This window comes from Phyllostomus discolor, chromosome 4 (assembly GCF_004126475.2).
Source record: "Phyllostomus discolor isolate MPI-MPIP mPhyDis1 chromosome 4, mPhyDis1.pri.v3, whole genome shotgun sequence".
In the NCBI taxonomy this organism is placed as follows: Eukaryota; Metazoa; Chordata; class Mammalia; order Chiroptera; family Phyllostomidae; genus Phyllostomus; species Phyllostomus discolor.
The window spans coordinates 37,797,237-38,085,594 of NC_040906.2; the positions used below are offsets into that span (position 1 = coordinate 37,797,237).

General features: G+C 35.3%; 2 protein-coding genes across 6 annotated transcripts; one reads left to right on the forward strand and one right to left on the reverse strand.

The window, feature by feature from the left end:
* Positions 1–83,244: 83,244 nt before the first annotated feature.
* Positions 83,245–224,794, forward strand: COL5A2 (collagen type V alpha 2 chain). The gene is made up of 54 exons (XM_028508718.2): positions 83,245–83,542; positions 152,122–152,346; positions 155,081–155,094; positions 159,746–159,778; positions 160,954–160,986; positions 162,426–162,479; positions 167,494–167,604; positions 168,950–169,027; positions 170,570–170,614; positions 171,622–171,675; positions 172,085–172,138; positions 173,185–173,238; positions 176,051–176,104; positions 177,764–177,817; positions 178,695–178,739; positions 179,220–179,273; positions 182,065–182,109; positions 183,716–183,769; positions 186,062–186,160; positions 186,456–186,500; positions 186,614–186,712; positions 188,375–188,428; positions 188,657–188,764; positions 189,574–189,627; positions 190,217–190,315; positions 191,718–191,771; positions 192,491–192,589; positions 192,706–192,759; positions 192,856–192,909; positions 193,858–193,911; positions 194,649–194,702; positions 196,268–196,312; positions 196,643–196,741; positions 197,750–197,857; positions 198,117–198,170; positions 200,381–200,434; positions 200,685–200,738; positions 201,312–201,365; positions 201,743–201,850; positions 201,966–202,019; positions 202,568–202,621; positions 203,309–203,470; positions 204,115–204,222; positions 205,343–205,450; positions 208,899–208,952; positions 211,275–211,382; positions 211,894–211,947; positions 214,480–214,587; positions 214,979–215,032; positions 216,015–216,122; positions 217,970–218,261; positions 219,758–219,945; positions 221,964–222,203; positions 222,899–224,794. The coding sequence occupies exons 1-54, from the start codon at positions 83,446–83,448 to the stop codon at positions 223,043–223,045; spliced, it is 4,500 nt and encodes a 1,499-aa protein (XP_028364519.1). The 5' UTR covers positions 83,245–83,445; the 3' UTR covers positions 223,046–224,794.
* Positions 224,795–240,239: 15,445 nt separating this feature from the next.
* COL3A1 (collagen type III alpha 1 chain) lies at positions 240,240–280,553 on the reverse strand. Of its 5 annotated transcripts, none has more exons than XM_036023188.1 (51): positions 280,342–280,553; positions 270,341–270,543; positions 270,033–270,083; positions 269,492–269,605; positions 268,112–268,192; positions 266,107–266,160; positions 265,580–265,633; positions 264,758–264,811; positions 263,937–263,990; positions 263,716–263,769; positions 263,051–263,104; positions 262,572–262,616; positions 262,382–262,435; positions 261,890–261,934; positions 261,297–261,350; positions 260,598–260,696; positions 260,014–260,058; positions 259,764–259,862; positions 259,513–259,566; positions 259,283–259,390; positions 259,008–259,061; positions 258,085–258,183; positions 257,731–257,784; positions 257,475–257,573; positions 257,086–257,139; positions 256,934–256,987; positions 256,554–256,605; positions 255,989–256,044; positions 255,616–255,660; positions 254,942–255,040; positions 254,740–254,847; positions 254,425–254,478; positions 252,623–252,676; positions 252,474–252,527; positions 251,738–251,791; positions 250,744–250,851; positions 250,244–250,297; positions 249,916–249,969; positions 249,558–249,719; positions 249,332–249,439; positions 248,779–248,886; positions 248,059–248,112; positions 247,860–247,967; positions 247,334–247,387; positions 246,637–246,744; positions 246,288–246,341; positions 246,084–246,191; positions 244,737–245,025; positions 243,508–243,695; positions 242,743–242,985; positions 240,240–241,366 (listed from the first exon to the last, which is right to left on the reverse strand). In XM_036023188.1, the coding sequence occupies exons 1-51, from the start codon at positions 280,424–280,426 to the stop codon at positions 241,220–241,222; spliced, it is 4,398 nt and encodes a 1,465-aa protein (XP_035879081.1). In that variant the 5' UTR covers positions 280,427–280,553; the 3' UTR covers positions 240,240–241,219. The 5 variants fall into 5 exon arrangements, with proteins under 5 accessions (XP_035879081.1, XP_035879080.1, XP_035879082.1 ...); XM_036023187.1 differs by lacking the exon at positions 280,342–280,553 and adding an exon at positions 279,989–280,076 and having other exon boundaries at positions 270,341–270,531; XM_036023189.1 differs by lacking the exons at positions 250,244–250,297; positions 250,744–250,851; positions 251,738–251,791; ... (2 more) ...; positions 254,425–254,478; positions 280,342–280,553 and adding an exon at positions 279,989–280,076 and having other exon boundaries at positions 249,916–249,936; positions 254,824–254,847; positions 270,341–270,531.
* Between the last annotated feature and the right edge of the window lie 7,805 nt (positions 280,554–288,358).

The window sequence follows — 288,358 nt, forward strand, 5'->3', positions numbered from 1 at the left end:
AATACAAGCTGATAAATCAGAATAAAAACAGGTCAAAGACCATTAAATTGTAGTTTATTTTGTCATAAACAAGTGCAAAATTGATCTGTGAGGATAATTTCACAACTCAAGGAACTTAGATCTCCTGTGAAAAACACTGAAGATGAACTTAAATCAAAGCTTGCAAACTACATTAGCAAATGAACCAGTAAACAGGCATATAATATATAACATATAATATATAAGGAGACATAGTTCAAGAGAGAATTTGTGGTAAATTTAAGGAAGTAATCTAGATATAACAGAGAAACAAGGAAATGAAGAATAATAAGAAAACTGTTAACAGATATAAAGGATAGAATATGGCGATTAAATGTATATATAATAAGAATCTCAGTAGTGAAGATAAAAATTGAAAAATAATAATAAAAGAATTTATTAGCTGAGAACTTACCAGGTATAAAGAAGATAAAGCTATCAAGTCAAAATAACATAGAAAAAATCAAATTCCCACCTAGAAATATCAGAGTGAAATTGTAGAACAGGAAAAGGAAAAGAAAGTTTCAAAGCAACCAGAGAGAAGGACTAATTATGTACAAAGTGTGGAAGAAAAAACTATCATTCACATGTGAGGGAAAAAATTAAAGACATTTTCAGACAAACCAGGATTTGAGAGTATACCATTCATAATTTCCCGGGGAAAGACTTATTAGACTATTAAATCTAGAAGAAAGGGAAGGGAATGTCAGAAACAAGTAAGTTAGTGAATATATGGTTTAACCTAAATAAAGAATAGACTGTAATTTTCTAATGAGTTTGTATGAGTATATTCTGCCTTAAAAATGAATTGCATTTAAGGATATTGAATATGTTCAGACTGATTGCACTGACAAGTGTGATGTATTTCAAGAATCACAGGTTATTAGGAATATAATAACATCTCTAACCACTGAAAAGTGCTATCATTTTTTCCTTCAAACATTAGATTAGAGTTGATTAAGGGGAATATGACACAGCCATTTCTGTCTCATTGTATAAGAATACATATATTTTTATAGGGCCCATTGACACGAGGTTATATAAATACAGATTTCAAAATTGAAGGAGAGAAAAATTGGCATCCATCTTATTTTATATTCCCTAGTAGCAGACTCAGAGACAAAGTTTTGAGTGTAAGCGGTGATTTGAATGCTGGTTACAGGAAACATTGGAAGGGGAGTCAGAGACAGGAAGGAGAGAAGAAAGGCAGGAAGACAGGCAATAGGGTGCATTCTCATACAAATTAATACTTGTTCCATGTTGTTGGGTAATTTGGGGGGATAGAGAATACCTGATTTATCCCAACTGAGGGAAGAATTGACTGGGGTGCTTGTGCATCAACTCCCATCAATTCAGTCACTGGTTGAGAACTGCCCCCAAAGGGCATTAACTCCTAGGCCTTTCTGGCCTGACTCCTGTGCAGTGCCAGCAGGCTCTGACCAGGTGAAGTCCTCAGGCTTTGGAAGCTGTTCATCAGCATGCAGCAGATGCCAATGTCAAAGTGTAAGTGTTGAGACGGACAATATCTTCTACTTTCAATTTAGCTCTTAAACAATTTTTACCCAAAATGAATGTGAATCATGGACCAATTTTCCTAAGTAAATTTTTTCTCACCCTAAAAGTAAGTTACGAACAAATGTAGATAATTTTAAATTGTGTTCTTCCAAACAATATGTGTGGCTCTTAGCTACCTATCGGGTATATAGCTAGTTATATCAAATTAGGTGACCAAGTTACCATGAGTCAGACCACTTAGTGAAGTTTCTTGGGTGGGGTAGACTACTGTTTTTCTTTTTAGTGAAATGCAAAAATTCTATTTCATAGGCTGTGAAACTATTGATTAAACTGATTTCCTTCTGGGATGTTGATTACTATCATGTAATCAAAAGGATGCATGGATTCTCTGGAAGTGAGCTCTCCATTTTTACAATAGGGAAAACCCAGAAATGTCTAGATAGATTTTCACAGAAGATATATTGAAGGTATAAATTAATATATTTTAGTATAATCTAATAGTTGGAACAAAGCATTATAAAATATAGCAAGCTCTTTTTTAAATTAAGAACGTAATTGTCCATAGTAAGAAACAGAACAAATTTTTCCAGTGGTATGAAAGAAGAAAAAGTTTTACCAAGATATAAAAAGTCAAGCCATGATGAAGAGAAATGACTTTGCCTATTAGAGTGAGCCATAATTTCCAAGTAAGTTTCTTTGAGAGAGTGGCTTATGACCACATTATATGGTATGTCTGAAATTTTTCTGGAATGAGAATAACACCTACTCTAAAAGAATTTATCCACCATTAAGTTTAAATGAAAATTTAGTTAAATGTAATAATAAAGTTATAAGGAAAGAGATGCCAGAAATGAAATAATCAATTTCAAGTGTAAGGGACTAAAACTGAGAAAATGAAAGTGAGTCAAAATTTTATTGATTTCATCATTTGTAAGAATTAATGAATTGTTGAAATAGCATGTGTGAAAAATGAGAAAAAATGGTTTTTTATTTCCTTCCAGAATGTAGTTAGGATTATAGAGCTAATTCTCTGGCCCAGAAAATAGCAACAAAACTTAAACCTTTCAATCTTCTGTCTTGAGTAAATATAAAGATAACTACTAGAACACTTGCATTTTTTTAAACCTTTCAGGTAGAAGACTATGTATACTCAAGGTGCATAAAATCAAAATGTTTTCTGAGATTTATGAAATCAATCCATGGAATTTAGATAAAAGTCTCTATGATTTTCATTAGAATGAGAGTGTCTTAAATGTCTTAGGTGTTCTGAAAATTTAATTGGCTATTTCTTTAACCTATTGTATTATAATTTATCAACATAAAAGTAGAACAGCATATACAATTTTGAAATACTATTTCTTTACCAAAATATGCATATCTTCAAGGACCAGGCTCAGTGTTTTAGAATCTTCAATCTACAACAAAACCATTATCTATGGCACAGGTGCCAAACATAAGGCCCGAGGGCCGAATCTGGCCCCCTACCTTGTTTTATCCGGCCTGGCACCTTGTTTCTATCTTGCAGCAGCGCCGAGCTCTTGCTTAACTGTTAAGGAGCAGTTACATTTATATAGTCCTAAAATTATATTCGGCCCTTTGAAGGCAACTGTGAGGCTGATGTGGCCCCCACTGAAAATGAGTTTGACACCCCTGATCTATGCATTTGTATATTTCTGATGGCCTTCCTAATTCAACCAAAGGTTCTTTCTTACACACGAAGTTATTTTTGTTGGCTTTGAGGTTTAATAACAGTCATGTATTTTTCATGCCTACCATACCTCCTTCTCAAAGGGATTGGAGGCTCCCTATATGTAGTAATGTTCATGTGCATATGCATGGTTTCAGTTACTCTGCATACGAAGCAATCTCAAATTTATTTACCCAGTCCAAATCTCTCCTTTGGGCACTAAACTCAACACTAGCTCCAAAATATCCAGAGTATTGGAAAAATTTTGGAGATTAAATGGTACAGTTCAAGTTGCCCAAATCTAAAAGCTACGCATCTGTATTATTATATCAATATTGCATGTTATTTTAAAATAAAAATTTGATGCATATCATCTATTACTCTAATGCATAAAGGGCAAAAAGAATTAGTTTGTAGCTATCTTATTCCACAATTATAGGATCTATTTCTTTAGTACTAAAAATGTGACTAAAAAGTAGTATTAAAACTAGAAAAATAATATGGATTACAGATAGAACCAATTTGTGAAGCTTATTTTTGTCATGCATTTTTTTCCTGGGATTAATAATGACCATTTTTACTGTATTTTGCAAATGTATGTCATTGTAAATAAACATGACATATGAAAATAATGATGTATACATACTGTGTATTTATGTTTGTTTTCTTTATAAAATCTAGGAGACTTTGTTAAGAGTTTGTGTTTATTTTTCTCCAGTTTTCCTCAATGAGATTATACATACATGCACATTTTGTATTCTGTTTGTTCTCTTAATTCTTAGAATTTTCTCATAATTCAAGGTATACTTCATATGTATATTTAACTTTTACATATTGTTGCATAATATAAAAATAACCTTAATTTATTTGATAGTTAACTTATTATGGAATATTTTTTATTATTTTTATTATTTTATTTGGTAATGGTACACTGAATAGGTTTTGTGTCTGAATAGCTGTTTTTTAACTATATCTTTAGGATAGGTTCTTAAAAGTGAAATTGTGTCCAAAGATTATTTTATTTTTAAGATTATTGACAGGGATCGCTATTTTTCTGTAGGAAACCTAATCAATATGTAATCCTATTGTGTATGTATGACAGTGCCTCCTTTTGTATGTCAATTATTATGACTGAATGTTTGTGTCTCCCCAGTTCATTTGTTGGAAACTAATCCCCAATGTGATAATTGTTGGTGAGTACTTTGGGAGTCAATTAGGTCATAAGGATAGAATGCTCATGAATGAAATTCATGCCCTTATAAGAAGCTAGTTTACTCCATTTCCACTGTGGTGAGGATACAAGAACTTGGCAGTCAGCACCTGGAAGAGGGCTCTCACCAGATCCTGGCTGTGCTGCCACCCAGAGCTCAGACTTCCAGCCTCCAGAACTGAGAGGAATCATTTTCTGTTGTTTATCAGCCTCCCAGTCTATGGCACTTATTTATAGCAGTCCAAACTGACTAAGACATTAACATTATTATATAAGTTTAAATTTTGGCTCTTTTTATGGCTGAAAAATCATACTTCATTGCTTTTATATTTATTTCTTTGCCTACTAGTGAAATTAACTTTCCCATGTTGTTAATTATTCATATTTCTTCTTTTATAAGTTTATATTAATCAATTTATTTATACATTTAATTATTTTAATTAACTGATCTCAAAATTATTTTTATTTATTCTTATATTTAAGACAAATACTTTTCTTGGATGTTGTCTGCTTTTTGATTTTTTTAAATAAAATTTGATCTAGTTTAAAGGACATTTTTTATTTGGTTCTTATAAGTAGTCACATCTTGGCAATCTTTTTATTTTTTTCTATTGTTTTTATAGTAATGAAGTCCTTCCTCATTCAGGGAAATTATTCATATAATTCTATTTGTTTCACCACCAGGCAGTCATATTATTGAATGTCTGGTATTGCATGTAGACCTTTTTAATAACTACAAAATCATTCTTAAGAAAACATATCATCCTTTACCTTCAGGTACTTAAAAACCCAAATAGGGTAGACAGATAATCTAACACCTCTGTATTGTCCAGAAGAAAGAGACAAGAACTGGACTTGTTTAGTTAGATATGCGTGGTCATAAATTTGTTATAACACGCTGCAGTAAAGATCTAGGAAATGAGAGGGAAGCAACTCAAGCTTCTTTTTTTGGCTGTGGCTCTGGTGTTCACAAACTGTTGTACCTTTGTTCATTCCATAAACAGCAGGGGGCATACTTTCTTTTCTGATCTTTTTTTTCTAGTGGGGCTGTTTACTTCTGCTGAACTCTCCACTGCTGTAGCTCTTTGCCTCTTGCACAGGTGTAGTAAATAATTTTGGAAATCCTTGAATGGTTTGGGTTCATAAAAGGTGAAATACAATCATAATTTCATATCACTGAATTGTTTGAGAAATTATTAGGTAAATATTACATTTAAAATTCAGATAGATGAAACCGAAGTTAGTGGATTAGCATTTTAATTTAGAAAGTATAAGTAAACTAGATGTCTAACGTAAAGTGACCACTTTACATTAGAGGTGCTTGGAATTTTACTTTTTTTTTTGCAGATTAGTAGAGTGTGGCACTTTGAGATATATTAAGAAGATGAATCTTTGTGATTTTCTTTTGCAACTGTCTTTGCATGTATATGGCTCTACATCTTGTAATTTAACGTGGTTTGTTAGAAAGTACGCATTGCATAACCCTTATGATACCACTCATTTTGGTATCTAATCATATGTTTCTTTGTTCCATGTGTGCAAGTTTTGTCTTACTATTAGGGCTCTTGAAGGTAGGGATAGGGCATCTTTTAGAGGACTGGGACTGGAGCAGTAGCCCATCAAATATTTGTCAAGCTGAACGGAGAAGGGGCATGAGGATTTTCTGTATATACATCATTACATCTCCCCTGCACTCCCCTCATCCATCCTGAAGTCGCTGATCCTGTGCTCAGTGAGCTGGTGCCACACCTATGCCAAATCTCAGTGGTTAATAACAAAATTGCAAAGGCAGATAACATCATTTATTCAGCCACTCTTCTGCTCCTTATGGAAAAAATCTTCAAAACTTTAATGACAATAACAGCTATCATTTACTATGTGCTAAGTACTTTGCAGATGTTATTTACTGAAATTCACAGTAACTATGCATTAGATATTCTTATTTTCTTATTTTTATAGAGGACACTGAAACTTTAAGCTAATAAGTGACAGACTCAGGATTACACTGTATTACTAAAATTCCCATGGCAATGGACACTTTTCAAATTTAAGCAGATTGTCTCATAAGTATAAACTATTTTTTCTGGGAAAAAAGTAATAGATATTATTATGGTATTAACTATAAATTAATATCCACAAGATACATATTTCTTCTTAGGTTCATTCTTTATTTTGATCCTGTTTGAAAAATAGTGGAGGGCAATTTCTTCGTACAAAGGAAATGGTGCCTCTAAAATTAGTTCCTAACTTAGAATTATTTTCTCCTTTGTTAGAAATAGACATTCTAAGATTTTTAAAATCTTAGACAAAATTAAGTCTATGTTGTATTTATTAACCCAGAAATAATTAAAGTGATTTTAGAGGTTACATTTGTTAATTTAGAACAATTTAAAAAATTTTGTTTCACTTTTGAGGTAGTGCCATAAATTCTCTTAAAATCACATAAGACTGCAAATCTGGCCTGCGTTGTGGAGTGTCTTCAAGTTGTGTCAGTAGCTCACCTCTGAAGAGAGTCCTTTTCTGGATGTAGTCATGTGTGACCACCTCCTGTTTTTCCCTCCAAGGGCCTCCCATGGAAATTCTTGAAAAATAAAGCAACATTTCAACCCACACTTTAATGAGTGCACTGGAATCCCCGTCCCTTTAGATAACTCAGTAGTGACTCATAGAATTGTCTAGCCCTCGCTTTCCTAACATTTTCCATTCACTGTAAGTTATTTCTTCATCTCCTTTTGCTACTCAAAAGTGCTTTCATGTCTGCCAGCTGAAAAACTGGAAATAAATGAGACCTATAGTTTCAAATTTGAATGTGCTATTTGAGCTTTTTAATGCAGCCCTACTGATCTGGTGTTTGGCAGAGGTACTGTCTGAAAATGGACAGTTAGGATGCAACTAAAAGCTGCTTGACTATAATTTACTAAATGCAGTGCCAGCCAAACTGTGCAATCTGACCTGCCTGTGCCATTTAGTGCTCTCTGCTGTCTTCAGTCATTTGTTTTACCACGTGTGAACTTCTGTGGAGTCACCCGTAGGCCACCCAAAGAATCAAGAAACAGAATTTCAAAGTATGGCTAGTTAAATAAATGGCTGCCCAGTATAATAAGTAGTTTCGGAAACATATGCTAAAAAGGATATTATGATACTGATATAAAATGTGTTCATTTGGAACACTTGAGGAGATAGGCAGCATCCTAATTAAATGATTTATTCAGCCAGAAATGTTTATGCTTTAGCTAGCCACTTGTTTGTTTTATAGAAAAATTTACTGGTTGTAGTTCATCAAAAGTATGCAAAAATATTATAGTGCTGAGAGGAAGTAATACCTAAAGGACATACTGTTTTATCAAAAGAATTTGCCCAGTGTGATGAAAGGAGACTTAACTTGGGGTGGTGAACACACAGTACAATATACAGTTGATGTATTGATATAGAATTGCACACTTAAACCAATAACATTTTATAAACCAATGTCTTCCCAATAAATTCAATGAAATATATTTTTCTGTTTACTTTAAGGGCCACTTTTACCAGTAACTCTGAAATTAAGTCTTTGACACTGTGCCTGTCAGAAGCAGTGTTGCTGGTGGCAAGATGTGAGGTAGATGACCCAAGGTCATTTTAGTCCCTTGTTGGTAGTCATGTGTAGTATATTACCTTTTAGAAATCAGATGTTTTATTTCAACTTCAGTTTTTATTTCTAGAAAGTGAAGGTAATATGCCTTGCCTTTCTTACCTTGTAGGATTTTTGGGAACACCAAGTGAAGTGATACAGATGAGAAATTGCACTTAATTTTTTTTATTTACTGTTTTTTTTTTTGAGGGGGGAGAGAGAGAGGCAGAGAGAAACATCAATTTGTTGTCTTACTTATTTATGCATTCATTGGTTGATGCTTGTGTGTGCCATGACCAGGGATCAAACCTACGACCTTGTCATATTGGGACCATGCTCTAGTCAACTGAGCTACATGGTCAGCCCTGAGAAAATGCACTTTGAATGTAGGTAGGTTATTAATCAGACATCAAGGGCCCTTTTCAAATTGTCTTAATTTTCTTTATAGGTGCAGGACCTGGAATTACAAGCAAGGTAGGTGTTGATGGGTCCAGGACACTAATAAGTGAAAGAGTTGTGATTTTTAAGCCTGGGAAAGTTTTCAGCAGCACCAGTTTTTGTCATGGTGGCCTATCGCCGAAGACAGATGCTCAATGCAAGGACAGAAGGCAGCAGAGAGGTTCAGTCTGCTTTGCTGTGTTTTTATTTTTTTCCCTTCTCAAAGGATGTTGCTTCAAAAGAACCCTTTCCTATTCTCTCTCATACACACACATGTGCGTGCTCACACAGTAGAATACTGGAGGCCTGCTCAGAGTTATCCATATGGATATCCTAGAGGAAAGGGCTTCATAAAATAAACAAAAACAAAAACGATCAAGAACAACTCTATCTCCAAACCCAGAAACACCCTAACAAAGTTCTTAATATCCAAGCATGGCTTATATTCTAGTCAGCTCTTAGGTTTGCAAGAAATGCTATATTTGGCTGCCATATTAAACAAACAAAAAAAGTGGTCATTGACTAGGAACATTCAAATCACAAAAAATAGAATTAAAATACTTTTATGTTCCACTTAAATGATCACTAATTATACTTTGAAGAAAAACTATGTACATCAAATGAGGTTTGAGAAAATCCTTGGGACAGAGAAAAATGTGTAATAGTATAGTAAATCTGATTTAGTAAGCATTTCTCTTCCTTCTTTTCAGTGTTTAAAGAATTCTGCAATTTTTACATAATATAGGTAGTATTTCACTATCTCTTATACTTGAACTAGGCATTCTTAGCATTTTTAGCTATTCTGTTAATGGAACCATGTCTGTATAACAGTCTGTTTTAACACAGCATATTAATTTGAGTTACAGACTACAAGAATCTCACTATTAATGTTGTTAACTGAAGTGTGTTAGGCAGGACAGGCTAGGTTATGTTCATCAAATCCAGTAGCTTACTGTTTGTGGGTTGAAGTTAGAACTTTGCTCATTGATGTCACTCAGGGACTGAGAGTTGAAAGCCATCTGCTTGAACATGAATGGTCCTCTTGCCAGAGGGAAGAATTTCTACCAGATCTCCTGTCGGCATGGAAATGATGTGCATCAATTGTGTTCACAATCTCTTGGCCCGAGTGTCATATACTGTACTTAAATGAAAGAACACCAGAAGGTATAGTTTACCATGTGTCTGAAATGGAAGAGAGTAGAGCGAAAAATACAACTTTTAAAGAAATTAAAAATCTGGCTAATATATTTTGAGAGGTAACCATGTATTAAGTCTGTGCATTCTTTCATGGAAATCACACAGCAAACCTATGAGATGAGTTGTATTCTTATGTCAATTTTAAAATTGGGAAAAATGATGAGACACTTTGAGTGACTTATGCAAGGGAAGTAAAGCAGCGAGTACTTGAGTTACATCTACCTAACTCCAGAGGTAGCAACTGCTGTCATGCTTCACTCTTAAATGTCCACAGCTGTCAATGTTCAAATTTAATGTGATGGACATCAAGGTGGATATCAATATATTTCCTGTGTTACCCATGACAGATTTTCCTTCTTTCATTTATAAAAAGAGGAACCTGATGAAGAAAGGCCAACTCATTGACTGAAGATGTACATATCCTGAGGGGACTGGAAGGGTACCTTCTATTTTAAGAATTCTGGTTCTAACTAGTTAGGTTAAGCAGCATTATTATTTGTAATATATAATTTCAGTATGTGTTTTCAGATTAATGGTGAATGTGGTTCATATTAGAAACTGACTTTGGATTCATGTGGTAGATTTTGAACACAGACAGAATTTAGGCCTTTCTTTTTAAAACAAGCTTTTAACTGTAGAATAATTCTTATTCACAGAAAAGTTTTGAAGCTAGTAGAGCTTCCTTATGCCCCACACCTAACTTCCCATATTGTTAACATCTTACATTAGTATTGAACATTTGTTGCAACTAATGAGACAATATTGATGCAGTATTATTAAGTAAAGTCCATACTTTATTCTGATTTCCTTAGTGTTTACTTAATGTCCTTTTGCTGTCCCAGGATCTCATTTAAGACACCGCAGTATTTGCCTAAATGTAAAAATGCATATACAGTGCTAGAAAATACAGAAATGATTGAAACAACATTGTTTGGAGATATTTATTTTGGGACTATAATGAATTAGAAAAATTCTCTGAAACCAAGCTGTATTCCAGGTCTCTTGCTTTATTCTTTTATGGTTTATTATTAAAGACTTGTATGATATAACTTTTTATTGTACTTCTTGATATTGTGCAAAAAATATAAGAAATTTTTAGAATTAATTGCAAAATGGAGAATGGACTTGAGAATTCCCTGAACAGATGAAACTGTTTACACCATGCATGTAAAACTAAATCCAGCTTATTTCTTAAATATAAGCAAAACTTAATTTAGGTTATTTCTTGTGAATGCCTCTAGTCAAAAGAAACTTAAGTCAAGTTTCTAAAAATGATATAAGATAATCATTTTTAACCAATCCCCTGCCATCTGGAAACCACCACCGTAATAAGTAATCATCGTAAAGGTTAAACAACTTCCCCCTTTTTACTTTATAAGCCACCCTGTAAGGTCAGGCCCCAGCACTTTATATCAGTTTTAAGTTTGAAAGCTCCCAGTTCACGAACTGTTCTTAAATGCACAATAAAATCTTACTAACTACTAATTTTATAGATTTGGTGGTTTTAACCTTGCTGTTTCTGGATTTTTGAAAGAATAAATAAGACAAAAATGGATTTAAAAATAATTATATGAAGAATAGAGAGTTTGCAGTTTAATTTTAAGTATAGGAAGGAGAAGCCCCTGTACTTTCAAGAATGAACTTGGTAGTATATCAAAATAAATGCTGCAAAAATGTTTAAATGAAGTTCATTAAATTATTGTAGGGAAGAATACATATATCATGAAAACACAAGGAAAAAGAAGTCTGTGGGGGGAGGTGATAGGTTTAAATTAAAATAAATAATTTTGGATCTAAGATGGCGTCGGAGTAGGAAGGAGCAGATTCGCCTTTCCTCTGCTCAGGGGAGAAAATCCTGACCGATCTGTGGAGTGGAAAGGCAAGCAACCAACATATTTCAGCATTTTTGAAAACAGAGGACCAAGGATTGTGGCAGAACCGAAAGAACAAAGAACAGATCCTAAGGGGAGTGCTGCAACAAGGTAGGGTCCCAGGACAAGCGTGTGGGCCGGGGGCTGCAGCCCCAGGCCTGGGCCATTGCTGGGTTTACCATAGGGTTCTTGGGAGAGAGCCAGGTCAACTGCTCCCTCCCCAGCCGAGCAAGGTCTGAGCGGCTCTTGGAGGAACCCAGGTGCTGGCAAACACACAGGAGCTGTGAGCGCCTTTGGAGCCAGTGGACACCGAAGGGGCTGAGTAGTGCAGCAGACCCGGACTCCCACGGGCACCGGTCTGGCTGGAGCTTTGGCGGTGGGAGAAGCCAGGACACGGTGGGAGAAGCCAAGCCACTGTGGGGAGCGGTGGGCTTGAACGGGAGGAATTTCTCAAGAGGAAGGAGTGAATAGACACAGACACTGTTTGGGGAATTCTCCTAAAGTGATCAGTAGCTCCAGCCTGTCTGCATCCCAGCTGTGGGCGCCGGCACGCCAGCCCACCGGCCCACCACCAGCGGACGGGCGCACCAGAGCACGGGTGCGCCTGCAGGGAGAGCATCCCTGCACCCCAGCCCACAGCAGTAACCCTGGGGAAAGACCTGATTCCCACACCCAGGGCCCAAAGCTGAGGAGCCAGTGTGAACTCCACTGGCCAAGGAAGAAAAGCCAAACAAATCATCCTTCAGCCTGTCTCAACCAGCAAGAGCAGAAAAACCGGTTTGGCCACTTTGAAATCAAGAAACTTTTTAATTTGATTCTATTTTTTTAACAATTTTTAATTTTTTAAGTTTTATTGTTTTTATTCTCTTTTGATTTCTTTTTCCTCTCTTACCTGATTTCTTGTTTTATTCCTTCCTCCTTCCTGTCCTCTAATTTTATCTCTTCTTCCTTCCTTCATCTGCCTTCTCTATTTTTTACTTTTTAAAAATTTTCCTAAATACCTACAAGTGATACAAAATCCTGGATCTGTGAAAAGACCAAAGTTGAACCCAAAGAAGGGGCATCACAACAGCTGGGACAGTGAGATAAATGTCACTCTGCTATTACAGAGAACCTGCAAGTTATTGCATATTTGTATCATTATTATTTTTCCAGTGTTCCTACATCTTTTTTTAACAGTATTTTTATATCCCTCTTCTTTTTGTATAGCCTGCTTTGCTAGGCTGGATATATTGTATGACCTGACAGCTTTCCCCTGATATCTCTTTCTATACTGTATTACTAATCTACTGTCCTTTAACTCACCTGTGTCCCAACAGCACACTACTCGATGTTCTGTACTCCCTATTCTTGTTACCTAGATCTCATAGACTCTGTCATATGAATGTTGCCATAATATTATTGTAAATAACCGCTGTTCCATGCAATTGTAATTACTTCACAACACTCCCCCCCCCAGATCTTAGCCCATTTCAAAGTTTCCTGAACTCTATTACTGTAGTGGTTAACTCTATTCTCTCACATACTACACCTATTTACTATCCTTTACTCTCACCTTACCCCAGAATCTGACCTCCCTGATTTATAGATCCAACTCACAATCCTTCCTCCCCTAACAAGAGTCTTATCTTCTTTCCATCCTTTCTAAAAATCAGCTAGCTGGGTGGAAGACCACAGTTAACACTATACATAGTGAAAGGATCTCCTATATCTTCCCTACTTGCTACTACTGTAAATAGCATAGAATTCTCTGTTGCTGTCTTAAACCATTTTGCCTTCCCCATCCAACTGATGACAAAAAAGAATAGGTGGAGGAGGTGAACACCAGGATACCCACTGGAAGAGGAAACCCAACAACAAAGGAACCACTAACAGATAACAGCAGAAGAAGGTGAAGGAGGGAGTAGTAACCACACAAACCTCAATCCAGGACTTATCTGGAAATACAACTAAACAGTAGAGACAGTACCCAATACAAGCAACTGAACAAGATTTCTTTAAACCTTGTACACACAGAAGAACCAGCTTCAACACAACCTGCCCTCACCAGCCCAACAAAATACAGAAGGTGGTGGACAGAGTAACCCACATTTAACCAGCTGGTGGGAAGAAACCACCAAAGAAAGACTCAACAACAATCAAAACCCAAAGGCAAACACAAAGCCAATTTAAACGACAGCCCAAGACCAGTGAGCTTGGGAGATCAAGGAAACAGCACCACTGAAACTCACTGCTATTCTACTAAAGAAGTTCACAATATAAACCCAGGGAGCCAGAACAGATCAATATAAGAAGCTGAGGTGAACAAGAAGAGTCTCACAAACAATGGGAAGACAAAGAAATAATCCCCAAATGAAAGGAAAGGAGGAAGCCTCAAAAAGAATGCTAAATGAAACAGAGGCAATTCAACTATCAGATATTGAATTCAAAGCAGTGATTGTCAGGAAGCTCAATGAGCTCACAATGAGCTACGAAAAACTGCAGGGAAGCCACAATGAACTCAATGAAAATTACATCAGCATAAAAAAGGAAATAGAAACTCTCAACAAGGGCCAAGAGGAAATGAAGAATACAATTTCTGAACTGAAGAACACAGTAGAAGGAATGAAAAGAAGGATCGATGAAGCAGAAGATCGGATCAGCGAGCTAAAGGACAAAGTAGAAGAAAACACCCAGAAAGAGCAAGAAAAGGAAAAGAGGCTCAGAAAAAATGAAGAGGGATTGAGAGAAATGCAAGACAATATGAAACATAATAATATCCGTATAATAGGGATACCAGAAGGAGAAGAAGAAGAACAAGGGATAGAAAACCTAGTTGAACAAGTGATGATGGAAAACTTCCCTAATTTGATGAGACAAAAAGTCACACAAATCCAGGAAACACAGAGAGTCCCAATCAAGAGGAACCCAAAGAGGCCCACCTCAAGACACATCATAATTAAAATGGCAAAATTTCAAGACAAAGAGAGAATCTTAAAGGCAGCAAGGGAGAAGAAGGAAGTAACATACAAGGGGGCCCCAATAAGGCTAACAGCTGACTTCTCAATGGAAACACTGCAAGCCAGAAGAGAATGACAAGAAATAATCCAAGTAATGAGAACCAGAGGCCTGCAACCACGACTACTTTACCCAGCAAGGCTCTCAATTAAGATAGAAGGCCAAATAAGAAGCTTCTCAGACAAAAGAAGTCTAAAAGAATACACCTCCACTAAACCAGCTCTGCAAGAGATGCTAAAGGGACTGCTTTAAGGAAAGAAAGGAAAAGAGAGAGTGAGAGAGGATCACACGTACATAAAAGGCAATGAATAAGTACCTATCAATAATAACCTTAAACGTAAATGGATTAAACACTCCAATCAAAAGGCATAGAATAGCTGATTGGATAAGAAAACATGACCCACACATATGCTGTCTACAAGAGACCCACCTCAGGATAAAAGATCTGCACAGGTTGAAAGTGAAGGGCTGGAAACAAATTTTCCAAGCAAATGGACAGGAAAAAAAAGCCGGGGTAGCAATACTCATATCTGACAAAATAGACTTCCAAAGAAGGATGATAAAGAGAGACCCAGAAGGTCATTTCATAATACTCAAGGGAAGAATTCACCAAGAAGACATAAATATTGTAAATATATATGCACCCAACATAGGAGCACCCAAATACATAAAGAAAATCTTAGAGGACTTCAAGAAAGATATGGACAGCGACACAATTATTCTGGGGGATTTTAACACCCCACTATCAAAAATGGACAGATCTTCCAAACAAAATATCAACAAAGATATTGTGGCATTGAACAATACCCTAGACGAAATGGGCTTTACTGATATTTACAGAACCCTCCATCCCAAAGAAGCTAAATACACATTTTTTTCAAATGTACATGGAACATTTTCAAAGATTGACCACATGATAGGACACAAAACAAGCCTCAACAATTTCAAAAAAATTGAAATCATACCAAGCAATTTCTCGGATCACAAGGGACTGAAACTAGAAACCAACCCCAAGGAAAAAAACCCAAAACACTCAAATTCATGGAGACTAAACAGCATGCTATTAAACAATGAATGGGTCAAGAATGATATTAGGGAAGAAATCAAACAGTTTTTGGAAACAAATGAAAACGAATTCACAGCAACCCAAAACTTATGGGACACAGCCAAGGCAGTTCTGAGAGGGAAGTTCATAGCGATACAGGCCCACCTAAAAAAGTTAGAAACATTTCAAACAAACAACCTAACCCTACGTCTACAAGAACTTGAGGAACAACAACAAAGACAGCCCAGAGCAAGCAGAAGGAAGGAAATAACCAAGATCAGAGCAGAATTAAATGACATAGAGACTAAAAGCACAATTCTAAAGATCAATGAATCCAAGAGTTGGTTCTTTGAAAAGATAAACAAAATCAACAAGCCTTTAAGCAGACTCATCAAGAAAAAAAAGAGAGAAAACCCAAATAAACACAATCAGAAATGAAAGAAGAGAGATTACAACAGATACCACAGAAATACAAAGGATTGTAACAAATTACTACAAAGAGCTGTATGCCAAGAAATTTGAAAACCTAGATGAAATGGACAAATTTCTAGAAAAATATAACCTTCCAAAACTCAATAAAATGGAAGCAGAAAGCCTGAACAAACCAATAACAGCAAAAGAAATTGAAGCAGTAATCCAAAAACTCCCAACACACAAAAGCCCTGGACCAGATGGTTTCACAGGAAAATTCTACAAAGCATTTAAGGAAGAACTAACACCTATCCTTCACAGACTATTTCAAAAAATACAAAAAGATGGAAGACTACCAAACTCTTTTTATGAGGCCAACATCATCTTAATTCCAAAACCAGATAAAGACACAACAAAGAAAGAAAACTACAGGCCAATATCGCTGATGAACATTGACGCTAAAATCTCAACAAGATACTGGCAAACCGCATCCAACAGTACATTAAGAAGATCATACACCATGACCAAGTAGGATTCATTCCAGGTATGCAAGGATGGTACAATATTCGCAAATCAGTAAATGTAATACATCACATAAACAAAAGCAAAGACAAAAACCACATGATCATATCAATAGATGCAGAAAAAGCATTTGATAAGGTACAGCACCCATTTATGATAAAAACACTCAGTAAAGTGGGAATAGAGGGTGCATTCCTCAACATAATAAAGGCCATATATGAGAAATCTACAGCCAACATTATACTCAATGGGCAAAAATTAAAATCTTTTCCACTAAGAACAGGAACAAGACAAGGCTGTCCACTTTCACCACTTCTATTCAATATAGTACTGGAAGTTCTAGCCACAGCAATCAGACAAGAAAAAGAAATAAAAGGAATCCAAATCGGAAGGGAGGAAACAAAACTCACTGTTCGCAGATGACATGATAGTGTACATAGAAAATCCTATAGACTCCACCAAAAAACTGCTTGACCTAATAAATGAATTTGGCAAAACAGCGGGATACAAAGTCAATATCCAGAAATCAAAGGCATTTCTGTACACCAACAATGAAACAGCAGAAGCAGAAATCAAGAAAAAAATCCCATTTGAAATAGCAAGAAGAAAAATAAAATACCTAGGAATAAACCTAACCAAAGAGGTAAAAGACCTGTATTCAGAAAACTACATAACACTGAGGAGAGAAATCAAGGAAGACACAAACAAATGGAAACATATACCATGTTCATGGATTGGAAGAATTAATATCATCAAAATGTCCATACTACCAAAGGCAATTTACACATTCAATGCAATACCTATTAAAGTACCAATGGCATATTTCACAGACATAGAACAAACACTTCAACAATTTATATGGAACCATAAACGACCCCGAATAGCTGCTGCAATTTTGAGAAAGAAGAGTCAAGTAGGAGGGATCACAATACCTGACACTAAACTATACTACAAGGCCACTGTAATCAAAACTGCCTGGTACTGGCATAAAAACAGGCACATGGACCAATGGAACAGAACAGAGAGCCCAGAAATAAACCCAAGCCTCTACGGTCAATTAATATTTGACAAAGGAAGCAGCAACATAAAATGGAATAAAAATAGCCTCTTCAACAAATGGTGTTGGGAGAACTGGACAGCTACGTGCAAAAAAATGAAACTCGAGCACCAACTTACACCTTATACAAAAATAGATTCAAGGTGGATAAAAGACTTAAATATAAAGCGTGACACCATTAAAGTCCTAGAAGAGAACGTAGGTAGGAAAATCTCAGATATTTCACGCAGAAACTTTTTTACTGACTTGTCTCCTAGAGCAAGGGACATAAAGGAAAGAATAAACAAATGGGACCTCATCAAAATTAAAAGCTTTTGCACAGCTAAGGAAAACAGTATCAAAATAAAAAGAGAACCAACTGTATGGGAAAACATATTTGCCAATGATACCTCAGACAAGGGTTTAATCTCCAAAATATATAAAGAACTTACACGACTCCACTCTAAGAAGACAAGTAACCCAACTAAAAAATGGGCAAAGGACTTGAACAGACACTTCTCCAAGGAGAACATACAGAAAATCCAAAGACACATGAAACGATGCTCAATATCGCTAGCCATCAGAGAGATGCAGATTAAAACCACAATGAGATACCACTTCACACCAGTCAGAATGGCCATCATAAACAAAGCAACAAACAACAAGTGTTGGAGAGGCTGTGGAGAAAGGGGGTCCCTAGTGCACTGTTGGTGGGACTGCAGACTGGTACAACCACTATGGAAAGCAGTTTGGAACTTCCTCAGAAAACTAAAAATGGATCTGCCTTTTGACCTGGCAATTCCACTGCTGGGACTCTATCCTAAGAATACTAAAACACCAATTCAAAAGAACCTATGCATCCCAATGTTCATAGCAGCACAATTTACAATAGCTAGGTGCTGGAAGCAACCTAGATGCCCATCAGTAAATGAATGGATCAAAAAACTATGGTACATTTACACAATGGAATTCTATGCAGCAGAAAGAAAGAAGGAGCTCCTACCCTTTGCAACAGCATGGATGGAGCTGGAAAGCATTATGCTAAGCGAAATAAGCCAGGCAGTGAAAGACAAATACTACATGATATCACCTTTAACAGGAATCTAAACAACAAAACAAAACAAAACAAAAACTAGCAAAATATAACCAAAGACACTGAAATAGGGGATAGTCTGACAGTGACCAGAGGGGAGAGAAGAGGGAATTTCAGGGGGGAATGGGTAGGGTTTACAGGAACAAATTTGGAGGACACATGGACAAAAACTAGGGGTGGGGGGTAATGGGAGGGAAGGGGGGGTTGGGTGGGTGGGCTGGAATGGGAGTAGGGGGGAGAAAACTGTACTTGAACAATGATTAAAATAAAAAAAATTTTTAAAAATAAATAAATAATTTTAACTTTCCATTTGAATGAATTCTTTTGTATTACAAAAATTCAAACTTGAAAACTTGAACGTTTCCTCTTGTCCAACTGATTTACTCTGAAATATTTTATATATATATATATATATATATATATATATAGTGTCTTCACACTTATATTTACAATGGTAAAAGTTCTATTTAGTATTTTTTGTAGACTCTTTTTAATAAAACACTAGATGCAGAAATAAGTTCTTAACATTCAAATTGTTTGTACTTAAAAATTTAAAATTTTTTAAAAATTTGGGTTTGATGTCTACTCGAAAAGTGTCTATGGCTGGCTGACTTTCTTACAACAATGCTATCTTTACTGTGCTCGTATGTTTGCCACGTGTACTAGAGATTTGGCAGCAGCCAATATTTGTGAATATATGGAGACTTTTGTAAATATCACCCAATTCAAAAACGATTCTGTTTTCCTATTCATTATGGCATGTCTTTGTTTTCTAAAGAATTTGTCATTTAAATCTCTGGATACTTGTCTCTGCTATAAACAAAGGATATATGTTATTTTACTCTTACATTATTAGCCTAATAATTGTCTTTCATTTTATCTTGAAAGTTTATTCCTCTTCTCTCCAATCCTTGTCCTTTTTTCCCTTGTTAAATTCTTGCCATACTAGAGTATGTCTGTTTCCTTTATTTCTTTCCTTTTTATCTCCCATTCTTTACCTTCTCTTTTTTTGGACTAAGATTTTTTTTTTACTGTGGTAAACTTACACAACGGAGTATTATGCAGTAGAAAGAAGGACGGAAATTCTACCCTTCCCAACAGCATAGATGGAATAGAGAGTATTATGCTAAGTGAAATAAGTCAGTTGGTGAAAGACAAATAACATATGATCTCACCTATAAGTGGAACCTAATCAACACAACAAAAAAGTGAGGAAAATAGAACCAGAGACATGGAAATAAAGAACAAACTGACAGGAACCAGAGGGGAGGTAGGAGGGAGAAAATGGAAAAGAAAGGGAATGGTCATCAAGGAACATGTATAAAGGACCCATGGAAAAAGACAATGGGGGATTGAATGTGGGAAGTGGGGTGGGTAGGGCAGGGGGAGAGTAAAAGGGGGGAAATGGCACAACTGTAGTTGAACAACAATTTAAAACATTCTAAAATAAAAAAATAAAATAGAGTTTGAAGACAAAGGTAATCCATTGAACTTAAGGATATCTTGCCTCCTTAATGTTGTATGTATCTGGATATGACATTCTAGAGAAAGGACAAATTAAACAGAAATGTATTTAAAATAAGTATAGTAATATTTGCAGAGAGCTATGGAAGTATAACAGAAACATGAGGGAGAAACAAACTCATGAAAAAACAATCAGTTGGACACAGTTCTTAACATGGTGAACTAAATCCAACTAAATAGAAGAGGTACAGCTTAAGAACTAATTACTGATTTGAAATATTGGGTTAATGAACTCTCCTAGAAGGCATTAGAATAGGATAAAGTGATATAAAAATTGAGAAAATAATTAAGATATATAGAGAACAAAAGAAGTATCAGTACCTAACAGCAGTACCAGAAAAAGAAAAAAAGTCTTTTCAAAGATAAAAATATTTCAAAAAGTACATAGAATTTTCAAGAACTGCAGAAAAATGGAGAGTTCAGGTTGAAAAAGCTCAGAGTATACCAAACAGAATATAAGAAAAATTCAGTATCATACCCTTTTTAATGAATCTTAAGAGTGAAGACAAAGAAAAAATTCTAAAAGCTATTTGAAAGTAGGACTCATGTCTTCTCATGTTTTGTGTTCTGTTCCCTTCCAGAAGTATGCTTTGCAGATGGTTGGTGCACTCACACAATAAATTTTCTTGACTGACTGGATGTTCTCCTTATTAACCAAGAGAGATGTTAAGGCCATCCACTCTCTTCCACCAAAATTTCCTAAATAAAAACCAAGATGGAAAACTCTACTGTCTCTGAGAAATGACTTCATTAACTAATTCTCCAGAAATTAAAACAATTGATTCTCCATGGGAAGTGAAGTATTTTTTTTCTAAGTAAGTTTATTTATTCCTATCTCAAAGTCTGGCCAAGAATAGAATATGTAGTTTAGCATACAAGGAAAAAGAATATAATAAAGATGATATCAAGTTGTGATTTAAAAGGAATGTGTCATGAAATATTTCTGAAAATTGTTTCATATTTTCTCAGTAGAATATTAACTGAAGTACAATTATTTGTACACATACAGTTATGTGTAAATTTATGTTCCTGGTAACATTCAGAGTCAGGTGTGTTTTCTGTTTAGGCCATATTTCTGGAACTAACTTTAAGAAAGTGATTTGCACAGCAATTTTTGATTAAAAAAAACTTCTGTATTAAGTTATAAATGAAAGAATTGGTTGATAAAAATTTAAGGTAAATTCTGTCTAACAATTAACTTAGGTATAAATCAAAATGAGTTTTCTTCCTAGGAATTTACATCTATCAAGGGATGGCTGTCTGGAGTCCTGGTCCTGATTCACCTCTGCTCACCCTTACTGTTCGGGGTCATCAGTCTGGTGAAAAATTTTAAACCAAGGCTTCCCAGTTGGCTGCTGGGTTTCTCAGATGACCCCAACTTCGCTTCAGGAAAGCAATTTACTTTGATTCATGTATAATTTTAGACCCAGGTTCTGTTTGCTATTTTGTCTTGTTAAAACTTGATGCCCTGGGCCCTGTAGTGCTTAATTTTCCTTGTGTGGTCATAGCTCATTTTCAGTATTGAATATTTATCTTGTTTGAACCACTGAGATTGAGAATTGAGTTTCTTATTCCTCCGGGGGATTCTGCTTTAGTCCATTCACTACATACTCAATTACCTATCCCTTCCTATAGGTCATTTTCATATTGACCAATCTGGATACACAGATCAGAGTTGCTGGGGCCACTATGATTAGTGCAGCCCCATCTTTAGTACTGATCATACTCTGTCTATTGTGGCTTTATGGCCAGTGCTGATACACTGCAGTGCATCTCTACAGTTTCATGTTTTCTTTTTCTTATCTGAACATCTCTCAGGTGTTTGCTGCTAGCATTCCATGGCTGGAGGCTATTTTTTTGTGGAAGCTCCCTATTTTTAGTTGTAAAAGCAATGTTTCTGGGGCTGTTCTTTGACCATCCTCTGGGACCCACCCACTTTGTAACCTAAATGATTCCAATTTTTCCTAAAATGCAAAGTTTTTGACTACCAAACCCAGTGGGGACTAAATAGGTAGAGTCACTGACAAATGGCTCATCTTTTAGAATATTTTAAATGAGTCTGTGATGGAAAAGATACTGGATCTATGAGCATCTGTATGTAATGAAAATATAGTGTAATCTACTTTGGTTTTATTCAAAGATATATTGTTTTCATAGAATTTGTATATACCTAGTGGCTATTAAGGCTCTTCTTGTTTCTGAAACCTAATGTCTTCCCAAACTATGGCCTAAAAAAGACCTCCATTTCGTGATCCCTAAGTCTTGGAGAATTGGCTAGGTAGTTCTTTGTAATGTCTATGATGTTTTGCTATTAAGGACAAGGATTTATTATGATTGACCTAAACTCTCAGGTAATAATTAACCCAGCTCTTGTGTTTTCAACTTATTTGGCTAAATAAGCCATACTTGTTCTTGCTTACTGGATTTACCTTAATTATGGGATGTGCTTCAGTGAGTCTTGGGGTCACGTTAAGACCATTTTGATCGACTCATTCACATGTGCAGATAGTCCCTAGATAATTGAAAGATTTATGGCTATACATCTTTTGGTTGATTGGTTAAATAACATTAACATTATTAATAATTAATACCTGGCTGATGTAGCTTAGTGGATTGGGCATGGGCTGCAAACCAAAGGGTCGCTGGTTCAATTCAGGGCACATGCCTGGGACCCCAGTAGGGGACGTGCGAGAGGCAACCACACATTGATGTTTTTCTCCCTCTCTTTCTCCTTCTCTTCCTCTCTCTCTAAAAATAAATAATTAGAATCTTAAAAAATTAATTAGTACCATTATGACAATATAGGTCAGTCATTAAATTATGTGGCTTATATTTGTTATGTAATTTGATTTCTACATATAGTTTTTGTTGTCATCATCTTACAAATGAAAAAAACAGTTGAGTAAAATAATGTTCTTAAAGTTTCATAGTTGATAAAGGGTAGGCAGAATAGGAATTCAAATACAGTTGTATTTTATTCCAAAATCAAATTAAGCTATACTGATAAACCTTCATGAATTATATCTTTTCTACATCAGAGAAATAAGAAAGTTAAAATGCTAATAAGTCAAGAATTCAATTTTTAGATAAAATTGATGGCAATTGAACAGGAATTTCAAAGTTAATAGATAAAATAGAAATGAGATGAGAATTTTAAAATATGGAAAAATAGCAGAAACTATGAAATAAACCAATATATTATTTCATAGGAGAAAATAAACCTTGTGTTAATATATTAAATCTAAGTTATAATGTTGTTTTCCAGAAAAAAATATTGAAATATGGTAACTTTTGTTTAAATATCTTCTTGGAAAAGTTTTCTAAAATGCTATAGCCTAAGTGAGTCAAATTTGTATAATATGAATCATAAATGAACAATTCCTAAGGAGAATTTGAATGTGGCAATAAGGCAATAATTGTATGCGATGCGGTAAGCATGCACTTTAAAACACTAGGACAGATTTAGCAGTCTCTTGGAAATCTGATGTCATTGGTGAAACCAGAAAAAATTCTTCAGGTTTTTCTATGTCCTTAACCTCAAAGGGGACCATTTACTGTAAGTAAGCAATAGGGGATAAGGCATTTCACCAGACATGTAATCTGGTAAATATATGACATTAAATATCATGCGGTGGTCATTACACATAGTGAGTAAAAGTTATAATACTCAACCAACTCCAACTCTGCCCTCAGAATATAACCTAATTTGGAGAAAAGAAATATAAAAGTTGGTTTTGGCTGAGATGAAAATTTGAAATCATAAGAAGTCTCTGTGTGTGTATGAGAGATCACCACAATTTCCTATTGGCATTATGTGTAACTGACAGTAAGGAATATGTGTCGATATTTTTCTTCTGGGGAAGAAACATAATTATTAGTTTGAAATTTCTGTTATTTGGCCATTTTTGACATAAAAGTGGCTATTTCATAAGGTTCAATGTAATACAAATACTAAATCAATTGGTCAATAGCTGGCTTATTAAAAATAACCAAAAAGAATATTGTTATTTAGAAATAAAGAAATTTTCTTATATTTATACATATTTGCAGTTAATAGATTAGTTGGTATTTAGAGGAAAAGGCTCAAAATATAAAGCAAACCAAATTAATGGTAATCTGTAAGATTTGATTCCAAGAGATTAAAATTTGAGAGGTAAACATTGTCTTTTATTTGACAAATAATATATTTGGAGGGGTATTCCATGTTTTAACCATTATATATACATTAATTTACTATATAATGGTATTTTTTAAAAGATGTTAAAATGAAACATTTAAAAATATGCTGCAGATGGTTGGAAGGCAATATTTTTTCTTCAATGAGAATAATTAAATGCTAATAAAAATACTTTGCTAATAGAACTATCCTATGATCCAACAACTCCACTTCTGGGAATATATCCAAAAGAAATCAAAGCACTAACTTGAAAAGACAGCTGTATCCCCATTTTCACGACAGCATTATTTACCATAGCCAAGACATGGACACACCCTGGGTGTGCACTGATACATGAATGGATAAAGGAAGCTGTGGCATATGTGTGTGTGTGTATAATATGTATGGCATATATATGTGTATATACACACAAATACATATAATGGAAATTATTCAGCCATGAAAAACAAGGAAATCCTATTATTTGTAACAACATGGATGGACCTTGAAGGCATTATGCTAAGTGAAACAGAGAAAGACAAATACCATATTATTTCACTTATATATTGAATCTAAAATACCCCCCACTGAACTCATAGTAAAAGAAATCAGATCTGTTTTTACCAGAGGCAGATTGTAAGGTGAGGGGGGATTGGGAAGGTGGTCAAAAGGTAGAAACTTGCAGTCATAATGATTCAATAGTAGGGATGCACTATATGACATTTTGGTGATAGCACTGCTGTATGATATATAGGGAAGTTGTTAAGAGAGTAGATCATAAGAGTTCTCTCATGAGAATTGTTTTCTTTTTATTGCATCTATATGAGATGATGGATGTGAACACCTATTATGTTAATTATTACACCTATTATGGTAATTATTAAATCCAATGATCATGTTCAACACCTTAAATACTTTGCTGATATTTAAAATTATGAGGTTTAAGGACCAAATGTCACACAATTTAATTAATAAGTTCTAAGCAAGGCTTATAATAGGAAGATAAACAATTTGAAAGATTATTTTCACATTAATGATCTCAGAGCCTTCGTAAAATTTACTGTTGTGTGGCCGATGCTTTAAAAAAATAGAATTAAAGAATTAAAATGGTAGAAATGCTTTCCCCAGTCAAGGGGTATTCTTCTAGAAATAATTAATTCACTTAGCAGAGCAAAAACTGCAGTGTCATAAATAGAGCAGAGACATGGATTAGGTAAAGATAAAAATAATTATGTACAAGCTGAAAAAATAATAGTGCCTATCCAACCACTGCCCACAGGTCTTACTTTGAAGATGCACTTGGTTTGATTTTTATTACTGCAACGGTTGACCATGGACACCAAAAATATTTAAAACTCCAAATTGTAAAGCATAAAACAAATATTTTTTAAGATTAAAATAGGTACCATAATTCAGTATTTGTTACTTTTAGTTTTGGGCATGACATAATTCCCTTTAATGCAGTTTCCCTTAGGAGTGAATGAGGGAAGGCAACATTCATTAAGCAAAAGCTCTTTGCCTTTGTTGTAGGAAGAATCAGGTGCCTATAATTCTCTAGTGCCTTCAGTAACTGGTTGAGCACTTAGGGCAAAGACTATGTTTTTAGAACACAACCTGTGGCTGGACCAAATAGTTCATGTAACAAAAAGTGGGACAAGGAAGGTTATAAGGATGATGCAAGAGGAAGGAGACCTGCAAGACTGAACTCAAGGTTACCGGAAGAAAGATCTTGTGGCTGAAATCTGGGGAAAGGCTGCATCGAACAATTGAGTGAAATGTATGTGCAACCCCAAAGACCTTGTAAATCTTTAATAAAAATACCCAAATCAACATATCCTTGCCATAATGGATATTATATTGATGCTTGTGAAGGATTCTAATTTTGTATCAGTGTCCTGACAGAGTTAGCTTGAGTATGAGAGGGTCACACTCATCTGCCATACCTTAATTATCTTATTAAAATTTCCTAACAATCTAGCAGGTACATATTATTCCCAATTGAATTTGAGGAAACTAAGGCCCAGAGAAATGAAGTAATGACGTATGGAAGGACATAGACTGACAAGTGATTGTAAGTCATATAATTTTGAATCAGATCTCACATTTATAAATGGTATAAACATTTATACATTTTATACTTTGTGCCATCATAATGCATCCTATCATAGCAATTTGATTTTGTCTGAAACTTCATGTACAGAAAGCACAACATTTGATATTGTAGGAGGTCAGAAAATAACCAGTGTTTTGACTACCTAATTTGAAATCTATCTTTCCTTAGAATACAGTAAAGAAAAGTTATTTGTACCTTCTGGTTTGTGGATAGTAGAGGAGAACCACCCAGTCATTTACACTGGCATTCCTGGCAAAGAGAAGGTTATAATCATTTCACAAAATTGGTGGTCGAGATTCACAAGGAGTAAAGGTTTCCTTCGTTCCTGAAATATCTGAGCTGCTTGTCCATGTCCACGAACTGGTGGAGGATTACACTCCGCTTTCTCCAGATGCCCATGAACTTTGTCGTCTGTGTTTGGGGTCCACAGCTGAAATCTAAAAAGCTTGGAGTGGAATCACGGAAGAACCACTACATGACTAGCTGGAAATTGAAATTTTTGAGGAAAGTGTGGGGTTATTCAACCTGGAGAAGAGACATGAGGTGTTATTTATTAGCTCTATTCGAGTATGGAATTAATTTTTTCCATACAAGGGAAAGTAATAATCTGTTTTCTAACCACATTATAGAAAGAATTATTGGAAGGGCTTAAGATTTAGGTTAGCCAAGAAGAATTTCCTGATCATGAAAATGGTGAAGTATTAGAGTTGGCAACCGACCAGATGTTTGGAATCCCTCATTTCATTCCATGAAGACAACCGAGGCTAGACTTTGGTTTCAGAGAATTACAGAATTCTAGGGACATGACTGATCATCTTATTTAATATCCGTCTTTTACAAAGGCTCTGAGAGGTTAAGCAACTGCTGAGTAGCTGCTAACCCTCAAATCTGATTCTTGTAAAGTTGTCTTCTTAACCAAAAGCTGTACAATTTTGTCTTCTCTAATGCGTGGCTCTATGTAAAAGAGATATTGTTTTAATGGAGAAATAAATTTATACAAAATAGCCACTAATGGTGCATTTTTTCCTCTAAATTTTGTCAAAAGGAGATGATTCATCTTTTGGTCAACTGGTGAAATACTCCTTGTGTATCTTGAAAGTTTATTCCCAGGAAAAAGCATAGTTTTCTACATGTTCACTAATAGTTGAGAAATTTCTTTTATTTTAAACTATTCATTACCAGCCAATTTATGCTTGTGAAACATGGATCTATTTAAACTTCAGATACACTAATTCTCACTGCTTCTTACTTCTTGGAGGTAGGATGTTTGTCTGAAAAATTGTTCCTAAGTGAGGAGTATGCTGAATAGAATTTGCTCAGATGACTAATGTAAAAATAGCACAAGGTCTGGAAACAATTTAAACTTGTGCCACATATTCAGTAAACCAGAGAAATGGTGCTGGAACTACTGACAATTTTAGGCAACAAAATGAAATTTTATTCAGTTTTACTCTGCATTTGGTATCCTGGATCTTCAATTCCCCAGCATTCTTATTTTGCTAGTTTAAAGTCATAGGTACCTGACATGGGAATTAATTCCCTTTTATTTCAAATTTCATTGCTCCTATTCCTCATTTCTTAGGCAACCATTTCGATGTATGTTTTTGCAAATGTATATTTTCATGCATAGATTTTAAACAAATATATATATATATATTATTTCTTCCAAGCATTATCTTATTCAGATTCACCCACATAGAAATATTGAAATATATGCATCTGATTTGTTTTTAGGAATGGTTGCCTAATACTTCCCAATGTGTATATACCATATTTTACCTGTACACATTTCTAGTAATGGCCATGAAGTTTGCCCCCAACTTCTCAGAAGTACATATTACAATATAATAAACATTTTTGGAGATGTTATTATATAACTATCCAAGAATTTTGGGTATGTGTATAGGTATATGTATGTGTGTGTGTGTGTGTGTGTGTGAGTAGAATGGCTGGATATACTTTATTTGACTAGTGACAAAAAGCTCTTTTACAGCAATATTTTAAAGTATTCTGTTTATAACAGTTTTATTGAGTTATAAATCATATACCACAAGTTTGCCCTATTAAAATATACAATTTAGTGTTTTATAGTATATTCACAGAGTGCAAGCAGCATCATTATTTAATTTTAGGACATTTTCATCACTCCCATAACAAACTCTGTACCCCGTCACTCCAATGTGTTTCTTTATACCATTGTGATTGTTTCAACAGAAGCTCAGTTTTCTACTATGTATATTTCTGCACTGTTTCTTAAATTTTTCAGCTTGTACAACAATTTGATTAAGAAGAGAATTCTCTGTAGACAGTACTTTTTCTCAGAACTTTGAAGCTATTACTTGGTAAGAAATATTCTTTGTAGGTCATCTACTTTTTTTTTACTTTAAGTCATAGTTTAATGCTTTTCTTTATGGTGGAAGTCTAAATAACAGTTTTTACATTGTAATAAGAGAAATGTTACTCTAGCTTAGACCTCTTCCACAGACTGCATTGTTCAAATTGAAGAGATCACACAAAGTATTCTTTAAGAAAATAATTCAGTCTGAAGTCGGTTCACAATGCATTGGAGCAGAGAGCTGCAGAGGTACTTTCTGTCTGGAGCTGCAGGGCTTGCCTGTTGCCCAGTTGAATATAACTTTGTACTTGAAGAGGGAACAAGTTGGTCGAATGGAAATTGGTCAGCCATGGAGGTAAAAGATTTGAAAAGACAGGCTTTGGTGTATATACACGGAGCACCACTGGGGGGAACTGGCGCTGTGCCCACACATAGCCCAGGGCCTCCAGAGGCAGACATATTCTTATTGTGGTGACAGACGATTCAGATGATCTGAATCTGTGGTCCCTAATCATCGAAATGCATGGCATTTAGTATCTAAGTAAATATTTGTGGAATGAACTCTCCTACTTCTCAATCCATGGTTACTTAACAGTCTTCTGATTAATTGGCTCTATATCACCAAAGATAAATTTAAGAAAGAAATTATGCTGAAGAGAAAATTTCTGTTTAATAGACAAAAGATTATTGGATCTTTTGATCATTTAATCAGGTAGAATGCTTCTAAGTGTGATTGGCAGAACACTGAGCTTGAAACCCTACAGGCAACATGAAAATGTATTATTTCAAATAAGTATAGATGAGGCTTCAGTGCTGGTTGATTCAGAAGCACAACTGTGTCAGCATGGACCTAAATTCTTTCTCTTTCCTCTGACAGTATCTTCATCCTTCATCCCCTCAGAGTCATAAAGTGTCTACACTTTAAAAAAAAATTGTTGTCACTATTACAGATGTCCTCCATTTCCCCTCACCTTTGCCCCCCTCCACCTAGGCCCCCAGCCCTGGTCTTTACCACATCATTGTTTGTGTCCATGGGCTATGCATGTATGCATACAGATTCTTTGGCTAATCTCTTCCAGTTCTCCTTACCCACCTCCCCTCTCAGATCTGTCAGTCTGTTACATGAAGTGGCTGTTGTCTCATTTTTTACATCCATAGAAAAGAGGAGTCCTTTCCTGCATTTATGCAATGAAAATACTTCCTCCCTATCTGACTGGGCCACTTTAGGTCAAGTGCCTGCCTCTGGACCAATAACGTCTTGTACTAATTAGTTTAAGCCTGGAGGGGAGGAGAGGTCTGGGAATGAACATAATTTGCTTAAAATAACCAATGCCTGTCCTTCAGTTTAGGGGTCATGTTTCCCTAGGTTACTTTGGCTTCTGATGGGGAATGGCTGTTAGGCAGACAACATCTACTACAACAGTATTTACTACAGTCTCCAAAAAATGTAAACGACAGTTCAGCATCAGCTTCTTCAGTTAATGATCTTTCTAAAGTGGATTATGGACTTAACTGTTCTTTGTTGCCCTCCCCAATCCCCCAGTGCAGAGGGAGCCAGGGACAGCAGCACAGTCATGCAAAAAGAATGGGCTACAGTGCTGGGCACACCTAGATTAGAATCCCTGGTCTTCCTGCTAAGTGACCTTTGTCCACACAGCAGGCCCACTGTGGGTCTGATCCCAGTGAAGTCAGTAAAGTCATGGGACCCGTGGTGGGCCCTGCGCAGTAACTGGAGAGTCTGTGCTGCTGCTTTACAGGCAAAGCTCTTTCTGAGACTGATCAGTGTCTTCCTGGTGAAGTGGAACTAGTGTGGGATGGAGTTTGGTGTATCCCCTCCCCTAGGCCAATTAGGTTTTCATAAAACTCCAACGATTTAGGCTCTGCTTGAATAGTTTCTTCTGAGGGCAGACTTTGTTGTGAAGAACTCAGTACCCTAGTGTATTTCAAAATGGTTTATTTTACTCCTCCCCAACCAGAAGCATGAAGGGATTTTTCTTCTCCATTCACTGTGAGAATGTTGTAGAGCTTCAGGAGGCAAAACTCACAAAATGGTTCAGGTTTCCCAGATGACTGGGGCCCCTTTGAGTTTTTATTGCTTGGACTCACCCACACTGTGTCTCCAGGAGTTTGCCAGTTATAATTCAAGGGTTTCTACCCTGGTACTAGTTCCTATACAGGTTTCTGCTCAGGTGGATTGTGATTCTCTGTATTTGTTCATTGGTCTCTCCAATTTGAGGGACTGTGGTTTGCCCCTCGACACCACCTCTCTGACAGATTCAAGAAGAGTTGTTGATTTTTCAGTTTGTTTAGCTCTTTGCTTGCTATGATGGAGTAGCTTGGGCAAAAACTAGAAATTCTTGTGAGATTCTGTTGGACTGATGTTAAATATTTATATCACTTGAAGAAAATAGACATGGTAATATTACTGAGTTTTATTTTCAATGATCACAGTAAATCTTTCAATTATTTAGGTTTTCTTTAATGGATTTTGATAAAATTTTATAATATATTTCTTGGCACTTTTTCAATATATTTTGGTATGTTTCTCTGTTGTATTTCTTTTTGCTATTATAAATTCTTATATTTTTAAGGCACTCATAGCTCATAGCTATATGTAGAAATGCAATTGATTTGTGAATGTATAATTTAAAATTTATCTTTCTGTTATTGACTTCTAACTTATTTTCCTTGTCAAAGATCATAGTTTGCATGATTTCAATTCTTTGAATTTGAAAATATTTGTAACAGCACATATAAGTTTTGTTACAATATTCCCAGAGGAGCTACTCCACATTTCTCTATAAAGCCAAGATTGATTCTAGGGTGAATAGGTGTTTCCACCTAGCCCTGTGGTTTTTAATGTTGGTGGTGGGGGTGTGGTGCTGCTCACTAGTAAAATTTAGTGTATTTGTAAGAAACCCGTGAATGCCATATTTCCTGAAATGCAGTGTATAATTGTTCCACATCCTACAGGACTTGGAAGTCTTGAGTTACTCATGTAAATTTTAAAAAATTGTAATTATTTGACCTTAGAAACAACTTCACTATATATATGTAAACACAAAGTAATTTCCATATAGTTTTAATATATAATGTTTTAATATATAATGAATTTCTTTGGAATGCAACTGCTGAGTACAGTCAGTATGGGTATAATTATTTAGTTTTCCCTTTATATCTAGATGCTGAATGTAAAAAAATACTGCAATAATTAGATGGCTATTGTCCTACTTGTATGCATACAGGAGATTGTGAGTAGGTGCAAGAATCTTAGCATTTTTTTCATCTAGTGTGGTTATGGCTGAACCCATAAATTGAAATAAATATCTTATTTTAAATCTCTTTTTGTTTGCATTGTAATTATGACATATTGCTTTGTTAAAATTACATATGTTTATAAGTTATATATTCTGAGAACTTCATTCCATGATAGTACAAAAAATAAATATCTTATTTTAAATCTCTTTTTGTTTGCATTGTAATTATGACATATTGCTTTGTTAAAATTACATATGTTTATAAGTTATATATTCTGAGAACTTCATTCCATGATAGTACAAAAATGTCTTTTGTTATAAAAGAAAGCTGAGTCAGTGTTTAGAAGCACTGGTCTAAATAGAGAATCAGTTGGTGAACTATAAATAATAATTCTCTTCATAAAAAGTTGTAAAGTTTCACCTAATTCCATAAATACAGCAGTCAAATATTGGCAACAATTTTATCCTGTTATATAAAAGGATTAAAAAAGTTATCTTTGTCCTGAGAAGATGAGAGTAAGATTTTGGGGTGTGTGTGCATGTATGTGTGTGTGCATGTGTGTGAATGTGTGTACATGTGTGAGTCAGTTTACAATGGAAAGATTAAGGGAGTTAAAAGCTTTCAGTGAAAAAAAACTAAGGAAGGTAGAGTTTGGACAGGTGTTATCTTTTTTCTTTTGTGGTTTATATTTGGTAGTGCTTATATTTTTCTTTCATCTGGAAGGCTGGCTGGGAACAGTGCTAAAAATGGAATAATTTCAAATTATTTTTATGTAATCTTATGTAGAGTTAGCATTTGGACACTTTAGATTAGAGTTCATATTTTGAAACTATTCTTTGAATTTGTATTTCATTAGAAACTGAAGTTAAACTATTTAACAAATTCTTAGATGGTAAAATAACTATAGAAAATAATTATATCTTTATGAAGAATACGAAGAATACTAAGAGAACTGTAATGCAGATTCTCTTAGTTTTTATGGCTTGGGATTATGTTTGAAAATTCTTTAACTGTTTTCATACCTCCTTGTATTTGGAATTGCTTACCTCTTTCACTAACTCTACTTTCAGATTGTCTGTTTAGTCTGTTGCTATGGCAGTCACTACCTTGCTTCCTAATATTTAGCTAGAAAGTTAAACTTCCTCTGTAGGTGATAGACATGGCAGTTTTGCCTCAGCAATTGGCCAAAATAAAGGATGGTATGAATGGATGGGAGAATTGTGATACTCTACCCCAAATTCTGTGTGAGTGTGAGCTACGTTTATTACAAGTTGAAAGAACAGGAAATCTAAGCTTGGTCATGAAGCCAAATTTATAAAGTAGTTATTGACTTTTAGAATTGAGGCCAAGAACCAGCTAGCAGACATCTGATTCATATGCATTGTATGATGGAGGAGATAGACTTTTATGATTCACATTTTCTCTTGATCAACTGCCAGCTCTCTTTTCTGACTGACTGACCGAAAGTTAAATATCCTTTGGAGGGTTTTCTGGTGTTTTTAGTCAATCTGTAAATCTCATTACTTTTCTAATAGTCTTTCCAGAACTTTTATTGTGTTTACTTTTCCATTATTTTTTGCATAGTTTTCCAGAGTGTACTTTACTTTAGATGTTATTTTCAACATGTGTATATAGATCTGAGTCCTTTTGCTTAAAAAATGTAATTTCAAATACAGATATATAAAGGGACACCACCTTCTATTGTTTTGACTATTAATTCTTATTAATAAATATTAATTTGAATTAATAGGGAAACAAGATGATGAATGGATTCTGTGTGATTATGCTGATTATGAATTATATTTTGTATATTTTAATTCTCATTTTTTGTATAGAAAAGTTTGGGTGAAGTGTAAGATTAGAAGAATTCAATAGATCTCAAAAATGATTATAAAAGTTATTATAATTAAATAAGTGTCAATTATAGGCCTGCCGGTTTTTCAAGAAATCTTAATGTGTCCATACATATCTGACCTGCTCTTGTTTATGGTAACTATATTCAAATTACTGAAAACATACAAGTGTCCACTCTATTTTTAAATATTTCATGGAAAGAAAATAAGCATGTCTATCATGCCTGGCTGGCATAGCTCAGTGGATTGAGTGCGGGCTGCGAACCAAAATGTCACAGGTTCGACTCCCAGTCAGGGCACATGCCTGGATTGCAGGCCCTGGCCCTCAGCAACCACACATTGATGTTTCTCTCTCTCTTTCTCCCTCTATTCCCTCTCTGGAAATAAATAAATAAAATCTTTTATTAAAAAATAAAATAAGTATATCTATCAATAACTAGGTCTCATGCTTTACAAAGTTCATCGGGTGGAAGATTTTCTTTTTATATAACTTGAATTCCTATTACTGTAATGTAGTTTCCTATTTACAGGTTCTAAATGTAGAACATCTGGACACCACCTTTCCTTCTTTTACTTTTGCCAAAGCCATTAGCAGAAACCTCTTCTCTGATCTTCACTATTCAAGTCTGACCCTTAAAGGCAGCAGATTCTTTGCCTTAGCCTCATTGGATATTTTTTTAACAGTTGCTCCAAAGGGCTGGACCCACTAGTATTCTTATCACAAGCCAGTCCTGCTCTACTTCCTAGACCAAACAGAATACTCAGAAGGTAGAAATAAACATCCTCAGCTTTTCAATGAGGCTTACTATTAATTATCTTCCCAGTTCTAGAAATTGCGGCCCCTTCACTGGTCATTGGGCTATCCAAATACTCTTAGCTGTCAACTATACTTGGCATTTGCTGGCTACTACTATCCCAGATCACCCTACAAGGTCACATCTCTCTTTGCTAAAGGTTTTAGATTGCATTCTGTGGGTAAATTTCTTGGAAGTTGTGAATCCTCTGGAATTGCTCATAAGACATTGTGTTTTTCCTGACTCTAACTTTAACAGTTTCTCAAAGAGGAATATAATACAGCAAAGTTTAAAAACAACATGTTTTAGAGATATTTGCTGAAGGATTTAAGAGTGCAATATTATCATATCAAAAGCCAATATTTGAGTAAATAAAAGAAATCAACATTTTCCTTACTTCCATATGTCCTTGTGCCCAGCAGTGGGCATTTCCTTTGGTACCTGAAAACCTGTGTTACCCTTTTCTGTCTCCTTCCTTTGTGGATTATTAGTAGTAACTGGGACCTCAGCCCAGTTACCAAGGCCCTGTGGCCATTGAATATTCTGCCCAGATGACAACTGCCAGTTTGCCAGCTTCCTAAACTTACTTGGCTTCTCTTCTCCAATAGGGACCCTAATATCTCAGCAATCTCGACCTTGCTTCCCAAGCCTTCTAAACTCTATGTGGTCAGTTCTTATAACCAAATCTCTCCCAGTATCTGTGTCTATTACAGATAAATCTTATGTTGGGGTCTAACTTATTATGTCACCATATTGGCTTGTGAAACCATTAACCAAGTACAAGATATCAAATATGAAAATCTGGGTCTCTCAGTGTATTCTTCTCACATCAAGCTTGTTACTATAATCAGGGAAGAAAGACATGGAATGAGAATAATTAAGTTAATGGGTAATCATATTCTCTAAACTTAAAAAAAGTGGATAAAGTCTAAAACTTGGTCTAAATTTGGGACAAAAAAATTGGAATTGAGACTGCCTTGGAAAAGTGGTGACATATGGTTACCACAGTGAAGTAGAACAATCATGTTGTTACTGTGTGAGGTTAAAAATAGTCTTGGAAAATTAAATTTGAATGAATATTACTATAAGACTCTATAAATGGAAAATCTCAGAATGGCGTACAACATTCAGTTACATATGTTTTTCACATTTGAGAAGGAAATTAATACACATTTCTTGCTTGCATGATTATCTCCTAGTGCATTTTTCTTTGAATAGCAACTGTTTTATCACCAAAAAGCATTTCTGGGCTAAAATGGACCAAGGGTTCCTTACAGATGACTTTCGTCTGTAATGTTTGGGCATTGTGTACAGGCAGCAGATTCTTTGATTGCCTAAGCTTTATTGGATATCTTATTTTTCAGCTATTGCTCCAAGAGCTTTCATTTCTCTCCTCTGATCTGCTCTGTTTGGGATGGTGAGTGCCAGTGGTTGGATAAGGCTGGAATGATCAGAATGTAGATTAGGATACTGGACAAGGAAGGAATCTTGCAGAGCAACTAGTTAAACTTTTCAGCTGAGAAAGTTGGTCAAGGTTTCGCAGGTGATACTCCCTGACTCATTTGGCTGTTACAATTGAAGTCACCACCTGTTCTCCTGGCTCCTGGGCTCATGCTTTACCTGTGCTGCCATCTTGTTCCCTGGTCGCTTGGCTATTTCCTGGGATGCTACAGCTGCTCGTCCTTTTCTTGAAGGTGAAAGGAGTGAAGTCCCAGTATGAAAGAAAAAGAATCTTTCTAACTTTATATGTCTCCCCTTTTTAAAAGATCTTATTATTTACTTTTAGAGAGGGAGAAAGAGAGAGAGAAACACCAAAGTGTGGTTGCCTGTCACGTGTCCCCCAATGGGGACCTGGCCAGCAACCCAGGTATCCCTTGGTTCCCAGTCCACGCTCAATCCACTGAGCTACACCAGTCAGGGCAATGTCTCCCTTCTCATAGAGAAACTCAGACAAGTATCACCTTCCTTAGAATCTTCATTTTGAGGACACAATTTATATAAGAAACACCATATTGCTCTTTTAACAGTCTCAGCTATAATTATTATGTTAAGCAAAGGTAAGACACTTTCAGTTTTTACTGAATTAGTTATTATCTCCTGTCCCCAATAAGATAATCAGGTGCCAATAGCTAAGATGTCTGTTCAGGAAAGAATAGTAATTTAAAACTATAGAGAAAAAGTAATAATGTAAAAGAATTATTTTGGATACAAAATTAGGCATCACAGAAAAATGATCACCCCACTATTTTAGTTTTTATGGACCATTGGAAGAAAATATGAGGCAGATGATTACTCTGTTAAACTTGTGGTATTATCTATTGATTTGTCTGAAACTGTACTTTTGCAATGACAAAAACTAAATTCACAATGAAATAACAGAAGTTAATCCCACAGAATGTTACTTATACAATAAACTTAAACATGCTTACTTCACAATAAAAAGGATTTGGTGTATTTTAATAAGAAATAATATGATATAGCTAAAAAGGCTTTTCATTGGATAAAATGAAATCTACACATCTCCATTTGGGGTTATATTATATATGGAAGATTTGCTTCTAAAGTATATTCTGTGATAGCTGTTTATGGATGGAAATTGCTTAGGGGGCAGGAGCAGCCATTATGTTATTTTTATTTCTATTGTCAAGATCTGGTTCATTTATCTACATATTGTGTTTAACTGATGATGATGACATTTATTACTGTATTTGTAGTAATAAATATGAAATCTAAGTATGACATAGATATTTTTGCACTGTAAATTCCAATCCAGAAAGTTAAATCTATTTAACAGCTATGTACTAGAGTTAAATTTAATTATATTGGAGCTCAGATCATATTGTCTATATACTATGAGATAAATATCATCTGATTATATAACATTAAAATCAAATAATTGAGGGAATTCATCTACTTTGATGTTTGCATCATTTTTATATTTCAGAACTATGTGGATTAAAGCTTAGAAACATCCTACAATAATAAAAATTAAAATTTTCAGTATGCCATGACTAGAAAATGACTCATAAAAGATGTCTCTTAAAAACTGAGGAACCCTGTTTAAGATTCTAAACATTGCATTGGCAGGCATGATGGGGACAAATTGACTCCCATATGTTGCTGTACATAAATTAGTACTTTTCCTATGAAAGACAATCTACTAAAATTATGAATGTATGTAGCCTTTGATTCTGGGTATTTCTCCCAAAGATTAGCTCATAATGTATGAAATAAGGAACAAACACATCACTAACTGCAGTATTGTTTGTAAGTAACAAAAGTTTGAAAGTAACAAATTCCAACAATTATAGACTGGTTAAATAACTATGGTGCATTCAAAAAAGCGTTATTATGCTGGTACTAAAAATATTGAGGAAGTCTTGATTTGGAAAGATATCCAAATTTCCCTAATTATAAACTCTTGTATTAGCCATCCTTACCCTCCCAGTTGCAGTCAACTGTGGACAACTTGGAGACTAGAGGAGGTGAGTGAAACATAAATTCTCTGAGGGAAGGTACTCTCCCAAGAGGAAAGGACCAGGTTCCAGAAACCCAGTTTCTCTGAAATTCTCCATTCTGGAAAGTCATTTTTCCACATTAGTAGGAGAAAAGAAACCAAGGTTAAGACCGCTAGTAACCCTCATTCTACCAGGAAGAAAACAGCACAGGAAACAAGTGTCTCTCAAGACATACCCATCTTTTATTTTCAATCTTTTGTACTGTCAATCTAACATGTTGCCAAAGAGCAGTGCTCTCAAATAGGGACTCATTCATGTCATCTCTTTCCACAAGGATCTTTAGAAGCTTCTTGTTGCCTACAAAAATGAACTAAAAATCCTTAAATTTGTCTTCTAGACTCTAGGCAGAAAGGCATGGAATAATTCTTAATCCTCACTGAATCCTCAGTACCAAGTGCTCCATTTGGGATATAACAGGCAATAGGTATATCTGAATGTATAGTACATAAATAACAAATAACTGCTGATGGTCAGAATCATTCTCTAATTGTATTTAAGGTCATACCTGCTACTTCAATGCTCCACATACTCTGGCCATTCCACACTGTCAGTCCCTTTGTCCTGCCTGTATGTTAAGGCATGATGTTCCAAAGAGAAGACTTCTACCTCTTTCCTGTCACAATCCTACTCATTCTTGAAGTGTTCGAGTACCACTCCTTTATGAAACATTACCTAATCTCCCTCATCAAGATGAATAGTTCCTTCTACTGTACTCTTATAACATGCTTGTAGTTCACTTTATTTCTACATTACTCCACTCTATGTTATATTTTCATGTTTATTTTGCCTGTTAGATGATAAGCTCCTTGAGAAAGCTTATTTTATTGTATATAGTGCCTAGCATTAGAAGCAACCTATAATATGAATTAATGTCCAAATTTAAGAAAAATAAGGTATTTATTTATATGGTAGTGACTCTTTTGATGTTAAAAGGATTATATCATGAGCAATATAATTTGATTGTTTTTGAGAAAATATTGGCATCTTTCGAACATTTTATCCAAATAATAGAGGGTCTCAGGACAGAGTATCAGCATCAAAGAGATTTCGGAAGTTGGGCTTGGGGAAAAGTAAAAGTACAGATGGCATTAAAATTACCTTATAAATTTTATTGCACATTGGAAAGAATGTTGAAGGACTACACAAATTTGACTGTTTTAATAATTAATTGGGTAGCTTATATTTTTTGTTTTCATGGAATTTATATTTGAATTAGATTTTTAATGTGTTTGGACTTTAACTGTTCACCTTTAAATTAATCACATTCTCTTAATCAACATTTGGAATTTGTTTGGATTCTTCAGCTCATATCAATCCAAGATTTGGACCAGAGGCACGTGTTTCTATTACAGGAAAGAACCTGGCTAGCCTGTTTTCTGATTGGTGGATGGGGCAGTGGTACATTGATTTTGTACTCTATGACTTTAGGGCTACCCCCTGGGAAGGAATGTATGAAGGAGTGTGCAGACACTTTCTTCTGTATTTGATGAATACACATAAAAACTGTTTGTAGGTAGTAGAATAGACTCTATAAGATATGGAATGATTATGGTATCTTTGGAATGAAAGAGGTGTGCTCTGATGCATTCAAGTGACAGGAGTTTTGTTGCAAGGTTGAGCAAGAATCAGTGAGGTGGTTTACTTCCCACATTTGCCCACATTTACATTTTTTCCTGGCATCTCTCAGCAGCATTTTCTTCTAACACAGTGGAACACTGTCTTTTGGCTTCTTGGGACAAGCAGAGGCAGCCTGATTCTGGTGTAATGTCAGGGAGAGTGTTCTGTGCCACAGGTCTGGAGAGGCAGCAGCCAGTGCAGGAGTGCTGCGAAGGTCCACCAGGCAGGAGCACACCACTGACGAACAGGAGAAGTGGCTGTGGAGATACTGTCTGCCCTGAGCATGCTTAGGCAGGCTTTCTTCTTTCTTACCCCCAGACTTGGAAATCTGGATAGCACATGTGTTTGGCTGGCTGCCCTCCCAAGGCATTTTAAAACCCTGCTCCAGATCTTTTAGTGAAACAGTGGTGCTCGTTGAGATCATTGGCAAAGCAGCCTTGAGTTTCTAAACTAAGTATAAGCCAACCGATATTTACACCCTTCATAACAGCTGTTTGTGAAACATTCAGATGCCTGCCTACACAATGAAATGTAATGTGACCCAAGCAGAATAAACAACTATCATCTGTTAAATTATAGCATAGCATGTGCTTAAAAGTTAAAATTATCTTAATTGAGAAGACTTGAGTTTTACTTTTTGGCAAGATTTTGTAAGAATAACAAAATACCAAAGAACAATCAACAGTGTAAACTCAAGATTACTTAATTAGCATCTTTCAGATTATATTCCAAGCAATGGCATCCAGGCTGATGAGACATTAAAGGTAAGTATTGACTATAAGGGTAGTCGGTTTATGGCATTAAGGAATTTATAACCTAGTTGGTGGATTTCCTGGGAATTATTTGTCATTGAGTGAGTGAACAAATCATCAAGTAATTATGCATCGAATTTATTCATCCAGGACACCATTCTGATCACATATAAAGCCCCAGAAGAGTTTCAGTGGAGAAATGACTCATGGAGCAATGAGCAGAGATTAGTTACATATATCAAGCCCTCAAATGCAAGACTATATGTGTAAGGGTCAAGAATGATACAAAATTCTATGAAAATTTAGAGGCAGGAGAAATCATGTTTGATGAGGTTTTCAGAGAACTTTGACTGAATTTAACTCAAACCTAATTACCCTAAGTGCTGGCAATTCAAAAATGACTAAACCATGGTCCCTGGGGTTAAGTTATTTTGGCAGATGGAAATCAGAGTGAAAGAGATGGCATGAAAAATGACCTGATAGAGGTAAAATGAAATATATGTATAGTATCAGGACCATTTAACTAATTTAAGGACACACAAACCTGGGAGGGAGACCTAAGCTCCAAATTGTGCACCTGACTCTCTGTATTCAAGGGATGCAGTTTATAGCCATCACTTATAGACACTTAATAATACATGGTGCAGAGAAGAGAACTTGTTATGAATTATTGACCTTGATTCCCACAGAATCCCTGGCTGTAGTTATTTCTATCTTACAGATGAGAAAAATGATTCTAAGGAGGGTCATAAATTTGAACTAGATCATACATCCAGTAAGTGGGAAAGTAGGGCTGCTACAAAGGGAGTCTGACTCCAAAGCTACATAACCATGAAAACATTCTGCCAACTAGTCTCTGACCTTATTCATAATAACTCTGAAATGTTTCTTAGAAATGAGACTCTTCACTGCATTGGCTCCACTGCATTATTTAGCTATCACCATCTCTCATCTAAATATTCTACTACTTTCTTAGTTGCCTTTCATGTGACTAGACATATCCTCTTCAAATTTACCACTGCCTCCAGAATTACCTTTGGGTCATATTACCCCTTTGTTAAAACAGATAGTGCCCGGTTTGCCTTTAAGAATCAACTCATACTTCTTAGTGTGGCATATAATGTTCTTTGTAATCTGACTGTAGTTCAGTTTTCTGGACAGCTCCATCATCGGCAACTCCATTTTTTCCTCAAGCCTCTCAAATGTTGTAGATGTACCCAAATAGGCTTTGATTCCAAAACTCTACAGGAACTCCAGAGGAAAAGTTGAAATAGTAAGGAATAGACTGAAAAAAAATAGATTGGAATTTAAATAAATAAATAAATAGATAGATAGATAGATAGATAGACATTGAATGACAGGCTGAGGGGTTTTTGGCTGAAAGAACTCAGGGTGGTTCTTTAAAAACATTTTGTTGGAGTGGGTAAAATCAGACAGTAGAGAGATTCTCTCTACTTAGTTGCCTGATGAATCCCAGGTGTCAAGAACATTGCCTGGACTATAGTAGGTGCTCTATAAATGTTTGTTGAATGAATGAATTCCAGAGCACCTTTTGGGATCAGTGTTTATACAATCTCATTCCCTATTTCTCTGTTTTATTCTCTCTCTCTCTCTCTCACACACACACACACACACATGCACTCTCTCCTTTTCATACATTGTGACCTCTTCTGACCTCTTTCATCATTATTAATATAGGATAATTTCTATATGATTATTATTCCTATTACTTATTACTATACTCATTATAATTCATAGTCAACCAATATTTCCTAATTATTTATTGTTTTCCAAGGAAAATTGGAAATTTCTTTCACACTTGATTACATGTGCTTCTCACAGAAACCCAGTGGGAGAGGTATTGCTCACATTTTATGAATGGTTGATGCCCAGAATTCATACAATTAAGCAGAGTAGATTTCTGGCTCCAAGTCTCAATCTCTTTACATTAAAGCAATTAAACAATTAATATTGTGATTTTTTAGTCTCTAAATAATGATGATTGATTTAATCACATTTCTTTATTTAAAACACACCTTTCAAGAGGCTGTGTGAAGATGGGATGATAGCCCTAGAGGGGAGCAGGGTTGGAGGAAGATTCATTTTCCTGAAGGGAGTAGAGATGTAAGTATATTATAACCTTGGATGAAGGAAGAAATATGTGCAGTAGTGTGAGGACAGTTATGCATCGAGATCATTTAATGAGTATGGTAGGGATGGAATTAACACTAAAGTGGAACATTTAATTGGTGTTGAAAGGAAGAGGAATCCTTATTTTTTCAGTGAAGGGGAGGGGAGAAAATAGTGTGTTAACATGAAATTTCAAGCAGGGGAGGGAAGGTGGTTGAACAAAATATAAATGAATTTAGCCAGCCTATTAAAGTTTCTAGCTAAAGTGACTCCAAATTGGTTGAACAAAAAAGTGAAAGCATTTGGCTAAAATACTGGTATTAGTCTCTAGAATTGCAAAAGAGCTGGTTAAACTTCATGACTTGTTTAAGAGCATGGGTTGTTAAGTCAAACTGTCTGGGTTTTAATCATGGCTCTTCCATTTATCACCTACGTGATTTTGATGAGTTACTTCACTACTCTGTGCTTTAGACCTTTCCTGTAGATGGGATAATATAGTACTAACCTCATAGGTTGCTGTATGAATTACATGTGTTAATATATACAAAGCTGTGGGAACTGTACTCTGTAAACAGTAAATGGGAGCTGCTGCTGCCATGTGTTCTGGTTGCCCAACATCTTAGATATCTTCGATGTCATTCATTTTTTTCATAGAGTGTACATTTTCCTTGGAGGTTGTGCCTTAGCTGCAGACCAGAAGTGAAACATGGTCTTCTTCCCTCCACTTTTACAATTATATCCATGTACATGGAATGATACACAGATAATTATGCTGGCCTTAATCCATCTGATTGTCTGTGATTGCATGGTTTCTTTGTTATGTGAATTTTTTAATGTTTAATTAAATAATTAAGCAAGATTATTTGATTAAGGGTGATTGTGGAAAAAAGGACTACTTTAAAACCAATTTTAATTTGGAATTTTGGAGTAAAATGACAAAGACAATTCATATTAAAGTATGCTAAAATCACCTAATGAGTTCTGGATTATTTTTGAATAAAGAAACTTTGGATCCTGAATTACCATAGGAAACTATAACCAATCTATTCCCTTCATAAATTAGTCAGTTGCTGGAGTTTGGCCATAACATACACAGTAAACCTGAAACTTCAAGGCCAACTGGAGAAAGAATTTAAGCTTTGCATTAATAACAAGTTCATTGCTGAAACTGCTACCCTCTCTTAATATGACAAATAGGCATTTTTGCTAATTTGGTATGTGATTGCAGTTAGTGATAATGGTATCAAAGATCAACAGCAATCTTAGAGAATTTTAGCAAAGGGAAAAATAATCTGAGATATTTGCCTATCCTATACATTACTAAATTCATTCCCTGAAAATTTATTTTAATAAGATCTTTTTTTGGTATGCCAAAGAAAACTACAGAATTGGATCCCTATGACAAATGCTTAAAAAATTCATTGCAAAATCTTTAGTTAAGCCAACTAATGTTTTTCCCCCAAATCCTTTGAAATGGTATAACAACCTTCTTTTCAGTGAGATCATCTTTTAATCTATCCACGAAAATAGTCTTAAAGTTACTTTAAAGCTATTTTAATGATGTAGAAACATAGGTTGGCCAAGAATAAAATTAACATACTATGCAAAATGATCAGATATGCCCAGAAATTTGAATTATTACTCAACCACAAGAATCTTTCAGAAATTATTGTGGAAAAATATTGGGTCATGAAGTAGTATATTTTCTTGAGCAAGAGTTAGTTTAAAAGCTATAGTAAAAATTGTAGGAAGGAAGAGTAAAATTATTAGGATTAATTTTAAAAATCAAATACTATAACAAGCAGAAAGAACTTGAAATTTTTCAATGTATTACATGTATATGTAGCTATATGGAGTTTTACAGAGACTCAAAAGCATGGTAAAATATTCACTAAAAGTCATTTTCTATATTAATAAATATCTGTATAACACACATCAATAATTTTCCTTTGCCTCATTTTAAATTATTTTTCTTTCAGGAAAAGTACATGCAAAATAAACTTCCATTTACACAGAGTTATTCTTCCATTAATGTCAGTCCTTACTGCCAAATATTTTTGAAATAGTTTAAAATATACTTCACCATCCAACATCTGTTTTTCCTCCAATATTGTAAAACATGGCAATAGTTGTAGATAAGGGAAACTTCTCTGAAATGCCAGACTCTGTTGGACAAACATAAATTATGACATTTACAGTCGTATCTTGAGAACGAAAATGAAAAATTTGGGACATTGATAAAAGCACGTGCTTGAGATAGGAACTTTTTCATTTTTGTGAAAAACCTCCATTTTGGAGGTTGATTACATAGATTCCCCTTTTCTAATATTTTGGAGCTAATAGACAAGGCAAAATGTTATGAATATGATTTTGTAATGATGTATATTTCTTTTTTTTTAACTTTTTGATTCTTGTTCAAGTAGAGTTGTCTCCATTTCCCCCTCACCAGTACCCCCAACCCTGGCCATCCCCACTTCCCACCCTTGATGTGTATTTCTGAGCTTATTTTTGTCTAAGATTTTCCTCCAGATTTATTGAATGATTGACTGATCCATTAATCCCCTATTGTATGTTAATAATATTGTGATATATTATATATTGAGTGCACTTGAGAGCTCCCAGAAAGCTTCCTTTGAGAACCTGGTAATAAAGTAAGATGTCCTCTGAGAGGTAGATGATGAAAACAACACATACAGTTCAGAAAAGAGATCAACAGAGCTATCTTAAAGACCCTGGATGGCCCCTAGGCAAACAGGACTGGAGCAAACCCAGATAAGCCTGTCTCAGGAACACTAATTGGCTGGAGAAGCTCAGAAAGAAGAAAGGAGAGTTAAGCCATGAAACATAAACACTTTATGACCCTGCTCTGCACAGGCCAGAGATCACCTTAAGTTAGGTAAAATTTTAAACATTACTATCCTGGTGGTATAGCTATTTGTAATATCATCTCAAGGTACTTCTTTTTATGATCTAAAGGCTGGAGTTTGTCTTACAGATATGATTAACTTGGCTTGCTTAGATATTTGTAAACATATTGAATTAGTTTCGTAACACTGCTATAACAATATATGATAAATTTAGTGGCTTCAAGCAGCACACATTTATTATTTTACATTTGTGGAGGTCATAAGTCTGAAATGAGTCTTTTGAAAAAAAAAGGAAGGAGAGACGTGAGTAGCCTGCATACCTTATCTCGTGGCCCCTCTGCCATCTTTAAAACCGTTAATGTTATATCATCAAATCTCTGTGACTCTGACTCTTGCCTCTATCATCACATCTCCCTCCTGGCCTCCTTTCTTCCCTTCCGGACCTTGGTGACTAAACTGGGCCCAACTGGATAATCTAGAATAATCTCACCATCTGAAGTTCTTTAACTGAATCACATCCGCAAAGTCATTTTTGCCAGGTAAGTTTACATATTCACAGGTTCCCATAATTAAGATAAGATATGGGCATCTTTGGGAAGGCAATATTCTATTACAATTTTCAACATTTATAAATCTGAAGATAAACATTAAAATTTGAACTGACAGTGACCAGAGGGCAGGGGAGGGGGAGAACAAGGGACAGGGTAGAAAGGGGAAGGTTTAGTCAAGCAACACGTATAAAGGACCCATGGACATGGACAACAGGGAGGGGATTGACTGTGAGAGTGGGGGCCGGGGTGGGTGGGTGGGGCAGGGAAGATCGACAGGGGATGGACTGGGACAACTGTAATTGAACAACAATAAAAAATGGAAGTTCTAGAGTTTCTTAAAAAATTAGAAGATCTGTCAGCACTGGGTCGGCCAGAGGTGAGTACCTTGTAGCTCTTTTGTGAAGGACTTGTGGCCCTTCATTTTACCAAAGTCTTCATTTGGGATTTCTTTGCTAATTGATATTTTCTGCCTGATCTCTAAAGCTTTTGAGTTTTTGTTCTCTCTTTAAAAAGGATGTATAGTGCTACTTTGAGCAGGATCTAGTAAATGCTACGTTTTTCTAAGAAATTACCTTATTTTAAAAGTGATTTCTGATTATATTTTGGTTTCTCATGTATATTTTCTTAGTGTGAGATACAAATATTCTAGACCTGCTTAGAATTTATTTTTCATGAAAGTTTATTCATTTGAACTTTGAGTTCATACTTCAGGATCATGATCCATTCTTTGAAATAAAATTTATTGAGGTGACATTGGTTAATAAAATTACATAGGTTTAAGTGTACAATTCTATGATACCAATGTATAGGTAATCGGGTCTCTGAGGCTGCAAAATGGAGGCCTATCTCCTGGCCAGTGATTAACTCATCAAGACGGTGGTGCTCAGGAAGGCCCCTTTGAAGATGTGGTAATGGCCACCTCATTTGCATTTTTAAACATCAGCGTGGTTGAAACAATCATGTTTATAACAGGGCAGCTGAAGGGATTAATGATGCTGGAGAAATGCAAGTTCTTCAGCAGGAAAGGAGAAATATAACTGGCAATATTCTGGAAATTAGAATGAACTTTTATTTTATATATATGTATTTCAGCTCTGGATGGGGAATATAACAGCTCACAAATACAACATATTCCTGAATGCTACTGATAATTTTAGTTATAATGTGGATATTTTGTTTTTTGTAAAAAACCTGATTAAGGTCAGTTTTTATTTTCATTTAGTTTCCAATGAAAGCTTCTGAATGGCACTAATATATAACCTTAATTAAGGTGGGGATGTTTAAATTTATTTGATTCATAACCACACCTTGAGATAGTCAGCATCAAGGAAATCCAAAGACCATAAAATGTAAAGTTGTAATTACTTTGTCACATTTAATTATTATTTTTGACTGTTATAAACTTCCATGAACAAATGGAAAATTTGTGTCAAATAGAAATGTAGATTTAGGTTCATTATTAAAAGTACACATTATTGTGTCATGCTGAATATTTGTTTGGTCCATAGTGGTTAGATATATTGCCAAGATAACTATGTGGCCTGTGTCTGGCATGTACCACAATTTCAGACTCACAGAAGGAAAGCAGATGTTCACATAAACCATACTGTTTTTACAAACAGTTTAGGCATAGTGAGCCACTCTTAAAATTAGGATGGTGGGAAACCTTCCCAAATTCAAGTTTCCAGATGCCAGCCAATGCCCAATGTGTATGCAAGCTTCTTTAAGGATAGCAGTCAGACCTGCTATGTTTAATTATTTTTTGCACAGCTCCAAACTGGAATCGTTCAACAGTCTATTGATGGTAGAATTGAAGAATGGATAAGTATGTGGTTGTATATTCATACAATGGAATATTATACAACAATGAGAATTATCATCTAAACTCTTATGTAACAATATGGATGAAACATGCTGAGAAAAAGAAACCAGACATAAAAGGATACATGTTGTATGTTTCTATTTGCATAAAGTTCAGAGACAGGTAAAATTAAAAGCTAAAGTGTTTGAAGTCACCTGGGGAAGCTATAATTGGACTAGATAGAGGGGAGCTTTGGGATGCTGGTGCTGTGTTGTTTACTGATCTGAGTGCTAGGAAGATGCAGCCAGCGAGTATTGTTTGGCTGAAACTCTTAACAATTTGTGTGCCCTTTTCTGTATTGTTATATTTCAATAAAAAGCTTACTGATAAACACTTTTAATTTAAAAGAAGTAATGAGACTCCTGTACATAATCTGGCAGAAGAAACACTTTATTTAGAAAACAAATTAAAGAGAGTTTTCTGTCAGTGCTTCTGTATAATATTAAAACAAAATGATAAAAATAGGTACAGTTTAGTACCTATTTTTAATGCAAGATACTCAGTTAAGTTGTATTATACTACTCTGTGCTGTCTGGTATGGTAGCCACACATGCCTGCTGAGCACTTGAAGTATGCCAATTACAAACTTATATATGGTTATGTATATGGTATTGGTGTATGTTATAGCTACATGTGATTAGTGTAAAAATATACACCAAATCTTGAAGACATAGCATAAAAGGCAATACTTCATTTATATTTTTATATTATATACATATTGAAGTGACAATTTATTAGTGAATTTATTGGATAAACTATATTGTTTAAACTAATATTTTTTTACCTTTTAAATATGACTGCTAGAAAATTTAAAGCTAATATGTTGTTTACCTTATACTCCTATTATAGCACTAACATAGATGATGTGATTAATTTCTTACATCAAACCTGAGAGTTAAGTAATAGTTCCATTTATAGATGAGAACATTGAATTTAGAGTAAGAAGAAAAGGTTATATAATTTGTAAAGGTCATATAGCAAGTAATTAATGAGGTAAAATTAAAAAATATATTTTTATATGATTCTAGGTACAGTGTTTTTCACCTCTGATGTTCTACTCTCAGAAGACAGGGGAGCACTATCTATCAGATTTTTAGGGGGGAATGAGTTTGATTAAAGAATTTTATATCTAACTAAGATATTATTCCCATGTAAGTGCAATGGAAAAACTTTCTTATGTACCCAAAGATTCAGGAAGTATGTTACTAACATATCTGCCTTACCAAAATCTCCATTTAAATACTCAGTTCAGCCAATTTAGGGAAAAAATGAAGATAAAGGATCTTTGAGTGGGAGAACTCATGGTGTTAAAGGGATGGTTGTGGGGTTTTAATCTATATAAACAGAATTGAGTCCAATTATTGTCTTAAGTAGAATTTGAATAAAAATATAATTTCTTGAATGAAACATAGGTCTTAAATAAAATAATTTTAAAATGTAATGTAGTGATTTCAAAATTGGAGAGCATACAAGCAAAAACTAGAGTGTGTTTAGGGAAGTGGGACGAGGTTGAGGAAGTCTACAGTTTAATAATTTCTTCATATTTCTTAGGAGGAATTTAATAGAAATTATTTTAGTACTCAACTTGGTAAGCTGATAACAATATGCTTAAGCAATGCCATTAAAAGACAAAAATAAACACAGTGGAATTAAAAACAGAATACTTATGATATACTGAGAGTAAATATCACTGAAAAATAGACAATAAAATAAAAGAGAAAATGGCAAAGAGCAGAAATAAAATGGAATCTTTAAGATTAAATGAAATGAAATAAGCTTAATTTAAAATAATTGAGTTGAAAGATTAAGAGCTGAAATATGAAATAGACACATTTACTATTAGACTTCATTTTGTGAATACCAAAGTAAAGCTGTAGTAACAAAGCTGTATTTAATGACCCGAAGGTATGTAAATCCATATGCTCTTCTCATGCTTGCTATTTAGAGTTCTTAGGGTCTCAGATCCTGTTGTCTATTTAATATGCTTATATCCATTGACAAGGAGCAGTATGAATTAGACACCTTAATATCTCATTTTTAATTATCCTTTTTAATTTCAACTTGTGGTTACATGTCCTTTGCTTTAGAATGCAATAATTTTATTCTTAAATGGAAGCATTTAAAACACTTGTTTCTCGTATAACTCAGCTTCCAATTACCTGGAAACAAAATGATGGCAGCCAGAGTAAAGATGCAGATACCAACAGGAACACAATAATTTTTGCACACTCAGTATAACAACCTTGTGCATCCCTGATGCAGCGACCATTGTAAAGACATGTTGGCTTCTGACTGAAATTTTCTTACTTTATTTTGAGAAAATTTTGAAATAGAAAATTCAGTGTGCCAGGAATCCAGCTGCTTATTTTCTCAAATTTTATTGATATATCAGTGTTCCCAGGCCAGAGCAGCCTTGAGGCATAAACTAAGTCTTAGTAGTAGTCATATAATAGAAAGCAGATGGGATTCCGCCCACTCTTGAGGAACACCAGTCATCTACCACAATATATATTCCTTTGCTCTGTAGGTATTTTTCTTCTACTTCAGGCACAAATCCTACCATTAACTGCAAGATATCAGCCATTTTTTGATCTCCTACTTTATTTCATTGTGGTGATGTTTTCTTTCTTCTCAACAGGGAAGTTTATCATTTATGCCTACTCAAGATATTTCCGTAGATGCACGTGTGAGAAGGTGCAGTTGCTTTCTGGGGTTCAGTGTTTATGGCTATGTAAGCATACAATGTAACATATATGTGATATATGACAACCCCTATATTTATAGAATTTTAGTTTTATATTATATTTATTAACCCATTCAATTGATACACATTTGGATGGTTAGTGGTTTTTGCCTATGAATATTCTTGTACATGTCTTTTGATGAACACATACATACTCCTTATACATTCCTTACAACTTGATTAGCTTTTCCTAGGTTTCCCAGCTTATTTCTGACCTTTTGTCAGCCTAGCCTGGTCTAGTGTTCACAGAGACCCCAGTGATTAAAGAGAATAATCTGAATTTGAATAATTCAGATTTTAATAAATTGAATAATTCTGAATTTAATTTCAATAATCTGAAACAGGAAGAGACTATGGATTAGGCAACTGTGGGCCAGACTGGTTTTATGTATGAAGTACTGTTTGGACATGTAGTTTTGTTACACCAAATCTTGTGCGTGAAATAGTCTGGATGAGGAAAATCTTTAAATTTTCATGAGAAAGATGGCTTTTCCAAGATGGCTTCACTTAGTAGTTTTTTTGGTGGAATTTTTTGTGTGCTAAGTCATTTGGAGAAATTTATTTTCTAGTAAACATAAGATAGTAAGATGTCTTAATATAAAACTAATTTATATAGCTGGACTATATAAAGTCAGCTGGGCTGACTTAGAGAGAACCCAGATGTTTGTCTTTTTGATTGAAATTGAGGATTTATTCACCTGTAGCCTTGAATGGTGTCCATGAATTTTTCTGACATGAATCCTGGGAATACTTGTGCTGGGCAAATGAGAATTTCTTAGCACAGGAGATTAGAGCAACTTCATATGAAGTAGTTCTCATACCAATGCTGACTTGCTCTGGTCCTGAGATCTGTTTTTCATATGCTCAGTGATGTTCTGCATTTGGTCTGTAACAGAGCTGTACTGTTGGAATTCTGGGAGGCTTTCTACTGGGCATCAGTGATTTCCTCTCCTAAACTACAAACACAACTGCCCCTTCTGAGGAGGAAAGCAGACAGGTTTGCCTTGGCCAAAGTCCAATGGCCCAGAGTCAAGACCTTAAGTAGTTTTTTAAGTGCCCAGTTTAGGTTCTCTGAGGATCAGTCCACTTGGTAGCCTAAGAAGGAAATTACCCAATCATTTCTCTTCTGGCATTTACTAGTACACAGATGTTTCTTTTGATTCTGTCGAACAAACTTGAGCTGGTGCTTCTCCTGAATAGAAGGATACAACTGGTAGGAGATATAAAATATTTTTCATTGACCTAGAAGTATTAGAGACTATATTATGAAAAATCATACTTGAAAATATTTTATCCATTACATGTTTCTTATTTGTGCTACATAATTAGTGTTTCTAATACTATTTCTAACAAAAGCTTGAAATTCATAGGTATCTGTTCCAAGGTTTCTTAATATGTGGGTCACACCCCCAGTCCTACTAATGAAGAATCTCTGGGAAAGAGACCAAGTATTTCCATTTTTATCAGTCATCTTAGATGATTCTGATATACACTAATATTTGTGGACATCTGGCTTAAACTATAAAGCACATTCAGCTGAATGTACTCTGCTATTAGAGTCTATTTGAGAATAAGAGGAAATGTAAATGGCAATAAAATGATAGTGTTTTACCTAATCAGTTTTTAAGTAATGAATCAGAGCATTAATTTTTTGTTCAAAAATTATTTTTATTAAATTAGGCAGGCCCAATGCAATACAAATGCAATGCAAATGCTTGCTGTCACTCCCCCTAAATTTCACTAGATTTTGCAGTTTCTTCATGTTGGTCCTCATTGATCATTGATATATCCATAGGTCTGCCCACGATAGCAAATTTAGATTTTTAAACCCACTCAATTGATGCAGAACCCCTTCAGCAGTGTCTACAGTGTTGTGGATGCAGCAAACAAAATTACATGGGCTGCGGAAGTGCTGTGGAGAAAAGGGACAGCATGATCACTCTCTAAGTGAGAAAGCACCCCAACCCTTGCCTGAACAGGCTTTTATTGCTTTCTGGGATCCAGGAAGGTCCTCGTTCATTATGCTCAGGTTTGGGTTAAGCGATTACTTCTTACAGATAACACAGAAAAGAATGTTGCAAATGCCAGGGAATGATAAAAAGTGATTGATCTGGTTATATTCTGTCCTTGGAATGGCTTAGCACAGACTTGAAGGAGTTCCTTCAAAGACATACATTAAACATCTGGTCTCTTAACTCAGGGTGAGGAAGTCTTAGCAAAAGCAAGCCTCAAAGTACCCTAGATATAATGCAAGCCTCATTGCTCCAGGGAACTGCCTACTCCTGCCCAGGGCTGCACCACCCTTTGGCATTGTTTCAGGCTTAAATCGGGAAGTGGGGGGAGGAGTAAGGCAGCCAAAAGATTAGGAAAATTCTTACAGGCAGAATGAGGACTCAGGCTATGTCAAATCTGAGGGTGAGGGTCCATTATCCGCTTTTTCTATACTCCCCAAGTCCTTCCTTGAGGGTCCCTTCACATCCGTGCCTGTCTTAGCTCATCCCTCTCTTGAGGAATCTTACCTGTCATTGGCTAACCAGTCATCCACCTGGGGCCACGCAGAGTGAAGTAAAAGTGGGCAGAGGCAGTGGCCCTGCCAGGAAGATAAACTTTGTCTCCTTAGTGGCTTATGGTTCCAAGGTCTCTTTACTAAGCCTTAGCCATGGGGGGTTAGACCTGAAACCAGGAAGGATGGTTCCCAACACTCAATGATAATAAAGATGGACATTTTTGAGTCTACACAATGTGTTGGAGAAAATGCTAAGGCCTCAGAATATTACTGAGCTTATTTAATCCTTGATAACACTAAAATGGTATTACCATTTACCCTATTTGAAGAAATGGATACTAAGAAAGCTAGGTAATTTGTCCAAATTTACACAGCTACTAAGTAGCAAAGTTTAGGATTAGAATTTAGAATTGTTTAACTCTAGACATTGTGATTTTAACAATAGTATTATATTATTCTTTGTTTAGAATCCTACATATTCTCTCCAATGTGACTATTTAACCTGATTAATTCATCCTAGTGACATGTATAATCTTTACTGAGCACTATCACATTATAGTTGTTGTTGTTTGTATACTAGGTCTTAAGCTCCCAAGGAAGCAGGCATTTCAGTTTTTCATGTTTGAATTCTCATGCCCCACTTCCTACAGAAGAGAATACTGAATGAAAAAATGAATGATAGTGACATGTTGAATAAGTCTAATATCAGCCACTAGAGATTAGTGGCTTGCCCCAAAAGGGTCACATTGTCTACAGAGAATTTTTTTTAAAGAACTACTAAAAGTTGGTCTGTTTTATATTATCAGCCTCCACTGGCTATTCTAAACACTGTCAATGACGAAATAATCCTCTCCACCTGGGTAGATCACGCTCACTGTGCACTTCCTCCTCCAAGCACTTGATCTCAAATTGGGCTACTGGATTTTTCAGTGAATAATTGCTGGCAGGTATTTGGGGATTTTCTCTCAAATGTCTTCTGGTTTCCTTGACTACTCCGTTCTCAGCTCCCTTTCCCATGCAGGTTAGAATCCATTGGTTGTTTGTTTCCACACACTTGTACATTGACATCCAGTTTTGTTGTAAATGTTGTCCATGGATTTTTGATTTACTCTCTAGCTCTCTGTCCTTTTTTTACGTATTTTTTTCTGGAAGTTCCCCAAACTATGCTTTTCTTACTTCTGTCATCTTCCCAGGATCCTCCTGGTATTTTTAATCTTTGTCAATATGAAATGGGAGAATGGTACCTCATCATTTTTAGCTTTTCATTTTGTAGTAAGCCTGGTAATTATTTTCTGCATATTTATTAATTTATATACTTTATATTTTCATTTTGTGTGTGGCCTATTCATAGTTGTGCCCATATTTCTGTTGGAGTCTCTGCCTTTTACTTAATGATATGTAAGAGCTCTGAAGATGTAAATCTGTCGAAAAATTGTATTTTACTTTTTATGCTATTACAGTTGCCCTTGCTTTTTCTTCCTTTGCCCACCTCCACTCAGCCCCTCTCCCCTCCCTCAGGCAATCCCCTCATGTTGTCCCCATGGGTCACCCATACATGTTCTCTGGCTAATTCTGCCTCCTTTTTTTATCCAGCAATGCCCCCCATCCATCTGACAACTGTCATTCCATGCCATGAAACTGCTTCTGTTTCTATTTTGTTTGTTATTTTTGTTCAAGATACCAATCTTAATTCTTTGTCTATCAAGTAATGATAATAATTAATAATTTTAAGTGTGGCATTTGCCATCTAAATTTATTTTGACAGTTTTAAACTTTAAGTGAATCAATTTCTCAAATTTTTTTAAAAAATAGGGTATTGGTTATGTTTAGAGAAACCTAAAAAAATGGTTGTTGAAGAGTTTGTTTAACTGACAAACTACTTAATTAATGTAACTATAGGATAAAGAATAACGAAATTGTGAAAAGCAACATATTTTCTTAACATTAAATGATACCAAACAGTTTTATCCCCGTTTATAGATGATCTCTACATGCTGTGATCTATTAAACGATTAATGACTAAGGTTTATGCATTGCCTCATAATTTGAAGACTTCTCGCACTTATATATTTTGAGCCTCACAATAATTCATACTTAGAAAATAACTGCCTAATGTCAGCAGCAGTGGATTTCATTTGCAAGTAAATTCTGACTAATTATAAATCTCTCTTGTTAAGGGATCTGAAGGTCAGTTTCAGAAACTACAATAAAAAAAATCATGGACAAACCAGTTAGCAGACCTTTGCCAGGAAACGGATTGTTTGCAGATTACTTGGCATAGATCCCTGAAAAGAAGCAAATCTTCTGTCCCACCCCTTTACGTTGCTTTTCCTGCCTGTTCTGTTCCAAAGACGCAAATGTTTAGACACATTTGAACCATCAAATCTAGTAGTTTATACTAATCTGAACAAAATAAGTTATAAAGACCAGATGATATTCAAATATTGCCCATTTTTCTACAGCCTACAAGATCTTTATATATTTTTAAAGTATTATAAGATTAACCTTTTTTAAGGGGTTTTCTCTGATATTAAGTTAAAAGTTTAAGAAAACTATAAAACACTTTTATCTGATTTGGGGAATTATTTCTTGAATACGATTTTTAAAAATGTATCTTTGTATTAAAGTTGTAAGTTCCTGTGCTGCTGCAATACTGGTGAGTCAGAAACAAACCATATTTGGACTTTCCATTTTCCACTTCCAATGACTTCCTCTGTCTTTTTTTTTTCCAGGCTCAACAAATGTAATATATTTTAATCAAGTGAGAACAGAAGAAAATGTGACTCATTCCACTCTGCTAGGGATTGGTTTGCTGATGTCATCCCATTTTCTGCCGCCAAAGCATTCTAAGGCATATAATCAATCTAGGAGATCCTGCATTTCAGTGTAGAAACTAAAGCATTTTGTTCTAAACTTTCTTTATCTTTCGTTTCCCATTTTGTGTTTCCTTAAAAAACACAACAACTCTTGAATAGTTTCATACTTTTCCTATGTGTCATACCACATACATTTCCTTTCATTCTCTGGGTCCCCATTCTACTGCTTAATGTATATTTCTTCTGTATACACTTTGCTATTCTTTATGTAGATAAAAGAGCCACACGATTTATACTTAGCTTGAAAACTCTGCTCACTCTCTTTCCACACCTCCCTTTCAGGGCAGGCATTGCCATCTGCTTTCACGACTTTATCTGGCATCTTTAATTCTGAGGGCTCTGAAATCTTTATCTTTGTGCCAACCATTTTAAAGTATCCAAATCAAATTTACCTTTCAATTGACATTCCTCCTCAGATGCCCCACAAGCACATAGGAGGAAAGCATAGGGAGGATAAATGGTGATGGAAGGAGACTTCGGGTGGTGAACACACAGTACAGTGCACAGAAGTCTCTGGGTTTTGTTTTAACTCCTTCCTCTCTATGATCCTGTATGTTGAATGAATGTTTATATACACTTCCTTCTTTCCCAGAAATAACTCAAGAATCCAATTATTTTTAGTTGTTAAAAGGAAGGACTTTGGAACCTTAAAATTAAAGTTTAAATTCTGTCTCCACCACTATTATCCATATGAACTGGGGGTCTGTTAGTTAAAATCTGTCTGGGCCTCAATTTCTTCTCTATACAATGGAAATAAGTATTGTACCTATATCATAAGAAAGAAGTATAATACATACTCAGGGTTTTTCCCTAAGAATAGGCCTTGGCATATTGTAAGTGCTTTCTAAATGTTAGCTGTTATTGTTTTCATCAGTATCAGTACTGTTAACAGCTTTACTGACTTACTTTCTCTCTGTCTAGAAGATTAAAATGGTCTTTTAACTTCACTTCTTACTACTGGTTCTTCTAATCCACAGCAAAATGTTTATGTCAGCCAGGGTCTGTTCAGAACATCAGAAGTCACTCTAGGTGGTTCAACATAGAGAAATGAAGAGATGCTGATTAGGGGACTGATAAAACAAAAAGAGTCACCAGAGTAAGAGCTGTAGACCCTGTCACTACTCCTAGAGCTGAGGGAGCAGAGGCATGAAGTTGGGGTTTTCAGAAACTAGAAGGCTAGATGGAAGGCCCCGTGAAGGGGCTCACACTTGGAGGAAGGGGCACTGCCTGGAAGGCACTAGGGCCCCCATGGGGCCTGACAAGGCTGGTTGTGGGAGAGTCATAAGAAGTCCAAATGCCATGGCAGGGTGACTGGCACTCAGAAAGGAGAGAATTTTTTCCCTTTATCAGTCTTCTATTTTTCCCTTTACCATCCCCTATTGACAGAATCTAACACAGAACCAGCTGGCAAATGAGAGTCATTTGCAGAGACCCAGCACTAGCATACCAGAACTCAGAATAGATGGATGCACTGGAGATGAGAGCCAATAGCTTAATAACCAAAACAGTATGCTTTCTAAAATATGGATCACCTCTCCTCAATCTGGAAATATTCAATGGCTGTTAGTTGCCTATGGGATAAAGTTTAGACTCCTCACACTCTGGTCAAAACCTACTTTTTCAGCTCTTTCCCCAATCCTCCTTTTTCTTCCTTATTACTATTCCATTACACCTCATAACTTTCAGTTTCCACTCCACTATGCCCTTTGCTCTACAGCCCTTGCTTCATTCTCCTGAAATATTTAATACTTCCATTGCCTCATATTTTGTTTTCTTTTCTGACTCCCTTTATATTTTGACAAATCTTGTTAATCCTTTGAAAGTCAATCCTTCCATTAAATGGGAAGTTCCAGACAAATTGAATGACATGTTCTTTTGCACTTCCATAAATTGTTCATTCATTAGAATGAAGTGTGTATTGACCCCATATTATGCTACAGACATTGTGCAATAGATTGTACATATAGCGATGACCCAAATGTCGTCATGGAGTTGTGTGAGGAAGTAAGTTTTGGACTAGGGTTGAAGGGAGTAACTGGCAAAGGAGGGTGGATGGAAGAGAACAGTAATGAATTCAGTTTTGGACAAGTTGATTTTGACATTCCTTTGAACCACCCAAGAGGAGAATTTGAGAGGACTGTTGTACAAATGAGTGTGTAGCTCAAAAGTAAGGGCTAACTGGAAAAATACATTGACATTCTTGAGCATAGACACTCTAATCAAAGTCCTGGGGATTAAGGAGAGAGAAGAAAACAAGGCGATGGCTGTTTATTATTAACTGCAACAATTAAATGCTAAATCAAAGGGGATGGCCCTAAAAGGAGAGAAGGAATGATCAGAGACCCAGGATTAAAAGCAGAAACAGTGAGAAAAACATTTCAAAAGATGAAGTAGCAACAGTGCTGAGTGCTGCTTAGGTTTAGTAAGATAAGCTTGCAGGCCTTTGTGCTGGACTTAGTCATCTTGTCAGTGAACCAGTGATCACAGGGGATCCTTTTCAGTGGAGTGGGAGTCCCACCACACGGAGTAGAGTGAGGAATGAGGGAGTGAAAAATTTTTGACAGCTAATGTAGAGACTTCGTTCAAAAAGTGAAGTAGGGCACTTATTTCTTTATATCACAGTTATTTACTAGCTTTTCTAACCAGCTGTAGTATGCATTTCCTGTGGGCAGCTTGTCGATCTTTGTAACTTTAGTGCTTTACACTACAAACTGGTACCTACTGGATGTTTGACAAAGAAGTTGAATGACTGGTGAAGGTTATTAAAGGGGATTAATTGAAACGGTAAAATAACAAAGTCTAGCTCATTTGGGCTGCTCTTACAAAGTACTACACACAGATTGATTAGTTTATAAACAATGGAAATTTATTTCTCACAGTTGTGGAGGCTCAAAGTCTCAGTGAGCTCTACTTTCTGAGGAAGGCCCCCTTTTGGATCACAGACTTATTGCATCCTCACATGGTAGAAAGGGCTAGGGATCTCTCTGGAACCTCTTTTATAAGGCACTAATCTCATTCATGAGATTTCTGCTCTCGTGATTTAAATACCTCCCAAAACCCTGCCTACAAATACCGTTTCCCTTGTGGTTTAAGATGTCAAAACATGGATTTTGGGGAGATGCAAACATTGAGATCATAGCACTGAGCAAGCTCTTCATGGCTTAGGTGTAATGGAAGTGAAGCTGAAATGTTTGTTAATTTTTTCCTGAGTTATTTTTGGCCTAATTTTAAAGACATATTTCAATGATTCAGAAATATTTTGCATATTAAAAGTTAAAAATAGAAGTTAGAAGACCAATTAGAAAATATAGCCAATATTTGAAAATACTGCAGTGCCATTAACTTCACAACTCTAATCCACATTCCTCTTGTTTGAGTTTGAAAAGTCAAATATGTTTAATTTCAATTTAATATATACAAGAGAAAAACTAAGCTTCTGTTTGATCTACAGTTGTATTGCTAGTTTCTTTCAACATATGTTCTCTAGTCTCATAGGATCCAACATCTCATTTTTGTCTTTAATTTGTACAAAGTCCAAGGTTATGTTTACAAAATCACCTTTGCTATTTTTGAAAGTATAAATTTGAATTATGTGCAAAAATTACCTGCAATATTACAAATCAAAGGATTTGAATTTAAGCTCCCAAGTTTAATATTACTTAGATGTTCTTATTGAATAGCTGCTCACATTACAGTTGAAAACAAATTATCAGATGAGTTTGAGCTCAATTCTGCACAAAATTTTCAAGCATGTGATGTTATTAAAGCCTTTCAATGTCACCTTTCACAGCCTTGCTGCCCCCTTGCAGCTCTTCTTCCCTCCTCTGCCTCCTGCTTTTGATCAGTTTCAGACAAGTTCCACAAAACTGCTGTCAGTGTGAAAAGGTTGGATAAATACTTTTTCAGGTAAATTGTATGACAAATTAAGATTCCCTCCTGCATGGTTTTTCATGGTTGGTTCTAACCCTTCATGTTTTTAACAGAGAACCACCCCTTAGCTTAAAGGACTTCTATTCATCACAGGATATATCTGGGAAAAGAAACTTCTATTTCCTTTCAGTCACAACATGGGCAGGTTGCCTATGGCACCCTGGAGGACATGTATGCCCAACCTGAAATCACTGCATCCAACCTGGGAGCAGTGCCCTTGGGAGCCTTAGAGTGCCGTAACAGACTAGGACAGTGGAATTTGGTCTGGGACTCTGTACTTGTAGTCCTGTATTGAATTTTCTCCCCTGAAACACAGGATGTGGTTCAAGGTTAGACATTCTTGCTCTTGCCATCTGTTTTTGTGTTTATAATGACCTCCCTGACTTTGACATATTTCAAATCACTTGCCCTTCTTTCGGAATCTACCCATGGGCCTCAGCTCACTTGAACCAGCTCTTTCTCTGTCATTTCATATTCCTGTTCACTGATGTCAGGAACCCATTATCTTCACTCACATGTTTATCCCTTCCCCACTGCTATTCAGAGAAATTGATAGAGTAATTGCTTTTCTACTTTTAGTGGTTCATTTTAGGAAATAAGGATTTTGGGTATTATAATTACTTAACATCTCTACCACTTTTTCTAATAAATGTGATATTCTGTCTGATTCTAGTATGTTACACAAACTTATAATTAACCAAAAAATCTTTATTACTTTTGCTTCTCTAATAAATTATAGATTTTCTTAAACTTTAAAGGTCTGTCTTAGAGGAATTATAAGAAATTAAGCCCTGGCTGGTGTAGCTCAGTGAATTGATCGCGGGCTGCGAACCAAAGTGTCACAGGTTCGGTTCCCAGTCAGGGTACATGCCTGGGTTGCAGGCCATGACCCCCAGCAACTGCATATTGATGTTTCTCTCTCTCTCTGTCTTCTTCCCTTCCCTCTCTAAAAATAAATAAATAAAATCTAAAAAAAAGAAATTAAAATGTGAGTATAGACAACAAACAATTATTGACATCTATTATTGGCTACATGCAATTACTTTACTAATCTTCATCATTATCTCACCATTTAGTGAGCATTATCTCCACTTTACATCCAAGGGAGGAGTGTCTCATAGAGACACAGTTAGGTAACAATTATAGCATGGACACAGAACTCTAATCCAAGGCCAAATGCAAACTGTGTTGTTTTTGAGCATTACCATTCAGTTCAATTATTTTACTAGAAACTAGAGGTGGCCCATTGCTTCATTTAAAGAAGTAACCTCCTGTTGTAATTAAGGACATGGGAATTAGATTTCCTATTTTCTTTCTTTTTCCCTTTCCTTTCCTTCCCTTCCCTTCCCTTCCCTTCCCCTTTCCTTTTGCTACTCATGAGCACTGAAACTTTAACCATATCACTTAATGCCTTCAAACCTCAATTTTGTTAGCTCTTAATAAGGGATGATGATGCTAAAGATGATAATAGTTCCTTTCTTCCAGAATTGTCTGTGATAAATGAAATAATCCATGTAAAGTAGTTAGCATGGTGACTGGTATAAAGTAAGCACAAAATAATAGTTCTTTCCTTAATTCAGACATGTTAGCTTTTTAAAAAAAAATTTCTTCTCTTTGGGCTAACAAATAAGAAACAGAAAAAAAACTATATGTTTAGGGCAGGGGTATCCATGTTTCTGTTAGAAGGAATTGTATTTCTTTGCTTCTTTATAGATGCCTTGATATAAAGTTCAGTGGTAGACGTGACTCTTGATAATATCCTTAAATGAGGCAAAGATGAAATATCACTGTTAGGATTCTAGTTCCCTGTTCAAAGGTATGATGAACTATGGAGAATGGAGAATTCTGCAGAAAGATGTGTGATGGCTTTATATAGTTGAGAGTTTTATTAAGTAAGACTTTAAGATCTACTAGTAGATTCTGAGGCCTGGGATTGGTTGCAAATAAATGGCAAATATTCTACCACTTTATGCCCCACCATTCTAAGCTAATAGCATACATAATTAATCCAATACTATACTTTTCCCTGTTTAATGTATAGATTTGTCCTCAAGTTCATTCCAGTAACATGCTCAAGGCAGTTACTACAAGTCAATCAAAAGTCAGCCCACACAATGAAACCTATTAGTAGTCTTTGTAGAATGCTCCTTTTTTTATGGTATTGGGATAGGAAACCTAAAAGGAAAATGAATTAAAGAAGGAAAATATCCCAGTGTGCTGAGATTAAAGTTTAAATATGAAATGGATTTGATCATTTGAAAGTAAGTCTAAGTCAATTCAACACCAATTACTAAAACACAAAATCGGTGTAAAACTCTGCATCAGTAGGGAGGTTAGACACATATGAACACATAATTTCGAGACAAGATAGGTTGTAGTATGTTGTGATTAGTCCAGAAAGAAGACCTAAATTTTCTGAGAGTGGGACAAGTAAGGACCTAAAGGATCATTCAGTCATTATTCATTTAGCAAACATCTCTGAGTAAAGCCCAATTTGGTGCTTCATTTTTATTTTGAAATGCTAAAGAGACAGAAACTTCTAAATTGGAGAAGGTGAAATGCTTCCTTTTTAGACAGGGATAGTCAAGGACTGAGTTCTCCAATTTTATTCTCAATAATTGTTCAGCATTGCTTTTCAGAATTTCAATATGAAATATTTCGTCTTTGTTGAAATTCTCACACATTCATATCTAATTATACACCCATTTAAATTTCTTTTAGTCTCATGAGTCATTAGCTTTCTAGAGTCTGCTTGTGCTACATTTGTGGAAAATAGTAAAATATCTAAATTGAAACAAGAACTGTAGCCATGTCATAAGATGAAGATGTGGCCTTCAATTTAGAAGATGGAAGTATTATGTTACAACTGACATGGTGACAGAAATGCTTAATAAAGTCATTTATTCTACAAAAATATAAAAAAATTTCTCAGAATGGCACTCTGTTCTCCAAAGTTGCTGATACATTGCAAATTTGGATATTATTTTATGTCTGATTCAGCAGTTTTACAAACACTAAAATACTCAGCATACAGCTGTGTTCCTATTTGCACAGACTCCACATTTGCCAAAGCAAATACTGGTCTGCTCCCTGTAATTCTACCATGCCACCGGTGTTTCTCCTGTATTTATGGGATGGGTGTGTTGATTGTAAGTTAGAGTTCTGGTGTTTGGTTCTTGACTACATTGTACTTAAGTTCATTCTATGTTTTTTTGGTTAGAACTTGAAAGCAATGCCACTTTTAGATTTGGGAGGGTGCAAAGAAATAAGACAGGACAATTATATTATGGACATGATATATCCTTACTATATTTCCTTGACTCGTACATAGGTTTGAAGGACTCATCCTCTCTTTTGCCTCCAACATATACTTCAAGATACTCTATTTCAAATTCATACTTGTTATGTACCAGTGGGAGGTTACTGAACTTGAATTTTATTCACAGCATTTTAATGAATTTTCATGCCAGTAGAGAAAAATGATTAGCAGAGATGAGACTTGGAATGTATCAGTAATACTATTGTTCTTGAATCATTGAGCTGTAAGCAAAACTATTTTGAATGATAATTTCATTTAAATATTTGTATAATTGTGTAACAAGCAGTGAAATATGAATGATTAAAATTGATCTGGAGAAAATGAGCTTCATGTCTCTGATACCTCTTTCCCTTCCCTTCATCTTCATTTCTACCTTCTGGCTGAATTTTCCAACAAAGATAATGATTTTAATGATGATTTGCAGGCTCATCATGACCACAGAAAATGTATCATCTTCCTCAAAGTGAGTTATAGACTCTCAGATTATAACCTATTCCTTTCAATGTACCCTATCTGTTTATAATATTATATTATAGTACTCATCAATTTTTTGTTTTACTCAGTAACTCTTACTTTTCTACTACATGAATTCTAAAACTGGAGATATTAATTTCTGTGGCTTCTGAGCATAAAACCTCTGCCTATTCTGGCCAGTTTACTTACTGCCTCTTGAGTAAGTAAAGGTTATTTTATCCTCCACACTTTCCCTGTACTTTTCTCCTCACCTCTCCCTTCTATTCATTCCAAATCTTATGTATTTTAAATACCCAGTCTAACAGTCTATGTCTTTTAAAAAAATATTTTTGTTTATTTAGTTTTAGGATTTATTTATTTTAGAGAGAGAGAGAGAGGGAAAGAAACATCAGTGTGTGGTTGCTTCTCATGCACCCGCAACCAGGGGCCAGGCCTGCAACCCAGGCATGTGCCCTGGCTGGGAATCGAACTGGTGACCCTTTGTTTTTCAGGTCAGTACTCAATCCACTGAGCCATACCAGCCAGGCACAATCATGTATTTTAATTGTATAATTCAGTTTATTTATATTTAGTATGTCTTAATTTTAATATTGCATCTCATCTTTTTAATTTCCTTTTTATTGAATTTATTGGGGTGACACTAGTTAACAAAATTATATAGGTTTCAGATACATGATTCCACAGCACATCATCTGTACACTGTATAGTGTGTTCACTACCCCAAGTCAGGTCTCTGTTCATGACCAATTATCCTCCCTATACCCTCCTCCACCTCCTGCACCTCCCCTCTCCCCCTCATCCTGGCAATCACCACACTGCTCTTGTCCATGAGTTTTTTCTCTCTCTCCTTTTCGCTTAATTCTTCCTTCATTCAGCCCCCCAAACTACCCACCCTGGCAGCTGTCAGCCTGCTGTCTGTTTATGAGTTTGCTTCTATGTTGCTTAGTTCATTTTGTTCATTAGATTTCACATATGAGTGAATTCATATGGTACTTGTCTTTCTCTGATTGGCTTACTTCAGTTAGCATAATGATCTCCAGGGCCATCTTTGCTGTTGCAAAGGGTAGGGTTTCCTTTTTCTTTTTTCTTTTAACAGCCAAGTGGTATTCCATTGTGTACATGTCCCACAGCTTTTTTATCCACTCATTCACTGATGGACACTTGGGCTGCTTCCCAAACTTGGGTATTGTAAATAATGCTGCAATTAATGTAGAGGTGCTTATATTCTTTTGAATGAGTGTTCTGGATAAATTCCCAGAAGTGAAACTGCTGGGTCATAAGGCAGTTTCATTTTTAATTTTTTTGAGTAACTCCATATTGCTTTCCACAGTGACTGCACCACTCTGTATTCCCACAAGCAGTGCACCAGGGTTCCCTTTATTCCACATCCTTGCCAACACTTGTTGATTTATTGATGATAACCATTCTGACAGTTGTGAGGTGATATCTCATTGTGGTTTTAATTTGCATTTCTCTGATGATTAGTGACATTGAGCCTCTTTTCATGTCTATCGGCCAGTCTGTGTGTCCTCTTGGGAGAAGTGTCTATTAAGTCTTTTGCCCATTTTTAACTGGATTATTTGTATTTTGGTATTGAATTTTATAGTTTTTTAAAAATAAAGTTTGGGTATTAACCTCTTATCAGATATATAACCCCTTATTCTTTTTATTTATCTTACTTTTTTCTTTTCTCCTTCCTTCCTTTTTCAGGGAGGGTGTCAGTAGATTTTTTGTTTACATTCTATTTTCATCTTCCCCAACTGGATTTTATCTTATGCATTTAATTTCTATTCTTTTTATTATTATGTTATATTTTCACACAACTATTAAAATTCTCTAAAATCAATATCTTCAACCTCTTACTGACTAAAACAGGAGTTTAAAATGTTTTACTCTCAAAACCCTATGTGTGTATTTATATTACATATTATGTATATTGTACATAGATACAATATAACATATTTTATATATAATGTATGTGTTTATGCTATATAGTACATAGAATATGTTGTTATATTATATTCTACACATAGAATATGTGTATGTATTCTATGTATTATATAACATATAGAGTACAGTTGACCCTGAACAATGTGGGGGCCGGGGACACTGAGCCTCTCCTGCATTCAAAAATCTGCACATAACTTAAGTTGGTCCTCTACATATGCAGATTCCCAACTGTGAATGTAAAATCTAAAATCCATGTGTAAGTGGACTGGCACAGACTGTTCAAACCTGTGATGTTCAAGGGTCAACTGTACATATAATTTTAGTTTTATATTATATTTATTAACCCCACTGGAATTTTTAGAAATTGTTTTATATGACCATTGATATTTTAGATTTACTCATATGTATACCATTTTTTTTGCTTGCATCTCAGATATTTTTTCTGAGGTAACTTTTGCTTTCTGCCTAAAATATATTCCTAAAGTGACTTACATGGTCTCCTGTTTGCTATTGTTTTTGTTGAGAAATTAGCTCTTAGCTTATTTTTTCTTTCCCAGTAATTTGCCTTATTTTTTTCTTGTGCTTCTTTCATAATACTATGCCTCTGGCATGCCACAGTTCCAATACAGTGTACTTATTTGTGAGTTTTAAAAAAATTATTGTGTTTAGATTTTTTAACCTCTTTCTATTAACATGTAAATTTTGACTCTATTAATTTATTATTTGTGTGATTTGTTAATAGAAATATGACAGTCTGAAGAACTCTCTGTTTAAACTCTCCTGTGTTTTCTTGTGTATTGTCCTGTTCTTTCTCTGCCTTTTGTTTGCATTTTGTTTGCTTTTGTTTTGTCCTTTTTTAGTTTCTCTTTTTGGTTTCCATGCTGGCACTTAATGGAGCTGGGCATTTACTGATAGATATAATGAATGGAGCAAGGAAACAGGCTGGAAGCATCTGTGACTTTGATTTGGATTTGTTTTCTTGAGCTCTGTTCAAGGTCCATGTTCACTCAGTTTTTCCCATCCATGAGATTGGCATGGTTGACAGCGACATTCATAGTGAAGCTCTCCTCGCTTACATGTCCTTTCCCAGTGACTTTCTAAGCTCAGATCTTTTAAATAGTACAGATCATTTGATTAATTGCTATGTGACCTCATTTTATACACACACACGTATGTATACAAATTGGATGATGGTACAGAACAGTGTTTCTCAAACTTCTGGTGTGGTCTCAGAAACCCTTCTCATTTTTATAATTATTGAGGACTCCAAATAACATTTGGTAGATTATGCTTCTTGATATTTATCATTTTAGAAATTAAAATTGAGAAAAAAAAAAAGTTATTGATGAATTTCAAATAACAATAATATACCTGTATTGTGTTAATTTAAATAATGTATTTTTTATGAAAATAAATACATATCCTAAGAAAATTAATAATAAAATTTGTATTATTTTACATTTTTACATATTTCTTTAATGTCTGGCTGATAGAAAACAGCAGGAATATTATATTTGCATCTGATACCTATCTGTTGTTATATTTTACTGTGATTAAAATATGAAAAAATATGCTGCATACAGATACCTTTGTGGACAAGGGAAATCTTCACAGACCCTTTCTCACTCCATCCCCCTGAAAGAAGGTGTTGGAGCATCGAGGAGTGCTTAGATCTTCCTCTGAAGTGCAGGAAGAGCTAGAAGGCAGATCTGAGTTTGAGTCCTGAGTGATTTACTTACTGGTTGCCACTGGTTTTGCATGCCACTTAACCTCACTGAAATAAAGGTAATTATCTATAAAATAAACTTTGTATCCTATGGCACAGTTGAGAAAATTTAGTGCTGTGTTGAGAAAGTCCTTTGCAGTTTCAAAACAAAGACTTGGGGTACAACATATGTCTTTTTGTTTTTTTCATATTTCCTCTATTCAATTGAGTAAGATCTTTTATAGTAAGTAGTTATATATGAAGCCCTCATAATCACAAATGGTAAAAAAATAATATTTTGATTCTGCATATTTTGTAGTTCTAAACAAATGGAAAGTTTTTTTTTCCAGGAGGATATCAGATTATCTCCCTCATTATACGTTCTCACCCTTTCTCTCTAAACTACTGTTCTCTTAGCTCATCCTGTTAGATAACGCTCTAGTTGGAAGTTCTTTCTGAGTGGAGGCAGTCTGAAGAGAACCCTGACAAATCAAAGAACAGCACATTGCTCACTTGCCTTGTCCTTTTACCAACTGAAAATACACTTTTAATGGCTAAAAATAACTTCAGAATTCCACATTATTCACTCTTAAGCAAAGAATTAAGTAGAGTTCTTTTTAATCTATTTGTATTTAATAATCCTGTAAATGTGGTAATAGTAATATTTTATTAATTTTTATCATTGATAGAACTCATTCATGCATTGTTGTGAGTAACAATGCTTGGAAATGTGAAGGGACTTTCACTGTCTTATTTCGCAAACAAGGAATTGGGCTCTGCTGATGGGCTTCTAGTTCAAGTGGTTAATCAGAGGCTGTTTCCCATGGCCCTAACACTGCCAGAGATAATATTCTGCATAAGAGTTCCTTCAGAGTGATCACACTTCAAGTTCGTAATGACTCAAGTTGAGTTTTTGGTAGTTTCTTTTTTAAAAGCTAAAATTACTAACTATTCATTCTGTTGCTTCAGGACTTGGAATTTTGAACTGTATTTATCTTTCTGAATACTTTATAGGGCTCATTACACACAAAGAGTTAGATAAGAGAGAGACATACAGATGTGTGTTTTCCAGTTCTCTCTGCAATGTTGACTCAGGCTGTGAAAAACCACTTTGGAGAGAACTGAGGAAATGAGATGAGGTATGTGAAAAACAGAATTCAAATCTATGTATGGTTACTGATTCATGCACATTTTTTCTTGTGTTATGTCTTCTTTTGGAAGCAAAGATATGGGTGTGGTTTTACAAGAAAAAAAACCGTGGGGAGCATCAGGAAGGACTTTTTGCTACATGAGTAAAGATGTGCAGATATTTTTTATTGATGCCTTTCTGTGCCTCTCTAATGACAGAGCATTCTGGAGAATCCAGTTTAGTAGTTTACTAGCTTGGTGAGACCATAAAAATATTATACTACCTTGAAATAAACTAATTGTCATAGATATTATCTTGAAATACTCAGTATATCATTAAAGGATGAAAGTATTATTAAGGTTGGAATTTATATATTTTTTCAAATCTCTTCTTCAATGAATTTAAAAAAATTTTTGTTCAACTGCAGTTGTCCCCATCTTCCTCCCACCACTTTCCCCACCCCCCACCTCCCACACTCAGTCTTACGCCCCCCCCCCCCCCCCCCCCCGCGCCACGCGGGTTGGCTTTTTCCATGGGTCCTTTATACATGTTCCTTAATGCATTTATTGCAGCTGGCTTTAAAATATTTCCTGGCCCTTCTTCCCTTTTGCTTTACTGTAAGTACTTCATGCTTTTTAAAAAGTATTGTCCCAGCCTTGGCTGGCATAGCTCAGTGGATTGAGCGCGGGATGGGAACCAAAGTGTCCCAGGTTCGATTCCCAGCCAGGGTACATTCCTGGGTTGCAGGCCATAACCCCCAGCAACTGCACATTGATGTTTCTCTCTCTCTGTCCCTCCCTTCCCTCCCTAAAAATAAATAAATAAAATCTTAAAAAAAACCCTCTTGTTTAAAAAAAAGTATTGTCCCCTCCCCCCACCACTTCATAGTATTGAGTGGCCTGTGATTTAACTGTGCTGGGCTACTAACAATTTCTTTGTCACTGGAATGTTCTTCCTGTGTTTTCCCTAAGCCCCCTTCAGCCACTCTGAGAATGGAATGTGATCCATTCTTAGAGGATCTGCTTCAATTTCACCACCCCCATGAATGGTTTTTAGAATTGTGTTCTTCCTCCCCTTTTCTTCTATTGTTCTGTGTATTTGTATAACTCATTCCAGTATTATGTGGATTATAGATATTGGTGCTTGTGTCTCTGACCACCAAACCAGGCAAGCCCTTGGAGGGCCAGGATTATGTCCTACATATATTTGCATCCTCAAAGTTATCTCTCAACAAATGTCTATACTATTAAATTGCATATGACTTTTGAAACTAGAACCCCCTCTTCATTAAGCAGATAGGAAGGACACATTGAGATGAGCAAGGCACATTTGAAATGAGGGTGTAGTGGCTGATGCTCATGCCTTAGGAGCCCAGTATCTTAATTTTTCCTGTTATTTATTATTATTATTATTTCCATGTTCCAAATAATTGAAGTAATTTGGAGAGTTCTTAACATACCCTCAAATTGAGCAGAATCTAGAAAACATTTAGTAAGTTAAATATAATGTGGCTTCTGTAGCCCAGTAATGGGTCTTAGACATTAACTACAAAACATGAATCATAAAAAAATGTGTATAAATTTAATTTTAGTTAGGTTAAAAGTGAGAAAAATTGCCAAATGTCCTAAGTGCCCCTTGGCTGTTTTAGATATATATTACATTTATGGAAAAGACATTTTAGATGTTCCAGGAACAATTTTCCAGATTCCTCTTCTTCTAAAATCGTACAAGTGGATATGATGCTGAAAGGGAAGACAAAGCTCATTTACACTATTTCACTCATCCAATAATGTTATGATTGCAATTATTCCAGAGGAAACAAAGGTGTCTATAAAATAAGAAAATAAGATCCATGTAGTTCCCCCAATCACATGAGATGATATCAGCCACATACTTAAATAAAACATTAAAATAATACACTTTTAAACTAGGAAAACTGCATTAGTATTTTATTTGTAGTAGGAATAATAACCCATTTATTTCTAGTAAGTGGTCACAGGAGGATTTGATTTTCTTATCTTTGGGTGTCAAAGAGGACTCAGGTTATTGTGGGTGCAGTAACTTAAGAATATACTCAAAATTAAGTTGCTCTCTCACTAACTCTTTATGTATGCATTTCTGTGTATAAATGTCTACATGTTTTAATTAAATAGTAATTAGGGCAGTATGAGCTAAATATAATGTTCCTGATTTTTAAGCAGTATAATCAATGAGCCATTGGGTCCTTGTGGTGCTTAGAACATTCAAAGGCTTGGCTACATAATGACGAATTTTAACACTTAAGACTTCACTTACTTAAGAGCTTGTCTTAATTCATATTTATATACTTTTATCAAAGTGAACTCATGGATTATTTGAGGATATTTAATAAAAATTATAGTCCAAGTGAATCATATATTTTTCAATCAACAATGTCATGTTAGTTTCTTATAAGCTAACATAAAGCACATATAAGGAATTGTGACAGTAGGAACTATAAGCAGAAGTTTCTGCTTTTCAGAATTAATTAAGACTTGACCACGACTAGACATTTTCTATACAATATATCTACATTGGGGAAAGAGGGATAAAGACAGATCTTTTTATTACTCACAGATTGTCTAAAAACGCATTTTAAAAAATTGATATTGGCCCTGGCTGGCGTAGCTCAGTGGATTGAGCATGGGCTGCGATTCAGGCATTGCAGTTCGATTCCAAGTTAGGACACATGCCTAGGTTGCAGGCCACGGCCCCCAGCAACTGCACATTGATGTTTCTTTCTCTCTCTCCCTCTCTTTCTCCTTCCCTTCCCTCTCTAAAAATAAATAAATAAATAAATAAATAAATAAATAAATCTTTAAAAAAATTGATATTGGATGTTTCTGACATATTGGTAACTGGTATAATTTTACATTTCAAATATGAAATGTAAAACAAACTAAAACATAATTAACACATAAAATGGTAGGTTTATATAAAATGCTATTCAAAAGCCAGTTTACAAAAAGTTCTTGCATTTCCTTTCAAAGATGGAGAATTCAATAGCTCTGCAAAACATAACTGAAGTTACCGAGGGAGTTAAAGTAGTAGTTTGTCTCAATGCACAGGAAAATTTAAAATATTAAAATACTGATGGACTTGTGAAATGTGATAAAATATGTCACACTGATTTCCTTGCCCTCTAATGCCCTCTCCATACCACGGCCACATTTCCCAGGCCTCTGGCCGCCACATAATTGTCAATTGAACAATGTAGGAACTCAGTGTCTGATGGGCTGAATGACTCCTTATTTTGTTGAGAAACAACTTGAGACTCTTAGACCTTTAATTTTTTTTAAAGCAGTATATAGAGCACAGCAAGCTCATTTGGTAGAAATGGCCTTTGATGTCATTGACTTTCTGGACAATTTCCCCTTTGTAGTCTGTACCTAGCTAGCCCTGCCATCTAAAAAGTTTCCCTCAGGGAAACCTTGACTCACGGACTTTCATTTTAGCTACAGAGAATAGTCTATTCCAATACACACAGTCATCCACATTTTGGTATTTGTTAGGCTTAATAGATAAATAATGGATCAAAAGCTAAGAATGACAGAAGAAAAAACACATAAACATAATTTTTTTTTAAAAAAGAGAATGAACTGCTGATACCACAATAGCCAGGATGAATCTCAGAACCAGACAAAAGCTACATGCTTTGTGATTCCATTTATGTAACATTTTGGAAAGGCAAAAATATAAGGATAGAAATCAGATCAAGGGTACCGGTAGTGGGGATGGCAGATTGACTGCAAATGGAGAAAATCTGGGGGGGGGGGTGAGAAAATATTCTCTAGATTGTAATGGTGGTCCCATGATCATATACATTTGTTGAAACTCAAAGGAACTGTATGCCTGAAAAGGTGAGTGTCGCTTTATTTAAAGCATGCCTTAATAAGTATAATATAAAAGAAAGAAATCGATGAGGGAATGAGTGGAGCACACAGTGGCAGATAACTAAACTTCCTGTGGTTTTCTTGGGTTTTGATCTTTAAGTAAATTTTAATAGTTAAATTTTATATTGATGACACAATGCATACTTTTTAAAATAAGCACTAACACAGTTGATTATTTTTATTTAATCAGTACTTTATGCCAGATACTGTCTTAAGAGCTTTATAAATATTAACTCATTTAATGCTCATCATAGATAACACAGTGAGTTAGATAATAGTTTTGTTCTCATTTCCCAGATGACAAAAGTGAGCTGTAGAGAAGATATGCAATTTCTTTAGGGTCACCCAGCTGGTGAGTGGTGGGGCCAGGACTTGGACTTTGTTAGTCTGGCTTCAGAGTCTGTACTCATAACCACTGCAATTACACAGGCTTTATCATCATGGTCATCATCATTACTATTATTACTGCTCTTTCCAGCTTTATTGAACTATAATTGATATATAAAATTGTATGTATTTAAGGTGTACATGATTTAATATATATATACATTGTAAATTGATAACTACAATCAAGTTAATTAACACACTCATCACCTCACATAGTTACCATTATTTATTTATTTTTTTTTGTGGTGAGAACACTTAATACCTACTTTCTTAGCAAATTTCAAGTCTTTACTACATTACTATTAACTGTAGTCACCATGCTGTGTTAGATTCCCAGTCTGCAAACCCTTTTAATGTTACCTTCTTAGTTAGTAAAACTTGCATTACAGTTTAATTATCATGAGGTACAGTGGATGGAATGCTAGGACTTGGGAATCTATATTAGAGACTGTTGCTTGCATTGTTTGACTTCTGAAAAATCACTTAACCTCTCTAAATCACACTATGAAATGGGAAGGATCATCCTGCCCATATTATTTTGTTGGGTTATTGTGAGTCTCAGAGTATGTGTGTGCTCAAACAGTATGTGAACAGTAGGGTGCTGCACAAGCCAGCAGCACTTATCAGGTCATTTATGATTGTGGCTCACAGGACTGCCCATAACTTCTAAACGTGACTTCTCCTTGCTTTAGGAGATAAGACAATATTTTAAAATGTAAAATTATAATCTTTTCTAAAAATAAGACATAAAATGTAAATATCCAAGTTAAAATGAAAGTTCACACTTAAAGACATTAAAAATATTAATACAAAAAGAAAATATTTCTAATTCTGCCTAAGTAAGAAAGGTGTATTTCTGGTATAAATATTCAGTTAGAGGTAGCTTTTATTTATAGTTTGCAAGGAGACACCATATAATATCTTTGAACTTCAACTCCATTGTAATAGGAACAATTGTGTAGCTAAAGTTCCAAAGCTGATCTAGTTATTTGTTGATGTACGACTTGTTACAAGTTATTTAGCTTCTGTGAGCCTAAATTTCTTTTTTTATGTATAAAACAGACAAGATATTAATACTTATTTCATAGCATTGATTTGAATATCATGATAATTAATATATAAAAAGTGCTTATAGAGTATTTGGTACATAGTAAATACCTAATACATTCTAACTGTTATTGTTATGATTATTTTCACATTAGCATTTGTCCAGAAAGATAGTTTATTCACAATATGCTATATTTTTCTGTTCAAAAAATATGGTTATACTATTTAATGTAATATATGTGCAGAGATGTACCTACTCAGTTATCCTCTCTTCTACTCTGTTAACCAGTTTCTCTTCCTTGCTTAGAGATTTCTTTCACTAAGACTGCCATTATTCTAACCCTCTGGGGTTGACATCTTAGAATAATTTTTATTTATGATCACTGCTACTTGTCTCATGGCCATTCAATCATCAATTTTTCTAATGTTATCAAACAATATGAGTTCAACAAATAACTCTTGCACAAATATAAACAACAAAACAGTGTCCCTAATATCAGGGAGCTTTTAATCTGGTAGAAGAAACAGACATATAAATATAATATGATGTTAATATGTACCTATTAATAATAACTTTAAATGTAAATAGATTAAATGCTCCAAAACACATAGGTAGCTGAATGGACAAGAAAGCAATATATATATGATGCTATCTACAAGAGACCCACCTCAGAATGAAAGATATATATAGCCTAAAAGTAAAGGGATGGACAAAGATATTTCATTCAAATGGAAATAAAAATAAACCTCAGGTAGCAATACTTATATCTGACAAAACAGACTTTAGAACAAGGGCTATAATAAGAGACAAAGAGGAACACTACATAATGAAAAAGGGAGCAATCCAACAACAGATATAACCCTCGTACACATTTATGCACACAACACAGAAGCACCTAAATATAGAAAACAAATCTTAATGGACATAAAAGGAGAAATCAACAGTAACACAGTTACAGCAGGAGATTTTTAGCATCCCATTGACATCCATGTTTAGATCATCCAGACAAAAAAATCAAAAGGAAACAGCAGCCTTGAATGACACACTAGATTGGATGGATTTAATTGATATCTTCAGAATATTTCACCCCAAAGCAGTAGAATATACATTCTTTTCAAGTATTCATGGAACATTTTCTAGGGTAGGCTGCATGTTAGGACACAAAACAAGTCTCAATAAATTTAAAATTGAAATCATAGCAAGCATCTTCTCAGACCACATTGGTATGAAACTAGAAATCAATTACAAGAAAAAAAAAACTAAAAAGCACACAAAGATGTGGAAGCTAAATTACATGTCACTAAACAATGGATAGGTTAATAATGATATCAAAGAAGAAATCAAAAGATATCTTGAAACAAATGAAAATGAGAACACAACTCCAAATCTATGGGACACAGGGAAAGCAATCCTAAGAGGGAAATTCATAGCCTTACAGATCTAACTCAGAACATTATGCTAAGTGAAATAAGCCATTCAGAGACAGACAAATACCATATGATTTCACTCATATGTGGAATCTAATGAACAAGCTGAACTAACAAGGAAAATGGGGACAGACTTGTAGATGGAGAGCAGGATGACAGCTAATAGGAAGGTAGAGCTTAGGGGATGGAGGGATTGAACAAAAAGGAAAAAGGACTCATAGACAAGACAGCAGTGTGGTGATTGCTAGGAGATGGGGGTTAGAACGGGAATAAATGGTAATGGAGAAAAATACAATAAAGAATAAATAAATAAATATCCCCCTCTAACAAAAGAAATAAGAAAAGTCTCAAACAATCTAACTTTCCACATAAAGGAACTAGAAAAAGAACAATAAATAAAGCCTGAAGCGAGAAGGAATGAACTAATAAAGATCAGAGCAGAAATAAATGAAATAGAGTCTAAAAAGACAATACAAAAGACTGATGAAACCTAGAGCTGGTTATTTGAAAATATCAACAAGATTGACAAACCTTTAACCAGATTCATCAAGAAAAAAAGAGAGAGGACCCAAATAAATAAAATCAGAAATGAAAGAGAAGTAACAACTGATAACACAGAAATACAAAAGATTGTAAGAGAATATTATGAACAACTATATGCCAACAAATTAGACAATCCAGAAGAAATAAATTTCTAAAACATACAATCCTCCAAAACTGCATCAGGAAGAAACAGAGAATCTGTATTGACCAATTACAACTAATGAAATGAAGCAGTAATTAAAGAAAAAACAACTCTCAGCAAAAAAAATTCCTAGACTGGATGGCTTTACAGGTGAATTTTATCAAACATTCAAAGAAGAACTGACACTTCTACTTTTCAAACTGTTCCAAAAACTTCAAGTGGAGGGAAGACTCCCAAGCTCATTTTATAAGGCCAGCATTATTCTAATTCCAAAGCCAGATAGAGACACTACAAAGAAAGAAAAATTTTATTTATATGTGTGTATGTGTATAATATGTACACACACAATATATATGCGTACAACACACATGTTATATACGGGTATAATATACACACATAGTTGTACATACACATATACACACATATATGTATAACATACATATATGATGTGTGTGTATATATATAATGAAAAACCTCTAGTGCATTAAGGAAAGAAATATTTATTTTAAATCCTCATTTGAAGATATGTTTATTGATTTTAGAGAGAAATGAAGGGAAGGAGGAAGGGAAAAAGGGATTGAGAGAGTGAGAAAGAGAGAGAGAAACATTGATTGGTTGCTTCTTGTATGAACCCTGACTGGGGATTGAACCTGCAGCATTTTGGTCTATGGGATGATGCTTCAACTTACTGAGCCACCAGGCCGGGGCAGGAGTATTTCTTTTTACCTATGCCAGAGAAGCCTCTTTTAATCAAAGTATTTTATAGATCTGATCTCAGTCATTTTATTAAGAAATTCAATCCCTAAATGTTTGCTTTTTATGTTAAAATACTTTAAATTATATTTAAGTTGTTTTAATCAAATATGCATTATTAATAATTATAGTTACAACTCAGTCCAGACAAAAATAACTTTTAATATTGAGAGCAATATGGTCAGAGGAAATTGAAAAAATTTCCATTTCATAACATGTTTTTGTTGTAGACTTTTTGGATGAGCAATAAAAGACTTTTAAAGAAAAATATATTATGTTAAATTCTGTAGAAGAATTTGAATGGAAATGCAGTTTTAAGAAAAGAAAAAAGTACTATAACATCTTCAATTGTTAATGAAGAGTTTGTGCATGAATTTTATTTAGATGTTATTGGTTATAAAATCACTTTGGTATTAAAAATCCATTACATATATTTAAAAGCTCTTATATGACTTTTATTTGAAAATGTAAATATTTATAATATAGTGGAATTTATAACTTTTACAGCTATTTAAACATTTAGAGTAATTCTAAAATATTTTAGAAGTCATCTTAAAAATGTGTGAAGGTTTCATAGTTTTCCAAAATCTGACTGCCATTAATGCAATTCATTGTCTGGCTTACAAACATGAACCTGCTTTGATTACAATGCAGAATTACTGTCAATGTAGGTTTATGCTCAATCCTCTAACTGTTGTTTAAATTTGCATCTTCTACAAACTGGTGGAAAATATCAGTCATTGAAATTCATTCAACACCCCTAATATTTTCCCTTAAATCTGAATCTGAATATAGCAAAACAGAGCAAGAGAAAAAATAAACATAGTGTGATGTTGGAGTGATCTGTACAGGGCATAGCAGTCACTTCTGTGAAGGAGCAGGCTGGTTTGTCAGAGGGGCAACAACTTGTCAACTCAGTCATCCACTCAGCTGGAAGAAGTGTCCTCAATTTCTCTCTTTATCTAGCTTCTCATAATTCATATTTTTATTTTTGAAACATATCCTGAATCTCTCTGCTTCTTTCTGTTTTCACTGTACTTCCCTAGTCCAAGATACCATCATTTCTCATTCGCACTAAAGGTGCTTCCCAGTTGATATCCTTACTCCCATCACTGCCTTGCTGTAATTTATTTCTCATGAGCCATTCAGATTGTTTGAAAAATCAGTACATTAGAGCCTGTCAGTCCCCAGTTTAATTTCCTCTTCATTGGATTCTCATTGCATTTAGAAAAAGAAATCTGAACTCCACCCTATAACCTGTAAGACTTTAATGACAGGCCTGTCTCCAACCTTGTCATATCAGGGCAAGCATAATGGCTTTCTTTCTACTCTTGCACACTCAAAGCTTTTTCCTGTCTTTGGTAGAAGGAATAATGGCCCCTCAAACATGCCCATGTCCTAATCCCCCAAACCTGTGACTATGTTCCCTTTTGTATCAAAAAGGACTTTGTGTATGTGATAAAGGGTCTTGAGATGGAGAAAATTACCCTGGATTATCCAGGTAGGCCCAGTGCAGTAACATGTGCCTTTACGAGCAAAGACCTCTTCCCAGCTGTGGTCAGAGACAGAGATGTTATTCCGAAAGTAGTTTCAGAGCAATTCTATGTTGCTGCCTTTGAAGATGAAGGAAGGGGCTGTGAGAATGTGGGTGACCTACAGAAGCTCAAAAAGGCAAGGAAATGAATTCTTCCCTAGAACTCCTAAAAAAGGAATGCAGCTTTGCAGACATCTTTATTTTAGCCTAATTCAGACCCAGACTGAACCTACAGAACTGTAAGTTAATAATACTTTTATATTGTTTTAAACCTTTAAGTTTTTGGTAATTTTTATGGCAACCATAAAAAATTAATATACCATTCCAATCTACTCATCCTTGATGTTCCCTCTGCTTGGAATGCCTATTCTTGCTTCAGAGCTTCAGGGATAGATCTTTTTTAAATTTTATTTTAATAGTTGTTCAAATACCGTTTCTGTCCTTTACTTCCCATCCCAGCCCACACACCCATTCTCCCCACCTCCCTCCCATTTCCACCCCCTCTAATTTTTTGTCCATGCGTCCTTTATATTTGTTCCTATGATCTCACCTTTAACACTAATCTAAACAACAAAACAAACAAGCAAGCAAATATAGCCAAAGACACTGAAATAGAGAACAGGCTGACAGTGACCAAAGGGGAGAGGGGAGGGAATTTCAGGGGAGAATGGGAAAGAGATAGATCTTTTTAAATTCTAGGACTCAGATTCACTCTTACCTCCTTAAATGGGTCTATCCTGATGCAGCATCCCTCCTACCAACAATTCCCGGGCAACTCTAAAACAACCCCTATTTATTACCTTCATGGCATATCGCTGTCTGGAATTACCTTGTTTGCTCACTTACTGCTGCTGTTTTTCCACTCAAGGCTGTAAATTCCATAGCCTCAGGCATCTTCTCTGTGTTGTTCACAGCTGTATCCTTAGTGTCTTAAGTAGAACTTGGCAAATATTAGATAATCGACAAATATTTACTGAATGAGGGAATGAGTAAGACAAAGGAGGTGGTCAGAGCCTGAGCAAAATTCTGAGGTGTGAAAGTGCTTATGTACCTGGGACAATCTATGTGTCTATGGCTGCAGCCAAAGAGGAAAACAGGAGATGGGAATTAAGAAGTAGGAATACTCTTCTACTCCTCCTCATTATTATGAATATAATTTAAAAATATCACGTTACTATATCTTCTGAGTACTTTGGGAGTTAATTTAGTTTTTTTTTAGAAAGGGGAAGTAATTGAGTGAAGAATGCATAGCAAATCAACAGGGACTCTGTGACCAATTGGATGTAGGTTGAGGAGAAGGAAGGTGTTCCTGGTTTCTGATTTTGGGACTAAGATAATGGTTATGCAGTTGGTATAAAGAACAATGGAAGGAATGGTTCATTCTGGACTCTGAGTTTCAGGGACTTGTCCATGGGGAGATGTTCAATGCAGGTACTTAGAAATACAGGTCTATAACTCAGGAGGCCTTGACAGGAAATCATTAGCATGTAAATAGAAAAAAAGTCGAGGGATCTGTTAGTTAATTTTGCCCAAGACAATGGACAAGGAGGGACAAAAGCTGATAATACAACATTGCAAAGCACAATAACTTTCTGAGAGGAATACCCAAAGGCAGTTTGAGCAGAAAAAGTGGGCGGCGTAAGGAGGCTGTTTGAGACCAGGTAGCCATGAGAGGCAAGAGTTTCGGTAGGATGGGAGAGTAAAGTATTAAATTCTATAGAGAGGAAAGAAGAGAGATCCTTGGGTTTATCAGCAAAGAGATATGATGTCTCTTTGCATTACTGGTGATGATATCCTGATACATGTGGCTGAAGTATAACTGGGAGGTGGAGGAGTGAAAGGAAAACAAAATTTTGGCAAGATGTGAAGTTAAGGGAAACTGTTCGTTGCTGTTTTGAGGAAGAGAGGAGGAGACTGAAAGAGTTATGTCCCTGAAGGAGATGTGATATAAAGAAGGGGAGTGATATAAACAAGTCCACAGGGGTATTGGTTTCTGTGACCAGATACTGCCTAACTCAGTTCATCTTCATGTCCTATTGACTTTTTTATTATTCCAGATCACTTAAAGAAATATAATGGATGAGCATCTTTAAACCAGCTAAACGTATATTCTCGTCAGTAAAGATTTTTTGTCAAGATGTCTGGGATTGCACTTTTGTGGAGGAAAGACAGTGTAAATAGTTAAAACTATTGATAAATTGAAACATTTGGTTATGGAATTGAGTGTGGTGTTAGCAGGTTTCTGTTTGTGAAATGTACATAACAAAAATAAAATTTCAAAAACTTTAAAAGAAAAGTACAGGGAGAGGGATCAATCCGGAAGAGCACAGAGGTGCCTTTTCTTCTGAACTGGAAGTAATTGTGTTGGGTAAATCTAAGAGTCAGGAAGCAGGGGACCTCTCACGGTGGAGTTAGACATCCCTGCAATAGAGTGTTCAATCTACCACTCATTAGCTGAGCAACTTGAGAAGTGAAATTCTTGAACCACCATTCCTTATATATGTGTTGAGAAAAATAATAAATAATTTTAAGGATTGCTGTGATAATGAACTGGTAAAAATGCACCAACCAGGCACCTCTTATTATATTATGTACACTAGTGGTAGCTTCGTTGGAATTGCAGCGGTTTCTGAGCTCTGCCCTAAGGCCGAGGCCTAGAATCAGTTTTTCAATGACTAAGAAATGGTGAAGTTCTCTTAACCAGACACACCTGGTTAACACCTGCATATGGTTTACGATTTTCAAAATTGAATGTAGGGATCCCCAAAGCCAAACAGTGGAAAAGCTCATGTCACAAAGCTCACAAGGACACGAGGAGAAGGCTAATTTATCTCAGCTCTCCTGCAACGTTTGCTCTGCCCTTGTCATACCATGTGGTTTGGTAAACTGGGAAGAGGATGCTGAAACTGGATGAAAGGTGAGAGTTTTGCCTTGTGTTTTTAATCTTTCTTTTAAAAGCCCTGTTTACAGTTCAGTTAAAATAACTGTATTGATAAGCTGATAATTGTTTTAATAACAGATACTAAGATGATAGTCTAAGCAAGTGCTGAGCATTGGTTGTACACTGATTCTACTGCAAGTGATCTTATCATATCTTCAGCATCTAGAGTAGTTTCTGAGAGCTGAGAGTTGTAGATTCCCTGTAAATGACCAATTGTCTCTTCGCTCTAGTTGAGATTCCACAGAAGGCGTCTGACAATTTTGCCATCCCTTTCGTATTGGGGTGCTTGTGTCTGGCTCTTCCCCCAAAATAGTTAAATTATTTCCCTGCATTTATTTTCCAGATATTCTTTTTGAATATTAAGCAAGGTGTTTTCAAGTCCTGGTCCCTCTCAGAAATCAAGAAAAAATTTAGTAAAAGGTGATATTTGATCCTTATTCAGCCCATTCATTTAAGTGAGATCAGGCCACCTCTCGGGATAGTTATGGTGGTGACAGAACTGAAATGAGAGACATCTGAGTGGTCAGTTAAAATAAGATGCCCTGGGTTAGGGCTGCTTGCTTGGAAAGTTGACCTCCTATGGAATACTTCTCAGAGACTGTAGTTCCAAAAAAACTTCTTGGATTTCTCCAAGAATAAAGAAATAAAGAAAAGTGATAAGAATGCATTACTTACCTAATCTCACCCTATATTTTCCTCCTTCCTCTGAATTTCTACTGTACTTAATGTACCTTACAATATTTATATGCATGTTTATTTTCTTAGCATCTACATGTGTTCCTTGAAGGCAATGGCCATGACTTTAACCTTCTTCCGTGTCTCTTCTCTCTCCCATGGCTTAGCACAGTGCAGGTACCTGATCACTGCTGAGTGACTAGAAACAGTTGACTCACCTATATTATACAGAATAGCCGTTCTAACTGCAGGTAGACTCAAGGTAGCAAATGTATTAGATTATATCTGAGGTTATTAAGATCTTGGCAAGCATGAATGTGGCAGAGAAGTTCATGGCTATTGCTCTTAAATGGCATGTGCAACTGGGAGTACTGAATTCGCTGAAAAGCTGGTTTAGGATAATAATACCACCATCTACTTTTATGTAGCAATTTGGAACTTAGTTAATAATATATTACTCATTTTAGTGTCACTAAACCCTGTACACTGGTCAGGGCAAAGTCCTTTAGTCAGATGAGAAAATTGGATTGCACAGAGATAAAGGACTTTGTGCTTACAAAATTGGTGAGTGGCGGAGCTGATGTTTGAAGTGAGGCTCTTTGCATCCAAGGGCAGTGTACTTCCCAGTTCTTTACATTAGTATAGTGGACTTTTTCTATGTAACAACATCTTCTGGGGTCTGCAGATGTGTCTCCCTAAACCAGAGGATGGAGAGATAAGGGAGAGGATCTTAATTCAAAGTATGGTGCATTACAAATTTGTCTAAAGCAGTCTCTTCACCTGGGCTTTATCTGGGTACTGTTTTATTACTCCCTTTCCAGATGCTGGGAAAAGAAACAGAATCTGGCAAGGGGACACACATACTTTGTCTTTAATCAGAACAAAGGGTTAAAATTTGATCCTTGGAAAGTTTAAGGGGACAGGTCCTGAATTTTCTAAATGCCAAAAACTAGGCTGTATTTCCTCCCTAATGTCTCTCTTACTATAGGGAAAAAGTTAAGGGGTGTGTGTCTGGGGGAAGGGTTAGGGAGGGGAGAATAAAGGCTCTTTCCTTCTAACAGGCTTTCTTTAAAAAAAGGAGAAATAAACATTTGTTTCTGTGATTAAGCCCCCATTTGATGTTTTAAAAACATAAATTAATAGGAAAAGTTTAAGGCACAGAGGCGAGTGTTCTGATTGGTGTTTACCATCAATCAGAACCGTTGCTTGGCAGACCACTGGATGGTTATGAGCCTGAACAAGCTGAAAAGGGGCAGGAAAAGAAGTGGAGGCAGCATTCTTCCTATTTAAAGCTGCATCGCTTGAAAAAACTTTTCGCAGTCTGTGCTGGAGCTGGTGCTGAAAAAGGGGGTTTGCAGAGGCTGCCCTGGGGTTGGTGCTGAAAGAAGAGCCCGCAGTTGGCTTCATGGTGCTACAATAATCTTAGAATCTACTTTTCACTCCCAGGAGGACCCACATGTCTAATATTTAGACATGATGGCAAACTGGGTGGAAGCAAGACCTCTCCTCATTCTTACTGTTTTATTAGTGCAATTTGTCTCAATAAAAGCCCAGGAAGAAGACGATGATGGTGAGTTTGCGTTTGCTTTGCTTGTGCTGTTTATTGCAAGGTTTGGGAAATAAAGTGGAATGTTAGCCCTCAGGAAGAGTGTGAAGAGGAGGTTCTGGTTTGAAGTTGAGAAGGGGGCTGACAGCACCTGGAAACGGGCTTAGAGACATGGGGATGTTTGTAAGACTGTAGCTTCTACGTCTGCCGATGGGAAGAGTACATTACTGAATATTTCTGGGGAAAACCTGAGGATAAGTCCTTTTGCTTGAATATGGAGAGTGGAAAGTTTAAAAGAAAAGAAGATATGCTTAAAACGGAGCACTAAAGGCACTTTCAGTTAGTAGGAAGCTCTGTTCTGTGGGCTGGAGTTTTCAGAGCAAGGAAAAGTGGCAGCAGAGGCTGGGTAGGGTGGAGTCTTTTCTGTAAGGAACTTCAGCTGCTTCATAAAATTCTTTGTTCAGAAAAATCTCTGCAGCCACTCTGATAACCAATTTTTCTTTGTCTTTGGCTACTTGTTCTTTTCTCTTTACAGGCTTTCACTTCTTTCCCATTTTCATGTGTGATCTTAAACTCGCTTTTGCTTACGTAGAGACAGTCCTCCTTTCTTCTCCATGACAGAGGCTGATAGAAGCCAGATTTCTTAAACAGTGGTATTTTTCCCACCCTACTGACTTATTATCAGGACAGTGCTGGTTCCCTGTTGGATCGCAGAAGGCAGGAAATCAGCATGCCTTCTATAATTTATTTATTATTGAGTATTTGTATGAACATTATTCTTTAGATATGTTTTCTTTTTCTTTTTATTTAAGACAAATCTTGCCTGGTTAACAATTTTTTTCCATTGCAATTTGCATGTATTAGGGTTGGGTTTTATGGTATGGTTAAGCAAAAGTGCATTGCTGATATAGAATCAAGAAAATATTTAATTGGTTCTACTGATTATTAAATCCTTACTCTCCAGGGCTGAAATTTCAAAAACAGACATGTACTCTTTTATAACAGGGCATATCAATTTTCATAACTATTTAACATCAAGCTTGAGCTTTTAAAATTTAACACATTTATTAAACTTTTCTGTTACTGTCTTTCATATATAATTACATATATATACATGCATATACAATATATACATGTGTATGTATATATAAATACCTGCTTCTGTGTATTTTTGCTTTAATGATGTTTATAAATTAATCTAGGGAACAGAAGTTCTAAAAAAAACAGTTTAAAGAGTAAAAATAAAAGTCTGGGTGAATACCCAACAATCTGTGTGGAGTCCCATAGAGGGTGCACTTTCTAAAATCTTGGAATTTCTGTTACTTTTTATGTTTTAAAAATCAGGCAATTCATAAAAGTTAAAAACTATTGAGTTTCTTTGTAATGGTGTGAACAACGTATTATTTGGGAAGAGTAAGGAAGATAATTGAACAGTAAGTAGAAGACAGAAAGGTGATAAGAAAATACAGAATATTACAATAGAAATAGAAATTCTGATTATAAAAGGAACAGTTGACTCCTCGCCCCACTGAGCAACCAACAACCTTAAGTTAAAACTTAATATAACTTTCCTTGTTAATATATTTTCAATAAAAACTTTTATAAAGTATGGAAATACTCGAACATGGTGAATAAACTAAAGGACTGTTTAAAAAGATATATGGAATAGGTCACATGTTAAAAGATTTTCCTAAAGAGTAATTATTCTGTAGGTGTTTCTGAAAAATGAGCAGAGTTTAGTTTTCTCAATACTAATTTACATAAGTGTTGGGAATGTGATCCTTGGTAAGAAAATGTCCCCAACTCCACATCAATTCCTCTCCCATCAATATAACCAAACAGCACAGATACTGGAATTCCACATATCAGATGTTACAGAAAAAGAGTAATTGCTTGCATGCATATTGCAAAAATAAATTCCTCTGTTTTATTACTCAACCTAAGAGGACACATGTGATGTCAATGCAAAAGAAAGTAGTAATGGCCTTAATTAAAGGTCATGTAGAAATAAATGCCAGAATCCAGAGTTATAAAACTTGTACTTATCATCCATATTTTGGTTCAAGTTATTGTGCATGGGTACTTGTCAATCATTTATTTTCCCTGTTCAGGCCTGTCATAAGCTTCATAACAGTGTCAGAATTCTGAAACTCCGTGTGATTTTAGGTTTGAGGAGGAACAAACTTAGGTAGATTCTTTAAATTAAATTATCTAAGGCATACGTGCAAACAAGTATATTTTTCCTGTTTTAACTGTAACTAAGTCATAATGTGATATTGACTTTATGTACGAATATGTCCCCTTGGAAATGTAGAGGCCTGTTGTCACATGTAAGTACATATTTACAAACCTTTTTTCTTTTTAAAACTTAAGGTATATTTTTCCTTTAATTGACTGTGGTTATTTACTAAAATATAAAACATGAGCATGCTTGATAGAAATACTTATGGGTAATGAGAGTAAAAGAAGTAAATAAAGTTTTAGGGTTTTGAGGCCATAATCTTTACTATTTCTCACTAAATTTTAGGAACTGAATCAATTTTTTAAATTTGTAATAACTGAAAGGAAAAATTGGGACTTGGGTTAAGTTTAGTAGAAAGTATTAAGTAACAGAAACCAGAATTAAGATGACAAAATGAGCTTTTCATGAGTTTCTGTGTATTTGTGTTTGTGGTGGGTGGTGTTTTGAAAGGTTCCCCATTTGTGTTTCTGTAGGAAAAAAAATACTAGTATATATATAGTAACTTTTATATTCCTAAATAAAGGTCTAACACCTAATGAGCTATATATGAGTATATTCTTGTTCTCAAAAGTGGATATACTTAATCTTAGAAAATAATCTTTGTTATCAATCATTAATATCAACAACAGAGGAGCAGTGGAGAGAAGGGAAGATTTTATTTCCAGAGACAATAAACACCAATGCTTTCCAGAAGCCAGACAGGTAACAAACAAGTAGAGCAAGCACGTGTTTGTACATCAACAGCAGAGGATGGACCTGTAGAGAACTGAGGATGTGTGCCCACTTTAAGGCATTTGAAACTAACATTTTTAGAAAGCATTGCATAAGCCAAATACATATCTGAGTGCCAAGTCTGGATCATGGACAATAAATTTGCAACCCTCTTGTTGCAACCCTACACTGATATCCTTGGCTCAAGCTGACTTCTGATTACTAAGACATGAAAGACTCACAATCCTGTCTCTATCATGGTTGTGTGCATTTTATTATGTACGAGTATAACTGCTATTTATTTCATAGTTAAAATACAAATATAAAGGAGCAGATGCTTGACAATCAACCATAATTGGATGGGATCACTTTTAAAGGAAGGAGAGAATATGAATACATAGTTCATATATTCACTCATAAATGGTATTAAACTCATTACTATTGAAACAGATACTTTGGATCATATAGTACATACAAAATTTTTATAGTGGCTATTAATGTAGATTCAGCTGCATATAGCAGCATAGAGTAGTTTAAACAATGAAAAAGGTATTTTTAAAAAAATATATAAAAGAAGATCTTAGGTAGTAAAAAGCTGGTATATTGGCTCTATAAAGTCATCAGGGGTTCAGTCTCTTAAAGCTCTATACTCTCATATTCCTAGAGTAAAATCCTGATGTTATGGTCCTAGATGGCTGCTGGAGCTCCAGCCTTTACATTTACTTTCCAGGCATTTGCATAGAGAATGCAAGACAAAAGCTGCAATTCTCTCATTTTTAATGGAGATTATTAAAGCTTCATACCAATTCAACTTACTTATAATTGGCCAGAATTTAGTCATATAGTCGCACAAAGCTACAAGGACAACTAGGAAATGTAGTCTTTTAGTTGAGTGACACTGGCAATGTGCTTTACTAGAGTCATGTATGTTATAAAGGATATAGAAGGGAGAATAGCTATTAGGAGTCAGTTACAGTCCTGACCTCACTGAACATCAGTGTTAGCTCCTTTCAGTGGAATAGATAGATCTTCTAGTTTCAATGGACAGAATATAATTGAGTGACCAGATCTACCCTGGCCATTGCTCACTTTTGATTAGATTAAAAAGTCAAGAACACTGAATGGCACTTAAATATTAGGTAGCAATTCTTTGTTTCCTCATTCTATTCAGATAAATTTAGAAGTACTTAAAACTTTAATGCAAACTAAAGTGAGTGTTTGTTTTGAAGAGTAACTCAATGAGAGAGAGATGGATTGGTAGATGATAGATAAAGTGAATGCTTTATGTTTGTTGACAAATACAATGTGCATTTTGATAATTAGGTTAGTTGGTAAACAATCCACAAATAAGTATTGAGCAGGCTTCATGAAGGCCCACCTAAAGAGCTTGTTAATAATATAGAGTGTAGACTCCCTCCCTTCCAAATACACTGATTCAATAGATTTGGATGGGAATTGAAAAGCTTTCTAGGTGATACTGATTTATGTTGGTGAACCACTGTATTAAATCTCTGCCTAACATGCTTTTGATCTTGATGTGGACCAGTTGGCTTCTTGTTCCAAGGCCACACACTGTGACTTTGGTATTAAATTGCTATTCTAATTATCCCTTTCACTTATAAGGGTACCTAATTAAAGTTTGCCTGTAAACCATCGCAAATTCACCATCCTTTTTTGGAAAAATAACTCAAGGCCCAAACCCTCCTCTTTGCAGGGTGGGTGAATCATTCTATGCTTCAAGTTATTCAAGGACACCAAGTTCTTCAAACTTACTCCAGGAAAATATATAGTTTTCATTTTCACTCTTGCTTTTTCTTCCTGCTCTTCACATTGTTAGCACTATCACTACAGGCCCGACATTCACTATGTTGATTATTCTAGAAGTGCATGTAACGCAGGATGTGAGGTAAAAACAGAAAGAGAAAGCTTTGTTTTGAGGATCTGGGACTTGGAAGATTGGAGTCATGTTAATCCATGGCCACAGAATGATTTTTTTTAATCCAACAGTTTGCTCCTACTTGAAGGATAATTCATGCATCATCACTTGGCCTAATATAACATTCATAAAGTATTTAAAAATGAATCAGTCACTTTTTGACCTACTCATTTTTGCCTTTAGATCACAACCTTAGAAAGTTTTGATTTACAAATGAGAGATATAGTAATTGTGGGGGGAAAGAGTAAATTGTTTATTATTAATTAAATCTAGTGCATAAATTTGAGTAAGTTGCACAAGATTACATAAGACAATGGAATTGTTAGGAAGATATTGACAATTCAGTTTTCCTTTAATTTTCTTTCCATGTAAATTTCATGTAAGACTGTTGAGCTATTACAGTCAGTATTTAAAAGAATATCTATTCCTGGCATTCGCATGGGGAGTAGTTAATCTTACGGAAAATTTTGGCTTAAAGTTGTGACCATATTAGTGGTTTTAGTGTTTTTATTTTATTTTATTAATCTGTTTAAAAAATGAACCCTTTGAAAGAAATCAAGATGGTTCCATCTTTTTCTGAATATATTTTCTAAGGAATAATGTATTAGGGAAATTATAATAGCACAAGATTTTCTTTAATCACATGTTGTCTTCTACAGAAAAGACAGTGATGTTAATAACATTAATATTTGATATCAATATATTAGTGGAAATGTGCCCCTACAGTTTTCTGATCTAATGTTCAAATTCAAAAATGTTTATATGCTTCTTTTAAAATTTAGTTGTAGGAAGGAGAAAAGATAGTCACAGTTTTTCTTTTCTTTCTTTTCTTTTTTGGATATTTGTTTAATCAGAATTATAAATTCAGTTTTTTTTTTAAAGAGAGGGAGAGAAACATCAATGTGTGGTTGCCTCTTGAGTGCCCCCTACTGGGGACCTGGCCAGCAACTCAGGCATGTGCTCTGACTGAGAATTGAACTGTCAACTCTTTGGTTCACAGGCCAGCATTCAATCCACTGAGCAACACCAGCCAGGGTTATAAATTCATTTTAAGATTACAACAGACTATATTGGTGGAAATATTGCTTGCAACATAAGCATCATAGGCTTGTTGTAGTCTCTAAACTTTAATGAGTGAAGTGAGCCTTAGTCCAGCCATCAGCGGAAGAACACACGGGTTCTGGTTATCCCCTGGTATTTAGCAGTTTTCCAACCTGCAGAATCCTGTAACCTTATTGCGACTTTGGGTCTGCATATAAAATTAGGCCAATTATACACAATCCTGTTAATTTGATGAGACTCTTAGGAGGGTCATTTGGGAGTTTTACCTGAAGGTAATTTTAGAGCACTTAACTGAGATACAGAAAGTGGTATTACAATCTGATTTCAGTTATCACAAACCTTTGTGGTCTATTTTTCACTTCCAGCAAATCTTTGAATTTGTTTTGAAAAACCTTGTGGATTTGTTCTTCTGTATTTTGTTCATTCTCCTTAGAGAACTTACCCCATCAATCATACTTTCTTTTCCATAACTTCAATCATTTCCTTTCTGTGGACTCTTCCTCCTCAGCCCATAAACAAGCTCAGCTCTCTCTCAGGGCCTAACTCCCACCCTCTCTTTATCTTTAGCCTGCTGCTTTTTGTTTTTAAAGGAGTAGTGTAGTTTTCTCTCTGCCTTCCTGCCCTTACTCATCCTCCCGAACTCTGATTTTTGTTCCCCTCCATTCTGTCTAAATTGGTCTAATACAATAAGGACTGAAATGTGTGGTGTTCCACTAATCCCCTTTCACCTCTTATTAGGCCTTTCTTCTTGATTTGATATCACTGACCAGTCCAGCTTTCCTGAAAGAAGCTACTCTTTGAAGTTTCTCCCTCTCCCTACCTGACCTTTCTCTCAGCTTTGTGGCTCCTTATCCTCCTGAATCCCTTAGAACTTTTTCTTATAGGATTTAGGTCACTGGTCCTCTCTGTATGTTCTCTTCCTAGATCATCTAGAAATCTTACTGCCAGGGTTTTGCCTAACAGATAAATGGTGATAATTCTCAAATTTTTTTCTCCAACCCTGACCTTCCACATGAACTTCAGAATACCCAACTTCCCAATGAATGTGCCAAAACCACTTTAAGTTCAGTGTATCCAAAACTCAACTCATTATCTTCCTTCCAAGATAGGATCATCTTTCTTATGTAGTCCTTATATCAGCAAATGGCAATATCATTCTACCTGGTCGTTCAAAAATTCTCATCACAAAATTCTGCCATTTTACCTGCTAAATATTTTCAAATATACCTCCTCCCCCTCTCTACTATAAATTCCTAGGTTCTGGCCCTCATCATTATTACCATATTACTGCAATAGCATCTACACCTGTCTTTTTGCCTCCCATGTGACCATTTCCCACCTGCAGGTTTACACACCCCCTTTTGGCCACTGTGATATAGAACCAAAATCTAATCATGCCATTACCTTTCTTAGAATCTTCATCGACTCCCATAACTTGAAGAAAAAATAATGTTGAAGCTCCTAAGTATAGTATACAAGACCTTCCATGATCTGGTCCATTTCTAGAATTTTAGCCATATCAGCTGTCATTCTCTTCTTCAAAGTAAGGAATTGCTTATAGTTCCCACCTCTCACTACACACACACACACACACACACACACACACACACACACATTTCCATTTTTAACTCCTTCCTGCTTTTTCATGTCATGAATTTATTATTTTTGTATTTGGTACATAATAATTATTCTATGCATATATGCCAAATGAATATTATTCCTAAAAATCTAAATATTAACTTTTCACCATTTATTCATTCAAGTATGAGTGAACTGATTTCAAATTTAGGTTTTTCAAATTATGTTTGCATATTCTTGGGCAATTTTCTTGATTTCTCTATGTCTTAGTTTTTTCATTTATAAAATTGGAATAATAATATTTACTTCAAATAATTATATGAAGACTATCATGTTTGTAAATTACCTATGTAGTAGTATGGCTACTGATCAATAGTAGGTGCTCATCAATCTATAGTTGAGATTAATACTCCATTATTATTAAGTAATATAACAATTAAAATAAGTGTTTATTAGGTGATTATGAGAACAAAAGTGTTAGATGTCAAAAAAATAAACAACTTGGCTCTCAAAGAGATTAAAGTCTAGTGTAAAACTTAAAATGCAGATTTTATCTATTTGATTATAGTCATTTTGACAATACATCAATATTTTTATTGAATACAAAATGAGCTATATTTTTAAGCCTATTTAAAAAGTTTATTATTTGAATAGAAGAGTTTTTTTGTATTGTCTCCTTGTGTAGGTTTATTCCTGAAAACAAACAAACAAAAGACAGAAGAAATAAAAATCTTTTTCCATTGGAGACTTTCTAATAGCCATGTGATTGGAAACATCACTCCCCCTCTCCTGTTTCATATGCGTCCCCCCCACACACTTTGTTCTCTGTGATTGTTCCCAGTGTGTAAGCAAGCCAAGCATGATCCATTCCTTGCCCCAGTGCTACCTCATGCCTGTCTACCAGTTCTGTCTGTCTCAGAGTTTTCTCTGAAAATATGATAGTTGTAAATGTCTCTGATAAAAATTGGAAACTTATTTTCACACTGCATTGCTCTGGGTTGCATTTGGAATCAGAGGAATTGCTTCACTGTACAGGGTTTCACAAGGCAGCTCTCAGGATTATTTGGATACAGTAATAAGGGTGACTGTCTTTTCCCAGACTTTGCAGCAAGTCTCTTCATTTTCCAAAGGCTGCTGGTTTCTGTACTCTCTCCACTCCCAAGAGAGATTTGTGAAACTGACTCCAGAGAGCAGAAACTGATGAAGGATGTAGGCACATTATTCATACTCAGACTTTACTACTTTACTGAATTTTTCTTTTTTCTCAGTTTCTCAAAATTTCACAATTTGGTGGGTTTGACTTAGAAGTAGGTATGCACATAAAATTTTAACAGATAATTTGTAGCAATGAATTCCTTTAATTAAATCTTTATTATTCAGTATGGTTGTTCTGTGGCTGTCAGCTTTAAATATTTTCATTTTGAAAATTTCAAAATATGGATGGTTCCAATAACAAATACAATTTAGTTATGGAGATTAATATTTTATTGATCTTAAATAAGTTACATGAGTATTATTGGCTCCTGAAGTAGAAGAACCTATCAGATTCACTTATGTTAGTTTGAACGTATTTTTAAGCCTTTGCTTATTAATTTCTTCCAGAGCTTTATATTGAACAAATGATTAAGTTACAGTTTAATTTGGAACATCGTATTTCTTGTGTTACTGCTAAAATTTTAGCTAGAATTTCTGGTAGGATGAACTGGTGAATAGTGAGTTTAATGGGTTGCAATTGGAAGACAAACTACAAAAAAATATCTCTAGTTTTCTGGTCTTTGGCTACAAACACAAAACCTCTGAGGTTTTATGCAGAAGGCTTAAACTTTCTTTTGAGAGGGCAGAAGGGCACTGGCCATTCCAAGGCAAATGAGTGATTATGGTACAAGAGTTTTCTTTTACATGAGTTTGTACTGAAAAAAAAAAAAAAAGACTTGGGACCAGTGAAGAAGGAACAACCAACTGAACATTCTGTTAGGGAGCTCGTGTTCAAGCCTTAAAGTGCTGTAAGTGTTATGTCTTTCTGAGTGTTCATAAAAAAATCTAACTTCTTTCTCCAGCTTTTCTCTATTACCCCTTAATCTTCATCTCTACTGGTTAGATTAGGCATGTGTTTGCGCTTTTATTTTTCTCCCTTAAGCAGAGTAAAACTGATTTGAATTTTGCTGAAAAATAACTAAAAAATTCCTGAACCAATGGAGTTCTCATTAGCAGGGGAAGATTTCAGTATACTTAGAATTGGTTTGTTTAATTAAAAAAAAGTGGAGTAATTACTTTATATAGAGAATGAGGAAAAATTTAAACAAAATTAGTTCCATAGGAATAAATCAGTGAATACATCCAACATTTCATTGGTGATGTTTGTTTGGGTACATGAAGGATGACGTAGTAAAACTAAATTAGTATTTTCAAATTATAATTAAATTAGTATTTTTATCATATTTTGGTATATTCAGCCTATAAATATGTTTCGTAAACTTGCCAGAGGCATTCTCATCTGCGTTACCTTGTATCCCTTCCACATCTGTCCCGTGGATGCGGTGTTGCTAAAGCCCGAAGATGAGCAGGTCCGGTTCTAGGGAGGAAAATAATTAAATAATTTATTTATTTATTTTTAGGGAGAGGGGAACGGAGGGAGTTAGCGAGGGAGAAAAACATCAGTGTGCGGTTGCCTCTCACGTACCCTGTACTGGGAACCTGGCCTGAAACCCAGACTTGTGCCCTGACTGGGAATTGAACCTGCAACACTTTGGTTCTCAGGCTGGCACTCAATTCATTGAGCTACACTAGCCAGGACTAGGACAAAAAATTTAGATAAATTATTTTATTTTATTTTATCTTTTAGGGAAATATACTTTCTACCTCCTTACTTTTTCAGGGAGAGAACTTTGGGATTCTGCTGAGAATCAGGATCTTACGCTGTAGGTCCATCTGGATGCCATGCTCTCAAATTCTTCTTTAAATTACAGACTTTTCCTTCTACCCTGACCTACTATCAATACTTACCTGTTTGGTGTCCTCTTCTTTCCTATTCCATAGGGAACTAATATAAAACACATGCCCCCTGTAGTTATTATTCTATTTCACAGCTTTAATAATTTTACTCTCTTGTAATGTGAGCTCATTATATCGTGATTTGCCTGCTATGATCTTTCCTTCAATATTCCCTGGCCATTAGGTCCCACTGACATGGGCAGGTGAAACACAGCTGTTATGGGCATTCTGCCTTTGTCCACAGAAGATTGGACAATCAAAACATTAGAATCACTTCAAATCCATTCTAATAGAAACTGAAAGTTGCCCAACTGTTATCAAAATGGAAATTTTCCTACCAGTTTCCCAGTGTTCCTGAAGAGGACTTTTGAGTCTTTGAAATAGAACCCTGTGATTGTGCATCGTATGGAAGGTTCACATGCATGGAAAGACGGATTTTCTGTGGGCTCGCAAGGATTCCAATGAACAGTTGCTCACTGAAATACACTAAAATATAAGGCTCCAAGCTAACCTGGGGCTCCATGACCATACCTGTCTCATGATTTCTAAAATTTATTTAGAGAATTTCAAAGAGGTTGGGGAAATTTGTGGTATCTCTTAATTTTTGTCCTTCTATTCCTCTGATTTTTAAAAAACCTATATTCCTAAACCATAGCCATTTAAAAATAAGTAAATAAATAAATAGGTACATAAATAAACCCTACCACAATACTATATCTCTATTCTTTTGAGTTCATTGCATAATTAGGCCTATAGGCTGTGGGAACAGGACTTTGTCTCACAGTGAGATTTTTCTGATTCTGGGAAATTCTTTTCAGTCCCCAACTATTTCAGTTTTTCTACACTTGGAACCTTGAACAGTTGACAGTTTCCACATTTAGCACTTCTCCTTTTCCATTTACTTTCAACAGGCAGTTACTAGAGCACGGGCCGTTGGGGTGTCGCATTGGGATCTTGTGTCTCTGCCATCTGTAACCTTGTGGCCTTGAGCAAGTTACTGATCTTGAGATTCAGTTTTCTCATCTGCATGTTGAAGAATTAAATAAAAATTCTTGGCACTTTATAAGCACTAAAGAATGTGAATATTATTAGTGCTTTTAGGATGGATTCCCTGATTGAGCCATTGCAGATTATTTTCTCTATAACAGAGATAATTTTCCTCAGATCATTCCCACTTACTAGGCTTGACAAGAGAAAGTATGGGGACCAGTAAGTCCTAGGTACCTGGGGCAAAACAGAAGGGTGGGGGGAGAGGTAGAACTGGGAGTTTGAAATGGCAATAACAAGTTTTTATCTTTTGTTTTTCCCTTGGACCAGGTCTGTGTTGATCTCCTGATTATTCACAAAGCAAGTCAGGCAGAAGCAAAATAGCTAAAACCCTGGAAGTTATACTTTGGTATTAGGATGCATTTCACAAACTTGGCAGTACATAACTCATTATATTTTTCCCTTTTTTCCTGATATAATGATTTTGGAAATTGTATGCACATTTCTTTCAGGTAGAGTTGTTTAAGAAAAGTGAAATTGTGTTCAATATGTAAAACATTTGTTTACTTTCTTAATATTTTATTAGAGTCATGATGGACTTAATTTGAACCTCGGGCAATGCTTTTGTGAGGAATGGCATGCACCTCCACCCGGGTGGTCCCTGAAGAGCCAGGACTTGTGTGAGCTCACTCAACTTCTACTAACTCAACATGGCAACAGGGGCCAGAGAGCACTGACCTTGAGTCAGACGACTGAAATAAAGCCCTGACTCCTTATAATTTTTTTATAAATGTAATGTGTTGGAGCCTTAATTTTTTATTCATAAAAGAGGATAATAGTTTTTATTTGATGCTCTCACAGGTTCAAAATAGATAATTCATATCTGTGGAAATTCTGTGTTAGCTACAAAGGCCTATATAAAGGTAGTGTTATTATTTTAGCATGCCTTTACATAGTAAAGTTAGCTGAATAGTTAGCTGAATGCAAAACAAATGCTTTAAGTAAATGATAATCCTAAGGAATATACAACTGTTCACAAAAATGAAAGAAAGTAAAGTTGCTGGTTTTTTTTTAAACCTTGAATAAGGAAAGTAAAATACCCTGTTATATAACTATTTAGACACCTCCCAAAGCCTCCAACTAGGAAAATAAATAGGAAAAAATTAGAATAGAGGCTTTGACTTGAGGATAAACAGAACAGATGGAAAAACAAAATGTGATGTTTCTAATATAACTGAACTGTTGTCTCTCTACAAGCAAAAATGTATTGTAGCTTCCTGGCAGAAGGCTGAATCCACTATTATTATTACTTTTTCCCTATTCATCTCTCACCAGGAAGCCTGTCTCAAAATCAAAGTTAAGCTCTAAGGGCCTGTTTGTAGCATGGTATCCTTTTCCCTGGGTCAGAAGGTGACTTTGAGCTAGAAATTTAAACTGGTGACAAATATCCACAGCAATCCGAGCCAAGTGTTTAGACAAAGGTTCCATCATCCCTCAGGCCTGTCTACTTTCTGGTATATTTTAAGACTGTGTACTTGTGCAGAGAGAAACATGCAGTTAAAGAGATGAAGGCCTCAGCTAAATAGACTGTTACTTTCTTTCATGAATGAATTGTTGAAATAATTTAAAAGAAAAGCTTCTAAATTAAAACTGGACCAGGACTCAGGAAATCAGCATTCTAATTGCAGCTCTGTCACGAACTAACTTGGTGATGTTGTGGAATGACTTAAAATCTCTGTGCTTCAGTTTCCTCCTTTGTGAAACCTGTGATATATAATCCAGGACCACTTCCTGCTCTGAGTCTGCATAAACTTTCTTCACACAGGTCTGATTTGTGCTATACAACTGTGTGAAGAATCCTGTGCATGTTTTGGTAGACTGAGGCACCATGCATAATCTCTATATTTTTAAATCAAGATTTGAACTTTTGATCCACGTTTCTACAGGTTATTTACCTATGATTCATGTAAGGAACACAACTCCCAATTTATCGCTTTGTATCGATAAAATGATCTGCTTTTCAGCCAATGGCTTTATAATAAAGTTTTCAAATACTGTTGTAAAAGAAAACTGTGAAAAAAGAATTCACAATAACCTGGTGAAAAATTTTGTAGACTTTAGATTAATTTTGAACTTTTCAATTAGAGACAAAATAGATAAATGCATCATGTGTTATGTGACACTATCTCAACCATGGTTTCAGTGTTCTCTCTCTTTTTTGGTGGGATGTGTGGTCAGGATTTAGCAGTGCCATAGACTCTTGTCCTCATAGTTGATTTGTCTTTGCAGTGGAGACACTACTTACTTTTTCTGACAGCCTACTGAACCCAGTAAAGTGCTATTCTACCCAGCTTTAAAAAAAAGAAAAAAGAAAAAGAAGAAGAGAGGTTATGGGCTTTTACCTGAAGAGTAGATAGATTTTCATACTTGTTCTTGATTCCTTATTTTATACTTGTTCTTGAGTTCTTAGTTTTCTTTGCAGTCTTATTTGTTTATCTGAATATTTATAAGGTTTGATTTTTCTTGAGTACAGAACTTTTTGGAACATACTCCTTATTCATTTTTTTTATTTTTGGAAAATTAAGACTCCATTTCTGTGTTTCTCTTCCCAGTTTCACTCCTTCTCTAAACTGACTGAGCCATCTAAATGTTTATGCTTCTAAATCCTGCTAAAATTTCACTCCTAGGTATTCTGGGTAAAAACAGTGTTTTTGCCCTATGTTTTTATAAGGAATGTGTGTGTCTAATCCAGGTACATAAAACAATTAGCCTTAAAACCTAATGAGATTTTAAAGAAAGTACTCACAAATACTCCCACCCATGTTCACATTAGACACACCAGAAGAGAAAACTGCCAGGTTCTAGATTAATGCACTCTTTAGTAAGTGAGACTGAGATTTACTTGGCCATTTGAAAGCACTTGACAATAATTTACTTCTTTGGGGGATATAAATTCCATTCTACCCTCAAATCCATTTTAAAAGTGTGTTAGTAACATTAGAAATTGCTTCAGATGATTCTGAAAAATTTGATTTTTTATTAAAAAAACTAATACTTTTATCACAAGTGGCGGTAATTTCAGCTCGCTTTTCTCTGCAGGGGAGGATATCCTCATTCCACAACCTATGGGGCAGTTACTTTCACTTGTTCATTATTCATGAATTCAGGAAATACTGAATGCCTACTGTTTACCAGGCACTTTACTGGGTGATACAGAAACAATATTTAGTTTTTGTCCCCAAGGGCATAGCTGTCTAATAGGGACAAATGATATCAAGGACAGTACCACCTGGTCTGTGCCATGGTGGAGGCAGTAGGGACTTGAGGGGAGCCGTGGATGACATCTGCCGTATGCTGCCTGAGAGGTGGAGGGCTAGGACGACTTGAGGGGACGTCTCAGAGGAGGGAGCACTTGTGCACAGTCATTCCCCTGCATCCACTCCATTGTTTCCTTTGTCTGTGTGCCTTCCCCTCCTTCTCACACCCAAATCCCTCACATCCCAATTGAGTTTGATGTGCATCCTCTTTGAAACCTTTTTGATTAGAAGTGCCACTTTTATGTTAATTATCAGATTGTTGCCTAATTATATTACTCAATCTTTCCTAAGTTTTTCTGTACATAACAGCACACTTAAAAAAATGGAATCAGCTTTTATGCATAAATTGGCTGTACTTAGTGTCTTTTTGTGCAAAGCCTCATAAAAAAAGACATACTTCAAAGCATACTAACTGGCTACTAAGTAGAAACAAAAGTTAATTTTGTAACTTACCTATCCTATTTTTAGTGACTTTAGTCAGGCTATAGGGACACAAAGGGGATTAACACACTATCCTGTATTTAAGGGGCATCCATATGAGGGGAATTAACATGTGAACAAATAACTAAAACACAATATAATAAGTGTGATGAAAAATAATGGTGTAGGAGTATCCAACTCACTTGTGAGAGCAAAGGTTGGTTTCTTGGAGACAGGCCCAAAGCATAAATGATGGTTTTGTGCTAATCAGCAGAAGATAAGAGAGGAACAAGAGGATGGCATCTGGATAGGGAAAACATATGTGAAGAAATACTCAGAAGTAGTAACTAACAGTGTTTGTCAGAAAAACTGCAACTACTGTAATGTCTTGGAGCATAGAAGGGAAAGTAGGATGATCTTATTTATTATTAGAAACTTGATTTTTGGGACAATTTATTGACTGATTATTTGCAAATTCAGTCTCTAACGATAGTAGAGATATCAGGTATAGACTATTTCTTTTCCTTTTCCTAGCCATTAAAAAAGCTGAATTGTGAAGGGAAGAAGAGAAATAGGACCTTAGTTGGGATAAGAGGTAGCATTGAAGGATTTTGATTCAATTTGTTTCCAGATGACAGGACGGGATGTTTGTAGGTTGAGAGCAAGTGTCCCACGGAGAGGGACATGTTGAAGATACAGAAAGCAAGGGCAGTAAAATGGACTAGGATACAGAAGGGCACGATGTTGGGTGGAAAGGTGGAAGGGTTAGCCACAAAGGGGAGACCAGATGTACTGTCTTTGACTCTCGACACAAGGAAGCAAAGATGCAGCTGTCACTTCAGGTGGAAGTGATATGTTTAGGGTACAAGGGGTGGCAGAGGGAGGCTGTGAAAGTTCATGCCTGAATACATCAACTATTTTTATTGATTCAATTATTTTAATGCTTCAATTTTAATTAAATGCAAAATTTTAATCAATTTTATTTAATTAATTAAATTACATATACTGGGATGTCCTTTGAGATCAACTGATTTACCTATTGCTCTGCTTGTATTGATATTAGCATGATGTGAAGATTAAGTTATCCATAAGTCACTTGTTTTTATTGGAAATATTGGTTAGACATTAAATGGTTGTTCAAAATGATCTTGCATTGTGATACATAATATTTCTTTTTCCAACTGGGGAATGCACTGTTCTTTTGGATAGCCAGCTTCATACTTCCATCAGAATGTAATGCTCCCTCATTTACCCACCTTCAGCCCTACCTCCTCCAGGTGCTACCAAATCACTAAATAAAAAGAGATTAACTTTTTCAGAGGCAAGGCTAGGGGTTTTTGTGCTGGCCAGTGGTCTAGATTTAGTTGACACTTTATGGAGTTTTCTGCCTCTATCAGTAATAATACCACACTGTATCTAAGTAGGATTGTACAGGTCACTCATTTGCTGCATACATAAAACCTAAGAACCTTAATTTACAGATGAGGAAACTAACTGATGAGAGATGATGCAGTGGATGTTGGACAGAGAGGTAGAACCTCAGTTTCCTGGCTCCCAATCCACAGCTCTTTCAATTCTATCTTATAGAGAGAGAAAAGTAAGGAGGAGGATAATTTTAGTCACCAAGAAAGACACTCTGCACTATATGGAAATTGTTTTTGTTCAGTGCTACATCTTTAGAGAACTTAGTGAGATCAAACCTTTGACAGACAATAATTAAGGAAAGTGCAATTCAAACTGGTAGAAGCTTAGTTTTTTTTCTCTTTTTTTTTTTTTTTTTGCTTTGGTTTGCTTTTTAAGATATTTTTTTCAGACCTGGAATTTTGGGAATTATCATGAATAGTGACAGTGAGGAAGAAATAAGCAGACAACTTTTAACTTACCCAACTAAAAATTTTACTTGAGATGAAATAGGAAACCTTTTGAGTGGGAATCTACATAGAGATGAAACAAATGCAATCACAGGATAGGTTACAGGACAAGAACCAAGACTGCTTTGGAAAGAAAAATAATGCTGGTTTAGCATTCACTGAGACACATCTCATTATTAGGTTTTATGTCTTGGCTTTATATACTTCACTGACTATAAAATTAGTGAGACAGTCATTGGCCAAATATTATTGAGTGCCTCCTTTATCTCAGGATTCTAAGTGCCATGTTAGATGCTGGAAATATATAAAAAATGGTCTTCATATTTAAAGAGTATCAGTAGGAAAGATACAACTAGTTATAGGTATTTGTCAAGGGCATTGATGGATATATAAGTAACAGTGTAAGTGTAGATGAACTTAAGCTCACCTATAACTTAATTAAAAGCTATAAAGACCAGACATATGAACCGAACATCTCAAGTAGGAGAATTTCTAATGAAAATGTTTATTTGCTGAGAAAATATTTTAATCTTGCTGTACTGACAGTTTTTTAAATGTTTTAAATCAAAACATTTGAGTTTCCATGAAGGTTACAAATGAGTTAAAAATTTAATCATCGAGAAATGTTTTATTATATTTTTTTGAATGCTGCTCATTGATGATCAATTTGCCAATAACAAATATTTGTCTAACCTCTGTGTACCAAACTAAGTGGTATGGTGCACTCAATCTATATATTTATTAATAAATTTATATATGAAATCCTTGGATCCTGACCTTGGGAAGTTTCCAGTTTAGCTGCAAAGCAGACACTTGAAATAATTAAGCTAAGAAATAGGATATACAAGCAATGAACAAAAACCACCGAACTTTCGAAAATAAGCCTGGAGTAAGTTCAGGAGAGGGGGAAATCTGCTGGTGGTCAGAAAATGAGTGAAGGGTTCAGGAAGGAAGCAGACAGGAGAATAGTGTGTAGACACCTCGGCAGGGTCCTCGGAAGAGATCAGCTGCATCTCTGTAATTGCAGCTAAGGGAAGGGTGACAGAGGAGAGGTACTGAACCTGGCTGGCAGTGTGGAGTTTTCTGATCTTTGAGAGGGTGGGTGTCCAAACAGTTAAGAATCAAAGCAAAATTACCAGACGTTAGGCCTCTTGTACATGCTGACAGTCATGCACTGCTCGCTTGATGACTGAGATGTATTCTAAGAAATGTTTTGTTACATGTAAATAGTCATGTATGTATAACTAATATCAGGTAAAAATTGTTTATTACTTCAGGGATTTTGCTGATGGGACAAATGTTGTTTCTCCAAACCAGCACGTATCAGGGGGAGCAGGGCATTTTGAACAAACTCTTGGCAAAAATGTTTTTTCAAAACACCTAGTTCTACTGAAGATTAAGTTCACATTTTATTTTTGTAATTCCAAGCACATTACTTTACAGACTTCCTACTATGTGAACATTGTAGAGTTCTACTCACCCAAACCTAGATGACTGTGTCCTGATTACTACACACCTAGGCTATATGGTATAGCCTATTGCTTCTGAGCTACAAACCTGTCCAGCATGTTACTGTACAAAACAACACCAGGTTAAATCAAGCACAAGCAAAAACAATGCCATCAAGAGACTAGTAAACACTTGATGTATGAGGCTGCTGACAATGTAACATGGCATGCTGTCTTAAATCAATATTTTTGTAAGTAGGGACAGTACTCACCAAAATAATGATAAAAAGTATAGTACAGTAAATACAGAGACCAGTTACATAGTTGTTTATCATTATCAAGTATTATGTACCACACAGAATTGTACATTCTATACTTCTGTACAACTGGCTGCACAGTAGGCTTGTTTACACCAGCATCACCACAGACGTGTGAGTAATGTGTTGTGCTCTTACAAGGGCTGTGATATCCCCAGGTCATAGGACGTTTTTGCCTGTTGTTGACTGAAACATGGTTATGTGGTGTATAACTGTACATTGATTTCTGAGCTAATTTCGTGTAGTGGCCACTGAGGCCTTATATTTAAAACTCTATTCAACTAATTTTACTTCCATATTGTTTTCTAATCCTAAGGACCTATTGGATATTATTAATGAAATGATCGGTACAATCTGTTGGTTTTCCCACTATGCTAATAATTTTAGTTCTAGGAAATATTGATAATGCTGGTGAGGTATTATACAAAAATAGAGACCTGTGATCAGTAATTTAAATAAGATAATTTTATGAAATCATCCTTGGCTCCATGGTATTTAATCTCTATGTGATAAGAATACTTGTTACCATAAAATTAACAAAAGTTTTCATAAATTACTCAATAAAGTCATTACTATGGAGTCAATCACTGCACATAACTTCAGATATTAGTGTGCTGATTCTCAGAGACTCTCCCATTAATTACCAGTATGATTACCTAAAAACTTCGACTTTCTAATGAACATTCAGCAGATACTTGCTGACATGTACTGTGTTCCTGGAATTGTGTGAGGCTGTAGAAATACCACTGTCCCTGCCCTCACTGAACTCATAGGTGTGTCTGGAGACAGGGGGAAAGAATATATAGAGAAAGAATATTTAGAGAAAGGGGGAAGGAATATATAGAATGGGAATATTATAAAAATTTACTTGTCACAAATAAAATGTTTTTTTTTTCTATTTAGGTCAGGAAATAGTCACATATGTGTAACTAATATCAGATAAAAATTGTTTATTACTTCTGTGAATTCATTGATGGGACAAATGTTGTTTCTCTAAACCAGTGCATACCAGGAGGAGCAGGACATTTTGACCGAAGTCTTGGCAGAATTGTTTTTTCAAACAAGAATACCACAAAACACTTAATTCCACTGAAGGAATTTTATTTTTGTAATTCCAAGCACATTTTATTTTTGTAATTCCAAGCACATCACATTGCACATTTCCTATTGCTGGTATATGTGAAGTGCACCTTGAAGCAGACAATAGTGTGGGCTGAGATTCCACGTTGTCTACTCTGTCCAGGCAGGTTGGCAAAGTGGTGCAAATGTCACTTCTTGTAGCATGAGAAGATAACAGAATCCTGTGTTTGTGATTAGTGTTCAAAATAAGTGATGAGATCATAATCTTGTTCTTTTTGGACCTTTTTATTTAAATCTCTTCAACATGCCCTGTTCCACAATTCTTCTGTGCCACAGTTCTGTTTTTTGCTTATCTTTGGATTAAATTTCCAGATGTGTTATTATTTGTATATGCTTTAATTAACTGGGATGAAATAAATTAAAAAGAAACAAATTTGCACAATTGTCACTTTTAATGTAACCTAATAGGATTAGCATTATTCATACTCAGATTTTCATATATCTCACAAAGCTTCATATGTCTCATTTAGAATGTGATGTGCTCTGGTCTGTCTATCTATTGATCATTTTCACTAAACTTTACAGAATGCTTAGCTACTTGCGTTATTATAGTCTGAGTACCGAATGCTGTTCCTTGGGGAGATGGGTGGAAAATATAGAAGGTAGTTGGAGCTATTACGTAGCCATACTAACCACTGCCCAGGCTAAATTTTACATTTTGTTGACGAGATGTTATTTTTCAGCTACCATGGCAACTAATCCTCAGTTACATTTCCATTACTTTACTGCAAATTTTTAGGGTTACTTAGTAGACCATATGCTTATTATGTTCTATAGTATGAATTAATACTGGATTTTATAATAGCTTTTTTGGACACTTCAGAAGATAATATGATTTTACATGGTCAGTTTAATGAGATTTATTCTTAAATAATAGATTCACATATTTGGCACAAAATGTAGTTGAGACATCTATATATTTTGAGGCATACAAAAATAACATTATTTTAAAATTATTTAAACTTTATTTTTTATTACCCTGTCTTGTTTGTAAATTTTTGAAAAGTAGGGAAAAAAGCAACTGTCCATAATTGCTAGCATCTTTACAAATCTTCTCCCAGTCTCTGTTCTATACCTCGATGTGTGATAGTATTCTACTTATTTAATGCATATGTCTCATTGGGGCAATCTGTCCATCAAAGTGGTATAACCAGACTTTTAAAATTAATACATAAGGGCAAGGCCATCAGCATATATCAGAAAACAAAGCTTATTTGAAACATCCAAGGTTTGACAAGTCCTTATGAAAGGATACTATATTGAAAAGAAGAAATAAAAATGTGGTTTTTAAAAATGTAATATAAATGATAAATTCATGCTGTTTTTATTTTTTATTTTTCTAATTCTACAGTCTTCAACATACATAGTCAAAAACTATTCCCTAAAATTAGAAATTTAAAATTAACTTATTTAAATATATTTACTGCGTGCAATGTGACAGGCACAGTCTGTGGCTCTGGGAGTACAGCAGTGTGGCATGTCTCTGACCACGTGGCTAGAATTCCACGGCAGGAGGTGGCTGGCCAATAATGGCCCTCCAAAGATGCCCATGCTCTAATCCCCATAACCTGTGGATGCCTCGCCTCACAGGGAGAAGGAGAATTAAGTTTATAGATGGCATTCTGAGTGCTAGTCAGCTGATTTAAGAGATGGAGATTAACTTGAGTTAACTGGGTGGGTTTGTGTCATGAGCATATGTTCATGACATGGGCCTTCCTGTAAGTCAGCCGAGCAACTGCTCGGCTAGCTGCCTGCTGAGCAGCCTGGTACCAAGGAATAGACAAGTCACACACAATAACTATGCTATTCACTCAGCTTTTATTGAAATGCAGGTTCACTCAAAGTAGAACATCAACATACATTAATATCCCACTCACACTCTAACAATGTAAGAGAAATAGAAGGCACACACAGTCACAAAAATCAGTGGGGGATAATGAACCCAAGTCTCAGAGTCTCCGTCTGCAGGTCTGGGAGACAGCACGGTGGGCAAAGAGTCTTCAACATCTTGCAAGAAAGGATCTCTGGAGTCAGGATGGTAGCAGGGCAGGTGAAGTCCTCAGTCCAGCAGGGCAGAGCCTCTAGTGGCTGATGCCAAGGGAGAGCAGTGTGGTGTGGAGCAGCACTCTGGTGTGTGGAGCTCAGCTGTCTTGAAAGTGGCCTGAAGTCTGCCTCAGTTATACCTTTAAAGTTGTGTACTCCACCCTTCTGGGTTTCTTGATAAGTATCTTGGCACCCCTGATGTCAAGTGGGGAATTTCCCCAGGAGCCTGAGTATGGGTGATTCTTCTCTGCAGACACAGCTATTCTGATCACATGTGTAGTTATCTTAGGTATGTCTCCTTGCCAGATGTGTCTGCTCTGACTTAGGTAGTTTCCCTCTTGAACCAAAGTGTCATGGCTGACTGGCAGCCATCATGGTTGACATGAGTGACTCCAGTTTGTTTTATATACTTTATGCTATCTTGATCAGACCAATGCCATTTTATTGGTTCTGCTTTCCACAGTTCAATGTAATTACAAGGGTTTTTATAACAGTCAGAATAGATGTAGTCAGGAAAGATGATATGACAACAGAGCAAAGTAAGTTAGAATGAGAGATTTGAAGATGCTATTTTGCTGGTTATGAACATTGAGGATGGGTTCATGCATCAAGCAATGCAAGTGGCCTCTAGAAGGTGGAACAGACAAAGAAATGCATTATGTGTACGGCCTCTAGAATAAGTGCAGCCCTTTTAACTCCTTGATTTTAGCTTAGTGAATGGCCATTTCAGACTTCCTACCTTCAAAACTGTAAGATAATAAATTTGTGTTGTTAAGCCAGTAAATTTGTAGTAACTTGCTATAGCAGCAAGAAGAAACTTAATACAATAATATAAAAGTAGAAGAGGGAATTGAAAGAAAGAACCAGAGAGATGGTAGTGTGAAATGCACTGGCCTGATGTTGCTGGCTTGAAAGATTGAATGCCACTAGGAGCCAAGGAATACAGGCAGCCTCTGGAAGCTGGAAAAGGCAATGGAATGAATTCTCCATGAGATCTCCAGCAGGAATGCCAACACCTTAATTTTAGCCAGTGAGACTTATTTGGGACTCCTGATCTCCAGAACTGCCAGATAATAAATTAGTGTTTTAAAATCACCAAGTCTTTGGTTGTTTATTATAGCAGGAATTGAAAATTAATATAGTGGGATAAGACAATAGAGGAACAAAATGTTTTTGTAAAAATAGACATTTTCTGATGATAGTGGTATAAGGGAATAAAAACAGTAGTGTTCTGGAGCTGTGTGGCCCCATGTAATATTCACTAGCCACTCATGGCTAATTAAATTTAAAGTTATCAATGCTTTAAATAAAACAGAGGGATGTAATAAGAGCATTTAAAAACCTCCCAATGTGTGTTAGAGACATGATTCCCATTTTATTTTAAGGTGTCCATGAAGAACCATTCGTTCATTCAATAAGCATTTACTGAAAGCCTAATTTTGTGTCAGGCTTTATGCCAGCTAAAACATAAACAAAATTGAATATGACAGGGATGCTAAACTCATGAAACTTACAGACTGGAAGAATTTTTCTTTTAAAATTATGGTTAATTTTGATAACTTTGGAAGGCCATTGTTTCTGTAGGAGGTGGAGAGTTAAACTGTACTATTGCATAGTTCTTGGGAGGGCAAGGGAAGAGAGGACCTGGCAGGATTCTGCCACACTGGGGCTGCCCACCACCTGTCCCGTATCAAAGGCATTCGCCTGGTCATTTTGTGGAACTGATTCCTTCATGGCAAAAACCACAAATCATATCAATGGAAGAAGTAGGACTCCTGAGTTATTGGTCCTGTAACAAATTAGGCTCATCTGTAGTAAACTTTGTTAAGTTCTTAAACTTAGAACTGTATCTTGATAGTATGTTTATTGTTATTGTTGTTGCTATATATTCATTCCATTGTTCTTTTGCAGTTTACTTTGATCACTTTTTAGTGATATTGAGTTTCAACTAACATGTCATATGGAATAAAAGACAGAGTTTCTGGTGTGGTTGTGTCCTTTAAGGAGCCCAGAGCACTTGTGTGTGTGTGCACATGCATTCATGTGAACACTTTTTGTTTGTTTTATCATCTTTTTCCTTTTAAACTACTTTACTTCAGGATGCTATAACATTGACTCATAAAATGTCATTATTAACGCGATAGAAAGTGCCAGGGTTTGCAGTCAGTAAGCTGCAATTTTCCATAGCCAGGGAATATTGGAAAGCTGTTACTCAAAGGTAATGTGGAATCTCAGGGGGTCTATATGGGAATTACCTTTTAAGGCAAATGCATCTTACCGGTGAAAGTGATGGAGGATGATTTCCAGATGTTGGAATGCTTGTTTTGGCAACTGCTACAGAAAACTGAGACATGTCTTGCCAGAACAACCAGAAGGGATGTGAAGCACTTGATGTGAGAGGGATCGGGCACATGGCAAGCCAGGCAAGCAGAACTCAGAGAGTATAGATACAGGGAAGATCGCTGAGCCAAAAGAGCACCATTTGGAGCTCCCTGTTACTGCCCATAGTGAAAGCATTTCTGCCTCTGTACTGGGATGCAAACACAAGCTTATCACTGCTGTGCACCTCACTTACTCCTTCCTGTGCCTTCATTATCGTTCCTATAACTGCTGATGTTAGTATGTTAATCAGGAAAACTCTTCCTGGCTCATATGTTTGTTAGATATTATGGGGTTAGTAAAACATGCTTGACTGGAGTCAAACATGTTTTCAAATCCTGGGCTCATTGTTTATTATGAGGGTGGCCTTGACTGAGTTGCTTAACCTCTCAACAGTCCAGTTCCTTCCTCTGTAGAACGGAGGTTATAATGTCACTGCCAAAGTCCTGTTATGAGAATCAAATGAAATAATGTATGTGAAGTTCATACATGGAGAGATTTCTTTTCTCATCTGCCCCCTCCATCCAGCCTCCAGAGTTAACATTATGTTTTTGTCCTGTCAGGAAAAACACATTTTTAGAAGACATCTGAGAATCGAATGTAATGTTGACAGACTCACAGGTTGGATATTTTTAACCAGGTTGACTTTTTGTGACATCTTATCATAGAATTACATAGACAGCCAGATATCCTGTATGTATTAGTTATCCTCTTAAGGTTGTTCCCTAAAAGGTGAAGAAAATATGAAAATGAAAATTCATCCTCAATGGAATATGTCCTTATTTTACTCCATTTTTTACTCTTGTATGCTGATTTTAAAATGCCTACTGTTAACCGCCATCCCAAACTAGTCATTAGTTCTAAGCAGTTTAAGATAAAATTCCCCATCTTCTCCATATCTTGGTGAGATCTTGAACTTCCATTTCTAAATCATTTTGATTTCCCTCTTCCCCTCTACAGCACTCTTTGCCCCAGATCTTTTCTGAAATAGAGATTTTTTTTCTCTCCCAATCTCTGTGTTAAGCCTGTTTTTGGCCAGAAAAAGCTAGGCTCTTCCAAAAGGCCAGTATATGCAGCGTTTGGAACCTAAAAACCTAATTCCCCACTCCAATTATTCTCCCGAGGGGTGGAGTAATGGGAGCCAGGATAACAGGATGGGATCCCCGTGGTGAGTAAGCTTACTCCACACCTGGATGTCTGGCTGTGTTCCACTGTGAATTTGCTGGGGAAGCTTTGACGTCTGGATACTGAGTTGAGCTACACTCTGTGCTGATCTTCCCACCACTTCAACTCAGCACGTTAGTTGCCCATGCCCCTTGCCATTCTACTTTCTGTGGAGAAACATCACAGGGATACAGTTCAGAATTTTTTTGGCATCATGAATTTTTGTAGCCTAGAAATTATAGGGTGCTGGCCATACCCATTATACTTGGAGTTAGAAACCTTCAGCATAAATCATAGCTTCTCCATCTGCTAGCTGCATGATTTTTTTCTATTTCAAATTATACACAGAAGGCCAAGGCTCCACATCTATAAAGTGTAGAAAATAAGAATAGTCACTCTGACTACCTTGCAATGTGCGAGGCTTGAATGAGATCATGTGTTGAAGTACTTAAATCAGAATGGATGACTTCCTACTTAGTTCTCCTCTGAGATTTTGAATAATTTTATTCATGTCGCATTGTCATTATTGGACTCTCCTAGTGACTAAATGAAAGAGAGCATTTTTATCCTGCATACTTGTGTTAGCCATAGCACCTAGCACTATATACCTCTAGGAGAGGTATATAGAACATTCTAAAGACAGGTTCCTGTGATCGTCATGCTACTACAGATCCTGACCTCAGGCTCCCTTGTTCTCTGTGACTTTGAGCAGGACAGTTAGCTTCACTAAGCCTCAGTTACCGCATCTGTAAAATGGGATGAAAGTTGTCACTTGCCTGATTTATTTATTGAACAAGAGAACACACCTACAGCATTTAATATAATGTGTGGTACGAATTAAACTTACAAAAGCTAACTTTTATTTTTATGAAGACACTCAGTATTTTTTGAAAATGTCCCAAATGAGATTTTCTTTATCTAATACAAATTTTCTTCTCCATTACAATTATGTGTTTTTTTCCTCCTGAAAATTTGAAAGCAATTTTATGCCTTGAATTTTAAGGCTTTGTCTTTTTAAGCCTCTTAAGCAAGGGGGGAACAACACAGCTCTTTTTGTAATATAACTGCTAGAATCACAGACCAATACAACTTCTAGGTGAACTTCAAGGTTATATGATTTCTTAAGAAGTAGCTTTTAAAATAAAAATGCCTATTTTAAATGACCATTTCTTATTAGGATATTGTTTACCAAAGCTATCGAGAGGCATGTAGAATGTATGCGACTGTTAAAGAAACTCAGGTATGGCAGAGCTTTAAAGATAATTAAGGAGAGTAAAATTAGAGAAGGTATTTTAATGTTTCTTTTTAAATAAGAAGATAAGAAAAGAGTTGTAGAGGAATGTGTGTTTTTATGGTCTTATATAGATTTTAATTTAAATACATCTTTGCAACACCTGGTGGAGGAAGGGTAAACAGCTGAAATGGACTGTTACAAAAACAGTAACTAAGTGTCAGGTGTTTATATAATTTGCAGATTATCTAGACCATCACTTCTCTTTAAGCATTTGCCATGTATTCATGTCTTCGGTCATGGATACAATAGAAAATAAAACAGCCAAAGTGCAATTATTTTCACTACTGCTTTTCTTGAGAGGATCTTTTATCTAGGTTATGCATGCTTTAACTCTGAATGAAGATCTCTTCCATTGTCATCATGCCTTTATTAAATATAAACCACAAGCCCATTTTGGGACCAATTGTAATACCATTTGCCTTAGAAATTGTTTTTGTTTAAAGCAGATACATTTTAAAAGTGTGTGGTGGTTGTGGGGGGGTGGGTATGGTAATTCTATTATAATACAAAATGTGAAATGATTGAGTTTTTATCAGAGAAGATAAAGGTGAACAACAAAGTAGGGACCTTGTTAGCTCCTCCTAAATATTCGAAGGGAACATTTATCTGGAAATGAATTGGATTTATTGTTTTAACTCCAACTGGCCAAAGTGGCTTCACGTGGTAGAAAGTATAGGCAGGGGATTTCGGCTCCAGGTAGTCCATGATGTGTTCATTGAATCACATTAAAGACTCCGCTCTGCTTTGTGTTTATACAAAGAAATGCTCTCAAGTGCCATGTGGGATTCTCTGGAAGATCTTTTTAACAATTTGACCTCACTGAAAATAGAATAGCTCCCAGTGAGGTGGTGAATTCTTCGTCTCTGGAAGTAACCTGGCAAAGGTTTCATAGTCACTTAGGGATGCTGTAGAAGGAATTCTTAAGAAATTGGATTAAATAGCTTCTTGTTCTTTTCTGGTGCTCTGTGTAAATGAACTTAATGTTTGAGGAACCAAAGACAAGTTCCATAAATTCATTCCAGAACAAAGATCTGAGAATAGAAGTCTCAATGACTATTAGGGAACATATATTGTATACACAAACCTCTTTATCTTTCAAGGATTTTTTTAATAGGGCAATGAAGTCCAAGCCCCGTAAAGAATTCTAGTTGATGAATTTGCAAATAGAAATCCTTGCTATGCGCTGTATCTCAAGGGTTGTTATACTGACATTACAGAATGAGATTTGTGTTCATGCCCTGATATGTGACAATTATCATGAACTTTATTTGCCTCCTGTGCTGTTGCTTATCATCTGAGAGCATTTGGGATGTAATTTATTGCCTGTGAAGCCATATCCAAAGTACAATTGTAACATAGGAAACAATCACAACCCTTTAGTGGCTGAACAATTGGTAGCTTTCATTTGACCTTGTTATGCACTGCGAGCCTGTTAGTTTGATTCCTGGAGGCACACACATTGTTCAGGAATGTTTGCCAGTAATGAGTGAGGGCGAGTTTTCCATATTGACCTCATACATAATTACATAAATTAAAACAAACCATAACAACTGAGGGAACACATAAAATACACTTCACAGAGGGATTTTAAAGCCCTTGCATTGCACTCAGCTTGAAATTACATAGCCATGTAAGACATATATCATTTTTGAAAACTGTATGGTTAAGTTTCTACTAAGCCTTTACAAAGAACACTAAATAAAAGGTTCTATTTTAATAAGTGTCATCAGGAAGCTTTTTTTCTAGAAAAAAATTGGCTATGAAAGAGGAATATCAGTATAGAAGGCCGCATTTTTATTCTGGAGGTTAATGACTTGCGGATAGAAATTTCTAATGTTGGCCTTCAAAGTTGTCTTGAAGCCACTAACCACTGAGAAAAGGAAAATGTAGAATTTAGACTGTAACCTACTGGAAAGGTAAGCTATTTTTAATGCACTTATAGTTTCTTCATTTTCGGATTATTAGAATGCATTGATTTTAGGAAAGTTTAATTTTATAATTATCTTTTATCGTGTGTCTTTTTTTGGTTAATAATGTGATTGTTTTTATTTTTAAAGGTAAAGTATAATATTAACTTTTATTCTATTATATTTTTGCAAATGAAATTGTATTCCATGTGACTTAAAAGAATCATAGACCTGGCTGGTGTGGCTCAATAGATTGAGTGCTGGCCTGTGGACCATAGGGTTGCTGTTCATTTCCAGTCAGGGCCCCTGCCTGGGCTGTGGGCCAGGTCTCCCATAAGGGGTGCATGAGAGGCAACCAGACATTGAAGTTTCTCTTTCTCTCTTTCTCCTTCCCTTCCCTCTCTCTAAAAATAAATAAATAAAATCTTATAAAAAGAATCATAGACTTTCAGAATTAAATGAAATTTAGATCCAATATTAAATATATTTATAAACAATTTATTTTATATTGTAGGAAGCCAAAAATTTAGTGTTTGATTAAATATTAATGTTCCAAGTATATTAATAAGCAAGTTTTACTGCACTTTTGTTTTTTAAAATGATGTTGTTTGAAGTTTGTAGAATTTAGTTTTAGTTGTATTCACATTTTTTCTGAAATAAATTGTGAGAAAAACCTTCACCTAAAATTCATGTTTCAAGTTTTCTTTTTGATAAAATGAAAGCAAAATGGCATTGATGGAGGAATAACATTTTCTATTTTTCAAACTTTTTTGGAATACAGTCAGTATATTTTATAATAGACCATATCACAATTAAAATGAGCTTAATAACCAACCAAATATTTTAGAAATTCTACATGAATTAATTTTATGTATGTGGGATCAAGATTGTGCAGTGAAGATTCTTTAAAGAAAAGTGAAGATTCAGCTAAATCTATGGTTCTGGGACATGTGGAGGATAAAAGAGTTTTAAAGACACTCCTAATATCTTCATGTCTTGTGTAGCTTTCGGAAGCTTGACTAAATCTTGACCATTGCAGTCAAGATTTCAAACTCTGATTTGGAGGACAATATGGGTTTTTATTTTTTTTTTACCAGCTTTAAAATGTTCTTTTCTTTTTAATCCTATACTTACATCTTTCAAGTCTCAGTTGACACCCTCATGACCTAGCAGACTTCACTGGGTCATCACACTCTGGGCAGCTTTACCTTCTCAGCCTGGAAGTTTCATGTCTTCCGTGTGAGTTATCCAGAGTCTGGAACCTCATTTGGGTTTGTGTTTGCCCTCTGCTGGATCTTCTCTGCCTCTGTGTATCATTCCTCAGACGTGACAAGCTAAGCCGCATGACATATTCCAGGCCCAGGTATATTATGACTTTGTATCAATGTCACATACTACTTTATACATACACTTTTTTTTCTCTTCACAAACATCTTGGCTTTTTAAACTAGCATCTTGCTGGACTCTTCAGAGAAAACTGTGTAAAAACTCAGATTATTATTCTGAGTCCTTCCCATCATTATGTACTTTGTCATCTAAGGGAAATTTGGATTCCTCTTCCACAAAGGAATAGAAATTAATTTTTCTGTGAATGTAAATGTAGTTTCCACAAATAAGATTTCATTAGTTCTTCATCTATCTACTAAAAAACATCTCAGAACTGTTTCATAATAATCACTCATGATTTGGTTTTATAATCCCCAGAATGGTTTAGGAAGGTCCAGTAGCAATTCTAAGGACTTTTGATAAAATGCTTAAGAAGTTCTCTATAACCTCATTTGGTAGAGTCCACAAAGCATCAGGGAAGAGATGAAACTTACCTTTTCTCTTCCCCTTCTTCTTCCTTTTCTTTCTCCCACCTCAATCTCCTTACCCATGGGATTATGCTGGGGGTGCTGCAATATTGGGGGAGGCGGGTCTGCAGATTTGAAGATTATAGGCACTCTGATGTTATTTGCGATCCTAGGGAATTTTCTGGGCACTGCTTTGTCTAGAGAAGGTATGGTTGTTCAGTCCTTGAAAGGCCCCAGTATTCAAGCTTCTCTAACTCAAGAAATACTTATTTGACCCTACTTAATGTTTTCTAACTTTAAGCCAGCTCCTTATGCTTGTCAAAACATCTTCCTAAACTCCATGGTGACTCAATATTCAAGTAGTTTTGGTATGAAAACCTTTTCAGAGACCTTTTGAAAATATAAATAAACCACATCCACCAGTTCTTTCTTGTCCAAATGCTTACTTAGCATGACGACACTAATAGGTTAGTCAAGCATCATTTCCCCTTCCAGGATCATGGTTCCTTTGTGAGTTCTGTTGTAGTAAGTACATAGTTATCCACCACTATATAGAAGATTCCACAAGATTTTTTGGATAGAAATGAGTTAGTTTTCCAAGGTCTTCACTAGAGTATATGCTTATGAATTGCTATTATATCAACAATTTATCTTTTTTGCTTTAGTGTAATTTGTTACTGATAAGTCAGCTGTCTTGGCTTACTTTTTAATATTTCACTCTTAAATTTATTTTTTAAAATTATATTTTATTGATTATGCCATTATGGTTGTCCCAATTTTTCCCCTTTTGCCCCCCTCCACTTGGCAACTCCCACTCCCTCAGGCAATCCCTGCATCATTGTTCTTTCATATTGTAGTTTTTGTGTAGGTGCTATAGTGTCACTGATATTTATCTGTGACAGATTTTCTAGTGAATAAAATATATATTTTTGGCAATTTGAATCTAGTACCTCTGATGAAGTACAGTTTAAATGTTGAAATTTTCAAGGGAATATACCAAAATAGAAAATAATTAACCATTCTTTCTGTATTCTCCAATGTACTGTTTTATAATTAGAATTCCTTTGGATTCTGCAGTTATATTCTTTCTCTTTGGCATTTATAAGAATCCTTTTTATTATTGGCTTTGAAGTTCCTTGTAAGATAGTTTCACAAATAGTTTTCTGGTCTACCTAATTTCTAGTTGTATCTGATCTGTCACATTTTGGAGGTTTCCCCCTTCATTTCTAAATCTTTACATTTTATGCCTATTACTCTCTGTGAAGTCAGCGTTTACTGTAAAAGTTTGCTGTGAAAGCATTTTTTTTTTGCATCTGGCTTGTTTTTATGATTCATGACAAAAAATTCATCTTGGGCTTCTAATGGTGTATTCTAAAATAGTCTCCAGACTTTCTGTGGTTTATTTTATTTTAAACTATTCCCTCTTACTCTTTTTTTTTATAATGGCCACATTTTCCTAAGCTCCCTTTCCTAAATTAAATGATTTTATATGGCATTCCTTCTTCTGTCAAAATGCTGAGCCTAATTGTTGTAAATAGTGAGTAGACAAAAATGGGCACCATGATAAAACCTGCGTCAGTTCTTGCTCAAGTTTGTCTAGACTGTGAAAATTCAGTTTTAACAAACAATTGTATGTAGTCACCTTTATTCTTGCATTCTGATGTGCATTTTATCTGCCGGTGAGAGAATGACAATATGAATCCACACTATTGTTACATGATTAAAGATTTTAACTTTCTTTTCTTAAAAGATTTTATTTATTAATTTTTAGAGAGAAGGGAAGGAAGGGAGAAAGAGAGAAAACATTGATGTGTGAGAGACACATCTATCAGTTGCCTCTTGCACACCCCCAACCGGGAACCTGGCCTGCAACTCAGACACGTGACCTGACTGGAATCGAACTGGTGACCTTTGGGTTTGCAGGCAGGCATCCGATTCACTGAGTCACACCAGCCAGGGATAACTTTCTTAATTATTCTTATTCTGAATATTTTGCTTTGAAAAGGATCCCCATGGCATTCACAGTAAGGTTCAAATTCTTTAGTTTAACAACCAAGGCCTTTAATAATTTGGTCCCTAATCACACTATCTTCTTTTACTTCTCTTGTAAACTTTTTCTTTTCTTTCTCAGTGCAGTTCTTACATGGTATCACTTTACAACTGTGTTTTCTCCTAAATCATCCTGGAATATCTTTCTCTATCTTCTTCATTGTCCATATATTGAAACATAATTGAAATGCCTTTCCTGTATTCAAAATGTTAGCTGTAAGCCACTGTCCTGGTAAATTGCATGTAACTTCCACTAAATCAACTATCCTTTGCCTTTTATGTAATTCTAATGTCATGTTGTGTATGACTCCAGATATGGGCATCAGTATCTCACCCATATACACAATAAAGGATATTTATGCAAAGTTTTGGAGAATTTGGTAATTAAATTTAAAAGATTTAGTGTTCTAAGGAAGGGTCACATTATTAAAGACTAAGATCTCAATTATTTTCTATCTCTATCCCTTTTCCTCACACCTCTCTCCCTCTCCTTCTTTCCTTCTCTCCCTCCCTCCATCTCTCCACATCTGTATCTGTACCTGTACCTGGGTCTGGATCTGGATCTGCATCTGGGTCTGGATCTCTTTCTCCTCTCTTATCTTCTTTCTCAGAGAAAAAAAAATTTTTTCTTAGCTCATACAGTTTTGTAGCCTCACCTCACCTTTCATACAGATTTTCTCCTATATGCTAAGCAACTTAACAAACGTAGTCTTTCCTGTAAAATGTTGTAACTGCTCAGTGTAAATCCCACTAAGTAAAATACTCTTTAGCTTATTACTTAGCAGTACTTTTTTCTGAATGCCCACAGTGACCTAGGCAATATAGTAGGTACTCTGAACATGTAGTGGTAAGAGTGCAGATAATATTTTTGCCTTTATAGAGTTTCTCATTTAGTATGTAATCCAAACAGCAATGCATAATTACAAATTATTTGATTTGGATCCCCAGTTTGATTCAAATGCATTCCTATGGCTATCATAGCATCCAGGACATAATTCTATTCCTATGTGTAACTGTGAGTTATCATACTTATTTTTGGGTTGGTCTTTTATGCTAATCTGTAAACTCTCAGAGATGGGACGATGTCTTATTTCACTTGTGTCCTTGGAGCTAAGTATAGCACAGGCACACAACCTACTGTAGTAGGCATTTAATAAACATTTGGGGTTATATGAAGAAGTCTTATATTTTCAGCTTAGTTTCATTATTTTAGTGAAGTATGGTATGTTTACATTGCTGTACTTTTACTATTAAATAGGGAATTCACCAAATACTACTTTCAACCTATGTGAAAATATTAAGCAAGAAAAAGGTGCTTACTTGCTGGCATAAGTGATTTATCACATCACTTTACACTTAAGTAAGAATTCTATTGGATTTATAGCTCCCATGTAGTATTTCTAACACTTTCTAAATGCTAGATCCTTTTATCCTTTCATATCCCACTTCTTCAGAGTCTGGGGAAAGTTTTTATGAGAACATGGGCGCACTCATGGCTTCTATTGTTCTACAACACAGGACTTTAGAAAGAGTTCTGAAATGCTCTGAAGGCAATGCTGGTTGTGGACTAGGTTAGCTCAGCTTTCCATGAGGTTCCAAACTCAAAGAAGGGCTAGTTCAGTAAAAGTCACTGTAATAGGAAGAAAATTGTGTGCTAATGTATTCCAGGAGATGATGAAATCTCTTATCTTATTAATTTGGCAGTGCTGAGTTCCTCTTATGTAAAATGTAATTTCCTTTCTAAAAGAAAATGAGGCATCTGTTCCTACTCAGAACCAAATGGAGAATTCTCCATCCACATTAGCAAGTTGGGGCTGCTCTGTGCTTAGACTGTGCCTACTGCTCCGGGTGCTCTGCTCGTGCAGATCAAGCAGTGCTCCATGTGTTTCACATTGCTTGCTGGAGTTATACACACCTACCATCTCCCACGCTCATTGGATTACAGGGAACTCTGATAGAATGTATATATATTTTTAAAAGTTATCAAGATAGCTCATGGAATTTATTTAGTCAAATTATTTGAAGAAAGTTTCACATATCATTATTATATACATATATGTGTTTGCCCAGTCCTTCAGTGTTGTGTGGTTGTCAGTCTCCTGCAACCTACTGAGTGCTTACAAAACTGAAGATGTAAGTATAAAAGCACAGTCTAGTTTTCTAATTCAACATGTACAACAAACAAGCACTGATTATTTGTTTTTCCTTCCTGTCCCTTGAGAAAACTCTTGCTAAAAAGAAAACTTTTGTTCTCCGAATGGGATAAAACTAAGCAAATTCCCAACTGCAGATTTAAGCATTGGAATTGAGATTCCTATTCTTAACGTGTGTCAACCTGCATATTTCTTTTTAAAAACTTATCTATTGTTTAATTTATTGAACTGTTCAGAAAACCCTCAAGTACTTTTGAGTTCATTGTTTTTAGAAGCTCAAGAGTCTTGCATCATAGCAACATGTTTCTGCAGGGGAAGAATGTCTTTGAGAACCCGCACCCCTTTCCATAACCATCTGGTTTGCAGATGATAAATACAAGCACTAGGGTTTTTTTTCCCCAAAAGAGTTCTGGGAAACAGATTGACCTAAAATTCTATCCTGGTGATCCCTAGCATATTAATCTTCATTACCATGTCAAATTCTTCAAGAATTCAATTCTCCAGCTACATATATTTTTAAAGACTGAACACATAATACCTATGACATTCCACTTGTGGGAGGTTTTCCATGGTGCTGTCTTCATTCTTTCCTATAGTCTAATCACATTTTACCTCCTTCTCAAAGGTCGATTTAAGACTGGCTTCCATTGTGAAGTCTTTCCTAATTAGCCTTCATGCATCTCTGTTTCATTGCCTGGAGCACCTGTCTTTAAACCAAGTCAAGGCATATGTTGGTTTAAATGTTTCATGTGTGTGCTTTGTTTCCCCAATCAGAGTATAAGTTGTTTGATAAAAGATTTTTCTTTGTTTTATTTTGTAACATATAAGGGACAATATAAAGGATGCAATGGATATTCAGGGACTAGAGTAGCATGAGTACTATATTAATGCCATTGAAGGAAGCCTCATTCTGATACAGAATGTAGGAGACTATATTAGGATGGGATTAAGTTAGGAGAAGACTTCTATAATGTGAAATACTAACCTCAATTACCCAATCGGGTTTAGCCTTCACATAGCTTTTGTGTTAAATAGTGAAGGCATCAACTGCTGGGTGATCCTAGGCAAGTAGACAGTACCTTTGTGTAAACAAATAAGCCTCCCTTCCTCCAGCAGGTGCATCATTCAAGGTAGGGCTCATCGCATAACAAGGAGATCTGGGAACAAATATCAGCTTTCACTGGTCACATCAATTAGAGCCTTTGTGAAATGTACAAATGGCAGACATTACATAGCAGCTATCAAAATAGTGGTACAGATGATAAATGCAAGTAAAGGAAGCTTGGTAGTTTAGGAAGTAACTACTCTGCATGGTGTATTTTATGTGTGTAAAGCTAGATGCTAAGAACCTAGGTAATTTTATGTGTTACACATTGGAAAAGAGATGTGAGTAGTTGTGGCCGGTGTGAAAAAATTTGTTTAATGGTCTAGATTTCTGATCAGCATACAAAAATAATTTTTAAGAAAATGAATAGGTCAGAGAATGGACAGGCAGGAGAGGAAGCATGGGATAAGGTTTAGAAGATGTGAGCAATGGTTAGAGTAAAAAAATGCACATCTGAAGGTGTGGGCGAATTTGTTATTGGGGCAGAGTGCATCCGAAGGCAATTGCTGAGACTTGAGAAAGGTGAAGTGGTTGAAAGTAGTTTAAAAAGACAATTTTAGTAGCTACATTGAAGGTAGATTGCAGGGTGCCAATGGTAGAACGAAATTAGCAGGATGTCTGTGGTATTGAAAGCAGAAAGAAATTGTAATGATTAAACTGTAATATGCACTGATATTTCTGATTGATTCTATGTGGGTATAAATTCTGAGGATATGTGCTCTGCAGGTTGAGGAAATGGAAAAGCTAAAAATGATTTAAATTATAATTCCTTAATGGATATTTATGAATGTCATGATTATTATTATTTTAAGGAGTTTATTTATTTATTTTAGAGAGAGGAGAAGGGAAGGAGAAAGAGAGGGAGAAAAACATCAACGTGTGGTTGTCTCTCACAAGATCCCTACAGGGCACCTGGCCCACAACCCAGGCTTGTGCCCTGACTGGGAATCGAACCAGCAGCTGTGTGGTCCACAGGCCAGTGTTCAATCCACTGAGCACACCAGCCAGGGCTATTATTATTATTTTGAGGATATATTTTATTTAGTTCCTAATATGTGCTCTCAATTATTAAGTCTGTGTAAAGTAGATTTTTATTATTTGAAAAAGCAGGTATATAGTATTGAGGTGATAAAAAATATGATCTCCTCAGTATAGGTTTAAAGTATTCTTTTTATTATAGGGTCATTTGTTTTCCTTAATTTATAATCTACTTTGGATTTTTGTAGCATAAGCCAGCTTTAAAAATTACACTCTAAAGTTCCATGATATATGGGAATGTTTTTCTAAGCATAAGGCATTTTCTCTAGTGGTACATAATACAATTTCAGGTTGTTCAAAACATTTGATACTTTAAAAGTTATTTGTATACATATATTAGAAAAAACTACAGCATATCAAATATGAGATTTGTTTAAAAACTTAAAACTTAAAAAGTGAAAAAGTCAAGTTAAAATAGATTTTTAATGTAAAATGTACATGCATAATGGTACATGACATACACAAATATAGAAAATTCATAATTATAGTGAATTAGTGAACTGCTGAACTACCACATGGGAAACCTTAATCTATAGCCTGCTTACATTGTAAATTTAAATATTTGTCTCAAAAATAAGAAAAAGAAATTTAAGGGAATTATAAATATTTAGACAATTTAGTTGTAAAGTAAACTTGTTTTGACATTGAAAGATTTTACTATCTTAAAGAAATTTTTGTTTTAAAATTATTTTCAATTATAATATCAAAATATAGTTTTAATGTAAATCTTAGAATACTCTATATCTATTTCAGTGTGGCTTGTGAAGTCTGTGTAATGTTTTCAATATCTACATAGATTAGTAGAAGATTTAGTTGTTAATTACATCAAATTTATATTACCTCAGCATTGAACATAGAGATTTCATTAAAAAGTTTTGATAGTATCTATAAAATAACCGTCTATAAAATATTTCACATTTTTTCCTTAGTATCATGAAGCTTAACTTTTGCTCTTTGATCTTTGTCCTAAACTTTATTATGAAATTAATCAAATGAAACATATTGCACAACTGGATTTTTTCAAGTTTAATAGAGATAGCTTCACCAATAAACTTTATAATCTCTTTGATGCAATTAACTGGCCAGCTAACTTTATTTACAGGTCAAAATGTACCTTAAGAATCCAGAGGAAATTTAACAATGCATTTCACTCTTGCTTTGCTGCCCTGGTAAATTTCAAGAACTCAGGGAAAAGATGAGAGATGAGAATGTATCAATTTGAAATGTTGCTTTAGCTGTATGACCCATGTTACTATATAAATTTTATTGGGTGTGAAGATCTTTAACCAGAGCCTCAAATAAATCATCTTAGACAGACAGGTACTCCATTTATATCAATGACATGTTGTTAGCTAAAGTGATAGAAAGAATACACCTTACTTTCTACAGTCACATAAATAATTGAAGCTTTGAAAACTGACTCTTCACTACTTTGGGGAAATCAACTGCCTCTGTCAGCCCCAGTTCTTTTATCTGTAAAATGGGGAAATTAGAAAATAATCTTACCTCAGAGTCATGAGTACTTAGTAAGTATCACCTAAAAATGCCTTATATAAAGTAACACTTATTAAATGATTCAAATTATTAACCTTAAGCATGTTAATTAAACAATGTCTTCAATGGTCTGTTGCACACTATATTTCAACTTGGCCTCTACGCTAAATGATCTGGACTCCTTAGCTCAGGTGTCTCTGGCCTGTCAATCTTGCTTCAATTCCCAGAATACCTCTCTTTCAGTATGTCTTTATCAAAAGGAATACATCTGGCTACTTTATAGTTCTTTGCAATTAAGAGAATGATGATTTATTATAAAAATATTTATAAATCTCCAATGGACAAGGTATGATTTTTATGGCATATTAAAATATAATATTTGAAGCTATATAAACTAACAAGGAATATTTGTATAGTACTCAATAGTTTACAGTGCTTTTTTCATATAAATTATTTAATTTGATTTGAGATGAGAATTACCAAGCCTATTTTTTTAATTGGAAGAATTTAGCCTTATAAAAATAACTCATTCAAGGTGTCCCTGTTAGTAATTACTAGAGCTGAGTCTTCTGATGCCAGAAACTGTTTTTCCTAGTATAAATTAAACTTCTATAATGAGAAATGAGACTTAAAAAAAACAAGGAGAAGGGGTAGGGATAATACCCTAAAAGGAAAAGAATATGGAAACTCAAAGCTCTGGCTATATGGCATTATGCATTTGGAGCAAAGATAAACTTCCCCATCCTCTCTCTTCCTTTCTGTATATATGTACACACACACATATACACACATTTTCTGTATCCCTATCTTTAGTTTTGTTGAAGCACAATGGTATCTCTATGTTTAGCTTTCTGTTCTATAAACATTCTTGTTTCATAATAAAGTGCCAAATGTGCCTCCAGGCTTAAATGTTGATGTTCAGAACAGTTCTCTAATCTGTTTAAGACAGAATAAAGGAAAGAAGGCAGCTCGGTCCCTAGGAAACAGCTCTGCAGTGGGAATTTGAGAGCCCTGTTCCTCTTGAGGCCTTAGGCATATACTTTGTATTTTAATGTGCTGGGAAATTTGTGTTTTGTCCTTTGCTCTATCCATATTGTATGGAGTATGTATGTGTGAGTTCTATATATTGGTTTGCATGAACTATTTTTTAACTTTGATGCTAATTTTTACTTTTGCTTTTTATAAAATGCTGAACAATTGTACTTTGACATGCTTCACCTTCTCACCATTTTTAAAAATACATTTCTTATATTAGAAGTTTTAGATATACAGAGGATTATAAATATGCACTCCAGATCCAATTTTCCTCTTTCTCTGTCTTACATTAACAACTAATGAACCAGTATCGACAATTATTATTAACTTAACATCCATACTTTATTCAGATTTCCTTGCATTTGACCTCATGATCTCTATTCCAAGATCCCATCCAGGATCCCATATGACATCTAGTTATCATGTCTTCTTAGGCTCCTCTGGCTGTGAGAGTTCTTCAGACTTTGCTTATTTCATGACTTTGACGGTTGTGAGGAGTAATGGGCAGGTATTTTATAGAATGTCCTGTAATTGTGATGTGTCTGATTTTTTTCTTTTAAGGTTTACACTGGGTTATGGATTTTGGAGGGGATGACCTCAGAGTGAAAAATGCCATTCTGAACCACTAACATGACTTATCACTATTGGTATTAAACTTTATCCCCTGGCTGCCGTGGTGTTTGGTGTCTCCACTGTAAATTTGCTCTTTTTGTTTTTCTGTGTGGTACTCTGGCGGAAAGTCACTATGTGCAGCCCCCGCCTTGAAGAGTGGGAGTTAATGTTCCATCTCCTTGAGGGGGTAGTGTCTGCACACATAGTTGGAAGTCTGCACAGAGATTATGTTTATTCCATTAATTAATTGATTCATTTGTTAATTGGTCTATCTACCAACCTACTTATTTACCTGCATTTTTTCAGTATGAACTCATACATACATTTTTTTTTTAAATTTGGGTAAAAATTTCATGCTACTTTGCTTATTTTATTAGTCAAACTGTTCTAGCTTTGGTTATTAGGAGTTCTTTCAGTTGACCCTACTGTCCCTTTGATATACTTCTATCATTGTGGGGATTTTTAAATACTTTTTTACTTTCTAGCATTATAATATGCTCTAGGTCTATCTTGTATATTTCCTGTCCAGTGGTGGAATCAGTCATTTCTTTAAAGAGCCTTCTTTTATTGGAGTATGGTATTAAAAACCAAAATCTGTGACTTAGGTGTGTTCACTATTACTGGGGGTGGGTCAGTCTTTATATAACCATTCAGTTAAGAGAGCAAGGAAATATATGTGCATATGTATACAGGTGTATGTATATACATACATATAAATATTTTAATGAATTATATTTTTATTAATATTTTGGAAACAAGGACATCTTAAAAGTAAGATAGCATTGGATTTTATAGCATTTATTTCCAAATTTCCATGTGTGGGGTATCACATGAAACAGGCAAATTAAGACATATCATAGTATGCCATGAGGGTAGAGCTAGGCAAAAGCTGGAAACAATGTCTTAAAAATATACTGTAAACCGCAGATCTCTGCCTGGAGTTCACAGGCTGAATAAGCCTGCACATATGTTTTGTTTGTCCTACATAGTGCTTATTAAAACTGTTTGAATTACATAACTAACATTAAAAAATTGAGAGACACCAGATACAAATACTGATTTCTAGATTCTCTTTAAAATTTATTATGTCTGAGAAACACTGGATCCACATTATTAGGTGTCAGTCAGCTTGCATTGAATGGTGGTTCAAATCTGGGTGGGGTGTGCACACGCTCCAGCCCACCAGTAGCCCATGTACCCATGCCCACTCCTGGCTCAGTGTCCTCTGGGCCCTGAGGAGCCACTTCAGCTCCACCCCATGTGTACTGTTGCTTTTCCTATGATGAGGAGGAGAGGAAAATATTTCTTGAACCTAACATGTTGGGAAAAATAAAAAGTCTACAACATACATGTTTTCTTTTTAAAGATTTTGTTTATTTTTAAAGAGAGGGGAAGGGAGGGAGGAGAGAGAGAGAAACACCAGTCGTATGCCACCTGCATGCCCCTAATCGGTGAGCTGGCCCACAACCCAAGCCTGTGCTCTGACCTGGAATTGATCTGGTGACCCTCCAGTTCACAAGCCAGTGTTCAATCCACTGAGCTACACCAGCCAGGCTACAACATGTAGTTTTAAGCACAATGCGAGAAAGCATATGCCTCTGTGCAGGTGAGAAATATCCCTGTTTGCTTAATATGCAAATGAGACTGCATCAAAATAATACTACTTAAAATTCTAGTGCAATATGAACCTTGCCCATTAAATGTGGACCTGTTTCCCAATCTTTGATTTTTCAATAGAGACCAGAATTTAAGTCTTCCTATTATTTCTACAAAATGATTTCATAAAGTAGTATGATCCAATGCAGAGCTGGGATTTTGGTGTGGCCATGATGTACTTACCATTATTATATGGCCTAGTTTTGAATCATTAGAGGATATCTCTCTTTTATTTTCTATGACAGTTTTATAAATCTCAAACTACCTTATTTTGTGTACAAGATCATAGATGAAATTTACTCAAGAACTATAGACTACATTTTTACTGTTATACTTAATACACTATATTTGTATCTTTTTTCCTGCAGAGATCAGTCTAGTTAGTTTTATTCAAAAGGGATCTGAATGAAGAAAAAATGATTAATTATAGAATATAGATTTCTAGCATGCTAAATGGAATATGGAATATGGATTCACCATCTCATTTGACATTTTCTTCTGTTTTCAAAATTATGAACATTACATAAAAACAAAAAGTTTGCACCATCAGCAGTTAAAATGAAAATACAGTTCAAGTTAAAAATATCTGGAAGTAAAGCAAGCTTGCAGTTTGCCATGTTTTACTGACTCAACCAAATAAATTTGTCAATACAATGGACTTATGGCAAGAAGGATAAAGGATTGTAATTATATAAATAAAAGTGAGCTTAGATCAAAGTTTTAGTTAAAAAATAAATATAGTGTAAAATAAAATTTAAAGGTATAAAAATATCATGTTTAGCAGTTTGACTACCTCTCTACCCATTCAAATATTATTGCATAGTTGTCAGCATTATAACTTTTTTTGCATGTCAGGCTCTCTGTAAAAATAAATATATAAACACAGATTCGTCCATATTTATGCATGTGTAATATTCTATGTATGTATATATAAAATAAAAAGCCTATAGCTGTGTAATAAGAGTATATATAACCATTAATATGAAAGAAAATATATATAATACACAACATGAAATTAAACTTAGATTTTTGAGTACATAAAACAGTTTATTCTTGTATTATTTATTAATTATTGCATTATTTATTTACATTATAACTGTAAACCTATTTTTGCTCACCCCATATACACATATATGATTTATACATCGGTATATATTTAGTATTATATATTTATATATATAAGAATGTTTTTACCAGACTTCTTTACATATGTACATCATAGAAATTTTACTGTTAGAAGACACTGATGAACTCAATGGAAATTTCTGGTCTGCTGAACAATATGTTGTTTTTTTATATACAAGTTAATTTCTATGATCATATGCCATATGATCATATCCCCAGAGGGGAGAGAGGACGAAATTTCCCTGGAAAAGGGGAAGGGTTTACAGGAACAAGTATAAAGGACACATGGACAAAAAATAAGGGAGGGTTGGAAATGGGAGGGAGGTGGGGAGGGCTGGGGGGCTGGGCTGGGATGGGAGTGAAAGGTAGAAAACTACTTGAACAACAATTAAAATAAAAAACTTATTAGAACTTAAAAAAGAAAACACTTATGTTACTAATAACATCTCCCAATTGCTTGTGTGGCAATATTTTGTCATAAAATAGCTCCATCGTAAATTATATATAACATGTTATTATCCAGGTTAGGGAATAAACAAGTTGCTAAAGATGTTGTGTAATAGTCTAGAAATCCATGACCAACTGTATGTAGTAGGTTCTCTTTCTGCTATTTGGTTTGAATTAGAAGTTATATGTTTTTAAATTAAGCTGGTACTTTGTTATTTTACATCAGCCAAAATTGTAAGATGGAATGGAAAAGAGAAATAAAGAAACAAAAAGAGAAAATTATGATTTAATTGGAAATGTATTTATGCATATGTAATACGTATTCCAGGTAATGCTAGGTTGTAGAGCTGGAAATATGGATATTGTTCTTAAGGATAAGTTGACTTTTCAAAGCTTTGAAACTAATGCCTCTTATACTTCTCAGATTATACTAATTTTGTGTGATTAATAAAATATATAGGAGCTAGTATTTTCATTAATAGTGGATTAATTGGGACTAGGGCTATTTCATTCTGTAAGTTTTAAAACTGATTATTCACCTCACTTCCTTCTTTTAGCCATTTATGAGATAAAAATGGAAATTTTTGCATTAGTGTTTATAATATGGTTTTGCCTAATTTTCCTGGATTTTTCTCTTTACTTCTAAATGTGTTTGCTAACTCCCATATTCCAAAAGGGTATTTTTATGTGCTTTTTTTCATCCTATAGTTCATCAGTTGAATTTGGCTTATGCACAACTGTGGAAAATGATTTACTCCAAAATAGTCTAGAAATTACCAAGAGATGGTTATGTTTTATTGTTAGCAACCTTAAGGGAAATAATTTTCAGGCTCAGGTTATAATTACTATCAACTCTAAAGGTAAAGGTTTCCTGGTGGGTGAGGGGATGATAGGTTATTAAGCAACTGAGTTTGGAACTGAGAGGACTAGAGGTACTAATAACAAGCTGGTATGAAGAAGATGTTAGATCTAGGAATGTCTTCATACCAAGAAACACTGATCAGTATATCATTTTCTGCATGTGGCTGGGGTTTTTTTATTTGTTTGTTTTGTTTTGTTTTTAGTGAAATAAGAGCTTTTGGGAGTGGTGAATCAGTCTTTACACCCGTATCCTCACTAGACGGCAAGGTCCATGAGGGTGGGGCAGTGATTTCCTGTTTATTTTCCCAATCCCTTGTTTAGAAATAGACACCTGAAAGAAGATCAAAAGAAATTGTCTTTTCACTCTTCAAGTCAGGACAAACTACTTCAAAAAGTCTTTGCCTTGTGAAAGCATAACTTCTGAACTTCTCTGACTCTGTCACCAACATTGGCTTCACTGGCCTCTCCAGCTTCTATTTTTTCCTCCTCTGTCCTTAGGCTGAACCCTCCTCAATTCATACTAGGACCAGAGTAATGACCACCTACCTGGTTTGCTGCATGCAATCTTTCTCCCCTCTGTGATTCTCCCAGTTTACTCTACAATCTCAGGAAATTCAATCTTCCTTCTTCCTTTGCTGCTCAACTGAGGAGAAGACTTCAATGCTATCATATGACCATCAACGAAGTTAAAGACAACACTGTTAGTTAATGTTCAGGATTTCTGTGACTGAAAGCAACTGGCGCTTTCTGGAATTTCTTCCACTTATTCCCTGGATAGAATACTCAGTATGAGGGAAACTAAATTCTAAAATGCTCCCAGGAATATCCCATCTCCAACCCCTTATCTCTGAGTAAATACTTAAGTATCTCCTTCATCATTGTTTCCAAAGTTTCTAGACCAACATTCATAGGCAGTGAATTCTTAACATTGTTTTATTGATTTTGACAGTAAATTAGGTGGATAGTTAAAATTATGTGTCATTTATTCCTATATATCTTGATTTGGTTATTTGAATTCTCATTCCTTGTTTTTTAAAATTCTATTATGCTTTCCTAAAATGATTCATGGTATTTGTTTTAAGTAAAATACAGTGAAATTATTAGAAAGTTAAAATAGTTTTTACTTAATATTTGAAGTCAGGGCTAATAAAGTTATTTCCATATCTGCCTTAAGCATACAAAATTCATTTTATGTGATTAACAAAAGGTTTGAAAAACACTTTTTTAACATGTAGTCAGGTTTGTAAACTTTCCTAAAATAAGTTCTCTTTTTTTTCTCTGATTTTCTGGAGTTGTCTATACCAAAATGATACTGTTATTCTGGAATGTTGATGTGGTAGGAAACTTCTACTTATGTCTCTAAAAAGTAGAGCATGATTACATATCATAAAAATAGATGTAAAACGTGGCTATTCTGGCCTTTTGAGGTCAGAGAACCTTGCCATGAGCATGTTTAATCACATGTCCATTCCTCTCAATGACATCATTTTTAAAATAATGAACATTTTAATGTAGACAATCAAGTTATGAACCTCAGCGGATGAATTAACAGATACCTTATAATCAAAATCTATTATCTTCTGAATTAACCCAAAATTTAATATTCGTATCTTACCAATTATACTACATAGAATTATTTTGTTTAAAATATTCAAATATATCCCTGACCGGGTGACTCATTTGGTTGGAGTGTCATCCCATACACCAAAATGTTGCAAGTTTGATTCCTGGTCAGGACACATTCCTAGTTTGTGGGTTCAATCCCTGGCCAAGTCGTGTATGGGAGGCAACCGATTGATGTTTCTCTCTCACATTGATGTCTCTCTCTTTCTCTTTCCTTTCCTCTCTCTAAAATCAATAAATATATCTTTGTGTGAGGGTTTTTAAAAAAATCTCCATTTTAAAATATTCAAATATAATTATGAGAGATATGTAATTATTGATTAACATATAGAATGTTTCCCTTTCTCCTTTAATTTGTTTACCAAGTATAAGAGGTGAATTTATCTGAAAGCTTTATATATGTAATAAAATTCTCTTGGAATGACTGTATTACTAATTGAATCATAGTTGAATATTTATTTCTGTCAATTCAGTTCTTAAATTCACATTTCATTAAATTTGCAAGATTTTCATCATTTGGGTCAAAACAGGGTATCATCAGTGTGTTCTCCTGAAGCCAAATTGCATGAAGAATCATCATGTTTTCCTTCCCCCAGGTCTAGACAGGTTGAGTGTCTTATTAGTGACCTCTAAGCCTATTTGGTTGTTGTTTCTGCTCAAAAGAAATCCACCTGCTTGTTTTACTTATCATAATGTTCTCCAGTTCCATCCACAGTGTTGCAAAGGGTAGGGGTTCCTTCTTTCTTTCTGCTGCATAGTATTCCATCATGTAAACACATCATGCTAAGTGAAATTAGCCAGGCAGTGAAAGACAAATACCATATGATCTCACCAGTAAGTGTAACCTCATCAACAAAACAAACAAGCAAGCAAAATATAACCAGAGACATTGAAATTAAGAACAAACTGACAGTAACCAGAGGGTAGGTGGGAGGGGATAATAGGAGAAAAAAAGGGAAGGGTTTTTCAGGAACATCTATAGAGGACACATGGACAAAACCAAAGGGGGATAGGATTGAGGGTGAGAGGTCAGGATGGCTGGGGTGAGGGGAGTGGTGAGGGGAAAATGGAGACAACTGTACTTGAACAACAATAAAAAATAAATAAAATTATAATAAGCATAAAAAAAAGAAATCCAGCTGCTTGTGACATGTGCCTTTATGTATGAATTCACAGAGTGCTTACAGCTGCTCTTGGTATCCAACAGCAACTCACAGCCAACCTTTAGCTCTTAAAGTCCAATGCTATTTTGTCCAATAAAATGTTTCTATCTTGGTGTCATAAAATAATCTAATTCATTAAATATTTTTTCAGCTGAGAATTCTTTAAGCATAAGTTTAATTTTTCAATGAATGGTTGTCATATTGCCATGAAATTTTTGAAATAACACTAATAGTTTTAGGGCAGAAAGGAATACTTCTGATGCTTTTATGTTTTATTTGCTAAGTCACCTTGGCAACGTGTCCCATTATATGAACTTTACAGCATACTTAACTGTCAAAGTCATTTCCTATAACCCAAGAAAGAACTTGCTGTTAATGATGATGGTACTTGAAGTTGACGTTTCCCTGATAAGAATGGTTGTTTTAAAATAAAATACTATACTATTTCCTTCAGATCTCTGCTCATATTCTACTTTACCTATGAGATTATCCCTCATTATTCAAATTAACCTCATTCTCTCTTCCCTACTTAATTCACTTCTCTTCCAGCACTGTCTTTGTCTTTACCTTGCTGCAGTTTTCTTCGTAACACCTGTCACAACTCAACATACTACCTGATTATGTATTTATTTGGTTATTTTCTGTTGCCTTCCACTAGTATGCAAGCTTCTATTGAGGAATAGGGATATTCTGTTCACACTTACATTCCTAACACTGGTATTGTGCCTAATATATAGTAGTTTCTTAGCTACTATATGTATTATATGTATTAAGTAAATGAAATATGTATTAAGTATATGTATTAAGTCAATGAAAACAAAATATATTGAGCTTTTTGATGTGACTTGGGATTTAAAAACTGGACTCAAAGTCCAGTTACTTGTGCAAAATATAAGATTGCAGACTGGTTTATCTTCTGAATATTTCTTCATCTGTACAATGAAATGAACACTTATTCTCAAGAAGAGGTGATATAAAGGTGTGAAATCTTTTCAGAGCCTAAGTGGCTGTATAAATATGGTAGCAATCTTTTAGTTTGTTCTCCTTCCTTCCCTTTTAGTTCATGCAGCTGCAGTGAGTGCCCACTCTGTCTCCCTGCTAGATATCAAAATACAGTTATGAACCTGACAAGCAATACCCTACCTCAATGGAGAGTGTAATCTGAGAGGTAGTAAAGTATAAGTTAGGGATGAATATGATAAACTTTTATAGGTGTAATAGAAATTGAGCATATTATGTGCTCAAAAAATAGCTGTTGAATGAGTAAATGATTTTGTAACTAAATTCTAAGGAAAATTTAATACCTTTGTTCAGTTATTTCTACAACTGAAAAATCAAACTTTTATTTTTTACTGAATCCCTTCTTACAATATCTCTGTGATTAATAGGACTTGGAGTAAAATGTCCAAAAGTACACGCATAGATTCTGTGTACAAAATACTGCCATCTTTCCATGAGTTACTAGAGAAAGGAAAATTCTTATGCAAAACCAGGTGAGGCTGTGTTTATTCAGAAGTAAAAGTATTTAGGAATGTGTTATCCATCAATCTATCACCAGTGTCCAGGGAAGTGTCTGGCACAGAGGAGACAGAAAATACATTTTTGTCAAATTAAACTGAGGGAATATACAGGAGGGAAAATATTTTAATTCTGTGGCCAAAAGATCTCTGGACTATCACAATACAGACATCGTACTTTAGTTAACTGCTTGTTTCTTTCATTTTTCTTTGCTTCAAGGTCAGTTATGGTTATAAAATTCATAACTACCAGAGACAGAATCACTAAGAGTGCAGTTTAAAACAACTGAAGCATTCATGCCACATGGGGGCATGAACTTTATTATAAATCTCTACTGTCTATAATGTAGCTACATAATATGTTTATTTAACAAGCAGCTATATTATAATCCAAACTCTTCCCCTAAAGCTCAGCATAAATAAAATTTGAATGAGTGCACATAATACATAGTTAAGGCACTCTGTGATTCCTAACTTGAAAATAGTTACCTAGGCCGTATACTATTATTTGCTCATTTTGACATTAAATAGGTGATGTATGAACGTTAACATCACTTAGTAGTTTTTGCATGTAAAAGAGAGAAGGAGGGTATTTAAAGATGAATAGTTGATATTTGACATATAAACTATTAGTTTGTTCACACTATTTTCTCTTTATTTATTCTTGCATATTTAAGGAATGTTTCAGATTCATCTCAAAATGGACTAAAACGTCATTCTTTAGCCATTGTACATATTTCATATTCAAAATATGGATTTTTCAGATTTTTTTAGCAAATTATTTATGGGCTGGGCCCCTGTTGATAAAAAGTAAGAACTCTTTCCTGCCAGTTTATGAAAGCACAGAACACAGGCTGAGGGTACAGCTGACAGCCTTCCAGCTTCAGTAATGCTCGCCATCTGTTTTCTGTGAGGTGGTGGTTGTTTCTTCTTGTTAAATTGTCCCTGTGAAATGTTTTTCTTGAGATCTTTCTTTCTTTCTTTCTTTCTTTCTTCTTCTTTCTTTCTTTCTTTCTTTCTTTCTTTCTTCTTTCTTTTCTTTCTTTCTTTCTTCCTTCCTTCCTTCCTTCCTTCCTTCCTTCCTTCCTTTCTTCCTTCCTTCCTTTCTCTCTCTCTCTCTTTCTTTCTTTCTTTCTCTTTCCTTCTCTCTCTCTCTCTCTCTCTCTCTCTCCCCCTCCCTCCCCCCCCACTCCCTTTATTTCTTTCTTTCGGTGTGTGAATTCTACTCAGTGACACAACTCACTAGTGGGTCATAAAGGCGCACCAGATTCTGGGGGAGCTTTGTGACTTCTTACATTCAGACCAGCATTTCTCTGCACTGATGTAAATTAGATACTTTTTCAGGGAACTTTACTACTAAAATACAGAACGGTCATACTGATTTAAGTGATTTTAAGAGTGTTTGTATTTTTAGGAAGATGATTATTAAGTGAGAGTTTAGGTTTGTGGTAGTCATTAGTGGTAAATTTTCCTGTGGTGGGGAATACCATTTAGTTTTTTATCGGTGTTGGTATAAAGGAGGAACAAAAAATATATTCTTCTCTAACAACTGGACATAGGAAAGAAAGGCAACAAATGGGCATGCCCATACTAAAGAACAATAGTTTTCTTGTCATTCCTTCCATTTACTAAAGAAGTAGTATGTCCATGGAAGTGCTTATTGTGATGATTACAGTGATTATTCCCAAATCTGGCATCATAATACTAGAGAAGTCTTTTTGAAAATACAGATTTCCAGTTGCAAAACATATCAGAAGCACAAAAGGTAGGGTCTAGGAATTGATATTTTAAAAAATTCTTTGAGTGATTCATACTCAAAGCCATATTTGAGAGGCACTTGTGTAAAACAAAATCAAGGCTGAAATTTAAAAGAAAATTGAAAAAAAGGCCCTTCAATATGTGATACACAACATTTAAAGGCATAGAACATAGAATTTTTATGTGAAATCTTTGAATGAAAAAAGAAATGAAATATCATAAAACATGGTCATATTCTGCCACAACTTAAAAATCCTCTTGTCAAGGTGCTGTATAATTAACCTCAAAATCTTTCTGACTGTGATTATATTAAGCACAGGTATACTGGTATGGTGAGGTAGGTCAGGTATTGTGGCATTACAGACCCCGCTAATTGCTTTGTCCAGTATTATATGCTAACTCAGAAAAATCTCTCTTGCCCTGTAGAAATCACCTTTCCCTTCTGCCTTGTCTTATCAGTGCTGTCCTTGAAATCTGAAAGTGCACTATTTTATGATATTATTTATGTGGACAGACCAGAAGCATGGTTGTTAAATAGTTGACCTCAAGGTGTTTTGTGGGAGAAACAGGATTCTTCCACTATTCCTAGCTCTATACAAACGGATTTCTGCCAATATAATGCAATCCATGATTTTTCTCTCCTCCCTCACCTTACTGTAGACTATGATAGGTCCCCATAAGGGAAAGAGAGTTCCTGAGCATGAAGTTGCTTTTGATACACATATAAATGGGGTTGAGACAGACAAGAAAAGCCTGGGAAACTTTGTGCTAAAAAAATTGTGTTTGAATAGCACATGTTGATTTTTTAAAGCACTTTCATATCTATTTGATTCTTAAAACAATCTTGTGTGTGTGTGGGTATATTACTCTCAATTTTTAGGTAAAAAATTTTGAGGATCAAAAAGTTATTTGCCAATGTTTTCATAGCAAGTAATTTTTAGTGCCAGACTTCAAACATCAAAATAAAAATAAAGGTTAGGTTTACTCAACTCCTTTCCTTCCATCTCCTCTGCATCACTTTGCCTTTTAGGGGTTCTTAGTGACTAGATTAAGAGTCAAAATACATCTGAAGTCTTAGTCAGAGCTGCACGTTTGCCCTCTCATTCCCCATTACTCATCCTCTTCACTTCAGTTGGCAGAGTTAAACTTACTGTGAAGGTGGAGCCCAAGAAAGAGGCCTGAATTACATCAGAAATTATGCTCCAGACTCGTGATGCTGCCATTTCTTCCAGCCCTTTCCCTTTACCCTACCACTCAGCTTCTTTTTCCTCTTCTTTCTCTCTCTTTTTTTCCTAGCCATAATAAATTACACATAGCTCCTGGGTAAATTCTACTTCATTCTCAATTATAAGCTGACATACCTCTTCCACAGGAAAGACTAACGTGTTCCTCCTACAAGACGCCTTTAAGAACGCTTGTGTTTCCTCCCTTAGCATCCTGTACTTTTTTTTCACCAAGGTACTTATTATGTAGTTCGGTTGCTTGATTATATGACTGTCTTCCTCAATGGGCTATAGCTACTGTTTTGTATAGCTATAAAACAGTGCCTTCTGTTTTGTTTGGTTCTACTACCTAGTGGAGAAATGGCATGGAGTAGGTGTTCAATACTTGTTGGTTGGATAAAGATTATAATCTTTCTGCTCATGGCCTTAGAATTTCTTGGAGTACTTCTGTGGGTATTTCTTTGGAGACTTCAAATTGTTCCTCCACTCTGCCAAGACCTTTTCAAGGGCCCTACATATCATACTGGGTTGTATATATTTCATTTTATTAAATATGGTCATTTTTGTTATTGCTGAAGTTAAGCCTAGCTTGGAATGCATTTTTTATTACAATGCTACTTCTATGTGGGGAATTAGATTTGATTTACATTACAGACAACCCCTAAATTACATGGTTTGACTTATGTTTTTTTGACTTTAACATGGTATGAAAGTGAAACACATTGATCTTTACCTGGGCCAGCAATATTCAGTATGACACTCTCTCATGACGCTGGGCAGCAGCGGCGAGCCCCAGCTCCAAGTCAGGCACACAATCATGAAAGTAGATAAGGAATACTCTACAGCATGCCGTCTAACCAGTGGTCTTTACATGTTGTGCTCTGAGCATGTTTAAACGAGGCTATACTTAGCTATGAAGTTTGCTGGTTAGGTATATTCAACTTATAGTGGGACATAGTTCATCGTAAGTTGAGGAACACCTGTATTTTATTTGCATGTTTTACTAAGAAACATAGCTTATTCTTCCTGAGTTTTAGGAATTTTTGACATTTTGGTATAATTGCCAAAGAGCTGATTTCCTTTCCCTCTTGAGAAATTCTGCAGAATGTTCCACTGCATGTGTTCTAAGTATCATATTGCTTTTCTTGAAATTCACCTTCGTTTAATGAAATGAAAAGAAATAAAATTCTATAAATGTCTTTTAAATGTTAAAGAAGGAAAATACTGTTTTAAATAATAAAACACTTAAGTAAGACAATATTATTAAAAATAGTAAATATTTATTTGGTGTTAGTAATCATAACTAAGAGAAGTTTGAAATAGTCTCTTTCCATCACACAGCACATTACCATTGTAAAAATCAACATAAACCAACTGTTAGATAATATACATTTTGGTACTTTATTGATACATTGGCTTTTTCCTTTACTAATATTTTAAATTATTTAACTCTTAAGATCAACAACCTGAATGATTATGAAGCTAATTTACTCCTAAATAATTTTAAATATAATCCAGTTGTTAAGAATCAATGTTTAAGTTTCTGACACTCTAAATAGTGGAATTTGTAATTCATCATACACGGGCTGACATAAAGTAGCAAAAGGCATGACTTGGAGAGGGTTATCACTACATATTTCATATTCCTGTAAGTTCTGGGTAAACTCTTCACTCTCACTATGGACAGTTAAAGGAATCCAAAGCCTGGGGGCCCACAAAGGGTTAAAAACCTTACCTTAATTTTATGAGTTGAAGTAGAATAATGTTGAATATGCATACAGTTTGGTGTGTATATGGAGAACAATTTTGTTATCCTTCAGAATTCCTAATTCCCAGAGAAATCATTGGTAAATGTACATGGGCAGGAAATAATGCCTTACAATCTACTCTTCTGTTTAGCAATTTAGTTACTGCATATGGCTTCATTCCCCTACGGCTGAACCTCTGCAACTCCAGAGAAATTTCTGTTGGTGGAGACATCAGTAGTTTATGTTTCTTTTTTATCCAGTTTGCATTGTCATCTTATTTGCTAATATGGTTCAGTCATGAAAAGTTTGGCTGAGCTCATGATAAATTTCATCAGCCTTTGTACTTGATATTTAGTCAATAAATTTCCATTAAATAACTCCTAAACTCTACTATTCTGTTAATATCATAAGAAAGTAAGATTCACCCAATCATTCTTTATTAAATAAGTATGTAAATGGGCCAGGTTTAATTTTTTATTAGATCTCTTTTATTATTATAAAAGAAAATGAGCAATCACATTTATTCTATGATTTGCTTTTATTTCTAATGATTTTTGACAGTCAAATTGATTAGGACTGAACTAATGATTACTAAACAGGAAAAACTGAAGTTGTGGCTTAGTTCTCAAAGGACATTTTATTTTGAAAACTCTGAACAGAAGATTAAATAATAAACAGTTAAGACCTTTTGTAAAGATTAGTTCAGACCTCAGAAAAATAAAAGGAAACGACTTGAATAGCATGCAATTTAAAAAGCAGGTGGTTGATGGTTTGCTTTAAATCATATTTTTCAGTGTTGAATTTTATTGACTCTTCCTAATGGCTTTTTCAGCATCACCTCTTTAGTGTAAATGAAGGAGATAGAATACAGTATATTGTTTGCTATTAGGGGAGTCATGTTTGTAGAACGTAAGCAGAATTTTCTGAGGGGAAATTTCATTTCCTGTGCCCTATGAACCAATCTAAAAAAGAACTGAATAGTAGTTGGTATGCAGTCATTTACTATCCTTACTCATCAAAATGCCTGAAGCCTTGTTTGTGTCCTGGAGATAGTTTTTCCCCATCAATATCCTGTGAAGCCCCAGGAAAGCTAGGGGAAATTTCACAGGATATTAAGATGGTAACATTTGGTGGCTACACAGGCATACCATCAGGAAATGAAATACCGTTTAGAGCTGGGGGCTGAATAGAAAGAAAGAATGGAGTTCACATTCTTAGTATGTTTTACTTGCTTTTCTTTGATAACAAATTCAGTTAAAAAAACCCCCAAAACCAAAACCATTGAAATCACTCTTTTTTCCTATTTCTGAGGTATGCCATGCTTTACTCTCTTTCTCTTTCTTTCAAGTAAATCCAGACTCCTCTTGCTTTTCATTCTTCCTATGGACTGTCAGTTCACTACTCTCACTAATTCAAAATTTTACATTTAGGGTGTAAATTTTAAATTTTATATACACAAGCTTGTCTTCCCTTTATTCTCTCTCTAAAGTAGCAGTCCACTTGTCTAACAGTACGGTGTGTGATTGTCAAATATTGGCTCTGCCACTCACTAACTTTGTGATTTTGATTGTCTCCAAGCCTCTACCAGGTTGGTTATAAGGATTAAGTATAAAACTTTCATAAAGCATGTATATAGCTTTTACAACACATATATTATAGCCATTAATATTTATACTGGGTTATTTTTCCTTAATATTCATCCCAATGTGCCCTAAATAGGATTAGAATCTTCCTATCAAAATTATACATCTTTTAAATTTCTGTGTCATTCACAGTCTAGACTCATTCCTGTATTTTGCAGAGATCTGTACTAGTTATCAAGGGCTGCTGCATGACAAAGCGCGGCAAACTTGCTGGCTTAAAACAACAGAAATGTATTGTCTTACAATTCTGGAATTGAAATCCAACATAAAGGTGTTTGCAGGGCCATGCTCTGAAACCTGTAGAAGGAGAATCCTTCCTTGGTTTGCAGCGAGAGCAAACCAAGGCCTCCCTCCCATGTGTCTGCATGTCTTTGAGTCTCTCCTCTTAAGTAATTTTATCTTCAGGGGACTTATATCCAAATAACATCAGTGTATCTTTTGGGGAGATAGGATTAATCCATAACTATATCCAATAGATGTTACTTCCTCTATTCATTCCTAAATCTCTGAAGTTTTTTTAAAAATGTTTGTAATACGTATCCTAGCCATAGTTAACCAGACCCTTTGTATTTTCCTTCTGGTGTTTCATGGATTCATGCCCGCTTTCTTCATTCCTCATATGGCACATCTGCCCTTCTTTCCATGACTCTTCTAGGTGCTTCCTGTTTCCTTCCCAGGTCTTCCACACTTCCACCGGCTCAAATATCTTGCATTTTTCAATACCTACTTCATTTTTTTGTACTTTTTAAAAATTGTTGTTCAAGTATAGTTGTCAATGTCTACTTTACAACACACTTCTACTTACCCCCGTTCAGATATGTTCAGTGCGTGGTGATCTCATCTTTTCTGATTTCTTATACATAATTCCTCAAACCTAGTGTCTTACATAAAAAATTGGTTACCTTAGCTAATTGTGGTCATTGGAGAAATAACTGGATAGGAGATACTTTATATTTATATAATTGTTAGTAAATATTTTTAAAAGCAAATAATTTTATAAGCTTCCTTTTTATTTTCTCAGAACTTCTTCTGGTGTAGCTTGCATGTCTTTCACTTTTGTATCTCTCTGGCATGAGATGCAGAGAAACTTAGAGTAAACTCTTGATAAATACTTAAGTAATCTGAAAATGTTTATGAATGGATTTTCTAAGTATCAAATAAGTGAACTTCTAGCACGGGTATTTGATACCTTAATTCACACTGTTTTCTAAATTATAAACTAACATCCATGGATGAACATTGTCTTCCAAACTAGACATTATACGATACAACTATTTTTGACTTTCTAAAATGTTAAGGCAGTATAATCCTGAATTCTGTATCTAAATTTGAAAAATGGTATTTAAATTGGGCTTTGCTGAATTTCCAAATGGCTGTAGAACTGGATCTGGAAAAATGCATTTATAATTCATCACGGTGTTGCCAGACTGAGTCTCGGTGGCAACTGATTCCTCCCACGCTGCTGTGTGCAAGTGTCCTGGCTTCTGCACTGCTGGTTGGCACACCTGCTCCCCTCTGGGGCACCTACTATGGTGGCACCAGGAGGCTTGGAAACAAGAGGGCTGTTGTTTTACTCTCAGACAAGAGAAGAAATGGCTAAGGAAAGAAAGTAGGAAGTAAAGAGTGAGAGGAGGTGCCTGTGCTCCTTCAGATCATCCTGGCCAGTTGGCAGAGAGAAGGAGCCCATTGCCAGTTACTAGTAATGGGCCAGGAGTGACAATATTATACAAGTTGGAAGTGATTTTTTGGAAGAAACCACTTTGGATCTTAATTTTTTCACCTAAAAAAAGTTTAAAAAGTATTAAAAATAAATAAGGAAATTATGGAACTTGAATCACAGAACTCTTTTGACTTGTCTTACGTAAACTTCTCCAGCCTAAGCAAAGTGGCTTTTTTAAAATATATTTTTTAAAGATTTTATTTATTTATTTTTAGAGAGAGGGTATGGGAGGGAGAAAGAGGGGAAGAGAAACATCAATGTGTGGTTGCTTTTGATGTGGCCCCCACTGGGGGACCCACTGGGCCCGCAACCCAGGCATGTGCCCTGACTGGGAATCAAACTGGTGGCCCTTTGCTTCACAGCCTGAGCTCAATCCACTGAGCTCACCAGCCACGGCACACAGTGCATTTTTTAAGTATTCCCACAACAACTTGGTTTGCTTCTAGTTTGACATTTTAAAAAGTGTGTTCTACTAGTCTATTGTTGGGCCAGTTCTCTCACTAGTCTGTGCGCTTCTTAGGTGAGGTGGCATTCATTACCTTATCTCTATATTTCCAGTGTTTGACAAAGTAACAGATAATAAATAGTTGTTAAATAAATAAACTATATTATCAAAAAGCATACATTATGTTATTTTGATATTTGGTTCAATTACTTTATACTTTGAAATTAATCTTGATACCAAAGATACTGGAAGACAAAAATATCCAAGGGAGCCTAAAAACCACACACAGATGTCGAAACTGTGCCCTTAGCTGTAAGGTGATTGTACTGTAGGGACTTGGATGATATGCATTTGTGGGTGTCTGCCCTCTTACTTGTATGAGTCAGACTGTCCTAGAGTTTTAAACATACATTTTTACCAGATAGGTCACTGAAGGTCAGTCAAATAGGTGATCAATCTACAATTGATTTAATGCCTTTGAAATTCTGTATTTTGTTCACTTTAGCTTATTTGAAGTTTGCTTTTACTAACTTAATTTTTTTTTCTGCAATGATTAAACATTGTTTTCATTTGGGATCCTAGAAAATCTTCAAGTTGGTGTTCCTGAGAATTAGTTGTAGTTAAAATAAATAGTATTAGGCAAAGACCTCTTAAGCACAGAGGAAGATTTCCAGGATGAAGACCAATAATTCAAAAGGGCCCAGGACTCATATAGTTAATGAGAAAAAAGAATTGAGTTTATAAAATTTCAGTGTGTATGTAGATTTTCCAAAATGAACTGCATATATGTGCAAACTTATTTTTTCTACTACAAGAAAGTTTCATTGCCTATTGCAACTTCTGTATATTTTGATTGTTTTTGGCAAGGAAGCTGGACTCCAAATGTCTCATTTCATGATCCAAAGTATGCTCTTGCACTAGAGAAGTATTCAATAAAAACTTGCTGTACAAATAAATATTGACTAAATGGATTAAATAAACCCTCCATTCCTTTTGCCAGATTGACTAATTCATTTGGATTAACTTTTAGCAGCAATTTAAGGCAAATTTATTTGTGATATTCTAAAGTATTTCATTTTGCCTAAAAGTTATGTGTCATATTTTATCTTAATCTATGTATTAAATAGAGAAACTAAGGCACACTTTTTCTTCACTAAAGCAAACAACCTATTAATTTGTCTTTTTGTCCAATCTAAATTTTATACTCCACAGGTTAGCAAGTGTTCAACAGTCTTCTCTGACTTCAACAGCTGCAAACCATTATGTTTAGTACAACATAAGTGTTCCTTCCATATCTATTTGGGATTTAACAAAGAATTTAAAAACTTTGAAAATTTTAAACCTTCCCACAGAAAATATCAAGTTTTCTTTTTCTTTATAGTTATTTTCTTTATAGTCATTATGGTTTGAGAAATTAAAATATGAATTAAACAGTAATGATAAAATTCAGAATTAAAACAAAACTCAAAGGAATAATTTTTTATTTAATCTTTATTGTATTTTTCCATTACTATTTAGTCCCCTTATACTGCCCTTGGATGATTATTAATAACTTAAAGCTTTTGGAATTTCAATAAAACTTTCCATGTTCACATTTCCTCTACATAAGAGTATTTTAACTTGGTTTTCATTTGTTTTTCTTATTAAAGAAAATTACTTCTCAGATGCACAAGAATTTACAGGTCAAAATCTTAAATTTCTATTTTTTTGTATTTTTATTATCAAACTATAGGATAATGGAATATCCCTAATTTGGTTCTGTTTCTTGCTAAATAAACTTGCAGATCTTCCTTCTCGACATAGTGAAGGTGTATCGGGGGAAGAAATGATCACCTTTGTTGTGGCTCTTCTCTGCCTCCTCCCCTTCCCCCTCTGGCTCTCCTCCCTGTCCTCCTCCTCCCTCTCCTCTTCCTGCTTCTATCTCTTCTTTTCTTGTCTATTGTTCCCCCTACAAGCACAAAAATTTCCCAACCAATAGCTTTGCAGTGCATCTAGAAGGTTATTACTACAACTTCCCAGTAAAGGTAACAGATTTTTTCTCTTTGTGAATATTGCTGTGGCATTTTCCTGGTGTTGAGATTCAGTACATACCAAAGCTTGTTCTTAAAACTGCCACAAATACAATGGCTTCTGTCAGTCATTAATGTTTATTATAGAAATATGCTGAACATGAAGCTGACGAGAAGGCTTTTAATCCTGAAGTAAGGACTTTAGTCTTATTTTAAGGAGTCTCTCACCTGCTCTGATAGTGATTTGGCAGGGAATGCCAGAAAGAAGGGTAAAATCTATTTTTGTCTCTGTTCCTCAGTGAAACCACTTTTATAATAGCTACAGAATAGACATAAATAAAACCTAGGTAGATCAGGACCTAATGGGGTATTATGGATCCAAGTCTCTGAACATACCCAGGTGGATAAACTTAGAAATTCTGCCTTCAGGATGAAAGCACTAGTGCCCCCCTTCCTCCAGGGGTGAGCCCCACAGGAAATAGTGCAACCCCCTCAGGTCACCTTTAGACCATCCACATATTTTAGAATCTTTGGTAGTAAAGGAAATGTGATTAAAAAAACATTAAGAATTGTGTAATGGTTCATTGTAAAAGAAATTTCAATTTGGTCAGGACAAGGGCAGTGAATGAAGAATAAGTCCGTAAAGAATGAATAAGAAGAACTGAACTGATCACAACCTTTGTAATTTCTCTAGAGGCCTAAATATTATTCTGTATCAGGGAAGATAGAAAAAGAAAGCAAAATATAGCTAAAAAAGAAATAATAAGAAACAGAGTAGAATTGATTCTAAACATGTTTTATATTAAATATTTAATTTTATACCCATCTGAATATCCCATACTGAATGTTCTCATAAAAATAACTCACTTCAAAATGAATAACTCAGTCAAAAATGAATAAAATAATATGTTTTTCCAAGGATACCATGTCTGGAACAAATAACATTAATACATTGTGGACCACAAGTCCAGGTGTTTTAAATCCTTGTTAGATATGGCCAGCTTGAATAGCAGCAAAAAAATGAGCCTTTAAAAAAATTTTGTAATGACCACAGGATTAAAGCAAATAACTTTTAATTCAGTATGGCCTAGAGCTCTTTCTTGGTACTCTTATAATTGGTTACTTTTATGTAGAGTATTAATAAATGATTCCACCCTCTAAAGCTACTAACATAAACAGCTAATTCCAAACAAATTCATTCAACAAATATTTATTGAGCATCTACTATCATACTGACACTATTCTAAGACATCAAGATATATCAATGAACAAGCCACAATAATAAATTGTATTTGTCCTTGTGATGTTATGATTCCATCATGGGGAAATAAACAATAAACAATAAGTACAATGATGTAGTAGATTTGAAAGTGACAAATACTACATTAAAAAGAAAAAACAGATCAGGGATTGGTTGAGTGAGAGTGATATGGGTGTGTGCGGTAACTTTTAACTTTTTGTCAAGTAGTCAGAATAGAGTAATGGGTACTATGTATTGCTCTGTTACATAATCTCGCTCTAGACTACCTCTTGGTCAGGACAAGGGCAGTGAGCAAAGGATAAGTCTGTAGAGGATGAATTAGAAGCATGAACTGACCATGATGTCCCTATTTTCTCTAGAGGCCTAAATATTCTTTTGTATTATGAAGGATTAAAAAAAGGAAAGTAAAATATAGCTACAAAGAAATGATAATACACGGAATTGAATCGATTCTAAAAATATCTGACACCCATTTAAAAGTGGAATAGCTGAGTACATTTTTGGTTGTTTTTTATATTTCAAGCAGTATCTCTCTGGGGAGAGATTAAGTAAATGGATTTCATTCAAAACACAGACAACTCTTGGTACATTTAGGTAGGCAGACACATTTGGCATAGCACAGATTCCACTTAATTATTCACTAAGGGTAATGTTAGAAAGTGAGACTCAAGTTTGCTATAGAAATTTCTACTGTACTCACTATAAGGCAGGCCAAATTCTCTTTCTGGTGTTTTTACAGCTCTCCAATAGTTTGAGCCGTGTTTTTGGAGGAAAAAAAATCTATGTCAAGTGTATTAGCAGACTGAAAGTTGGTTTTCCAGACAGAGTTGCAGATGAGCATTGCCTGTGCATCGTGTGTAGTTTTAGTTTCATGTTTTGGCCACAGTCATTGAAATTTCCCTGTGATGCATGGAAAGAAACTTTAGTAGCTAACATGAGGGATTTTCTTTTTAATTTTTTCCATTTTAAGCAAAGTTACAACAGCAGTTTTACTAGTTAGCTGAAAAGCCTTTGCATATGGATTGAGAACTGTGTGATGGGAATACTGAAGAAGTTAGCCACTTTTGTAGACAGTATCTAATCTCTTTTTATTTGTATGCTCCACTGAAATACTCTGTATGTTTTCCTCTTTTTTACTTTCCCAGATTTCAATATGTTTTCAAAATTAATTGCTATTATATTTACAATATAAACTATGATTGTCCTATAAGAAAGGAAGAAAACATCAAAAGAGTACTAATTTGAATAACCGCCCTAAAATGGGGATTTGGCAGGCTCATTGGGAAGTGAAAGTCTGTACGGTGGATTGAAGAACAAAAGATGCAAAATTTGACAGGCTTGCTCCCGACTCACCTACCCACCCACCCTCTCACAGAGCTTGAGGCTGAGGTGGAAAAATTTTGTCATAATATGTAACTTATCCTACTCAACTATTCTTGTTGGTTTTGTGTGTGTCTAACTTCAAAGTTTGGGATCAGGTAAGGAAAGAGAAATGATGAATGTGGAATTGTTGGCATTTACTCAGAAGGGTCTAAAGAAAGAACTAAATACTCTAACCTCTTTGTCTCTCCCATGTGATGATAAACAGAAGGAAGGGAGAGAATTGCTTGGAAGATTCTCTGGAACTGAATCCAGCATCTGGGGCTATGCTGAGCATTGGTCAAGGCAGAGTCTGTGGTTTGGTCCAGAGGGACAAGCGGGGCTGCTCTGCTGCTGCCTCCTTTGTCCCATTAAGATTCTCTGCCCACTCTGTGAGGACACCGGCTGACAGTGCCGTGCTTCTAGCCCTTCCAAGACTTTTACTGTTAGTGCAGCCCTTCACAACTCCGGGAGGGCCCGAGGCCAGCTGGGGCAGGGAGGCCGAAGGGCTGCTACAACATTCTGAAAATTGTTCCACAATATGAGCTGCTGTGGTTGACACATCATTTTTCCTTTCTGGCCACACAGAGGTCTAGACATCAGGGACATACTTGGCAAGAACCACCATGTGACCCATTTCCCTTTCATTCAAAACAGGGGTCCGAAGTGCACATCTTCTCTGGGAAGTTCAAGGAAAGAGGAAAGAAAGCTTCATGTACTATTTTTAAAATAAGTGCATCAGTGAACTAACTTCTTCCTTTCTTCACTTAATTCACATATTCATCCATGCAGCAAGTATATTTATCAAAGACCGATTATGTGACATTGGGCGTGAAGGTAACTGAGATGAGGGTATGTCTGGTTCCCAACGAGGTTACTGGTCAGTGGAGAAAAATGTATGAATAGAAGATTTAAACATTTTGTGACACATGAATACTTTATTTCTGCAAGGAAGAACTTCCATTAATGTCTAGGGAATGTCCAGCATAGGCTTGGGGACATATGTATTTTTCAGATTCTTTAGGTAGACCCAGTAATATAATACACAAATAAAATCACATCTCTCCTGAGTCAAAGGTTCCAATATAGTCATTTTGATGAAGGCTTCTTTTGCATGAGTACGATTATATACAAGACTGTAGGCCCAGGGAGTGGCCTGTCATTGCCAAGCAGCAGTTCTGATGATGACTGGGACCCTAATTGCATATCATAATAAGATGATAGATTTGGTCTGCCATCTAGTGATTAAGAACTGAACTCTTACAACTAAATTTAAAAGCACATAAGCTCAGAAGCTTTATGAGAAGACAAATCTATGAGGGTATATAAGAAATACAGGACAATGAGTTACCGTCAAATAAAATTTGGTCAGATAAAACATCTCTGTAAGATAACCAGTGCCAAAATGCTTGGGGTAATGACTTCACAATGGCTCAGTTCAATTTGTTAGACCATTTGGTAAGAGTAAAAGATTCCTGTAGTTTGGAAGATACAATTTTAAGAAGTTACAACACTGTGGGAGATTGCAAAATAATGGCACTGCTATCAGCTATGTGCCAGCCCTCCTCAATTTTAGGAAAGTAAAGGAAACATAAATAGCAAAATTACAAGACTCATAATATTGTGGTTGTAGAATTATTTTTCAGATTTCATAAAAAATATTTGTTTACCCAGGTACTTTAAGACCAATAATTTTTTTAAACTTCCAGACTTTAGAGAAAGATTAATGTCATCTTGGTTTAGATTTATGATTTGTGTAGAGGAATCAAGAAGATGGTACAGACTCTCTCAGCATGTCCTATGCAAATTCCTATTCCATTACTTTTTATAATATTGTATTCATAAAATAATTATGTCATGACAACTTCACTGCAAATTGGCTGCATTTTGCTTTCCATTTTACTTTTCTTTTCATTTAAATAAACATCTGTGTGGAAAACAGAAGGGTCAACCTAATCATAAGGTGCACAACTACCATGTTCAAAGCCGAGAACGTCAGGACACCCTGTATTTTCCACCCAGTGTTTCTTTGTACGTGTCTTTCATTCAGACATGAACACTGAGAGTTCACAGAGTTTTCCAGCCCTCTGTGATGTGCATGTGTTCTTGTGCGGGGGAGAGAAGGCAAGGCTCAACAGCGAATGTGGTTTTTCATCTCCTTGCCATTTAAGAGCATTCCAACTAACTTTCCACATCATCTCACATTTAATTATAAATTCCCAGGGGAAAAGGACCAGTGATGACTCAGAGTATAAAACTAATTTTTAACATTGTCATTTAAAGAAAGAAATACAGTGACCCATTTCTTTGCCCCTTGGATTGAGGTCATGCTGTTTCAAACTTTCAGGAAGAAACTGACCTTCTAAGAGTTAGCACATGTCTATTTATTCCAACCCTGAAGGAGCTGCAGACGACTCACCCCAAAGGAGTCCACACACATTTTAATGATAATTAATCAACAACATTGTTGCATGTCATCTTGTTTATTGTTTATTTGTTGTTCATATTCTCTATTTCCACATATCTAATTATTTCATTGATGCAATTGAAATCTACATCACAATAATAATATGAACTTTTAGGAACAGAGCACATATACCTTCGATATTTTGCATATGCCATACTAGGCACATATTTAGTACTTACTCCTTGGTAAAAACATGGGAACACTTTTGTCCCCAGGGTGTGGGAAGGGAGAAGCAAGCTTATTGAATTTCTAGTGTATCTCATTTTTAGTCATTGGTATTTAGTGCTTGTGATTAATAAACAAAGTTACTAGTAGTTTATTTACTTAATGGAATTGTTTAATGGACTATAGATATAAGTCCATTTCTCTATAGGTTGTGTTTTTTTGAATAGTTCATTATGGAACTATATGGTTTCAAAGTGTTTGATAAAAAATTAACACTGCTGTCCTGGCTCAGTGGATTGAGCGCTGGCTTGAGAACCAAAAGATCGCCAGTTCAACTCCCAGTCTAGGCACATGCCTGGGTAGCAGGCCAGGTCCCCAGTTGGAGGTGCATGAGAGGCAACCACATATTGATGTTTCTCTCCTTCTCTTTCTCCCTCCCTCCCCCTTTCTGAAAATAAATAAATAAAATCTTAAAAAAATAAAATTAACACTATTTGATGTACAAATTTCTATTTATTTTCAAAATGGTCATGCCGAAAAGCATATTAAAATAAGTTTATGTTTTCCTTGGTTAAAATACTTTGGTTAAAATATCAGGGCTGTATACAGTATACAAAATCAATGTTGCTTTATTGATTAGCTATGTGTTATATCATAAAATATTTTGATGAAAGTGAAACAGATTAAAACTTAGTACCCTTCTTATGAATAGCAAAGAACCAGGATGTGGTGTCATATTTTGAAGGCAATTTTGCATTTGACAAATATCTGTGATGAAAGACTAAAGGTGAAACAAAGTGTTCATTCCACAGAGCAGTGAGAAGAATGTTGTCCAAGAAAAACATTCTAAAGCTAGGAAGTTGGATGTCTGGGTTAATGCCTTTATTCTAAACTGAAATCATTTTCGTTTGTGTTTCTATATTATCATTTGAGTCTGTTTATTGACAAATGATAATCTCTCATAAACTAATTTCAGATGCATTTTAAAATTTTTGGTTTTATTTTTGTAAAGCCCAAAGTTAATGCTGGTGCAATTAAATTAATGAGCTATAATTTACTTTCATTCATTTATTTATATCCATACGTCAAACACCTATTTGTTGAATGGTGGCTCTCTGCCAAGTATTGTGTCAAGCTTTAGAAATACCAAAATGAACAAGTGACACTAATCCTTACCTTCATGGAGTTTACTGTCTAATAAAGGAGATAAAAAATGAACAAATAAAAATAAGTAAATTAATGTTAATCATGATAAATTTTATGAGGGCAGTTATGTTTGCCTATCTGTTCACATTTTAGTAACTGTCTAATTACCTTGCATACAATAAAAATGGATGAATGGATAGATACTTACATGAGTTCTTTGAAGAGTTCTGAGAAGCATATCAATTGGGTGAAGGAAGTCTACTTTTATAAGGTTGTCAGGGAAGAACTGGGCGGAGGTCACAAGTAAGCAAACCATAATAGTGAGTTATGGGAGCCGAATGTCAGGGAAGGAAAGGTAGTGCCGGGCATCCCAGGCGAAGGGATCAAACTGTGCAAGGTCTAGCAGGGAGGGCCTTTGGGCCTTGGAAAGGAGTTTTGAATTTAAGTAGTTGGTAAGACCTGAAGGAATTAGGAAAGGATGGAATCCAAATCATGTTTTAAAATACTACAGTTCGTTTGTTAAAAACCACAAAGTTAATGATGTATGTGTTTATTTTGTAGTAAATACACAATAGAATTGCTATTACCATACATTTATATATTTTCCAAATGTGAATTAAATTTTTGCCTAAATATATAAAATATTTGGCAGATATTTTATAATAGCTTATTATAAAATGTTGTTTTGGTCATGGCTTTCCTTAATTGATTTGATGCAAAGATAATTTCTGCCTGGCTTGTATAAACTCTGCATTTTGTTAAAGTTTAACAAGCACCTTTAGTTTAGGATGTTTAATGTAAATGTATTCCCCAAAATAGGACACTGTTATTCTTTTTTAACCTTATGTTTAAAACTAATTTCAATAAACCCATAAATGTTTTGAAAAAGATTTTCTTTATGGTATAAGAATACATAGTGCCCTCTGTTGTTGAGGGATACACTAATCTTAAAATTTCTACTGAGTTGAAAGCCACAAAGGGTTCACCAAACTCTCAAATTATGTGCTCTATTTAGAACCATTATTTTCCTTCCCCTTTCACATGGTTTTGTAAAGAGAACAAAAAATCAGGTTTGGCTACTTGTCACCACAAAAGCCAAACTTGTGAGGCAGTTGGTACAAAAGGAAAGAGGTTTTATTCAGGTGCTGTGCAGTCTGGGAGAAGGATGGGCTCATGTCTCAAGGCTCACCTTCTCAGTCAGACCAAGACAAAGCAAATGTCTGACACGGATCCCGGCTCCTGGGGTCCGTGGCATTATGGTTGACATGAGACAAATTCACATGGACTACCGAGTCCTGTGGAGGAAAAAGGACGGCACGGCTTCCCTCTCAAGAGGACAAAAAGCCTCAGAGCGGTTCAGGCACCCTCTCAAGAGGAGAGCACCTTGACCCTTGCCTTGACAAGCTTTTACTGGGTTCAATTTGCATAGGAATACAGGGTGTATACATAAAGCTCATCAATCATTGTTAGGCAGAAATGATTAAACAAGAGATAACATTCAAAGAACTCTGAGGGCTTATTCTGAGTCAGATAGTTAAAGGGCCATAAAACTTTGGGGAATAAACTCACTTCCTGCTTGGACCCTTATCATTTAAAATGTGGGTATTAGCAAAGTAGGTTTCGTAGGATTTTATACATTCTTTCTTAGGCCTGATTGCCCTAGGGAACCTGCCCTTTCTAGCACAGGGCTGTACCCACCTCCAGCATTGTTTCAGGTTTAAGTCAGGCAGGGGAAGTAAGGCAGCCAGGAGATTAGGAGACTTCTTTCGGACAGAATGAGGACTCAGGTTATGTCAAAGCCGAGGAGTGAGGGTCCATCACCACCTTTTTCTATAGCCTCTAAGTCCTTTCCTGAGGGCTCTTTCAAGACTGTGCCTGTCTTAGGTTGTCTTTCTTTTGAAGAAACTTACCCATCACTGGCTAACTACTCATCTGCCTGGGGCCAAGCAGGGTGAAGAAAAAGGGGACAGGGATAGTGCCCCTACAAGGAAGATAAGCTTTGTCTCCTAAGTGGCTTATAGTCCCAAGGTCTTTTGCTTAGATTTAGCCATGGAGGATTACAGCTTCCAAAACCAGGCAGGGGAGTTCCCAAGTGTCCAGCGTTCTTGCTCCAATTTAAAGTACAGTCCTTTGGAGCCCACAGGCAGAAACATCTTAGTCCCCATACAGCTAGCTTAGCTTGTTCTTGGCTGCTATTCATTTCAGTTTCCTTCCTGGAGCCTGCAGGTGGTCCCTACACAGCCATGGGCCATGTGGCTGCTGGGGCCACATAGTCACAAGCTCCAGGGTGAGAGTGCATGAATGCACCAGTCAGTGCATCACCAGGTGGGCAAGAGAGAGGGAGAGGCTCCCTTCTGGAGGCCATATGCCACATGGCCATGTGGCTAATGGAGAGAACAAGCCAGTTCATGGTGTGAGTGCAGGTCATGAGCAAGCTGAGAGACATGAGCCACAGCATTTCTTTGTTCCACTGGGATTATATTAGCTTGGGTGTGGGACTGACCAGGTGCTTTCTCAAAATGACTGATCAACTTCCCAAATTTTGCATGCTTTAGGTGGGTCCACCTCCCAACCAATTCCCTCTTTTCTCGGGCTAGACTGACAGGCCTCTTTGGTCTAGCACCTCCGCTGGCACCATTTTGACTTCTCTGGTGCATATGCCTGCCTTTCCCAGTCCCAATCCCGATCTGGGAATGGGGTGGGGGCTTTTTCTTTATCCAGTTATCTAGTTAGCTTTTCTTGTGCTCAGTGTAAGAACTTCCCCCTGCTGCCATTTTGGCCTATGGGGTAGACTCCCCTGGTGCTCTGGGTGGACTGTCTACTGGTAACAGTTTGTCTTTATTCCTCCTTACTGACCTTCCTATGCTTTGTTATTTATACTTTCAATAATGAAGACTTTTGGGAAGGTTTCTCTGATTAAGCATACCAACTTTAGATGACTTCTTTTCTTCCCCTATCATGCTAGGATATAACTATCATAATCATTCTATTTTGAATTATGTATTGCTTTAGATGTAAGTACTAAATGAAGTAAGTTTATCTGTGTTTTGCATCCTGGGAAGTTACTGCCTAGCCCAGAATTTTTTAGAAGCCACAAGATGACTCATTTTCTTAATTTTTCCCAGATTCTGAAATTTCAGATTACTAATATTCTTTTTTTGTTTGTTTGTTTTTATTCTAGAAGGATATGGTGAAGAAATAGCCTGCACTCAGAATGGTCAGATGTACTTAAACAGGGACATTTGGAAACCTGCCCCTTGCCAGATCTGTGTCTGTGACAATGGAGCCATTCTTTGTGACAAGATACAGTGCCAGGAAGTGCTTGACTGTGCCGACCCTGTAACTCCCTCTGGGGAGTGCTGTCCTGTCTGTCCACATACAAGTGGGAGTGGCAAAAACAACTTTGGTAAGAATGCTTAGGGCCAACTCAGAATTGATCCAGGTGACTCATCTTTACAGTTGCAGCAGATTTGCTCTCAGATTTCAGCAATTCAAGAGAATAATTAAGCCACTATTCAATGGTCTTATGGCTGAATGATTTTGCTCACACACTTTATCTAACATTAGTGGGAGAGAGACAGTGATTTCCTTTCTTTTTAAAAACCAGGGGAATTTTTGACAAAATTTTGAGTGGTTTTGTCTGATTTGAGAATTCCTCATACCACTTAAGATGGTCATTTGTTACCAGTCCATGCTGGATACCTCTGAGATATTTGTTGGTTTTTCTGTGAAGGTGATTAATGTTCTAAGAGAAGATCTAGAAAAAACACTTACCTTCCCTGGTGCCAACTTTGTCCTTGGGAATGGAATAATTATTTCTAATGTAATATAGTGCCACAGAATCCAATATTACATTAGCTTATATATGCAGAATGCTTTTCATGCTAATTAAGAAAGATGAGAATGAATGTATATCCTGCAGAAAACAATGATGTGAACTACTGGTTTTTAAAACTTTTTTTTAGAGAAGAGTGCTTGTGTTTAAGATAGACTATTGTGTCTAACATAGACTGTGTATATGAAGTACTTACATGTGAGAGAAACAAGTTTATATTTTTGTGTTTTAATGAACCAGGTAAGATGAAAGGTAAAAGTTGTAGCTTAGTTAAGTGGTTACGAATGGCGACTCATGTGCATCTTCATCAAGAAAGTGTCAAGGCTTTCTTTTTCACCTCAAATACCACTGCAAATAACCACAAGTATAATTAAGTATTCAACAGTATGTTTGTGGAAACATTACACAGTAATTTATCAATTCTCTTGGATATCATTCAGAGGTAACAACATGCCTTGAATAAACACCTAAACTCCATTTTTACAACATAATAAGGGGTACACAATGGAAAGAATTAAAAACAGGTTATATAAGGGCTACCTGAAGCAGATATGATCCTCAAAGAAGCCCCAAGGAGTCAGGTAGGATTAAACCAGTGGGGATAAGTGGATAGTACATTGGGACAATGATGGCAGATATCGAAAACAAAGCAAAGCACACAGCTTTCTGAACATAGGAAAATGTGGGAAAGCTCAGTTCATCCCCAGATGGGTAATAATAATAATAAAGAGCTGGCAACAGCATTGATATAAAGATACAATAATAAAGAGGTAGGTGAGTTTAACTAATATTATGTTATCAAGAACATATCGATAAGTATCACAGAACAGGTAAAAATTCGAACCAACAATTTTACCATAAACTAAAGAAAGCTTCATAAAGCATTGCTTCTGAGAAAGAAGGCCATAAATTAGGAATACAAAAAAATGTAATGATGAGGTGAGAAGTAGTGGGAAAACCAAAATCATAATAAGGAAATGAAGGTACAATAGGAAGGAGCACAAGAACTGACATTGCAGAAAATGTAGTAACAGACAGAAAACGGTGATGAGGAATGAAAAAAAACACAGGATTTGAAAGATAACAATTCATATACAAAACAGGTAAGGGGTATCTGTAAAGAAGAATCTCCAAAGAAGAAATACATTGCAAGGGAGCAGAACAAATATATATAATAATATTATACAAGAAAATTTTCCTGAAGTAACATTAAACTTTAATTTTAATATTGAAAAGGGAAACCAAGTGTCTGAAAAAGTTTGCCCAAAATAATTAACATTGAAACTTATCTTAATAAAGTTATTAAACTTAAAAAAAGAAAGACTCTTTTGGGAAATCAGAGAAAAAAGAATATTTAATAATAAAAACATTCTTTCTAAACTTAGAGATAAGACATGGATATTCTTTATCACAACAGCAATTTAACTGTATTTACTTGAACAATTAGGTACAAAAAAATTAGAGGTTTAGAAGTTAGAAGAGAGGAGGTAAAGCTATCAATTTTCAGAAAATAAAATTGTGTATTTATAAAACCTAAGGGAATGGAGTGAAAACACACACTACAAAAACAAAAGATTTTAGTAAGACAGTGCAGTGTAAAATAAACAAATTAATAGGCTTACATTATGCGATTACATCATAGTATAAATAATGGGAGTGAACAATACTCCTTTTATAATAGCAACCGATAGGATAAAATAGCTAAGGATAAATTTTACACAAAATGTTCAAGATCTATCTGAAGACAACTTTAGAACATTACTAACTCAAATGATGACTTTAACACATGGGATATTTATTATATTCTTGGTTAGGGAGGTTAAAACAGGATGATCAAGACTAGTGGCCTCCTGTTGGGAGTGAAATACGGGAAATGAGAGAAAGGGGACAAGAAGGAAGGAGATTTTTTACTACATAATTATAAGCTTTTAATATATTTGGGTTTGTTAATCATATATGAATGAATAGCTTACTTAAAAATATAAAAAATGAAAACAAATATTAACTAAAATGTTTCATTATAATTTTAACTGTTAATTTTATAATTCAGTGAAATTTAAGTACTGTATAATAATATGAAGACTATTCAAATAATGTCAAAATTTTTTGAAAGGGATGTATTATTTTGCCTCTTATGTATGTATTGATTCAAAACAATTTTTGAGTTCTGCTTGCTAGTGATAGGGAAATACTGTTTTAAGTTAAATTTGTACTCCACAGAAATACCTATTATTAAAATAAATATTCAGGAGATCCTTAAAAATTGTTTCTACATAAAATAACATTTACTTTTATCTTTTTATAGGTAGAGGAAGAAAGGTAAGTTTTTTTTTGCATAGTTTCATTTTTGTAAATGTATTTTTCATTCTAATACTATCTACATAGAAGTGTTTTGAAGTGTTTGAAAACCTTTCATAAAATATAAAGTACCATACAAATATAAACATATGAGCTCAGTTCAGCTACATTGCCTATAGATTACAGATACCTCCATTTTATTCACTTTGCTAATTTTTGTTTATACATTTTTCTTCCAAAAGATTATGAATCCCTTAAGAATTGAGACTATGTCACATAAATCTTTGAATGACTTGTGTTTATCACAGTACTCAGTATATATATGTTCAACATATTAGAAATACAGTAAATATTTAATTGAAAGATGGAAGGAGCAAGGAGAGGAGGGAAGCAGAAGGAGGGAGAGAAGAAGGAAGGAAAGAAGGGAGAAAGGGAGGAAGGAAGGAAGGAAGGAAGGAAGGAAGGAAGGAAGGAAGGAAGGAAGGAAGTTAGTTCTATTTTAGTGGGGTTGTGGTACCTCTTCCATTAGTTGAGAAGTAGAGATTTAACTAAAAGAATTATTTGAGCATTTTACCAAACACATACCCTTCCCTTCTCTCCCTGTCCTCATGGTCAAGGTGCCTAAAATTTAATTGCAGAGACAAACCTTACACTCAAGAGGAAAAGTGTGTAATACCGCCATGACCCTAGCACATTGGCAGTTTTGACACTTGACATCTGGAAATAGGCAGTCCCACTAAGTGGAGGGAGTTCACTTGCCTTGGTTGTGTTTTCAGTTTTCTGGTTAACTTGAAAACTATAGAATCTGCTCCAGTATTACCCAGATGGGATGGGCACAGGATTCAAGAGTGGAAATGAGCAGTCATCCCAAATTTCAAGGCAATTGTTAGACAGATTAGCTGTGAATTTTAATTGTCTTTACATTTGCATACTAGAGAACTTCAGTAAAGTGATAATCAGATATTCAGATAAAGCAATGCTATAAATGCATGGCAAATAAGAGTGATGCTACCGAGGGGATTGCCAGACAACTTCTACACTTTTTGGTTCAGAGGGCAATGCCATCAATTTGTCTTTATTGAAATAAATATCAGTGAAGCTATTTCTCTTTGAGTGTATGTCAAAGGAGAAGGGCCGCAAATACCAGTTTACATTTAATATATATCTGAAAGGTAGAAAAATGGAAAGCTAAGTGTATAAGTACAGGCCTCAAACAAAATAGATAGATACATCTATACAGATATTCTATGAAATAAAAAAAGAATAGCCCTGGCTGGTGCAGCTCAGTGAATTGGGTGCAGACTTCAAATAAAAGGGTTGCCAGTTTGATTCCTAGTCAGGGCACATGCCTGGGTTGCAGGCCAGGTCCCCAGTAGTGGGCATGCAAGAGGCAACATTGATATTTCTCTTTCTCTCTTTCTCCTTCCCTTCCTCTCTCTCTAAAAATAAACAAATGAATAAATCTTTAAAAAGATAAAAAAGAAGAACTGACTGTGAGAACTGCCCTGAATTAATCAGTTTAATTTGTTTAGTAATTGCCCAGCTTGCTGAGGGACCACGTTAGGCTCTGCCATTTAGATCACTGCTTTTTCCGAAGGCAGTATGAAACAGCTGGGGGAAGGACACACTCAAAGCCAATGCCAATTTAGCATGCTTCAGTTATGTTCTTATCTTTATGACTGTCATTTATTATCAGATGTCATCAAAAATATGAGAGCAGAGTAATGGTATAAAAATGCATTTGTGCTTGGTTTATTTCAATATTGAGTTTTATTTATAATTTATTCATTTATTCATATTAACTACCACATAGTTCCTTTGCTATAATTCTGTAAGAGGCAAATGATACAGGTGATGGGAAAGTGGGGAAAACACTGTGACTATCTCCGTGGTAATGGCATCTTTTTTTTTTTTTTTTTTTAAAGATTTTATTTATTTATTTTTAGAGAGGGAAGGAAGGGAGACAGAGAGAGAGAAACATCAATGTGCGGTTGCTGGGGGTTATGGCCTGCAACCCAGGCATGTACCCTGGCTGGGAATTGAACCTGGGACACTTTGGTTCCCAGCCCGAGCTCAATCCATTGAGCTATGCCAGCCAGGGCTGGTAATGGCATCTTATAACAGTGATAAGGCATGTCCACATAGCCTTAACTGACAAGTAACCGACAAGATGGAAAATTAAACTGTGATTCTCATCTGAATCTGAGTACTTAAATGGGCATGAAATTCAAATTTAGTTAAACTTTAGATAAATTATTTCACATAAATTAACTTATTCAAAGCCTGTATTAACAAAAGCAACAGATACTTACTTTTGTGGCTTTTTCCAAAGTAAGAAGTATCATAGAATCATTAGAAAAATTTATTATATTAATCTGATAATGGAATACTTCAACCCATATCAAATATTGTCAAGAAATAGAGAGGTCATAATAAGATACCCCAAAACCCTACAATGTAGCTAAGACATCAGCAGTTGCATGGTACGTACAAAGAGCAAAGTGTGCATTTTTCTTGCTTGGTCTCTTAGGATGGAGATTTCACAACCATTCTTAGCCGGCTATTCTATTTTTCTCATTTTGGCTAAAATAATTTTTCCTCCTTTTTTACTTGTTTTTATAGATTTGTTCTAGAAAGAAATCCCTCCTCCCAGCATCATTCTTATAAACTCCTTCTTAAAATTGGGCACAGATTATATATCCTTTCTATATCCTTTATATTGTCCTTTCTAAACAATTCAAATTCTTTCAATATTTCAAGGAAAGCAGTTATAGCTCTTAAAAGGTTAATTTTGAACATCACACTATTAACATCACACTATGTTAATTATGGAAAGACCCAGTCTAGAAGTTAGCAGATGCGGAAATGCAGACATAAGTCTGTTCTGCTTTGCTCCCAATGTGTACTGCTCCCTTCTGCCCCTAGTCCTTTTGTAGGTTGACTTTCAGTCTCTTGTGTTCTACCTTGAACTTACGTGAGAGTTTGCCCTTGCCTCTGTAGAACCATTTCCTACTTCTGAATTCTCAGTTTACTCCTGACTTCCAGTGTGTTAGCTATAGCATCATTAGAATCAATAAGAATCATCAGTGTATTGTTCTGCTTCTGAGTCCAACATTAAGACTAAGATTGTAAAATAACTTCAAAAATTTCACATCACAAAATGTTTTCAGATGCGATAGTATTGTGGGAATATAATTAGACTTTATCTTTGGGAGTACAATTTGGTGATTTAAATTAAAAAATCTTAAAAATATGTATGATCTTTAATCCACAACTTTAACTTCTAGAGATATATTGTAAGGTATTAATTAGAGATGCTACACAAACATTTATAAACAAGGATACTTATTGTAATGTTATTTTTAATTATACAAATGAAAACAAAATCTAAGAGTAAAATACTAAGGCTTTGATTAGGTAAACCAAGTTCAGGTACATGAAGGAAAACTAAGAATACCAGAATATTAACAGTGTTGATCTCTTTAGTGATGAGTATATTATTTAGCATAATATTTAAGTTTCTGTATTAAAAAAATTTCCTGCTATGAACTCATATTATTCTTATAATCAGATAAAAATAATATACGTGAAAGAAGAAATTAAATAGAACTCATTACCCTTGCTTTTTCTACATTTTTGGATATAAATCCTTAATGTGTTTATTTTCTGCAATTGCCTAGTAAAAAACATTGATTCATAAAATATTAATGAATATTAATATATTCATGAAGAATTTGTTCAGAACTTAAGTATGCCAAATGGAAGATGTAAAGTAGACGTGATTATGACCTTGGGGAGACCACAGTATGTTGCAAGACAAATCCTGAAATTAAAAAATAAGGGTAAATATGTGATAAAATAAAGATATATAAAGATGCAACTAATCCAGTATTATTTAACCTATGTACTTGATGTCATGCTATGAAAATACAGTTTTTGTGGTTCTAAAATTCAAAGAATCCAAAGAAATTTCATCAACATCTTTTGTGTTTGCTACATCTATTATTAAAGCAAATAAATCTGCTTGGTTTTATTTACTTTGACTTATGAGAGTTTCTTGTGTTATTTTCATTTTCCTATTCAATTAATATCTTTCTAAGTATTTTTTCTATATTTTCCTCAGATATTAAAATTACCTAATATTATCACATCTTTTCTTATTTCCCCCTTTTTTTCCCATTAATGGGAGCACATTTACCTCTGGTTAATTCTCAGATTCTTCCATGAGTTTTAAAAAAGAGTGATGAGTACTTCAGGACTGGCATCTGCTACATTACTAAACACTAGGTGGCATGTAATAAGAGTGTGAAAGTTCACATGTGTCCACATTTCTAGAATTCTTTTATATTTTTAGTATTTAGGTATCTTTTCCTGTGGTACTTTGACTTTATATCTTTTCATCACAAACATTTCTTGGTCTAGTCAACTCTTTGGTTTTGGTTGCTATAAAACTGAATTGAATTTATTTTCTTTTTCTATCTTTCAGATAAGTAGTATGTTTTTTCATGAATAATATCTAGTTATCCAAAATTGATTGACTTTCATTTCTGAGTTTTCCTGTGTCTCACAAAGAAATCGACACTGTTTATATAGAATATTCTAGCATGACTTTATGTCCAACAAACCATTACATCATATTATTTTGCTAAATAAAGTTTTTTTAACTTCATAGGGAGAAAAAGGAGAACCAGGATTGGTGCCTGTTGTAAGTATACATATGTCTGCATTATTTTCATGTACCTTTAATAAAGTTAGCTATAGTAAAGTGCATAGTATTGCTTCTATATATACTCTCAAAGAAGGGAAATTAGTTATTTTATAAGCAAGTTTTTAGTATAAAACAAGAAAACCAAGATAGGTTTATTTTTTATTTAACAAAAGTTAATGTTAATGCATATTTTGTTTCTTTAGTGTAATTTTGAATATTAACCAAAATAGATCGGTTTGAATACAAAATTTAATGTTTATTTAATACAATATTTTTGACTTTTACAGTCCCATGACCAAAGGCAAAAATCAGGGTCTTACAAAATTGCATGTGAATGTAGAATAATAGTTAAGATATATATTTTTAATAGTATAAATAGACATGTAATCCAGAGAGAAAGGCATGATTTAATATTCCACATTTCTGGAAATATGTCATACCATTATCCAGATTGAGATTCCATATTGTATGAGTTCTTAAGAATTATTTAGATTTATAAATAATCAAAAAGTATATCACTGAATAGAATTAAAGTTCTTCAACAACCAGTCTCATAGATTTTAAAGGAGTTATCATCCCTCTGCCAAAGCAAAAGTGTGTGCATGTTGATTTATTTGGCAGGGTTTGCATTTTGGCTTTGCCTTTAAGTTGGCCTGTTTTTAACAGATTGCCTAGAAACAAATCATTCATATTTTTTCTTTCATTTAAAAATACTTATGTGTACTTACTATGTCTCAGGTGCTGTTTTAAGTACTTTTAAAACATTTTGTTTGTTTGTCTTCACAACACAACACTTCTTGAAGAAAGTAATTTCCTAATGGTTCTGACCATTTAACAGAAGAGAAATCTAAGCACAGAGGCAGTAAGTCAGTCATCCAAGGCCTTACTTACCATGCACGGAAAAGGGATGTGCAGGCAGGCTCTGCACCCTGACTTCTTGGCTCCAGCTGTGCTCTGAACTACTCTGCCAGCACTGCCTCCCTAGGTTAGAGTTTAAGTTAGATGGCGTTTTAACTCATAACTCAGGGAGGAAACAGTCATCAATTGACAACATTTATTTTTAAAATATTCACTGGTGCTTTTGTTATTATTCTTATTTGTTTGACTATTGCCTTTTCTAAAACTCTGCAGGTAGGAATTCATCTTCACCAATTACTCTGTTTATCGTTTAGGTAACAGGCATACGGGGCCGCCCGGGACCAGCAGTAAGTCATTTCCTCCACTGTCTATGGCTCTCGTCAGTCCTTTGAGATACTGAGAACCTTTATGAATATCGTACCCGTGACAAGACAATAGAATGTTTTCTTGAAGCATTTTTTCTCGAAATATCTTAGAGTTTAAGCATTCTTTTGCAGCAATGAATGCCACATAGGGGTTCATTTTATTCTGAAGTTGAAGTGCCCTATTATTCCTCAAGTGTTAGTGTTTCTTTGGTTATGTGAAGGGCAAGACAATCTTTCCTCACACTGCTAATTTCAGGTTAACCTTAGTCAGTGGAAGGAGGGCATACCGCCTGTTGTTCAGCAATGATTAAGACTAGATCACTTTCGTCTGTTCAATGAAACAAACTGTTAATTTTACCTGTTAATGAAATTAAATCATATAGCAGTAAAATTTGACATTACACATCAGAATAACATATTTCTGGCTTAGCATAAAAGACTGTTGATTTCAAGTTTGAACTAGTAGCATACATAGGTAAATAGATGGATAACACACACACATACACACACATGATGCCTGCAGAATTTAAAATGCATTAAATCAACACAAGTAAAATGCAATATGCTTTAACAGGCCTGCTTCAGTCATTCTGAAACTTTAGCTTTTAAACAATATTGTATGCTTGATTGAGTAAGTGCACAGTCTAATTTTCATAACTCAATTTTGACTTTTGAAGAGAAATAAAATTCTCTAGGCAACTGCAGTTGTAAAAAAAAAGCTAATTGAAGATATCAGCACAATGATGCCACTTTTGAAATATAATAATCACTTGCTATTTTAAGGGATAAATAACTGCAATTACTATTTGGAAAATTCTAAGTGGGTGTTAAATATACTGTGGAGATGATGCAACATTCTAAATCAAGTAGAAAATAAGATTATTGAATGTACAGTACATAAAGCAGTAGTAGAATAAGAGGCTTTTCTTTCTCTCATTTTCATTAGCAACTTGGACTCTGATGAATAGTTTGGGGTATTGTGTACCAATACGATCTCATACATTCCCTCAGATAGTTGAAATTTGGAGTTTGCATATCTATGTAGCTCTAAAAATCTGAAATACAAGTTTTTGTACCCATAATTTATTGGCAAAAACTTGTCTGGGACAAGACAGCAAAAATGATCTGTACAAATTTGCCATTACTGTTCAAACTATTACATTCAGCTCATAGGGCTCCACAGTGCTATAATGTAACACTTAATTCTTTACAGACCTGTAAGCTTCACTGCTAAAACAAACAGCCTTTCTATGCACATTTGGTATGCACACAGCTTTATTTTCTATGGCCTTCAATTGAACTGAATTCAAAAAGAATGGTGATATTTCTGTTTTCAAGTTTTCTTATACCAAGCAAATCTTTAAAACAAAACATCTGAAGTATACATGTTTTGCAGGCATAACCACTATGTTCTGCTTTAGGGACCTCCAGGATCACAAGGACCAAGAGGAGAGAGAGGGCCAAAAGGAAAACCTGTAAGTTGGCCATGGGCTCCCTTTGTGCGGATGGTACCGTGTACTGAGTAAGGCCCTTGCTATACCACGTTCTCTGGACGAAGGGAAGCGCCGGCAGCTCTGTGCTCACCTTTGTTAAATGTGACATGGAATTCAGGTCATGAAGAGATTATCATGTGCTAACAACTATCTCATATTTTTAGATAGCACACGTGACATTTATTTGTCCTTTATGAGTTCAACTTAAAATGATGTAGAATCTAAGGAAACATAATGAATACCTCATGTTGTTTTCAGAAGGTGCAACTCATGAGTAAACAATGCCAAGAACGTCCTGTTGAGATAAAACACCCAAGTTCTGTGATCTGTGGTTGCTACAGGAATAACCAAATTGGATAAAGAATGAATTATTAGAGGACAACATTTTCTCTTAATTGGTTGTATAATGAATTTATTTTGCAAGTAGTATGTTGCATTTTTCATGGAGCTGCTGCTGCAGAACTGTCAAAGGAATAATTTTAGAAATCAAGAAATCCATTGGCAGAATAAAGGGAGCACCTTTAAATTTAAATAATCAATTCTATACCCTCGATATAAAACATGAGAATACCAAATGTTTACTCTTATCACCAATTGCTATCCTAGGATAGTAATTCTTTATCTCATTCACAAAAACTAGTGACTTTCATATATTAAATGACTGGATTAATTTTTATATTGCTATAACTATCTCATGTTTCAAATCAGAAAAATTTGTGGTGTTTCATATTCTGTCAAATGATATCTACTAAAATTTACCTCTGTGGACTTTTAGCTTTTCAAATATGTATTTACCCACACCTAAATGGTGAGAGATTGATGAATGAGAAGCAACAGACAACCTTGAATATATACACGAGGGAAAAAGTATTTTGGGCCATGTCACTGGGAACTCTTGCCACACTGGTTTCATATTTGATGCTATTTTATGCTTCCACACATTTCATCAAGTATAGCATTATGCTGATACTCTTCCAAACTGGAGCTGGAGTTATCAGCGGTATTGGTAGGCATGCAGGTAAATAACAGTGCCCGAAAGAAGTGGGCCATAGCCATGTAGGTGGCAGCAAAGCTGTGGTCCAGTTATCTCATGCCCCGTCCTTTATTGCTGCTCTGCTGAGCTGTCTCACCAATGCTGGCAGCTTACACACTGTTGGTAGCCCTCAGATGTCTGCCCAGGGTCTAGAATAGCAAAAACAGGTAGAGGGAGGGTAAGAGGGGAAGGAGTCATGCGTCATGCAGAAAACATTGTGCATCCATGTGTTTGTGCTGAGAACAGTTAATAACAGTGACTGCTAAGTCTGGGTGAAAATTATTATGAAAAAATGGTTGGACTTCCAGAATTCCTTGTTAGGATTCAGTGAATCTACTCCTCACTGCTCTTAACTTCTCTTCCTCCCCTGCCCTCCTGTTCTCTTCCCTCTTTCCTTCTCTCCTCCCGTCTCCTTCTCAACTTTCTCAACTTAGTGTATGGTTGCTCCTTTTTGTATCTTCATTAGGTCTGAAACAATCAATATGAATAGTCTGTGTGCGTGGGTGTGCAAGTAAAAGAGTGAGGAATAGTTATTTATTTGGAATTAAGGAAGACAATCAGGCAGATACCCAAGTAGGAAATCTATTTCTCTTTCTTAATTCTAGCAAGCATTGGTGTGATTGTGTTTAACAACTGATTCATTAAAAAAAAAATCTGCCCTTAGCTTTTGCTGATTTTCCTGGTATAAATAGTCTCACAATAGCTGATTTCAAGATATTGGTATGATGTTACAAAATTGCCATAGGTAGGATGTTTTGCCATAGGTCTCAAGATATGCAGGAGCTGCTTGACTAAAACTATGCCTAGAACATTATAGGGTGGTACTACAATTATAAATGCCACTTTGTCCCCCCATTACTATCAAACACTACAGGAGGCTCAGAATGTACAGCAATTTCTAAACTTCAATTATATTATTGTTTGGGGCCAGATGTTTCCTTATGCATTGTGGTATGTTTGGCAGCATTCCTAATGCATGCCCACTCCATGCCAGTGGCAACACCTGCTCCATTGCCTCATACAATTGTAACAACTAAAATTAGCTCTTGGTGTTGTCAAATGTCTCTTGGAAGGCAACATTGCACATGATTAAGCTACTGCTATAGAGACACTCTCAAGAAGTCTTCACTATTAGCCAATGACCATCATGAATGTCTCTTACCACATGTCCTTAGTTTAAGTGTATTGTCCTGGTAACTTTACAGTCATGACAAACTAGCAACCTGTCAGATATGGGCAGTCAATGATGTGCTGAGTTCTAACTGCATATGACACTTAACATCTATAGGCTCATTTTCTATCTGTAAAATGGGAAATATACCAGTTCTGACATATCATAATTTGTGTTTGTCCAACTACTAACTAGCAGAGAATAAAGTCATCACTCCTTTCGACTCGTGAACGTTTAAAGGTCGCCACCTAGTGGCAATCTGCAAGTACTTTTTATTGTAGATTGCTTCCTGAGGCTCTACAGTATCCTGGGGGATGGGAGAATGTTAACCTTAATATAAATTTATGGGATTCAGCTTACTTGGAAATATGAAAATACATATATTTTAATATATTCCCCAGTTACAATTTTTATTTTCAACATTTATCAGTAAAATGTTCACATACATATATTTTTTCTTATTTTCACTTATAATCTTGCTTACTATGTTTTCTTTTGGAAAGTTTTTGTGAATTTTATTCTCAAGCTCTATAATAGCATATCATGTAGGCTATTTAAAGAAGATCCCATGGAGACATAGAATACAGAAGAAGTCAATGAAGTAGTGTGCTGTCTTCAGAGCAGACTTTGAAACATGGTTATTAATCACAGAGGGCTCGAGAAAAGACAATGTTTTGAGTATTAATATTATCCAAACCTCTCTCTACTCCCATTGACACTAGTGGAGTTTCAGGTTTGTCTTTAGAAATCTCTTTGAGAGCAGAGATAATGTGTCAGCTCATTTTTGTATATATTAATAACTGGTAATCAGTCATTTCATGTTTCAAAACACATTAGCTTTCTTTTTTATTTAATCTTTATTGCATTATTTTCCACTACCATTTAGTCTCCTTATACTCCCCTCCCCCAGCTATTGCCACACTGTTGTCCATGTCCACAAGTCCTCTGTCCTTTTTCACACAAGGCTCTGTGAGTAAGTTGGACTAGTACTTGTCTGTGTAACCCCCGACAACATGTATTTGCGGTTCCTGTTGTTCACACTCACACACTTCAGAAATCCTAGATAGCAATTAAAGTCAGCCTCCATTAATGTACACACAGTGAAAAGAGTCCAGTAAATTGTCAGTGGCTTGGGAGTCAGGAAAGGTTTGATTTTTAAAGGATGAGAATATGCTTCTGAAAAATATTATTCACAATGTCATTTTTTTCAGAGTAAATTATCTACTTCTATTGGAAAAGATACATTTGCTTATGTACCCCAATCTTCCATGAAGTAAACATGTCTATATGAATGTTTGAATATGTTAAAATACATTAAATTGAATAGCTATTATGCCACCTTCCCCAAGGCCATCACGTGCAAACTGCCCCCTCTCCCACCTCAGCTTCTCCTCTATTTACTCCTTCTGCTATATGAGTTTGTATTTTAGTCACTTACTTTGGGCCGCTTGGTATTCTCATGTTTAGGTATGAGAAGCCTCTTTTACTATTGAACTCAGTTCATTTACCATATTTTTCTCAATCCATGCTCCTAATTATAAAAATTATATTGACTTTTTAGTTCGGTAGCCCTTCCTTTCTTTTTAAAGTTGGCTAAGTCTCTTTAGGGTTATAAAGCCAGAAAATACTTAACAAGGCTTGTGGAAATGGTGAGGTTAGGGGACGGAGCATTTCCGGAACTGAGGACGTGGCTGTTCCCCAAGCTGTCTTCAGTTTGTGGATTAGGAGGGTGGAGCGTGGCAGCTAGAAATCATTGCTCACTTCTCTGAGACATGGACTTGGCTGGGTCACTGTGCCTTTCCCTGTTTCTATTGGTCTGTCTGCCTTTGGGGTGGTAAGGGAAATGAAGTGTGCTCGACTTCAAGTACTAGAGTAAAGCAGATTGAAATGTGAACGTATAATAAATATATTATCTACTATGTGCCAGGAACTATGAGAAACATTAAAATATTAAAAAGACAAAAACTCCCTCCCCCAACTACAATCAAGGCTCCTTCACATTTTTGTGTAGTTATGGTTGGGGGGAGTTCCAGCAGGCATGCACCTAGTTAACTGCCATCTATGACAGGCAAGAGAATTTAGAAACTGTGGATTAATACTCTTGAACAACAAAACTCAACCAAATAAAAATCTTATTCTAGGTAACTAATAAACTGACTATAATTTTATAAATATTCCAGGAAGGGTGATTACTGGGGATGTTTTATATCAAGAGGAAAATTCCTACTGAGAATGTACCATGTCCCAATAGTAGACTCTGTGACCAGTGCTAAATTACTGTAGATGGCTGGATTATTGTTCTTTTTATTATTTTTAAGACTTTATTTTTTAGAGAAGTTTTAGGTTCATATCCAAATTGAGAGGAAGGTACAGAATTTGATACATACCCTGTCCCCAAATGTTCATAGCCTTCCCTATTATCAGCATCCCCTGCCAGAGTCCATAGTTTATATTTGGGTCCCTTCTTAGTATTGTACACTATGAGTTTGAACAAAAGTCTATAATGACATATATCCACCCTTATACTGTACAGAATATTTTCACTGCCATAAAAATCCTCTGTGCTCTCCTTAGTCATTCCCTACCCCCACCCGAACCCCTGGCAACCTCTGATCTTTTTACTGTCTCCATGGCTTTGCCTTTTCCAGAATGTGATAGTTGGAATCAAACAGTACAGCCATTCATAGTAAAATAATGAACACACCATCTCTACCAAGAAGTCTGTGCAGTTAGCTTTCTATTAAGTGCCCATTTGGCAATAGGTTGTCATTCCCACTGGCTTGTTTTTGCAGGGTCCTCGTGGTCCTCAGGGAATTGATGGGGAACCAGGAGTCCCTGGTCAACCAGGTCCTCCAGGGCCACCTGGACACCCTTCTCACCCAGGACCTGATGGCATCAGCAGGGTAAGGGCTATGCATTGTTCAATGCCACATTTAGATAATATGTTAAGGTTTTGATGTATTGCTATTATTTCAAATTGTGTTGGTTCAGTTGTTGACCCTTGACTGTAAGAGCAGCTTTGTGAAGGCAATGCTGCCATGAACAATGATACAACTAGGACATCCACAGAGAGTTGTTGGAAAATTCAACGTAACATTTTTTAAAAGTCTTGCTTCAAAGGTAGTTCTCAAGGTCAGCTCCAGACTTTGTGAACTTTATTCTTTCTGTTGATTCTAAAGAAATGGGAAATGAAAAATCTATGACATTTTTTCATTTCATTGGGAAATGAAAAAGGCTCAGAAAGTGTTAAACTATGTGTTATGACCTCCACGCCACGGGAGGGTGACATATCTGTGATGATGTGCAGAAAGGGGCCATCAAGTTGGCACTAAAAATCTATCTGATTATTCTCCTAGTTGTAGTTTTCTACTAGAAGTAAAATAAAACTGTCATTCTATGCCTGCCTCTTTGAATTCTTAGTGTCAGACATAGGGATTTATAAGTACATTGCATCGCATAACAAGGGAACATACGGAGCCCTGAAATAATGATTTTTGCTTTACAACAATTCATACATTTGTTTTTTAGCTGATGGTAGGAAGAATTGCCAATTCATTTTTCAAACAATATGAACATTCTTTTCCTGCTAAAATCTAGAGATTGGAACTCTGGGAACGTATATAGACAATTTTGGTCAGTTGGGTTACCAGAGTTTTTAGATATGAAAGACAATAGGTAAAACTGTTGCCAATTCTTAGAACATTCAAGGATTCCATAAAAAGGGTTATAAAATTTTTATTAACTTACATAAATACAGTTAAACGCTCACTGGCCATGAACAAGAAAGAAGAATACCAGCTCCGGTAAGTAATATATTCTGAAATGGAATCTGGACACTTTAGGACAGATGTTTCGAAAGCCATCTCTCAGCTCTGTTCAGATGTTTGGCAGGCTCTAACCTTGGGAAGGAATCAGATAAAGGGATTTACAACTGAAATTGATGAGAGTGGCTAAATGCTTAACAGAATGAGTCACACTTTTATCAAGTATCAGACATTTGGCCCATTGCAATAGTTGTTCTGAAACAGCATAGTCATAAGATACTCCGTGGAAGGTTGCTCAGTTAAAAACACATACAATGAACAACAACTTGAGTCTTTTTTTGCTCTAAAGCAAAAGTTTAAAATGATTCATAGAAGGGCCATTCTATATGAATCCCAGAGAATTTACATACATGTCTCAGTTTAACAAGTATTTTGATATACATCTTTTATTGTGGAAATAATGTCAACACATTGCTTTTTCCAGCCATTTTCAGCTCAGATGGCTGGGCTGGATGAAAAATCTGGCCTTGGGAGTCAGATGGGCCTGATGCCTGGCTCAGTGGTAAGTGCAAAGTTTACTGATAATTAAAGTACCTTTGAAAAAAAACATTTAAAAAAGAGAGGTCTCAGTTTGTTAAGAGTAATATATGTCTCCTTAAACATCTCCATCCATTCATTCATTCAGTTTATTTATCAGGCCCTCCTCTGGCAGTTAAATGCCAGAGGTGTTCTATTCATAACTGTGCAAAGTATTTGTCGACACTCATAAAGGACTGTCTATATATTTCATTTATTATTTAAAGAAAATAAGGAATTTTAAAACATATAACCACCAGTACCACATCAAAGAGGGTTTGATGGTGTTGTTAGAAATAGTGATTTGGCAAAAATTTGAAACAAGTTAACCAGTTTTATTTTCATCATTTCCTAGTTTTCTTAATATTCTCTGGCTACCTATAGCAACAACTTTAAAGTTTCCTTCCAGAACCTACTGACCATTCCCATTCTCTTTTGAATTTCTTCAACAGCCAGAAAGTTTCCCATTTTTCTTTAAGTAGACACTTTAACCTCAGTATTTGGAGCAGTGAAATCTCACGGAATGAATTAGTACTTTTAAAACTAACTCTCCCATGTTTTTCCACTCATAATATAGTTCAAAAGCATTCCAGATTAATAGTATTTTAGATACATTTTTAAGGCCGGGATTGTTTGTATGTATTATTTAAGTCATTAGCGGTATGCTCTCATCAATGATTATCTTGGGATAATTTTCTGAAGTATATGAGTTTTAATTCATTTGAAGTTTAACTTACATGTATTTGTTTTTGTAATGAAGTTTTAATTTTCTTACTAGCTAAAAATCTAATTAATTCAAAACAAAAATTTAAGTTTTTACCTTAAGAACAAACTTGATTTTGATTTAATTGAATTTACTTTTTAAAGTATGACATTAAAAATTGTATAGACATATTAACCATTTTTTAAATTGCATTTTCCTTTTCTTCCCTTGGCTATGTTTCAGTGTAGTCATTTCATGTTTAAACGAGGGAAGCCTGTGAGGATGCTTTAAGTTTATGTTATGAAAGAAAGAAATAGTCCAGAAATCTCAGCCCCCTGAAAATTTTTAAACTTACATTTCAAATAATCTAGTCATTATTTCTGATGTTTTCATAAGCCTTTAATTCAACTTGCTTAATTACGTTATAAGAGTTATATGCTGTGAAGCCGAAGAATTAAATAGTCAGCTTGATAACTCCTTTAGGCCTGCCAAGAGTTTTCTTTTGTCAGATGTTCTGTTTTAACAGAACCACTCCTCAAGCATGCACGCATTCTCGTCCCGAAGGCATTGGGTGTGCACAGGCAAATTCTTTATTTCTCTTTGTGGCACCGAGAGTATACATAAAATCACCCAAATGTTATCCCAGCTTTAATTTTCTTGAATTTAGCTGCATTCCAGATGTGCACAGATGGAGAATGTCATCATCTTCCACTGTCAAAAGTTCACTTTTCCAGATTCTAAAGCTTTTCCAGATTAAACATTTTTTAAATGTTTGACCTAGTTGTCACTAACAGTATACAACTTTTCTTCTCATTTGCTTTTAAGGGTCCTATTGGCCCAAGGGGACCTCCAGGTTTACAAGGGCAGCAAGTAAGTATTTTTATAATTAAATGGCAACCATAGCAAATAAATAAATAAATAAATAAATAAATAAGCAAGCCTCTGTGACATGACTGCTTTGAGCTGGTCTTTAAATTACACATTGTAGTCCTTATTTTGAATGGGTTATAGTGAATTAATTTTCACTTAGAAATATATGCAGTATGATTTTCAAAGTTGCTTGTGGGGCTGAAGTTTTATTGTGTGTTTTTTTTAGGTTACTGATCTTCAACACAAAAAAATTTTATGTGCCTTTGCATCTGAAATAACATGTCAGGATGAAAATTCTCATAATTGGTTATGTGCCAACTCTGAGGCTATGAAATCAGATTGTAGAAAGCAATTACTATGTGGTATTGTTAGAAATAACATTCAGGGTGATTACTTCATGGAATCTTTAAAAAGATCATAATACTAAACTTTTTTCTGTAGCCTGTAAAATACCAGTGAAGTAGTGGGATAGAGCTATATTAATTTTGTAGTGATTTGACAGGCAGTAGGAAATAATTTTTTAAAGTAAAGATAAAAAAGAATTCTTATCTCAGTCAAAAATACCATATTGTCCTTATCATATGTGTGGAGTTTTACTTTAAGTCAGTTTATATTACTACCATTGGTGAATAGAAAATACGTTGTTATTTAAGATGAGAAAGAGGAAGAAGACAAAGGAGAAAAAAGAAAAAAATATTATGATGATAACTACCATTGACTGAACACGCTTTGCTAGCACTATTCTAGGTTCTTAATATGCATTAGTTATCTAAATAGATATAAAAGCCTAATGAAGTAGGTACCATATTATTCTCATTTCATAGATTAGAAAATTGAAGTATGGACAGAGTATGTGACTCACACAAAGTCATACAACTGGAGAGTGATAAAGCCAGCACTTTGAACAATAGCACTATACTTCAGTGTTCTGAATTAGTGTTCTGGATTTAGTGTTCTGTTTTTTTCTGTGGTTTGTATATATATATATAATCTGTTCTCAATTTTAGGGTGGCGTTGGCCCTACAGGACCTCCTGGTGAACCTGGTGAACCTGGACCAATGGTAAATGTCAAGTAAGCATGTAGATGCAGTTAAATATGGGTCCACCATGATAACGGTGTCCTGAGTTATTTATTTTACCAGCTCTTTACTTATGTAGCAAGAAATTGCAGTCCAGTTCATGGGCTCTGTATTACAGATTGTGTTTAAGTTATGTTTCTTGTGGCAGAGTATTTAAATTCTGAGACTTTGAAAAGGATCAGCTGATAGTGCTGAGATATTTGCATTTGTGAATGCAAACTTGTTCTGTTGAGCAAGTAATATGAGTGATAGAACATAAAATTCAGAATATTAATGAAGCTATTTTCTGTTTTTTTTTTTAATTTGTCTCAATAATATTTTGGACTGAGTCATTGGTTGGAGTAGATAAAAACAGGTAAATATTCTTTTTTTCCTTTTGTTTTGTTACTAGGGTCCAATTGGTGCACGTGGACCAGAGGGCCCTCCTGGAAAACCTGGTGAAGATGTATGCTGCCTTCCTTCATTTCCCTTTGAAATTTTTAAAGAGTCTAAGAAGGAGCTACAGTGTTAACATGAGTGTTATTCATTAATTCCCTTTCATTTCCCCCACTTTTAGCTTCCATTAACGTCAGTCAAAACTAGGGAGCTCACAAGGGAATTTTACAAAATCTAAAGTGATCTTAATTTTGATGGTAATACAGTATTAGGTGCTGTCCCTTTCCCGAGATTCCCCAAGTTTTCCATTATGATTTCTCCAGGAGATACTGGAATTGTCACAATAGCTTCAGCCTTTGCTGATGGAACCTCTGAAGTGATCTGAAGGAAAAATTTATTACTCTAATGGCAACAATATTATGAGGTTGTCATTAAATGGATTTTTAAAATGTGTTAGTGGGCTAGCATCAATATCACTCTCCAATGCTGAAAAAGTCATTTCTTCAGTTGAATTTTTAATTACAGTTAAGACTCAATTTCACATTTTAATATTAAAATCATGTGATCAAAGAACAGAGTGCAGCAACAAATTTATGTTTTTGGAATCTTTTGTTAGTTGTACCAAAGTTGAGGATAAAGTTTTGGGTAGGCCATCAATTTCTATATGATACTAAATTAAGTAAATATTTTTTCTTTATCTGTCATGTGATTTATTTAAGCAGATTACATTGAATTAGGGCATAAGGAAAATATCTCAGGCAGTTATTATTTTTTATAACAAGAAAATAAATGGCAAGTAATATTTTAAAAATTATTGTTTAATTCAGTGCCATATGTTGATATAGAATTTTATTCATATGTACATGTGTACAAATGTTGGTGAGCTAAGTCAGGCCAGTATTATTTATACTCATTTCTTCTTGATATATTAATGAAAGCATCATAAACTGACTTGCAAGAATGGGTTGCCTTAAAAAATAGAGCTCAGTGTTTTTATACTGTTCACAGTATTGAACACAGCTTTCTAAAGAAGACTTCTGATCTGCAATGAATTTGTCATTTAGTCTCAGAAGAGAACGTTTTAATCCCTTTGCTTTTTTTTTTTTTCCCATAAAGGGTGAACCTGGTAGAAATGGAAATCCTGGTGAAGTGGGATTCTCAGGATCTCCAGTAAGTTTATATTTATCAATACAATAGTGTGCAATGGACACTACTACCAAGATACAGTGTCTTCTCATGGTGGAACAAGACATCTTGCCAGAATGATAATTCTAATTTCCTGCTTTGCATTGTAGCATATGAAATACCCTTGTAGAACTAGAGGATTTTATGATACTCTAACATGGGTATCTCCAAACTACACATCAGATTTTCAGATAATCACTAGTCTGATGCACTTATATGTTACATCTCAATCCTGTTTATCATTGTCCATCTTTTAATATTTTTGTTTTGTATTGTTCACATGTTGAAAACAACAGCTTGAAAAGGAACAGACTTATTATCTGTTAGGGGCCATAAATTGTGGACAAGATGTCTCTTTGGCTGCTCCTCAAACCCTAATGTTGGCTGAAATTCTTGATTGATGTTCTGGGCCCTAAAACTTATGACAAGATACATTGATTGCCAGCACTCCTAACACAGCTGTTTTCTTCTCCCTTGGATCACTGCAGGGACAGGCCCTGGCAACCCAGCCCAGCAGAGTTTAGGATCTAGCCCTCTTAGCCACCCTCTGACCCACCTTTCTGTTTTCGCTCACATTGTTTTGATAGGCCCTCCCCTAGGATGTGCTACACAAGCAATGGGGAAAATCAGAGAATGATAAGAAAAAAAAATCCTCTAACATTTGTGCTCTTAAAGTTTTTCTTTGTTCAACATCCCCTAAATTGCTTTGGCCTTCTACTTATTATACTTTCTATACTTTCCAAATGTTTTTATCACTGAATGCATCCAACGATACTGAAGTCCTGGCCATTTACTTTCTGAAAATCGATGAAGTCCAATACTGGGATTTTTTAAAACAATGAATGCTGATTTTTCAAGGGAATTTACAGGGCTCTAAGGATTATTGAGTTTCAAATATAAAACCAGTTCCCAGCTCCTTTCTCTCCTTCCTTTCCTCCCCCATCATCCTGGAAAGTCAGTGCAGACAGGGTCATGTGGTTTAGTCATTAGCACAGATGTTTGTGTCAACCAGCCCCCCGTCCCGCTGTACTCCTGCACACTGCAGTGTGGGAGCCTCCACCGGGAGGAAACGTGCCTCACCAGCATGTCCCAGATGTGCTCTGCAAGTGCAGCGCAGCGGTGTGTGATTGGGGTGTGAGGACAGTCTCCGGTCAGCAGAATGAGAAAAGTTTATGAGCGCTAGTACATCTGGTTCATTTTCTTGTTATGGAGCTATGTAATCACACGAGAATTCCCTTGCAGACCACAAAAACTCCTGAGTTAACGAATTATTTGAAATAACATAGCTCAGTAATTCCCCTATAGGCTTAGATGGATGTGTACTGTGTTTCCTGCTCAGGATGGAGGGCAGGAAAATCTCAACAAAGGGGTACATTCCAGTGGAAAAGCTTAAAGGGAGTTTCCGAAAAGAAAGAATTTTTAAATAGGGCTGTGTAAACAGAAGAACTAATGGAATTTTATTTGTTCAGACAGCAATGGTTTGACTGTGATAACACCCCTCCCCCAACAGACTGCAGAAACGTCCTGCAACCAATCACAGAGGAATTACTTTTCGGCTTTTATCATATAAAGTTTATGTATTGAGTTATGTATTCATTAATTTAATTAACAGTTAGTGAAGGCTATAATGCAAACAGATGGATTTTGCTCTCTGTGTAAGATCGTGCTGGTGCAGCGAATTTCCTTAAGAAAGGTTCAGGAAAGTGCTTTGAGTGTTAAAAGAAATATTAAACCATTTCTTAATTCAGATGTTCATTCTGTGATTATTTATTGGATGCCCCCTAGTCAGGAATAAGGCTTAGTGCCAGGGATATGCTGATTAATAATAATAATTGATCATAGTGGAGAACATCAACCTGTGCTGTTGAGTGCTCAGTCTACTGGTGGCAGTGGTAATGGCATTCATTTCAAAACCAAATTTATTACAGGCATTGAAAATAAATGAAAAAGTCACTGGGTCCTTAACTATTTTAAGACGTTATGAAGAAAAACTTTCAAGCATCATTTCATAATAGTCTTTCCATTTGCATTTGATTTTTTGTTTGATTTCTATTTTTTAAATTTTGTATGTTTAGGTAAAGTATGTATACTATTAACAAAATTTTAAAAATTACTGCCAAGAAACCAGCCCATTTTTTCTGTATTTGTCTGTATTTGTTGACTTTCCTTTCTGTTGGATATTTTATTTCCTCAGTTTTTAAACAATTATAAATCTACCAGCTTCTATCTTTTGCCTTTAAATATTTTCTGTTTATTCATTTTAATATAATCTTTCTAATCATATTCTACTGCCAATATTTATAAGTTAAGGGAAAATAAAACACATTGTCTGCTACAAATGCATTTATTCTTTTACCACAAATAAAGCACATTATGAAGGAAGGAAATCATATTTTTCCTTAATTTTTCTCCTGACTCCTTCCTATACATTGACCTAATTGAGTTAGACACTAGTTATGTTGATTCAGGCTTATTTTCTTGTTTTTTGTTTGTTTTATTAATAACATAATGACATTATTTGAAATTTTGAAAGTGTTGTCAAATCAATACCTCGCATTTGTCCCTGTCTCTGTGTAAGTCGTGTTTCCATTTCAACACTGCGCCTTGCTAAGTTTTGCTCACCTAGATGTATTTTGGTAGATAAACACATACTACTCTTTTTTCTTCTCTGCTTTATTGGTTAAAAAATAACAATACTATGTGCCAGATATTTTTTGGGGGGGGGTGTATTTTAAGGAATTTCCTATTCTCATTAATGATTCTGAAATGCCTTATATGTTCTCCCCACCCCCCACAGGGAGCTAGGGGATTTCCTGGAGCTCCTGGTCTTCCAGGCCTGAAGGGTCAACGAGTAAGTGCAATCCTCTGTAATCCTTTTGGATGCTGTGATTTACTGAGCAGTATCTACAGAGCATTACTTTCAGAATCTTTACAATTACATTTGTCAGTCGTCCTAGTGGTGGTGGATGCAGTAGTCATCTGAGGTTACCAAAATGACAATGCTGTTTTACATTTCTTTTGAATTTTGTTTGATTCTATAAAATATATTTTGAGTTCTTATTATACACAGAACACTGTGCTACAAGAGGACACAGTGATCAATAAGAAACATCCGTAGCTTTCAGCTTCAGGCTAGCAAGGGATTTGGTTAAGAAAACAGTCAATTACTACATAGTGGAGTAAGTGACATAACACTAGAGCATGTGCTAGATGGTAGGAGAGCCAGGCCCAGCTAGATTTGGAAGGCTATAGAATGCTTCTATCTTTACATGACTCAAGATCATTAATTTGTAACTACTGGGCTAGCCAAAAATGTTTGTTTAGTTTTTTTCTGTAAAAGACATTTTCATTTTCACCAATAACTTCATTGATTTGTGTATTTTTAATATGTCAGCTATTTCCTGCTATTGGCTTCTAGTGGGTAGAGGCCCGGGGTGCTTCTAAACCTCTTCAATGCACAAGACAGCCCCACAGAAAAGAATTATTTGGTCAAAATGTCAATAGTACCAAAAAACTTTAAAAACCACTTTTGACATGATTGATCAGTCACAGCACCTTCTCCATACACTGCATAAATCATTTTTTTGCTTTTCAGTTGTGTTTTTACATTTCTTAAAATAATAAAGCATGACATGCTGAAAATGTGTATCTTCTTTCCTTTTCAATATTAAAATGACTGCACAAAGATTCACCACTTTTTAAAGTTTTTTAAATGCATGCTGGTATGACAGCTGTCACAATACAATCTTAATTCAAAGCAATTTTGTTAAATTGTTTCAATTCAAAACAATTTTGTTAAATTTTATTAAATTGTTTTGAATAAAGGTAAAGACAACTAAGCACTACTAGAGTCATTATAAGTAAAAAACTAAATGAACTTTTTTGCCAATACAATATTGCATGTTAGGTACATATACAGGGTGGGGACAAAAGTAGGTTACAATTGTGAGTACACAAAACACAGAGCTTATTAATTATTGTATTATTTTCTGTATGAACAACTATAAGCCTACTTTTGCTTTAAACCCTGGATAGAAATTATCTATCTATCTGAAAGCATGGCTAATATTTACTCAGTATATACTGGTTGGCCTCTGTTTTGAGTGGATAAGTTTCTGATTAAAATGCTTGCTACTATACTTACTGTGATAGTTATTAAATATTTTGAAAATCACCCATCTATATAACACATAGTTTGTAAGTATATGAGCTCAATAACTATTTATTTTCTTATAAGTTCTTTATTTATAGCTATAGATTATATTTCTTTGAAGTCAAAAAGTTTGAAAGGTGACAACATTGCCTATTGAAAATATTATTTAAAGGGGGAAACTCCAATTTTCTTTCAATAGATTTTCAGAAATGTTGAGAATTTGGAAACATTTCAAGTAACAGCCTTAAGTTTGAGATCTGTTTTCATAAGTCACTTTCTGTAAGATTATTTCTGGTTCTTTTATGCATCTGAAAATTTAAAAAAACAGTAAAATCAAATTTATATTTTTTTTCTCAGGGACATAAAGGTCTCGAAGGCCCTAAAGGCGAAGTTGGAGCTCCTGGTTCCAAGGTGATTGTGTAGTGCCGCAGTATAACCTCACTGTAGCATTTGGGTGCTCATACTTTTTGTGCCACAAGTTTTTTCAGAACCCCCTTAAATAAGTCTGGAGGAAAGAGGAGTATAAAAAATGAACAGTTAAGTAGATAAATGTAATTTTTCATAGATGAGTTGCAATAGATTTACCAGGATACAAGAAATGACCTAACTTTGCCACCAGGAATGGTCACTGTGGCTCCGAGTTTCTGTCAGCATAGGGTGGTCATCACTGTGTGACACATGGTACTGTGAATCCACCACCTCAAACATAGTCACTCTGTTTTCTTCTTTAAACATATCAGAGAAGATTACATGGTTCGTTACCCCATTATTTACTGTCCTTTTACTTTTGGGGCCTTTTGGCCATTGCTTCTGCCTCCAATTTTTTTATGCTTGTAGAGGGAGAGAAACGATCAAGGAGGTGCAGAGGGCTTTTTACTGGGGAATATCATGAGTTGAGTATATGCAAAAACATTTGGCCTTAAACTTTTTATTTCTAGCCTTCCTATAATAGAGCCTAAAGAAATGTTACAGTCAATTTTAGCTTTGTAAAGTTTTACTTGAGCTAAAGTATTATCAGATATAGACAAATACTTACTTTTTTTATACTAATTAATGTGACTAAGTATGATAGCTCCATCAATGTATCACCAATTTTATTTTAGACTTATTTCTATAGAAACAAAATTTTAATTGCATTTTAGAAAAAGTAACACAATAGACTTTTGAGGTCCTTCATGGGAAGTATGCTTTTCAAATGCTCGTTTTGAAAATACCCACATAGAACAAAATGATGTGCATGTCAATCATAGGTTCCTCATATTGTGATGCGATCTCATTTTTGCTTTAGGGTGAAGCTGGCCCTACTGGTCCAATGGGTGCTATGGGTCCTGTGGTACGTATCAACTTAATTCTTTGTTATTTCTTTGCCTTTTAAATTATATTAAGAGACTGTTTAAATGAAATAAACAAAAAGACATGGAAAACATATTTGCTGGTGAAATAGTTTTGTTTAACCAGCTGACAGGCAAGCACCTTGTAACAACTGCACCCTTCAAATAGAAAATCTTCCTGCATTTCATTACTTTTCTTAACTGTGAGTGCCCTTATTTTTTCCCCTATATACTCAGTGACCAAATCAGGATTCTTTTGGATTCAGCTGATTAAAACTAGATTAAGTGAAATCTACTTAGGTAAGAGGTGGTAGGTTATATGTCTCCACAGGTAGAGTGTTCAAAACCCAATTTGCCCCAAGAAATATGACTACTGGGTGGCCAATTATATTGAGTCTCAGTTGTTTTGAGTAGCATAATCAAACTGCCAGAGGGTTTAAATAATATGCTTCAAGAGGTATTTTTTTCTCTCTTATCTACAGGGCCCACGGGGAATGCCGGGAGAGAGAGGTAGACTTGGACCTCAGGGTGCTCCTGTAAGTATGTGTGTTCTAATTCTCTCAGATGCTGTACTGAATATGCTTTTTAAATGAGAATAATAGTACTGGTTGCCTAATTTTAATTTTTTTATTTTTCTGTGGAAATAAATTTAGGTTTACAGAAAAGTTGCAAAGAGGGGAAAGAGTTCTCGTGTACTCTTCACCTAGCTTCTCTTAATGTTAACATCTTACATAACCACAGAACATCTGTTGTCTGTTTATTTTATTACAGATATTAAGAAAATAATGAAAACATGTAGAATATAATCCAAGGAAAAACATAAACTTTAGAATAGTAGTAACATTATAAAAATAGGTAACATTTATCAAGCACTTATTTTGTTCTAAGCATTCTTCAAATATCTTTATATTTATCATGATCCTAAAAGGTAAGTACTATGAATGCTACCTTTTAAAGATATGAATCTCCTGATCATCTGCCTTTGATCTATTTTAAATGTACAGATTGAGAAATGCCCTTGCTGTCTGTCCATGTACCTCAGTCCTAGGTGGGGGGCATATTCTATTAATTTTCTTCACAATTCTCTGAAGGTCAGGCTAGACTTGGTGATATTTGAGACTTGCAGTTTATTCCATGGCACCCACTTTGTTTTTGACAATTAAGGAGTGCCAAGTGGCCTCTATTATTTTGACTGTCATCCCCACTAGCATTAAAAATCTCAGGTTTATGACACCCCCTGCTATTACCCCACAAATGATAACCTCTTGTGAGCTTCCCAATGGTACCAAAGGCAGGGCACTGTTTTGAGAGAAGTAAGACCCTCTCTAGAAGTTCCTCACTAGACTGTTCCTTATCACTTTGATAAGCAGAGTGTCTTCTCGGCATGTGGAGAATATTGTGGAGTCTAATCAGCTCTTGCCTTATCCAGCTTTACCTAGATCCAATACTAGATGCTCAATCTAGTTTGTTTACTTCTCTGAGCTTTCTTCTTCCATTGGCCTGGCAGTTACGGCATTTCTGACTCACCGAGTGTGGGCCATTGCTCTTTTCGAGTTTCTAAGAACCATCTCCCCTGTTAACATCACCTCTCAGGGTTTTATCAAGGTGTTAAATGTGTCTCATGGAAGAGTGTTCCCATATCATTAAAATTCTCTAACTTTATATTTTGTCCCTCTCGATCCAGTACCTTTAGGACCTAGTCCCATTAATTCTCTCTTGGAACCTGCCTCTACATAGTGTATAGAATGTAGGTCTTTTTGGTGTAGAGTCTCTTCTCTTTTTAATGAGAAATAGCACTTCCTCAACCTCATTATTTTGTAACTTTATGCTAGCTATTGGTCTGGTGGCTGGAGGGGGAGTGGCAGGCAGTGGTGGCAGTGGTGTGTGTTGCCTGGTAAACTAGAGGCTTCTGTATCATCTTTAAGCAAGGAAGAAGTATAATCTGTTAATAGTGGGTATGGGCCATTCTGCAGGCCCATGGGCTTCAGGGTATCTGAGATTTTGAAGTTCTTAAGATATTCCAGTGCCAGAAACCAAGGTCCCATTCCTTCCGATCAAGGACTGTGATCATGGCTGGGAAACTTTACATGTTTTAGAATTCAACCTTCTCAAGAGCTTTTAAACCTTTATCATTAAGTCCTGGGTTGGATCTTCAGCTTTGTCTTCCCTCTGGTTGTAGAAGATTACAATACTTTTAAATGTTGCCAAAGGGCTTTATATTGATATTAATCACCATCAGCCTTTCATTTGCTGGATTCACTCACAAGACCCATGCAATTCCATCAACTTTTTAGCTGCCCTTTCTCCTAAAATGCCCCAAATGCCTGAGTCACTGCACCCATAGTCATTCCCTTGCACTGGTGGCCTATCTCATTTCACTACTGGAGTCAATATTTACTACTACATCACTGCAGCATGCCAGCAGTGAGCCGTGCTCTGTCTCTCACAGTTCATCAGTGAAGAATCCAGATCAACAATTCCATTTTAGGGTCTACCTGCTTATACTGCTTCCTGCACCAAAGGTATTGAAGCCTTAGATCTAGTTTCCCAGAAAATAGCATCGGAGCAGACTCATATGCAAGAAATTTGTTGGGGCGTGCTTTCAGAAACTACACTTGTGAAGAAATGAATAAAAGAACTAGGGTTTGTCAGAGGTAGAAATTAAATGGTGTTACAACTGCAACAGAGACCTCAGCCTCCATGAGTCCTCAGTTCCAGGGGAACTCTGAGGGCTAGTTGATTCTTCAGTTCTTGAATGTGGTCAGTCCTTGTACCACTGCATTGACCATGGAAGGGGCATAACTTTGGGAGAGCTAACATTTTTGTGGGGGCGACTGTGAACCACCAGCTAGTAACTTCCAGCAGTGGTAGAATTATTCCTTCAGTGCTGAAGGGGGAGCTTGGTGACACCCACACCGTTCACTGCTACCTGGTCTCCTTGTGTGTGCAGGTGTGCTTCATTTTATTATTTCCGCAAAGAGTGTATTCCTTCTCTGAGTTTACATGGCTATTAAGAAGAGTGAGGTATTCAAAATTGAATTGTCTTTGAGCTAATTTGTTAGAAGGTGATACATTCAAGTAAAAAAGAAGGATTATAATCTGTTTCATTTCTTTCAATCTTGAATTTTCTTCCTTATTGCTGTAAGGACAGATGTATGTATTTCTACCTTACTAGTGTTGTGTAAATGTGTATTTTTATTTCTATTAACTGGGAAGGTTATTGTTAATCTTGATATTTATTCTTTAATTTGTAACACGGACATTTTTGTAAAGCTAATGAATTATGAGCAAATAGAGTAGAATCTTGTCTCTTTTTCTTCTAATTAGGGACAGCGAGGTGCACATGGTATGCCTGGAAAACCTGGACCAATGGTGAGTTGTACCATTTTCATATTCATTCATTCATGCTTCTATTTTTACATTCATTAACATTTATAGAGCATCTACTGTGTCCACTTGGAATGAAAGATGATGAACACACAGTACTTGTCTTTGAAAATGGACTTATCTATCAAAAAAGAGAGACACAGCAATTAATATTGTAGCTTACTACTATTGCTGACTGTTATAATACAGGATACAGCTTGTGGTTTTGGCGACAGAGAGGAGAAAGTACCTACACCTGTAATCAGAGAAAGATGTCAAAGAAGACTACTTAAAGAGAAGCAACTTTCAAAAGAGGAGTGTATAAAACGAGCAAGACTAGAACATGGTTCATAGGATAGAAAGATGAAAAAACATGAGGAGCTTGGGGAAGTGCTGGGAGGGCAAATTGGATTTGAAATTATTTGCCCTCAGGATATTTTCTCCCTTTTTATTAATAAAAGTATACAAAATAAATATAGTTAAAAAGGGCTTTTTAAAACACAAAACTGATGGAATTAAAATTTATCCTGGTTTTTAAAACAAGAACCAGGATAACCTGGAATGGAATTCCTCTTACACTCCTATCCTTTAAATCCAGCATTTACATCATTGGTTCCAACTCCATGCAGGCCTTTCTAAATGGGGGGCAGTGACAAATATCCATTTCTTTCTTTTTTTAGGTATTTACAGTTTTAATATTTTTATTTTTAAAACGTTTTTGTATTGCTCAATTATAGTTGTCCCCATTTCCCCTCATTATTATCCCCTGCTGTATCCACTCCCCACCTTCCACTTTAAATCCCCCCCACCATTGTCTTTGTCAATGGGTCCTTTATACGTGTTCCTTGACTTGACCCTTCCTCTTCTTTCCGCATTATCCCTCTGGTCACTGTCATTTCTTTGTTTCCATGTGTCTGATTCTACTTTGCTGGCTTGTTTGTTTTGTCAAATATGCATTTCTTATTAGCCTGAAAAAAAATCACTCTAAAATATTTAGATAATTCTTAGGCATCATTTTTATATTATAGTCCCAGATTTTGGTACAAAACACAACTTTTAAAAAACTGTATTAACCCTGGCTGGTGTGGCTCAGTGGATTGAGCACCGAGCCTGCAAATCAAAATGTCGCCAGTTCAATTCCTTATCATGGCACATATCTGGGTTGTGGGCCAGCTCCCCACTAGGGGGTGCATGAGAGGCAACCACACATTGGTGTTTTTCTCACTCTCTTCCTCTCTCCTTTTCCCTCTTTCTAAAAATAAATAAATAAAATCTTTAAAACATCTACATTAATTGGTTAACACAAAGAGAGTACACTTCTCTTTTTTAGGAGCCAATTATTTTAAACAATTTGTGGTTGTTACTGACTTAATCTTCTATGTTAGGACTAGAAATCCTATTATGTTTAGTACCAAAGGACATGTTTTTTAGCAATATTTCATATTAATTTTGGAAGATATTAAATTACATTATTATTTTTGTGATTTTAAATCACTAAGTGGTTATTCTTATTTATGTGTCAAAACCAGAATTTTATCAAAGAATAAAAGATGACTTATTTAGATATTGATTAAAATACATGTCTGATCACTTTTCTGGTTTCTTTTAATAGGGTCCTCTTGGGATACCTGGCTCTTCTGGTTTTCCAGGAAACCCTGGGATGAAGGTAAAATGTTAATATACTTAGCTCTTGAATACATGAATCCCAAAGTGAAGAATGTCATTTCATTTACTGAAGAGTATGGAGATTGCTCTCAACTAAGAAAAGTGTCTAGAGTGTTCTCTATGTCCATTACGGTAGGAAAAAAAAGAAAAGAAAGTGTAAAAATTAGATGACTGTATAATATGTAATTAAAAGGGAATTACTTATAATCATACAAAGTAACATCAAAGAATCTGTTGCTTTAGGACTCTAACAACAGACAGTTGTAACAGCTGCAAGGAATAAGAGCTTATCTGAATTGGAACTCCATTCTTGGATACCGTGCCTGGCAGTAATAAATAGCAGAATGTTCTAAACAATAGGAGGCTGAGATAAATCAGAAGTTGTCACAAAGCTGTTCTCTCACACAATGCTGGCTTTCGCTCCTATCCCACCTCCTCCCCGCACTCCTGACCATGCCTACATCCTGCCTTTCACTCTTGACCATTTAAAGGAATAGTCTGAGAGGCTCTTTGGCACACCATGTGGGAATGAATTAAAGTATTCTGCTGGGATGACTTACATCTGTAGGAGATCACAATTCGTTCTTTCCCTCAATACTTTGGATAATAAATTCAAGGATTACAGTAGGAGATTATTAAGACTAATTAGCTAAATTGGTGAATAAATTCAGAACACTACTTTCAAATTTTAAACAACACAATATATTTGATTACCCTTCACACCCAGTTTCCCACTGGTGATAATTTTCTTCATCTTAAGGAATTTACTCACAAGTTTCTACTGTACAAAAATGACTATGGCCATGGAAGTCACCTCACTTCCCTAAATCTTGTTTTCTCATGGAATTTTGTTGAAGAGCAAGTGAGAAAATCTTTGCAAACCCTTAGCATAGGGCTTGGTGCAGAGGATGCCCTTAAAGTAGGTCATTGCTTCTCGTTAGTTAGTGCTACTGAAATGGGACTTCAACTTGGAAACCAACAAACAAACAAAAGTCTGTACTGGCACTTCAAATACTCTCTGAAGTGTGAGAGTCATCAAGTAAAATTATTCTTCAAATTTTCATGAATACCGTCTTTCATGAAACTCTGTGCCACAGGGATGCGGCTGCTTTGAAATGATGCCCTGAGTCTTTTCACTAACCAGTCCCCTCCTTCACTGAGAGCCCACTCTGAACCTAGGCATGTGGGACCTCCCTCTGTTCCCCTCTGTATCTGTTCTGCTCCCTGAAGTCTTAATCCTATTGTCACTGACTCTGGCTAAGGAGGGCCCAACTTCCCTGTGTACCTTGGTCAAAATATGCAAAGTGCCCTCCCTCTTCTTGTAGGACTGTCCACCCTCAAATTGTGCTCTGGATAAAGAATTAAGGAAAGAAGACTCACTATATTCAGGATTGTAACTTGGCAGAAAGTGATTTCTACTCCTACTCTGTCTAGTTAAGACTTCACTAGCAATCACAGTTTATATAGCCGTTCACTGGGTACTTCCCTTTCTTCCTGGGTTTTCCTAGTACTGGCTGTTGGCTACTGGAAACTGCTTAACAAAGTTGAACATCTAGCAAAAGTTTCTCTCAGAAACTGTTTCCCTATCCAACACTGTCCCCAGAATAAAATTCCTGGGTTTTTGGTTTTAACAGGATTCTAATATACCTGTAAGGTTCTTCCATGGTCTCTGGCTCTTTGGGTGAAGAATAAACTTCCACATCCAATTCTTTGCATTTTATTGAAGGGTACTAGGAACTGAATAGAGATTTTATATGTTTTGTTGATACTAATGAGCTCCCTAAGGCTTAGAATTTTAGTTTTAAAATTTCACGTCCAGGTCCCTCTAGGGTTTAGACATACAAAGGTACGTAATATGTTGGATAAAATATAGAAACCCAGTTAAATTTGAATTTCAGTTAAATGAAGAATGAATTTAAGTATAAATATATCCCAAATATTTCATGGGACAAACTTATACTAAAATTAGTTGTTTATTTGAATTAAAACTTAACTACACATCCTGTATTTCACTATATCTGGACCACACTCTGGGGCAGAAATAAGGAGAGCTATCAGTTGCCTTGACTGCTTTGCTCTGCTCTTAATAATGAGGCAAACATCATTATACCTGAAGGGGTAGAAGGATGAGTCCATTCCTGGGTTGGGAACATATCCCCCGGAAACCAACGTGTGATCTTGACTCCCTTAAATGTTTGGGTGTAAAATGTAAAATTCCAAATAAGTAATCCACTTTGGATCATATCATGTTTATATTTTTATCAAATTAACATTTCCCTTTGCACCCTTTTAGGGAGAAGCAGGTCCCACTGGGGCACGAGGTCCTGAAGGTCCTCAGGGACAAAGAGGTGAAACTGGGCCACCAGGTCCAGTTGGTTCTCAAGGTCTTCCTGTAAGTTCCTAGAGCTGAACATGTTTTATAAATCAGAACAAAGGCTATCTTTTTACTACATCCAGTTTGATTTCTGAATGAGTGTTTACAACTCCTGAGAAACCACATTTCCCTTGAAAACTCTTCATATTTTGACTATTTTATGGAAAACATCATAAAAGTGACTTTTTATGATATAATGGTAGTCAGGTTTTTTTGTAATTTTTTCCTGCCTCCTTTTTGAAGATGGGTAGGCATCTGAGGATACTACCCTAGATATGGCTTAATATTGTATAAACTTTCATGTACCTTTTAGGGTGCTGTGGGAACTGATGGTACACCTGGTGCCAAAGGCCCAACGGTAAGCAACTGCATTTATGCTACATCAAGTTTAAATAAACACAGTGCTTTGGACGTTGGCTGTAGATTTGTAACTAGGTCTCTGCTCATCATGTCACTCTTGCATTCTGATAGGGCTCTGTGGGTGCCTCTGGTCCTCCGGGCTTGGCAGGGCCCCCTGGATCGCAAGGACCTCAGGGTAGCACTGGACCTCCAGGAATTCGAGGCCAACCGGTAATGTTAAAACAACTCTTATCCATTAGTGTAATCAAACTGAGACCACCAAGAGAAATAACTTTTAATGAGATATAGATAATGTGACTTATCTGAAGAAGGCAAATGGAGATAGGATTCTTTGTAAAGTAAAAGCAAATGTTAGCATACAGTTTTGATGTTTAAATTCGTAATGGAACATTATTTCATTATGCTGAATTTTAGTGCTCTTTCATTTAAAATAAGGCCATAACTGCATGGTCCACCTCATAGAATTTTATGAGTAGTTGAATAATAAACATTATAAAAGCATTAGCAAGCCATCATGGGGAAATGTGAAGGTTTAATGGGAATTTATAACGATGTCTTGGCTAAAAATGGATTCAACAAACTTATTTCTTGAGAGTTATTCCTTTTGAAATTTTTATTTATTTTTATTGAATTTATTGGGTGACATTGGTTAATATAGGTTTCAGGTGTACAATTCTGTAACACATCAACTGTATATTGTGTTGTGTGTTCTTCACCCCAAATCAAGTCTCATATCATCATTTATCCCCTCTATAACCTCTTCAACCCCCTCCCCCCCACTCTTCTTTCACCATGAAGTTCACCTCTGGTAATCACCACGCTGTTGTCTGTGTCTATGAGGTTTTTATTTTTTTTCTTCTTGATTGTTTTACCTTTTTCACCCAGCCCTGCAACGCCTACCCCTCTGACAGCTGTCAGTCTGTTCTCTGTATCTATGAGTCTGTTTCTGTTTTGTTTGTTGGTTTATTTTGTTCATTAGATTCCATATATAAGTGAAATCATATGGTACTTGATGAGAGATTTCAACATACTATTCATATTTAATGAGTTTCCATATTTTGTAGAAATTATTTCTAGGACAAATATTGTGATGAACCCATAAGAAATAAACAGATTGAAAACTTGTGTTTACATATGTTTCAGTTTGATATATAAAAATTAAAACCTTTTTAGTACTACTTAAAACAAATATTTTGGATTCTGTTCCAAGTAATTTGCTTGTGCTGATAAGTCCTTTTTAAGTGCTGGTGACAGATTTATTAAAACATGAGTGTTGCTGATATTTTACATTTTGTTTTATCATGTTCACAATTTAGCAATCTGGTTCCTACAACACAAACTGTAATTGGTATTCAAAGACACACATACATAAAACTCTGAACAAAACAAAACCCTAAAACCCTTTGGAGTCAAAGATGAAGTGCCTTATTTGAAGTTGTCAAACTCTCAATAGATAGAACAAAATTATAAAATTATTTTGATCTGGGTAAATAAGTCTATTTCCTAAAGTAAACCCTAAGTAGGTTTTCTATAGAAGTTGTCTTTGTTTAGCTCTGATTTTGAATAATAACTAAATTAGAATAATAACTAAAAATTGTAATTATTTTAGTATGCATGATAAAAATCAATATTTAAAAAATTGCTCAAAGACCAATGTAAAATAAATAAACTGCTACCAAATTATATTGAATTTTACAAAAATTCATGTACATTCTGTAAGATTTTCAAAATTTAAAAATGATTATATATGCTACTTATTTAATACTTATTCAGCACCAGAAAATTTTCAAAGCCCATTTATTAAAGTTAATTAAAGTAGGCTGGACTGGCTAAAAATCCTGCTCCTTACAACTAAAGATATTTTTATTTCAGGGTGACCCAGGAGTGCCAGGATTCAAAGGAGAAGCTGGCCCCAAAGGGGAACCAGTAAGTCTTCATTCTTTTATGACAAGGAGAACATATATATTGTCTAGAAGTGGACAGCCTAAAACACTTTTGTTTAAAATAATAACTATGAGAATGATAATCCCTGTGTATGGGAATAACTTAACTAACATAAGTTAAGATTTATGACTGACTTTATTAAATGAATTTTTTGCTGTAGCTCTTTTGTCTAATGGCTTTTTCTGGCAACCGTCCTTCTGTTTTAAATAGGGGCCACATGGTGTTCAAGGTCCAATAGGCCCACCTGGTGAAGAAGGCAAAAGAGGTCCCCGAGGTGATCCAGGAACAGTTGGTCCTCCTGGCCCAATGGGAGAAAGGGTAAAATTTGAATAATAAAATAAATTCTTATAGTTCTGGGGGAATAAGTTCTGGGATAGTAAAGAAAGCAAGAACAATTTAAGAGAAATGCTTGTGGCTACAGTGCACAGTTCAGTATGGTAATTTGTGAATTAAAGGAGCCAACTCTTCATTGTTCATTCATTCACTTAGCTAATGAATTCAACTAATAATGAGTGAACAGCTGTGTGATGCTAAATTATTATATTGGTGCTTGGGATAAATCAGTGAACAGGAAAACTGGGGTCCCAGCCCTCAAATGCACTTAGAAAATAACAGGGTGATATGGCAGAGAGTAACTTCAAGTACATGACTGTGATGGGACATTAGATTAGGTGGTTAGTGATTTCAAAGTTCATGAGAGGTTGCTGTGATCAGAATATAATGAAAACAAGCCTGAAAGGGGTAACCACAATATCACCTTACATTTGTATGAAACTTCAGAGAATTCAAAGGGCTTCGCATATAAGACTATACTTTATATCTGACATTTTGATTGTGGCAGATGATGCCATTTTTTGCCTCATATCTATATATCAGTGTATGTATGATTTTACAGTGAATTGTTAGAATATTTCTTGATTTGAATAACTTTTTGGCTCAGTACTTATATATTATTTAAAATTTAAGATTTCTTCTGTATAGTCAGGTTTTTTCTATGCTTATCTCTTGCCATGTTGGCTTGATCACAGCTTCTAAAACCCTATAGTACTAAAAATAAAAATTATCCACTCATTATAAGTTAAAAAAGAACAGAACAACTATTAAGAATCAAATTTGGTCATTTGTAGGGTGCTCCTGGCAATCGTGGTTTTCCGGGCTCTGATGGTTTACCTGGACCAAAGGTGAGGTTATTTCATCAACATTGACACTCACAATGCTCCAAAGGATGCCATCGTCCAGCATGGTGATTTAGCCTTGGTCTATGTGGGTCCAGATCCAGAAAAGAGTTGGACACAGAGGTCAGGCCTAATGCCAAACCCCTCTTGTGCAATTTCTGCATTGTAGAGATCTGCAGGGTGGAGGGTGAAGATGGTCGGAGGTGCATGGGAGTTTGTTTTCGGACTTGCCAGGGAAATTCCTGAGAAGAAAAGGTCACAGACCTTTCCTTTAGCTGATGTGTAATTTTTCCCTTACCTTGAAATTTAGGCTCTTTCAAAAGTCTGTGTTTTTTTTCCTTATCTAAATAACTGGAGTGAGTCTCTAAACACAACTTTCACTAGATAATGGTTAAAAAACCCACCATTCTATAAGGAATCCAAATTACAATAAAATGTGAAGTGACATTGTTTATAAAGAAGTCTTAGTAACTACTTTGATAAAGTATTTGTATGTTATATTAATACTTTGATTTGTAAAACAAGAATTTTATATATGCTTACTTTTGTTTCCCTATACTCTTTTTCCGATGTGTTCTGCTTTGCTTTGGAACAGGGCGCTCAAGGGGAGAGGGGTCCTGTAGGCTCTTCGGGACCTAAAGGAGGCCAGGGGGACCCAGGACGTCCTGGTGAACCAGGCCTTCCAGGTGCTCGGGTAAGAACACAGCCTGAGAATTCACTGAGAGTGATTTTTCTTATATTTTTTTTATGTTTTTAAAAAGGTTTTGTTTATTTATTTTTAGAGAGGGGAAGGGAGGGAGAAAGAGAGAGAGAGAAACATCGATGTGTAGTTGCCTCTCATGTGGCCCCCACTGGGGACGTGGCCTGCAACCCAGGCATGTGCCCTGACTGGGAATCAAACCTGTGATGCTTTTGTTCACAGCCTACGCTCAATCCACTGAGCTATGCCAGCCAGGGTGATCTTTCTTATAGTTTTAAATTTATTTTTTTTATTTAGCTCATTTTAATACCATGGAACATTTCTTTGTTTTTATGGCTTTAACCTGATTCATTATTTTTTAAATATTGTTTTGTTATTTTTATCATATATAGAAAACTCAGTAACTTCTGGCCTTCCTTTTTCAAAGGGGTATATATTGATAATTTTACCACTTTACATGAAAAAAATACTGTTTGTCAATTTTTATCATTGTTTACTTGACAATAAACAACTCGTCTGACTTTTTTGACTGGGAGAATTTCTGATAAATTTCATTTTAACAAAATACTATTTGAAATATTATTTCAACTTTGGAATTGCTCTTGTATTCAAAGGTCAACAAGGCCTCTTAGAGAGAAAGGAATTATGCAAAGAATTGTGTGAAAAGATACTTTTGGCTCAATGTAAATTCTTATCTTGAACCTAGATTTAGATCTATGAATAAAAGTCTACTATAGCCCTTTCTCCTTCTACATGAGAAACTGGCATTGGGTTCATCTTTGCTTATATATTCTTACATATTCTTCCCTGAGATACTTGAGAAAGGCGGAATGCTCAGTGACCAGTCAACAGTGCTTATAGTAAAAAAAATGATTCTCAGTGTCGGACTGCATTTGGCCTCGAGGGGCTATGAATAAATTAAACAAATATGGTGGGAGCATAGCTTCAGCTTTTCTGATTTTGGGTGACATACCTGCACATTTTTCTTGCTGGGACCAGTATACTATGTCGGAGATGCTGTTACAAATAGTGGTTACATGAGATTTCTAAGCCAGGGTAGCTCCTGCACCCGCCATGTAGACTCATTCCCTCACATCTGGCCTGTCCACTGCAGGAGGCTTAGAGGATGCCCCTGGATATTGTGCTCTTAGGACCCCTCCTGAAGAACAATCCCACCTAATGCTGCCCTCTTGGCCTGCTGTGTTGTCTGCCCTTTGTCCTGAAATCTGCTGGGTGAGGCCCATGATGGTCCTGTGAGTCTGTCTAAAGGAAGCTAAGCCTACTGAGAGTGGGAATTGCAAAGTGGAACTGGATCCCATAAATGCAATGATATTTTTACTCTTTAGCATCTTCAGTTGTATATTGGCTGCAAACTGACAATTACTTTAATTTTCAGGGTCTGACAGGAAATCCTGGTGTGCAAGGTCCTGAAGGAAAACTTGGACCATTGGTAAGCAATTTAAAACAACATCCACAACCATTAATTTTTCTTAATAGATTAGTAACTTATTTGAGGTTACTATTTTTGATCATGTGGATGCTGATCATGTTTATATGTTTAAAAGGCCCTGTGCCCTGGAAGCAAATAGTTAGGATCTGCATAATTTCAAACTGACCAAAACTTAATCACATTTTATTGAAATAAATGTTTGGGATTAAAATTGCTTCCCTGACATCAATGAAAAAGTTGGAATGATGTATTTTTAATAATGTTGGAATCTGTCTCATAAGAAACATTCTTATTTCTTGATGTTGCTTCCAATTTGATACATTTAAGAGAAAAGTAGGTATGAATTTTGACAGCTTATATATTCTGGTCTCTTCTCTTATACCACAAAAGTGAAATACAAGTCCTGAGCTTTTATTACCGCAAACCAAAGTAAATGAAAGAAGGGAACAAAGTTTCCTCTATTTATATGAAAGTATGCAGAGACAGAGACATGAAGATGAGGCCTGTGTATAGAATAAGAATACAATCTCTGTTCTAAATAGTCAAAATACTTTAGCAGCTTTTTTCAATACACAACTGTTCTATAGTAATTCACTAAGATAAAATATATCAGATAACATATAGAAGTTTTATTGTAAGCAAAGGCAAGTAACAATTTGGATAATGTGATATTTAGAGAGAACTTACATACAGCTGACATCACTCCTGTCAATTTGCAGGGCGCTCCAGGGGAGGATGGCCGACCAGGTCCTCCAGGCTCCATAGGAATCAGAGGGCAGCCTGGGAGTATGGGTCTGCCAGGCCCCAAAGGTAGCAGTGTGAGTACAATGTATGATATGTTTGTCATCTCATCATCTTTCCCACCTGTTTCCCACCTAGAACAGCCATGTTTTTAACAAATGTATTGAAATTTAAATTTGTTTTACTTTTTAAGGGTGATCCTGGAAAACCTGGAGAGGCAGGAAATGCTGGTGTTCCTGGACAGAGGGTAACAATATACATTTTTTGCTAAAGAAAAAAATATGAAATTATCCAAATTCTCATGGTCTCCATCTCACCAATTATCTCTGTGTGATAATATTAGGGAGCTCCTGGAAAAGATGGTGAAGTTGGCCCTTCTGGTCCTGTGGGCCCCCCGGTATGTGATCTTTTAGCAAAAATACACTCATATTGCAGTTTTCATTGATGTTTGTCCAAGACTTTACTTATGATGAATTTTGGGGGATGTCAATAAGAAGTGCAGATTGAAGAATTTCAGTTACATCTTTTCTTTTGATTCTTGTGCTGGCCTGTTCTGCCTTTTATAAATAGAATGATTGGTCTCTTCATTTTAAACCATTCACAGAAATATTTCAAATATTCACAGGAAAAGCTATATAATCATCTTTATATATTACTGTTAGAAAATATGTCAACTAAGGAAAATAGTGTTTGATGAACATTTAATACTGTATTTTATTTAAAACAAAAATATTCAGTAATATCTATGTTATTCTAATAATGTGTCTTATAAACATTAACTTAAACTAGTTTTTATTGAAGGGATAAGAAGGAATAATATTCTTTGAGGTATAGTTTGATCCTAGCCTAGGATTTTCAAATTAAATGTTTATCAGAATATTTTGGCATTTTATTTGTTTAAAATGCCAATTGTGTTAAAATGTTAGCTTTGTTTTCTTTAGTTATTCTAGTTTTGAAGGTTTGATTATTAATTTTATGACAAATAAACTTCAGGGAAAATATTATTGTTTTAGATTAGATGTATGAAAGTAATGAGTTTTTCCATCTCTAATTTATCTAGTTTCCCTATGATTTTATGGTTGGCTCCAGACATTTTATGTTTGGATCAAAAAATAAACACTTGTCATCAGTCTCTGCTGGCTTTAGATGTTTTCTCACTAGAAGGGACTTCAAACAAGACCATTGGATGACTTTTAATACTAGTTTATTATCTGGATAAAGTAGAAAACATGTGATTAGAAGAAATACAAAGAAATAGAAGTACTTCCAGTGGTTCACATAAACAGGCAGCAAGTGCAGAGATCTGGCTGCTGATTTTCATGGTTTTCTTTCTTTCGTGGCTTAGGGTCTAGCCGGGGAGAGAGGAGAGCAGGGCCCCCCAGGCCCCACGGGCTTCCAGGTACGCATGGATTCAGGTGTTCACGTCTCCTTCCACTGACTTCACTGCTTTTGTGAAATGCAAAGAGATGACAAAATGATGTGAAATTTGACAATTTTCCAAGTCTTCCCTCTTTGAGTAAATAAGGTAGACATTTGAATAAAATCAAACATTTTTGTTCAAAGAGAAAGAATAGATTTCACCCCCAAAAAACTGATTGAAACCCAAAGCTATTAACAAATTAAAAATTACAAAATGTTCTTCATAGCTCAACAAAGTTTATTTCATTGTTTTAAGGCTTATCTAATTTTATTAGCACAGTACCTAAAGGATTTTCTTAAATAAAATTTTATGATTTATCTAAATCATATATTGATATGTAGACTATCTAACAGCATGGCTAATCATAATTTGGGGGAAAAACTGTTAAGACTGACATCCATTAGTAATCTAGTAGCCTAATACATTGTTTCCAGAGCCATTCAAATCTACAGATATGAAAAACTACCTGTTATGTTCTTTGTTTTGTTTTTGCTAAATGTGTGTGAATGAAGATCTCAGCCTGTAACCTAGCTTCCATGTTATGTTAGAAGATGGAGGTTTCTCAGTCTGTTTTGCTTAACTTGTGTTTGAACAATACCTTTTGCTTGACGATATAGTCATGAAGGCTTTATGAATTGTAAAACAAAAACTGTTAACACTGGTGGCCTATTCAGCTTTTACAGAGTCACAGTTTTATTTTCTTCCCTTTGTTTTAGGGGCTTCCTGGTCCTCCCGGGCCTCCTGGGGAAGGTGGAAAGCCAGGTGATCAGGTAAACTTTTAAATAAAAATAACAGAATTATTAAAAAATCACTAGTTCACAATATCACTTATGCATGAGGCTCTGTTTTGGTTTATTTTACATATATTATCTCTTTCAATCCTCAAAACAATCCTGTGTACTAGGTACTCCTATTATACCCATTTTACAGATGAGGAAAAAAAGAAGCACATAGATGTTAGGTCACATAGCTCATATGATTTGAACCTAGATCAAATGCTTCTAAAGGCTTAATCACTAAATATATCTTTAATTGGGCTATAGAATTTTACTGGAAGCTTTGTAAACTGTTATGAACAGACACTATTTTATTTTTATCATTTTATACCCACATAGATTATTTCATTTATTTTTTTCTGAGTCATGCATTCATTAAGCTATTCAATTAATATCTGCTGAGAGCTGTGCACTTAGCTCTGCTTAGCCTTGGCCTTAACCAATTGAACAAGACAGACATGGAACTTGCCCTGACATTATATTATAGCAAGAGACAGAGAGTGCAGGAAGACAGTTACAATAGTCCTAAATGCTATGGCAGGAGAGGCACTGGGTACAGAAACACAGAAGAGCAACCAGTTCATATTTGGGGGATTAGGAAAAGTTTCCTGGACAAAGTTAATAACTTTTATGAGATCTGAAGAATGAATGATGGGAAGTGGGGAGGAGGAAAGGTAAAGACATGCACTAGGAAATGGAACTGCAAGTGCAAAGACTTGCTGATCAAATGAAGGCAGAGAGAAAAAATCTGTAAGTCGGGAATGTGGAGTACAATTCAAGGGTGGAAGTGAGGCTGTAGAGGTGAATCAGGAGTCAGATTATGGAAAGTCTTAGTCTGAGTCCTATTTGTTTTTATTATTAGAGTAATGGGAAGCTAATGGATGGTTTTTAAGTAGGGATAATACTATTAGATTTGAGTTTTAGGAAGATCACACATCAATGAAGAGAATAATTTCAAGGGATAAGACCAGAGGCCTACTTGATACAGTGATTATGGTATATCTTTATCAAAGGAAGAAATTTTAAGTGACAAACTTTTCTTTAGTTAAGAACAAACTTTTCATATAGCCACACTGTACTACTTTTAACCCACAATTACTAGTAGAGTGTGTTTTTCATATTATATGTTTAAGAAATATTTACTAAATTGTGTTGAATTTGTTCTATTCAAAAGATCAGCACTTCATTGCTTTTAATTTCACTTTCCTATATTGAAATATTTTTTATATTTAATTAGGAAGCACAGGCTTTTAGTATATATTTTTAATCTCTAAAAAACTAATGTATTATCTTTATGAGATAACATTTTGCATGTTCTCATTGCCAAAAATCAGTATTCAGTTATAAATGTTTACTGGAAAAATATTTTCATCTAACATATGTGATATCTTCTTATTTATAAAAGTGTACACATTTTTCTGTTTTTAAGAGTTTGGGCCTAGTCAGACATCAAGTAGTACATTAAAAGAAATTGGGTGTATGATCTAGAAATGTTTCTAATAAATATATAAAATTTAGCTCAAAGCTTTTCTTCCAATTTTTTAAAATTTACTTTACAGGGAGTTCCTGGAGATCCTGGAGCAGTTGGCCCATTGGGACCTAGAGTAAGTATTTTCTCTTTTATGATTAATTCTGCTTCCATTGGCTTCAGTTTAAAAAAGCACCTTTTATCTTAAACTGGGCTGTATTAGCATTAAAATTCTTCTACTTGATGAAAATCAATCTTATGAGAAATATTTTGTGCCGTAAAACTAGTATATTTTTACATCAAGTTTATTTCTTATCACTAAATTGAAAAATTGAGCCTCAATAGTTAGTTGTTCATTTCTAAATGTTTCCCCAGCAGAAGTCATGTTTCTCAGATTTTCAGGAACATTTTTAACCCATTTTGAGGTTAAGCACTGAGATTGTCTGACATCCCGATGTTGTGCTAGGGAGAACGAGGAAATCCCGGGGAAAGAGGAGAACCAGGAATAACCGGACTCCCCGGTGAGAAGGGAATCGCTGGAGGACATGGCCCAGATGGTCCGAAAGTAAGTGCCGTTGTGAGCTCATTGTGTAAAACATTCTAAAATTACTGCTCAATAAGCACATGATGGTACTAGGATTTATTTCTTTTGTTTTTCCAAGTTATTTAATTACATAATTTTCTTCTTCAACAAATATGTAATGAGCACCTAAGTGCCTACCAGGCTTTTTCTAGTCATTAGAGTCAGCTAAAAAGGAGTCTCATTTTTGTGATGGGATTTATGGCTTAGTATGCATAGTGATACATTCTCATATACAAACCTATTTCTAATATTTATTTATATAAATTTGATTAATGACCTCCATTATAAGCAAAAATGATAAACAGAAAATTGCTTAATTTATTAGGAGGTATTTTTAATCGAATGTTCTATTTTCTTCTTTCGAGTTCCACAATTCTGCTTACAAAATATATGAAAGTGTATTGTTTTTGAAATCCAAAAATACAATACATCATAAGGCAAAAATCAGTACTATTTATTTTTGGGTGCCATTTTAACATTAGTAGAAGACTATTCAATTTCAGTGCAAACATTTGAAATAGAACTTCTCATGACTATGCAACATTAGATCCTTATCATCTTTAAGGTCCCAGGGTGATTGCCTAAGATCTGCTTCCATTTAATACACTGACTGAGCCTGAAATCCAGCTTAATGTCATGGGTTTATTACAAAGAGAATGAAATACTCTCTAAAATGTAATGTCTTCTTTCTTTAGCAGAATCACATGATGTTACCTCCCCAAAGGAAGCTCTGTCATTTTTATTTGAATTGGTATTTAACTTTTCCAAACAGAAAAGCTGAAAACATAAATGAGCAATCAAAATTGTAGGTCTGATATTTTTTAATAAGCTCAGAGGCATTTTTTTTCAAATGCAAAATATAAGCACTTGATTAAACCATATGAAATCTTTAAGATTCTATAATTTTGACCTACCAAAGTAGTAATTCCATGTGGTTCATGGTTCAACTTGAATATTTAAGTGATCTTACTTATTGTTGGTTCATTTTAGGGAAGTCCAGGACCAACAGGGACCCCTGGAGATACAGGCCCACCAGGCCTTCAAGGTATGCCAGGAGAAAGAGGAATTGCAGGAACCCCTGGCCCCAAGGGTGACAGAGTAAGTCTGTGTTTTTTTTTAGTTAATTCATTTAGATTGTTAGTGATTTCCTCGGCAGGCTTTTACTTCTACCCTCCTGAGTCAAAAGTCACTCGTTTTCTTAATATATATTTATTGAGAGAATATACAGTGCCAGGCATTGTTTTAGGCTCAACAGGATAAAACCATGAACATAGGGGATAAGTCTCAACTCATGAAGCTTCCATGGAAGCATGGGGAAGACAACAAAATGAATAAATGGTGTTTTGTGTTTTCCCAGGGCGGCATAGGAGAGAAAGGTGCTGAAGGCACCGCTGGAAATGATGGAGCAAGAGTAAGTGAAATCATTCTTTTTTCCCTGGGCCAAGAATCAGCATTTCATTATCATATGAATTTGCTTGAACTCTTCAAAATAAAGTTTGAATTGTTACTATGGTGGTCAGGACTTGGAGAATCATAAAATCTGAGATTTGATGTTGATCAACCATAGGTATTCATTTTGCTTACCTTGAATTAGGGCAGCCCCAAAATAAAGACATTGTTGAGACACCTGAGAGAGATCACTCCATTAAGTGGTGGTGCCCTCTTTATATTTCTCTATTCTCTTTTTATTTCATATGCAATGTTCATTTTTATTAAAATGATGACTTAATGAGCTGTTCTAGACCTAGTCCCTGTTCAGGCAAGTAGAATTTTGTAGAGTAGTCAAAGTTGTGATACATCTCAATATACTGGATGTTAAGGGTGAGAAAACGACTGCATGATGAATCATGATTAATGCTTTCACCGGTAAAGAGGCCGAATAAGGGAAAAGTAAAGAAGGATGGTTGATCCCAAGCATTGTTTCATGTTATATCAGAAATTGACATTTAACAGGCGTTGGGTCCTCAAAAATAGAATGCACTTGCAATTCTAAGAAAATCAGACAGATTAGATTAGAAATATATCTTTAGACATGAATAATTCTCTCACTTAAGAGCAGGTAGGTAGTTGCTCAGATGTTCACCATTTCCTGGAATAGTTCTTGATATTTGATAAATAACCTCTTTCAGTATGGCATGGTTTGCCGTCAATTGTCCTGTTGTACTCTGGCAATATAACTATATACGTATAAAAAGGAATCACACTAAGCCACTGTTAATATATTGATTCTGTACAGAGTCACCATTAATATATTAATTATATTAGCTTTTGATTAGAAAGTGTGTAGAAAAGATTTAGCCTTAGTGGTTATCCCTTTTTTCTTTTTCTGAAAGCTACTCACTTAGTTTAACAAATTATGGACTCAAAAAATCTCTTGCCTTTTAATTAGATCTAACATTTGATTTAATATTTCAAAGAAATCTGCCATATTGTTTGTATTTTATGCCATGATGGTATGCAGTGCATCATTAGGAGCACAGAGCTATTTGAAGGAGTGATGCATTGACATTTTATTACTAGTGGAAATCTGAAATGTGTATTTATTGTTCTTATGAACTACTTCAAAAATGCAATGTAGTAGGATCAAGACATTAGCAATAACTGCCTTGTTTTTAGTGATGGCAATGTGTATTTTTTTTAGGGAAAGAGCAGAACATTTGCTATAATCTCTTAGTAAAGGAAAAAAATGAGTAACACATTTTCTCTGTATGAAAAAAGTCTATAAATTTAACCCATATACGTCATGAAATCCTTTAAGGAAGTATAGTAGGTAAATTATTGGAAGTATATTGTTCCATTACAGATTCAAAGAACTTAATATTGTAGTTTTCTCATGCTCTTGTCAAAAATATAAAATTGAGAGTAATTTTTGTTAAGATTCTTCTGTTGTACATACAGAAATACAAGAATACTTGGGCTGCATAGGAAGAGGAAATGCACAAATGTCAGAAAGAAAACTTGTTTAGAAAGAACTGCAATATACTGTGGGGGTTTAGTACTGTGACCACACATAGCAAAGACCCAGTTTGTATGCCCATGCAGTGGCTCCCCTGTGCTCTGAGCAAGTAGCCCATCCCCTCAGCTTAGCTGTGAGTGGCCCTTCTTTTCGTCTCAGGAGAGTGTAGAAAACTGGATGCTTTAGCACAACTTTTTTGAAATAAAAAGAGCTACATTTAGCTATAGCTTTTTAAATAATAGCTATTTTTATAATAGCTATAATAGCTCTTTCTATAGCTATTGTAAGAGTATAGTATTCTGTACAAAAGAAAAAAGCCTCTTTTCAATCTATACTCAAATTTCAAATAAGTACTAGCAAAATTAAATAGGCTAGAAAATAGGGAGACCCTGGTAAAGGATTAATTTAGAACTAACATTTGAAGACTGTTATACTTGGGTCAGTTGAATTGGATGAGAGAGATTAAATCATTCTGTGGAGAAAATTAAGTGGAAATTGTTTTAGACTAGATAGAAAAATCTTGAGAATATACAGATTATATTATTTATTTTAGGTAATGTTTTACAAGAGTAGCCACACTATAAGAAAATTGTCCATTCTTTGTTTAAAGATGGAGGGTTATGTGCATGTTTTCTCTCAATATTTTGTGTTCTGTTAATTGACAGGGTCTTCCAGGTCCCTTGGGACCCCCAGGTCCTGCAGGTCCCACTGGAGAAAAGGTAATGCCATAAGTTATTTTCTGGACTCAGAATCATGAGGTCTGGATGTAAGCTCTTTCTCATGCTTTCTCCTTCACAAAATATGGTAGTTGGGCTAGATCATCTCAGAGTTCTCCCCACTATCTGCCCTGTACACAGTTTCCTAGGCAATATTCTCATTTTCAATCCATTTTCATGGACTAGCATATCTTACAATGGTGTTATGTTTGCCACTGTTTTGGGCAATAACCATCTAAAATCTGCTTTCTAGGGTGAACCTGGTCCTCGAGGTTTAGTTGGCCCTCCAGGCTCCCGTGGCAATCCTGTAAGTGACAGCATCTTGATGATCTTAGTATGACATTAAGCAGTAAAGAAGTCATTGTTTTGTCTTAATACTTATATAAAGCCATGCCAATTAGATTAGCTTGTTTATAACTTTCTTGTTTTCAACTTCTTTCTCATTACATTTAAAAAATTATTAATGTATTATTTTGATACAATCTAGTAAGTCTAGGTAAGCAGTTCATTAACTAAATAATTAAGAGATTTCTTTGAAACTTCAGGCCTTGGAATTTTGTCGTATGATCCTTATATCTCTACTCCACTTAAGAATCTTCCTTGACCAATATGTCTGATTCTTCTATATGTAATTTCAAGACACTCCCAGTTTATATAATTATATTTTTAATATCATTACTGTTTATAAGAAAGTGTGAATTTGTTTTTATTTAAAAATTTTCCATCTTTTTTTATTGTCATTCAAGTATAGTTGTCTCCATTTCTCCCCCACCACTTCTGCTCCGACCCCAGCCATCCCCACCTCCCACCCTTGATCCTACCCCCCACCTTTGTCTTTCTAATACAGTGTGAAGCTATAGTAAACTTTGTCTTCTCCTAGGGTTCTCGCGGTGAAAATGGCCCAACTGGTGCTGTTGGTTTTGCTGGCCCCCAGGTACAACTGTCAGATATGTCTCATTTACAAAAAGCACTCCTCTTGTTCGACCATGGATTTTAAATGTATATTAAAGAGTTTGGAAAGCTTACAGCATCCTAAGCAATATTCTCATTTTCAAGGACTAGCACAAAAATGGATGAGTTTACACAACTTCAAATTCTATACTTATTTGTTGTAATAAAAATATGGGATAACTTACTTTTCAGACCACCTTTAAAGATCTCATCAGGTCATTTTTTTTCTTCTATGCTGCAGTACTGATTACAAAGCATTGTTTTATGATAGATGATTAAATTATGTGTTAATAATAATTACTGTAAAATAATTTGTCTGTCAGTGTTATAACCAATTGCTTATTTACACAATTGACATAGGGTCCTGATGGGCAGCCTGGAGTAAAAGGTGAACCTGGAGAGCCAGGACAGAAGGGAGATGCCGGCTCTCCTGGACCACAAGGTCTAGCAGGATCCCCAGGCCCTCATGTAAGCTGAAAAAAATAAAATAAAAGACACAACTTGGGTCCATTGCCCAATGCTTAAACCTTGTGTTTAGCCCATTTTGCCTCACTACAGTGATCTTCTGTTTCTTTCCATTTAGGGTCCTAATGGTGTTCCTGGACTAAAAGGTGGTCGAGGAACTCAGGGTCCACCTGTAAGTTGGTTTGAAGTTTAGGAAATTACATGTAGTCAGATATCTAGTGCCGCATGGATATTTTAAAGTTAATCTGAAGCTGTTACTACCCATTTTTATGTGTATAACTACTCTGTAGTGGAAAGGGCATTTAACTTAGATGGAGATCTGGGTTAAAATTAGTTTCATGGTCTTGGACACCCAGCTGTGCCTCATATGTAATATAAATAATACATGGCCTATGGAAGAGGTAATAAATAATGATAAAGCACTTTATATAATTCCTTTAGGTAAAATATTAATGTGGGCTTAGCACTTGCCAGAAACATACTTGTACAAGATAAATGGAGAGTGGAAGGACAAAAATAGCATCCTTCTTACCAGTTAATCTAGATGTACTCTCAAAAACTTAGGATAAAAGAATATATATATATCCTCATATATATATAAAATTGATCACAACAAGAAAGGGAATCTAAAGGCCTAAGTATCCCTGAGAAGGAATAGATCCCAGTAAGCATATGTACTTCCTTGTTATCTTGAAATTGCTTTGTACATTATATTTCTAGGGTGCTACAGGATTCCCTGGTTCTGCCGGCAGAGTTGGACCACCAGGCCCTGTTGTAAGTTAATATAGCAATTCAAATTATTGATAGAGGAGCAATTACACACACACATGAAAATACAGGCAAACATACATATATGTACATATTATATAGATACGCATATATTTAATTCTTTTTATTTGTTCTTTAATCCATTAATGACTTTTCTTTCATATTAACAACTCTTATCTTGATAATTCATATTGGTATGCTGTCAAAGAAATTTCATCCTGTGTTTTTTGGAAGAACTTAATTTGCAAGTTGTTTTTAGCCCCAGTATTGGACTCTCATTCCACATGGTTACTAAATACTAACAATACTGTGTGTTAATAATCATTTCCTTCAGTTAGAAGCATCTCTGAAACTTTGTTTAATAAATGTTAGTCTTTCTTTATAAGATGAGATCAGACAGAATAAAATGCTATATATTTATTGTTGGATCAGAGCCTTAAGAAATTTGAAAATTCAAGTTAATTTCAGCACAGTTTTAACATCGATTCAAAGGTAATTTTCTCCAAATAATCTAGATTGTCTTCTGGGGAATGAATCTGCAGCTGTGTTTTTCTTAATTTCGTTGAAAGCCACTGAATGACTGATTATCTAGCAGGAAAAATGGAAGCTGCCTCTGAGGCACAGACCATTGCATCATTTCCTCCAACAAGGCTTCCACTTTGCCCTCCTGGATTTCTTTCTGTGTTCTACTAGGGAGCTCCAGGGCCTGCGGGGCCTTTAGGGGAGCCTGGGAAGGAGGGGCCTCCAGGTCTTCGTGGGGACCCTGGCTCTCATGGACGAGTGGGAGATCGAGGACCAGCTGGCCCCCCTGGTGGCCCAGGAGACAAAGGTGACCCAGGAGAAGATGGGCAACCTGTAAGTGTGGCATCTTTGTTCTAGAGCACCTCTAATTGATCTGTTTGTTGATAGAAATCCATAATAATTACTTTAACAAAGAAACTGTTTATACGTTATCCTGAGCACTTTCATAAATCTTTATACAGTATAGGTTTTTAATTTGCAATTCTCTGCTTGAGAAAAAAGTATATGTGTCAACATAAAAATATAACAGTAATGGAGATGGTATTCAAAATCTAAACAAGAAAGCACTTTCTTATATATCTGCAGTATATGAGGAAAGTTTTTATAAAGCACACTCTCTTAATATCCAAATGTCTTTAAACATGAATGTGTTCAGATAAAATCATATCATTTTCTTTATTTTTAAAATGTGTCTTTTTAGAAAGAAGAGTGAGATGTGCCTGAATAGTTACCTCTTTTATTCCATCAATATTCATATTAATTTTCAAATTCTTTTTCAATGGCTAAGCTACTTTTATTTTTAAATAATGTTAAAAGTTCTGTGTGGATTATAAGTTTGATTACATATATAGTATAGTCTTATGAAACAGACCTTTTTCTTATATCCAAAAAACCTGTAAAAGTGTGATCTATTGTAAAGTTCTTGCATATAGTTTCACCCTGGAGAATTTCTAATTATAGTTTATCCTCAAAATTAGGGTCCAGATGGCCCCCCTGGTCCAGCTGGAACTACTGGGCAGAGAGGAATTGTGGGCATGCCGGGGCAGCGTGGGGAACGGGGCATGCCCGGCCTGCCAGGACCAGCAGTAAGTAGCTGCATTACTCAATATGTCATCGGATCATGTGCAGTATCATTTATATATTTTTGCTAAATAGAAGTAAAGTGTTTTAGATAAAAATTTTGAGCATCTTCAAAACCTTTTGACTTTAAATGTCAAATGTTTTACTGTAGTACATTATGAGGCCTTTGAAAAGTGTATTTATTTAAACTTAGGGCTAGAGAAGTAAACAAATAAGAATATGGATTTTAGGCGACTTTAAATCTTTCTTCAAATATTAAAAATATCTAAGGAGCTAGAGGAGGGGATAGTCTCCTGGTGAGTAGGTAGCCTCTGTTTAAATAACCAGCCCTAACAGAAACATCCACACTTCACAGTTCAGAGAGTAAGTTCTCATAAGCCATCAAAGAGAAGAAGGAGTTGATCTAAAGTAACATTAGAGGTGAAAGTGTAGTGAATGATAAATAGAAACTCTGAAAGTAATCTCCTGCCCCCTGGAGGGGTCTAAGAATCTCACATTCCCTTGAGTCTGGATAAAAGTTTGACTCACTACTAGCTTTGAAGAAGCTAAATTATGCCACTTGAAGCTTATATGCCTTAGAAAAATAGTAAATGATATTTTTATAGGGAGTGTCAACAGAGAAATGTACTGCTGGGACTTTGGGACTGGGGGACGTGTGGGTAGAGATCTGAAACCAGCAAACAAGGAGTAAAGGAATGTCTTATATTTTTCAGACATGAGCCAGGGACCTGGAAGTAAATTGTCCCAACAGCGAGACAAAAGTGCCAGGATATAGAAATAAAGTGAGCAAAGCAGAGTAAATAAGAATGGACATGTGTTAGTAGTGATGCACACTCCAGAAGGGCAGCCAGAATTGATCATAGAGCACCAGGTTAGAACCGAAAATGCACACCTGAGCTGGTGGCCAAGGATAACTTTTTAGTTCCTATGATACCTTGGGATGAGAGCCATGAAAACTAGGCATGCCTCAAAGAAAGCACTACAGCAATGTGGATGTTGTGAAGTAATGGATAATTATTATTCAGAAGGAGAGACTGAGGTGCCATTTGTAAAACACAGTCTTCATGAGAACTGGCATTCCTGAATTTCTTAAGAAGTGGTTGACTTTTCTCTACTTTATTTCAGGGCACACCAGGAAAAGTAGGAGCAACTGGTGCAACAGGAGACAAAGGGCCACCTGGACCTGTGGGACCCCCAGGCTCAAATGGCCCTGTAGGGGAACCAGGGCCTGAAGTGAGTACTGCTGAAAGTAACTCTTGTTATCTGGGTATTATGGAGACTTTTTATTTTTTAATTTAGATATCGATTTAGAAGTTCAGAACCTGATTGCATATTTTACCTGGAGGAAGTTTCTTTTTTAAAGATATTTATTTATTTTTAGAAAGAGGGAAAGGGAAGAAAGAGAGGGAGAGGAACATCAATATGTGGTTGCCTCTCATGCACCCCCCACTGGGGACATGGCCTGCAACTCAGGCATGTGCCCTTACTGAGAATCCAACTAGCAACCCTTTGGTTCGTAGGCTTGCACTAAATCCACTGAAATACACCAGCCAGGGTGAAAAAGTTTTTTCATTATGATTTGATGTACTATAGTTCCCTAGAGAGTCGACAAAATGATGGCATAAAAATGATAATAAGATGGGTACTTTTTATACTGTCATCTAATTATTTATTTATTTTGAAAGATTTTATTTATTTATTTTTAGATTGAGGAAGGGAGGGAGAGAATGAGGGAGCGAAACATCAACAAGGGTTGCCTCTCCTGCACTCCCCACTGGGGACCTGGCCTGCAGCCCAGGCATGTACCCTGATTGGAAATCAAATTAGCAACCCTTTGGTTCACAGGCCAGTGCTCAGTCCTCTGAGCCATACCAGCCAGGGCTCATCTAGTTTAGAACAAGGTATTTTAGTTGGTTAATGTTTTTATCAAATTGTTTCCCACATGAAAGGACATGTTCATTTACCTTTTTCCCTGTTATTCCTTCATTCTGTTAATGGCATATTTGTCACAATTGCCAAGTTTTAACATGACAGGATTAATATAACTGTTACAACTTGTGAAAAGAGCAAAGTAGAGATAATTTTACCTAAATACCGCTATAAAGTAACATTATCAATGTTATGTTCTCTTAGGCTCTTTTGAGATGAAATTAGTTTTTGAAAAGAAATTTGAGAAATTATAGTTTGGAATATGCTCTATTTACTGCTGTAATGAGTAAATTACCAAATACTTAATGTTTCCTATTTTTGTGCGTGTGTGGAAGAAACAATCAATGACTTTCAGAGCAATTTTTCAGAGGATTTTTTCATCAAATGGTAAAAAAACATAATTCTGGAAAAAACAAAATAAAATAAGAGAAGACTATATTTTAAAAAGCATTTTGATATTATCTAAACACAGCTATTTTATTTCAAAACTTTATGGATAAGCTTAAAAAAGTGAGAAAAACCACTTACTGGTAATAAAAACAAAACAGAATATCAAGGATGTAATTATTGTATATTTCAAAGGTTTGAGAATTTTTTTCTTTTTGGGAATAAATGTCAAAATGAAGACTATATTTATTTATTTATTTTTAATATGTTTTATTGATTATGCTATTACAGTTGTCCCAATTTCCCCCCTTCACTCTCCTCCACCCTGTACACCCCCTCCCACCCATATCCCCCCCTTTAGTCATGTCCATGTGTCATACTTATAAGTTCTTTAGCTTCTACATTTCCCATACTATTCTTACCCTCCCCCTATCTAATTTCAACCTACATTCTATGCTACTTATTCCCTGTACCTTTTCCCCCCTCTCTCCTCCTCCCACTCCCCTGTTGCTAACCCTCCATGTGATCTCCATTTCTGTGGTTCTGTTCCTGTTCTAGTTGTTTGCTTAGCTTCTTTTGGTTTTGCTTCAGTTGTGGTTGTTAATAATTGTGAGTTTGCTATCCTTTTACTATACATGTTTTTTCTTTATCTTCTTTCTTAGATAAGTCCCTTTAACATTTCATAAAACAAGGGCTTGGTGATGATGAACTCCTTTAACTTGACCTTATCTGAGAAGCACTTCATCTGCCCTTCCATTCTAAGTGAGAGCTTTGCTGGATAGAGCAATCTGGGATGTAGGTCCTTGTCTTTCATGACTTGGAATATTTCTTTCCAGCCTCTTCTTGCCTGTAAGGTCTCTTTTGAGAAATCAGCTGACAGTCTGATGGGAACTCCTTTGTAGGTTACTTTCCTCTTAGCCCTTGCTGCTTCTAGGATTCTCTCCTTCATTTTTACCTTGGCTAATGTAATTATGATGTGCCTTGGTGTGTTTCTTCTTAGGTCCAACTTCTTTGGGGATCTCTGAGCTTCCTGGATTTCCTGGAAGTCTATTTCCTTTGCAAGAATGGGGAAGTTCTCCTTTATTATTGTTCAAATACGTGTTCCATCTGTTGCTTTTCCTCTTCCCCTTCTGGTACCCCTATTATTTGGATGTTGGAATGTTTAAAGATGTCCTGGAGGTTCCTAAGCTTCTCCTTGTTTTTTTGAATTCTTATTTCTCCATTCTTTCCTATTTGGTTGTTTTTTTCTTCCTTCTGGTCCACTCTATTGTTTTGAGTCCCAGTTTCCTCCCCATCACTATTGGTTCTCCGTGCATCTTCCTGCATCTCTTTTATGGTAACCTGCATTTTTTTTCATGTAATTTCCACCCAAAGTCAACCAATTCTGTGAGCTTCCTGATCACCAGTGTTTTGAACTGTGCATCTGATAGACTGGCCATCCTTTTTTTTTTTTTTTTTTTTTTTTCCAGTCTGGTCGCTCCTGTTATGGTGAGGGGCGGGGCCTTAGGTGTTCACTGGGGCTGGGCACCCCAGTCGCTAGATTGTTATGTTGTATGTGGGGGCAGGGCGGGCGGGGGGGAACAATGGCAGTAGCTCCGCTCTCCTGGGGCCTCAGTCCCCCCCGAGGATCCTGGGTTGTGTGCTCTACCCTGGTCCACAGTGCCATCTCACTAGCCTCCGCTTGCGCATTCAGGGTCCACCGCTGCAATCTTGCGAGTCCCAGAAGGCTTACGCACTCCTGGTTGCCTTATGTGCCCAGTTCTCTCCAATCTCTGAGTGCCACGACCTGTGCCCGCTCCTTCTCTCCACCCCTCCTACCAGCCTGGATGAACGGGTCTACTTCAACTTCTTGGCTGTCTGACTTCCATTCAGATAAATTCTCTGTCAGTTCTGAGTGTTATTCTGCCTCTAAATTGTTGTTGTTCTATTCTTGGTTGTGCCAAGAATTTATTTTTAAAAAATTTTTATTCATTTATTTTTAGAGAAAGGAAAAGGGAAGGAGAAAGAGAGGGAGAGAAACATTAATGTGTGGTTGCCTCTCACGTGACCCCTACTGGGGACCTGGCCTGCAACCTAGGCATGTGCCCTGACTGAGAATCGAATTTGCGACCCTTTGTTTTGCAGGCTTACACTCAATCTGCTGAACCACACCAATCAGGGGTAAAAAAAAAAAAAGAATTTAGGTTAAGAACATAAATTTTACAAGCAATTCAAAGTAGTAGAAACAATAGCAGAAGCTTTCCTTTCACTCAGATGATAATTATGATTTACAGAATGAAGGTATAAACATGCTGTAATTTTTCTGGCAGTTGGAATAAGATTTTTTTAACTGTTCAGTTCATTGTTAAAATATGATTGTTTATAGGGTCCGGCTGGTAATGATGGTACTCCAGGACGGGACGGTGCTGTTGGAGAACGTGTAAGGACAATTTCACATTAAAAAAATGTGGAGTAATGTAAACCTGAAATCTTTATAATACTAAAGAGTAAAAAACTATCCTTTCTCTTCATAGATCCAATACAATCCTGACTTTCCTGATAGAACCAACCTTTTTTGTAATGTTATAATTTTGGTAGCTCTTATAAATGAAATGAAATTTTAATACACAGCCAAGTGAGATGGCATTGTTTATTAAGAGCAGGAAAGCAAATTGCTTTCATATTTTGTGCAACATGAAGGCTTTGAGTGAGGATACCTATAAGGTGGTCTAAATTTCAAACTCATTCATAAAAGTATAGGACCATGTGACATCTAAATTTCTCTCTTCACCTACTAAAGTGAATGCCCCATGAGGAAATAAAGCATGTGGCTTTCTAAGAATTGTGTATTTCCTGATGGGGTTTTTAATTAGACATTTACTGAACTGGAAACATCCCCAACTTTATCAGAAGCTCCAGGCCCTATGGGCAGTCATACAGTTGTCTTGGACTACATATCAATGCACGGAAGGCAAAAATAGCCCCTGCTCCAATGTCTAGTATAATGTAATGGCTCTTTCCACTCTAAGAGCAGAAAAGACTATGAAGCCAGACAGACCTGGATTGGAATCTTGATTACTTAAGTAACTAGCTATGTGACCTTGAACACATTTTCTGAACCTCAGTTTTCAAATACTCTAAATATGATGAATATATTTGTGTTTTCAATCACATATTTAAAGAAACTAGTAGGCATTCAGAGGAAGCAAGAGTTCTAAGGAATCTTGGGGTACCCACCATCTGCTATAAAGCCAAGGAATATAAATCTTCTTGGCATCTGGGGTTTTCTCTTGGTCAGTATATATTGTTTAGTGCATTAGTCTTCAAAGATTTTGCTGAATTATGCCTTGATATAATTTTGAATATCTGTCAACCCCTATGTGCATTTTAAGTTTCCATCACATTTTAGTTTAATCATTAGTTTAAATACTTGCAAAGGAAGTCTTTCTTGGTATTTTCTTTTATTATTATTATTTTTAAAATATTTTATTTGTTTATATTTTAGAGAGGGGAAGGGAAGGAGAAAGATAGGGTGAGAAATATCAACATGCGGTTGCCTCTCGAGCACCCCCTACTGGGGACCTGGCCTGCAACCCAGGCATGTGCCCTGACTGGGAGTTGAACCGGTGACCCTTTGGTTTGCAGGCTGGCACTCAATCCATTGAGCCACAGCAGCAAGGGCTCTTGGTATTTTCTAAATGTATATTTGTTTACTTGATGTTTCTTTAAAAACATTGGAGTTGCCAATTTAACTTATTCAATGTATTATGTGTCTTTTTCCCAGTCTAATTGTTCAAGTTTATCCTGGTTGCCAAACTAATCAGTGAAATAAGACAATTCCTGTGAGAAAAAAACGGTCTGACTCCATTAATTGTATTAATCCATGTTCATATAACAATTATCTCACTTTTGATTTTTTAATTATTGTTCAATTACAGTTGTCCCCATTTCTCCCCATTATTCTCTTCTTCCCTACCCACCACCACATCCCACATTCAGTCCCACCGCATTGTCTTTGTTCATGGGTCCTTTTTACATCTTCCTTGGGGACCCTTCTCCTTTACTTTTAATTTTTTAAGGAGACAAAGTAATATTTGGAAGCTTGTCATAACTGGGTCACTTCGATAAGGAGCAGTCTCTTTTTTTTCCCTAATGCTCCTTTGCTTTATTTTCAAGTAGACTGTGCATTCTGGAAAAGTTCCTTAGCTTAGTACCAGAGGTATTTACTCCTTGGGGCATTGCACTGCAGTAAGGTTGCATATGGTATGATGTATGCCTTTGTTTCACAATGGGAGAAGGTTAATTATTTAAGAGGAGTGGTGAAGGAAGCTCCAATATGGAAAATATGGAGTTGAAAGTCTGGAAAGTGGTTTCCTTAAAATATTCTGTTTTCACACTCAGTGGCAAGTCTTTGTTTATTCCAAAAGTACAGATACCCTGGTGTGAAGGACCTCTGCTCTAAAACACGTGCTCAATTCTGGAGGTGACCACTCTTGTATCCCAGCAACCTTGACAATGGGAGTAATAGGGCAGGAGTGAGGGGGAGCAATGAGGACTGAAATTGGGGAGAAATAAATAATCTGATTCTTTTCAGTTTGATTTATTAATAAGTAAATAAACTATTTAACTTAATTATAAGTAAAATAATAAATAACAATAAAATTTTAAAACATACTCTTTAATTATGAGTAGTGCGGGCGTATAGAATACCATAGTTTTGGAATAAATATCAAAAGAATAATATCATGGTTATTCTTGTCAGGGTGATCGTGGGGACCCTGGGCCTGCTGGCCTGCCAGGCTCTCAAGGTGCTCCTGGAACGCCCGGTCCCGTTGGTGCTCCTGGAGATGCAGGACAAAGAGGAGATCCAGTAAGGACAGTCAATTCCACACTGACAGTTACAAACAGTGTCGTAGATATGCATGCATACAAACATACGTATGTCTTTGATTAAGGATTCTAACCAAAGAATGATAAGCAATTAATTATGAGTTAATTTTGTGCTCATCTTAGGGGAAAACGCTTGATTTCTAATAGGTATTCAAAAATTCTCATGCCTTGACTTTCATCGCCTAAGAATGTTGTGATTTATAGGAAATCATGTTAAATTTAAGCAAGTAATAGTTCACTATAATCGACTAAAGTGGTCATTCAGTGAAGTCAGTTAATAAAGTTGATTGCAGAAGTACCATTGGAGCTATAGTGAGCACATTCTTATCCTAGGGATATTAGTGTGGTTTTAATTTATTAGCCATAGGAGTATACATAGATAAACATAAAAATAAATAAATACCCAACTACAAATATATATATATTGGATTCTATATCTACATAGTATGTGCATTTTTTTACATATTAATATTTGTACAAATTTCTTCTAGGGTTCACGGGGTCCTATAGGACCACCTGGTCGAGCTGGGAAACGTGGCTTACCTGTAAGTTCTCTGTTTTTCTTTAAATATATGTCTTCTTACAGAAAGTACACACCCGAAGAAAAAGTAAAATTTAAAATTTATAAATTAAAATTATGAAATTTCTCAATCTCTTGTCAAAATATTAATTTTAAATAATACCCAGGAGTTCGTATTTGTTTTCATATTTTTAACATAGCTCCTCTGAATGTAACCATGAATTCTTTCAAATAATCAATGAAGACTTTTAGAGTCACAGTTTTCTCCCCAAAAAATAAGAGTAGTACCCTTCTTTCCAAGATTTTCTAGAAATCACATAGCATAATGGGTTTTAAAGCTCTCTGTAAATTTTAAAAGTGCTATTCAAATATTGTTTTATTTTCAGCTAGACTGCATTGTCCATGTTCAATTCTTTTTGCTAATTGCAGTTACTTCCAGGTTAATGATTATTATAGATATCTTACCATAAATGAATCATCTATAATCAGCCTCTTATGTTCCTTTCACACCCATTATATAAATCAATATCTATATTTATGAATATCAATTATAACCTTAAAATCATGGCCTATTATTAAATCATAATTCTCAGTTTTGATTTGAACTTGACTGGAGAAGATTTCATAGTTTTGTAGCATGTCAACTGAAATTTTGTTTTAAAGATTTTATTTATTTATTTTTAGAGAGGGAAGGGAGGGAGAAAGAGAGAGAAAGAAACATCAATGTGCGGTTGCTGGAGGTCATGGCCTGCAACCCAGGCATGTACCCTGACTGGGAATCGAACCTGTGACACTTTGGTTTGCAGCCTGCGCTCAATCCACTGAGCTATGCCAGCCAGGGCTGACTGAAAATTTTTAAAGTAGTTTATTTATTTATTTTTAGAGAGAGGAGAAGGGAAGGAGAAAGAGAGGGAGAAAAACATCAATGTGTGGTTGCCTCTCATGTGGCCCCCACTGGGGACCTGGCCTGCAGCCCAGACATGTGCCCTGCCTGGGAATCGGATTTGGGACCCTTTGGTTTGCAGCTAGCACTCAATCCACTGAGCTACACCAGACAGGCTACAAGTGAAATGTTTTTCAATCAGTTACAAAAATGATGTGGTTTTGTTTTACATGACTAAATGAATTTTAATTAATAAAAAGCAATAGGTGCTTTCTGGTCTAGTTTATTGTCAATTTTGAAATTTCTGGACATTCTTGAAATGAACAAACTTCTCTAACATTATACAAAATATTCAGGCTGATTTTATTATTTAAATTTGCATTATTATATAAAATATGAAAATTTACTGAGATCTAGTTTTGCTTTATCATAAAATGATTTTCATATTGTTTGACAATTAGGATATCAAAGTTAAAATTTTAAAAAAATAACCAAACAAAATAAGAACAAAAACTAGTAAGGGAAACATTTACCTAAGAACCCATCTATTTGGTGATATCATTCATTCTCCAAAGTCAGACTGATAGAGTTCCAATTCTCTTTTAGGAAAACTCTAGACAACAGAAGCGATCCCTGTAGTTGACCCTAGCCCCATGTCAGTTTACGGTGAACCACTGAAACTCTGAAGCTGCTTTTATTCCCTAAAACTTAAGAAAAAAGAAAGAATGGGAGGAAGGAAGGAAGGAAGGAAGGAAGGGAGGGAGGAAAGGAAGGAAGCAAGGAAGGAGCCTAAGACCAATTTAGACTGATCAGATAATTTTAACCAGTTCTCTGAATGTAGCATCTATCCTATAATAAGATTCTTAATTATTGCCTTTTCTTTAGTTTTTCTGGATCAGGATGGATGGATTTGGGTACAGATATGAAGAAATGATAACAGATTTTTTTTGTGTGTGTGTTTTCTATAAAGGAGAGTAGCTTGATGATATGCCTCTTCCATTTGCCCAAATAAGCTTTTTCCAATTTCTTATTACCCCTCAGTCTTATTGAAATATGATTTGATATATCTACATACAATGAGATGATTACCACAATAAGTTTAGTTAATATTTATCATCTCGCATAGTTGCAAATTTCATTTTCTTATAATAAGAACTTTTAAGATCTACTATCTTAGCAACTTTCCACTATGCCAGTTTTTAAAAATAGTCCCAGCTGTCATGTCCAGTTTATCTGTATATGCAAATTTAATAAGTGTTTTGTTTTTAGAGGTAACATAAGTAAATAAGAAGTCATATTTTGATTTAAAAGAATCTATGATGGTAATATTTTTATATAACAATATTAGACAAGTATGTGAAATAAAGTCTTTGAAACTATTTCAGATAGGTGAGACCAAACTTAAAAGTACTTAATTTTAGTATAAGTGGAGGGTAAACATTTAAAAACTAAATCTTTATATGAGTATCATTAAATATGTTATGTTTTAATGACCACCTTCATACCTTGAGAAAAATAGACAAAATGTCCTAGGCGTAATACTGTTTAGATAAGTAAATATTATAGTTCATATAAAATACAGTATACAAAATTGTACTAAATACTATCATAAAAGGAAATAAATTCTTTTTTTTAGTAAATTCTAGTCTTAACAGGCCATGACCCTATTTCTAGGGACCCCAAGGGCCTCGGGGTGACAAAGGAGATCATGGAGACAGAGGTGACCGAGGCCAGAAGGGTCACAGAGGCTTCACTGGTCTTCAAGGGCTCCCTGGGCCTCCTGTAAGTGATTTATTGAATTATTATTTGCCCTCCATGTGAAAATACACAGATTTCTTGACATGAACATTTGTCTACAGAGTGGATGGACTTTTGTGTCTTATTTTCCTTTCAAAGAATGTCTTGATGAGTGATTAATTACCCACCTGCCCAATATAATTACCCACATATTGGCTGTAATTTTGTAGGAAAAAATGAAACAGGAAAAATATATATACCATTACTCCTACAGTTATATTTAGTGTTGATTAACTCATGAAGACATTGTAGAGATTGATGACTTTATGGAAGTAGTTTATGGTGCTAATGTCAGTGACATCATATTAAAAAAATCTGGGACTGGCAAATGTGGAATGTAAATATTTTGGTAACATTTAAAAATTTTCCTGTTTAGGGTCCAAATGGTGAACAAGGCAGTGCTGGAATCCCTGGGCCATTTGGCCCAAGAGTAAGTAACACAACAAGTTGCAGATGTAAATAATAATGCTTTGGTGACATACTGCTACAGTCTGACTACCACTTTCACGCATCAAAGCTGGAATGGCCTAGATTCTCTGAAGCAGGCAGCAGACATATGAGACAAACTATTCAGCCATTACCTTTAAGTGGAAATATCATGTAATATGACATATTAATTCATGGCCCCACATTAAAGTCTCTTTCCTATGGTGAATGTACTCACCATTGGCTCATTTTCTTACTCTGTGTTTATTGAAATTTCCATTAAACTCTCACTCTTTGAGATGATACAATAGGACATACCATGAAGTGGAGACAGAAGCTGGATGTTCTGAAGGTGGATATATATATTTTTTTAAGTAATTATGATACTTCCTCAGAAGTATTTTGCTTAAGGTTAATTCAGAAGCAAATCATGAAATGAAACCAACATTTGAAGCATTTAGAAATTCTACATGGGTATTAATGCTGCTTCTAAGTTATTAATGTCATAAAACAATTGACAGACATAATTATTTAGGAAAATTATTAGAATTTCTGCTATGTCTAAGTACAATATAAATAAATCATATATAAATTTTAGAGCCATAGTATTTAAATTGTTAAGATATGATGAGATTTATATAAGCACATAAATTTAATTTATACTTATATCAAACACTTTGACTTCTGTCATTTTCTTACTCCTAGTGAATGGAAGTTCTAATTAAGTTTACAATACATGAGACTCAATGATACAGGCCCTTTTAGTAATGAAAGTAGATGACTAGTCCATTGTCCTATATGGACGGTAATTTATGTGCAATGAAATAGTAAATGTTAGAGTGGGCCAGAACTCCATTTATTAGTTATTAGGAACCTGAATCTGAGAAATCATTGTGATAGCTCCATAATGAAAATAGTTCTTTGATTAGAGAAAGGCATCGTGAAAGTTTTCTTATCGAATTGGAACTAGTTTTTGTTTCTTGCAGGGTCCTCCAGGCCCTGTGGGCCCTTCAGGTAAAGAAGGAAACCCTGGGCCACTCGGACCTATCGGGCCTCCTGGTGTGCGGGGCAGTGTTGGAGAAGCAGGACCTGAGGTAAACCCACAGTGTTTTGCATGCAAATAACTCTATTGGTTTTTGTAGCTTGGATTCTAGCCAGGGAGTATCTATGCAGAGTGATGGACAAGATGTTGAAGAAAACAAACCTAAAAGTCACACAAGAGCTTGTCTGTATAACTATTACAAATATTAATGCAGGTTACTCAGAGTATATAAAGTCAGAGTCCTAGCTACCTAGGCCCTGATTTCGTGTGGTACCAGTGAGAGCAAATAGCAAGTCATGATTGTATTTATAATGGAACTTATGAAAATGTTGCTTTGCTTTACATGACATTATAGTAAATATGCGATTCCATGAATATAGTCATTCATGAAAATGCTCTAAAGAGTATGAAATTAAAGTTTATTGAAAATGACATTCAAAAAGGATATCAATTAAAACTTTTCATTAAAATATTCCAATAGTATCAACTTGAGGATTATGCAAAGCTAAATTTGTATTAGACTCTGACTCCTTGGATCTTTACATCCTCACATGCCTGCCATATACATGCGTTCATGTGTGCATGTGTGTGTATGAGTTGATGCTTCCCTTTCTGGGATTTCTTCCTTTTCAGTCTTAATTACCTTTCACTATTTATTCTGTCTCTGTTCCTTACTGGCAATACCGTTAAAATGAATATTTATTATTTATTATATGAATTGAAAACCTTATATTTCCTATGGTCAAGAGAGATATTTCCTATTTATTTATCTGAATGGAAAACAGCTACAGAATTGGAATGCCTCTAACTTATATGGCTCTCAATTGACTTTATTCTGTTGTTCAATGGTCCTTGATAGAAAAAAAAATTCTTCCCCTGAGATTACAGGAATGCATGGAATCATGATGTGACTTTAACACACACACACACACACACACACACACACACACACACAGATTTACCAGTCTCTTGGTGTGGGGAAATGTTGGCACTTGAGGTTGGAGCGACTCACCCAGAGCTATACAAGTGGCAGAGCCAATGTTACAACTCCTGCCTTCTCACTGCCAGGGCTGTGCTCCCCGCATGAGATGTGGACCATGTATCTTTTCCTCCTGTCAGCTGATTCTCTCAAGCTGCTGAGTTCTTCCTTGGGAAAATGCAAAAGGGACTTAGTAGAAAAGGACCCACTTTCAAGCCTCTGCCACTTTTGGTGCTTGTCTCCCTTTTACTTCAATAGTTCTTGTTGGCAAAATAAAGTAAGAAAGCTCTTTATATTTGTTAATCCAACAACTAAAGAGAATGTTCTATCATTTTGTTTAGTGCAGAGAATTTTGATCTACACATTAATTTATACACAGAAAAAAGACTTCCTGTGCCTTCCCTGTTATTTGGAAATAGGGGAAATTATCTTAAGGGTGTTTCTCGTGGGAATTTCTGTGGTATTGATGTGCAGTCTCATAAAACTAGGACCCACAACTTCTCTGTATTTCCCCTTTCAGCCTCTGTCCATAAATTCTTTTAAAACATTTTAGTTGTGCTTTGCCCAAAGTAATTTGGAAATGAGTATACATATCTACATATTTTAACATAAAATATATTGCACCTACAAAGTAAACAGCAGAGCAAATATTTTCTGCTTTATCTTTATGTCTCAGAGCTGACTTGCAGATATGTTACCTGAAAAACATTTACATATCATTTATCATCCTTGGAATGTTGCAGGTTGGCAAGCTAGAATCCTATTGTTAAAAAAGGCATGAGTCGTAGATCTCTCTGTACCACAGAGTGAGGGTGTTGCCTTATAACTCCCTCTGCACCCAGTCCCATCAGTGCCTTTGTCCAATAGAAAAACAAAACCAAAACAATGTGTTCATGTACTTCCAAATTTTTTAAAATTAGGGTCCTCCTGGTGAGCCTGGACCACCTGGCCCTCCAGGTCCCCCCGGTCACCTGACAGCTGCTCTTGGGGATATCATGGGGCACTATGACGAGAGCATGTCAGACCCCCTTCCAGAGTTCACTGAAGATGAGGCGGCTCCTGATGACAAAAACAAAACTGACCCTGGAGTCCACGCTACCCTGAAGTCGCTCAGTAGTCAGATTGAAACCATGCGCAGCCCTGATGGCTCTAAAAAGCATCCCGCCCGAACTTGTGATGACTTAAAGCTTTGCCATTCTGCCAAGCTGAGCGGTGAGTAGAAAGCTGCCCATCTGAGCAATGTTCTTTGTTTCTGGCTGAGATTGTGTTATTCTCAGTTGCATTCCAAAAATATTTTATTGACTGCATTGCAAAAATAGACATAAGAGATAAAATGGTAAACATCTCACAGAGTTTGTAGCTTAATGGGGTGACTGTCAATGACATGAAAAATTATGGGGTGAGATAAGTGTTATAACAGAGGACATACCTATTAATGATTTGATTTCATCATGGTAATTCCATTTCCATCAGAAGTCTTAAAATATTGGTAATTTCATGGTGATACAATGTAGAAAATACTTGTTTAAGCAAGATTAACATTTATTTACCTACATGAATCTCAGAGATTTAATGTGCTAACATATATCATTGGGTCATCAAGAGCAGGATAAAGTTTATTTTATTTCCCAAACTTATTTGAATATAAAATTCCTTCATGTAGTTCAATGTTCTGTGAATATCACTTTAGGAATCCCTGCTGGCAGGCTTATGTTATAGTGGTGTTCTAAAGTGTTTTTGAATTAAGTAGTCTTTCTGTCCTAGTTGTATAAACCATGCCTAAAGTTCGCATAATTTTTTCATTTTTATTAATCTAATAAGACCTGGAGAAGAGGGATTCTAGGCCCTAGGAATAATGCTTAGTGACATGCTTAAGAGCTTTGGTTTCCTTTGCAACGACATTGACAGGGACAGCTAAAATTAACTTTGAAGACCAGGCAATTTGATTCTCAGCTCCATACTTTACATCCCACCAATGTTCCTTCATTTTACTTAAAATGCAGTTTTTGATATGCATTATATATACACACACACACATAAAGTATACATGTGTGCACAAATGTATTCACACAGATATGTGCACAAATATATATTTGTGTATTTATTTGATTGTATGTCCAGCACTGAGTACTAACTTTGTATATAGCCTATTAAGGTATACTAACAAGGTATATAGCCTTGGTATATAGCCTATCTCAGGTATCTTTTATTTATGAAATCAATTTTAAGTAGGGTCAGTGAGATAATTTATAACATTCTAATTGTAGCTCAACTCATATACTTACTTTAGTCATAGTGTTGACAATATTTTATTACATTTCAATTACAATTTGCTTTAAAATATTGGCTTTATAAATTTAATGGGAGCCTGTCCATTTGACAAAGTCACTTAATCAGAGTGGTTTATCTCTTTTTGGTATAGTTGTCTTATCTGTAAAACAGAGATAATGGTATTTCCTTTACATGCAAGGCATCTTTTAAGCCTTGATTTGGTAAAGTGCCCCAGAACGGTGCTTGTAGAAAGAAACCAGATGCACGACAGGCACTTTTTCCTTCGCTGCAGAGTATTTCTTTAACTGGGATACTTTCTCTTAAAAGAATCCTTAAGCAATGAGTCACATTTTCAAACCCTCTTTTAATCCTTTTAAGACTCATCATCATGTTTGAAATTCACTTTATTTAGCAAATATTTTTATTTTGGAACATAGGTGAATACTGGATTGATCCTAACCAGGGATCTGCTGAAGATGCCATCAAAGTTTACTGCAACATGGAAACAGGAGAAACTTGTATTTCAGCAAACCCATCAAGTATACCACGTAAAACCTGGTGGGCCAGCAAATCTCCTGACCATAAGCCTATTTGGTATGGTCTTGATATGAATAGAGGGTCTCAGGTAATTTAATATGCTAACTTAAAATTATATTTGTTTGCTTTTTATTATTTATTACACCTTAGTATTTATTAGGACTATGCTATTACATTTTGACCAGGTTTATTTTATCATGTTAGTTTTGAAGTCATATATTCTCATTAGCTGTAATTGTGGTATCATTGCATGAACAAATTTTTATAACTATGAAATTAACATAAATTTTGAGTAATTTTTCCATTGCTGGAATGTAGAAAAGTAATTATTTTTATTATTAGTTCCTTTAATGCATGTCACACTGACTGTGGAATATATTTGAAGGGATCTTGCTACAGCTGAAAGATAGGGATTGTATTTAGCATCAGGAGACCTAGGTGACTGCTGCCTAGATCTGTTACTGACTTTGGGACAGTAGGAAGTCATTTAACCTTTCAGAGCCTCAGTTTTTTCATTTTAAAGTACAGGTAATAGTGCTGACTAGTGTGGCTCAGTTGCTTGGGCTCAGTTGGTTGGGCAAGTGAAAGTTGCTGGTTTGATTCCTCGTCAGGGCACATACCTGGGTTGTGGGTTTAGGACCTGGTGGGGCATGTACAAGAAGCAGCCAATTGATGTTTTTCTCTCACATCGATGTTTCTCTCCATCTCTTTCTGCTTCCCTTCCCCTCTCTCTAAAAATAAATTAAAAATTTAAAAAATGTTGAAGTGTGGGTGATAACGTTTACCTCATGGTCTTATGTGAATATAATATGATTACTATAGTATCTAGTAAATGGTAAGTTATAAATAAATATTAGATAACTTTATAAAGTTATTTATATAATTAAATCATGTTACAAACTGTGTAGTATTATTTAAATCATGCATTTTTATACTTAAATGAATTCAATTAATATTCAATCTGAGTCCAATCTCTTCTGTGTCTCTTTTATGACCCAGTGTTCAGATTCTCAACCAATCTTGCCACGTCCTTTTTCAATATGAGTCTTTCATCCTGGATGTCATTATGGCAATCTAACTCTGAAATTTCCTTCTCACCTCTGCTCCTGATCTCTTCTCAGAACTCATGTTTGTAATAAACATAATGTGAGCACATTACAAGTGTGAGTAGGATAGACCAGAACCCACCATTATTTAATGAGCAGAAAAATCCTTAATTTAAATATACCCAACTGAAATGTAATTTGGTTAATATAATATTATACTAAAAACTCAAAAAGAAACACTGAAAATAAAGCACGAAGTAGAATATGACTAAGAAAGGGCCTGTAGAAAATTGTTTGTGATTATTTGTGGTAGCTGATGAGAAACTTGTAATTTGTATTTCCTACAAATGTATAACAGTATGGTGATTGCTGAGGGAAGTCATTATTAGAGGACTAAATGATAATGGAAAAAAATACAAAAAGTATTAAATCAAAGAAAGATTTCATATAAATAGTTGTCATAATTCTTATTGTAATTAGCAATAAAAACAATTAATTATTTTTGATACATGATACATATCCAAGCCAATGCTCAAGTATATAACTTCTAAAAAATAAGATTTTTTTTAAAGAAATGGAGAAGCAGATTTAAAAATACACAAACTAGCCCTGGCTGTCATAGCTCAGTGGATTAAGCATGGGCTGCGAACCAAGGTGTCGCAGGTTCGATTCCCAGTCAGGGTGCATGCCTGGGTTGCAGGCCATAACCCCCAGCAACCGCACATGGATGTTTCTCTCTCTCTCTATCTCCCTTCCTTCCCTCTCTAAAAAATAAATAAATAAAATCTTAAAAAAATAAAAAATAAAAATACATAAACTTTCTCTGGTGAGTGTAATTTTTGGTTGCTTCACCTGTCATTTGGGATAGTAAGGACAGAAGTTCTTAATTGTGAATATTTATAACAATTGTAAGATATTTTTTATAAGTAGAATAATATGCTGATATATGAAAGAATAAAAGTAATTCTCTTCAAAATTGATTCATCTGAAATCAACACACACACAGCTCTGTGAAACCCTGAAGTGCTGCATGTAACAAAGACTCGTTTTGTTTCTCTAGTTCGCTTATGGAGACCACCAGTCACCTAATGCAGCCATTACTCAAATGACCTTCTTGCGCCTTTTATCCAAAGAAGCCTCCCAGAATATTACTTACATCTGTAAAAACAGTGTTGGTTACATGGATGATCAAGCTAAGAATCTCAAGAAAGCTGTGGTTCTCAAAGGGTCAAATGACTTAGACATCAAAGCAGAAGGAAACATTAGATTCAGATACATAGTTCTTGAAGACACTTGCTCTGTAAGTACTTTTTGATCTGTACTGATCTGTTTAAAGAAAAAAAAATATTTTTGTTAGAAATACTGTTATGACACTAGAGGTAGGGATGATTTTACCCTGTATATAGAATAACATTTTGTCTATAGTTATTTGTCAAGTTGTTCTTTAGGGTGGTAAACTTGAACGTGTGTTACTACATGAGTCATGGTAGAGGTGTTTAAAAATGACAATAAAGAGTCTGGATCTTTGGGATCTGATCCAGCTCTTCTGCAAACTCACTTTGGCTCTCCCACAGGTTTATTTATTTAATCTTAGTTTCATGCTTAAGATTTCTTGATTCTAAAATGTATAATCAATCTGAGATACCTTACCTTTTTTACTCGTATGTTTCCTCACTTGCATATCTAGATTTAAAAAAAGGAAAATGTTTAGTGATGAATTATAGTTTCATTTATGAAAAGCAAAAAGGCTTTCATAATGTATTTATCGGTGCCGGTTTGGGAAGGTGCGAAAGAACAAAGGGTATTTTCTCAATTTGCAGCATGCAAGAAATGCCTGCCAGCCTTGCTAGGATCTCACCCCATTAGCAGTGCTCTTTTAAGTGGTACTCTAAAAGTCATTGCCGTCCAATGGTCAAAACTGGCTTGGAAGGTGATGTCTAACATTTCTGGAATAATTTTTATATACTATTAACCTGTTATACAATTTAATTCCAGAAACGAAATGGAGATGTGGGCAAGACCATCTTTGAATATAGAACACAGAATGTGGCACGCTTGCCCATCATTGATCTTGCCCCTGTGGATGTTGGCGGCACAGACCAAGAATTTGGCATTGAAATTGGGCCAGTTTGTTTTGTGTAAAGCAAGCCAAGATACATCAACAATGAGCAACACCCTCACCATCAACGACCACCACCATTCACAAGAACTTTGTTTAAAGCTGATCCTGAGACTCTTGAAGTAATGGCTGATTCTGCATCAGCATTGTATATATGGTCTTATGTGCCTGGCCTCCTTATCCTTCAGAATATTTATTTTACTTACAGTCCTCAAGTTTCAATTGATTTAAAATATTTTTCAATACAGCAGTTTAGGTTTAAGATGACAGTGACAATGACCACCTTTTAAAAAAGTAAACTGATTGAATAAATAAGTCTTTGTTTTCTTCAATTTATTTCAATGTAATAACAAAGTTGCTTAGTATTTATGAGAAAACTCTTCTTCCTGGCAGGTAGCTTAAAGAGTGGGGTATATAAAGCAACAACATGTGTTTGTTTCACTTGTTTGCAATTTGAAAATAGAAAGTAGTACCCTTTGTGACCTCTCATACCCAGATTATTAATTAAACATGAAGTCAAAATGTTCATCCTTGTGACTGAAGCTCTCATGCATGTCTTAGTATTGTATAACTGTCACAGAGACTCTTTAAAGATAATCTTGAAACAATTAGTTTCTCACTGTTTTAAATGGAATTTTTAAATAATATATATTCAATGGAATTTCTTGAAAACAAAGTGATCTTAGATTTTATAAAGGGTGGTAAGTTTAGACTTCTTTTCTTCATTCAAATTTAAAGGTATCTTTCCCTCTTGACTAAGTCTATTAACATAGATAGAAGTTACATGAGTATAACATTGAATACATTTGCACTTTCTCGTTTAAGAAGACATTGAATGCAAAAAATTACACATACAACTTTATAAACATGTATGTACAGGACCCAAAGTTGAGACTCTTCCATAGGTACAATCTCATCATCTTGAAGCCTACAATGAAGAAAAAGATTTAGAAACTCAGAGTTGTGGAGCTGACTCTAATCAAATGTGATGATTGGAAATAGAACATTTGGCCACTGAACTCTCATAGGAAACATGACCCAACATTTCTTAGCATGAGCTACCTCATCTCTAGAAGCTGGGATGGACTTAATTATTCTTGTTTATATTTTCGATACTAAAAGGTGCTATGCTTCTGTTATCATTCCAAGACTGGAGATAGGCAGGGCCAAATGTATTATTATTTTTCCTTTAATGATGGTGCTAAAGTTCCTTCTATAAAATTCTTCAAAAATAAAGATGGTTTCATCAATACCACTTGTGAAAGCATAACTGTCAGACTTGCCCGGTTCTGAAACAGGGAGCGTTGCTCCAGTGCCTTTCCCGCTGTTCATCTGTCATACTGTATCTGGAGTGTTTTGTAACACATGCATGTTTCTTAGATCAGAACATGTAGGTACCCTTGTGTCTCAAGGTTTTTTTCCCCTTAATTGCATTTTGTTGGCTCCATTTTTATTTTTTCTTTTAAAAATAAACAGCTGGGACCATCCTAAAGGACAAGCCATGCACACAACTTTAGTCATGTATCTGCAAAGCATCGAATTAAATGCACGCTTTTGTCATGTCAATGGTTTTTGTTTTGTGGAATTCCTTTGAGCATATTAGATCCAATTCATTTCCAGTAGTGAAAATTAAGGTATTGTGGTATTCTTTGTTCACCATTTGTTTAAAAGGTAAAACAGCAAATATCTTCCACCGTGTATAGACTGGCTTATATTTGAAAATCAATTTGCAACATCACTCATGAGGAAAACATGACACTAATTATCACTGTCTATGACCTTAAAAATCTCAGGGTAGTGTTATTGATAAAAAGGGAAAAGCAACTGACTTTTTATGGTTGAATAAACTGTGATAATAAAACATGTGTCTCAAAGTGTACCACATATGAATTTAGCCTAATGTTTTCAGAGTTTTATTTTAATATTTATTTAACAACATTGTTTTTTTCCAAATTGGTTTTGATTTGATCTCTACATCTCGAATTTTATGTTTATATACCTAAAGATGTTTGTGAGTTTTCTTTGCATTAAAACTACTTTCAGGTTCAAAGTCAGATAGATGAGTCAATAATGTGCAGCAGATCTCTTGGGTCAAAAACACAATCTCCAACTATAGAAATTCTAGTTCATATTTGGAGCTCAGCAGTGTGACACTTGAAAGGCTTTCCCAGACAGTTCCAGAGGCCCTGAGTTCTAGGTTGGCAGGTCCCTTTGGCTAGTAGACTTTACCTTTATGTCCAACAGACACATCAAGCTCTACTTGATCAAAAGCAAATTAATCTACATCTGGGAGGATGGTGACATTGATTTCTTATTAATTTATTAAAAATACAAATTATACCTGGCTGGTGTAGCTCAGTGGATTGAGTGCAGGCTGCGAACCAAAGGTCACCAGTTCGATTCCCAATCAGGCACATGCCTGGGTTGCAGGCCAGGTCCACAGTAAGTGGGTGCATGAGAGGCAACCACACATTGTTGTTTCTCTCCCTCCCTTCCCTTCTCTCTATAAATAAATAAATAAATAAACTCTTAAAAAAATGAATGAAAATTCCCAAAAATCGACAGAAAAGAAGAAAAAGGAGAAAAAGAGTAAAGAAAGCATAAACAATGCTGAAAAATTCCCAAACTTGTAACACAAAATTTGGGAAATTATGGCCAGGCTCAATATATTTGATTCCAGATTGAAAAGAGGTTCAAAGAAATTTTAGACCACATGCCTTCTCAAGAGAATGGTGTTATATAGCAGAAAGCAAGTGCAGAAAACATGGGGAAATTAAATGATGGAACTACTGTGCTGAGTCCCTATGCCATCAGGAATAAAAAAGCATCACACATAATTTTTTCTTTGATATTATGAAGGTTTCAGGAAACTAAGAATAATCTGTTAAAAGCTACTTTTGGGTCTGTGGTCCAACAGCAGCAAACCAAGGCAACAATGCTCCAATGAAAACCAAAAGCCTGTGGAGCATGGGGCATGCCAGTAAGTTGATTTTTTTTAAATCAACATGGCTGGTTTACCCAAGAGCAGCTTTTCTTCCCAGCTTCCTTTATCAATCAATGCATCATTTCATAGAATATCTAAGTGTCGGCATCCCCCGGGGATCAGTCTTTTTCTCTTTGCCTTCATACTCATTACTCTCTCATCACTTGTCCTTATCCATGCCAATAATTTTGATTACTATACATATGACAATAACTCGAAATGCGTATATACAACCTGAATGTCTCCTTGGAGCTCAAGAATGCATATATAGCCTCAGCGGGGCAGCTTAGTTGGTTAGAGTGCTGTCCTGATAGGCCAGTGTTGCAGGTTAAATTCTCCGTCAGGGTGTGTACAAGAATCAATTAATGAATGCATAAACTGGTGGAACAACAAATCAATATTTCTCTCCCCCCACGTCTTCCTCTGCTAAGCCCTGGCAGGACCTGAGCCCTGCCTACTTATCATGCATTCTTTTGCAACTATCTGCCTTACACTCTGCCCCACACACAGTGGATTTCTCTCCATTTCCTAAAAGCATCCTTTCAAAGGCCATTGGCATATGTTTTCTTTCTGTCCAGTTTACTTGTACTCATCTTTTAGTGCCCTGTTCAATGCTCCATCCTCACGGAATCTTTCCTAGACTCCGCACCATTCATTACCACCCAGGTTAACATCCTCAGTTGTGACTTTCCTCAGCATCCTGTACTTTTCTTTACCTATGATGCTTTGTATACTTCTATGATTATTTGTTTGGTGTCAGCCTTCTCCATTAACTGTATTTGTTATAAGGGCAGGGCTGTTTACAAGGATCCAACATACTGGTTGGTATCTGTGTTTTCTCAAAAGACATTTAATGAGTGAATGATAGTAAGTTACATACTGTATAACTAGAAAAGTATGTTTAGAGATTATTTGTGTTTACTCAAAAGACATTTAATTAGTGAATTATGAGCAGTTACATACTGTGTAACTAGAAAAGCATGTCTAGAGATTATTTATGCTTGATTTAGGTACTAATATGAAACATCCATTATATTGTATTAATACATTTCTATCAGTATTATGGATAAATAGTATCATAAATGAAAGGATTCTATCCACAATGACAATAGCAACATACAATACTAAGGATTAACCTAACACGAAATTTTTAGAACCTCACTGAAAAAATCCATAACACTGAGATAAATAAGGAAAATGGGAAGAAATACGCTTATTGTCACACAAAGAAGCTCAATATTTGAAAAATTCAATTCTTTTTTCTACATTAATACATATTCCTTCCTAAAGGATCTTAAACACATGGAACATGACAAAAATACTCTAAGGCTCACTGGAATAAAAAATATGCAAGAAAAGTGATAAGGGAATCTCCTTCAAAAACAAAAGAAAAATGATGAATTAAAAATCTACCTACCATGGTGAAAGAAGAGTATTTAGAAATGAATCAATGTATCTTATCTACATTAGAATTTAATATGTAATTAAATTAATTCTCACTTATTTAGTAAATGGTATTACAGAAACTTATAGATGTTTGTCATTTTAAAGCATGTTTCCTATCTCAAATTAACCCTTAAAACAAGACATTTCCCAAGTGGACTGAATATTTCAATTTTAAAAAATTGTAACTATATTATCATAAAATATTTTGAATAGTTTTGTAATCTTGGAATGGGAATAAAAACAAATATATAAAAATCATGTTAAATGTTTGAAGATTAGCTTCTAAAATATATTTTAAGTATATATTATAAAACTCTTACTAAGCATCCTTACAAGCATGCTCAAACTGGGAAAACTTTTGTACTAAATATGACAGAAAAGTTTAATATACTTTACCTGCAAAAAGGCCTTAGGAACCAGTAAAAAGAAAGCAAAGAAAATGTGTAAACTTCTGTATAGATAACTCACAAAAGTCATGCTACAACTGCCAGTCAACATGTGGATGATATTTAATATTGTTAGACATAAGCAGTACAACGGAAATAATAAGACATTATATCAGAATTTGACAAATATTAAAATATCTGACTGTATTAGGTGTAAAAGAAAATGCAGGAAAGCACTCACATATAATTTTTGTATGTTTTCGCACTGGATATGAAAAGCATAGTTAAAGTCACTTTCTCCAATTGGTTTATTCAGCATTCCTGTAAATGTGAGAAGGTAGTGAGGCCCAATGTGCTGTGGGGCTGGGAGAAATAGCAGAATACACTGGGGTAGCCTCCAGGATGGTCACTTTCACTGGATGACAATCCATATAATTTGTAAAAATCTTAAATATTAAATAAAGTGAAACTTAAAACCCACATCACAATGGTGGCAGATTGATTTAAACTATAGCTTAAGAATCTGTTGTGGGTGTATGTTCTGTGTATATATTTTATGTTAGGGTGTTGATATTTTTTATTAGGAATAAAAAGGCTATCCAGTCACCACTACAGGAAGTCACTCCATGGTTTAGATGCTGTTTTTAATATTTCATGGGTCCAAGTGAATTGAATAAATACATAGTGATAAGTGATGTTAAAGAATTATGTACAGTGGAACCAAAAGATTCAGTCATCTAAACTAGGCTGGGATTTGGAGAGGAGGGAAAGCAAGGAAGACTACCTGGAAAAGGTTTTTCTTAATGAGTCTTAAGGAATAAAGGCAGTGTCTTAAGCAATGGAGGCATACCAGACAAAAAGAACAACATTGGTCAAGGCTTTGAGTTCTTAAAAAGATAGGGCTTGTTTGGACAATCCCAACTTGGCTGGCCACAATAGTGGTTTACATGCCAGGGGTTGTTGGGAGACAAATTAAAGATGTACTGGCTGATGTGGCTTAGCAGATTTGCGTGTCGACCTGCAAACCGAAAGGCTGCTGGTTCTATTCCCTGTCAGGACACATGCCTGGGTTGTGGACAACTGGTAAATGTTTCACTCTCTCTCTCCTTTCCTTCCTGTCTTTACAAAAAGGAGTGAGTCTTAAAAATAAAGTAGGAAGACATAAGATGAAGGGACTTTTATGTCAAGCTAAAGAGACTGAAAATTATTCTGAAGGAGGTTTTTTTTCTGAAACTACCTTTTGCTTCTCAGCTGGGGGTGTAACCATACCCTCTTGGAAATGTGTGAGTAGGTGCCTGTGGTTATCATAAAAATTGGGAAGTATTCTAGGCATTTTGCAAATGGACCAAAAATGTTGAATATCTTATATGCAAGACAATCTCTTTAAACAAAACCTGAATCATCCAAAATATCAATAGGACTTTTACTTCAAAATATTGTTTAAGCAAGTAAGATGTATTGGATTTTCATTAGACAGAGAACCTTGGCAGCAACCCTTGGAGAATTTCTTTCTTTCTTTTAATTGTTTTCCTATTATAGTTGTCTCAATTCTCCCTCATTGTTCTCCCCTGCCCCACTCCCACCCCCACTTCCACAGTCAATCCCCACAGTGTTGTCCATGTCCATGGGTCATTTGTACTTGTTCTTTAACTAGGCCCTTCCCCTTCTTTCCTTCTTATCCCTCCCCCCTCCCCTTCCACTCTGGTTTCTGTCAGTCTGTTCCCTGTTTCCATGCCTCTGCTTCTATTTTGTTCATTTGTTTGTTTTGTTCATTAGGTTCCACTTACAGGTGAGATTATATGGTATTTGTCTCTCACTGCTTGGCTTATCTCACTTAGCATAATACTTTCCAGTTCCATCCATGCTGTTGAGAAACATTAGAGTCCCTTCTTTCTTTATGCTGTGTGGTGTTCTGTTGTGTAAATGTACCACAGTTTTTTGATCCACTCATTTACTGATGGGCACTTAGGCTGTTTCCAGCACTTGGCGCTTGTGATAATGCTGCTATGAACATAGGGAAGCATAGGTTCTTTTGAATTGCTGTTTCAGAATTCTTAGGGTATATTCCTAGCAGTGGAATTGCTGGATCAAAAGACTGTTCCATTTTCAGTTTTTTGAGGAAATTCCATACTGTTTTCCATAGTGGCTGCACCAGTCTGCATTCCCACCAACAGTACACTAGGGTTTTCTGTTCTCTGTATCTTTACCAGCACTTGTTGCTTGTTGATTTATTAATGGTGGCCATTTGACCAGTGTGAAGTGATATCTCATTGTGGTTTTAATTTGCATCTCTCTGATGGCTACTGATGTTGAGCATTTTTTCATATGCCTGTGGACCTTCTGCATGTCCTCCTTGGAGAAGTGTCTCTTTAGATCATTTGTCCATTTTTTCAGTTGGATTGTTTGTCTTCCTGTTGTTGAGTTGTATTAGTTCTTTGTATATTTTGGAGATCAAACCCTTGTCCAAGATATTGATGGCAAATATGTTTTCCTGTATGGTTGGTTCCCTTTTAATTTTGCTGATGTTTTGTTTAGCCAGGCAGAAGCTTTTCAATTTGATGTAGTCCCATTTGTCCATTTGTTTATTCTTTCTTTTATTTCCCTTGCCCTAGCAGGGGTGTCCAAACTTTTGGCATCTCTGGGCCACACTGGAAGAAGAGTTGTCTTGGGCCACATATTAAATACATTGTGACATGTAATTACAAAGAAATCCCATAATGTTTTAAATAAACTTGTGATTTTGTGTTGGGCCACATTCACAGCCATCCTGAGCTGCATGTAGCCTATGGGCCTCAGGCTGGACACCCCTGCTGGAGGATGTATTCGTAAAAACATTGCTGTGTGGGATGTCTGAAATTTTACTGCTTATGTTCTCCTTTAGGACTTTTATCACAGCTTATGTTTACATCTTTTATCCATTTTTAGTTTATTCTTGTGTATAGTGTAAGTTGGTGATCTAGTTTCATTTTTTTTGCATGTACTATTCCAGATCTCCCAGCACCATTCATTGAAGAGGCTATTTTTACTCTATTTAATGCTTCTGCCTCCTTTGTTGAATATTTACCATAGAGACTTAGGTTAACAGTCAGAGAATTTGTAAGGTGAGTGAGATAGGAAACAAAGATGAGTTAGAACTATGTTGGAAAAAAGACATAAGGGAATAAGTTAAGCCCACTGAAGATGAAGAAAGAGATGGATTGAAGAGATATTTTAGAAATAGAAATAAAAAATCTGATAAAAGAGTGAGGGAATGAAGTAGCAAGAAATTTAATATTATTCTTAAGTTTCTGGCTTGGGTAGCTTGATGGAAGATGATGGTATTTGCTAAGGTGGAGTAGAGAAGCAGACAGGCTCAAGACGTATGACAGGGGTGTCAAACTCATTTTTACCGGGGGCCACATCAGCCTCACAGTTGCCTTTAAAGGGCTGAATGTAATTTTAGGACTGTATAAATGTAACTAGGCACAAGGAACTTGGCACTGACACCGGGTAGAAACAAGGTGCCCGGCCGATAAAACAAGGTAGAAGGCTGGATTCAGCCTATGGACCTAGTGTTTGCCACCTGAGACTTATGGGATATGTCAGTGTGGGCCATCACAAAGGTATGTGAGCCATTACATCAAGGACTTAGAGCTTTGGGTGAGAATGGGATCACTCAAGATGGACATAAAAGGGGAACAGTGAGGTAGGACTGGGGAACCCTGATGTTTAAGGGAAAAAGAGGAAAGTTGTATTACCTGGAATTATTACTTTTTATTTATGGAATCCTGAATTTTGGTTGTTAAAGGTAACCATAAACTTTCAGAAAGAGAACTTGAAGCTACCTTGGATGCTATAATGCCGTTCATATTCTCATTTTTACACTTTCATGATTAAATTTAAAAAGACCAATAGAAGAGAGTATAAAAATGGTGAGAATTCTGGTTGAAAATCAATCTGGGCGAAGACACCAGTGAGGCTGTTGTAATAGAGAACCCTAAAGATAAAATTATACCACTTTAGCATAATCCTGTATAATATATACTTATAATTCTCTGTTGAATTTTATTTTGATGCCATCAACAAACTCCCCAAATGAATTTTACTCACAGTCATGGTTTGCCATGTGACTATCTCATAAGTAAAACAAAACAAAATAAAACTGCAAGGATTTCATTTATTTTTACTAAACAATATGATTCATCCTGATTTAGGGAACTCATACACACAGCTTATACATATAAGCAATCATGGTTAAGTGCCATCAATACTATAAAAAGTTGGTCTGCACATATGTGAAATAAAGAATGTGTGGATTCAAATGGTAATAAATACAGGAAGATGAAACTTCAGTGTTAATATGAACAATTTTTCCCAGCAGTTGAAAATGTTATGAAATAGATCTTGTAATGAAAGTCAGCTGGAGATACAGAATGATCACAATTGTTAGCCACGTTAATGAAAAAAAAAATGCAACAGAAATTGAAGACATCTGCAGTCAAAATGTAAGCCCTAAAGATTCAAAAAGGAAGCTACAGTCCCAGGTCCTCCGAGACATCTGACATGTTTCCGTGCACAATGCTGTGTTCTGTGGGCTCTCACAGGCAGTGATTGTCTCCACTCCTTTAAATCTGTGCCTTTGCTGACTCCACTGAGGCAGTCTACAGGTGGCTTAAATTCAAGACAATATTTGAAAATCAGACCTAAATCATTTTTTATTAATAGCACTAATGATACCTTCCTTCTGTTCCATTTCCTCTCTGTGCTCATAGCCCTTGAATTAATCACAACCGTAGCCTTAAAAATTAAATCCCCCTTTTTCTTAAACCACTAAAAGCTACAGGATGCCAAATCAGACTTATGGTGATGCTTCCTTCACAGCCTCCCTCTCTCCACATATAAATCATGCTGTCCTTTTCCCCTTTCCTTTGGAAGTTTTGCTCCCTAATGATTTCATCTGGAGCCAGATGATTTCATCGACCATCTGGTGTAAGAATAATTTCCAAATCTACTTTAGTCATCCCTGACCTAGTATTCTCCAATCAGTCACACATTTTCATGTTCAACCACCCTTCCAAATAAATCACTGTCGTGTTGAACTGCCACGTAGAAAGCTGTAAGACTGAACTTGTGTAACTTTCCACTTAGTCCTTCCTTATTAAACAGAATCATCCCTTCATGACTTTTGATGTCCTGCTTTTACTGTCCTCATTTTCCACTCTTAACCTAATTTTTCTCAGCAACTATGTCTATACTATGTGACTCTTTCTTTAGTCTTTGAAAGAAATGTGCTTTGATTCCTTGCCAAGGTTCTTTAGTCTTATTTCCTTCTTTCCTAAAATGCATATTCACTCTTCTTTCTTTCTGCTCTTGGTGTCTTGGTTGCCTGTAAATCTGATCCTGTCTTCTCTCACTTCCCTTGACCTTGAGCTCCCCTAAGCAGCAGTATTCCAGGATGTAAAGCCTTTATATGTCTCTACATTGAGAAAGCAGGTTTAAAACAACAACGAAAGGAAAAGACCCTGTTATTTTTGCTATTCCAAGCTCTCTGTACCAGACTTATCTCTTACACTACCACATGAAACTCATGCTCCATCTGAAACTGGAGTAGTTTAAATTGCTAAGGATAACACAGAATTCTTTCCTTACAGTATTTTCCATGGACTTTATTCTCTCCCTGAAAACGTTCTACTACTTAAAGTCTGCCTCAAATGCTACCTTCCTCATGTAGTCTTTCTTGAGGGCCTGTAAGTGGATGTGATTGTTCCTTCCTTGTGCCTGTTTTGTATCTCATATCCCTCTAATACAACTTATTATGTTGAGTCTTGTGACTCAACATATGTTATTTTCTACATTTTATGGTGTTGCACTCTCCTTGAATCTTCTTCAGTACTTGGTTCTGAGCCTTGCAGTTAATAATGCTCAATAATGTTGCTGAATTGAAATGAATGAGTTCAGGTAGCTTGAACTCTCTGCTCTCCATGCGCATGGAATAATCATTTCTGCTTCTATCTTTCATCTTGCTTTTGTTCCTTAGTCTGAAATGGCTTTCCTCTTATCCATCATTTACCTAAATCTTAACACTTCTTTATTATCAAAATCAAGCCTTCTTGTAGGAGACTGTCCTGACATTGAAATCACCACTGGCCAATTCTTTTTCTGATCTACTGTCTTTATCTCTTTTGGTTGGCCAAGCACAATTTAACACTTAATTGTTCACCATCCTGAATGCTTACCTGCTATTTCATATGGGTTCAACTTATCTGTTATAGACAACACATTTCTAAAGAGTGGCAATCATGTGTTATATTTCCTTATAGTGTTTAGCATAGTGCTGAGCATGGAGTAAGAGCTTGTAGTGGCTAATGTGTTTCTCCACTCATATTTTTCTCTTCCAAGCAAACCATTGACCTATCAGTCCCTGAGAATATTTGTTCGTGTGGACTCAGAGTTATGCCCCACATTGAAAGTTGCCCTCAAATACCAATTTTGCCTTACTGACGGTAACCCCCATTTCTTCCAGGTTCTGGCCCACATTAACTATAACACCTGAGAGGGATTATTTCAGTTCTGGCCCACTTCGAGTTATAAAAACTCTGAAGCACCATTTCAGTTCCAGAATTTCTTGCCAAATTGCCTGAAACCTGTGTCATTTTTATGTGGGTCAGCTTCTCTTCTGTCCAGCCCTGCCTTTATGTATCTCCTGAGATGACTTTCCAGTAAGTCTCCTGTACATGTCTCTATCTTAGATTCTGTTTCCAGAGAACCTAATCTAAACCAGAGCTTAAATCTTGTTGTTTTTATTCCTACATATTTAATTGTGAAGTATTTCTTTGGCAAGACTGAATTAAGCATATCATTGTTTTCATAGCATTAATAAACTAGCACGACATATAATAATTCTCATTTATAAATTTTATCAACCACACAAGGTAGCCAGACTTTTGTTAACAAGAATCATGTCAGATATAGTTAAAAGATGCCATATAATTCCATTCATTTTAGTGAACACACTTAGGAATTTTAAAGGGAAATATGTGTTTTGAACAATGTTTAAAGACACAAGAAAAAATGAGCAAAATTTTCATCATCGAAAAAGTTGTTTAGAAAAATACTGGCTGTGGATGATATATTTTTTCTCAATGGCATTGATCTAATGAGTGATTGTTTTTCTTTCTTTTTTTTTCCTTCTTATTGGATTTATTGGGGTGGCACTTATTAACAAAATAATACAAGATTCAGGCGCACAAATCCACAACACATCATCTGTACACTGTGCTTCGCCACTCAAGTTGTTTCCTTCCATCAAGTGTTTCTTTGTAAGACTTCTGAAAACCTCAGATCTCGCCAACTAGGGAACATGATTTGGGAAGAGATTTCATGTATGTTCTGTCATATGGAATGTTTTCAATGTTTTTACCAATATTGCATCATTCATCTTGTGAGTCATGGCTCAATGGAGAGTTATGTCTAAAATGAAAATATTTTTCACAGTTTATGATGCACTTTTAAAAATAAATGCATTCCTCTATGATAGAACTCAGACAAGTAAAATTTTAATATATACTAGGTAAAAGTAAGTTAGCTTTCTTGGGATTTCTAATTTTGAAGCCGTTACTTAAAAAAAAATTTCCTCTATATTTTTCCTTATTATTTCCAAAATCAAAAAATACTTCTTATAGGTAAAGTAGTATCGTGTTAAATGCAATGAACAGCACACAAAACTGTATATGTAGTGTTGTCCATATTATGTTAGAATATATGCAAAGGACTTTAAGGAAATATCTATTGATGTGGAACATGAATAATCAATTATCCTTCTTATCTGAATTTTCCAAATATAATTTAGATTTATAAAATAAATGTTATTTCAAACAAAAAAGTGAAATAATTTTTGTCCAACCTGAAGGTAAAAAGTATTATATTTAATTCTCCATCAAGAGAGATAATGATGTGATGATATGACTATGAACTGAAGAACTGCTTTACATCACTATTTGGCAAGACAAAGGAAGACTCATAGAACATTACTTGACCTCTATCTTTAAAATGTATAATTAGTGCCCTTGGAATATATCAACTGTAAGCTTATTTATCCCCTTAGTATGCTATAATTGTAAAATTTAAACAACAAACATTTTTTTTACTTGGCATCTAGGTCATTGCACTTTCTTTGTTTTCTTTGTTCCTTCTCCATTGCCTTAGCTTCTTCCTCCTTATTTTACCAATATTAATATTTCATTATGAAATACCCTGAGAGTTCAGTCCTTATTCATTTTCTCCTTTCCCTCAATACTCAATTACTTGATGACCCCATCTACCTCCATGAATGTTAAAGCTATACATGTGCTGAAACTTCTAAATATATTCCTCTGACTTGGACATCCCCTCTGAACTCCAGATTTGAATCTAACTGCTAACTCAGCAGTGGTATCAGTAGGCAATAGGAATTTTTCAGCTGCACTATAGTCTTATGGATCCACTGTCATGTACATGGTAATCATTATGGTACAAATGACTGTATTTGAAAACTTTAGTAGAGGTCTCAATTAAGTCATAGAATATATATTTTTAGTGTCATGAAAGGCAGATGTAATTTTATGAGTTATCTTCAATTAAAGTGATGACTAAAGTTGAGGACATAGATGAGAATGTCAAGGAGAGACATCAGAGTCACTAATGGCACTCTAGTGACTGGACAGAAAACAATGACAGACATAGAGAAGAAATGGCCTGCAAACAGGAGGAAATTCACTAAAAATAAGATATTTTCTTGGTTCTCACTATACATTAGATGCTCAATCAATTCCTTATGACTAAGTGGCTTACTAAATAAATGCATACTTATATGAATTATAGGACATGAATTAGCTATGATTATCCTAGAAGTGAATAATTGAAATCCCAACTCAAGTTTAGAGTAATATTCTTAATCTTTAGGAATTGTGATAATTTATAATTATTCTTCAATAATTCTCTTCAAGAAATGCATTTTCTCTCTCCCTAGTGTACCAACATTGGTAATTTGGGTTTCTTTTGAAGAAACAGTATAATATTTTGGCTATTCACTGTTATAGGATAGCCTTTTAGCTCTGAAGTTGGATTGTTTGGGCTAAAATCTTAGCCCTCATTCTTACCAGCTAGGTGTCCTTGGGCAATTTACCTAACTTCTTTTAACTTTTTTTCTTGACTAAAGATAATAGTACCTCATAGGATTGCAGTGAGTAATATATCAATATGTTTAAAGTGACTAGAACAATACTTAGCACGTGTTAACTGCTCATTAGTTGTGTTGTTATTACAGGGAATTTTCTCCAAAGTCCTGAACTTCATTCAAAGTCCTGGATCTGGAGTGAAATTCTCATTGCTTGTGAGATTGCTTAGTGTCTGTGTATATGTGTGTGTTTGTATACTAAGTTGTACTTACACACACACACACACACACACACACAAACAACTGTCACAGGCAGCCCATCTAATGTGGCCCATCTTATTAGGTGTATTATCAATTAGTCACTACCACCAAAAGTATTTCCAAATTAGGTGTTTTTTTTTTCTTTTTTAAAATTAGGTGTTTTTATTTTATTTTTTTTGTAGGGGATTTTATGTTTGTGTTTTGTTTTGTTTTGTTTTGTGTCTCTTACACTTATTCTCACTTTGTTTCTAGTAGTTTAGAGATGCCCTTTGGCCTTTGATCACTGGAATCCTGTAATCTCTACTGTGACCAGGAAGCTTATTTCAGCTGGGCCCACTTCCACCTCCAGAGTGAAGACACACTAAAAGGGGGTTTTCAAAGGTGCTGGCTCTTATTTCACTGTGCATTTTCGAGGCCTCAGTGATCCAGCCTTGAAAATATACAATAGTTAAAAGATGAATAATGTGTCATATATGATAAACCACTCCAACATGTCTATCTTCTTAAGCTTTTAAATTATATTCTCTGTCCATCAGGAAGTTTTTGATGACTCAAATTCATTTAGTTTGGGCTGCCTCTGAGACTTGGGTCAGTCAACCAACTATATAATAAGTACAGTCTTCCTAGAATTCTCTGATACATGCACAAGTTGATAAATTTGTGTAATCTGAATGCATAATTCTCATTTGTCTAGTACCTCAGAACCCACTTCCACAAATATTTCCCAGGTTTTAGAAAATGTAAATCAATTGCATCCTTCCATCTTTTTATGTGTTAGCCTGAGATTGACCTTTGAATTGTTACCCCCATGAAACATTCAGGGCTCTATTTCTAGTCATAAATCTGGGAACAGTAAACAACGATGGGAGTGAAGTATGAGGAGAACTGTTTTTTTCTTGGAGTCATTTTGCATCTCAAAAAGGCAGAAATATTACCAGGCAGGAAATAAGGGGTCATATTTTAAAGAGCTAGAGAATTTTAATGTGAAATAGGAATGTTTGGAGAAAATTTTTCTATAAACCCCACTCAAATTTCTGGGGTAGAGTTATTTTTCAATTGCATAGCAATCAAGAAGATAATTGAAAAATTTATTTAGAGGTATGTTGAAGTTTAGTAATCTGCAGAATTAAATTTATACTTGCTTTTCAGTTATCTCAAACTTGTATAAGGAGATGAGTTTGAAAAATTTTAAGTATATTTATGTTTTTAATTACCCTTGTGAGAGAAAAGTCATTGTTTTCCTTCTGCTCCTTGAGCCAAGAAGTCAGGGACTTAAACACGTCTTTCTCTTCATGTGCATAACCAGGAAAGGCAGCTAAACCCACACATAGCTCTACAATTTCTCATGAAATTGAAATATCCTGTTGGGTAGCAGAAACCATTCATGGTCTTAAGCTTTGATTTTAATGTGCAAACAATCTGGGTGATCACAAATGATGAATCCTGTTGCCATGTGCTGCCAAATTCTCATCCCTGCATATAAATTGGGTTTTCCTGCCTTTACCCCAACCAGCACAGATATTTAGCACCATAGTTTTTCTATTTTTCTGAGTTCTTGCTCACTACAATCACTGTTACTAATAATTGTTGGCCTAGTCAGTGTTATAAGTTGAAAACAATCTAACATGACTTTGGGTAATTTAAATAGAAATGTAATTTGTAGATGATATCTGAAGTTCAGGAAATTTGGAGAAAACTAAAGTACTCAGATTCATAAAATGAATAGAAATGAAAAGAACGCTGATGTTCAGAGCCATCTTCAAAATCAGACCCCAGAAATAGCCTGGTGACATCATCATAAATCTGGACACTAGATGCCATTCTGGGCACAACTGGCAAGGCTTCTTTAGAAATATATATCTTTTGCTGTGCTGACTACAGTCGACCACCACCCACATGAATTTTCTATTCTTCTTCCTTCTTTGAGTAGGTACACAGAATAATAACCTATAAATATGTTCACATCTTAAGCACTGGAACCTATGAATATGCTAGGTTACATGGCAAGGTAAGGAAGAGTTAAGGTTGTAAATAGACTTAAGGTTGTTAATCAATGAACCTTGAGATGGGAAGATTATCCTGAATTATTCAGGTGGGCCCAATACGATTACAGAGGTCTGTACGAGTGGGAGATGGAGGAGGGAGAGGGACGCAATGTGAAAAAGTGTCAGTGTGACACAATGTGAAAAAGCCTTGACCAAATACATCTTGCTTTGAAAATATCTAAAATTAGAACTTCAAGTAATTTAATTCTATAACTTGTCATGCAAATTGGCTCTCTGTCTCTGTCTGCATGTGTCCCTGAATGTCTCTCTCAAAAATATATATAACATATAATACTGTCTGGGAAGATGCAGAAGAAACTGTTAACATTTGTTGCCTCTAACGTGGAGGATAACTGGAATAAGAGTTTTGACATTTGAATGATAAAATTTTTGTTTTTGAAAGTGTAATTTTTATAACCCATACACAGTGAGCAAATTTCAAACTATAAAGCCAAATGTGCAAGGTAATACTATTTTTCTTTACAGTAAGAAAATAAGAACTCAATGGTAGAGAAGGGGCTGGCTAAAGAGGGCAAAGAGGCAGTATGCAAAGGTGCTACAAAAAGCCTAAACTTGCAATTATTCTTAATGTCTGTTTTGCCAACTCACTTTACATCCTTATAAATTACCAGCATCTTCCTCCCTGATTACGTCCACATTGGAGGCAATCTGATTTATGATGTTACTATTTCCAGGGATTGACTCAAATAGAATGAGCCAATTCCATTTTCAATATGCCTCAGGGGTTCTACTAAATATAATCTAAATATCTGCAATATTCCCCACTGGGCATTATCTCTGCACTGAACATAGGTTATATTAACTTATACTGTGTTTCTGAAGGCTATTGCCTTACTAAGTCAGAGAGTTAGAGTTTAATATTCCTTTTTGCAGAACATCACTAAAAATACTGAATACAAGCATACATTTGTTATATTTATGAAAAGTGACAAAAGCCAGAAATGTTTCATCATGACATTTTATTATGGGTGTCTGTAAGGAAAAAAAAGATCAACAACCACATACAAGCTTACAAAGTTAAATTTCAATACATTCCCTGTGTTATTGTGACAAATCAGCCCCATAATTTGTTTTTTTTGTTGTTGTTGTTGACTTTTACATGATGAAGGACAGAGTCCTCTGAAGTGACATGCCAGTAAATCTTTTTGAGAGGAGACATGTACAGACAGTGTGCATTTGGTGTTTTGAATGAAAGGCAACAATTCTGACCTAGAGTTTTAAAAGTGAAAGTACATTAGCACCATAAGATATGTCTTTAAAGTCTTCCCAAATATTGGTAATCTTGACAATTTTAGCAATGACAAGAAAAGAGAAAAGCACCTTTAAAAGCAGTTGATATCCAATATTAAAATAATTGTGATTTTAAACTATTTCTTTAAATTCTTTCACTACACTCTACTTTTTTTAAACAAATATTTTAGGAAATAAATTGATGAAATTCTTAAGTTTTACCAATTTATACAATTTTTTCATCTTCTGAAACTTAGAGAATTCATCTGTGTTTCTGACCAGGTTGAGGTAGTTGAAACAAGGGAGGTCTTTTCAAATCTCATGTTTGACTGTTTCAGAAAGAAAGGTTGTCTTTTAATGGTAAGCATAGTCATCGCTCTGCAAATGGGCTGGGATTCAAAGAATGTAACTCAGTATAATCGTAAGAGTGTTGAAGTTTATTTATTATAGCACCATTGAGACATTTTGAAATTGAAATTTTTAAAAAAATAGAACAAAAAGCATTTGAACTGTATTTGGTGTAACAGCAAAAATAAAAAAAGTATCCTTTTTGTCAAATTACACTTTTTCCAAAAATTTTGGAAATAAATAACTGGAATTTAGTTGGTCACTTGTACTGGTTGACAAGATTAGAACAAGAGGAACACATATGGAGTGTGAAATTTTTGCTGGGATTTTAGATAGAGTTTGGTTTATAAAAAGCAGACAGGGCCAATGTCCACGCCGAATTCTTGATCAGGACCACCAACATCATATGGCGCGATATCTACAATAGGTAGTCTCACAGCCTTGCGTGTTCGATATTCAAAGACTGTTTTGCCCCATTCCCCAGTGTGTTTCTGTAAAAAAGAGAAAAATTATGTAAGTGATCATGACATTACAATTACATTCATATGCTGCTTTACTCCCTTCTAAGAAGTGCGTCCAATGATTTCATTGTGTGAACATCATAGCATTCACTTATACCAACTGAGATGGAATAGCCTACTACACAGCGAGGATACATGGTATGGTCTATTGTTCCTAGGCTACAAGCCTGTACAACATGCTACTGTACAAAACAACATGAAATTAAATCAAGTACAAGGGAAAACCATACAACCAACAGATGTGGTAAACAAGAGATGTATGAGGTTGCTGCCAGCATAAACAGCATACTGTTTTAACGGCAATTTTTTTTTGTAAGTAGAAAGAGTACACTCCAAAATAACAATAAAAAGTAAGGTAGAGTAAATATATAAACCAGTAACACAGCCATTTACTATCATTGTCAAGTAGTAAGTACTGACTCTACATTATTGTATGTACTATACTTTTCTAGAACTGGCAGTGCAGTAGGTTTGTTTATGCCAGCATCACCACAAACATGTGAGTAATGCCTTGTGCTTTGACCTTATGATGGCTACCGTGTCACTAGGTGATAGAAGTTTTCGGCACCATTATAATCTTATGGAACACTGTCATATATGTGGTCCATAATTGACCCAAATGTCATTATATGATACATGACTGTGCTTAGACATTGCTGTGATGGACCACATTTTTTATTTTTAACTTGCTTGAAGGAAGTTACCAACTTTGCCATGCTATCTTCCATACACATGAGGTCCATTCCATTTCAAAACTACATCCTCCCTGTGGATAGTCCATATTGTTTATGAAAAGCCTTGTAGGTCTTCAGGGTAATCTCAGCAGGGAGATTGCCATAGGCCAATGCACTCTCAGAGGCCTTAGTTCTGGCCATTGCTAACAGTACATAGCTCATTTACCAAGAAGTGGAAGATCCTTCACTACAGAATTTGCTAATATTAGAAGTGAATTCCCCTTCTGTCATAAATGATAATAACACAGAGTGCATTTAAAGTTAACCTTAAAAGTTAAAGAAGAAGGCAGAGATTTTTAGATTGTGTCCCTACAATGGCTATTATGTAGAATGTATAGTAACCATGCGGATTATCTGATAACATTTATATTATGGATTTAAATTTCAATTGTTTTCATTTTAACTTCTTTTTATCTCCTGGCTGACAAAATTTATTTATTTTTGTGACATTTAACATTTCCTGCAATGAATGAGTAGATTTTATATAACTCGCACCAAATGCCTTCATTTGTTCACCCACATTATTTTTATTTTTTCTTTTCTAAACAGTGTGATTAAACCAGACATGCTGAGCTCATTATGATCCATGCTTATAAAAATGTTGTTACTTACAGTGCAACCATCCTCCAGAACTGTGTATGTAAATTTGCTATTTCCTTCAGCCTTGAATTCACCTTCATTCGACCCCATCAGCCTCAGGGCTTTCTTCACATTCCCACTGGCATGATCCATGTACGCAATGCTATTCTTGCAGTGATATGTGATGTTCTGGGAGGCCCGACTGGAGAGAAGTCGGAGGAATGCCAGCTGGACATCAAGGATATCTTCAGGAAGTTCAGGATTGCCATAGCTAAACTGTAATAGGAAACAAATAAAACTGATCAATCATTTTAGTTACAACTGTATGTAAGGGATTCGTGCAGAATAGTCTGGTCATTGTAATGTAGGTTGTTCATATATTTTATATAGGAATATTTTATATGCAAAGTTTTTTTTATGGTTGACATACAATATTATATTAATTTCAGATGTATAAATAGTGATTCTACTTTTGTATACCTCATAATGTGATCACCAAGGTAAGTTAATTAGCCATCTGTCACTGTATGAACATGTTTTTATTGCACATATAACATAAAATGTTAGAGTAAAAGGTCTTTGAGACTTGAAAGAAAGGTGGTCACGTGAATAATTCAGTTTAGCTTAGCTCTTGAGAGACAAGTTATGAAAGTTTTAAGTAGTCATCTGAATATATAAAATTATTTGGGCTCTTTATTGATTAACTAACTTTGCTGTGTGATGAACAGATAGCTGAAACCAAGAAAGTCACGAGATAAGGGTGATTCATTTAAAAAAAAATGGTATACTCTTTCTTACCTGAAAACCACCATCCATGGTTTCACCAAACCAAACATGTTTCTTCTCAGCACCAGAATCTGTCCACCAGTTCTTATGCGGAACACTCAAAGGACTGGCATTTATGCATGTTTCCCCAGTTTCCATATTACAGAACACTTTAATAGCATCCAACTTGCAACCTTGGTTAGGATCAACCCAATATTCTCCTGAATGATCACAAAAAAGGACAATGGAAATTGGTTATAAAATCCTGTAATGAAATCTGGACCAGAATGATTTTGTTTGCCTGGTAAGACATTCATAATGTTGACTACTAGTGTATTTGTATATTATAGTATAGTGTAACAGAGAAACTTTTAGATTGAAATTATTGAGGTAAAACAGTTAGATACAACAATTAGAAAGCACTGAGGTACAAAATAGCATCTTGATATTGAACAATGAAGAGACATTAAACCAAAAACTTTTAATTATCTATTGTATTTACTGAAATCTCTCTCTTTTTTAAAAGATGACTACCTATCTAATGTGGTTTTTCTTAATGTAAGCTCTTTGTCTAATGTAGGTTTATGTCAAGAAGTCTAAATTTAAAGTCTCCGTAATTGATGATTATTCTTCTTTTTAAGTAATTTTTAGAAATGACTCCAAGGCAATGTTCCATGTCAACATATTTAAGAACTTGAAATAATTTTGCCTTTTAGAAAGAATTAACCCATATATGCAAAACCCTACACTCTTATAATGTTAGATTTAGTCCCATATAATATTCTGAAATTTTTATTTAATCATTTTTAACTTGAAAAATTTAATAATTTGATTCATTACACAAATTAAATTGTAATAAATGAATATTCAATAAATTGCAAACTTTGTTTGCATAAAATTACATACTGTTGTTCCTAAGAACACAGTGATAAACATTGCTTTCTCACTCAAATAAATTTGTGATGATACACAGAAATACACCAAACTATGAGTTTCATTAAAGTTTCTACAAAACTGTCTTTAAATGTAGAAACATTTAGAATATTTTGAAGTTATTCATGTTACATTTTAAGAACATCTACAAAGTTCATGTTTTCTTCTCATGTGTCAAGTGATTTCCATACAACTAACATTCTTTAGGTACTATTTCTGCTATAAAATATTTTCTACTCATAGTAATATTTTCCTTTTTCCTAAATACTGATATAAGCATCTTTCTCTGTAGTTCTGTGGCCACAAGTCTGAAATATTCACCAACATACCGCTCTTGAGTTCAGGATGACAGAATTTCAGGTCTCGGCAATTCCGAGCAGGGTTTTTACGAGATCCATCAGGGCTGATGAGGCTTTCGACTTGTCCACTGACTGATTTGAGTGAAGTCATAATCTCTTCGGTGTTGATCTTGAGATCCAGTGGGTCATCTCCATAATATGAGCCAGCTTTTTCACCTCCAATGCCAGAGATGGCAGAAACCCCAACACCACCACAGCATGGACCAGGGGCCCCAGGTGGTCCTGGAGGGCCTGGGTGTCCTGGGGTTCCTGGGACGCCCTAGGAAGGGGAAGAACCTACATCACTGAGGTGTACTTGTTTGGTCTTCCCTAAAAGAATGTGTTGCTAGCCCAGGAAAAGATATTAAAGACAACTAATACCTTGTGACATCATAATTATTTTAATAGAGGATTATCTGAGCTGTTTTGTGATCAAATGATAACAAATTCATAATGACTACAATTCATTCTCATGAAATTCATTGTTAGACTATGAATTGTTAGGCTATTCATTGTAGTCTAACAATGAATAGTCTTTCATTTCATTCATTCAGTGAAATTCATTGTAAGAGTCAGTGGTGTTAGAGCATGTATTTTACTCCATCATGCCTCCTTCTGTATAAATGAGATCAGTATTATGACACAGGGGATGTTGTGTTAGCATAAGAATTCTGGTTCCAGATTTGTCATTAACTTTGTATTTTTGAGCTGATCATTTAACTTATTTGTGTTTTAACCGCCACATGTGTGACTTGTTTGGGTGATCGTTTTTATTCCATGAACCCCAAAGATGTAGAATAGAAAGATATTAGGAATGAAGTTATCAGTAGCAAAAAAGGAATCATGGAAGCTATTTGAGAAGTAGGATGTACTACATACTGGGTGGATGAAAGCTGGATTATAGTTGTGAGGATGCAACACGCAGAGTTAATAAGCCTATTGTAATAATCCTTACCTGTATCCTACAAACAACTATAAACCTACTTTTACCCACCCCTGTATTTGCAAATCACTATGTTTATCATAGTTGTGAGACTCCAGTGTGAGATCAACACAAACAGAGTTTGTTTGGTTAAATGGGTTTATGTCTTTATTTTAATATAACTGCTATCTGATCAAACTATAAAAAAAGGTTTTTTTTTCTCCTTGTTGTTATGGGGTGTTGGAGAAAGTCTTAATGTGGTGGAGAATGTCTTAAAGTCATTGTTCATATTCCAAATCAACTTGGGTGATTGCATTACATTTATCTCACTCTCAGTTTGAGAATATTGCAAAGTGTTTCAAAAAATGTGAAGATTATAGCAAATTAAATCCATATATTTCTAAGTGATATTTTACCTCAGATCCTCTTTCACCTCTGTTTCCTCGAGGCCCTGGTGGTCCAATGGGACCTGGATGTCCACTGGTTCCATCTTTGCCTGGGGGCCCACTAGGTCCAACAGGTCCCTAAAAATTATCATAATATCACAAAGCTAGAACGCCTTCCTCCCATGCAAACAGTGAAAAAATGTGGCCCTTCTAATACCTTTCTGTGGTACTTACTCTGGGGCCTGCAGGTCCTGGACTACCAACTGCACCTTGGTGACCAGCAGCACCCTGAAAGGATAGAAAGAGTGAATATAAGTGAAGATTTTAAGAAGATTAGGAAACTGTACATTTAAGATCAGGTCAAGAAACATGGGGATCATGATAAAATATAATTTCCTTTTCTTTTAATCTCCCAATGTCGCATGCCAACTACTATTTTAAATAAGTCCTTGAATCCATTTCTCATCTCTTTTAGCATATACTTTTAGAAATGAATGTTTTATACAATTGGTGTCTAAAATTTGCTTCTTTCATCTGTTTAAATGATTTGAAGGGGATATTCTAACAGAATGGGTGCACTTACTGGAGAACCTGGGGCACCTGGGCTACCAGGGAAGCCTCGGTGTCCTTTGATGCCTATGGAACCACGTTCACCTGCTTCACCTTTGTCACCTCGTGGGCCTTGAGGACCCTTTATAAAAACACATTTCAAATTAAGGTCATAACCACACATACACATTGGAAAAACAAAATAGAATTTATACCAATTAAGTTTATTTTCTGACATTCTATTAGTTAGAAATTTTGTCAACAGACACTATGTACATGGAACAATAAAACATTGTTCTTGTGGTTGTTTTCATTCTGGGATGATGACTGCATGAAACCCCAATAATCCATGTGCATATCCTCAGCCCCAAGGAACTTTTGGGTCCTGAATTGCATTCTATATAATTGAAGGAAAGTTTAAATTCTGTTCCAGTTATGTATTTTGGCATTCCCTTTTCTCAAACATGCCAGAAAATAGAATATTTTCTACACTGTAGAATGAGTTAAAAAAAAAAGGCCCTGGCCAGTATGGCTCAGTTCATAGGGTGACATTCTGCAAACTGGAAGGCCATGGGTTCAACTTCCAGTCAGGGTACTTGCCAGAGTTGGGGGTTTGGTCCCCAACTAGGGCACTTGCAAGAGGCAACCAATCAATGTTTCTCTCTCTTTCTCTTTCTCCTTCCCTTCCTCTCTCTCCGGAATTAATAAGAGGGAGGAAAAAAACAACTTACAGGAGGACCTCGGACACCAGCAGGACCTGGAGCACCAGCAGGGCCAGCAGGACCCTAAAAGAAAAATTGACAAACAAATAACACAAGGAATTGTTAGTTTATTGATATAGCTTTGTTTGATTTAAAAGTTAATAATTTCATTGTGAGGGCATATGCCTACTATTACTGAACATTACTATTATTTTCTCCTTCAATGTCCTTTCCATGTTTATATCTTTGCTGGGGGCTCTAAACAGACCAGCTCAGAATGCCCCATTAATCCGGCCTTACATTTACCTGGTGAATATACACTTGGTCTGATTAATACCATTTTGAATTTGACTAATGAATTCTTCATTGACAACTGCTAGAAACTTCTCATATAGCTTTACTACCACAGTTGCCTATGGAATGACTAGCATAAAAACTGTAAAACAAGTGTAGTAGACCTTTAGGTTGGAAGATATGAAATTCTTTCTTCTACCTACTAATCTCTTTACTGAGGAAAGTACACAAGTAAAGAAAGATGGTGCTTATTAGAACTCACACTTTCTCCTCGATCACCATTCTTTCCAGATGGACCGACAGGACCAGGTGGGCCTGGATGACCAGGAGCTCCGGGGGCACCAGGAGAGCCATTTTCACCACGATCACCCTGTGGGAAAATTCACAGATCCAAAATAAATACCATCAGCAGCTATTGTTTTAATCGCATAAGCCTATTGTAGATGTGTTTTTTTTTATACCTTGGTACCCGGAGTTCCATCACGGCCTGGCAGACCATCTGATCCAGGGTTTCCCTGATTAAAGAAAGAAAAAGCAGAAATGAAATCAACATCTTTGGACGTATTCAATTACCATTTAAGCCATGCTATCTCAATGGAAACAATGTCATCCTAAAGAGGATAAGAATTGGTTCTTGGGAATAAAAAACTGTAGATACAACAAATGGGTGTGGCCCTTCAAAGGGTGACAATGCCTAAATGCATTGTATCTGTGGTACTCAAGTTTCACGGGGTGAGAAAGGGAGAAATGATTTTTTAAAAATGTTTAAAAGAGATCCTTAGGGGAGATATAATAAATAAAAGCTTCGCTAAAATTAATTCAAGCTCATAAGAGAAACCTACAATTTAAGGAAAGACTAATCACAAATAACATGTAGTATATTTTCACGCAGAAGGAATGTTATAAATTGGGGCTCTCCCCACCCCCAACTTGTTTCTTTATTTAGCTAGGGATTATATTCTTCTCCATGAATGATCATTCATTGAGAAATATTAATGAACATGAACATTTACAGTTATTCTAAGTTATAATAGAAGGAGTATCTATTATTAGAAAAAGGAGCACTTTGGCATATGGCAATATTTACACTCTTAACCATTAAGGCCCAATTTGACTCTTGCTTAAATAAGTTATCAGATACTGCTTGGCTGATTAGATAGTTCCTAAGAACTAGCACTCACATCTCTTCCAGGTTCACCAGCTGTACCAGACAGACCAGGAAGACCCTGGGGTCCAGGAGGACCACGTTCTCCATTTTGTCCACTAAGTCCCGGTTTCCCACTTTCACCCTGTGTAAAAAATAAAAGACATTTTTTAAAGAACTTAAGACCAAGGAAAAGCCTTGTTTAAGTCAATTTTTATTGAATCTGCTCCTAAAACTATCTCCACCAGATGGGAAAAGTTTTGTACAAGCAAGCTTCTTGTGTTTTCTAACTTGACCAGAGACTCTGGACACCAAAGGGCTGAGTAATTCCACTGATTATCTTATTCAGAATGCATTCTAACATGAGATGTTGAAACAGACATGGCTGTCACAAGAAAAAAATGGCAATGAGCCATCATGAAACTATAGACTTATGGTGACCATTACAATCTTTCCAAAAATGTGAAAATATCAAGAATTTTCATTTACTACAGAAAAACTTGTTCATTACATACTTGCTGTAGCTAAGTGACCTCCCAAGGCTATCAAAAGAAACAAGAGTGCAGGGATACAAGGACAGCTACACTCACCTTGATGCCTTGTGGGCCAGGACTTCCTCTAGGACCTGGCATGCCTGGTGGTCCTGCCAGGCCCCGTGCTCCAGTGATTCCTGCAATTCCAAGTGGGCCTGGAGCTCCCTGTTGTGACAGATAATGAAGTTTCAGTTCTTCTTTATGTGAGTATATTTTCCTCTATTGAATTTACGATGAAAAAGAAGACAGTTTCATCAATTATTAGAGAAACAAATCTACTCACCGGAGGGCCCTGGGGACCAGGTGATCCCTTCTCACCTGGTGGACCAGCATCACCTTTTGGCCCAGAACTCCCAGGGATGCCAGGGGCACCATTGCTACCAGGCGGGCCTGGGGGTCCATCCTTGCCTGGAGTACCACTGACACCAGGGGGGCCTGGGTTACCCTATAAAATGTGTTTGAAATTTGAGTATTTTATAATAAAAATAGTAAATATTTCTTGCTTGTTTTACTTGCATTCAAAGAACTTTATATAATATTTAATACAAGGAAATATAGCAATGGGTAGTTTCTTATCCTATGCATACATGAATACTCTTTTCGGAAAGTGGTAAAAAAAAATTCATTTAAAAAGTACTTACACTACTACCAGGAGGACCAGGAAGCCCACGACCACCAGGGAATCCAGCAGCACCCTGTGAAATGAAAACATATTTTTGAATTTCAAAAACTAAGTAGAACAAATAACCACTAGAAACAAAGTACAAAAAATGTAGTAGGATCTGCCTTCTACTCTGAGTCACTTGTACTTTATTTTCCTCTTGGACTTTACATATAACCCATATATGAGTAAGCAATTATAATTTTTATACTGTATTTAGGGATCAAGTGCTCTAAATGCAGTTTTTATACAGATTGATATTAATTAATTCTTTTTAATAATAGTTAATTAAGAGGATTAGTACTTACAGGACCACCAGGACTGCCACGTTCACCTTTGACACCTGGGGGACCAGGAGGACCCTATGTGGAATCGAGGTGAGAAGGATTTATAAGAATAGCACCAAAAGCATATTTTTGGCAAAGCATTTGGCTTTTGTAGAACAGTAACTCAGCTTATTGTGATAATCATTTTGTAATATACACAGATATCAAATAATTCTGTTATGTACCTTAAACTTATACAATATTGTATATCAAATATATGTCAATAAAACTAGGGGGAAAAAACTACAATACAAGTGACAACATCTACCAAAATCATCTCCCAAAACAAAAAAGTAGAGTAACTCTATGAAGAGTTGATCGACATGATATTTAGACTGTTTGAACCAAGCTTCAAACTCAGAACAATATTCTTATGAAGACTGTACTTGTCACCATGTCAAGCTCCCACAGTATGACAAATTAAATTCTTGCTAAACTGAACGCCTTCTACTGGAAGCCTTCAAGAAAGAGAGAACACTTACAGCAGGCCCAGAACCTCCAGAGGGTCCCATGGGTCCAGGAGGGCCTCCTTCACCTTTTTCACCAGGGCCGCCTCTGTCCCCTTTAGCACCAGGCTCACCATTCTGTCCCTGCATTCAGAAACAACAGCCTGTGAGCTGACATCTTACACAGTGCACTGGCTTATCACTACTTATATTCAGAAAATGGTATTATTCAGGGAGAGAGATGCTGAAATAAAATCGGAAAAGAAGGCTCTTAGAAGACATGGCAAAACAAAGTCATTCAAAATATTTCCCTGATAAAAGAATATTTTCAATGGTCATGGAAAAATATAGAAATATATAATAAAGATTATATTTTGAAAGGATATTATCAAAAAAGCATGAATATGTTTATTATTTGTCATAAGGGAGAATGTATCTCCAAGGATGAGTTGAAAGTGAGCACCAGTGATACTGTTTGCGAAGGATGGTGTTTAGAGCTAAATTTAAATGGTACCATTTTATAATGAAAGAACTTTTAAAATTGCAGAGTGCTTTTAGATCTGTGGTATCATGTTAACCTTATTACTCTGGCATAAAGGCAGGGCATCTTTTTTATCTGCATCTTTTAAAGAGTAAGAAGAGAGAGAAAGTAAAAAAAAGGGGGGGTGTTTAAAATAAGCAGATAGGGAATGAGTGGCTGAGACAGGGCAACATCCAGACTTAATTTATACTTCTGCCATTTTTCAGCAAGATAGTGATTCTGGGCTGGACACATACATTTTTAAATTACAGTTTACATTTAATATTATTCTGTATTAGTTTCAGGTGTGCAGCATAGTGGTTAGACTGTCATATACTTTACAAAGTGTTCCCCTTGATAGTTTAAGTATCCACCTGTCACCATACAGAGTTACTACAATGTTTTTGACTGTATTCCCTATGCTGTGCTTTACATTCCTGAGACTGTTTTGTGACTACAGATTTGTAGTTCTCAATCCCTTCACCTTATTCAGCTGATGTTCATACTTACAGGAGTACCAGGGAAGCCCGCAGGTCCTGGGGGCCCGGGTTCACCTCTCTCACCCTGAAGGGAAAAATATCCTTGTTAAGCACAGGAAGATATGTTCTCACGGGGACCACACATCATCCTCTGCATCATCTTATCTTTTCTTTAAGAGGAAAGTATACAAACATAACTAATATGGTTTACCATCTGAAGACTTTTCAGTTTCTGAGCAAAATTAGTAGTGAACAACACCAGAACCATTGATTCCTTCTGCCTCTGACTATGATATCATTTGCTTGAGAATTCTGGTGTATTGAACACATTTAATTGTATAACTTCTAAAATATGTAAGGATTTTAAAGATATGGTAAATGGGCTGAGAAATCAATAAATCACTAAAATTACTTAAAAACATTTACTATATATCTTTTCTGAGTCACAGACCTTGAAGGTGGAGAAGTTTAGATCTACAAGAAGCCTCAGGCAAAGATTCTATAGATTTAGAACACTCATTTACCAATGTATATTACTTGAGCAATTTTTATATTTTTTCCAAAATAATTTAACAAAGAAGCCATGATTTAACATTTTTCTTATGAATTTTGGATTTGAAAACTTTAACACTTGTTGCATGTCATGTGACTTCTAAAGACAGTATCCCACCATTGAAACTCAGGGCTACTAGGTAGAGGTGCTAAATGTAAGTATTTGCTGCCTGTGTGGGGTTGAAAATTATGTTGAAAATGTCTTTAACACTTACAGGGCCACCGCGAGGACCAGCCACACCTGGAGGTCCAGGGGAACCACTTTCACCCTTTAAAAGACAAATGAAAAATAATATTCCCATCACCCAAAAAGTCAAAGACATTTAGAAACATGTTTTTGTTTCTAAATAGTGTGAAGTGTTACCTTATCTCCAGGTGGACCACTTGGGCCAGGGGAACCAATGGGACCAGCAGGACCCTAAGGAAAACAAAAATATATTTTTAATTTTGAAGATAAAAGCATTATTTTTCTATTAACCATCAGAGAGCATACAGACATATTATTCATCTAATAAACTACATCACATGATTTCTTTTATGGCTTGAATGATACTTTCTTCAGAGTGTGCTTAACCTTCAGAGCTTAGTAAACATAAGATCCTGTAGAATGACTCTAACGGACTATAAGATTCAGTGGAAATTTATTGATTCATTCTTTTTTCTATTGCAGTAAGTAAATAAGACATGATGTAAGATCTTACTATCATAACTTGAAAATTAAAATACATTTCTTTATTCAACTGCTTAATAATTCAAAATGTGTCATTTCACTGCTCAAAATGTCATTGCACATATAAAGTTTTCAAACTGACATTTTCAAGTATTAAAGTTTTGCCTATTTACATAAATAAAAGATTTGATTATTTTTAAAAATTAGATGATGGCTTACTCATCTAGTCTGTCAAATGTGAAGTATTTATGAATTTTTTCAAGGCAACTCCAATAAATATATCATCTGTGTAATGGCTTAAGTTGTCATGTTTATTTAGCGTGCTTATTATGTACATATGACTATATCTAGTACAGGGGTGTCAAACTCATTTTCACCAGGGGCCACATCAGCTTTGCAGTTGCCTTTGAAGGGCTGAATGTAATTTTAGGACTGTATAAATGTAACTACTCCTTAACAGTCAAGCGAGAGCTTGGTGCTGCTGTCGGTAGAAACAAGGTGCCGGATGGGGTAAAAGAAGGTGGAGGGCCAGATTCAGCCCATGGGTCTTCTGTTTGCCACCTGTGATCTAGAAGTTGTTTGCTAATGTGAATAGAATTGATTACAATGTTTGTTTTTTTCTAACATTTACTTTGAAATAGTTACAGATTCATAGAAGTTTGCAAAGAAACATACAGGAAAATCCTGTGCACCTTTCTCCCAGCTTCCCACAATGTTATACCTTACACAACTGTAGTACAATATCAAAACCAAGAAATTGACACTGGTATAATCCATAGCACTTAGGTTTCTCCAGTTATGCATGCACTCATTTGTGTATATAACTCTATATGATGTTATCACATGTAGCCCTGCATGATCACCACAATAATCAAGATACTCAAAAGGCACAATCATCATATGACTCCCTCTTGTTACCTCACTACAGCTATAGCCAGCTCCCACTCCCCCATTCCTAACTCCTGGAAACCACAAAGCTGTTTTATATCTCTATGTTATGTTAGTTCACAGTGTTACCTGAATGGAATCATGCAGTACGTATCTTTTTCATTTGACTTTTCTCCACTCCAGCATGATGCCCCTGAGGTCTGTATAAATGGCTGCAGGTATTGATAGTTCTTTCCTTTTCACTGCTAAGTAGTATTTCATGGTATGACTTTACCACAGAATTGCAATGTTTTTTAAAATCAAAAAGTTCCTCCATGAGCAGTATTGATTACCTTGGATTTTAGTGACTCAGTATGATTTTAGCTTGTAACCTTTGTTATATTTTGGGGATTTTCCATTCTCAGGTCATGGTTGAATTGTTAAGTAGTAAGAGATATAAATCAGAAATTTTAACTATCAAATCATTAGGTCTTTTTAATGCCCAGAAGGTAGCAAAGTATGGTCTAATGTACCATGAAAAGTTTTGGGAACAAATGGAAGTTGAGGTGAGGAAACTATTGTATGTCACATATAGAAAAGTCATGTTTCTCCCCAAAATGAGTACTCACCCTTGGACCATCTTTCCCGGGAGCACCATCAGCACCTGCACCGCCTGGCTCACCCTGTCAAACAAAAACCAATGTCATCAGCTTAGGAGTATCCTCAGTGAAAATCTGCCAAGAGGATGAGCCACCTTCAAGATTTGCTGTGATATGTGCAATACATTAGATGTTCTGATTAATAGTTGCTCGAGGAATACATAAAATTTTTACTTACTATAAAATAACACCAATTTGGAAAGTAGATTGCTTTCCAGTGGTGGTATTTCCCTGTAGTCTACAAAGTCTGTTTTATTACATAATTAATAAAAGGTAAGCCAGTACCTTGTCACCCTTTGGGCCAGGAGGTCCTGCACCTCCCCTATCTCCAGGCATCCCTTGCAGACCAGTACCTCCAGGAGGACCGGGTTGCCCAGCAGCACCAGGAGGGCCCTAAAATTAAAAGAAAAATAGTAAATCACAAGAAGGAAATGCAATGCATGTTGCATTGTAAAATCTAGGTGAATTGAATTATGTGGCATTTTACCTTTGGTCCTGCAGGACCAGGAGAGCCATTTGCACCTTTAGGTCCGGTGGCCCCTGGTGGTCCAGGAGCTCCTCGTTCACCAGGGGCACCAGCATCACCCTGCAGGAGGAAAGCGTAATGCTCCTGTTAGAAAGCCCAATGCTAAAAATAAACCCCAAACACCCTAAATTGTATTGTTTTGATGCAGACCACCAGGTTCTTAAATAATATTTTTGAACCATTTGGAAATTTTTTATGAAAGACATTTGATCATTTGAGTGGGAATTGAAAATGTAAAGATAGTCTAAACAAGGAAACTTTGACACCTGACCTGATGAATTAGCTTTGAAACTATCATAATGATTTTTTTTTCACAAAAGCACATTTTTAAGGTTCTTCTACCAAAACAGGTTTGTTTAAAAAATATAGAATCAATGCACTGGAAAGATTTTTCTTTGAAATTTCAGACCCATGGTTGATTCTATATTGTTTATTAATGTCAGAGAACTTGATTTTCCTGATGAAGCAAATTTAATGTATTCAAAATGTCTTGAGTTATTCTAAGTGTATTTCCCAAACATTTACAATATTGTTACTCTTAAAAAGAGCATTTTGATGTAATATAGTAAAAATGTGTCACTAATCAATTGGTCTATAACTTGCTGAAACATTAGAAAATAAATTAAAATATTTACCTTGCCTCCTGGAGCTCCAGGTCCACCAGCTTCACCCTTTGGGCCCTAGGAGATTTACATGCTATGATTAGGCCTATATCAGAATACATGTTATATAAATATAAGAAATACACATTTGTCTTGTTTTCATAATGTACAATTTGTCAAATTGCAAGCCATGTACTCTTTCTTTAGTTGCTTTTATTCTATGGTAAAATTCAAACAATGTAATTGTTATGATTGAATGATTTTTCTGTTGTGTTGATGAATATTTCGCAATTAAATATTAAAATTCAGACACCATGGCATGAGAAAATAAAAAATTAATAATTAATAAATAATTACAGTGTATTCTTTTGGTTTATGAGTCATGAAAAAATAACACGCAACTCACTGGTTCACCAGGTTTTCCGTTTTCTCCTGAAGGACCAGGGTTTCCAGGTAAGCCCTACAAAGAATCACATGTGTAGTGTGCAGTTACTTCAAATATTGCTTCCAAAAGAACTCTCATTCATTTGTCTCTTCGAAGTATTAAAAAAATGGTTTCAATGGTCTTTTCTGAGGTAAAAAACTTGTGACTCTCAAAATCCATTGACAAAGATGTGATAACCATGTCTAACAAACCTGTGTTCATTTCCTTCTATTCTTTCTTTTTATAAAATGAGTTGATGATGATGGTAAAATGGATTTAGCTATATAATTTTAAATTCCAGTGAAAATATGAGTAAACATAAAGAATTATATACACTTTATTTTTTAGTTATTAATTATGCCTGTCTATTCACATTGTCTATCATTATATTTCAAGGTAGAACACAGACCCAGAAATTTTAAGTTTAAGATGAATTACAGTCTACTAGGGTCACAAAAAATTAACAAATACAGCTACCAAAGGGAAGTACTTAATTGTCTGGTAGGAGCAGATGCTCAATGACAATTTAAATAACATGTTCTTACACTTGGTCCTGGTGGACCCGGGGGTCCTGCTTCTCCTTTGTCACCACCCGGCCCCTAGGTAGAAAAATGTAATGAGTTCCTCCATTATAAGATACTTTCATGCTTAGTTTGCACAGTTTTCACTTCAGCAGGCCAGTGGTTTAATTTAAAAATTAATGTGTGAAAGAAGGGTAGGGTGTGGCCTGTGGAAGCAATACAAGAGAAACATGTACAACATAAACTTTACTTAATGTCAGCATTTAGCTAGTTAACTAAATAAGCAAACATAATAATTGTTTTGATGAATTAATATGATATAGTATCAGAGGTTATGTAATTCCCAAAGTCGTCTTTCTGCCTACTCCCACCCACCTCCATATGCAATTTATGTGAGTAAACCTACGGCAGGTCCAGGGGGTCCCGGAGGTCCACTTTCACCATTCTTTCCAGGAGGACCCTAAACAGAAAAGCAGTTAAGGAAGTAGAGAAAAACCATAGGGTTGGAGATAAGTGCCTGTATTTTAAGGTTAGAAAGAAGTTGATGAAAGCTCATACCTGAAGTCCAGGACCTCCAGGGCTACCTCGTTCTCCATTTTTGCCAGGAGCACCCTAAAAACATGGCCAGTATTTACTAATTCTCAAAAGGATGTAATTCATCATATTGTTCCCTCAGAGTTTTGACCTGCCTCTTATACACACACTACATACACACTCATAATCAAAAACTGCTTTCTATAACTAGGTTTACATGAATGTTGCCACTTTTCCCCAAGACCTCTACCAAAAAAAATATTTTTAACTCCCTTCTCCCATAGTGTTTTGATTTTCATATGTTCTTCTGTGCTTCGAAGCACAGGTCAAATTTTGACCATTTCTGTACTTCATTTGGAAAGTAAAAGGCCTTCTGTCAAAAAGTTATTGAAGAAGTAAAGGCAGGAGCTCACATCATTTCCTTTAGGACCAGGGAAACCCATGACACCAGGCTGACCCCGGGGACCAGGTGGGCCTGGAGGACCTGCACGACCAGATTCTCCTGGACTTCCCTAATGAGAAAAAATTACATTAATATAGGTTTGATAAAATATGATCAAAATATATAATATGCATATCAAGGCTATAAAATGTACATCAAGGAGAGGTCCAACCATGCATGCCATTATTCACTGGGCTTATAAAATGAGATGTTAAGAGTGTACATACGGCTGGCCCTGGTTTTCCATCACTGCCTGGTCCTCCTGGGTTTCCGGGCACACCCTAAATTGAAAGTCATTCAAGTATTTTAAAAATAATTTTAAAAACATATATCCATCTATAAAATTTTGAGATTTCCATTTACATAAGAAGCCTTATATATGCACATTTTTTTCTTTCAATAAAGTGTCTTAAAGTGTTCTATTTTCTGTTTTTTTTTTTAAATCTATACTTGCTTAAGTTTTCCTAAAAATTTTTTGTTTTGTTGTGAGCCTATAAAAAGTGTAGTCTGATTAAGATGACTTTGAACCTTCTTAATTTGCCTTTTTTTTTCCCTTAGTAAATAGTAGTGTTTCTCTTTACCCTCACTCCTGGAGGTCCAGGGGCACCATCTCGGCCAGGCTCTCCAGCAGCTCCTCTGGGCCCTGCGGGGCCTGGACCACCACGCTCCCCAGCGGCACCCTACATGGTGAAAGGGATCAACAAATATGTAAAAAAAAGCCTTTGTTGACCTAGATATTGACAATATTTCGGTTTCAACTAGAGAACTTCATTTGGTCTCTTAAAAAGAGCTAGCCAGCCCTGGTTGGTGTGGCTCAGTGGACTGAGTGCTGGCCTGTAACACCAGTTCAATTCCCAGTCAGTGCACACATCTGGATTTCAGGCCAGGTCCCCAGTTGGGGGCATGTGAAAGGCCACTAGTTGGTGTATCTCTAACCCATCCCTGTTTCTCTCCCTCTTTTTCTGCCTCCCTTCCTATCTCTCTAAAAATAAATAAATAAAACCTTTAAAAATAAAGAGCAGATGTGGTGCTGACATGTTCAGTATAAAATCACTGTTAACTATAAATTGGATTGTTATATTTGAAATATTTTGAGGCAACTTTGATAAACATCACATGTTTAAAAAACAATATTTAGTGGCTTAACAATATATTTCTATGAATATAAAGGTAAATATCTTTGATGGTATGAAATCATATTTGCATATCAATATGAAAATATGCTATACAAAGTGTTTGAAGAACTTTTAGGCATGAGGCTGAGATAAATAGTTCCCAACTGACTGGTAAGTTAAAGGATTCTTACAGAGATTAAGTGACTTTAGTTACAAAGGTAGAAAGATGGCTTGTCAGGGGCTGGAACCATTGTTTTATACTGGGAATTTTTTTTAAACTCTATTATATTTCTTGGAGATATTTAGGTTTTACTTATGGGGAACTATATAGAAGAATATGCCTATTTCTGGTACTAGCATTTACGAAAATAGAAACTCAAGTTTTCTACCTTTTCTCCTGGAAGGCCACTTGGTCCAGCAGGTCCTCGAAATCCAGGTTGACCCTGGAAATTGTGAAAGGCAAATATTTCAGTCCAAAGCATTAGAACTTTTCATAATTCTTGAATGGCAATAGAGATATTTTCATGTTATAAAATGCTTTAAAACAATATATGAGATTGGGTATTCATTATAAGGAAAATCATGGTTGCTTCACCCTGAAGGTGAAGTTCTATATGGGCGATAGTGATGTTGTTTTCCTTTTAGATGCCCATGGAAAACATACCCTTTCTCCTGCAGCTCCAGGAAGTCCATTTGAACCAGGTTCTCCAGGCGAACCATCTTTGCCATCTTCACCCTTAGTTCCCGGAACACCTGGGGTACCAGCTTCGCCCTAAGGAAGGAGGCCAACAAAGGAATAGTGACTGAATGAGACTGCAAAATTCTTACCTGTTTACTTTCTAAGTATGTTTTATTTTTCTAAGAGATAGCCAAACCTGTTGGGGTAATACTTACACGTTCACCACGTGGTCCTGGGTCTCCTTTGGCACCATTCTTACCGGGTTCACCCTAAATTAAATAAAATCTTGGTTTAAAAAACAGGGAGAACAGACTAACAAAATCATCACCAGTAACATTCAATTATAAAATGAGAGTGAAATCAACATAAACTCAAGTGAACAAGAGTAAAAAGCTTGCTGTTTATGTTCTTATTGTTAAAATAAAGCCACACTTTTCAGGTGACAAAGGAAAAATAGGTAACTTACTGCAGAACCTCGCTGTCCAGGAATGCCATTGGTACCAGCTGGTCCTGGAGGCCCCCGAGCTCCTGGCAGTCCAGGAGCTCCAGGAATACCAGCGGGACCCTAAAACCAACCCCAAAAGACAAGCCTTAGCCAAAAAAGAACTTTCTTTTCTGAATAGCTAACTTCAGCACCACGAATGTATTGTCATGCAAATAAAGGAAGCCAAAACATGTGCTGGGTGAGATGAAGGTGAGGGGAGGGGGCATCTTACCATTTCACCTTTACCACCAGGAATGCCATTGGTCCCAGCAGGGCCCTAAAGGGGAAATGATGCATATTGATAATAATGCAAATAGTGCATATGTATTAGAAGTTGTTTATATATTTCCAAAATAAATTTACTGGTTGGTGTTGTGTTTTATAGGTGATTCCTCCAATTATAGCACAACACATAAAATGTAGGCAAAATATTATCACTACCTGAATAAATTAGAGATAATGTGAATTTTTCTGAAATATTAAATAAACAAATAGAAGAGGTTTAGTCTAGTTTCTTCTCTGAATTTTTTATTGGTGATTAGTTTGGGGCATATGCTTTTAAGTGTCAAAAAGCTATCTTGTAATTTGTTCTGTGTCTTATAAATATTCAATTTGTAGATTTGAAGAGTGCAAACCTGAAAAACTACCATTTTCAGTACCAATCAAATCAGCATTTATCACATTAAAGTCATTGCAGAGCATTAAGCAAGATTTTTTCAAAAAAGCAATTTCAATTAATAGCAGTATTAGAACATATGCTTTCATGATATGAGTGTAGCAACACACTCCCTGTCAATAGCCATGTCTGCTACTCACAGGAGGACCTGGGGCACCAGCATGTCCCTGAGGTCCAGGTTCTCCTCGTTGTCCAGGGGAGCCATTTGTACCAGGAGATCCCGCAGGTCCAACTTCACCCTAAGGGATAGGCCCTAAATAGTTAATTTCCCTTGCCATTTCTAATTTCTTAGCCAAATTACTTTTCAGTCCTATTTAAACCCACTTCTCAAAGGCCAGAGTAGAAAGACTATACATGCTCTATCTAAGGGACATCTATATATACTCTGTGAATCATTAATAATAATAGCAGAGAAAAATAGTAACTATGTGTGTGACTGTGTTATCTCTGTGTTCCAGAAATGACTGGGCAAAGGGAAATGACACCAGAAGAGATATCAGGATAGCTGAGTGCCAGGTATAAGACACCTTGGAATCCAGGAAGAGAGAGAAAAAGGGCACAAAGACAAAGCGACAAAAGGAGACTGGGCTTCTAATGCTGAGCACACAATAAAGTATACAGATATCATATTATAAAGTTGAACATCTGAAATTTACATGTTATTAATCAATATTACCCCCAATAAGTTTAATATTTTAAAGAAAGAATAAGACTCTAAAGATCTGTATAGATAGAGGATATCCACTTGACTGGTAAAAAAATTATCTTCAAGAAGCCACCCAATAATTTGGTTGTCTACAAGGTGTATTTTATATTCTTCTATAGAAATACATGCTTACCTTAGCACCAGGGGAACCAGGGAATCCGGCAGTTCCAGGGGGACCAGGTGGGCCCTGAAAACATTAAATACCATTTCAAGACCTCTGAATCAAGTATACGAAAACAAATGCTAATAGTGGATAATCAACATACCCAGTATGAAAGACAATTATGCATATAAAAATAGTATTTATCACTTGTGAATGAATATTATGTGGAGAACTAATGTGGTAATATAAAAAGGGAGTAAATTCTAAAGTTAGAAAATTTGGATCTCGCCCTGCTCCAGACCTCTGCCCCAAATTCTATGACTGTAGGCAGGTCACTTTGCCCTGAGCTCTTGTTGATAAAGCAGAGCAAGCATGGGCACTGCAAGCACCGCATGGATGTTAGCATCGGCCAAGTATAGGAGTATCAGAAGTTTGGTTACGGGGTTAGCATTTCTAATGAACTGATTCTAGATTTTTTATTTATGGGTTTAGTGTCATTTTGAATCAAATATTTATGAACAATGCTGAGTTTTGGGTCTCTAATCCATATTCCGATATTCCACAATCCAGGGTAATCGCTCATTACCCTGAAGCAAATCAGAGTTAGATAAAAAGTTACTTACGGGTTGTCCATCACTTCCTCGAGCACCATCGTTCCCTCGAGCCCCCTAAGAAGAGAAGTTTGCCTTAAATATCTTCTAAATTCTGAGAGACTGGTGACAAGTAATACTTCGACTAAAATTCTCACTCAATTGAGTTAATTTTCCTTGAATATATTAAAATCTGCTTACTGATTACATATGTTTAAAAGTCAAATGGTTAAAACCCATACATAAAACAATGATCTAACAGAAGTATTGGATTTCGCATTTTACAAACTGAATTAATGTTTCTGTAACATATGCAAAGTTCATACTTAAAAAATATCCTCAACAAGGATAATAACTATAAAACACTCATTTCCTTATAATTAGGACTAGAATTTTATGGAGGTAACTTTCAGTGTGATACTGAAGAGAAGCAGTTTTTCATCAGATTGTCACAGCTTGTAAAACGCCTGGCTGAGACCCTTTGTGACTCTGGGCTGTGATAGCTATGCTGCTAACAACACTCACTGCAGCTCCAGGAAGTCCTGGCCGTCCTCTCTCACCAGGAGCCCCTCTTGGACCCTACAGAATACAATGGAAAGTATGGTTATATGCTAAACTTGAGATGCCAAAGAACAGTTGCTGAGATAACAAAGCAACTTTGGGGTTAGATAGAGGCTAAGAGTAATACTGAGAATTATGTAGGGAACATAATTACCATGGGTCCAGGAGCTCCATTTTCACCAGGAAGGCCATTTTCACCCTAGAAACATAAAATGTATTACCACCGTATGTAACAGGAAGAAAATTTTTAGTTTTTTAATCACAGCATGTTGTGAAAAATGTTGTGGAACCCAAGAAAAAAAGAGAGACACATTTTAAAAATATTAAATTTTTGTAGCATTTTGTACTTACCGGAAATCTCAGTTTCTGTATTTTAAAAATGTATGCACTAAACAGAATTAATTAATGACTAACTCAGAGATGTTCATTTACTTTTAATCTAGACAGTTCAAGTTTCAACTTCCATGAAAGCTTCAATAGAACATCTCGGTTAGTCACTACTATGCACTTTTTATAATGCAAAATTCATTTAACTTTCTTCAGAAAAAGTTAAATCCCAAAATACAAATCTTAAATTTAGTTATAACATTTAAATAAATTTACTACTTATGAAAATATATTGTTGTAATTCACCTTTAATCCAGGAGCACCTGTTTCACCCTTTTCTCCATCTCGTCCATCAAAGCCCTATGAAATATGTAAAAATAGTAAAAATATTAAAAATCTACTAATACTACATGATACTTGAAAACTTTACATTGAGTTTTTTGTTACTAGTTTTCCACATAACAATATTTTCAACATTAACATAAATAATTTAAAACTTCTTTAATTACATTGAAGACATTTGACACTGATTTTATAGTAAAAAACCTGACCTAATTAGAAATTATAATTTAGTCCAATCAAGATGTTGCCTTAGCAGTAGAGTAGCAAATATCAGTTTCATAGATATTTATTTATGTTGATAGATTTTTGGTTCAGTTGGTTGAATCTGCTTAATATTTTGCATAGAATAAAACTGCTTAATTCTATCTGTAAATCATATTGACTAAGTCCATGATACACATAAGTAATACATTCTTGTATTTTTGTCTGACAATTGTGATAAGAAAATTAAATTATTTTTTCCTAAGTCTTTTATGCACTTAAAATCAGCTTACTTACTTTGTATAAAATAACTAGTTTGTTGTTTGAATCAACCATTTTGGCACATACTCAGTGTCCAATAGTATTGGTTAGGCAAGTACATGTTGCCAAATGAAACAGCTTATAGTTAATTTAGAAACTCTACTTACTCTATGTCCTTTCATACCCGGGAAACCAGGCATACCAGCTGGACCTTTCATACCCTAAAATTAATGAATACAAAAAATTTTAATGAAGCATCAAACAGAATTACAATCCAGTACTAAAATGCCTTCTATTTTAAAGTTTAGTACAATTTAACTATGTAATAATTTCCAAGCTAAGACCATTGTGAGTACTCCAACTAATTCAGTGGATGCTGAAGACTTACCGGAGGCCCAGGCAGTCCTCGCTCTCCAGTTCGCCCAGGTCTTCCTGATTCCCCCTAGGCAGAGAAATAAACAATACATAGTGTTTGTATAAGTGAAAACACATTATAGCCAGTTAACAAACTGGTTAATTTGTACTTTTCTCACCAAGAACTCATGAAAATGAGTTGGGGTAAACATAACTGTGAGATCAACTTTCTTAACAGAAGGAATAAGGAGGGCTTTTCCCACCTTGGTGTAAACTTATGAATAATGTAGGCATCTTTCATCACTGAATTAATATGACCATCTCTCAATCTATTGAGAAGAATTTGTAGTTGAAAATTAAATGTGATGGTGATTGTGGGGGGAGCGGGATGTAAGGGGGGACGAAGGGTAATGGGAAAAATACAATAAAAATAAACTTAGAAAATTAAAATTAAGAAAATTAAATGGGAAAGAAAAAGTAGCATAATAGTAAATAAAGGTGTTTATAAGTTTTGAAATTCATAAAGTACTGATATTAATCTATCCATTACAAGAGGCAAAGAGAAGAAAGTTTTATCTTCTCCTATTAAGTGGTATAGTCCCTGGATATATGTTCTCGACAGAGTCAAGAAGCACTTCTGTGGGTTCTGCTAGTTTGGGACTTAAATGGTGTATGTAATTATGCAAATACTATATAGATATCCAAAGATTAATTGATATGAGCTAAAATGCCATTAAGATATTAACAACTTGTGAGTAAGGGTTTTCTCTCTGAAACTGTTGCATATAGTTTATGCTGTTTAGAATATTCTAAGTTGGATTTTGCTGTATCCCCATTCAACTTTTAAAAACTTACATCTTTTCCAGCAGGACCAACTGGACCCATAGCACCAGGAGGTCCAGGAGGGCCCTGAAAATAAGGAAATAAAAAAGCAAATAAATCTGTAGATTTTTCTGTTATGGTCAACCTTTTATGACACATTATATGTATTAATGTAAACAACCTCCTTTTAGAAAATACTCTCAGTATTTCTCATCAAGAAAATAACACATTTAGTATTGTACCTATATCAAGTTTTTACTGTTTGTTAACTTTTTTTAATAAAAATTAAAAATATTGTGCTTCTATGTTTTCTATCATATGTGTGTATTTATAAACTTATATGCACTTCTACATTTTTGAGATATTGAATTTTTAATTATATAAGTATTTTCTAATATTTTTGAAATATTAAAAAACTTCACCTTACTTGCTTATTTACACAGCATGTTTTCTTGGAGAAGCCTATTAAATTATGTTTATTTCTACTAAATTAAGTTTTAAAAATTATATATCAGAAGAGTAGATAAAAAGGTGAACTGAGTGGCTATAAGAAAATTAAATCTATATTTAAGAGACAGAGGATTTGTAGCCACACTAGTAAGTGGACTATTGTGATAGTTAATTAGCCAGAGATTTCCTAGAGTAAATAGTATCTTCAAGATATTTAAACCATTAAAAGAATTCAAAAGATCTGTGAAACCCATTCAACTATCATTAAAATAACATTTATTATTATAAATTGAAAGCATAAACTTAATCTATACTTTGTAGAACCTATAGTTATATTTTAGAAAATGAAGGTGGTTTCTATATAGAATTTTCAATTTATTAAATATAGATATAATTGTTACTTACGGCAGGACCAGCTTGCCCAGGTTCACCAGGGGCACCTTGGTATCCTGGAGAACCCTAGTGAGTAAAATAATATGTAAATATTTTTAAAGTAACTTAACCTTCATATAATTCATTAGACCTTGAAGACAGTATGACATCAATATTTTTAGGTGTAGCAAGCAAAGTTTATTCCAGTTTACAATGATTAAAATAAAAATTTTTCAGATCAGCATAAAGTTAATTTATTTCATTTCATCTACTTCAGTCCATTGAAACTGAATTGTTTCAAACTTAATCATGTTACCTGCAAATGAAACATGTGATTTAACTTTATAGAAGTTTTCTAATTAGTTGTTCTAGTAGTTGTTGGTGGAATGGAATTACATATGAAATTCCAATATCTTTGCAGGAATGAGTTTCCTGGTTGTGACTTCTGTACTCAGTTGGGATTGTGCATGCTTGAATGGCTAAATCATGGCAGGCTCTGTATTAAACTTGATTTATATAATGTGCATGAAGAAGAGGACAACAATGATGGCTATACTTACAGGCGAGCCAGGGTGACCAGACGCACCAGGGGGGCCAGGAGGGCCTGGGGGGCCCTGGAATGTAAATTTGAAGAGTAAATACAAAGTAAATGCATCTGAAATACTCCTTATTGGAGCATCAAAGAGAGGCCTTTGTTTAGGAAAGATACTAATACTTCTAAAAATGTGAACAATCTACCTTATTATATAATAACTATTCATGGCTATTTTATTATAGTCATTTTATTGTATTTTATTGTACTTATTTACAATAAAGATATTACCAAAATGTCACCCTAAGTGAAATTCCCACACAATCAACAAAAATTATTCATAAATATTATAAAATGGTGGCCTGAACTCCCCAAATGGGGATTCAAAACCTGAAAAAATACATGCAAAATATTATGAAAACCTTTTCATTGTTAAGATGCTGGTAGAAGTGAAGAAGCATTTTTTCTCTTTGGACTGGCAGTCCAACACATTGTGGAAAAATAGTTATCTGCATACTACACAACCTAGTTTCTAAAAATGATGGTGTAAATCAACCTAAAAATTCTTAATTACATAACTAATTTATGTAGACATAAAGATTTGGATGGGCATATGAGAATCATCAACATAATGAATTGCAATTATAATCAATTGCCATTATTTTTCAGAACCATAAACTAGGAAATGAGTTCAATGTTGTCACCTATTTTTTTAGACTTATTAAATTTATAAAACCAAGCTGTAATTAAATTTTCTCTTGTAACAACTTTTATGGAATGTTAATTAGTGGCTTTTTAGGTTTTCCTTTGTAAAGATTTTATTTATTTATTTTTAGAGAGAAGGGGAGGGAGGGAGAAAGAGAGGGAGAGAAACATCAATGTGTGATTGCCTCTCATGTGCCCCCTACTTGGGACCTGGCCTTCAACCCAGGCATGTGCCCTGACTGGGAATTGAACTTCGACCCTTTGGTTCACAGGCCAGCACTCAATCCACCGAGCCACACCAGCTGGAGTGGCTTTTTAGGTCTTTTAAAGTAAAAACTGTGTATCTGATTTAATAATAGGATTCATAATATGAATATAGCCGAGTAAGACCAGATACTAACACAGTTAATATAATTCTTCTTCTGGCTTTGAAAGATATCCCCATAAAAAATCATAGCCCCTAAAACTTTAGAGACTAGTACAATTCTTTTCACAATTTATTTTATGTGAATTTTATTGTTCATTCCTTAACTGCTCATTTGGATATATTAGTTAGACTTTGTCCTTTCTCATTTTAGAAGTCACGAATATAAGGTCCAGTGATCTGAGCTATAGTCCTCCATAATCCTTGAGAAGACAGCATCCTGTTTTATTTATACTTATGTACCTTTTCCTGGAAGTAAAATGATAACCTTTCTTAGCGTTGTTCCTCCTGAGAGGCTGTCTACAACAGGGTCCTTTATATGGGACAACATGCATCACATCCCTGTGTCCAGATTTCAATGATTTTTGCTGTTTTCTTCTATAAATCCTTTGGGTACAATGGGAAGAGCTATTATTATGGTAGGTGAACCTAAAGATTTGATGAATTCTGGAAGTAATTGTATTTGATTCCAGGATTTAAAGTGAGACAGATTGTGTTATTGGACATTCATCACTAGTTAATGAAAAGCCATTGAAAAAAGATTCTGAAAAACTGAGGTGAGAAAGAGAAAAAGAGGAAGTAAAAACACAAGAGTTGGTTGAAATTAAGAACATATGAGTGTGAAATCTAAGCATGAAGGTAAGTGGGGCTCACTGGTATAGGTGGTTGTATAAGGAAGAAATGAGGGGGCAAACAGGATGAAATGAGAGGTGATAAGGGGAAAATTGGGATGGAAGGATCATGATAATTCTATCATTTTCTTCCCCAGCCTTAATAGAGAACAAGCTATTTTCTACAATTGTGTTATATGCTGTATCACTAGAACAACTAGAACAACATTCAAGATTTAACCAAATGGAAGAGTAAATAATGCTCTAAAATGCTGAGAAACACTTGTACGTACAGCTGGTCCGGGAAAGCCAGCCATTCCTGCTCCTCCCACTCCAGACTTGACATCATAGGATTCAAACTGGGGAGAATAGTTCTGTAGCAAAAAGACCAGACAGACACAATCATTTTGATATGTAAATCATGCAGTTTTTTTTACATAAGTATTTAGAAGTGAATGCAACACCTACTATTCACTAAGAAGAACTTTCTGCATGCCAGGGGATGTGATATGTATTATTTAATTATCTTGCTTATCTTGTTTCTCTGTAGCATTAGATATTCTACAGAAATTGTTGCTTTGTATTCCACAAATCATTCAACTTACTACATGCAATATTAATCTCAAATAATTTGTTTCTATATGCACTTACCTAAAATATTATTTCTAAGCTATATCCACAGCATTAGAAACATAAGATCATAGACTGTTTGAGGCTGGAAGAGGTTTCAGAGCATGTGTAATCTGACCTCATTTTGAGCAGAAAAATGAGGTCATATTATTTTCCTGACAATTAATAACTAAAATTTATATACCCTGGCTTTTGGTTAGTGTGCCCAACATAGTCACCCCAAAACAAACATCTACATAGAATATAAGCAGATGAATAAAAGAAAGGCTCATATGTTTATTGGATTTCCTTGGAGAGATTGTTCTATTTTGAATTCTAGGTTAAACAATGGGTTCTGTTGATCCCAGGATAAGAATAATTAGATGATATCCTTTGCTTCCTGTTGAGCTGATATTTGAAATTTTTTTAAAAAACTTGTAGTAATTTCTGTATGTGTTTTTAAATTTCTCCTTACTCTAGCACAACGAATTCTCATTTCATTTATTTGTTTGGTTATTTGTTTTACATGCAGAGTTAGTTCACTGTCATGCTTTTAAAGAAGCAGGTTGTGCTGTGAAGGCTTGGCAAGAGTAAATGCATAGTATGAAAAATCCCATTGATCTGAAGTCAATAAGGAGTGCTCACAGCTCTTCAACTGATTTTTGTTCAAAGTTTAAGATGGTTTACTGTGGGGGTTATAAAGAAAATAGGCACAGTTCCAGCATTTCCTAAATTCTCTAGGTTAATTCTTTTGGAAGTTGATGGTTCATTTTTCAAACATGGTGCATACGTTATACGACTGCTAAGAAGTTGGGGAATTTTGCAAGGATATTATAGCAATAGCATTAGCATTGTAAGGAAGAGTAAATATTTATAAGATGCTTAGAACAGTGCCCAAACACGTTCTAACTTAGTGTATAAGCACTAAGTTAGAATTTGTTAAATATATAAAATCAGAAAATAGATATAAGGATCCCATAAAAGTGAGATGTAATATAGGCTAAGGAAAAGGAAGTAAGTGGGTATTTTAACACAGGGAAACTTTTTGTCCAGGAATTTATTACCTGACCAAGAGTAGGGCATGATTCACAGATTCCAGGGGGGCCAGGAGAACCAGGGGAACCTGGTTGTCCTGGAATACCAGGATCACCATTTCTCCCAGGAATACCAGGAGGGCCCTAAAAATATCATAGATAAAAATTAATGAAACATTGAAAAGTCCTAGTGTCTCAGAATCATTATCAAACTGTAGCTTCTCTGCTTTGTAATATGAGGAATCAATGTAAGTAATACATTGTCTTGGGAATCTATACCTTTTAAACCAAATCATACAAAAACTTTCACTGTCATTTATTCCATTGTCATTGACCTTTATTTTATTTTTTCAAACTGATAATGGGAATGAAGACATTATGTAGAGTTTGGGAAACTTGAATCTTTACATGTACAATCATGGATTATTAGTTTACTTTGCATCATTATTTAAATATGTGCTACCAAAGGAAATGTATACATAATGAAAGTTCAAATATAAATAAGCTATCAGGGGAAAAAAACAAACCACTTAAGGAACTAATTTCATTCCACTAAAAAATGTTTACTTACTGGATCTCCTTTGGGGCCTTGACGTATATGACCATTAGTAGGGGGAGGAGGCTAGTGAATGGAAAAGATACAGATGAAAAAGACATAAGATCAGTTTTTCTGTGAAGTGTGTTCCAATTTGCACATTTATTTATCCCAAATTGCATCCAATCTCTAGTTTTAAAACAGAACATACACCTTTTATTTGTAATATGACATGATTTTTTGACAGACATTACTTTCACTTCTTTTTAGACCTTTAAAATATAGGAACCAGTCATATATTTCAATATAAATATTGAAGATCTATACATTTTCTTTATACTCACAGCTGTTGGAGGCTGTGGGCAAACTGCACAACATTCTCCAAATGGGATCTCTGGGTTGGGGCAATCTAATTCTTGGTCATCACATATTATGTCATCACAGAGAACAGATCCTGAGTCACAGACGCATATTTGGCATGGTTCTGGCTTCCAGACATCTCTGTCCGCATAAGCCTGACCGAGATGGGAACATCCTCCGTCAATAACTGGAAAATAAACAAGATAGTATTATATTTTCTCATGTTTTACTGAAATTTGATTTTAAAAATGTTATCATGACTGTTTCTAATAGGCAAATAGAGACAATTTGAAACACATAATATATTTTTATTGAACTAATGTGTATCTTCTTATGAATATGCCTATTCAAAAAACATCCACAAATTAAATTACCAAGAATATCATATTCTTCCTACATAATTTGCTAAGTAGTAAGAGATTGAAATACTAAATCTGTTTATTAATATCACATTGGCACACCATACTAAGTTTTTCTTAAGGCAGGAAGTAGTCTAATTTCATTCACAGTAAGAATTTAACAATAATGAAAATCACACTAACAAACATTTATTTATTAATTGTGTAATCAAAAACAAGCCTTTTGACCCAATTGTTATTCTTTACTTTAACAGTAGATGGGAGCATTAAACTATAAGATAATTTTGTTACCACCTCTTTAGACTTTCTGGATTTTATTAATCTCACTGAGAAATTCAGGAGAAATCTCAGCTGCTCTAGGCAACATAACACTCTCCCAGAATCCTGGGAAAGCATTAACAAAGCTCATTGTGTATATTGAGTATCGCTGTCAGGTCTTTTGAGCTTTTAGGTTAACATGATATAACATAATATATTGGATATCATATGGATGCACAAAGATTTCCAAATTACAAAAAGGAGGTGTTTTTATAAGCAAATATTGGTAAGAAATAAGTAAAAATAATAGGAAAAATATGAATCACGGCCATGTATTTGAAGCTTAAAATGGTCAAAAATTTGCTTCAACCATAATTTTAGATGGTTTCAGCAGCTATTACCAATGAATCAGCTTAGGGGTTGCCAAAAGAGAACCTGGTCTCAATTCTTAAAGCATTAGTTGCGGTTGTGGTTAAGTACAACTTTAGTTCTTGAGGATTACTATGATAGCTTGCCAGCATTGAGTAAATAAGTAAGAAGTTTCTAAATATCTGCAAAAATTTTTGCAAACAACGAAGGATGTACTTACTGCTGAGTATCTGTATTTTTGTAAAAAGTGAACTTTCATTTTATTTTCTAAGAGCCAAGATCTTAAATGTCTGCTGAAAGAGGCCTCCCTGGAGGAGGCAAGTAGTTAACAACCACACTTTGCTGCCTTGTCCCAAGAGGCCTTTGAGTGGGTCCTGAGATTTTTGTATCTGAATACTATATACAGTCACATACATACATATCACCTTTTTAAGTTCCCTTTTCTATGTTCCCTCCATATCTGAAGTAACTGATTTAAGTTTATGCTAAAATACTTTGGATTTACAGGTTTAGTTGGTTTGATAAAAGTCCACAGCAAAGGATATTTTCAAAACCTGTGGACTCTACAGCCTCCTAAAATTGCCTCCACTCCTGCTTCCATTTATGCATGCAGATTCAGCTTTCATGATCTTGTGCAATACCCTTGATGGATTCAAGAAGTTTAAAAATTCTTTCTTTGTGTTACAATTATCCAATGTGGTCTACAGCTAATATAGGAAAGCATAATTGTTTTATTGTAATTTTAACTAGGAAAAGTTACTCTAGTTCTTCCTTCATGTTTGAAACAAATATATGGGACTATTAGGAAGAAATATTGTCTAAGCTTTTAAAGGATCATTCCCTTTTACTCAGTGAGCATAAAAGCTGAATTCCAAATACTTACCTAATGCAAATGAAGGAGGCCTATTTAAAGTGTTAAGAACGATATGCTTAAGAGAGGTACAAACACACGTTTTCATATTATTATGAACAGTAATAATATAAGAGGGTCTAAGTATTAAACTCACTGTTCTCTAAACATAGTTGACATTTTAAGAACTAAGTTCACTGTATTTCCAGAAAAGAGCTGAGAGTTTTTAATGAGATGGAAGCCTGTTTAGTAAAATTGCATGAAATACTTTCTTTGATCTTTGCATTGGCTTCTTTTTCTTAAAATGAATGATTTAAAATTTTTCTCTAAATTAACTTTATGAAATGTTCCAATAGATTAGTTTTAGCTCAATCTTTCCCCATTAATAATGTGGATTTCAGGCTTCCCTTTCCCTTGAGAATACTATTAGAATACAGAATGTTGACTATTGGTAATAATACTTTATTTGTGCTTGAAACCTGCCAAGAGACTAGATCTTAAGTGTTTTCACTATATACACAAACAAAAGTAACTACATGTGGTGATGGATGCATTTTATAAGTTGATTATGGTAATCATTCCACAATGTATATGTATATCAAATCATCACATCGTACTCTTTAAATATATACAATTATATGTCAATAATACTTCATTAAAGCTCAGTAAAATACTACTGATTTATACTAATGATTCTTTCAGCTGTTTGTCTCTGGATCAGGAATATTTTTCTATGTTTAACACAGGACTTGTTATAAAAATTAGTCATTGAATTCCAATGACATTAAAAACAAATGAGTATAATAGTTTACACTTGGATCAAGTAGCTCATATTTTAAATATCTTCTCTTCCTGTGTTCTTAAAGTGCCTTAAAATTGACATAATTTTTCCCTTTTGTATACATTTTCCCATGTTTATGCCCCATTGAAGTATCATCACATCACTAGAAAGTATCTTCCATTTGATCTAAAACTACTAAATAAATGGGCACAATGATCAACTTACTAAAATTGTAAACAAATTTATTAGAATTCGGTTAAATGCAATGTTATATAATCAAAAACTGTTATTTAACCTCCTGCTTCCAAGTTTTATTAAAAACCATGTGCATTATGTTTTTGAAAAGATAGACATCTCCATATAAAAGTTAAGTTATTTTAAAGTATATATATTTTTTAAAAAAGTGATGCTGGTCTTAGTAATAAAAGAAAGTTGGAACGCTTTAAAATTAAGAATTAATGCAGTTTTATGTATGCCATAACTTATTTCACAGACATTTGAAAGAAATTTGGCTCCCCTGAAGAGTTAGTTCCTGTAGAAACTTGTGGCTGAAAGTCAGACTTTTCTCTATTGCATTACCTCAGGTAGTTTTTTAAAGAATGGTGAAATTTTTGCAGTTTCCTCTAATTCCTTGTTCTACGCATGACAAAATATGGTTGGCGATATGTTCTCCTGAAAGCTAAAACTCTCACACAGATGTCTCATGGCCCTCAGTTTTAGTCTTGTAGCCTAGTAATTACATGGGGAAACCATAGCAGTTAAGGGGAAAAAATGTTTTGTTTTCAAGAGGGATAAAATAATCCAGGAAGCCACTTGCAGCATGTAGAAATGGCAAATACAAAATTGAATCTATAAAGAATAGTCTCATAGCATTTCCTTCTTTTCTGAGACATCTAAACTCAGAGATACTTTGATTAAAAAAAGGTTAACTACTTTTTCAAAAATGTTAAGTAAAAAATCAAATAATCCCATCTTCACTGCTGGGCAAGTAATAGATTTTCCAGTTGCTTTCCTTATTGTACCTGCTTAAGCTAATTCTCCCTGTTCCAATTTGTAATTAATTTTTAACTCCACCTCTCATGTTACTTGATGTCTGTGGTTCCTGTTACCAAGTACAGCCCTGAAATTTATTTATGGTCACATGAGCAATTCATTAGTCAAAATCACCTTCTTGCTGGGATTTAAATTACAAAACAAAATGAAGCTAATATATGACATAATTGATTCATAGCTTCTTTTATTTTCCTAGCTCTCTGTTTTGGAACTCTGGAGAAAAATAAAACCAAGTAACATAATCTAGTATTTTTAGATATACTTAAAGCTTTCCTTTTTGTTTTCATTCTTCAAATGTTAATTTATGATGATCTTGTTGTTGTGACTGAAAAAAATGCAAATTGTTTGTCAAACTTCCTTTTTGTGGTAAAATAATATTTCCTAAAAGCATACAAATTATTAATTTAGCTTGAATGACAAGTTTAATATTTTGTCTTCCTTTTTTACTGATAGATGAGGTATGTCAGTTATCATAACATGTTTTTCTGTTACTTTAGAAGGTTGAACATTCTGTAAGTGAATATATGACATTCATATAGTTTCCAACTGAAATGTTTGACTTTTAAATGACACTAATGTTTGGAGAACATATATTTTATTAAATATGTTTCTGCTGCTTATATTTTGGTTGGACTATCTTTAAATACGTCAGTTAACAAAAAGGGCTTTGAAGGACAAAATTATAGACCTATATAGATGGATAACTTTAATTTTAAAATGTTTGCATGAACAAGGTAGATTTTGCTTATTCTTATTCCCACCAAAAATACTGAAGAAACTTTATAAATCATCAATCCTAGATGTTTTCTCATTTTATTTTTATAAACATATGATTTTTGTATCTCCAATTAGAAATTTCCTTTTAGGTGACTAATATTTTGTTCTGAAAAAATAAAAATAATTAGAAAATTAAAATGAAAGGCATCATAAATCTGACAATCAGCAATGGTATTGCAATATAATTGGATTAGTGATAAATTGTACAATTCTTAATAAAATACATACTACTTTTTTATCATAGTTTTCAAATATCTTTAAATGTTATATTTGATAATCAAAATCTTATATCTTACCTTTATTACCACCAGGTCACTAAGTGCTTTAATTTTTCCCTTACAGTAATTTTATTTTCCAGTAATAGTAAAACACATTAGACAGAGCTTATACAGTATCTCCTATGTTATAGCCAGTGTTCTGAGTGTCTTGCCTATCTATCTACCCACTCTTCCCAAAGGCCCTCAGATACAAATGCTATCATAATCCTCATTTTACAGATGAAGAATCTGAGACACAGAGACATTAAGTAATTTTCCCAACATGATACAGTAAGGGGTAGAGCTAGGATTTGAATCCCAGAAAGCTGTCTCTAAGTTTGATACTCTCAACTATTGTGTTCCATTCCCTTTCTGCAGGTTCCAAGGCAGGATAGGCTTAATGGTGCCAACTTCAAAGCTCTGTCTCTTTATTGTTTCCAAACCCTGCAAGTTTAAAGAGTCTAAAAAGGGTAGTTTTTTTTTAACAAAGGGATACTAGTTTTCCGCAGAATATCTTTCTTGTCTAGTCTCAAACCAAGAAGCTAACATCTGGAGTTAAATTCCGTTGTTTATTTTCTCCTGACCTTATGAAAAAGAATGATATCTCCAAGGCCACCCTAATCACATCCAGACGACCACCAAGATTAAATGTGACTGGAAAACCTAGCATATATTTTACTGTATGCAGAAAAGTAGGATTCCAACAGCAACAACAACAAACTGACAATAATACTTCTGTATCCAATGTCAAAAACATTGTTAGAATGTCATGCTAAGACATTGATTTTTCAGAAAATACTTACTAAATATTATTATTAATAAACTGCTAACTTCATTAGATGCTTCCCTTCTAAGTTAGACATTATGAACTGAAGATGCAGGTCCAAAGAGAATCTCTCTCATTCTGATTAACTTGAGAAACCCAATCTGTTTGCCATCCTCCATACCAAATACTACAGCAAACAAAGTCTCAGAAAAGTAAATGCTATCTTACCGAAGCAGCTATTTCTCAATGTGAGTTTTAAAACAGCAATTTGAATTTTTAAGTTTCTTTATCTTTGATTTTTACATCTCTTGAGCATTTTAATTTTGCCCTCTTGTTTGAACTTTTCCTTTTGTTCATTAAGATTACATTTTAAATGGCAGTTCTTGACCTCAGTTATGGAAAGTACAAGGGATTTGTTAGTTAATCTGAAAGGAATCCACTTCTGCTGTGTTTTCATTAAGCACAGACAGACATTCTAGTGGTTAATGTAACTCCCCAAACTGCAGTTAACAAATGATTTGTGTAAGAATAGCTATCTCATTTTTTCCGTTGTCATCTTGACATGAAACAGGCAAAGTTTCCCTTTTCAAAACTCTGGATTTTTTTTTTACACTATACCTCTCCCTCTGCCCCCCACATTTTGAATTTGGAAAACCGTGGGACTGAACTTTTTCCAGGGAAAACTGTTTTACAAGAAACAGTCCACTGAGACGTTTCCAGAAAGTTACTGTAGACCTGAAAACTTTACAAATGTTCTTCATGTCCAGTAAAGACAATAACATCTTTCATGTTTAAACTATAACTCTTAAGCAATCCACTTTAATCACTTCAAGACGATGATATCTTTTGATGTTGCAGAATGAAAGAACTGGGCTACAAAACCTTTGGAACTCTGCACCAAAGAGGAATCATCATCCACAATGAAAACCATCGGGTTTCAGTAGATGGCACTCTTCTCTCTGCGTGACAATCCCAGGTCTGGCATGCAGCTCTGTAGGTGTGGGACAAGGGGCTATTCTGAGGAGCTATCTAAAGTCTCAGCTTTACTGGAAAAAAAGAGCCAATGGTTCTAGATTTTTAAAAATAAGACTGTAGATAAGACATCGATCCAAGAATCTTCACTAGTTAAAAGGCACATAATCACACTCGTCTTTCCCAGAATTTTTCCAATGGATGTGCTGGCTCTTACAATGCTGAAAAGTTTAATTCCAGAATTTAATCAGAGTATCTATTTACCTACAGGGCTTTAGATCATCTGATATTGAATACTCTGGCGGTGATAAGGAAATGCAAGTCGTCATAAATGAAAAACACAATATTTTGTATTAGTACTTTATTTACTTAGAATTTATATTACAGAATTGAATATTTACTGGTTAGGTTATAAGCAAGTCTCTTGTTTAAAAAATAGATTTACCAATTCAAAGTGGAGTACTTAACAACAGAAAAATCTACCTTTTTTTGTTACCTTTAGAAATGCATTAGCTCACGTATTTTCTAGGAATTCTACTTGATCTGTTACAAGATCTCTTTTTCTTACTACAGGTTAGAAGATTCTAAGATTCTTCTAACCTGTAGTAAGAAACTGATTCTCTGAGTCCATTTACAAGTTTATAATTATAAAACAATTGAAGGCCCACAGTCCGTTTTTACAGTGGTATATAAGAATATAAAAATATAAACTCAAAAGTTAGAACATTTTAAATTAAAATATAGTTTATCTCCCTGCCCTAATGAAGAATTATTATTTAGTAACATCTTTTCATTTATCTATCTAATAAGTGATACTAAAATACTTATAACAAATGAGGGCTACATTCAAAATTTGAAAATATTTTTAAAAAAGTCATTATACGCTATATATGGAACACTTATATGTGGAATTTTGAAAATGGCCATAATATCAAACTCACTTCCCAATAGTCTTTAAATATTGTTACTATTGTGTGTAAGTATATGTATTTGTCAATATGTTATCAGTAATACATTTATATTCCTAAAAAAGTAGTATTTAGTATTTAAAATTCATACATGTAATATTTTTAAATCTCATTATAAAATAAGGAATCCAGCTGTAACATTTATGTTGACATTGGTTATGCTACTCTGCCTGTCAGCCACTAGGCGGTGACTCTTTGTGTTTAAATTTTGGCGTGTTTATAAACTACAGGAAATATAAAACAGACCACATTTCTCCATTGGTGGGATGAAATACATGAATTAAATAGAACTTTCACAAATTTATAAAAATATTACAATTCCTTGTGAGGCCATGTTTTATGCTCCAGGAAATTCATTCAAATTCATGTCAGTAGACTAGAAGGAAGCATTCCTCAGGGCTGTGCTGTTTCTTTCTGAGATTCTCAGGGAATACAGAAGAAACCCATACCCCAGAGCTAGATATGACTGTTCTTTGCATGCTGTGTATTCAGCTACCTCCTGTAACCTTCCCAAAGCTAATCCACCAGCCAAATTTTCTTGTAAAACCTATAAGGAACATAAGATGTTTAACTTAAAATACCTAAGCTTTTTTTTATGACAAACAAAAACAATAAGCTGAACAAAATCCCTTTAAACTTCTTTTGAACTTAATAGCATACAAGTGTGTCAGCAAAATTTTATAGTTGTTATTTTCAGCAGCTAAAGAGAAAAGGGAAAATTAAAAAATCATGTGATATAAACATAATGTAGGTATCAAACATTTTTTGCTCCCTAAGTTTGGATTTAGAAGAAAAATAGCCATAGTGCTTATAAAAATTGTAACTACTAGGCAATTACAAATATTTTGTCTAGTCTTTAAACTTAACACCAAAGGTTTGTACACTTTCCAATAAATGGGAACTCCATGATTTTTTTCAGAAATCAGAAAAACTTAAGAGCTTGGAAAAAATAAAAGTCTTTATTGAGATGGGGGTGTGGTAATAGTCACTTGGTAATCTAGCCAAGCACTGGGAGTTGTAGCATCTTCTGCGAGAGACAGAATGGGGAAGAAAAGAGTCATAAGAGAAGATGGAGGACTGGGGATTCTAGGAAAGAAAGGAGGAGGAGGCAAGAAGAGAGAAAAGAGATGGAGGCATAGGGAGGACATGTGATGATGAGGGAGGGGTGATAGAGAGGGAAAAGAGGGGGAGAGTTGAGGAGAGACAGGCTAGCCTAGGAAGTGGGTGGGGTGATGAGTGAAAGAATTAAAAGAGGGAGGAAGCTCAAAGGAGCCAAAAGGGGTGGAGAGATAAGAAGGGGGGAAAGGAAGGGGGAAGAGGAATAAGGGGGGTGAGAGGATGAAAGGAGCGAGAAATAATGGGTGTTTCTTTTCTTTTGTGAAGAGAGACAATATCACTGAAGAAATGTCATTGGGTGTTTCCCTCTATCTACATATATGACCTGTGAGGACATCAAAAATATTTGATACTAAAAACAAAGAAAACCATTTTCAGATACCATATTTGCAAAAACTGTAGGTTTAAATGTAGACATTTTTGATTATGTGAAAATAGAAATTGATGTGTAATGCCTTCCTCTAGCACCCTCAAACATGACATTTAAGTATTTATTTGTATTTAAGTTTGTATTCCAGTATGCCCAGTATTTTTATGACTAAGGGAAACATATGAATTAAGAGGAATATTTTCAATAATCAAATAATGAGACAAATGTGGTTTTGGGGAAATTGGAGCATAAAAATCATTGTACTTATTAGAAAATACAACAAATTAATCTGTTTGAAGTCAAACAGTATTAGTGTCTTTACCTTGTTTTCAGAAGTTAAACATTTCTGTGGCAGATATGATGTAAAGTATTCTCTTTATTAATGCGAATGTAGGTAAAAATGTAGAACTTACATAAAACACTAGATTTTTAACAACAAACCATTAGAAAATAGGTATTAATCAACCATGTAAGTGCTTGAAACAGAATAGAGATAAGAACCATGAAAGATTTTGAGCAGTTTGAACTTATTTAAAGGTTTGAGGTATTATTATCATGTTGCCATTTTACAGAAATTTCTTCAGTAATTCTAATGATGTGTAGTATTTTCTTTTAGACCATTCTTAATGCATGCTATTTTTTAAATGCATTATCTTATTGGAAAAACAATGCTCAATATACTGTCTTTACAAAGAGCCCAGCATACAAAGGAAAGCATAAACGTATTGCAGGAGACCAATAACTTCCAGACTGCCTAGGGAAGCATTCCAAGACATTAACAATACAAGAGGGGAACTTTTTAAGGCCATTTTAAGAGTTTCCAGTGCCGTTAACATGAAAAGAAATTAGTACAAAAGCATCTTTATCTTAAACAACCAGCGAACTTTTAAATACAAAAATGACAATATATTTTCTGATCAAATGTAATAAAAAAGTACTATCATAGTCAGTTCTATGCTTCACAATTGGGAACTTACAGAGGAAATTATCATTTAGGAGACTAATTTCTCCTTGATAACTTTTTTGCAAGCAGAAGTAAAGAAAAAAGCCCATAAAGTTTGCTTTTTTTTTCAGTCAGTATCTACTCACCTTCCACGAGCTGTTGTGCCAAAATAACAGTGGAATGAAGCAGAATGAGAAGTAACCAGGTCCCCTTTTGCACAAAGCTCATCATGTCTAAATATCAGACATGAGACTCTTTGTGCAAAAAGGAGAAAAGTAAAGCAGTTCAAAGTAGCACCATCAGTTGTTCCCTGCCCTTCAGCACCGGGCCCGTCATAAAAGTCAGCCACTGAGATTCCTTTGCTTTGGCCTTAAATAGGAAAAAGTTTGGCTTCCCTTACTTTCCAGCCCCTTTCTGAAATATGAGAGCAGCACCCATCCCCTTAGCAGAAAGAGAAATGATTAATATGTCTTTTTCCCTTATAGAAGACACAAGCCACAGAGAAAAACAGCACATCTGGAGCTTGTGTGCATCTGTTTACATATAAGTTTGTTACATATATGTTTATATAACTTAAGAATATATATCAAAATGCTGTGCCTTGCATTTTAATAAAATAATTAAATGTATGCATTTTAAAAAAATTTTCCCTTGTAACATTACCTGCATAATTTTGGGAAAATGCCTGGTGCCCTTTGCTTTCACATAGCTAATTTGCAAACCTTATCTTCTTAGGAGTTTTTTATATGTGTATGTGTGTGGATATATATATATATATATATATATATATATATATATATATATATGGATTTTGCCAGATTCCACTCTAACTCAATGTAAAGAGGAAAACGTAAAGATTAACTGAAAGAAAAGCCTGTTGTTCCTTTTACTCACCCACCTACCCTGGGGACTGGAAGTTTAATTTCAGGCAAATGTCAAAAGATAAGTATCTGAGCTATGTTTGAATGGCATTTTAAGAGTCAAATACTTATCTATTGCAGTTTCTATTTCTCACACATTTCTTTAGGTAGCCAAAGGGTGATTTCTTGTGAGAGATCAAATTTTTATGCTGCCTGTGAAAGCCAGAACAGAATTTTTCTAGAGAAAAAGTTAGCTTTTACATGTCTTGATTTCTTTTTAAGAAACAGGAAGAGAGCTTATCAAATGAAATATCAACAGAAGTTGTCATTTCATCTGAATTCATATAAAGATAAATATTTCCAAATTTAGACTTTCATATGCATGAAGTCCTAGTCATATTAACATAGATTTTCAGTGTATTTCTGGATCTAAGGAATAATTCTGGGACACATTTGAAAAAGAGGCATATGCCATTTGTAGTTCTTTAATAAATCTTTGCAAGAAAGTTATGCTGTCCAAAATATCAAAATATTTCTAGTAATCAATATATTTCTAATAAACAAGATATTTCTTGACACCCTAGTCATCAGTCCATTATTCCTTCTTTTGTCTCCATATTCTGCACAGGCTTTTCCACTCCAGTCAAGGTCACCTTCATTTATTTTTTTCCATGTTAACTTTAACCAGGCCCACATCCATGCACATATGTGCACATAACATGCTCCCTGCATCACACCAATATACTGAAGTCACTTTCTTAAGACCCAGCTCAAAGCTTTTTTCCTTTAAACTTATTTTCATCTTTCTCTTTCTCCCAATTCCTGTTACTTAATCTTTCCTCAATTCATATGTTTATATATAGTCCCAGGTAAGCATCTATTCTACAAGCATAGACAGTGGAAATCTGGCTTCCCTACAGGCTCAGTTACAAAAAGCACAAAGTCGTCCCAGTGTAGATGACATCATCTGATGACAGAAAAAGAGAACTGCTTGGACCAATCATTCTGCATCTGCTGATTTTAGATTGGAGAGTCACTACTTGAGGGGGAAAAATTAACTATTGAATGGTCATGAAAATAAGCTTTTCTTCTGGATCATACAGAAGATATTAAGGGAAAAGACTGTTACATCTTCCTATCTTCCAATCATCTTCATTTTATCCTTAAAAAATTTCTTTGTGTTCAAACCAATTTGGAAACATGATTTATTTTTCTCCTGATGTGTTTGACACTTGCATAAAAATTCATATATGTATATTCATTACCTTATTGTTTTAGATGGCTAATAAAGTTGAAATTTACTGAATTTCTTTATTAGAATTATTTTCTACTGTGAAAAATAGATATTTTAAAAATAACATTTTTATGCTTTATTTCAGGCATTGTGTGTATAATTTCTATTCTATTTTTGTTTTTAGCTATTCAAATAAAACTTTTGTACTTATTTATACTCTAAGAAATATTCATGACTGATATCTTCATTTAAGCAAAGTTAGATGATATTTTGCACATAACAGGGTTGTTGATTTCTTAAGGCATCCATGGGAGATCCACAGATAAGAAATCTCAGACTCCAGATTTTCTGATTTAACATTCTTCGATACCTCAAGCATATCTAGAGGTCCTGTACCAGGATCCTTTGCATCCCCTGTCCCAGAACCTCATCTCCTTTGTCATATCAATGTGTTTTCTAATTTGGTGTTGAGATGGGTGTGTGTCTGAGTTGACACAGTGGTGAATCTAGACACATTTCTTTCTATACATCCCTAGCTTCACTGACATTAACCAGCTGACACAAACATTCCATTTTGCTCTCTGGATTACATTTCGAGTTTTAACACAATTCTAAACACCTGCACCAGCTAAAGCTTTGATTAATCTTAAGGCTCTCCCCTAACAAAGAAAGTGACTGCAGAGATGAGGCAAAGCAAGGGTGTGGTGAATTATCAGCCAAAAATTCAAATCTTTTCCAGTTTAGTAAAAAACGGAGCTTGGGGAGATGCATAAGCACAGCTGTGATGAACTCGCTAGGCCAGTGAATGTCAGCAGTGCTCTCTACAATAGCAATAGAAAATCAATCACCTCCATCTCGGAAAACACATGGAAGAAAATTCTCTCTCTCTCTGTCTGTCTCTTTCCCTCTCTCTCTCTTCCTCCCTCTCTCTCTCTCTCATCATACTGCTTCAAGTGTGGTTTTCTTTCTTTAGCCAAGGAGATGCATTATTATTATATGCTTTTAAATAACTGTAAGCCTCTTTAAAATGCATTTATGATAAGATACACTTTAAACTAAATCCAGAGCAGAATAGTCACCTAAATTAGGATAACTTACAAAAAATTTGTAAAATACAATGCAGATTTTCTTCACTATTTCTAGAGAAGTGGATCAATTCACTTAGTTTACATAGATAAAATCACATTTGGAGAATTGTGTTCCCTTTAAAAGAATTTGAACAAATACCAATATGTGTGTTAGTAGAGCCAGAAATATAGTTGTTAGATGTCATGTAGTAGTTGAAGGACTTAGGCATGTCTAACCATAGATACCCAAGATTGAGGTGATGACATTGGTAGTGGGATGTGATAGGCAAGTGTTTGAGTGAAAAAGGTCTTTTTCAAAACTTTTCTTTAATTCCCTCTTAGTTCCCAAGTAGAGTTAACTAGTTGCCCCCTGTTGCTATAAAACTATATTGATAACCACTTCCCTTGAGCTTAGAAATTTTACTTTGGGCAAGACTCAAATTTCCTTGACATTTAGTAAAATAAAGCATGCTACAATGTAATCATTTTGGAAACATGAAATATCTCTTTTACTATATATACACATATATTTTATATTTTAAATAGTTTGTTGTTAAGCCTGAAGCTTTGCATTTCTTTCCTGTTATTTTTCAGCTAAAAATTACCCCAAGATTAAACAGAAAGTTCAAAAAGGTTGTAGGACTCTTAAAATTACTCATTGGGATTGAAACTTAATAGCACGCTTTCCAAAATTTTTTCACCATGTTTTTCACTTAGATTAGTCACTGATTACTGTAACAATATTTTTATACAATTTAGGAATTGTATGAATACAAATTGACACTTAACCTTGTATTCTTTTCTAATAGAAGATTGTGAAGGATAGAAAGAAGAAAAAGGGTGAAGTTATAGAGTTAATGGCCAATTTTAAAAAACACTATTCATCTGATCTTTGGCTTATCATTAATTTTTAAGTAATTTCCAGGACCGCTTAAATTAAAAAAAAAATTGAGCCAATATTCATTAACTTATATTGACCGATGAAGTCCATTCTTAGGAGAAGCAAGAGAATTTACATGTGTTTGTGTGTGTTTATTTGTGTGGCCCTATGCATATTTATATAGATATATAAACATATATATGTAATATACATATATATTTTTAAAGGTTGACAAAATTTAAGCCAGTAAAATTTCCTGCAAATTACCTTAATGTACATGTTTGAATTGTAAAAGTTTTTGATGTATTATAATTATGTCCTCCTGAATGAAGTCTTTATATACTTATGTTTCAATGATAATGCTTTTCTATCATAATTATTATTGTAATCATATTTGAAAATTCATAGAAAGTTGGAATTCATCTCATTACCTAACATACTGACTCATCCAAGAACAGGGTAATTAGTCTATAAATTTTACCACAAAGGCGACACAGAGGCTGGCATACATTTTATAGGAGTTTAGGAGTTGCTTGTTGGGTATTTTGTTAACTTAATCATTCTCAGGATTGAAGCTCCACTCTGCACATCCCACTAGACTCTCCATCAAATATAATTTGTCATCTGAGTCACGCTTAGGAATTTTCAGCAGTATCCAAAACAGCTGCAATAGCTTTTCAAATGTAGCCAATTCTGTCTGCAGATAAAAAGAAAGCCCAAATCACAATCTTCTGATAGGAGCATGAGATAAGCCAAAGCCCGACTTACTGGATTTGCATGCTTCAAATGGAGGCTGGTTTTACTTCCTATTAATATTTTTAATATTCATATACTCAATGGGGGTCAGAACTATTGTAGTACAAGTAATTCTTAAGGACACAAAGGTTTAGAGCCCCTCTCCCCCCAAATAAATGAAAGTAAATGTGGCTTTTCCATGTTTTACTTATCGTGACTATTAATCTATATGACTAACTCCTCTTCAGATCAGCATTATGTTCATGGAAAAAATATTCTGCTGAATTGTCTGAAGATTTTATGTTTGTCTAGACGATTTAGCAGAATCATCTTCGTATGAAAAATCTCTATATCTATGTACCCTGTTGGTCTATGGAATCACACCAACATTAGATTTGGGGTAGAAGGAGGCTATGGCAAATAGGTTCCTTTTGTTCCCAGGGATCTAAGTGTTGCCCTCTGGAGTCTTCGTTTTCATGCAGCAATGTCCATTGTAGCAGCTTTGCTTTATATTTACATTTATTTGTTTATATTATTCCTTCTTATATGCCATTCCTACTTTTTATACCAACATCCTTTTTAAAATCATACACAGCAAGCATAGTCTCTTGTACATAATTTATATTAATGTGAAAAAAGTGAGTGGATTGAAATGGAGTATTTAAAATATTAGGTGTTCTCCTTCTGCCATCTTGGGGCCTGTGGAAACCTGCTGGAAACAGGACTTCTCAAATGGCAGACATGTCTGGAGGGCTATGGTCCAAAGTCATTTTTGTTGGCTTAAGTAGCATCTTTAAAACAGAAGGAACACACAGTTCTTCTTAAGCTTGAATATGCTTATGCTTGAGATAAAACTGAATTCTATTTGTGCAAGGAATGTGTTTATGTGTACATAGCAAAGAACAACAGAGTGACTTCTGGTGGCAAACTGAATAAAACCAGAGTAATTTAGGGAAAGGTAACAAACTTGTGCCCATGGAAACAGAGGCATGGTTTGTGCCAAATTCTGAATCAATCTTCCTGCTAAGGCCTTTGGACACAGAATCCATGTGATTATGTACCCTTCACAGATTTCAACTTATTGAAAAGCAAATAAATAAAATTGTGGGGGGAAATTAGGTGTTTAATAATATAGGCATTTCTTAAAATTTACAAGACCCAGACCAGGAGTCTGCCTCTACCCTTCACCATTTTACAGGTGTTAGCTACATTTCATGAAGTGATTAAGTCTGACTAATGAAAGCAAACCATTCCAATAGGAAATTTCCACATAGAAATTATACCATCTTAACTATTCAAATGTTCATCTTTGAGTGATATTGAATAGATTACTATTACTTTATTTCTATTCTTCCATGTCCAGCCATCCTCTGTTTTCTACCCTCATGCCAACAAGAGACTCTTTTAAGCAATTTCTGATATGCAGTTCATCCTGTTTTAAGCACTACCTGCTTAATAAATTGAGTGGCTCTCTTTTTCCTATACCTAACATATTTATTTGTTTCCATGCTTTTGCTTATGCTGACTCTCTATCTGAAACTATCTTTGCTCACCTCTGCGTGCTCAAATCCTATATGATTTTCAAGACTCAGCCCAAAGATCACCTAATACAGGAAATCTGTTGGATCCTCCCTTTGGGATCATTCTCTTCCCCTTCTAATCTCCTTTGCCTTTCTTGTGCCTCTTGGTTTCTTTTCACTTACAGCTTTTATCTCCTTTACTAGACTGAAAGCTAGTTGAGGGCAACATTTAAGTTCATTCTTCATTTTATGCACCGTAGTTGCTATTACATGGCTTTGCATATAGTAGACAATTTGTAAATATCAAATGGCATGTGATTTAAAATATGAAACACTTAATCTAGCAAAATATGAAAAAGTAATCTATTTCTTTTGTATCCTTTAGAACTCGTGTAATTTTCAGTAAGTTAATTACTTTCAGTGTTTCCATCATTCTGAAAAAAGGGAGGTCACTCTCTCCAGTATAGGCAGTCTTTGGATTTATGATGGACTTTTAAAACTTCCAGATGTTATGAATTTATTTCTAAAATAGAAAAAATAAACAATAGAACTGGTTAGCAAACAAATTGAAAGCAGTCAAACTCTGTGTTTACCACAAGTATCACAAATAAAGGATTACACAAAAAAATTATAAAATGGAAAGAAACAGGTATTTTACCAAGGATTATAAGAGAGAATAACAGAAAAGTCAAAAGTTAATTTCAAAATAAGTATAAATAACTGAAATCAAAATGCATCACAATTCTAGTCTGTTTTATTTAAGAGGTAAAAATAAAGTGGCAAATAAATGAGAATCATGAGAACAAAATGCTTCCAAGACAAGTTCTCACCCCTTGTGTTCAAACTGACTTGATTCCATTTCCTTGCAGTTGGACTTTTAAAAAGGAAAAAATACAGTATCAAATCAAAATACTGAAATTTCCCTTCCCTTCCACAAATATAAATACCACATACATAATGTAAGACAAATGTTTAAAGCTTTGTTTTGCATTGCTTGATTTTTTGGTTTAAATTCCCTGGACATTTGCAGAAACTTCTGTCTGTTTAATGAAGTATGTCAATGCGTACATAGAAGTCAAGATATACTGACAGACCTCCTGCATGTAAAAATTGGGATCCTTTTTTTTTTTTTGCTTGTTAGGGGCAAGGTTAACTGCAAAGTGGGCAGCCACACTGACCTAGATTCAGCATCATTGTTGTTTCACTCTTGATTGCTGTCTAGGGTGAGCTGAAACAGTCACTCCTAAAATTTCAGTTAGGGTGTGACTGAGAGTGGGAGGCCAACAGCTGAATGTTAGTTGGAGGCGGCACTGATAGACTGGGTAGGATAGTGTGAGAATCCCCTGACCTCCCCTTTTTCCCAGCAATTACTTTTATCATGGGGGAGGGGAGAAAAAAGAAAGAAATGTGTTTGCTAGTAACTAGTTACTAGTTATGATGACTAATTAAGAGGAAATTCATAGCTAAAATAAGGCTCTTGGATTATTTTAAAATATCAAAATTACTATTTCTTATTTAAAATAGAATTAAAAACTGATGGATTCTGAAATCATATTGATTTAGTGGGAGGAAAGGAGAGGGGATACATCTTGGGATACTTCACTGAAATTAATCTCAAGTTGAAGAAGGAAATTTTATATCCACACTTTTTGCTATAGCCAACACCAGGGCAGAATATGGCCAGACAGTCAATTGGGACAGCATGACACACCATTGGAAAAAATGATGTGGAGTTGAGTGCAAAGTTACAAGAAAAGTAAAATCATTGTTGAAGCCACGTTAGCAGACCCTGCTCATAATTATATCGGATTCTCTAGACACTTCTTTTGGAAGATTCCCCAAAACAAAAGCAGAGAAATTACATAAA

What these genes read in the sequence shown, in the direction of transcription:
- COL5A2 (XM_028508718.2), top strand. Translation starts at nt 83,446, where the DNA reads ATGATGGCAAACTGGGTGGAAGCAAGACCTCTCCTCATTCTTACTGTT. An exon ending in CTGGCCCCAAAGGGGAACCA is followed by an intron (nt 188,429 to 188,656) that starts GTAAGTCTTCAT and finishes TGTTTTAAATAG; the next exon opens with GGGCCACATGGTGTTCAAGG. An exon ending in CTGGTCCTGTGGGCCCCCCG is followed by an intron (nt 192,910 to 193,857) that starts GTATGTGATCTT and finishes TTCGTGGCTTAG; the next exon opens with GGTCTAGCCGGGGAGAGAGG.
- COL3A1 (XM_036023188.1), bottom strand. Translation starts at nt 280,426, where the DNA reads ATGATGAGCTTTGTGCAAAAGGGGACCTGGTTACTTCTCATTCTGCTT. An exon ending in ACGGAAAACCTGGTGAACCA is followed by an intron (nt 255,661 to 255,988) that starts GTGAGTTGCGTG and finishes TAAATCTCCTAG; the next exon opens with GGCCCAAAGGGTGAAGCTGG. An exon ending in CTGGCCCACAAGGCATCAAG is followed by an intron (nt 248,887 to 249,331) that starts GTGAGTGTAGCT and finishes TTTTTTACACAG; the next exon opens with GGTGAAAGTGGGAAACCGGG.